This window comes from Sarcophilus harrisii, chromosome 1, assembly GCF_902635505.1.
Source record: "Sarcophilus harrisii chromosome 1, mSarHar1.11, whole genome shotgun sequence".
Classification (NCBI taxonomy): Eukaryota; Metazoa; Chordata; class Mammalia; order Dasyuromorphia; family Dasyuridae; genus Sarcophilus; species Sarcophilus harrisii.
In genome coordinates this window covers 709,137,169-709,418,834 of record NC_045426.1, presented here as the reverse complement: position 1 = coordinate 709,418,834, position 281,666 = coordinate 709,137,169, and the positions used below count along the sequence as shown (strand labels likewise).

At 51.3% G+C, this 281,666-nt stretch overlaps 5 protein-coding genes and 1 pseudogene across 6 annotated transcripts; 4 read left to right on the top strand and 2 right to left on the bottom strand.

Annotated features, from left to right (window-relative positions):
* Positions 1 to 951: 951 nt before the first annotated feature.
* Positions 952 to 2,301, bottom strand: LOC100917407 (testis-specific serine/threonine-protein kinase 1). The gene has a single exon (XM_003763328.4). The coding sequence runs from the start codon at positions 2,135 to 2,137 to the stop codon at positions 1,037 to 1,039; it is 1,101 nt and encodes a 366-aa protein (XP_003763376.1). The 5' UTR covers positions 2,138 to 2,301; the 3' UTR covers positions 952 to 1,036.
* Positions 2,302 to 18,634: 16,333 nt separating this feature from the next.
* Positions 18,635 to 93,241, top strand: DGCR2 (DiGeorge syndrome critical region gene 2). 2 transcript variants are annotated; one of them, XM_031948959.1, is made up of 11 exons: positions 18,635 to 18,963; positions 36,968 to 37,000; positions 49,186 to 49,308; positions 57,398 to 57,520; positions 58,819 to 59,029; positions 60,581 to 60,657; positions 63,716 to 63,892; positions 65,112 to 65,315; positions 84,963 to 85,115; positions 87,674 to 87,910; positions 89,193 to 93,241. In XM_031948959.1, the coding sequence occupies exons 1-11, from the start codon at positions 18,885 to 18,887 to the stop codon at positions 89,432 to 89,434; spliced, it is 1,659 nt and encodes a 552-aa protein (XP_031804819.1). In that variant the 5' UTR covers positions 18,635 to 18,884; the 3' UTR covers positions 89,435 to 93,241. The 2 variants fall into 2 exon arrangements, with proteins under 2 accessions (XP_031804819.1, XP_031804820.1); XM_031948960.1 differs by lacking the exon at positions 36,968 to 37,000 and having other exon boundaries at positions 18,636 to 18,963.
* Positions 93,242 to 93,568: 327 nt separating this feature from the next.
* Positions 93,569 to 101,195, top strand: LOC111719646 (annotated as a pseudogene).
* Positions 101,196 to 105,330: 4,135 nt separating this feature from the next.
* Positions 105,331 to 110,952, top strand: LOC100918971 (carbonic anhydrase 15-like). Its single transcript, XM_031948958.1, has 8 exons — positions 105,331 to 105,592; positions 106,398 to 106,433; positions 107,024 to 107,194; positions 108,568 to 108,734; positions 108,882 to 108,974; positions 109,243 to 109,309; positions 109,411 to 109,577; positions 109,701 to 110,952. The coding sequence occupies exons 1-8, from the start codon at positions 105,526 to 105,528 to the stop codon at positions 109,920 to 109,922; spliced, it is 990 nt and encodes a 329-aa protein (XP_031804818.1). The 5' UTR covers positions 105,331 to 105,525; the 3' UTR covers positions 109,923 to 110,952.
* Positions 110,953 to 139,335: 28,383 nt separating this feature from the next.
* On the top strand, positions 139,336 to 251,963 carry RSPH14 (radial spoke head 14 homolog). Its single transcript, XM_031948957.1, has 7 exons — positions 139,336 to 139,427; positions 140,225 to 140,459; positions 151,384 to 151,486; positions 162,450 to 162,568; positions 233,984 to 234,209; positions 235,920 to 236,056; positions 251,625 to 251,963. The coding sequence occupies exons 2-7, from the start codon at positions 140,264 to 140,266 to the stop codon at positions 251,861 to 251,863; spliced, it is 1,020 nt and encodes a 339-aa protein (XP_031804817.1). The 5' UTR covers positions 139,336 to 139,427; positions 140,225 to 140,263; the 3' UTR covers positions 251,864 to 251,963.
* GNAZ (G protein subunit alpha z) lies at positions 174,490 to 220,281 on the bottom strand. Its single transcript, XM_031948956.1, has 3 exons — positions 219,597 to 220,281; positions 193,473 to 194,636; positions 174,490 to 175,046 (listed from the first exon to the last, which is right to left on the bottom strand). The coding sequence occupies exons 2-3, from the start codon at positions 194,193 to 194,195 to the stop codon at positions 174,702 to 174,704; spliced, it is 1,068 nt and encodes a 355-aa protein (XP_031804816.1). The 5' UTR covers positions 194,196 to 194,636; positions 219,597 to 220,281; the 3' UTR covers positions 174,490 to 174,701.
* Positions 251,964 to 281,666: the final 29,703 nt, after the last annotated feature.

The window sequence follows — 281,666 nt, the reverse complement described above, 5'->3', positions numbered from 1 at the left end:
AGAAATACCGATGATTTAAGTGGGTTTATATTATATCCTGCAGCTTTGCTAAAGCTGTTAATTGTTTCTGGTAGTTTTTTAGTTGATTCTCTAGGATTCTCTAAATGTACCATCGAAACATCTGCAAAGACTAGTAATTTTGTTTGCTCATTACCTACTCTTAATTCCTTTAATTTCTTCTCTTATCGCTAAAGTTCAACATTTCTAGTACAGTGTTGTATAATAGTGGTGATTTTACCCTTGATCTTATTGGGAGCTCTTCTAGCTTATCCCCATTACCCATAATGCTCGATGATGGTTTTAAGGTGCTATTCCTGCAGCTTTGAAAGCTTTAATTATTTCTGGTAGTTCTTAGTTGTTTCTAGTTTCTAAATGACCATCGAAAATCTGAAAGACTAGTAATTTTGTTCCATTACCTACTTTAATCTTTAATTTTTCTCTTAGCTAAGTCTATTAGATAATTTATAATAGGATTTTACCCTTGACTTATTTGGGAGCTCTTCTAGCTATCCCATACCCATAAGTGCTGATGATGGTTTTAAGAGGTACTTATCATATAATTTAAGGAAAGATTCATTGATCCTTTGCCATCTGTGTTCCTTTCTTTTTTAAATGAAGAATGGATGTTGACTTCTTCAAATGTTTTCCTGCATCTATCTGAAGATCATTAGGATTCCTGCTAATTTAGTGATGGGTGCTGACTGGAGTACTCCCAGCTAACTAGTTCTAGAGTAATTCAACTCAATCATGCCAGTTTGGCTCTCTATCTGCTGCCATCTTGACCTCTTTGGCTTATTCTCTTCCTGAAGTCCAGATGGGAGGCTGACCTATGTTCCAGGAGCTAGCGAGGAATATATCATGCAGTTTAGTCAATATAGCATATTTATTGGTTATTCTTAGCCATGTTTACTATTTCAGAAGGAGATTAATAATACACTGCCGTTTCTCTCTCCTGACCTCTCCCATCCAAGCTCCGAACCGAACCTCAGGCTCCATTTCTCTCCTTCTGCAGCCCCCTGGGGCCCTGTCAGTCTCCTTAGGTGTGCACAGTCTCTGTAGGCGGCGAGAGCTTCCCTTGCTCGGATTCCGTGGCCGGCTGGTCCGCATTGAAGCCCAGGATCTCCGACTGTCGCGTCACCTGCACCGACTCTTCCTTCTCGGTGTTCGCGTCCTGCTTGGGCTCCTCTTTCTCCTCCACCTTGGTGGCAGACTTCTTTTCCACGTTCGACTCCGGGACCTTGAGCGTGTCCTGCGTTCCTCGCGAGCTCTCCCCTTCCTTGGTGGTGGAGGCCGAGGGCTGAGTCTTGGGCTTCACCTGCTGCACCCAGCAGTGGCTGAGGATCTCGTCGATGTGCAGCCGCCGACTGACGTCAGGCTGCAGCATGCGGTAGATGAGGTCCTTGCACTCGCCCGTCAGGTGCTTGGAGCGGGGGAAGTTGACGCGGTGCTCCTTCTGGATGCGCAGCATCTTCTTGATGTTGGAGTCGTCGTACGGCATGGAGCCGCAGACCATGATGTAGAGAATCACGCCCAGGCTCCAGATGTCGTACACCTTGGGCTGGTAGGGGATGCCCTGGAGCACCTCGGGGGCCGCGTAGGCCGCCGACCCACAGAAGGTCTTGCTGAGCATGATGCGCCCGCCATCGTCGCGGAGGCAGCGCTTGGAGAACCCGAAGTCTGACAGCTTGATGTTGAAGTCTTTGTCGAGCAGGAGGTTCTCGCACTTGAGGTCGCGGTGGACAACGTCCAGGTCGTGGCAGTACTTGACGGCCGAGGAGAGCTGGTGGAACTTCTTCCGAGCGTCATCCTCGTGCAGGGCGCCCCGGGTCTTGATGAACTCCAGGAGGTCCCCCTGGACTCCCAGCTCCATGATGATGTAGACCTTGCCGTCTGACGTCTCAAAGATCTCATAGGTCTTGACGATGGAGCGGTGGTTCAGCATCGCCAGGATCTCGATCTCCCGGGGCAGGAATTTCTCGAGGAAGTCTGTGGGGGCTTTCCTGCGGTCTATGATCTTGACCGCCACATTGAACTTCAGGCGCTCAGAGTAAGCAGATTTCACTTTTGCATATGAGCCCTCTCCCAAATTTATTCCCATGATGTAGCCTCTTCTCTTAAGGACAGCAGCATCATCCATAGTACTAGAAGCGACGGGTGCCCCTGACGCTGCTCTCTACATGTCCCTTCCCCACCTAGGCCAACAGCGCCCTTATTGACACCGTGGGAGAGTCCTCTGAGCGGGCTGGACCTGGAGCTGCTTGGGGGTAGAACGCTCGGCATTGTCTCCAGAGTGACTTCAGCGTGTGAAGTCACAAAGGAGCGGGGACTGCGTGGGCAATGGAGCTCTCTCCCCGAGCCTGAGAGGTACCTGGAAGCCTGGAGGCCGAGGGGAGGAGCTCCTCGCAGATGTCCGGCAGAGAGCTGGTGTGGCCGACCACTGGGGCCCAGAGCTAAGGTAGGAGAGCAGAGAAATCTTCTCTGGGGGCTTTCAGTCAGAGCGGCTCCTTCTTCCCCAATCTGCCTTTGAGAGTTTTCTCCCAAGCCTGGTCTTGTCTCTACGTAGACTAAAAGCTTCTTAACTTTGTAGACGATGTGAGTGGGAGGGTCTCCTGCCCGTCCTTCCGGAGAAGGACTTAGGGTTCAAAACTTCCCCGTCCTCCTCAAGGAGGAGCCCTCTTGCACCCATTCCTCTTTCTCAGAGCCTTTCTGGGTGATGGGTTTGTTATCATCACTAAAACAAGTCAGGGGGAGGTGTGGATGACTAATAATGGCTTCTCAGAGTCTTTGTGCTGTGGTAGAGGACTCTGGGAGACACAGTCCCTTAGCCCAGAGAAAAAGTGCTTCTCTGGGAGTGGGGAAATGATGCTAAATCACGCCCCAACCCAACTACCCAGAGATGTCAGCTCCCCCTCAGGGCCATCCCTGTGAGACGGCATTCACTCTTGCTGGCAGATTTCCCGTGAGACCTGAGTGAACAGCCCACTGCTGTCTGCCTCAGATGGCTTTGAGCCCCTGCACCCTGAAGGTGCACCACTTCAAGGAAGGCATTGACGGGCCAGAGCAGGGTGGGGAAAATCATTTGCTAAGGCAGTGGGAGATGATGAGCTGAAAACTAGGTCTGGCAACCTTCTAGTGTTTGAGCTCTATAAGTCGATAATTTTGTATGGCCCGTGAATGTCATAAATGTCCAAGTGGCCCCTGGTGGAAAGAAGATTCCTTAGCCCTTGGCTAGAGGGTGTGGGGCTTGGAAATCATGTCAGATTCAGGGAATGGGGGAAAGAACAGGGAGTTTTTCACTTGGTGAAGAAAGGACATGGGGACGGGATAGCTGTCTGTAAGTAGCTGGGGGGCTTTCCCCTGGAAGAGGAACAAAACTTCTTTGACCTCCCATCCCCAGTACTGGGCAAGTTTCAGGTAGAGTAGATTTCTGTTGGATCAAAGGGACAGATGTGATCAGAGCTGACAACAGTGGAGGAGTCTGCCTTCTGCAGGAATTGGTGGGCCAGAGGCAAGACCAGACTCGGAGAATCTGTACTTGTATGAATTCCAGATGGCACCCCTGGAGCCTCTTGGGTGTTGTGTGTTGTGAGGGACCCGGGCTGGGGCTGGGGACCCCGTGATTTCTGCCTCACAGCGGGGACACGGAGGCCAGAGCAAGAAAAACTTCAGAAGGGAGTTTTCCTAAGGACTTATTCGGTGCCTTTGGCAGCCAGCCTTCCCTTTTGGTGGAGGGGAGGACGTAACCAGCATTCTTCCCTTGGAGGAGCCAGTTCAGCAAACTTCAAAAGTCTCTTTGAGGGGCCAGTGGCGCAGATACAAGATGAAAAATGACCCCTGCCCTTCCCTTCAAAGAGCCTGGGGAGGGGCAGGAATACCCTATGGGAAGAGGGAGATTAGCTAAGGTTTTATGGGAGGCAGTCGCCGAAACTCTCCGAAGAGATCCAAAGGCATGTTTGAGGTGTCGAGACAGGATGCTGGTCGGATGACCTGACTCTGACCGTTGTTGGCTGGGTGACTTGGAGCAGATCATTTCTCCACGCCCCAGTTTCCTCATCTGTAAATTGGGAAGTTGACCTTGGTATCCCATTCAGCTCTAGGAGAGAGCAGGTGGTGAGAGCTTGGAAAGAAGAGGATTTCATGTGTCCGAAATGAGAAGGGAGTTTTCTCCTTTAGGAATAATGTGTATAAATGCATAGAGGGGAGAGGTAGCGAGAAGAGATCCTAGAAGAGTCAATGGACCAATTTAGCTGGAAAAGGAAAGGGGATTTATGGGAAATAAAGCTGGAAAGGGAGGTTGGAGCCAGATTATGAGGTGACCCAAATGTGAATATCTTAGCACTAGGGAGAAGACTTCCTGGTTTTTTTGAGCAGGGTAATGATCTGGCCACGCTCCCACAGGGCTTTCTGTAGCTGTCTGGTTTCCACCTTAACATCCACTGCCCTCCAGGCTCTCTGCCTGACCAAACACAGCACAAATCTCACCTTCTTTTGCCTCAGCTCGGGTGCAATGGCCATTTTTCCTAGGAGATTTTGACTGCGAAATGGAGGGGAAGACTACACAGAAAATAGGACATGGAAGGGCTCTGGCTTGACTCTTTAGTAGCTATTCCTCAGGTGGGTGTCAGTCAAGAAGCATGTATTAAGCACTGACTGTTTGCTTAGCCCAGCACTTGGCATGGTGCTGAAGATACAATGAAAGGCAAAAGAGTCTGTGCCCTTGAATTCACATTTTGATGGGGGAGAGACTACAAGTAATCACAGGTATGTATGTCTACGTATATACACAGTATAAAACGCGTATACACGTGTGCACAGAATATATAGATGTGTGTACTTAGATGCGCACTAGGTACCTTTGGGAGGTAGTCCCCGAGGGAAGGCACCAACATCTGGGAGGACCTTGCAGAAAGTGAATGCTGAGGGAGCTAGGAGCCAGAGATGGAGAGGGAGAGCAGTCTGACCCGGGTCCAACCCAGGCCAAAGGCTCAGAGGGAGTATATGGAGGGTTATGGTGGTGGAGCCAGGTCGCCTAGCACACTTAAGGGTTAAGGGTTAAGTATAATAAGCCTGGGAAGGGGAGGAGGGGCTAGAGGAGGACAGACTTCAGGTGAAGGGGTTTATTGAGTAAGAGAAGATCTGGACTTTAGAACTTGGCAGCTGAGTGGAGAATGGGCTGGACTAGGGAAAGACTTGAGTCTGGGACACTAGGTAGAAGAATACTGCAGAGTTCCAGGGCAGAGGTGACCAGGTCAGAGCTATAGAGAGAGGGTGGGGGACATCAATTAGAGGTCGTGTCAGAAAAAAGATTTGGGAAGAGATCGGCGCTCTGGGGAGAGTGCAGGTAAGGAGTTGAGCCTGGCCCCAAGGTTCTGGTCTTGGGTAACTAGAATGAGTTCACCAAAGTTACCCAAACTAGGATGATGGTAAGCCCCTTGACAGTCATGGGGAAGTTTGGAAGAAGGAAGGTCTTGAGGTCAAAGGTGCAGCTTTGGACATGAGGAGTTGAGGATGTCTGTGGGATAGCTAGTTCAAGAAGTCCAAGAGGCACTTGGTGATGGATGACTAGAAGTCAGGAGAGAAGCGGGAGTTATTCAGTTATTCAGAGCCACAGCTGGCTCTGGGACCCCATTTGGGGTTTTCTTGGCAATGACACTGGAATGGTCTGTCATTTTCTTCTCCAGAACATTTCACAAATGAGCAAACTGAGGCATGAAGTGACTGGCCCAGGGTTACACAGTTAGGAAGTGTCCAAGGCCAGATTTGAACTCAGGAAGACAAATCCTCCTGACTCCAGGTCTGGGGCTTTATCTGCCACAGGACCACCTAGCTGCCCCAGGAGTAAGGATGAGGGTTGGTGATCGTCTGCATAGATCTGATGAGATCAATAGGGGTGAGAATCTAGAGTAGAAAGAGAAAAGGATCCAGGACAGAACTTGGGGGGAGATATCCACAGTCGCCACCTGAAAGGAGAACCAGCAAATGGCAGGAGGAGAACCAGGAGAGCCAGTGTCATGGAGAGCGTATCCAGGAGACGTCCAAGAGATAGAGAAGTGAGTGAAGGCCCTGAAGCGATCTTGGGAGCTTTGGACAGAGAGGCTCTGGTGAAGTTGGAAGCCGGACTGCCAGGATTTAAGAAGGAGTAAGAGGAGAGGAAGGGTAGTGCCATGAATGGAAGGAGAAGGTCCAGCAGCGATGGTGGTGACCTCGGCTGTTGCCTCCTTGTCACGTGGTATTCTTGACCATGTCTAACTGTAATTCCATAGAAAATCCCCCTGGGGCTCTAGAAACCTCTTTGCTGGTTTTTTTCCCTTTTTCATGGATTCTTCTGTGACATTGGATCTGTCTATCCGTAATCCTATACTCTTTATGCCCAGCCGATCTCCTTTTCTGTTGGGTAATGTCTCTTTAATGATATTGCTTATTTTTTATTTTAATAGCTTTTTTTGCTTTTTCAAATACATGCAAATCTAGTTTTCAACATTCACCTTTACAAAACCTTGTGCTCCAACTTTTCTCCCTCCCATAGACAACAAGGAATCCAAACATGTTAAACATGGCTAATTCTTCTAAACATAATTTCCATGCTCGTTGTGCTGAGCAAGAAAAATCAGATCAAAAGGTAAATGAAAAAACCACGAGAAACAAAAAAAGCAAGCAAATAACAAAAATGTGAGAAAACACTATTCTTCCATCCACAGTCTGTCTCCATAGTTCCCTTTCTGAAGGCCGATGGCTTCCTCCATCCCAAGTCAATTGGAATTCCCTTCAGTCGCCTTGGAAAAAGCTACATCCACAGAATTGATCATCACATAATCTTGTTGCTGTATACAATATTCTCTTGGTTCTTTTTACTTCACTCAGCATCAATTCATAAGTTTTTTTCTAAAATGACTTCTGAAATGATTCTGCTCGTCATTTCTTATAGAACAATATTCCATTACATTCATATACCAACCATAACTTATTCAGCCATTCTTCAACCAAGAGGCATACACTCACTTTCCAGTTTCTTGCCACCACAAAAAGGGTCACTACATTTTCCCCTTTTTTCCCTTTTTCTTATTTCTTTGGGAATCAAACCCGTAGTGACGCTGCTGGATCGAGAGGGTATGTGAAGTTTGTTAGCCCTTTGGGCATAGTTCCATATTCCTCTCCAAAATGGCTGGATCAGTTCACAACTCCACCAACAATGCATTAGTGTCCCAGTTTTCCCACATTTCCTCCAACATTTATTATTTTTTCCTTTCTAGCAAGTTGCTTACATACAAGTCCTTGGGGATAGAATTCTATACTATTTACACCCTAAATCTTTTTATTGTCTTTGGGTCACCTGAAGTTTTGGGTGTCTTCAGAAATTGTGGTTGTTTATGGTTAATAGTCATTCTCCTGTTCTTGGAGAGTTTCTCATGTTAGCATGAGAACTTCCTCCATTGATACAAATTGTAACCTGGTAGACAGTTTCTAGGGACTTCCCTGATGCATCGAAAGCTCAGGCTTATTCACCTTGTAAGTACCAGAGCATGGGAGACGAGACCAGGGCGTCCTGACACCAGCCCAGCACTTCAGCCCCAATCGAGTAACATCAATAAAAACAACTTTGGCAGAAGTAGTGAACTGGAAACCTTCAAGGCACTTGAATTCTGGGCCCAGCCCATTGTCCAACTCCAGCATCTATCAGTAGGCCACCTAACCAAAGTGTCCATCATCATCTAGGCAATGACAAGTCACTGACTTTTCTAAAGCATTTTAAAGTTTAGAAAGCACTTTTGTTCTCAATAGCCTTTTATTTTTTCCAAATACATGTTTTGTAAACATTTCTTCTCCCTCCCTCCCTTCCCTTCCCCTTTCCCAAGACAGCAAGCAATCGATACTGATTAAATATGTACAATCTTTATAAAGCACTTTCAATAAACTTTCTAATCTGATCTTCACAAGTTTCTGAGGTAGGTAATAGTGCAGGTACTTTGTGCATTTTATTGGTAGCGGAAACCACATAGGGAAATGACTTGCTCAGTGTCATCTCCAGTAAATTGCAGAGCTGAAGTTTTTAGTAAAAATCTTCACACTAGAAATCCATTATTGTTTTTCATCCATCACCGTTGTGGAAAAAGTTATTAAATTTGTTTGGCCAGAAGGCAGAACTGGTGGAATCGCAGAAGCAAGGTTTTATTCTATTCTGGAGAACTTCTTAACAGTAAGAACTGTTCACATTCAGTTAGGGAACAGGTTATTTTTTTCCTTCATCTTCAAATAGAGGCTGGGTCACTATTTGTTGGGGAAGTCGTCTTCTGGAAATGCTGCTGAATAAATTTCCCTTCACTCTAGGTCTCTCACAATCAAGCCAAATCAAATCAATAAGCATTTATTAAGCTCTTACTATATATTCTAGGCACTGTCCTAAGCTCTGGGGACTTTACAAACAAAGAGAAAAACATGGTTTCTGCTATGAAAAGGTTCGCAGTCTAGTGGACAAACAAGCTATATCTGGGGTAATTTGGAGCCACTAAGGGAGAGAGGACTGGAGAAGGGCTTCCTAAAAGATGGGACTTCACTGAGAATTAAAGGAAGCCAGGAGGCAAAGGGAGAAAGGAGACGATTCCAGCAATTGGGGAGAGAGCCAGTAAAAAAGGCACTGAATGATGGAGCCAGGAGGCCAGTATCCTGAAGGGAGGGAAGACTGGAAAGGGAAGATGAGGCGTTCAGAAACCAAGCAGGTCTTTGTGTTTGGTCCTCAGGGAGCCGGGGGGCTCTGTGACTGGGACATGACAGGCCACACTGTGCCCCCCACCAAGGAGCTCCTGCGTTCCTGTCCACCCTCTCCACTCCTGGTGAAAGCCTGGGCAGAAGGAGGAGGGGATGCGCTTCTTCCCCCTCGCTGCCACTCCCAGACTATCTCACCCATCCTCAGGCCCTAAGGTAGGTAACTTGTTCAAAGAAAGATTGTCCTCCTCCTCAGATCCCTTCCTCCTCTTTCCTTTGTCCCATGCCTTATCAATACCTAGCCCTGTGTTGGGCCCCTCACTTGTCTTCTGGACTCTCCTGTTCCCATGATTCTTTGACTCTTCACCAAAGAATTTGTAATCATTTACCGCAGCCCTGTTCCAAATCTTCCTGTGTCTCAAGCTTTCTGTACCATTCTTCCCCTATTTACGTACCTTAGGAGAGACCTCAGGTCCTGCTTTCTTGGACCTGGGTCATTAGCTCTTCTCCACTTCAACATTTCTTGATGTCGTTGCCATTTTCTCCATCTCCTGCTCTCTGAGGCCCCAGGACTAGTCGTCGTCCTTGTGCTTTGGGATCCTTTCTCCCATCTCCCCTTCGCTTGAAATCTTCACTCTCTCCCTCCTTACTGAGCCTCCCCTGATGCTTACATTCTCGGCTCTCCCTTATTATTCTAACCTCTCCATATTTTCCCTAAAGTCCAGAGCAGGTTTCATTCCCCTGTTGAAATTTCAGTGGCTCATTCTTGCCTCTAGGAACAAACCTAAGCTCCCTGGTTAGCGTTTTGGGTGTTCGCCCCCCCCCCCCTTTCCTGACTTATTCCTTGTCCCCACTTTGTGCATTCTGTCATCTGGTCAGAAAGAGCTGTTTGCTATTCCCCAGGTGTCCCGTCTCTCTGTGTCTGCACTGGTCGGTCCCTGGCCTTGGTGCCCACCGCCCTGCTATCTCTGCTTCCTTTGGAGCTCAGTGCCAGGCCCGGCCAGCAGGGTGGGATTCTGCCGGCCAACAGTGGCCACCTCCCCAGTTGCTCTGTCTCTTGTATTCCATTCTCTGGGTATGGATTGTCCCTCTCTCATAAAATAGAGGTTCCCAGAGAGTCTGGTAATTTTGTTTTTGTCTGAGTCTCTGTTGCCTAGCACACAGTAGGCATATAATAAATGCTGGTTTGAGAGCTGAGAGTTGGGGTGGTCTCATGGATGGAGATCTGGCCTCAGAATGGGAAAGTCCTGGGTTCATATCTTGCTTCTGATGCTGGATAGGTCAGTTAGGTCATTCAGTCTCTTGTAGGGCTTGTCTAAAAGAAGGAGTTGGACTTGGGTGGTCTCCGAGGTCCCTGCCAGGCAAACCCTCTGGTTTTGGTGGTGGGGCAGCTCTTGTCATCTCTTAGGCTTGCTGCATCCCTGGCCGTCCAGCTTCCTGACACAAGTTGTCTGGGCTCCTCCCTTCCTCCCTGTCCACTCCTTGTCCTTGCTCAGTCCTCGCCCTTGTCACGTACAGCCTGTGCTTTGGCCGAGACTGCCCTCCCTGAGGCTGCTCACTGCCCTCACCGAGTGCAGTGGAGTCTTCTCTGTTCTCCTCCTTTACCCCTGCAGGCTCTAGCACCACTGCCCCCATGTCCCCCGTGTCCTGGATTCTTGCTCATTCTCTCTCTGCCGATCTCCTGGTCCCCTAGCTTCCTGACCACTCTTTTTAGTGACGCGGGGCCCTCGAGTCTTGCTCACTCCCTCCCTCTTTTCCCCTGTCCCTCTCCCTCTTGCTCCTTCGCTCCTTCGCTCCTTCCCTCTCTTTTTCTCATCCCCTTCCATGGGTTTAACTTGTCCCCTGTGCAGATCACGCTCTCATCTCCCCTTGACTCCAGTCAGGCCTGTCACTCCCCGCTTTCATCTCCGGTTGAATGTCCCGAAGGAATCTCAAGCCTGCAGGCATTATCTCCCCCTCCGAAATGGTCTCTCCTCCCAGCCTCCCTGTTTCTGTGGAGGCCCCACCGGCCTCCTAGCTACTCTAGGTTTCCAACCTCGGAATCATCTTCCACTCTTTCCTCTCCTTCTCCCTCCCCCATCTAGTCAGCCGCTGACCTCTGTGAATTCTTTGGCAGCTCAGGTACCAAGGATTCTCTTGGTCTTGGGCCCTAAGTTCTGGACCTCTGTCTCTGGGATTGTGTGTCTCCCTGCCCATGAGCTGAGGGCCCGTGGGGTCACTTAGTGAGAAGGGACCGGTCATGTTGGGGATGGAAACATTACTGGCCTTCTTCTGAGCACTTCGATGCTGTTGGCTCCTGTCTGTTCCTGGGCTGGACACACTTCCCTTTTAAAGGAGGAGACTTGGAACTCTTATTTGGGGTTCATTTCTGCTTGTGGCCATGATGCTCCCCTCCCCCAAGGAGGGATGGAGAAAGTCAGAACTGGCCCAGCATGGGGCAGGGGCATGGGAATGCTAGGAATCAGGAATATTAATGTTCTCCTATTTCCAAGGGACTTTAAGATATTAAAAAAAATTCAGTTGGAGTAGGAATAATCAACTCGAAGGTCAAGATTGGGAAGGAAGATAGATGAAAAAAAGGAATGATGGATACACACTTCCTACTTTTCTTTCATGGACCAAGTAGCATAAGGCTCTTCCCACGAAAGCTGCTCAGATACCTGGAAGCCAGTTTTCCTGAGCTTTCTCAGCTCCAGAAAAAGTAGGGGAGACATGGGCCCAAAGGATTTCCACAAAAGATCAGATGTTTGTGCTGTGCTAGGAAAGAAGCACTTAGGGGACTTAGTACCAGAGGAGAGTCAGGTTTCTTGGGCAGGTCAGGGAAGGCTGCGTGGAGGAGGAGCCTTCAGGCAACTTCTGGGAGGATGGATTTGTGGAGCCGAATTCCTAGGGGGATCTCCTAGTCTCTCCTTGGAGGATGGGCTGATGTGGGACCGGCTCCTGTTGGGATTGAACAGGGCAGATATGATTTCAGAAGTGCTGGACAGAGTTTGTAACCCCCAAATCACCTGCATTGGCTCCTGTTTGCCACCTTTGGGGGCAGATGCTTTGTACAGCTGTAGAAGGAAGCAGAGCTCATCTATAAAATGAGATACACAATGTTTCTGAAACCTCCTTATGTGTGGATTTATTGCTGGAAGGGGCCTCCGAGATCACCTCCTGGGTGAGGAGGTGGTCACACAGGTGGGTCGTGGTGGAGCTGGAAGGAAGCTCTGAGAAAATCCTTTTGCGTGGGGAGGCCGTCACATGGGTAAGTTGTGGCAGAGCTGGAAGGGGCCTTCTAGATCACCTTCTGGGTGGGAAGGCTGTCAGAGGTAAGTTGTGGTGGAACTGGAAGAGATCTCTGAGATCACCACCTGGGTAAGGAAGCAGTCACACAGGTGGGTTGTGGCGGAGCTGGAAGGAGCATCTGAGAACATCACCTCCTGGGTGGGGAAGCTGTCACACAGGTAGGCTATGGTGCAGCAGGAAGGGGCCTCTGAGATCACTACTTGGGTGAGGAGGCAGTCACACAGGTAGGCTGTAGCAGAGCTGGAATCATGAGCCCAGATCTACTAAGAAAAGGGCTTTGGAGACCCGAAGGCTTGATACAAATTATCAACCTAAAAAGAAAATAATTCACTGTCATTGTTATTGTCTCCTAAAAGATCTTCTTGGTCAGTGATCAGAGACAGATGGTGACCAGGACCCTCAGAAAAATATAGGGGAAAAATGATGAGCATTTATTCTGAGCCTGCTGTATGCCAGGTGCTGTGCTAAGTGCTGGATCTCATTAGTCTTTTCCTTGCCCTGCTGTGACCAGTTCTATAAAGAGCAATGTGGCAGAAATGAAGGATCCTCTGAGAACTAATGGTTTGGAATGGAGGGCGTGGAACCCTTCCCCATGAAACTAAGGGGGAGCATGCTGTGTAGCAGGAAGAACAGCAAACTGAGATGTGAGACTCTGTACTGTGACTGATCCAGTGTGGAACTTGGGACAACTCTCTTCCCCATTTGTAGCCTCAACTCCCCCATCCATAATACATGTCCAGACAGAGGTGATCTCAGCAACGTAGGTGTTCTTTCTCATTGTACAAGTGACTGCCCCAATGCCTCCTTGCCTGGCCACCCTTGTCCCTGCCCTCCCTATGTAATGACCTCATCCTTTGTGATGTGCCATCCTTTATGGGGCACCACCCTCAGCTTGTAAGGAACCCTGTTGCATTCCTCTCACCCACTTCATACCCAGCGTCTCCCTATTGTCCTCTGGGTATCTTCAGCGACCACTGCTTCAGGATTCCAGCACATTGCAACCTCACCAAAGGAGGCTCATGAAGGTCTTGTTACAGGGAAAAGTGTAGAGTTACAAAAAGAGCTTTGTTACTTCCCAGAGGCAGAACAAGCTGATCTCCTCCAGTTTGACTTTTGGCCCAATTCATGGTCCTTGGTCAATGTTTGGCCAAGATGTATGTGCTGAAGGACAAGGACAGAGCTGCCTGCCACATTCTAGGCAGCCATCTGTGTTTTTCCTGGGTGAGTAGGTGGTTGCATTTCATGTCGGGGGCTCTTTGGGGTTCAGAGCTTGATGAAGTATGTACATTGTTACCTATGACCAGGAACATCCCAAGGGAAGGAAACTGCTCCTCAGCTTGGGGGCCATGATGGACATCCTCGGTGATGGTGTAGGATTTGAGGATTTCACATTTAACAGGCACAGACTTAAAAAGGTGTTTATATTACTACTCAGAAACTAAATTTAAACAAGATACAAGAAAAAGAGGAAACATAAAAATAATGCACAATTAACAAGCACAGTGATCACCAAGACAATATAAGAGACAAGACAACATAGATCATCACCACTATGAGGAAGCACCAACATCTGCATTTCAAAAATTGAGAGAACCCAGGTCATTGCTTTCAGAGTTTTGAGTGGGAAGCAGTATTAAGCAAGTGGTACCAAAACTTCTGAGTTCTAAAAATCTCTTTCCATTAAGGGGTTTTTATAGGTTGAGAACAAGGCACTATACTAAATATTTTCCGCTGATACATGACTCAGAGCAACCCCCCTCAGGTACAAGGATGCTCTATGGTAAGAGATCCATCAAAGAGAGTATGTGTTCCTCCAGGAACTGACCAGGTTTCCAGGGTAAACACAGGCCCACCATAAAAGATGTTCATAAAGGCACTAGAAAAACGGTCAAGCTTCCTGAGACCTATTGGATAATTGGGGGCACATTCCATAGTTCTCAGCAAAGGTACACAAAGGCAGGCCCAAGACTTAGTGGGAACCTTCATTTAGGGTCTCTTACAGATGGGCATGCACACTGCTGTCTACCTACCTTGTATGGCAATTCCCTTGGCTCAGGAGTTCCTCCAGTGATCCTGTTCATCTCCCCAGGCATTGCCCCCCTCGTAGAGTGGAGGCATTTAGGTCTTGCTCTTGACATTGGGAAGCTGTCCCTGGATCTTGATAGTAGTTTACCTGCTACTCTGGGCAGTCTCGGCCTTAGGCTGTCACCCTTCCCTTCCTGATCCCCTGTGAATGCTGTGGGCTTTGCTGGCTGACACAGGATTCTGGAGGAACACAGTATGGTGGAAAGAGCATTGGATTTGAATTTTGGCTCTGTGTGACACTCCCTGGATCCTCTTGGTGAAGTCACTAAACTCTGATCTCATTTTCATCAAACTAAAGACTTGGCCTAAATAATGGAAGTGGCTAGAGTTGGCCGGAACCTCGGATGCAATGCTCCCTTCAGCTTCCCTGACAGGTGGCCGGCCAACCAATGCTTGGAGACTCTGGTGATGGGGAGTTGACTATGTTCACAGGTAGTCTGTCCCCCTTGGGTCTTTTCCCTTCCTGCCTTTCAGGAGCTTCATTATTCCTGCTTCTAATCTCTAAGTTAAATTACCTTTCTCCACTGGCAAGGGCCAGAGAACATTGCACATCTCAGGGGCCGTGTTCAGGCTTGTTTCTCAAAGCCCTTCAGTGGTCCCATGATGCAGGTGGGAAATGGTCAGCCCTCTATAGACTGAAAAGGATCTTGAGGTTCAGAGAAGTCAAAGAAGATGACTAACTTCACAGTGAGTTTATTGGCTTTCTGGGGCCCAGGTTCACTATGTTGCTCTGGCTCGTAAAATCTAGAGCTACCTGGGATGCCCTGGGAACACCTTTCTAAGAGCAGGAAACTGGCTCTCTGCTAAGGAGCAAACTGGACCGTGGGAGGCCTTTACTTTTCAAAGAACCCCTTAAATCCTAGAGAGTCAGAGCCCAGTTTTGGGCTACAACAGTAGCCACCTTTTCACTTACATGGGTTGAGGTTTGGCCTGAGCCTTGCTGCAGAAGGCCAGACTTTTAAGTCATGTTATTAGCCTAGCAACAATCTTGCTTTACAAAGGATTCATGCCAGGATTCCTCAGATTGACAGGCTTCCACCAGGCATTGGAAGGCATTACTCAAAGTTGGTACTTCTCTAATCCAGAATCTCCCATCTGATTCAAGGCTCTCTGATTTCCTCTGCCCCGACACTGTTCATGGTCGTGCCTTAATTCATATGGAGACTTGATAATCTGCCACCTTCCTTGTGGTGATGAACTCCTCTGTGCTTAGCTAGACTGACCCCCAGAGAATGACTTAGAAGCCACATTAGATCAGTGGCAGCATCCAGAAAGACCTTGACCGGCTGGAAGGATGAGAAGGGCTGCATGGGAGGAAAGGAAATCTAATAAGGATAAATGCAAAATCTTATGTCTGGGTCAAAGTCAACTTCCAAAGTCCGGGGGAGGACCATGTAGGCAGCAGTGCATGTGAACCAGCTCCAGAGCTCTGAGTCAACAGTGAGGTAACAAAGGAAATAAAAAGCTTCAACTCCTAGCCTGCATTTCTGTGACCTTGAGAGGTAGAGCATCTAGAACTAGGTGATCATCGACCCTTCATTCAACAATCATTGATTAAGCAGGGTTAAGTAAACTTTTTCCACTTGCAACCTCTTTTTACCCAAGAAATTTTTACATGCAGTTATAAAGGCAAATAAAATAGGTACACAAATCAAACATTTGCTGATAATCATAATTTTGTGCCAGACAATGTGCTAATGTAGGGATGCAGACACAATGGTGATGCAATACCTGCCTCTGGACACGGCACTGACTAGAGAGTGTCCAGGGGATGGCAGTTAGGTGGATGGGATTTTGGAGGGATGTGGGGGAGAAGATTCAGGACTTGAGCAGCTCAGTGGCGTAGTGCCTAGAGAGTAGGATTTGGAGTTAGGAAGGTAAGTTGGAATCCAGCCATGGACACATGCAACGTCACTCCTGGGAGTCTTTTTCTGCTTGTTTCCTCATCCGCAGAATGGGGATAATGGTAGTGGCTATCACCTAGGTGGTCACGATCAAATAAGATGGTACATCAGTTTGTAAACCTTGGAACAATATGGAGCTGCTAGCAAAAGGACTGTCTCACAGAAGAGAGAGAGGAATGGTTGACAGGGCCCAGAAGTCTGCATGACCTCTCGAATCCTGGGTGGAAGTTGTAGGGGCACATTTGGCTGGATGTCTTCCCAAATGCAGAGTGGTTGCAGGAAGTAGTGGGTTTCACTTAATGGAACTATAGAATGTTAAGTATAGTTTGAAAGGGCAGGCTCTGTTTAATTTATGTCCCCAGGGCTAGCGGATTCATTTGTTCATTCAATAAACATTAAGCACCTACTATGTACCAGGTCCTGTGCTAAGCACTGGTGATACAAAAAGAAGCAAAAAATAGTCTCTGCCCTTAAGCTTATAATCTAATGGGAAAGACAATATACAAAAAGCAAAAAATAGTCTCTGCTCTTAAGAAGTTTATGATCTAATGGGAAAGACAATATACAAACATATTTATTCACATATAAAGACAAGGCAAGCTATAGAGAAAAATGGTTAGATGGTTGGTGTCCTTTGTTATTGAAGAGGATCAACATGACCTCATATTGGGGTCTGACTGGTTGATCAGCCCAATATGAGCTCAGAAGGTCCCATCACATGTTGGGCACAAATAGTCCATATGAACAGAAGAAATAGGAACTATTGAGAGAAGTACTGAGATAAAGAGTTGGGGATATCTTCCTGTAGAATGTGGGATTTTTGAGACTTAAAAGAAAGCTGGGGAGGTCAGTGGTTAGAGTGGAATAGGGAGAGGGTATCAAGCATAGGGGTAACCAGAGAATACCCAGAGAGAGAGTGTTTTGTTTGTAGATCAGCACATACTAGATGTAAGAAGCACCTAGGAGATGATTAATGAATGCTTGTTGAAAAGCAGCTTGATTGCTCCACAGGTTAATTAGATCAGCTAACCATTTGTGTTAGGTTGTAGGTGAGATTCTTGATCCTGTAGGATTGACTACTGATGCCCTGAGATTTTGTGACTTTGAGAGGACTGCCTCCTGCACAAAGCCTTCTGAGAACCAGGGCCACTTGATGAAGCAATGAGGCATCTAGGAAGATTCTAGTAGGACTTGCAGACCATCTACCTGTATACATCCATCAGACCATATACCTGTCCGTCCATCCATCTGTCCATCCATCCTTCTGCCTGTCCATTCATCCCTTAGATCATCTGTCTGTCCATCCATCCATTGTGGGGAATCTTTAGGGTTAATATGTTGTGGAGCAGACCTGCTCCAGCTGTAGCTGTGATGCGGTCATAACTTGGCTCCAATCCAGGGTTTTGCCCTGTCCCAGGAACTAGAAACATGACCTTAATCTTATTCTTGGGACATTAGACATCTGAAGAATGGCTTTGACATTAAACATTAACTAGAGAAATGAGAAAAACAAGTCTTATGAAAAATAACTTCAGGAAGCAAGATTGTTATAAAATAATCTATAAGCTTTGTTCTTGTAACTAATAAATGGAGTTCTGCATGAGCTACCCCGTGGCCCAGTTTCTTCTTTCACAACACTGCTCATGTCTTTGCTGCAAGTCCATCCGTCCAATCTGTCCACACATCCGTCTGTCCATTCATTATGTCCACCCACATCTGTCCACACATCTGTCTGTACATCCATCAGACCATCTACTTGTCCATCAGCCCATCCGTCCTTCTGTCCATCATGTCCGTCTGTCCAAAATCCATTTGTCCATCCTCATGTATGTCCACTTATGTCCGTCCGTCCATCCTTGTCCATCCATCCATCGGGCCATCTACCTGTCCGTCCGTCAGTCCCTCCATGCAGCCCTGCACATAGTCGCAGCGTCTCCAGCCGGACGGGCAGCTGGCCTTGGGACGCCTGAAGGCTGGTAGCTGGGCTCTCTCGGGCCGGTAGATCCTTGGCCGCACTCCCCGGAGGCCTCTGGGCTCGCATGATACTGCTCCCATTTTACAGGTGAGGAAAAGGAGGCGCAGGGTGGGGACGGGATGTAGGGGAGGCCCGGCCGGGCCGCGGGAGGGGCGGGGCCGGGCCGCGGGAGGGGCGGGGCCGGGCCGCGGGAGGGGCGGGGCCGGGCCGCGGGAGGCACCTCGCCCATCTGGACAGGCTGACAACTTCAATCTCGGCTTTCCGGCCCCGCCTCACCGTGGGCCCCGCCCCCGGCCGGGCCCGCCTCCCCAGCTCCGCCTCCCCAGCTCCGCTCCCCCGCCCCGTACGGCTTGGGTTCCGCCGGGGCCGTACCACTCTGAAGGGGGGTGGGGGGAAGCCTCCCGCCTCTGCTCTTGCTTCTCTCTCTCCGCGGCCTCGCTCGGGGGGCCGCTGCGACTCTTGCCCGGCATTCTGTCTCGGGGACATTTCGGCGGCCGCTGCCCTGCCTCGCGGGCCGCTCCCAGTGCCCGTGGTCCCGCCGAGCGCCTCCCGGCCTCCCCAGCCCGGCCAAAATGCCTTTCCCCGCTATGCAGATGAGCACCCGGGGCCCCGCCCCCGGCCTCCGACGCGCGTGCGGATTGGCCCGCGAGGGAGGCGGGGCCGGGAGGCGGCTTGTTGTGAGCGGAGCGGGATGGCCGCCATCTTGTGCGGCGCCCGAGCTCGAGCCTGAAGCCGCGCCGATCTCCAGGTGTGCGGCCTCCTGGGGAGGAAGCGCGGGCCCAGGTCCCTGGAGGCGCGAGAGCCGGAGCGGCCCGTGCCCGCTCCCCCGCACCGTGCCCCCCCCAGCCCGCGGCACAGCCCGTGCAGAGCGGAGCGCTCCGGGGTCCGGCGTGGGCCCGCGCCGCCCGCGGAGGATGAACGGAGGATAAATGGTGCCCCAGGCGGACAGCGGCGCCTTCGTGCTCCTCTTCCTGCTGGTGCTCACCGGCACCGAGCCGCTGCGCCCAGGTGAGGACTGAGGAGGAGGCCGAGGGCCCTGAGGGCCCCGGCCGGGGCCAGGGGCCCGGGGCCGAGGGGCAGGGCCTGAGCGAAGGAAGGGAAGCCGACCCTGAGAGGGCGGGGCCCTGGCGTCAAGGAAGGGGGGCCCGAACCAAGCGGGGGCGGGGCCTGAGCCGCCATGGGCGGGGCCTGAGCCGCCATGGGCGGGGCCTGAGCAGTGATGGGCGGGGCCTGAGCCTGAAAGCCGGGAACCGAGCCTGGGGGGGGGGGGGGGGGGGCGCGAGCCTGAGTGAGAAGGAAGGAAGCCTGGGCGGGGCCTGAGCCTTGGGGGGCGGGGCCTAAACTTGAAGGACCGGAGCGCCGAGCCATGGGGGCAGGGCCCGAGCATGAAGGCGGGAACCTGAGCCATATGGGGGCGGGGCCTGGTCTAGGGTGACCCAGAGTAACCCCGGTGACCCCTTCCCACTTTGGGGGAATTTGCCGGGTCGGTAACCGTTGATTAAGCGCCTGCTGCGTGCCAGACACTGTGCCAAGCGGTGGGGAGCCAAAGGAGGGCCAAGCCCGGCCCCCGGGCCCTCCCGCTGCCCCTGCCCTTCCCTCTTTGTTGGCTTCCTCCCCCACCCCCAGGCTGGTACACAGGGGGCGCCTAATAAGTGCGCGTGCTCCCACTCCCAGCCACGGAGCCTGTCCTGGTCGCGGGCTCCGACGGGGACAGTTTGGGGGTCGCTTTGGCTGCCGGTCACTGCCCTCGCTCGTCTCTCAGGGCCCCGGCGCCGCTTGGTTCCCCCCCACCTGCCTGGTGGCCCCCGGCCGCCTCCTTTTTGGTTGTGGGAGGTGCTCCCCGCTCCCCCCCTGCCTCCTATTCCCAGAGACACAGCCGGAGCCCCCCGGGGGGATGTCCCCAGAGGCCCGGCTGCCGGCGGGAGCTGCCCAGCAAGAGGGGGCTGCCACACTCCCTGGGAGCCTTCCCTCCTCCCCCGGCAGGGCCAGGGGGACACCTGGACCCTTCCCTCCAGGGCAGCTGGGTTCCTTGTGTCTGCCCCCCTTGCCACAAGCATCTGCCGAGCGCCTACTATGCGCGGCCTTCTCTGCCAAGCACCTACTATGCGCGGCCTTCTCTGCCTGCCTGGTTCCCCAAGGCCTGCCTCGTCCCTGAGGGTCTGGTGCAGCCTGGGATGCTCGGGAGCCGGGAGAGGCTCCAGGTTTGGATGGCGGCAGATCTGAGGGTCTTTGGCAGGTCCTGCCTGAGCAACCTTGTGGAGGGCTGAGAAGCCCGGCCGGGCCATTTCTGTGCATGGGGAGAGAGGCTGGTACCCGGCTGAGCGGCCACGGGGCCGGAGACTGTGGGACAAGGCGAGGACCGAGTCGGGGAGGACCCTTCCAGCCCCCTGCAGGGGGCGGAGGGAGGTCAGGGCCGGGGGGCCTGGAGATTGGGGACGAGGGACCAAAGGTGGAAGTCTGGTGATGAGGGGCCCAGGGACTGAAGGGCTGGGGACCAGGGCCAGGAGCTGGGGAACTGGGAATCAGGGACTGAGAGGTCAGAGGTCAGGGCCCAGAGCGGGAGGGCTAGGGAGAAAGCAGCATTCGGGAGGCTCCGCCAAGGAAGCTGGGCTTAGAGTCCTGCAGCTGAAGTAGGAGGCGTCCTCTGGGCAGGAGCACCCGGGGAGTAGGAGGGGGCTCCGAGAGGGGCAGGCTCTGCTCGCCGCCCCTGCAGCGGGTATTCTTGGGTGTCTGTGGGCTTGCTGATCCCTTCGTGAGATTGACCCCTGCTTGGCAAACAGTGTGACAACGAATTTCTGCCAGAAGGGAGAATCTCCCCCCTTTTTGGGGAGAGTTTAATTCATCAGTGCACATTTATTAAGCCCTGCTGTACCCCCTTAGCCCTTTGCCTCCTTCCTCTGGCACTTCAGAGCCCTTTTTGCCTCGGATTAGAGGCTTCTGGGCACTAGGCCTTTCGCTTGCAGTTGACTGGAAGCCCTTGAGGTCAGGGACTGGCTGGGGCCCCTCCCGGGCTCGCTCTAGCCCTTGCTGACTCTGGTGCCCGGGGCGGACGCCTCGGGGAAATGCGGTTTCTGGGAGCACTCCCCGAGCTGTGTGGACGACTTTGGCCGAGAAGTCGCTTTTCTCGCTCCTTTCTGCCCTGGGCCCCCCCGGCCTTCCAGGGTGAGCTCCAGGGTGGCGTCCTGCGTGCCGGCAGCCAGGCTGGGGCTTCTGGGGCGCGTCCCAACGCGACCTCCGAGGTTAGTCATGGCCCGGATTTCACCCCGTCTCCTGGGGGCAAGCGGTTCACCCTGGGGTGGGGCCGGGAGCTTTTGGGTCTCCGGAGAGGCGGCTTCTGCACTAGCCAAGGTGGAGAACCTTCTTCTGGGGGCGCCTTGGTCTGGATAAACCAGGGGTTCGGTGTAGCGTTTGCCTTGCCCCACGTGACCCAGGCTTTAGAACTGAAGGAAAAGATCGTGTCCAAATTGTGGCAGTTACTGTGGAGGCGACAAATCACCGTTACTACGCGTGTTACCGAGAAGTGCTGCTGTTACAGCACAGGCGGGAGAATTCGCATCTTTCCGGGACGACGTGTGGGTGATCCCCATGGGTGTTAAGACGGCGACATTTCCGTAACTTGCAGTTAAGGCTTTCTCAGGCGGGAGAGCGGGAGCCCGGGAAGAGCCCTGCCTGCCCTGCCTGCCCTGCCCGCCCTCCCCGCCGTTCTGACCCAGGCCAGGCCTTGCCATTGCCCGAGTGGGCACCAGCTTCCCGGGGGCCCCTCTCCCTGCTCCCAGCTCTCCTCCTCCCACCTCCTTGTCTTCCCCGCTGCGCCCAGTACTTCTCCGGACTGCCCCAGGACATTCCGGAAACTCATTTTAAAGCACTACAGGCGGTCCGCTGAGGCTCTTTTAGAAACACAATGTGTGGCTCTCATTCCCAGCCACTGAAGGGGCCTCACAGCCAAGAACCGCGGCTGAGCAGAGCGAGTGCCCCGGCCCACCTGAGGGAGCCCCATCGGGCCCCCAGGGACCCCCACTTCTCCAAGAGACGGGAGATGCACCTCCCCACCGGCCCTTCGTGTCATCACTGTCTGCAGTGTCCCGAATGTCGCGGTCTGTCTGGCTTGGTTTCCTCCACGCTTTTATGGGCCCTGCATTCCCTCTCCCTCCCCACGCTTGTCCTGACGGTGCAGAAATCCTATTCCTGGCCCAGTGGGGCCAGTCATTCGCTTGTCAACGGGCTGGGATCCTCCCCGACCCAGCGATGTCACCGCTTTGTCCCCAAAGGGCAGCAGCCACCGGCCGAGCACCTTCTGTCCCTCGTGGGGCCTGCTTCCCACGGGCTGGAGACAGTCTGTTGGCGGGCCCCTCAAATATTCGCCCTGTGCTCCGTTTGCCTCTTTGCTGAGATGAGGGGGAGGCGAGGCCTGGTATGGCTGGGGTTCTGAGGCTGCCGCGCTCTGGGTGCTTCCCAGCAGCATCCACATGGGCCCCCGGGTGTCTGTGGGGTCCCGTCAGACTTGACTGCTGTCCGTGCTGTCACTAGGATGTCAGCTTCCTGAAGGCCAGGATGGGTTATTTTTCAACTTGCTGATTATCCATTACTTTATTGAGAGATTTTGCTTTCACGGCCCTTTGATTTTCGGCTCTGTCCCTTCCCCTCCTTCCCGCTCCCTCTCTGGCTCATTATTTGGGGGAGCCTGGAAGAAATATCAAAGCGGAAGGACTGTGCCCCCCGAGTCTGAGGGCAGAGGCAGCGTTTCACCCTCACCTTGCCTGTACCTGGGCCCTGGGCCTGCCCAGAACCTTGGCCTCGGTCAGGACACCAAAAACATCTGAACTGAATGGTCGAGTGAACCCTGGCCCGCTGGGTTTCTCAGGGAAGACTTGGAGGCAATAGAGCATGAAGTAGGTCCCCACGGGTGGACGCGGAAAGTGATGGGACTTTCTGTTCTCAGACCAGAGGGATGAGCCACAGTGGAGCTGAGAAAAGGCTTCCTGCAGCAGGAAGCTCGGGCACCCAGTGGGTGGGGAGGTGGGGCTTTGGGCTGATTTGAGTGGCAGAGGGTCTGCAGGTTCCATCTCCGGGCTGCGGGATGGGTATTCGGGGGTCCACACCAGGTGTCCTTCCCCTCCCCTAAAAGGAGGGGTGGGGGGCTAAGACGGCTTTTTACTGCTAGAAAATGCTGCTTTCTTTAAGAGTCGGGGGCCGTTCTCCACCTCCCTCTGAACCTTGACATATACAAGCGCCCGTGTTGGTGTTTGGATGGGCTGGTGGGCACTGGTTTTGTAGGGAGTCCAGGGAAGGCACAAGCCCTCGGTGGCCAGAACCGGGGAGGGGGGTGTGGAACGCCATCCTAAGTGCCTCACCCAGACACTCAGGCCCTTTGGGGCCTTTGGAAAGGGCGGAGTGTGGGTAAGATGAGAGGGGGTGGAAGAAGGGAGGAGAGAGGCTAGCCTGGAGCCCGGGGCAGCACTGTCCCAGCCCAGGAGGGAGGGGATGAGTTGGGAAGCCTCCTGCCAGGCTCAGAGGTCCTGTCTTAGACCCCAAGCGTTTCTGAGCTTAGGGAGAGGGGTAGTGCTAAGGATGCTGAAGGCTGAGGTGGAAGGGAAGGCCTGGGAAGAGAGGGGACTGAGGGGTCAAGGGCTGGGGCCCAGAAGGAAGGTCGAGGAGGAGGAGGATGGAGCAGTGGGGGAGGAAAAGGGGCTGGAGAAAGCACAGCTTAGATCCAGCCTTTGTTGTGGCATGTTCTAGAGTGAGGGGAACCGGCCTTTGGATCTTCACTCCTGGCACCCCACGGGGTCAAAAGGCAGCAGGAAGTCACAGAGAGAAGCAAGGTCCACGTTGTGTTTTGTAGCCATTATCGTGGTTCGCCCTCCCGAGGGGCTGTCCGCTCCTTGAGGACAGAGACTCCATTTCTGCCTTTGGACCTCAAGTTCTTAGTGTTTGAAGTAGCGGCGTCTCTGAGAAGAGCTTCTGAGATCTAGTTTGATCAAGGGTCTCCGTGGAATTGAGCGGCAGTGGGGCTCGGTGGGGGGGTGCTGGCCCCAGGGGCAGGAGGCTCACGGGATGGGCACCTCCGGGCCTTTCCGGCTGTGGCCTGCCACTGTCCAGCAGCTGCCTGGGGAAGTGGGACAGAGGGAGAGCCCGGCTGCCAGGGCCGGCTCCTCTTGACTGTCTCTGTGACTTGAACAAGTTCCTTTCCCGCTCGTGCCTCAGTTTCCTCATCTGTAAAGTGAGGGGATTGGGCTTGAAGGCTTCTACGGGCTCTTCTGGGCAGATGTCTGTGAGCTTGTGGACCTTGTAGTGGCCATGGGCATTCTTTTGTGGCCAGTTTGGCCACAGAGTCTCTGAAGTTTTTATCGGTGTTAGTGAGAACCCTAGTTCCGGATCTTGTAGCTTCAGATAAAAGTCCCATTCTGTCATCTCTGGTCTGACCCAGAGTTCTTTTTTTGGATGGCTCATTAACTACAAGAACAAAGAGAGGAGAAAAGACAGTTCCTGTTTGAGGGAGCATCTAGCCTAATGGAGACAGATAACATAAAAGCAGGCTGTGAAAAGGTGGGAGTGAGCAAGGTCCCTTACCTCCCCCCACCCCACATGAAGCAGTTTGAAATGAGTGCACCCCAGTGGGAGGTGAGATGTCCATCCCGCCCCCCTGATAAATGGGAGCCGCCCCCCCCCCCCCCTCCAGGAGGGGGCAGAGAGCACTGGTGAGATGGTGATAGGACCTTATGAGATGCCGAGTTTTCCCAGTCAGGAGTTTACTGGGGACATGGTGGGGAAAACACAGAAAACCGCAGTGACTGTATCCCGGTGGGAGGTGAGGGGGTGTCCAAGGAAAGGCCCGGCCCGGCCCCTCAGACCCATATGAAGCATTTTTTAAATAACTGGCGGCCTTTGTGACCAGTCTTTGATCTTACTGAGTTTCACTCAGGCAGGGGAGACAAGCTGTGCTGTGAGTATCACAGTGTTAGACTGATCTCCCGCCTTGGCCACTCTTTGCTGCCTCCCAAAGAGTCACTCCTATTTCTTTTCAGTTTACAAAGTGCGTGAGCAGGTCCTTATCTTAGAGATGAGGAAGTGGAGGATTTGTCTGGAGGGCTGGTGGTGGGAATCGGGCCCTGCTGCTTCAAGGCCCGTGACCTTTGCCTTATGTCATACTCGGATGGATCAGTGATCACATTGATCTGGGAGTTCCCTGCCACGCTTTAGTTCTAGCCCGTCCAGACTTGCCCATCCTACGTCACTCTCATTCCATCCTCCCAAAAGTTTGTCACGGGGAGTCCGGCCACCGCGCTGGAGGCCCGCCTTACCCTGCTTCTGGTTGCTGATGGAAGGAGGCCCCGGCTGTTCACCGTCTGTGGCTCCCGCCCGGTGACCAGTCTGTCTGCGCCAATCATACTGTTCTCTGATGCCTTCCATCCTTTGGCGTTGCCGCCTGCTCTCATCCACTCTGTCCTGACCTTGCCTTTGCCCCCTCTATGACCATTTTGGGTTGGTCAGAGGGAGTGGGCATCCAGGTCTTGCTGGGAGCACTGAGATGCCAACTAATTCTCTCCATAATATTTTATTGTTCCAGATACATGTAAAGATAGTTTTCAACATTCATTTTTAAGTAATAGCTTTTTCTTTGCTTTCCTTTTTTTAGTTTCCTTCCCTCTGTTCCTTCCTTTTTCTTCTCTTGTGTATTCCTTAACCCCCTTACTTCCCTTTTTTATTTTAAGATCATGAAAACATAATAAATATCATTTCTAGGATGTCTATCTTACCCTGCCTTTCTCTAAGACACTTGCTATCTTCACAGCACTTTATGGATACTTATATCCTTCCTCTTCCCTTTGAGAATGCAAACCCCCTCATAATTATAAATTCTTTCCCAATCACTTGTTCTTATGAACATTTTTGTTTTTCTTTAAACAAAGTGTTTGTAGTTCAAAGTTTCTACTCAGCTTGGTTTTGGTTTTCTTTCTTCAGGGACGTCTGGAAGTCCTTTATTTCATCTGAGATCCTTTATTCTCTTGTAGGGACACAGTTCATTTTCCTACGTAAATTTCTCTTGGTTGTAAGACTATCTTTTGGAATGATCCCTGCTCCTTTAAGGTGGTGGATGCTAAATCTTCTGTGACCATTTATTGTTCTTTGCTACTTGAAATCTTTCTTTCTGGTTGAATAGTTTTGTATTTCCAAATACATGCAAAGATAGTTTGCAACATTCACCCTCGCGAAACATTGTGTTCCAGATTTTTTTCCCCTCTCTGCCCCCCATCCTCTCCCCTATATGGCAAGTAATCCAAAATATGTTAACTCTGCAGTTCTTCTAAACATATTTCCATAATTAGCACGTTGCACAAGAAAATCCAGATCAAAAATGAGAAAAAAGAAGCAAACAACAAAGATGCAAATGCTATCAATGTTCATTCTTGTGAGAATTTGGGTTCCAAATTTTTCTCCCTTTCTCCAACACCTCCCCCCTCCCTAACACAGCAAGCTACCTGATCGAGGTTATACACATGCAATTCTCAGCCCTTCCCTGGGTTGAAAAGTCAGAGTGCCCCCTCAGAGAACTCAGTGACTTTCTTCTTTTGGTCTGGATAGAATTCTGATCTTGTTTTCATTTTCCATGCTAATAAAAGCACTCGTGTGTGATATATTCCATTTGGCCTGTAAATGTGCGCTCCTGATCTCCATTTTATGGGAGTTTTTTGTTTCGAGGGGACTTGTTTTGAGCACCAGAGAGTGAGCCTGAGCCTTTCTCTCCCCTTTGCCCCTCACCAGTAGGATGGAAATGTCTTCACTTCTTGGTCAGAAAGAGCTCAGGCAAAACCACCTGTGCCCCAGTGGGCAATCTGTCCATTCCTGTAACTTCTGTGCCCTCAAGAGCATCTGCAGCAGGCTGTGTGGGTCCCTGGACAGGGGCATCCCCAGCCATGGAAGACAGAGCCAGTGGTACCAAAAACGCCAACTCTTGGACTACATCCGGGTATCTGTCTTCCGTTCTGTTCTGCTCTTTGGAGGCAACGTTCCCTTGTTTACAGAGGCTCTAACTTTTTATATAAAAATGGTTAATAAAGACACAAAACCAAGGAAGTCCTCCTCCTAATGCTTTCTGCCCAGCTCCTTCCCCCTTCTACCCTGTAGGCTCTATTAGGGCCTGAGGGCCCCAGGCCGGCTCTGTCCTCCAGGGTGAGAGCTTCCTCTATGCCCACCTGACATGCTTAGCAGGCAGATATCAACATGATACTCCAGATCCTCCTTCCCTGTGCTCCTGAAACAGGAGCTTTTCTTGAGAGGTCAGAGAGCTCTGGGACCCTTGGAGCCAGCTGTGGAATATCAGGGGCTGTGTGTCTAGAGGCCCCAGGAAGAGACCCGAGTCATTGGGCCTGTTTGAAGCAATAACAGCATTTAGGACTCACCAAGTCCCGTGATGAAGGTTGTCTCTATACTATTTATCCCCATTTTATAGATGAGAAAACAGGTCCAGAGAAGACATGACTCGACCCCCTGGGAGAGAGAGCTGTGTTTCAGATCCTCACTTCAGCCCCAGGTGCTGAGGGAAGAGCCATTGGCAACCCTGGGGCTGAGAACGCTTCCCAAGAAACCGTTAAGCCCCATACTGATGAGATCTTAGTGTGGAGACGCTAGGCCTTGCTCTTCTTGGAGCTTGGTGACAAGAAAGGAGCCGTGGCCTCTCCCCCGGAGCATCCAGTCTGCCATCCTGAGCTTAGTTCCAGACCCAACTCATTGGCCATTGGCACCTTCTGTTCCAGTTCTTGAGGGCATCCATTCTAATGCACACGGACATCTGGGTGCTTGCCGTTCATCCCTCAGGCTTGCCTGTGTGATGGACAGGCCAGACATCTGGGATTTGTTCTGGATCCATTCTCACAGGTTCGGTGGGGTTGGGGGGCGCTCGGCACAGTGCCATCTGCTTGGAGACTTTGCTCCTGCCCAGAAAATCCCTCCTGGACGTGGAATTGCCCTCTGAGTGTGGCAGCCCCCATTGGTGAGCCACCATCTCCCTGGTTTATCATCAGAAGGCCACTGAATGAACTTCTTTCTGTTATGTCTCCCAGAGCACTTTGGGACCTACAAAGTGGTGCTTTGTTCCAGCCGATCAAAAGCTCTTTATCAGTCTCTGATGTCTCTCCTTTAATTATGTGATGGAAAAGATGTATTCTGTTATTGAGGACCATTCAGAGGCCTTATTGTTCCTGCTGAGGATGGGCCCAATCTGGGTATACTCTCTCATGTCACTTCCAGGTCTAAGTTCTCTGGTTCTGTGAGCCCAATTTGAGCTCTTCTGGTGCTTGGAGCTGCCAAAGCCCAGCCCTTATTTGTGAGCAGGATCTCACAGCGTTGGACACACAATCTTGTCTTGTTGATGGTTGACCAAGATTCTGCTCTCATGAGGAAATCTTAAGACTGTGTTTCAGAATCATGGGGTAGCAAAAGTTGGTACTTGGAATTTTGGGGGTTTTGTAAATTCTCCAGGGTACGATGTTGAGGGACATTTAATAAGTGTCTACTTATTAGACAACTCTGAATGACTAAGCTTGTCCCTCCCCCCGCTTTAAAAAAAAAATAGGTTTTTATTTTTCTAAATACGTGCAAAGATAGTTTTCAACATTCACCCTTGCAGAACCTTGTGTTCCAAATTTTTCTCCCTCCCCCTCCTCCCCTAGTCAGTAAATAAAGTTAAGCGTGTACAGTTTTTTTAAACTATATTTCCACAATTAAAATGCTGCCTTAAAAAAAAGCTCAAAAGGGGGAAAAAATGAGAAGGAATAAAAAGCAAACAAATAACAATAACAAAGTTTGTGAAAATACCATGCTGTGATCTGCATTTAGTTCCCACAGTCTCTCTCTGGGTGCAGACACTCTCTCCATCCCGTCTATTGCAATTGCCCTGAATCACCTCATTGTTGTTAAGAGTCATGTCCAGCAGAATTGATCATCTTATAATATTGATGTTGCCATGTACATCCTGGTTCTGCTCACTTCCCTCAGCATCAGTTCTTGAAAGTCTTTCTGGGTCTCTCTGAAATCCTCCTGTTGGTCATTTCTCATAGAACAATACTATTCCATTACATTCGTATGTCACCCCTTATTCAGCCATTCTCCAACTGAGGGGCATCCAGCCAGTTTCCAGTTCTTTACCACTATAAAAAGGGCAGCTACAAACATTTCTGCGCATGTGGGTCCTTTTCCCTTTTTTGTGGGATACAGGCCCAGTAGAGGCACTGCTGGATCAAAGGGGATGCACAGTTTGATGGTGTTTTGGAGCCCGATCCCTTTAAAAAGAACAGTGAAGTAGGTAGAGAGCACATTTACAGGCCCACATTTCTGTGGAGAGGTTGGAGCATGAGTTTTAATCCTGTTCTTCTGAATAACCAGAAAAGACAGGGATGCTCAATTTCTATGTTGACTTTTTGTGGAAAAGCTCCAATCTGTGTATTTTAATTTAGTGGGCATTTCTTAGCATCGATATGGGGCAAAGATCTGTGTTTCTGTGTGGTGGAGGATCCTGTAAAACTCCCCTGGCAGCATGGAGCTTATGGTCAGCTGCAGGAGAGGGGTCAAGGATGCACACAGATACACATACTATGCCACACTACACCGGATACACAGTAGCCAAAGAATAGGAGGGAACATGGCCTGAGAGCAGTGTCAAGGATTCTTTGTGTTCAGAGGAAAGATGGTCCCTGTTGTGGAGGCATCAGGGAAGCTTCCTGGAGGTACCATTGGAGCATTATTGTAGGGGGCCTCCTCGTTCGACAGCTGCCGGATCTTCTGGACCTGGTTGTCTCTCCTCAGCCCCAAGCCCGCTAGGAACTGCCTGGTGGTCTCTTGAATGAAGGCCTCGCTCCTTTTGTGGGAGACTTTTGGGTCTGTGGAAGAGAAAGAAGGCAATGAATTTGCATAAGCAGAGGCCGGGGCCTTCTGTTGGCGATACACGGGAGGAATGACAAGTAGTCTAGACTGGCCAGAGCGGAAGGTCCTGGGAGAAGTGAAAAGTGAGACTGGAAATGGGGACAGGGCCTGCTTGGGGTCAGCAAAGGGCCTAAAACACCCTAACGAGCGCGCATTGTGCACCAAAAAAAGATCCTCTGAACTGCCCATCTCCACTTTGGGCTTTTGAAAGGAAGAGTGCAGTAAATCCTCCTGCCCTGCTTGTCTCTGCCCACCCTTTAAGCTCCGTGACCTCTCACCCCTGAGTCCCTGACTGGCCACTCCCTCTGCTTTTTCCCATTCTGACCTCTCTCCCCCCAGTACCTCCCAAGTCCCCAACCCCTTTACTTACTGCCTTTTGGACCTTACCTTTGCTCCCAAATGTGTCCCAAGTGGGCTCCCATTCTGACACAAGCTCCACTGGCCTTCCCCCTCATCGCCTCCCTCCTGCTCTCCAAAGGCCTCGTCCCTCCCTCCCTTCATTTCCCCTATGGTCACTCCTTCTGAGCTCTCCTGTTCCCTTCCTCCCTCTCTGAGTGCTCCTCCTCTCCAGCTGGGCCCTCCTCCAACTCATGCCCTCTCCCCATGGGTGTTCCCCAGAGCTCGGTCCTGTACCACTTCCCTGCCTGATTGCATCGGCTCCTGTGGATTAAGGGATCATCTCTGATCAGTCCTGAGTCTGTGCTGACATTCAGTCTTGCACTAAACGGGATATCCACAACGTCCCAAAAACGACTCTCTGTGGTGCTCCCTGAACCCTCTCGCCTGCATCCCTAGTTACTGCCAAGGGCATCTCTTCCTTCCAGTTTATGGGGAACTCTCACATGGTGAATGTTCACAAGGTAGACAGAAAAAGCAATAAAGGACACTCTCAAGGCCAAGGCCTGTCTGAAGAACTTTAGAGCTGATTGTATGACACGGGAGACCCTGGCACAGGAGCGCCCAGCATGGTGTGCCCTCCTTAGAGGAAGGAGCCAAGCAGAACCGAACGAGCTCAGAAGAACCGCCTCGTTTAAGTCTAGCTCCCACTCAAATCAGGACATCATGTTCTCTTGGAAAGAGAAAGACCACCACCGAAAATACTCCCAGCACTTAGCACTTTGTGTCTAGTATCTAATAGGTGCTTAATAAATGTTTTCTGACTGACTGACTGACTGACTGACTGCTGCCTTTTTGAACTGAGTTAAAAAAAAGTTCCAGTCTCCCCCACCTCCTTCTGACTAAAGAGTTTTTGAAAAGTTTTAAGCAGAGCAGTGTCAGTTTTGTATGGGGGGAGTTGGATGAATGACAGGCGAGGAACCCGCTAGGGGACTGCATTATTCCAAGAGCTGGGTGGCAAAGAGAGGAGAAGGCAAAGAGATTTGATATCTAGAAAATGGAAGCGGTCATTTTCTTGTCTTATTCATTTCAATTCCACTTAATTCAGTAAACATTTATGAAGCACCTACTTTGTGCCGGGCATTGTACTAAGCTGTGAAATACAAATCAGAAAAAGATATTCCCTACCCCAGAGGAGCTTGTAATCTAATGATACAAATTAAATAGTACAAAAGGAAGTTGGGAAGGGGATGGGAACTTGGAGATGCTCCACACAAGGGCGATTTGTTTCCCGCAGTTGAAACTAAATGGAGTTGAGGTGGAGATTTGGGTAAGCTTGAAGTCCAGTGTCAGCCCTCTCTAAAGGAAGGCTTTGGAAGGAGTTTATTATTCCATCCTCCAGCCTTTAGTTAGAGGGGAGAGGAGGTGAGGGCGGTTGGAACTGTCTGAATATCCCAGGTAGAGTTGGCTGCATGGCGATGAGATTAGAAGTGAAGCTTAATTTGTCCTTGATCAGTTGTTTCAGTTCAGACGCTCCCTGACCCAGTTAGGGTATTTTTTTTGGCAGAGATGCTGGAGTGGCTTGTTATTTCCTTCTCCAACTCATTTTACAGCTCAAGAATTGAAGCAAATGGGTAAATAGAGCGGAGCAGTTAGAGCTGTCTAGTGGTCCACTTTGGGATGTACGATGGGTTTTAGTTTTTAAGAAAAGACTAGATTAGTTGTTGGGAATTGGATTTTTGATTAGATACAGATATACTCTCTGAGAGCTGTTTCAAACTGGAAATTCTGGGATTTGAAAGCAGCGGTCACACAACTAGTCGGTGAATGAGGCTGAATTTGAACTCGGGTCTTTCTGATCTGAATTGGGATCAGAATCAGACCCCTGAGCCACTTTTACTGTCCTAGCAGCTTATTTTAGGAAAGGCATATTGAGCTGCCTTGAGCATTTATGGTACTGCTATGGTGTCTTGTTCAGTTCTGGGTGGAGCTTTTAGGAGCATCTGGAGGAAAATAATCAGAATGGTGAGAGGCTAGTCAACTAGTGAGAGTTAGGGACCTTTATCCTGAAGAAGTGGGGATGTTTTGTTCTCCTTCACTTTGAAGACCTTAATGTGCAAGAAGGCTGTTTCAGCAAATCACTGAATTTGGTGTTGGAGAGAACCTTAGTAGCCATCTAGTTTAGTCAGAGCTGGAAGGAATCCCCACTGTCCCTTTTAGGGCAAGTGGGACAGCCCTCCCTGGAAGGAGAATGCACCGCCTCTCAAGGCCCTCATGTTTCTTGGAGAGGTGTGAATGGATACTTTTTGTAAGGAAAAACAGTGATTTGAGCTCCCCAGTGGTCTGTTTTTGGACTTGCAATGGGTTCTAGGGCTGTCCCATAGTCTGCTTCATCAAATGCATTGGGTTCTAGAGCTGTCCCACAGTCTGCTTCAGTATATGCAATAGGTTCTAGGGCTGTCCCATAGTCTGCTTCAAGATGTGTACTGGGTTCCAGAACTGTCCAGTGGTCCACTTCAGGATGTGCCGTGGTTCTTGCCTCAGAAGTTGTTGGGAATTGGATTTTTGATTAGATATAGCTCTCTGAGAGTTATTTTAAATCTGAAATTATATCATTTGAAAGCAATGCTATTAGATTTTCTTGGCCATCTAAAAAACTTAAAATCGATTTTTCTTTTAATTAATAAAAATCGCTTTCTCCTGCCTCCTTCCTCAGCTGATGGTGAATGGACAGAACACTGGAGTCAGGAAGACTTGAATCCAAATGTGGCTTTGTACAATCACTGACCGTGAGATCCTGGTCAAATCATTTATCCTCTATTTTTCTCTGTTTCTTCCATTGTAGTGGGATAATAATAGCATCTACTTCAAAAGGGTATTGGGAGAACCAGATGAATTGTGAAAGGGCCTGGCAGGTAGGTGCTGTATAGTGTGGGAAGGGGAAGGAAGAACAGATTCTTGTAACAGATATATTCCCTTATTGACAGTGTCCAAAAAATGTTTCCTTCCCGTTCTCTGTGATTGTCTCAGATTTATCCTATATTTATCTTGTTTGGACATGATCATTTTCATGTTGTTTTCCTTATTGGACTGTGAGTTCTTTGAGAACATGGGATGTTTAATTGTTTTTATTTCTGTTTGTTTGTTGTTTTGGCAAGACATTGGGGTTAAGTGACTTGCCCAAGGTCACCACGGTTAAGTAACTTTAAGTGTCTTAGGTCAGATTTGAACTCAGGTCCTCCTGACTCCAGGATCAGTGCTGCTCTATCCACTGTGCTGCCTACTGATCCACTCTTTTTTTTTTTTTTTCCTTGTTTTTGCTTTCCCTTTGCATACTCGGCATTTTGCACAGAACCTGCACAAAGTAGGCACTTAATGAATGCATGCTAACTTTTCGCAACTTTGTCAGAAGGAAGAGTAGCATGCTTCAGCACTGATCCTCTGGAATTCTGGTTGATCATTGCATTGATCAGCGTTCCTAAGTCTTTGAATGTCTATTGTCTTCACAGGGTGGTTGTTATACAAATTGTTTTCCTGGTTATGTTCATTTCACGGCATCATTTCATTCAAAATCTTCCCAGGTTTCTCAAGAACCAGCCCCTTTATCATTTTTATAATCCTATTAGATACTGTTCCCATGTCATAACTTTAACTGCTTTCTAGTGATAGGCTGCTTCTTTGCCATATGAAAAGTACAGCTGTAGATATTTTGGGTACTTTTTCTTTGATCTCTTTGGGGCAAGGGCTGAGTAGTGGTATTGTGGGATAAAAAATAAGCACCGTTTACTAGCTTTGGGGGCAGAGTGCCAACTTGTTTCCAGAATGGCTAGACGGGTTTGCAGGTGGCCCAGAAGTGCTTCAAGGGGCCTGTTTTTCTGAAGTTCCTCCAACTTTTGCCATTTTACTTTATGTTTTAATTAATCTGAGGGTTGTATGATGGAACCTCAGAGTTTCTCGGATGTAAGTATTGGTGATTTAGAGCATTTGTTCCCATGGCTATTGAAGACTTGCATGTCTTCTTTAGAAAACTGCCCGTTCAGATTCTTTGACCATTTTTCCAACTGGGGATTTATAAATTTCAGGCAGTTCCTTATGCCTTTGAACTGGGGGAAAAAAACCCAACTTGTTGTACATTTCTTCCCTCATTTACCTGTTTTTCTTCTAATGGTTAAAAAAAAATCCCCTTTTAACCTCATATAATGAAAATTTTCTCTTTTGTCTTCTGCAATTTTTCTCTGTTCTTGGGTCATGGACTTTGCTAGGTCTGAAAGAGATTTTTTTCTGAATCCCTCTAATTCGTGTGACCCTTAATATTTAAGTCAGTTATTTATTTGGAGCCGATCTTGATGTATGATGGAAGATGTTGTTTTAAATACAATTTCCATCAGATTGCTTTATGGTTTTCCAGCAGTTTTTGTTTAAAGATGAGTTATAACCCTAGTAGTATGGGCTTTTGGGGTTTGTCAAACACTGATTTATGTTTATTTGATTCTGTATGTTGCCTATATAATCACTTCAATTGATGGATTTCTTTCTCTCTTTTTTTAAAAATAGCATTTTATTTTTCCAAATACCTGCAAAGAGAGTTTTTAACATTCATCTTCGCAAAACTTTGCGTTCCGAATTTTTCTCCCTTTCTCCCCTCTCCCTTCCCCAAGACAACAAACAATCTGATACAAGGTAAACATGTGCAATTCTCCTAAACTTATTTCCATATTCATCATGTTGTGTCCCCAAAAAAAAAATCATATCAAAAGGGAAAAAACCATGAACTCTTTATTTCTTTACCCGTGCTAAATTGTTTTAAGGATGATTGTTTTGTTCGCTAGTTGGAGATCTGGTACAGCTAGCCCTTTTACCCTTCCTGCCTTTAAAAATTCCCCTTGAAATTCTAGGCCTTCTTCTGGATAAATTTTCTTCTTTTTTAGCTCTGTAAAGTAATGCTCTGGGGATAGTTTGGTTGGCCAGCCACTGAATAGTGAAGTCACTTTAGGCAGTGTTGATGTGGGTGGTGGTGTAGACGCCAGATGATGGCAGACACTAAAAGTTGGGTTTGGAAATTCCATGTGGGACCAGACTGTGGAACGCTTTGTTCTGGGGAGAAAACCCGCTTTCCCCGCCTCCTTTGGTGTGTGTTGGGGAGCTCCTGATGGAGGGAGACGAAGCTTCTTTTGGAGAAGGGAAGAAGAGCATGGTGGTCTTACTTGTGAGCACCTTGTGGGTGAGGAGGAGTCGAGCATTGGTGCCCCCAGGGGGCTCCTGGGTCTGCTGATGGACTTGGCCTGGCAGTGGGGGCTGAGTTCTCTTTAAAGGCGGGAAACTGCCTGCTGTTCACTGTATGGCTTTGGGGCCATAGGCCTCAGGCTGCTCTCGCCTCGCTGCCCGGTGGATGTGGAGTGCGGCCAGCCGTGGGCACATGTGAGGCTGCTGGCGCCCCAGGGACTAGTTCCTCAAACCTGGAGTCGGGAGCCTGAGAGCAAATCCAGCCCTAGACACTCCCCTGTGCGACTTGGAGCCAGTCCCGTAACTCCTCCCCACCTAGCCTCAGTTTCCCCACCTGTCAAGTGGAGAAGACAATAATAGCACCCACCTCAAAGGGTTGTTGTGAGGATCAAATGGAGTTTGGTGAAGTGCCTTGCCAGCCTTAGAGTGCTGAGTAAATGCTGCTGTTAACAATGACAATAAAATGAGAGAGACTTTGGGACCCCTGGCCGAGCCTGCCTGTGGTCAGCACTTGTTGGTCCCCTTCCCCTTCTCACCCAGTGCCAGAAAGCTCCTCAGACACTCCTGGAGGATGAGCCATTTCTAAGCGTTAGTAGTCGAGACCTTTGTCCAGTTGCTTATCTGGGCTGCCGAGGAACACTGTCAGCTGGGCAGGAGGTGGATGCGGGTCTCTGCCTGGGGCTCTTGGCTCCCAGTGCTCTGCCCGCTGCTCCCCCTCACGCCCTGCCCGCTGCTCCCTCTCCTTTCCTGCCTCAACTCCACCTCTCCCCCAGGGCTAACAGGAAGGATACTGACTGTGCTCTCTGAGAGTCCCAGTCTGGCAGGTGGACTCCCCACAGTTTCCTCTCTGGCCCCTTATGTTTTTGTGACCCAGTGGTCATAACTATCTGCCTTTTTTGTCTTTGTGAATGCCTTTCATAACAAGGTAGCAAATCTCTTAGGATGGAAGCTCTAGCTCACGACCTCGGAGAGGGCTCCCATACACCTCAGAATTAATTGAGAAATGTTCTTAAAGTCATGTCTGCTTTTGAATGGCAGGGCTCCAATTGTTGCTTCTGGGACGGCCTGATTCAGGGCGTGGAGCCTGGGCCTGGATTAGGAGGGAGGCAGTGTGGGTGGGAAGAAGGGAAGCAGCAGTCTGGGGACCAGAGCCTTTTTGGGGGCCGTGTTGGTCACTTGCACAACCTGTGACCCTCCTGCAGGCCTCAGTGTTCCCATCTGTAAAGTGGCTTGGCTTAGCTCCTAGGGCCAGCTCTGACGGGAACCCCGAGGGGCCCTGAGGCCCCTTCTCCATGTGGGGCTGCTGGTCCCCAGGATGACTAGCAGGGCCCTTCCTGAGTGCCCGGGCAGCAGGTTGAAATCATTCTTTGTGGGACTGGGCAAAAGTGGGCATCGGTGGGGTGAGCCGGGATGGCCCAGTTACGGCCCACGCTCATAGGCTGTGTTTCGGTTCATCGATAGCTCCCCATTAGCTTTGGCTTTTGCTCAAAGAGATCTCCAACTGCTTTGTAAGTTTCTTTTAACTTTTAAATTACAGGTCCACCACTAGCCCTGGCGAGACTTCTGTCAGGTGAGTAGGCCTCCGGCACCCGCTTCCCGCCCCATGATGATGCTCTGCAGCCCCGGCCTGGCCCCGGGAGGATCTCACTGTGGCCTCCTGGGGGTGGCGAGGCCGGTACCGAGCTGTTAGCTCAGAGGGGAGGCGCCAGGGCTCTTCCAGTCGGGCTTCTGGACCGCTCTGGCACCTCACTCCACCTGACGGGGCTTTCCTTTCCTTCTCTGCTCAGAGAGCAGACTGACCTGAAGATCTGCGGGCTCAAGGTCAGGTCCTGCCATGGCCCCTTGGGAGACCTTGAGCATCACCTGAACCTCTCGGGCCTTAGTTTCTCCCTCTGTAAAGCCAGGGGCTGGGCTGGATGAATTCTGAGGCACCTTCCAGACCCGGGTCTCTGATCCTAAGAAGTCTCAGGCCAACGTAGCTTGGCCCAGCAGACCGAGTGCAGGGTACGGAGCCGGGGATTCCGCTCTGGTGCTGGACGCGTGTGGATCCTGGGCAAGTTACACGACTCCTGTGGAACCGCATGGCTTCTGAGGGCCCTTCCAGCCCCAGAGAGACGGCCCGGCACACAGGAGGTGCTTAACAAACGTTTGCTGACTGACTGATTGATTGATTGCCTAACAAGCTGCTGGGGTCCTTCCGACTTGGAAATCTCTGACATTCTGAGAGGGCAAAGCTTAGGCAAAAGTGGACTCTCCTGCCGAAGGTGCACGTGGCTGGGGACTTGAGCAGTAATCCGGTCGGGCCCGGGGTGACCGCTTGCTCCCCTTCCTTTCAGTGGCTCCTCTTCCTCTCCAGCTCCTCTTATTCTCACAGGCCTCAGACCTTCTGTCTGGTGCTTCTTCAGGTCACGTTCCTACTCATTTCCTAGCTTCCTTTTAAGTCACTGGAGAATTTTGCAGAGAAGTCCGGACTCCAGAGGTGGAGTTCTGGGAATTCTGAGGAGGGCTAGAGAAAAGCTGCTGATTAGCATGTGAAAGAAGCTCCTAGTTTCTCCCCAGCCGCCCTCTCAATGGGATACCTGCTCTTCTGAGCAGAGAATTGTTTCAATCTGTAGTGGTTTTTTAATGATTTGTTTTCTTTAGTCTAGTCTTTGAACCTCTCCCAGACCATTATCCTTTATAGCAAAGAATCTTAAAAAAAACAAAACAAAACAAAAAAAAAACTACCAACAGTAGGCCTCTGAGTGACTGTACAATGGTTAGAGCTCGAGACCTGGAATTGGGAAAACCTAAGTTCTAATATGGGCTCCGACCTTTCTTAGCTGTTTGACCCTGGGTGAGTCATTAACTTGTCAGCCTTTTTTTTTTTTTTTTTTTTTTTTTTTTGTTCTTACTCGTAAAATAGAGCTCATAATAACATCTACCTCTCAGATATTTGTAAAGTGCTTAACCAGTGCCTAAGCAGTATAAAGGCCATTAATATTATTGTTATTTTTAATCAGTTTTTTTGAAAAAAAATTGATCTTGCCCATCCTTGTCCCATTTCTGAGCCCTGCCCTCTTACTCTCTTCTGCTAAAGAGCTGGGAGAGGGGTTTTCTGTGGAGCCAAAGTGCAATTTGGGGGATGGGCCTTCCCATGCTCGTTAGGGTTCCCATTCTGTACGCTTTCTTGGCTCTGCTCACATCCCTTTCTGTCCTTTCATGCCAGTCTTTGTGGGCATCTCTTTCTCTCTCTTATCATACCTTAGCACAGGAAATAGTCCCACAGTTTGCTGATCCCTTACCCATTTCTGTGTGGGCAAATTTCTTTTTTGCTAATGACTAATGTTATCAGATCTTAAACCTAGAGCGGGACAAATCCTCATTTTACAAATGTGAAAACTGAGCCTGAGGTGAAGTGGAATTATTTGGGATCGAGCCCATTGATGGTGGACACAGCCTTGCTCCCTTTCCAGGAAGGGGCATTCCATCAGGGAGGTCCTGCAGAAAAGCAGCCTCCTCTGCAATCGAGCAGTCTGTGCAGCTCGGAAAGCCCCACACCAGTGACCCCACCTCCAGCAAGGGCCACAAATGAGGCCTTGACCCCATTGCTGACCAGTGGGGAGGCCCCGCCCCTGAAGCTGACCAGCAACAGGGGCCTACCACCAGAAAGACTATGTTACCATGGCAACCCAGTAGCAAGGTCCCTCCCCTGGAACAGGTAGCAGTTAACTCCCACAGCCAGGTGAGACTAATGGAGGGGAGACCTCCAATACAAGTCAGAAAGGAAGCATACCCTCCAGAGAAAGCAGGCAGTTAAAGCTTGAAGCTCAGAGAAAGCTACTAGTAAGACTCTGAGCCCCAAAACATTGCAGCCCCCAATTCTCACATAAAAACACCAAGTCACAAAAAGGACAGGAAAAATGAGTAAAAAACAAAACCCCCCAACAACTTGACATTGAAAGTTACTATAGTGATTGGGAGGATAAAGGCCTAAACTTAGTAGAGGACAAATGGCTACATGTGAAGTCTCAAAGAAAAATGTAATTTGGTCTTGGGCCCAAAAAAGAATTCCTGGAAGAGTGTAAAATGTTTTTTAAAAACAAATTAGAGAAGTAGAAGGAAAATTGTGAAAAGAAATGAGAGTAATGTAAGAGAATCTTGAAAAAGTGGTCAGTAGCATGGGAAAAGATATAATGAGGAAAATAACTCCCTAAAAAATAGAATTAGCCAAATGAAAAAGGAAATACAAATGATCACCAAAGAAAATTGTTCTTTAAAATTAGAATTGAATGAATAAAAGCTTAATAACTCAACGTGACATAAAGATAGGATAAAGCAATAAAGTATAAAAAAAAAGAAAGAAAGAAATTGTGAAATTTCTCACTGAAAAACAATTGATCTAGAATTTAAAGCCAGGAAAGATAATACAAGAATTATTGGACTACCTGAAAGCCATGTTTTTTAAAAAACTGGACAGTCCCTTTCAAGAAATTATCAAAGAAAACTGCCCTGATATGTTAGAACAAAAAGACATAATAGAAATTGAAAGAATCTACCAATCACTGCTGAAAGAGACCCTCAATGAAAACCCTTGGGAACATTATAGCCAAATTCCAGACCTTACACTTCAAGGAGAAAGTACTCAGTCAAAAAATAACAATTCAAACATCGTGGAACTGGAATCAGGATTACATAGGATTTGACACTTCTGTATTAAAGAACCAGAAGGTTTGGAATATGATATACCAGAAGAATTAGTTTTATAACCAAGAGTGACCTGTCCAACAAGAGGACTTTTAAACATTCCTAATTACAGGATAAGAGTTGAATAAAAAGTTTGACCTCCAAATGCAAGACTCAAGGGAAACATAAAAAGGAAAAAAGAAACAAGAAATGGCAAACTTGTGAAATTCAATAAAATTAAGCTGTTTAATATTTCTCTATGACAAGATAATATTTGCAACTCTTTAAAAATTTTATTATGATAAAACAAGAATGTGTGTGTATATATGTATATACACACACACTATTTTTTTATTTACAAAGCATATACATGGGTAATTTTTTAACAATGACCCTTGCAAAACCTTTTGTTCCAAATTTTCCCCTCTTTCCCCTCATCTTGTGTAACAAGAATCTCTGATAAAGGCCTCATTTTTCAAATATATAGAGAATGGAGTTAAATTTATAAAAATATAAGTCATTCACCTATTAATAAATGGTCAAAGGGTACGAACAGGCAGTTTTCAGACAAAGAAATCAAAGCTATCTATAGTAATGTGAAAAAAATGCTCTAAATCAGTTAAAGAAATACAAATGAAAACAATTGAGATACCACTGATTGACTAATATGACAAAAAAGGAAACTCTTTGGGGGAATGTGGGAAAACTGGGACACTAATGCACTGCTGATGAAATGTTTAGCTGATCCAACCAATCTGGAGAGCAATTTAGAACCGTACCCAAAGAGCTATAAAGCTGTATATACCCTTTGATCTAACAATGTCACTGCTAGGTCTATATTCCAAATACATCTTGAAAAGTGGGGAAGGGCCTCTGTACACAAATACATAAATCATCTTGTAATGTCCCGGTTTTCTTTCTGGAGGTCTTGGGACCAGCGTTCGTTTCAGCAGAATAATCATCACGAGAATAGCCAGGGATAAAGTCCAAAAGTCTGTATTATCTCCTTGACAGTCTGTCTCCTTGCCTGGGGCCCGGGTGAGTTTTGAGGAGGAATGGGTTTTGGTTTCAGTGCAGGAGGCAGGGGAGCCTCTATCTTGAAGTCTGTCCGAGTCCGAGAGCTTGAGCTCCAGCCCTCTGTGTTCTCTCCCTTTGGCTGAGTTTGTTCCCAGTTTATATACTCTATTGCAATTACATCATTACCACATACTGAGTATAAGCCAATCATTATATCACTAGGGAACCATTATTTGTTATAAGATTAATTCAATCATACTGAATTAGAAAACTATTGATCACCGTGCTAAACTAGATAACCATTGTCTTATCAATTCCACTGAGTTAGCCCCTTGTAAGAACCCTTGTTTCGAGTACATTTCTCCAGAATTCTGGCCCATTACATCAGCTCTTTTCATGACTTCTAAGAAGTGGAAATCAAAGAAATGTCCATCATTTGGGAAATGGCTAAAACCATTGTGGTATATGGTTGTATGTGATATAAGCTGTGGTATAGGATTATAGTGGAATGTTATTGTTCTAGAAGACAAGTAGGATGATTTCAGAAAAACCTGAAAGATTTACATGAACTGATGCTAAGTGAAGCGAACAGAACCAGGAGAACAATGTATACAGTAATAGCAGTATAATTTGATGAAGAACTGAACGGCTTGGGTGTTCTTAGCAATACGATGATCCAAACAATGATGAAGCACACCATCTGTCTTCAGAGGAAACATTGATATTGTTTGAATACATTAAATTTTTAAAAATTGAACCTTCTTAAATAAAATGACTAATATGGAAATCTTTTAAGTAATTGCACATGAAATGTTTATAGCAGCTCATTTTGTGGTGGCAAAGAATTGGAAAGTGAATAGATACTCATCAATTGGGGAATGGCTGAATAAGTTATGGTATATGAAAGTAATGGAATATTATTGTTCTATAAAAAAATGACCAAGAGGCTGATTTTAGAAAGGCCTGGAAAGATTTACATGAACCAATACTGAGTGAAGCAGACAGAACCAGGAAAACATTGTACACGGCAACAGCAAGATTGTGCGATGATCACTATGACATCTTTCTTTTTAGCCGTTCAGTGATCCAAGGCAATCTCAATTGACTTTGGGTGGAAAATGTTATTCACATCTAGAGAGTTATGGAGACAAGGTAAATCAGTACATGCTATGTTTACTTTTTTTTTTTTTTCTGTTTGTGCTTTTTCCCTTTAGTTTTGATTTTTCTCTCCCAACATGATTCATAAGGAAACATGTAAAAGAAATCAATGAACATATATAATCAAAAATGTTGTTTTTCCATGTAACTGGGGAGAATAAAATATTTTTTAAAAAATAATTGCACATGTATAACCAATATCTGATTGCTTACCATTTCAGGGAGGAGGGAGGGGAAGGAGAGTTTGTTTACCATATCAGAGAGAGGGTATAGAATTTGGAACTTAAAAGTTTAAATAAAAATGTCAAACCTAAAAAGAGAAGGCTTTTAGCAAAATTGTGTGATGATATGAGGGAAGAGGATAGGGTACTTTAAAACACTTTAGTGTTCGTCTTTTTTCTTCTGCATTGCCTGTGTTTCCTAGTGATGTTCCTCTGCCTTTTCCCTTCCAGTAAGCCATCCCTAATAAGGAAGGATGAATATGAGGGAGAAAACAAAACAAAACCCACGAAGGCCTTTGTCCTTTATAGACATGTTTTGTTAACCATGCTTCATGGTTCCTGGCTCTGCAGGGCAGCTGGGGGGGAAAGGTACCCTCTCATATCTCTTCTTGGAGGCTGATTCCTTCTAATGGGACAGCATCCAGTTCCGACTAATTTGCTATTCTTTCTACTTACATAGTTATACTTGGTATAGATACTATTTCCTTGTTTTTTGTTCCGATGTAGAGAGTATAGAGAAATGGGCAGACACTCAAAGTGCTGCAGAAGGAAGTAATAAACAGGGCCCTCTTTGATCATTTCTGACTTTCAAAGGACTCTCAAAGTGTTTGAATTAAAAGAAGAAATTGTCATTTTTCTAAGTGACAATGATAAAGCTAAAGCAAATCCTGTGTGACACGATTAACCAAAATTTGAATATTCATTTGATAAATAATTTTTTTAAAAACTGACTACTCTGAGTTAATATGAGGCCCCTCAATTTATACTTCAATCTAGAAGTTTAGTCAGTTATTATTAAAAATAATAACTTTTTATGTTCAAAATGTCTGCAAAGATAGTTTTTAACATTCACTCTTGCAAAACCTTGTGTTCCGTATTTCTCCTTCCCTTCTTCCCACTCACCCCTAGATAGCAAGTAATATATGTTAAACATGTGCGATTCTTCTGTACACATTTCCACATTTATCATGCTGCACAAGAAAAATCGGATTAAAAAGAAGAAAATGAGAAAGAAAATAAAAACCAAATAACAAAAAAGGTGAAAATGCTATGTTGTGATCCACATTCAGTCCCCACAGTCCTCTCTCTGGATGCAGATGGCTCTCTCCATCACAACTCTACTGGAATTGCCTTAAATCTCCTCACTGTTGAAAAGAGTCGCATCCATCAGAGTTGATCGTCACACATTTTTCTTGTTGCCGGGTACAATGATCTCCCGGGTCTGCACGCTTCACACAGCATCAGTTCCTTAAGTCTCTCCACGCCTCTCTGAAATCATCATATCAAAGGCCAGTGTGTGCCAGGTTCTGTGCTACGTGCTGGTGATGTAAAGGAAGCAGGAAATAAGTTCACTTCCTAAATCAAAATGCCTGTAGCTGCCCATCTCCTAAGCCCACACAGAAGATAAAGAGAAGCCCGTCTCAGAAATCTGAGGATGGAGTCTCTATTCCTCCAGAGCAGTGCAACCTGGGAAATGAGTCTGTGTGATGTAATTGGAGCGTGGATAGATAAGTGGGCTCTCTTCTCCCTTCTGGCCCTGACGTAAAGCCCAGTCCTGGATAAGGAAAAGGGGAGCAATGGAAAGTCATGTTTGACGGGGTCTCAAATGTCCTAATAACAGCTGGTGCTTCTGAGATGTCCTGTCTGACTCTTGGATGTCATGTTGTTTTGATCTCACTGGAAAAAAGCACAGAGTTATTCATTTTAACTTTGCTTTAGTGGAGAGAGGGGATAAAGAACGTGTCCTTTTGAGGTTCTTGAGGGCATTTTAATTTTCTGTTATTTGAAAGTCAGAATATACCTCAGCTGTAGTCTGTGATTCCTGCCTGTGCCTGACACACGTGGACATGTGGAGTGGGAGTGAATCATTAAATGCAGCAAAGATTCAGGTTCTTGAAAGGGAAAGGGAAGCGGGGAAGATCCAACTTAATTGCTATTGATGGAGTGATTGAGGTTAGTGACTCAATTCCGGAAGGAGCCTTGCAGAGTGCAGCTTCTACTTTCAAGCAGGGATATATGTCTTGCCCATTTATACCTTGTACACTACGTACCTATAGGTAGTCATAAGGCAGCTGGGTGCCACAGTGGTTAGCGCAGTCAGAAAGATCTCAGATATTCACTAGCTCTGTGACTCTGGACAGCTCACTGTAACCTCTTTTTGTCTCAGTTTCCTCAACTATAAAATGGGGTAAGAGCAGCAGCCACTCACAGGTTGGTTGTGAAGCTCAATTATGAGTATAGAAGGACAGCACGGTGACCGCACATAGTAGGCACTATGCATAGTCCAGGGCTTTTTCTGTGATTTAACTTTTCTTTCGGTGTCATCTTGTTCCCGTCTTCCTCTGCCACATCCTAAGTCTTTCCCTCTCCCTCCTTCATCCTCTGTGAAGCTGGAAAACGTTTTATTATGACAACATCCAGCAGGAGTCCGACTGCTACCACGCTGGCTCACTGTCCCATGATCCCAGGTGTCCCTGGCCTAGGTGGCATCCCTCACGGGATAGCCGAGGAGCCAGAACTTTGGAGGAGGCAGGCTCCAACTCAGGCGCTGCTCTTGATACTCTCTTCCCTGAGCCTCAGTTTGCTAATCTGTAAAATGAGGCACATGGTACTTTTCTCAGACTCGTGAGGATCAAATGAGGTGACATATGGCAAACATCTGGTCAGTCTTAACACTGTAACTACGTGGCTTTTCTGGACCTGGGTTTCCTCGTAGCCTGTGAACTCCATGAGATGGGACTTAATTGACATGAAGATAGCTTTAGGTCAGCCCCTGCCTCTGGCTGCCTTACCTCCTATCAGCCCTGGGGTGGAGTTGAGCCAATGGGAGAGAAAGAGGCAGTATCAGGATCTCTCCCTGTTGACTTTTATGTTTATGTACAAAGTTTCTAGTTGTCACCAACCTAAAAACACCGTATGCTCAGGTTTGACCGTTCTTTGGAAGGCAAAGCATTTTCCCTCTAAAACAATAAAGAATGGCTAGTTTAGTAGACCAGCCCACTGAATTGTGTTTCATTTATGCCTCAGATACTGTGCTTGGACACTAGTAAGTTATAAAAAATGATACTGTTGCACTGCCAGGACTTAAAGCTGAAAAACAAATTCAGAAATGGGCTTTCTCAAATGCTGATCCTTAAGAGTGGTTTGTTCCAAGAGGAGGATCGTTCAAGAAATCATTTGTTGGGCACATTCTCCCTCTACAAGATTCTGAGCTCGGGGCAAGTGCTCAGGGCAGCTTGTCTTCTTTCAGGGGAGATGATCTGGCCCTAGGTAAATCTATACAGAAGAAGTGGAAAATGGCCAGGAAAGAGCCTGAGAGACTTAATGAGCCTCTGAAGACTTGGCTCGACTTCCAGGGGCTTTAGAAGTGGTTTCTTACTTGTGTGTTCTCTTTACATCAGAGCTTCCATGATGGCATCCTTGTATTTGAAGAAGAGAAATTAATAGAACCCGAGCTGGAGAGAGGAGAAAGGAAGGGAGGGAGAGAGAGAGAGAGGGAGGAGGGAGAGAGAAAGAGAGAATATATAAGAAAATTGTGTCTCAGGAAGAATGGGGGTCCTGGGGATATGGTGTGATCATAGGCCTCCCAAGGGGGCATGGAATTGGGTCATTTCTCATTCTTGGCACTGGCGTAACCAGGGCTTCTGGGTGCCGTTTGGAGTCTGAAGATGGCAGCTGGCCCCTTGTACAGTTGGGAATCTTCTTGAACTGCTGGTGGATTGGGGCTACATATGGGATCCATGGGAGTGAGCCAGCCAAAGCTAAGGATCGTTTCAAAGCTGTGAGTGCTTTTGGAAGTTCAGGGGTTTGGGGGCATGTTTTCAGAACTCTATTAATATAAAGTAGAATTTTATTTTAAATCGTTCTTTAAAAAGCCATTTGAAACATCCCATTTCTGAAGGACTTTCAGTGAAGGAGAACCCTTTGTTGTCCTATCCGTCCCCTGTCCATTTGGATATGGAGACACAGAGTCAGTCCTTGGTTAATGGGCATTTTTAAGTACTTACTATGTGGCAGGCACTAGGAATACCAGAATACTCTGCTCTTAAGCATTTAAGCTCTTAAGCAAGAGTTTTGAATACGGGAAACTATATAGAAATAACTCTGTACATGTGAAGTTTATACAGTGGAAATGGAAGGAAACCACAAGGGAAGGGGCGATCAGAAAAGATCCCCTACAGAAGAGGGGAGCTAAGAGGTGGAAGTGAAGGAGGAGAGCATTTCTGGCATGGACAACAGCAAGGGCAGAGTGACCTGCATGAGGAATAGGAAAGTGGCCCTGGGGTTGGGTCATAGAATAGTTGGAAGGCGGAGGAGTATAAGAAGAAGGCTGGAAACGGAGGAAGATGCTGTATTTGATCGTCTCTTCCCTTTTCTCATCTTCTTCCGCAGTCCAGCTAACGCCCCCATTTGTTATGTTCTGTTCCCTTCCCAGCCCGGCTCATTCTGAGCTTGAGTCCTCCCAGCGTTCTTTGGGCTGAACTGGGCCATGAGGGTTTTGGATTCCTTCGCTATTTCCTGCCCTTACTTGGCTCCTGGACACGCTGGCTGTGGACTTCTCTGTTTCTTCAGCTTTCTCTCTGCCCTGGCTGGCTTCCCCTCTGGGATCCCAGCCCCTGGGATCCTGCCCTTCCTTAGTTTTTTGCAGTGTGTTCGCCCGTATGTCTAGTGCATGGCAGATGGTGTCTACCTTTGTTCTCTCACACGCTCTGTCAGGGCAAAGGATAGGGGTGGGCGAGGAAAAAGGTGAATTACCCCCTTGGGTAAGAAGAGTGGAGCTCTTCTGCCTGTGGGTGAGGATACCATGGAGAAGTCAATTTCCCCTTGGCGCCATTTCTCCCTTTTTTATACTAAAGTCCGGGTCTCCAGCCCCATTGGTGTCTGTGCATTGTCTTTGACAGCCAAGCTTTCTATTCATGTCAGAATATTATTGTTTAATCTTAAATGTGTGATCCCTTTGTAGGCCACATTTCCTTTGATCTCTGTAGGGGCTTCTTAACTTTTTTCTATTTGCGACCCCTTTCATGTACCCCAGGTATGAAAGCATGCAAATTAGGTTTACAAATCAAACGTTTCCTGATGATAAATCATAATTTCATGATTTCCACATTCAGTTAGAAGACTCCAACAGAGATTGTGACCCATCAGTTCTATATCATGTGTCCAATGATAGATTTTTTTGTTCAAATCATGGAATCAAAGATGGAAAGTCAAGAATAGTTTTTGACTTGCCTGAGTTCATATACTTACAAGACTTGTATACATCTCATTATCCACTGTGCGCTGCCTCCATTAAGATATACTGGCTAGTAACTTCAATTCAGAAATAAGCTTTTTATTTTCAAAATATATGCATAGATCTCAATATTCACCCTCGTAAAACCTTGTGTTCCAAATTTTTCCCTCCCTTCTCCCCCCCAGACAACAAGTAATCCAATATATATTACACATGTGCAATTCTTCTTTATGTATTTCCACCCTGAAGTGTCCTTTTTTCAACTAAAAATTGTTTCCTATGTCTTTAAACTGCAATTATTCTTCATTTATCATATTTAATTCAACCTGCATATTCATTCAGCAAACATTTATTAGAGGATCGTCTCCTCTGCCCAGAGTCCTGTGGTTGACACTAAGTAAATGATAAAGTTTAGATAAGTCCATATTCCCCTGGAGCTTATGGTCCAACCTCCTGGAAATGCATTAGGAGCCAAGTACTGTTAAGTGTTATAGGAGATAGGGAGCTTTAATTTTCAGTACTTTAAGTGACGTCTTGTTTTCTTTATGTGGGTTCTTTGATCACTCACTTACTGTTCCTTGTGCCATAGACCAGTTTTTGAGTTGCCATTGTGGGGAAAAAAAACAGCCCTCTTTTGGATGAGTCTCTTAAATGGGGCTGGGTTTTGGATAAAGACAGGAGTCTTTCATCTGCCTTTCCCGCTTGGAGATTATGTCCTGCTGGCTAAGTCTTGGACATCCAAAGCTCATCTCCAGGTCACAAGATAGGATTGAAGGAAGACTTAGGTCCAAGACCCTGTTTTAATTCTGAATGATGCTTTTTTTAAATCCATCAACTTTGTACTTTTACTAAAGCCTTTCACTTTAAAAAAAAGTGTATTAATTGATATATGTTTTTTGGAGTTCTAGGAACGAGAATGATTCATTAGCCTTGTAGTCTTGGAGAAGTGGAAAGACAATAGAATGGAGGAAAAGACCAAGAGGGTTCTTTCTGTTGTTTCTTTAATGAAAAAGAATTATTTGATTCCCTATTGAAAAGGACAAGCAAGTTGTCCATTCCTTTCCTCCCCTTCACAAGCTTTTGGTTCTTTTCCCAAAGCTCTTTCTCCATCTTCTGTCTCTGTGTACTTACCTACCTAAACCTATCCTAAACCATCTCCTAAAAGACTTCCTTCCTCAAGGGTCACATCCTCACTCATATCTGCTGATTTGGGCCTGGTGAATCCCCACTAACAAGTAGGCTTTTTGAGGATAAATACTTATGTCTTTGCTTTTCCAGCAGCTGCACCTTAATGATTGTTTTTGAATTGAATGGACTGCCCTGAATTTAGCCAGACTTAAATCTATTCCATCTTATTCCATTTTGGAGTAGTCACAGTTACCCAGGTAGCTGGCCTTTTATGTGACACATCAGGTTGTTTCCACCTTCTGAATTATTTTGTGAACTTGTGTCTTGTAGAATCGCGGTGTAACCCGGGCCAGTTTGCTTGTCGCAGTGGTGCCATCCAGTGCATCCCCCTCTCCTGGCAATGTGACGGCAGGGGGACCTGCGAAGATGAGAGTGACGAGGTTGGCTGTCCAGGTGAGTGAGCAAACACCAGACAAGCCTTATTGTTAGTGCTCTAGGCATGTGGCCGGTATCCTGCTGTATGCACTGTCATTCTGTCCCTTGTATTTCAAGGTTAATGTTCTCAGACACTAACTGAGCAGCAACAGATTGGAGACACTCCATTAAAACTAACATCATAAAAGATTACATACTTTTAACCGAACATTGACAATTTACTTACTGAGTTCTTTTCTGACTCAGAATATGCTGCCTGGGGGTTAGTGAGCTTGCTTTTTTTTTTTTTTAATTGCTATTTTTCTTTCAATCAATAAAGATCTGCCTTTTTTATTTTCAATGCAACTTTATTCTCATAATCTGAAAAATATGCAGAATATACTTGCTATTATATAAACTATTAACTCCTGCCCCAACTCAACCCCTTTTGCTCCTACTTGAGACAGATAAACAAACCCTCTTCCACATAGATAGTCAATAAAAATAAATTTCCACATTGGCCATGTCCAGAAAAATATGATTTATTCTGCACTTTTGAGTTTGTTCATCAAAAAGTGGGTAGCTTTTCTTGGTCATTAGTTCTCTAAAATCGTTATTCATTCTCTTTACACTCATCAGAGTTCCTAATTCTGTCAAGGTTGTTTGCCTTTACATATTGATGTCATTGAATAAATTATTCTCACGATTCTATTCACTTCCCTCTATCAATTCATGAATCTTTTCAGGTTTTTCTGAAACCATCTTCTTTCCTCATTTCTTTTGGCACAGAAGTGTTCCATCACATTTACATATCACAATTTGTTCATCCATTCCCCAGTTTATGGACATCCCTACAGATTCCCATTCTTTGCTAGTTCAAAAATTGCTGCTATAAATATTTTTGTACATCCTTTGTATTTGTTTTGCCCAGGAATAGTCCCTTTCTTAATCTTATTGTTGTTTGCTTGTTTCATCATGATCCCATTGGGATTGTCTTGGCAAAGACTATGGAATTGTTTGGCATTTCCTTCTCCAGCCCATTTTACACAGGAGGAACTGAGGCAAGCAGAGTAAGGCGACTGGACTTATCAGGTCACACAGCTAGTAAGCATTGGAGGTGGGATTTGAACTCACAAAGATGAGTTTTCCCAACTCCGAGCCATGTTCTGTGCACGATGGTGCCATCTAGTGGCCATCTCTTAATCTGCTTTCCCTTTAATTCTCCCTTCTCTCCATTGACTCCTATTTCCCTGTGGAACCAAATGTATGTCTATCCACTCTATGTGTGCATTCTTCCCCCCTTTGATCAGTTCACATGAGAGTCAGCTGCACTGCTCCCCGCCATGTGGGATAATTTTTTTCTTATACTCTTCTGCTCCTTCCACCTCCCCACAGTGTATTCTTTTTTCTCTCCATTCTTTTCTTAAGCTTATCAGGGTAGTGAAGCACAGTGCTGTCTCTGTTCTGGCATATATCATAGAACTGATATCTATCTTTCCATGATGTGTTCTCCAGCTCCTCTAAAAGCCCTCCCAGGTCTCAGCTCATCACGGTACTGATCTTGGGCTCCCAAAGACTCCCAGGAAGCTGAACATAGACAAGCTCTGCAAACAGGCCCACTTGGGGCCCCAGCCATGTAGGCCATGAGACAGGAGCCCACCAAGCTCAGGACTGGCCACTGATATGATATGATAAATTGTTTTGGCCGCGACAATTTAGTCTTAGTCTTAGTCTAGTGAACCTTAACTAGAGAGAGGTGGGGAGCCAAACCAGACATTGTCATCAGGTTCCCTCTGGGCTGAAGGATCTTATACCTTATCCAGAGTTCCCCCACTATCTGTGGCCCTCTACATCTCCCGCTTTCTTTTGTTTTAGTTGAAACAGGTATACATGAATCCATCAGCATGGGAGGTATTACACAAGCAAGTAGTAATGTAACAAACAATATGAATCAAGATGATATTATAAAAGATAGCTTTGCTTTCTTCTTCTAAAAACTATCTCTATCTTTTGACCATTTATAATTAGGGGCTCATTCTATCCTCAGTATATATTTGAGAAATAAGACCTTTATCAGGGGTGCTTACTGTAAAAATTTTTGATGTTACTTTATCATCATTATTGTTGTATTTGTTCTTCGATCTGGAAGAACTCCATGATATCAGGGATATGATACCATGCCTTGTAAATGGATTGGATTTAACGTGGGAGGGCTGTGCAGGCCACCAGCTTTGCTCTCTTCTCTGGACCCATGAGGCAAAGAAGGCCATTCTTTGTCTCATTTCTTACCTAGCCGTCATCACTGAATGGGCGTCATCTGAGGTCCTTTTCAGCCAAGTACCAAAGATCAGCATGCTGCTGCTGCTGCTGCAGCAAATATTTCTGGTTTCTAAGCCTGGGCTGGATGGCTAATTCATGCAGCTGTCTGCTAGCTCTTCTTACTGGGCTTGGGTTCAGTTTTAACTGTTCTTCTCCTGGAGGCCTTGAGGAAGAGCCTTAAAAGAGCTACCTTCTTCTCCATGAAACCCTGCTTGAGTCTTCCTTACCCATCCCTTCACTGACTCCCCCTCCCCAAATTGGGACATGAGCTCTCCCTATTTGTGCTCCTCATTGCATACTTGGGGCCTCCCTCTTGCATTGCCACTTCTGTTAATAATTCATGTCCATGCCTTAGTTTTTCCCTGCCTACAAGGGGTGAAAATGCTGTCATTTTTCACTGCTGCATTATCACCAAGAACAGAGCCCTGCCCTTTACAGGTGCTCAAATGTTTGCTGAATTAAATTAAATTGAATTGGTAATGTGATCCTATTTTGTGCGTCAATGACCTGTGCCTCACATAAAGTGCTTTTAGAGCTTCCTGAAGTACAGTTTACATGTTAGTAGTATCTGAACCCAGCAGGATGTGTTTCCCTAGAGAACTAAATTGCCAGACCACCCTCTGTTTAATGTCTTCACGAATATTGTCCAAGGGAGAACAGGAAAAAGCTTATTTTCAAAGATTCTGCGAAAAGCTCTTTAGAGCACCAAAGCAAGTCGGAAGAGGCGGAAGCTTGACTCTTAATTTTCAGTTTCCAAGTGATTTTTTGGTTCATTTTTAGAACTTGTAACTTTTGTGTCTTGATGTAAAAGAAAACCGAAGAAACTGGCTAAAGCCTAGCCAGGCTTTTTGTACAATTTTCAATTTATTTTAAAGAATTTGATAGTATTTTATTTTCCCAAATACACGTATAGAACATTCATTTTTGTAAAATTTTGTGTTTCAAATTTTTTTCCTTTCTTCCTTTCCTCCTTTCTTCCTTTCCTCCTCCCTCTCCAAGATAGCAAGCAATCCGATAGAGGTTAAATGTGTGCAATTCTTTCAAACATATTTCCATATTTGTTGTGTTGTACAAGAAAAATCAGCTCAAAAGGGAAAAAATGAGAAAAAAACAACAAAAAGTGAAAATACTGTTTTTTAAAATAGTATTTTATTTTTACAAATACATGCAAAGATAGTTTTTTAACATTCACCTTTGCAAAATCTTTTATTTCAGATTTTTTTCCCTCTCCTCTCCCCAAGACAGCAAGCAGTCCACTATAGGTTAAATATGTGCGATTCTTCTAAACATATTTCAATATTTGTCATGTTGCACCAAAAAAAAAAAATAAATAAATAAAAAGCAAAAAAACACAAGAAAGAAAAACAACAAGCAAACAAACAACAACAAAAGGAAAAATCCTATGCTTTGATCCACATTCAGTCTCCATAGTTGTCTCTGCCGATGGCACTTTCCAACACAAGCCTATGGAATGGCCTTGAATCACTGCAATATTGTAAAGAGCCACATTTATCACAGTTGATCATCACATAATCTTATTGCTGTGCATAACGTTCTCTTGGTTCTGCTTGCTTTACTTAGCGTCAGTTCATTTCACTCTCTCCAGGTCTTTCTGAAGTCCTCCTGCTGATCATTTCTTATAGAACAATAATATTCCATTATAGTCACATACCATAATTTATTCAACTATTCCCCAGTTGACGGGCTTCTACTCAGTTTCCATTTCCTTGCCACTACAAAAAGGCTAACCAGGCTTTTATAATGATGACTTATATGACTTGAAATGTGAGAGGAGATACCAGGGGAGAAGAGACGCTGCTGCTGATGGGAGGACCTTGTTTGTGTCCATAGTGCCCCAGATTCCCAGATCTGGAGGAGCCCTTTCACTTACCATCCTAATCAACCCTTTCATTTTACTGAAAGGGGAAACTGAGACTCTGTCTCCTAGGGCAGTCCTGGTTAAATGCCCTTAATCATTTTCTGCAAACCTCTTTTTCCCCTAGGACACTTGCTCAGCATGCACCACTGTGTATTATTTCCTACCCCTCCTAAGTCTCAGCCCACAGTACCCCCAGCCCTCTGCTGGCAGCCCACGTCTGTGCTTATGGATAGATGCAGATCAGCTAAGAGGTCACTGGCCTCTCCTTAGCTTGGCCACCTCCTTCACTGAAGCAGAGAGTAGCCAGGTATACTTTTTCTGTCCCTTTTTCTCTGTAATTCAATAAGTCACTAAGTATTTATTGAGTGCTTATACTGCGCCAGACATTACACTAAGCTCTGGGAATACCAATATAAGCAAAAAGATGGTTCTCACCCTCAAGGAACTTACATTCTAATAGGGCAAAGAGGAGCAAGGAGGAAGAAGGTATAGGGGGAATGGTGGAGAAATCTTAGAGAGGCTGAAATGGAGCCTAGAGAGAAATGAAGATGTGGCTAGGCTGGGCCCTTTCCTACAAATGGAGGTCAAATGGGAGGAGCAGCGCTAATCAGAGAAGGGGGAACATAAGAGTAGTCTTAAGGATTGTTTGTTTTGTGAACTTGGAAAGTGAGAGGATGCAGGAGTCTGGGCCTGTTGTATTTTATTCTAGCCATCCCTGGCTGAAACCCTCTGAAGAAATAACTCTAGAGCAATAGCAGCCCCTATCCTGAGGACCCTAGTGTACCAAGCTGGTCACCTGGAGGCCAGAATGTTTTTGCCCATTTTTCTTCTTTCTTACTTTTGTTTTATGTTTGACCTATTGGTTCTTTTCCCTTTCCCTTCTCTTGCTTTTTCTTTTCTCAGCTGCTAGTTTCTGACTCCTACACAAACATATTCACAGGATTGTTATAACCAAAGGGCTCTATAAACTTTTTAAAAATTATTTTCCCCTAATTATATGTTAAAACAAATTTTAACGTTCCTCTTTAAAAAATTTTTTGTTTCAAATTCTTCCTCCTCTCCCCCCTTCATTGAGAAGGAGCAATTTTATGTAAGTTATAAAAGTACTTCATGCAAAATATATTTTTATAGTGTTCATGGTATGAAAGAAAACAGACTCTCCTCCCCACCCCAAAAATGGCAAAAAATAAAGTTTAATCACCTCTGTGGATGTGGATAATATTTTTTACCATTAGGTTTTCTGGAATTGTCTTGATCATTGTATTTTTAAAAGTGCCTGATTTATTTTCAGTTGTTCATTGTTCATATTGCTGTTATTGTACACAGTGTTCTCTTGGTTCTGTTTGCTTCACTTTGATCAATTCATTTGAGTCTTCCCAGGTTTTTCGGAAGCCATTCTGGTTGTCAATTCCATAACAATCATATACCCCAACTTTTTCAGCCATTCTCCAGTTGATGATCATCCCCTCAGTTCCAATTCTTTAACACACCCTGTAAACTTTAACATGCTTTTGTTATTCTGTTCCTTGCATGCTTGTATGCGTGTTTGTTTTGATAAATTCTGTTTTCCCTTAAGTTCTCTCTCCATTATTTTATTAAAGGATTTTTCCATTTTTTCCAAGTACTGACAGATAATTCTTTTTTTCTCAGCAATATTTTCTTCTCTAAGAACTTTCCCACTTGGCCCATGGACTGTCACAGAAAGTGTAGACGTCTGGAGGGTGATGGACTAGAAAAACATTAAGAAATTCTGGGCAAGAGGATGAAATAGTGAGGGTCCAGGTTGTCATGAATCGCAGGAGTTAGCTCCCCAAGCTCTGAATTCAGAGCCCAATCCCCATTTGACTCGTGAATCTTCCCTAAAACTTCTGCATATGGATGGTTCCAAACCCTTCTTAGAAGCCTCTGTTTTGGACCTCTTCTGAATGACGTATTTTTAACTGTGTCCCATACTGTTCACCGAGAACGAGTTAACGAGATAGCCCAGCCAGGCTGTGCCAGAAAAACAATTTAAAAACCTACGCCCTTGTGGCTCTGTCGTTGCTCTGGGGAGGGAATGCTTAACGTGATGTATTCTCTTCTCCTAGTGTGATCCACCAGAGACTGTGGTTGTAAATACCATCTTTGTAATTAAGTTCCTTGAGAGCTGAATTTTGTTTGTCTGATTTCTAACGGAGGAGACAGAAGGATCTTGTTGCCTTTCCTGAAATCACATTTTACAAGGTGTTGGCAGTGTGCATTACAACAGAAACCCGGCACCTTCCTGTATTTCTCTTATTTTCTTAGACTATCCTGTGGGAGTGAGAAGGGCTCCTGCCTCCCCTGTCTCTCCTTCCCCAGTGCATACTTTGCCTAGAGTTGGGAACCAGAGTTTCCATCGTTCATCACCAAGAATAATGGAGGATTGCTTGACTATCATTGCCTGGAATTCAGAATTGGAAGGAGCCTCTAAGATCTCTGACTCTTGTACTCTCCTTCCCCCTCCCCCCCCAGCAAAAAAGCACCTGAATCCCAGAAAGTCTAGCCTACAAGTCAGCTCTGGCTCTAAGTCACAGTAACCCATTTTACAGAAAAAGAGAGGTGAGGTCAAGTGACTTGCTCAGCATCCCACAGCTAAAGTTAGTCAGAGTTTGTATTCATACCCTCAGCTCTCAGCTTCAAGGCCAATGTCCTTTTGTCTGTATCGTGCTGTCCAGACAGACTAGCCCAAGTGTTGTCCTTATTTTATTCCTAATGTGGCTCCCTGTTGCGTGGATTGGGCTGTCCCATTCCTAACTTAGAGCATCCTATAGCATGCTTCCCCCTCCTTCCGACATATGAAATCTTGTTCTTGTACCTAAGTTGTTTTAATTTGTATTTCTCTAATCAATAGTGATTTAGAGCATTTTTTCATATAACCATAAGTGGCTTTAATTTCATCATCTGAAAATTGTCTGTTTATTATTATTTATTTATCAATTAAGGATTGAGTTACATTGGGAGAGAAAACTGGAAACAAAAGGGAAAAATCACAAGAGAGGGGAAAAAAAAACAAAAAGAAGTGTACATAATATGTGTTAGTTTACGTTCAATCTCCATAGTTCTTTTTCTGGATGTACATAGCATTTTCTTCCAAAGTTTATTGGGATGAATTAGTTCATTTCTCTAATTAAGATGGCGTCTGTCATCCATTAATTCTTTTTTTTTTTTTTTTTAATTATAGCTTTTTATTGACAGAACATCTGCATGGGTAATTTTTACAACATTCTCCCTTGCATTCACTTCTGTTCCAACTTTTCCTCTCCCTCCCTCCACCCCCTCCCCTAGATGGCAGGCTGTCCCATACATGTTAAGCATGTTAAAGTATATCCTAGATACAATCTATGTGTGCAGAACCGAACAGTTCTCTTATTGCACAAGAAAAATCAGATTCAGAAGGTAAAAATAACTTGGGAAGAAAAACAAAAATGCAAACAGTCTACATTCATTTCCCAGTGTTCTTTCTTTGGGTGTAGCTGCTTCTGTCCATCCTTGATCAATTGGAACTTAATTAGAGCTTCTCTTTGCTGAAAAAATCCTCTTCCATCAGACTTGATCATCGTATAGTCCTGTTGTTGCCATGTACAGTGATCTCCTGATTCTGCTCACTTCCCTCAGCATCAGTTCCTGTCAGTCTCTCCAATCCTCTCTGAAATCATCCTGTTGGTCATTTCTTACAGAACAATAATATTCCATAACATTCATATACCACAATTTATTCAGCCATTCTCCAACTGATGGGCATCCACTCATTTTCCAGTTTCTGGCCACTACAAACGGGGCTGCCACAGACATTTTCATCCATTAATTCTTAAACTCTTAACCTCTGACTTGTCATTCTAAAATATTTTAGCTACACTTCACAAAGGATACTGCATTTGGTGGATACTAGCCATTTTATTTTACTTCTAGACGTGCCTGGGGACCAACGTTCTTATCATGGAAAGGAGGCCATGGATTCACGGCCCAGTCGTGGAAGAGGAGACAAAACCCGCTTCCACACGGTGAATGTGGCCCAGCCCGTGCGCTTTAGCAGTAAGTTGTAGACTTGTGATGGTCTTTGTTTCTGAGATGGGAATGTCCGTGAACACCTTCCAGCTAGATCAGACGTCCATTGGCTAGACATTAAAATCCTGATTTTATCCTAGGTTATCAGAGCCCTGTAGGCAGGATTGTGCCAAATTCTAAGAACATTCTGGTGGAAGTTGTGGTTGGTTTATTTTTTTTTAAGTCTAATTAACAATGTGAAGAGACAGCCTAACATGGGAGGTGGAGCACAGGCTTTGGAGTCGGGGAGGACTTGTCTCCCCTCTGGTCTCTCCTGACATGTGGCTCCTGGAAAGTCACATCACTTACTGTCAGGCCTCCAGGCGGCTCCTTAATTATTATGAATATGCCCAACATCAATCAGTGCAAACATTGCCCTGCACAGAGCAGTCCCTGTGAAGCCAGGAATCCTGGGCCACGCTCCGGAGACTGTGAATTACAGGACATTTGCTGACCTCTACTGGTAAGCGACAGTTTCTTCACCAAAAGCTCCCTCTACCAGGGAAGGGGTGGGTCCTGTAGAAAAAGAAATGGTCACTGAGTCAGCCAGTCTAGCTCCTTTAAGAATAGCCCCACCCAGACCAAGCTCATGGCCTGCCTTGACAGGCTCCTAGACATCGGAAAAGATGGAAGGCGTAGTTGCTCTGCCTGGCAAAGCATTTGACAAGTCTCCTCTTCCCCTTGTGGATGAGAGGAGATTCAGGCTCGTTGGATTCAGGACGAGCTGAACCATTTATTCAAAAAGGAAGCATTGGGACTTGGTCCTTACCTCTGGGAGAAATCTTTGTGATTCCCAAGAGCAGTGGGGCAGCCAGAGGGCTGATCAAGAAGGGAGCGGTAGGTAGGGTCAGGGTTTTGGTATCCAGAGGATGAGCCTGGGGGTGCTTAGAACCTGGACTTGGCCATTTCTGCTTGGATGAGCTTTTGGAGCCTTGATCTTGTTTGTGGGCAGATGACGATGACCTGAACTGTGTGCTCCGGGTTTGTTGTAAGAGACTTTGCAAACCTTTGGGGAGAACCAGAAACAGTGGGTCACGAGGAAGGTTTGGGAGTGTGTGAGTGTGAGTGTGAGTGTGTGTGTGTGGGTGTGGGTGTGTGAGAGTGGGTATGTGTGAACACATGCATGTCTGTGAGTGCTTCTCTGTGTACATGAGACTGAGGTTGGGTTTCACCCTCAGGGAAATGGAGCAAAGGCTTCCTGGGCTGGGAAAATGTGTCTTCTTTTCCTTCATGTTCCGGTCCTAATTGGGGGGGGACATTTCCCTTCTGTCCTTCATGTTTCCTAGGAAAGTGCCTGACGGGATGGCATCATTACGAGGGCACGGCCAGCTGCTACAAGGTCTATCTGAACGGGGAGAACTATTGGGACGCCGTGCAGACCTGCCAGAGGGTAAATGGTTCCTTAGTCGCCTTCACGACTGACGAGGAGCTCCGCTTCGTCCTGGCCCAGGAGTGGGATCTACAGGAGAGGACCTTTGGGTGGAAGGACCAGCGCAAGTGAGTCACGGGCTGGCAAGAAAGGAGTGACCAAAGAGAGACCCAGCCCAGACGTGGTGGGAGGCGTGGGCAAGGGGCCTTCCGTGCTGTTGTCATGGCTGCTCTTGCACCACTGGTGGTGGTGGTGGGGCTGCTTCCTGGGCTCACGGACCTCCAGGGCCAGGCCACCTGCCCAAGGCTGCCTGCCCTGCCTTCTTTGGGGAAGCTCTAGGAGCTGGGAAGTGCTTCTTCCTCTGCCCCCCCCTTCCTATCCCCCTAGCTGTTGTGTCCGGGTCGGTCCTTTGAGGTCACTCATGCGTGCTTCCTGCTCCTGCTAGGCCAGCCTTCTGGGCTTGGGATGGGGATCAGCCCCCTCTAAAGTGAGTGTTCTCCAGTTAAGATGCCTTCACCAAGAGGGAAGTGCTCTCATTGGCTGGGAAGTTTAGCAGGGGTGGGGGGTGAAGGGCGGCCCTAGAAGCTGAGGGAGCTGAAGGAACTCGGATTGGGGCCTGTGTCAACATGCTCTATTTCCCCATGTGACTGTGCCTAAAACCTTTCTGGGCCTTAAAATAAGGGCATGCTTCAGGCTTCTGCCTCTGAGGTTCTAGACTACTCGGAGGGCCCTTTCAGCAGGGCTCTAGATCCCTCCAGCGTGACCAGCACTTGGCTAGTGGTAGGCAGCAGGCCCCAGGGTTTTTAAAATTAGAACTATTTCCATCGGATTGATTCCCTTTGTACTCCTCCGGATTTGATCTTTTGTTCTTCATCTTGCTAGTTTGAGGAAGTCGGGTGGGGGTGGTCCGTGATCTTCCCCAGCGGAGGGCCACCAACGTACCCCGATGTTCTTCGGCCCTGGAGCTGCTCCTCAGGTTGCCGCCCACGGCTTCAGGGCCTCTGGACTAGGCCTCGGTTGTAAGATGCTGAGGACGTAATTTTCTTCAGGGATGTGGGAGATGGAAAAAGAGGCCCGCCAGGCTGGCCCTTCTTTATGTGATTTGCTCTCCGGCCCGTATGGCGGGGAGTGACTGACGGCTTGGGATTTGTCCCCACGGGTGAGAGACCGTCCACTTCAAGTTTGGATTCCAATTGTGGTCTTGAGCTCTGACACTGGAAAGCACAACTTTGGGCTCCAAGCTCACGGCTGCTTTTTTTTCAAAGATGTAATCAGGCTATGGGGGAATGTGCATTTGCGTTTTATAAATGGGCTCCTGGTACACTGGACTTGACAGCCCAGGTAGGTTAAGTTAGAAATAGGAGCCCTGTCTCTTGACTCAGGGGGTCTCCTGGGATCCCAGGCTTGAGCTGTTAAAACTTGTGCTCCACAGTGGTAGGTGGGGATTCCTTCCCAGTGTTAGTGGAGGGGTGTTTTCCGTCCAGATCTTCAGAAAAAGCAGAGGCCGCGCCCAAGCTCAGGAAATAAGGAGGTGCCCGAGGCACTTATAAGTCGAGGCCCCCAGAGTAAAGCTAGCCATCTAACGGAGTTACCCCACCCTCGGTATGAGGCGTGGACAAGCCCCAAGAGGCTTCTTTCTCCTGTTGAAATCCCCCTGATTTGCTTTTCTGTCTCCACAGGTTCTGGGTTGGCTATCAGTACGTCATCACTGGTCGGAACCGTTCTCTGGAAGGCCGCTGGGAGGTGGCTCACAAAGGTAAGTGCCCTGCACACGTGTGATGGGATGCAACATTGGCTACTGGTTCACATCCCGTCTCCGAACCTGCCAAGCAGGGTCAGTCACTCCATCCTCCCTTGTCTCAGTTTCCTCATCTGTAAAATGAGGGGTTTGACTCCATGGCTGCTTTCCTGATAGAAGACTGTGATCATGTGATCATTTGGCACCCACCGTTGGCTTCTGAGCTTGGCCCTGAAGAGGCCCGCCCTTTAGAAGTGAAGGCAGCCTCAGCTCTATGGCTCCCGGTCCTCAGGCCCTTTCTGGCTCTCCGGGTGGGCTTCTGCCAGGAGTCTCACGTAGAGTGATGGATTACGGCCTTTTCGTCCCGGTGCAGAAGAGATGTGGCCCAGGCTTTCGGCTGCAGCTCTGGACCTGGCCTTGGTCGGCTTGCAAGAAGGCAGAGGGGGACCTGAAGCTGCCCAGGCAGATGTGTGCCGGGGGACTGCCTCCGGCCAGCCGCTGGTGTGGTTCTGAAATCCTGGGAGCCCCAGGTGGAGATAGAGGCCATGGCAGAATGTCTGGACCCTGGAGGGCAGCCGTGGCAGGCTTGCCAGCTTGCACCAGGGTTCTTCCAGATCTCGATGACAGCCCGGATCCTTCTCTCAACTCTGCCCCAGCTTCCCCACCCTGACTGCCCCCTGTGCAAGTAAGTGTAGGACTGACCAGGCTCTTTGGAAGGTGGCCCGCCTGACAGAACCGGCGCCTGGGCCTCACTGCCCGCATGAGAACCTCCATCTTGGACTTCGGAGCTCCATCTTAGGTACAGCCTGAGCCCGTTGTGAGGAGTCCTTTTGGAGAAGGAGAGAAGCAGGGGCTGGGACGGGGAGCGCATGGGCTGGCGTGGGGGTGGCTGCTAAGAGGAGGCAGTGCCCGAGGTGGGGGCAGCCAGCAAGGGCCGCGACGTGGTGCGTTTTCTCCATTCTTTGCCCATTGAGGTTCATGTACCTGCGGGCAGTGCTGCCTGAAGAAGCTTGGGTCGGAAGGAGAAGGGGTTAGTGAAAGTCCTAGGGGGCAGGGGTCTGTGAGATTTGGTGGCTGCTTGAGACAGCCTCTCCAAGGGCAGAATATTCCAGAGTGGATCCCAGGGAGCCGGATTAGCTTCCCAGATCCTCTCCTTCAGAAGGGCCCATCCATCTGTCAGTCAGTCGGCCAGCATTTATTAAGCATCTGTTGTGAACCCGGGCCTACAGCCGGACTGTAGGAGCAGTCCCTGCTCTCAAGAACCCCACGTCTTACTGGGGAGACAAGGATTCAGGATAAATGTAAAATGAACAGATGCAGAGAGAAACAAAGGGGGGTTTTCAGGAGGCAGAGACGAGAAGGGAGCACGTTCCGGGCTTGGGGACAGCTAAAGGCATGGAGGTGGGAGATGATTGTGTGTAAAACAGAGAGAAGGCCCTGGGCTGAAGGCCTGCTTTCTCATCTACGAGGTTGCTGCTCTGGCGGACGAGGCCGTCCCTGATGAGAGTCCAAGAGGAGGCCAGGCCGGAGGCTGTGGTGGCCTTGCCAGCAGAACGCGTCCCCCTTCCTGAGCATTCGGAGCCCGTCCCCCTGCTTATATTTGGCTTGGGAGGGTCGGCTGCAGCCCTTCACTCTCCCCCACAAGGTCACGTTTGAGATTCCTCCATGGCCGTGGTGGCAGCGAGAGCTCTGGGCAGTAACCCTCCGCCCCGAGGATACTGTTACACAAGGGCCGGGCCCTCCCCTGGGGGGGCCTCAGTGTGCGGAGCTGCTCTGTCCAGATGGGCTGTGGATGCTCGCTTCTGCTTTGGAGCAGCTGCGAGGGGCCCTTGGCCATCCCAAGGCACCTCGGGGAGATCTGGGATTGGCTGAGTCACACACAGCGAGAGCCACGTGGGTCGGGGTGTGGCAGCTCCCAAGGGATGTGTGGTGGGAGGGGCGGCTCCGGTGAATCTGGGGGTGTGCGCTGAAGGGCACGGCTGATGGGAGCCCCTTTGGTGGCTTCCGGCTACTCAAACCCAGCTTCTTACCGCGCGCCCTCTCCCCCAGCTGCCAGTCATGAGACACCACGACCTGAGAAATGCCCACAGGGCCGGAGAGACGTGGGGGGCTGCACATAAGCCGCCTGTTCCATTTTACACTCAGGGTCCGGGCCTGGAGTGACATCAGTCACCTGATGGAGGAAAGGTGTCAGGGCGACGGGAGAGGGAGAAGCTTGTGGGAACCCCAAGATAGTTAAAAATCCCAGGAGGAGCTGCCTTGGGAAGTCAGCCTGTGCTGTGCAGAGACAGGAGAATTTGCCTCTTCTCACCTCTGACCCTGCCCCACTCTTGTGTAGCCCTCCCCCCACTATTGCAGCAGCTGGTGGTGGGGGAGTTTGGGGGAGGGGGAGTCTCTTTCCACCCAATCACTAGAGCAGTTTTCCTGAAGCACAGGTGCGATTGTGTCACCTCCTCCTCAGGCCAGGCCAGTGGCTCCCTGTGGCCTCCGGGAGCAAACATAAACCCTCCGCTCGGCCTCCAAAGCCCCCCAGAATCTGCCCCCTCCTCCCTTTCCAGCCTCCTCACACCTCACTGCCCACCCTGTGCCCCCGGCCTCCGGCTGGCCCGCCAACAAGACCCTCCATCTTTGGCTCCGGGCTCTCTTTGCCCGTCCCCCAGGCCTGGAAGGCTCCGCACCTCCTTCTCCTGCCCTGAAGCTACTGTGAGCCCCCAGGTCAGGGCAGGGCGTTATCTCCCTCCGCTGCTTCTCCCCGTCCCCTGTCCTGGAAGAGGTCAGAGTCTCACACTTGTCATGCTTCTGTGTCCAGGCTGGGTGTGGAACCCGGGCCCGCTCCTGGCTTTGGGAGCGCCCCCTGGCCCTGTCACCCGTTGCTGCAGGGATAGTTTCAGGCTCGCCCGTCAGCCGCCAGCTGGGTGACTCTGGGCTCCCCCTCCCTGACTTGCTTGCACGGCTGTGCCCCTAGAGTTCCTGGCGCCGCCTCGTCCCTTGGGCGTAGATGTTCTGGCCCGGGATGGGGGCAGAGTCCCTCTGTCCTCCTGCTGATCCTCTGGTGCTTCTGGGCTTCCTCCTCTAGGGCCCTCCGAGGTCTTTTTGCCTCCAGACCCCATTTTTGCCTCCGCCGTGCCCGAGAACGACAACGTGCTCTGCGCCCAGCTCCAGTGCTTCCACTTCCCCACCCTGCGGCACCACGACTTGCACAGCTGGTATGCGGAGAACTGCTACGAAAAGTCTTCCTTCCTTTGCAAAAGAAGTAAGTGGCAGCCCTCCCTGCCCCTGCCCGGGACCCCCTATACCCAGCGTCCCTCTGTCAGAGCCCCCTCCCGACTGGGAGAGAGAGGGTTAGCCCCAAAGTTAGGACAAGCTGGGGTCAGGACCTCTCCGACCCTTCCTGGCCATGGCCCTGTCCAAGGCACCTGGAGGCTCCGGGCGGTGTCCGCAGCTTCCTTGTCCAGGTGTTGGGAAGGTCTAGACCAAAAGGGCCCAGTTGTGGCCAGGGCTCCGGCCAGGGGGCGGTTGGCCGTTGGCTTTGTGGTGGGGAGGTGGGCCCTCTCTGGGGGTCCCATGGGGGGCTGATAGACACACACAGGCCCGGGAGTTCCCAGCCATTCTCCGCCATAATAAGTCCCATCACATCTTGCTTTAAGCTTGCTGGGCCCTCTCTTGACCCCAGCCCATTGTGGGGGAGGGGCAGAAAAATCACAGCCCTTCTTGTTCAGACAAGGAAGCTGAAGGTCGGGGAGCAGCAGGGCCTGGCCTGGCTCCTGGCCTGAGCTGGGGGTCAGCCTCCCCCTGTTGTCTTCCCCCAGCCTTAGAAGGCCGAGCTCTGCTCAGGTGCCCGTGCTCACTCTCGGGGCCTTGAGCCCCCTCTGTCATTAATGGCACGTGCCAAATAGAAAAAGAGGGGGGGAGCTTCCGGGCCCTGGGGACGCCCCCCTGTGCCATCGTCCCTAGCCTGAGACCTGGCAGCGTGCTGTGCGAGGCGTGTGGGTCCGAGAGGGCACGGATGGTACAGGCCTGTGCGGCCCTGATCCTGAGCAGCCCACACGGCCACCTGCTCCCTGGCATCTCAGTGCCCGCCCGGGAGCTGGGAGCAGTCCCTTGGCTTGGCCCCTCCAGCCCCAAGCACAGGAGCGGGCACGCAGTGGGTGCCTCATAAATGTTAACCCATCGGCTGACTGCGCCTTAAGCATTCCGGCCCCAGTTTGCTCAGGTAAAGCCCCATCCTGTCTTAGTGCCCGCGGAGGCTGGACCCACTTGTCAGATGGGGGTGCTGGAGACCCAGGCCGTGAGGTTTTCTGGGGGCCAGGCTGGGGCCTGAGCCCCCAGGCCAAGGGAAGTAACTGAACGTCCAAAAGGTGGAGTGGAGTCAGTTGTAGGCCTGGAGTCCATGGTCCTAGGACCATGTTTCTCCCCCCCCCCCCATCTTCCGGTGCCCGCTGGGCCGTCTCACTGCGGTGTGTCTGCCACAGGCCAAACATGTGTGGACATCAAGGACAACGTGGTGGGGGAAGGCTACCACTTCACGCCCAAGGGCAACGACCCCTGCCTGAGCTGCACCTGCCACAATGGCGAGCCGGAGATGTGCGTGGCCGCGCTGTGCGAGGGGCCCCAGGGCTGCCAGCAGTACGACAAGGACCCCAAGGAGTGCTGCAAGTTCATGTGCTTGGATCCAGGTGGGGGCCTGCGGCACAATTGCGGGGAGAGAAGGGGAGGACATAGTGAAATGGAGGGTAGGTGGTGGGGAGGGAGAGACAGACAGACAGAGACAGAGACAGAGAGATAGAGACAGAGACAGAAAGGGGAGGGAGGAAGGAGGAGAGCAGAGAGTCTCCAGTCTCCTTTTTGTTCCGAGCCCTTTTCCCGCTCTTGCTTGTGACCTCTGCCTGTGGGAGCCTGAGGGCCCTGGGCCACAATGCCCCCGCCCCCCCTTTCTTTTTCGATGAATTGACAGCCTTCCAGGGAGAGCCATTTAAAAACCATTATTATAGAGTAATTCAAACTCTTATATTTACTAAAAAGAAAATGTGTTTTCATCCCGTTTTCTGTGGAGAGAGTCTGCCTGCTATCCTGCCTGGCCCAGAGTCCTTTGTGTGGAACAGGCCCGTGCCAGCTCTCTTAGCCCTGGCTCTGGGTGGTTTCCTCATTCTGGAGCGTTTCTACACTGCTCAGCCACAGCAGCCCCTCACTCCCACTGGGCAGCCCCTCACTCCCACTGGGCAGCCCCTCACTCCCACTGGGCAGCCCCTGACTCCCATTGGGCAGCTCCTGACTCCCTGGCCTGGGCTGGCCCTGGGCCCCGAGAGTCTCCACGCCTGGGCAGTTTGCCCTGAAGGCAGTCCTACTTCTGCTTGTCCCTAAGCCCAGGCAGGGAGGAGAATGCTGACCGGCTCTCTCCGTGGCGGGACCTCGGGAGGCTCGCTCCCTGTCCCATCCCCCAGTGTTTGCTGTTTTAGGTGCTTAGAAGCTTTGGGGGAACAGCCCGGGCTGGGTCAGATGTGTAGCTCCTCCTTCAGAGTCCCCAGAGGTCCCCACACCCCTGTGCGCTCACACACATGCAGGTGCTCTCCTCTCCACGTAGCTGGCACCAAGAAGCCCCTGGCACCGGGTCTCTCCTCACCTCACCTTGTGAAGCAAGGGCTCTTCTGTCCCCATTTTACAGATGAGGAGGCTGAGGTCTTGGTGTTGTTTCTGGCGTCCTACCTGAACTCGGCATACATTTCTAATTTGGTGCCACATCTTGTGGTTTCTGCCCTATGGGTGTCCCCCCCTTCCCATTTACTCTCACCCCAGCCACATATGGGTCCCCCCGCCCCACGTCTCTCCCCCCTCTCTTCCAGCCCTCATTTAGCTACCAAAGCCATTCTCTAACATGGGCTCACTCAGCTCCAGTGGCTTCCCCCTTACATCCCTCCCCCGGCCTGCTTCCACCTTCCATGGATCTGGGATCCCGTGGTCCCCTGGCTCACACCCCCACCTCTTCCTTTTCCTGACGCTCTCTGCCAGGCCCGGAACGCTCTCCCTCCTTACCTCTACCTCAGTTTCCCCGACTTCCCACCATTCCTGGCCCCTCCCCCTGCCGGCACCTTCCCTCCATTTGCAGGTACCCTGTAGTGGGATATCTCCCCCCTTAGACTGTAAGCTCCCTGAGGTCAGGAAAAAAGTTTTCCCTTCTTAACTTAACTTAACTTAGCAAATGCTCGTACTCCGAGTCGTAGGGACAGGAAACGTAGGGGAAAGTCTGCGTGGGACAGGTGGAGCTGGGAATCTTTGCAAGTAGCTTGTGCAGGGTCCTCTTGGCTGGCTGGTGGTTGTCCTTCTGGCTCCAAGAGGACCAAGCCCTAGGCCCTGGCCATTATTCCATCCATTTTTCCACTCCATCTCTAGGGAGAATTCCTTGTTTTGACAAGAATTCCTCAACTTTTCAAAATTTAAAAAAAAAAAAAACCTAGCAGCCAGGAGGTAAGAATTCTTTTGATTGACATTTTGGGGTTGTTCCCAACTTGGAAAAACATCAACATTTATATTTACACATATATAGGAGAACATCGTGTAAATCTTATTTTTAAAAAGAATCAATAAATCAGACTCATCAGTTTGGAAGCTTTTTTGGTTGGTCTCACCTAATTCTCTTGTGCTTTTAATGTTTATTCAGTTCTCAGATTTTTCTTTATCATTTCCACTCGTCCCATCTCTCATTTTTGTTTTACATCCTTAAAACTCTTACACATAAAAAAAAAATCTATACGTCACCTGTATCTGAAGAAATGTGCCTCGTTGTGCACCATTTGGGTGTCCCGGGCCCCTGTGGGCCAGAGAGTTTCAGGCTTTCAGAGTTGTTTTTCTTTACAGTGTTTTAGATGTTGTAGAGACCGTTTTCTGGTTCTGTTTACTTGCTATCACATCACTCACACTAGTGATTTCACTGATTTCACAACCAGAAAGTAAGCCAGTTTTTACTTCGCTTTCATGCTCTCTGGTGGTGGCTTTGGACTGGAAGTTAAGAGTTCTAGATCAACGCTAATTCTCTGTTGTTCATTTTGTTCCAAATAGATCATACCCGGTGTCTTTGAGTAGGATTTCTTCTGCACCCTTTTAATCTCAGCACTCTGAAATCAGCTACTTTGGAGGTGTTAGAAGGCGTGTATCAGGGAAGATTCTTGAAGCCCTTGATTTCCCAGCAGGCCATTGGTCAGACTTTGAAAAGATGATCTGTGGTTTGAGTTGCTTTCTGTGATCCTTAGGAAGGCGGCTTGTCACGTTCCGGTGGCTGACGCTTTTGCTAGCAGGGCTTGGTCAGCAGGTGGGGCTGTTGTAATCTGCATAATGCAGCTGATTCCATCTCTCCCACTTAGAATGAGGAGAGATACTTTGGTTTGATGGATGGCTCATAACCATGTAACGGAGGGATTTACCTCCTGGTCAAGCACAGGGTTGATGGTTCTTAAGTACGGTCCTAGAAGAGACACTAGGAAGAGTTTGCTGCAGGTGAAGGGGTCGCTGACTGTTGGAGAAAGAGTCGATGTTCCTTTGATGGCCCAGTATCCTTCAAGATGTGGAAAGGCTGATAGCTCTCTCTCTGGAGGAGAAACCCCACAGGTCCCTGGGGTGTGGCAGTTAATGCCCGATTACTATTTGGTTAAGAGTGCAGAGGTTTCCATAGAGGCTGCTTGGTCTTGGGGATTGACCCCTGACCTGGAGTGAGGAGGTCCTGAGTTCTGATCTCACATGCCACGCTCATCACGAGATCCCACACAGTTCCCTTGACCTCTGTCGTCCTTCAGGAGCCTTGCCAGGATGACCCACATGGTGGCGTTTCTGTTGGTGGAGACCATGGCCCACACTGACAAGAGCATAGTCTTCCCTTCATAGTCTTAGGGCTCATAAACTGCTTTCCTCAGAGCTGGGGAGATTACAAGGCACCTCTTCCCTTCTTTACAAAGGAGGAAGCCGGGATGTCTGGGTGAGTGATCTTCCCCAGCCAGCAAGGCTCTGAGCTGAGACCTGACCCCAGATCTTTTGACTCCCAAGTCCAGCTCCCTTTCTAGTCTGTGGGATTGCATCATGCAGGGTGTGTTGGGAGGCCACCAATGAGGGCAACATCCTGCACAAAGCACCTTACTCCTTTTCCGTCTGTGGTGGAAATGCAAAATAGGGAGAGAAATGGTTTCTAGTTTGCTCTTGTAACCCTTGGAATTTTGGGAGGAGAACAGACAGTAGCATCTTGGTCTCTTCTTCACCATGGCATCTCCTACCAAGACAAACTTTTCTGTAGGCTTGGCTGCCCTCGTTGGAAAATCAGACATCATCGTGATCTTCCTTTTTCCTTTTTTATTTGGTAATTTATGTTACATCACATTATACAAAACTCAGTTGTACTTACAGTTGAATCCTCAGGATGTCCACTTGTCCAGAACACTTACGCCAAATAGGGAAAACAAGACTAAATTGATAGTACACACAATCTTACATGGTTCTTGTAAAGGAGTATATCATCAGGTGCAGTATTGCCTAGTGTTTTTATCGTCATTTGAAATGGTGTTAATAATAGAGGAGAAATAAAAAGAATGATCAGGATCAACTATGTAGTTATGTACTTGAAATGCCAAACCTCTATTTATTTATTTTGGGGAGGGAGTTGGGGTTAAGTGATTTGTCCAGGGTCACACAATTAGTAAGTGTTCAGTGTCTGAAGCCGGATTTGACTCCAGGGCTGGTGCTCTCTTCACTGCACCATCTAGCTGCCCCGAAAAACTGAGATTTTTAAAAGAAATAGAATGTTACTTAGAAAAGTTTAAACCATCCAATTGAGAGAACAAGAAAAAGACCTTTTAAGTAGTCCACTCTCAGAAAATAAGGTTGAACAAACCCTAAAGGACTTTCTAGAGGGGAAAAGCCCAGGTACAGGCAGATTTACAGGTAGCAGATGTTTAAAGAGCAATTAAGATCCGTGTTACACAAGTTATTTTCAAACCTAACTCTCAAATTACGCATTTCAGTGATAATATTAAAAACTTTTAGGGTACTTGTTACAAAATAGAAAAGTCTATTAGTGGAACCGAGTAGATAAGAACAATCCGAAGCAATCAAACTCAATGAACCAGTATTTTATAAACCTGAGAATTTGAATTACTTAAGGAAGAACTCCTTATTTGATAAGAACTAGAAACCTGGAGAGCAGATTTGCAAAAATGTGGGGGAGCCCCATATCTTATACGGTGCATGTATCACCCCAGTTCATAAGCATTTATTAAGCTCGCATTGCCAGCCCCCTACCTTTCAGGAGCTTTCCACTCTAGGAGGCAGACAGCATAGAAACCACTATGGACATAAGAGATAGAGAGGAAGCAGAAGTTCATCCCAGAGGGAAGCCACATGAACATCCTCCTGCAGAAGGATAGATCTGAGCTCAATCTTTTTTTAAAAATTAATTTTTCTCAATTATGTGTAAAAACAACTTTTTAACATTCAATTTTTGAAATTTTGAGTTCTAGATTCCCTCCCTCTTTTCAGATTCCCACCCCCCTTTATTGGCAAGGAGTTTGTTATATAGTATACATGTGTACACATCCAAAACATTTTCACCTCTTTGTCAGTGATTCTCTTTGACAACAAAAGACAAACAACCATAACAATTTCTGTATTTCTCATGTTGCAAAAGAAAATAGACCAAAAAAATTCCAAATCCACCCCCCCCCCCTCAAAAAAAAATTATGCTTCATTTTGTATTAAGACCCCATCAGTTCTTTCCCTGGAGGTGCACAGATCCTTTTTCTTGTTCAGAAGAGCTTTTTTTCCTAACTGATCATTGTATAATATTGCTGTTACTGTGCACAGTGACTGTTCTGGTTCTGCTCATTTCATTTTGCACCAGTTCCTATAAGTCTTTGCAGATTTTTCTGAAATTGCCTGCTCATCATTTCTTATAGCACAGTGATATTTCTTCATAGTTATATACCAGTTTGTTTAGCCATTCCCCAGTTGATAGGCATCCCCTTAATTTCCAACACAGCAAAAAGAATTGTTATAAATATTTTTTGTACATATCATGTTTTTCATCTTTTTGGAATACAGAGTTAGTAGTGGTATTGCTGGGACCAAAGGATATTTATATGGTTTTACAGCCTTAATTCCAAATTATTCTCTAAAATGGTTGGATCAGTTCAAAACTCTACCTACAGTGTATTATTACCCCAGTTTTTCATATCTCCTCCAACAGTTATCATGTTCCTTTTCTGTCATATTAGTCAGTCTGATAGATGTTAGATGGTACCTCAGAGTTATTTTAGTGTATGTTTTTTTTCTAATCAATAGTGATTTAGAGGATTTTTTTCATATTACTACAATAGCTTTGATTTCTTCTTCTGAAAACTGCCTGTTCATATCTTTTGATCATTTACCCATTGGAGAATGATTCATAGTGTTACAAATTTGACTCAGTTCTCTATATATTTGAGAAACAAGGCCTTGATCAGAGAAATTTGCTGTAATTTTTTCTATTTATTGCTTTTCTTCTCATGTTAGTTGCATACATTTTGTCCAAACTTTAAAATTTAATCAAAATTATGTACTTCATGCAATGCTCTCTGTTTTTTTGTTGGTTTTAAATTCTTCTTTTATCCATAAAAATCACGTACCCATTTCGACCTTAATTTGGTATATGGTATGAGATGTTGGTCTATACTTAGTGCTTTCCGGTTTTCCCTGGAGTTTTTGTCAGATAGTGAGTTCTTGACCCAGAAACGTGCATCTTTAGATTTATCTATACCTAGTGATTTCCAGTTTTCCTGGAGTTTTTTGTCAGATAGAGAATTCTTGTTCCAGAAGCATGCAACTTCAGGTTTTTCAAGACTACTGTAGTCATTTACTACTGTACATTCTGTCCTTAATCTGTTTTCTAGCTTCTTAAACTGTGATTTATGGGATTTTTTTTTTTACTTGATAGTATTTTAGTTTTTCCAATTACATGTAAAGATATGTTTCAACATTCATTTCTACAAGATTTTGAGTTGCAAAATTTCCCCTCTCCCTCCCTTAGCTCCCTTAATATGGGAAACAATCTCATATAGGTCATATGTGTACAGTCATTTTAAACATATTTCCATAAAGGATCTTGTAACTTAAGGTGGGGGTTGTGATATTATGGTTTATTATCAGTAAATGTTTGATTTGTATACCTATTTTATATACCTGAGTTATGTAAAAATTTTTCTGGTAAATAGGGGTTGCAAATGGAAAAGGTTAAGAAACCTTAATCTATTCCATTGATCTATCACTGTTTCTTAGCCAGTTCCAGATTGTTTTGATGATTACTGTTTTGAAATACAGTTTCAGATCTGATATGGTTAGTCTACTTCCCTTCCCAAATTTTTTTTCATTAATTCCCTTGACATTCTTGACCTTTTGTTCTTTCAGATGAATTTTGTTATTTTTATTATTTTTAGTAGTTTGATTGGTATAGCACTGAATAATAAATTAAGTTAGCAGAATTGTCATTTTTATTATATTGGCTCTGCCTAACTATGAGCAATTAATATTTCTCCAGTTGTTTAGATCTGACTTTATTTGTGTTCCTATAATCCTTGGGTTTCTTTTGGCATGTAGACTCTCAGGTAAAATTATAATAACTCAAGTACAGTTAAAAAAAACTGTAGTTATTTTAAATATAATTTCTCTTTCTGTCTCTTCCTCCTGGGTTTTGTTGGTAGTATGTAGAAATGCTGAAGATTTATGTAGGTTTATTTTATATCCTGTGAGTTTGCTGAAGTTGTTAATTATTTTACCTAGTTTGTTAGTTGATTAGAAGCCGAGATCAAGGAGAAATGCAATTGCAGAGATACAGATGTCTCTGGGAGGTGAGTGATATTATGACCTAATGGGGAAACTGAGGCTGAGAGGAATGGATTGGCCTAGTGTCACTGAGAGAAATGCTTGAGGCGGGATTTGAACTGAAGTTCTCCTATCTTCCAGTGCTCTCTATTTCTTGCATCATCTGGCTGCCGTTCCAGAACATTCCCATGCAAAGACAAGGAGTCAGGAGATGGAATGTCATGCACAGAAAACAGTTCGTTGGTCCCTATACCTGAATGGGAAAATCATGCTATGGAGTAAGGAATGAAAGATAGGAAAGAGCTGGGTTCTGAAGGTCTTTGGAGCTAGCCAGAGCATTTCTGTTTGGTCTTGGAGGTAACGGGGGGGAGCCACTGTAGTTTCTTGAGTAGGGGTCAAAGTAGTGGTGCCATTGATAGATCTCAGCACTAGCTTGGATGGAGGAGGGTGTCATTGAGAAATAATGAGAGTCCAGGCTGAACCTAAGGTGTGAGCTGGGGACTAAGAGGTGGTGCCCTCAGCAGTAATAGGGAAGGTAGGAGCTGGGGCTGGTTTAGGGAGAATGGTAATGAATTCTGTTCAGACATATTGGGTTTAAGGTGTCTGCTGGACATCCAGTTTAAAATGTCTAGTAGGCAACTGGAGATGCAAAATTGGAAGTGGGGGAAGGGTTGGGACTGGACATGTGATTCTGAGCATCTGCAGAGGGATCATAATTGAATACAAGGCAAGTGATGAGGTCACCAAGGAGATAGTATAGAAGGAGAAGAGTGCTCAGGACAGGACCTTGAGAGATTCCTGTGCTTAAGAGTGTGATAAGAATGAAGAACTAGCAAAAAAAAAAAAAAAAAAAAAAACCACAAAACATAAATATAAAAAAGAAAAGAAACTATCAGCCAGGTTGACTGTGAACCAAGGGAGAGCAGTTTCACAGGAACCTGAAGGGGAAAGGCTAAGTATTCAGGGGCATTTAGGAAATCAACAGTCAAAGAAAGCTGTCTTAAGAAATTGTGTCTTTAGAAAGGTCAAGGAGAAGATTGAGAAAAGGTCCACATGAATGCATGACCTGAATACAAAAGGTTATGTCATTTACATAAAGATTAGACACCATGACATGAGATTCCTTTCATAGCTTTAACCAGGTTAGAGATGGTCTCAAAAGCTAAGTCAGCTTTTGCCTGGAGAAAATCAGTGTAGCTAAGATGAAATGGGAAGGTATCTCTTGTGATAAAAATCTTTCCACCAGATATCTCTTAGGAGAGCCTGGTAATTAGGAAATTTGCCCTTTTTCTTTTATTCTCCAAGATGACCATGACATGCAGTGATTTGGATTTGAATAAGGGAGGGCTATGCCGAGTCATAAGCCTAACTTCCTTCTTCAGAGCTTTCTGGGTCCAATGGTAAGATATAGTGGGAGACCTTGGCCTTTTTAAGCTAAACTCTTTAACAGGTCTCAATTTGACCGAGACAATCAATTGCTCATTCAGTGATTAGGCTAGGTAAGAAAGAAATGAAGCAAAGGATGGCCTTTCTTACCTAGCCAAAAATAAATAAATAAAAACAAACGAATAAATAAATAAATAAATAATGAATGAATGGTTAAAGAAATAAATGAAGGAATTTCCCAGAAGGAAAGCCCTCTGGGTTTCTGACTAAAACCACAACAGTTGCCATGATTTGTGTGACTCACAGTGAACCAATTCCACTAGATAGGGGTCAGTAGATGAGGGACTAATAGTTCTCAAAAAGTTGATTGCCTTATGAAAGGAGTCTCCAGAAATCCCTAGGAATAAGAGAAATGCAAATGAACCCAAAGCACAGGAGTCCCCATCCCCCCAACCCCACATACACTCTTAATAAATTGACCATATTAGAGGAGATTCTTAACTATACTTTTTGTGATTTAGAAGAATTGAAAACAAATTAGATGCCTGTCCCTTGGGGAATAACCAAACAACTTTGTGAATAGAATGGAATATTACTTGAGCATAAAATCTAATGTGGAGACTTCAGAGATACATAGAAAGATTTCTGGAACTATTACAGAATCATCCATACCGAACCAGAAGAATTGTAAACACAAGGATTTGACAATGGAAAGAAGGAAAAAAATGAAACTGAAGTTGGGCAATTTTAATAACCAAGCCTAACCCACCTAAAAGGTGAGAAAATGAAGAAGTGAGGTGTTCTGTTTGGTTCGCTTAGCATTATTTCTTACAGGCCTTGCCTTTGCTTTAAATTCATCCATTAGTCACTCCTTGTGCTATAATAAGCATTCCATTTCATTTACATACCTAGCTTGTCCAGCTGTTTCTAGTCACTAAGCATAGTTTGTTTCCAATTTGATATTTAATTCTTTTGGTTTCTTAATTTTTTTTAACTTTTCCCTTCTTCTTCATGGTGGGATATACTTTGTATCCTATTCTTTTGCTGATATGATTTTTTAAAATTTGATTCTTAGCTGATTCTCTGGGGTTTTCTAAGTAAAGCATCATATCATCTGCTGATAAAGGTAGTTTAACCATCTTTTCCCAACGTTTATTTAATTTTGTTTTCTCATTTTAGTGTATTTCTACTACTGTGTCAAATAGTAAAGGTGACAGCATTCTTACTTCATTCTCGACCTTACTGTGTAAGCTTCCAATATTTCTTACAGATTGTGCAGACTTGTGGTTTAAGTTAAATGCTTTTCAAAAAAAAATCAGATAAAGCAAAGGTTCACTCATTCCTATTCTTGAAGTTAAAACAAATGAAAACTGTGTCTTATCATTAGTGTTTTCTGCAGCTATTGATATGTTATTTTTGTTCATCTTTTAAACCCCCTTTTAAACCCATTTTGTTTGATGATGTTGAGCTAGAAATTTTTCTGGTCATTCTATGTCTGGTGTAGAACTCAAAATTATCCAGAGTTGTTTCCTAGAGTTCAGTAAAATTCCTTCTTTCTGTATTCTAGAAACACTTTATGTCACAGAGTGAGGATTCATTGCACTTTCATGTTTGCTGTAATTCACTTGCAGGTTTGGTCATACCTGGAGATTTGTTTCCATGAGAATTCATTTATGGCTTGTTTATGGTTGGGGTATTCCTGTTTTGTAAAAATTTGTTTTAAGTTTTTAACATTATTAAATGGTATCATAGTTTCTGAGAAATATCTTTCTGTCCTTTTTATTTGTTGTGAATTCCCTCTTTGGACTTTTAATATTTTTTGAGTCTTCTATTTAGAAAAAAATTTAAATTAGTTAATGGTCTTTCAGTTGTTTTTTAAATTAAATTTTCTTTATTTTGTCTTTCATGTTTGTGCTTTTTTGAATTTCTACTTTCTTGGAGTTTTAGATTTATAAAATTGTATGCTTCATTCAGATGTCCTTTTATTTTTTCTTTGATTAATATGTGTTCAAAGTTATTAGTTTTCCTCCTAAACAATGCTTTTGGCACATCCCATAAATTTTGTTGTGTTGTCCATCGTGTTACCTTTTTTGTATTCATATAGATTCTTTTTGTGTAGCCACAGTTGTCGCTTATCTTTTATGAACTCTGGCTCATTTGGTTGGGAATTGTTTTGAAATGTATTGTTTTCTTCTAATTTTGTTATGGTATGTTTTTGATGACTCATTTTTGTTAGTTTTCTTGCAAGGTTTGCCCTGAGAGTTTTTTCTTTTTTTGGTCATGGTTTTGATTATTTATTTATGTTAAGGCTTTTTATTTTATTTTTATATTCAAATTATGAATAGATAATTTTCAGCATTCACCCTTGCAAAACCTTGTGTTCCATTAAAAAAAAAATCGGTACCTTTGTCACCTCACGGTGCTTAGTTGTGACCTCTCTCTGTCATCTTTTTAGAGCTCTTCATCCTTGTTAAGACATGTAATATTGTATCTGTGATGTTGAATTACTAGATTGTCCAATAGGACACCGTCTCCATTGTCCAAATAGGGCCTGCCTTACCTTACCTATCAGACAGATTGGATTTCTCCTGAAAGACCTTTGATGGTGCAGGGATAAGAAGGAAGGGAACTTGTGTTCCGTTCCCCCAAGTCTGAGCATTTAAAGGTGGAAGTTTGTGTGGCTTCTTTCTAAGTTCTACCAGCTTTTCTTCTTTGTCTGCTATTGTGAGCTGCTTCTTCCTCCACCAACTTCACTCGTCTATCCAGATGACGTGCCTTCCTGACACAAGGGGCCGTTTCTACATGGAGCTAAAATGGACAAGTAGCTGGTGGGAGTCACGGGCGCGTCAGTGATATGCTGATGGCAGAAACCACGGCTGGGTGGCCACTTTTGGGCAGTGGGCTTGGAGAGGGAGTAGTAGCCCTGGAGAGCGAGTGGCCTGGGAAGGGTCAGTGAAAGGGAGATGTTTATCCTGGAAACGGGGAATACTGACATGCAGCATGGCCACTATCTCCTGGTGTTTGAAGGAGAAACTTGGCCCCGAAGGCAATGCTAGGAGCACTTGGCAAAAGTGTCGGGATAACTAATTTCACTGAAAGGCCAGGAGAAGTCTTTAAAAATCAGGGTGTCAAGTGACTCGCCCAAGTTGATGGAGATCCTAAGTGTCTAAGACAGGATTTGAACTCAGGTCTGAGTCCCGAGGCAGTGCTCTCTCTGCCGTTGTAGTGCCGCTAGTCAGTTGCCCATTTACTGGAGATCTTAAAACAGAAGTTGGATGACTCTTTGACTTGCTGTACAATCAATTCACGATTCCAACATCTTTCATTAGATGGTATCCGAGGTTCCTTCCAGCTCTCAGATTGTAGGATTGTTTTTTAAATGTTTCAGCACTGGCCTAAAGGGAAGAGATGCTCCTCAGTATGGAGGGAAGCTAAAGAGCTCCTGATGAGTGGAAGATAGATGGAGGGATAGAGGGATGGAAGAAAGGTCTCTTATTTTGGATGGATCTAAGGAAACCCCCACCCCACCCTATAAAGTATGGGGAAGAGACGGTGGATGTTAGCCCACTCTTCCCTGATCCCCTCTTGGGAAAAGTTCTAGAGTTGAGGCAGTCATATGAAGGACTGCCGTAGTCATAGCTGATATTTTTATAGTCTTCATTTGAGCCTCACAGCAAGTCTAAGGTTAGTGCTGTTTTTATGCCCATTTTGGATGGAGAAATTTAGACTGAAGGGAGGTTAAGCCATTTGCTAAATCTCAGGCAGGCCTTCCCGACCCCAGGTGTGGCTCTGCCCACTGCCCTACCTCGCTGCCTCACTTTGTGTTCCTGCATCGTAGGGACAGAGCCCGTTTCCAGGCCCGGTACCTGCTGTTGTAGTTGGGCCCAGCCCCTGGCGCTCCAGGAGTGTGCAGGCTGAGAATCTGTGGGAAGAAGCAGCAGCCGGGTGGCTGGTGCAGTAGGAGACACTGGGGCCTGGGCCTGCCACCTGTTTCCAAAGCACTGGTGGGCTTCAGTCCTGTGGCCCGGACACTGGGTCTGCACTGGTGCCAGGGAAGCCAGCGGCCACAGGAGCCCTTTGCTTGGGGCACTTATTCCGAGGCTCCCGGGCCCGGGGAGGAGCTCCAGATGATCTCCAGAGCAATCCCTTGGTGGCTAAGAGAGGTTGGCCTAAAGCAGGCCTTGAAAGCGGGCAGCGCCACATGTGGGCTTTGTAAATGGGACCTTAAAGTGCTGTTTCCCATTGTGAGCCCCAGGTGTTAACCACAGATCAATGCCAGCTTTCAGTCGGCTGGAGTCCGCCCGGTCTCCTACCCGACCACCGAAGGAAAGGGCTCCCGGGGCGGCCGCTGGGCCCGGGGGACAGGGCTGCTGCTTCCCTGCGTCCTGGTGTGTGCTGGCTGACTCCATGGAGGTTTTCGGTGATATTCGTGGCCTCCTGGCTTGGCTGCCTATCTCGGGGCGATCTGCTGGCCGAAAAGCTCTGCCGCTGAGGGGCTGGAGAGTACCTTTGGCCATTGTGTTCTTTCTGTTTCTGGAGGAGGAGTCACACTCAGGAGGCCACTGAGAATATTCAGATGGGGGGGTTGGGATTTGTGCCCGTGGGTGAGGGTCACCTCGCCCTTCTCTCCAGGCACACGTTGGCCAGAGGAAGGCCAGGCTGGGTTCTGCGGACTTTGGGTTGAGTTGGGATTCACAGCCTTAGAGCCGGAAGGAGCCTCAGCTGTGTTCAGCCTGAAGCCCTTCATGTTACAGAGACCGAGAGAAGCAGGGGATGTCCGTGGTCCCTCTGTCTTGTCCATCCAAGAAATTAAAGAACCGAGCAGTGATCTCTAGGGTGGTGGTGGTTGGAGCCCTGAGCCTGGAGGACCAGAATTCACATCCTGCTCCCCATCAAGTCACTGCCTGCCTCTGGGGCCTCCCCTGTAAAGGGGGGTCACAATGGCCCCTGCCTTCCAAGGTTGGAAGGATCAAGTGAGCCGAGGTCCATAAAGCGCTGGGCAGATATCTGGGTGCTAAGGAAACACCGGCAGGGCCCGTGCTTAGTGAGGGCTCAGGCGTCCTCCAGCCCGACCGGCCTTTCTCCTCTCATTCCCGCTCCTCCCCTCCCCCCGGCCACCCGTCATGCCAGAGACTTCATTTGGAAGGACGGGCGGTGTGAGCTGGCCTGAACAATGGCAGAACTAGTCAGTCCTCATTCTGCCCGGCCGCCTCCCTCTTAATCCCTGCCGGCCTCCTCTTGATCAAGAGCCTCTGGAAGCTGCTTCACTCTAATGGCCTTGGGGCCGCTGACCCTCTCCTTGCCCCCTCCCGCAGGGACACTGTGCCATCCCTGTGTGACCCCCAGGGAGGGTCAGCTTCAGGACCGGTACACGGAGAAGTTTGCTGCCCTCCCCCCCACCCCCCGACTCATGGGGAGGGGATTGCAGAACTCCAGTGCTTTGTGGGCCTTATGGCAGTTTTAGGCCCAACCCCTTCCCAGCCTTTGCTTGCTGTCCCCATCCCCTCTGGCTCCCTGCCCCCACCCCACAATCAGAATGGACTCTCCACACCTCCCTGGTCTTCCTCAGCTGAAGGCTTCCCTTTCTCCTCCTTCCTTCTCCCTGCCCTTGCAGAGAAGTGATCCCTCTCTCAGCCTCCTTAGGGCCCTTGGCTTAGACCACTCAGGGCCTGGCACAGTGCTGGGACAAAGTCAGTGCTCCCTGACCCCCATCTCTTTGTCCTCAGTGTTCTGTCTTCCCCTTTTTGATTTTAAGCCTCTTGAGGACAAAGGTGGTGGTGTGGTCCTACATCCTGGACCCATAGAGTCAGTGCCGCCGTGTTACAGTTGTAAGGGCCCTCGGTGTAGCCAGGATAGGGACCATCCAGTCTGGCCCATACCGGGATGGGCACCTGGGCAGCAAAGACTCAGGTCTTCTTGGAGGGAGAGCTGGAACATCACAACAGACTAGGGAACGAAGGCCGATGGGAGGGCCTGGACATGAGCCCCGAGGCTCCAGATTCAGTGTTCTTCCTGTCCCTCCAGACCACGCTGCCCGTGCCACCTACTGCCAGGGGTTAAAGAAGTGCCACATCAGTAGCTCCTGGACTGGGCAGCCGAGGGGGCACAGCAGAGACGGTCCTGGAGGCAGGAAGCCCCGAGTTTAAATCCTTCCTCAGATGTTCCTGCGCGTGGGACCCTTTCTCTGCCCCAGCTTCCTCACTTGTAAAACGGGGAGCATACCCAATGGCCCCTCCTCCTCAGGGCACTCGTAAACCGCTTTGTCAGACTCGAAGCCCAGCAGTGCTGATTGCTGTGATGGTTATTACGGGAACAATTAATAGTTAATTAGTGAAGCCGAATGTGCAGCTTTTGTGAGCTGCGAGTCAGTGAATCGAGAGCCCGTCCACTCCCCAGCCTCGCTTCCACCCACTGGCAGGAACGGATTGTTCCCCCAAATTTGGAGTGCCATCAAAGAGAGGAGACTAATTGATGAGGAGATGTAACCTTTTCACATGTTCTCTTCTAAGCTCCTGTGAACCACAAAAAGACCTATTTTAAGAAGCTTTCTCATCATGTGGTGGAAAAAGGAGGCGGCCTTGGCAGCCGGCGAGGCTCAGGACCGAGGTGGCCAGCCTCGTTGAGCTGCACCAGGGGAAAGGCCCCGGACGCAGAATTGGCATTCGGGCCGAGGGCCCAATAGTTCCTGGGAGGATCTCCCCATCTCATGTTTCCCGTCCGTCAGAGTGAGCTTCTGAAAGCTCAGGCCTTCACCTTCCAGGACATTCCCTGATCCAGTAACCTCCAGGGCTCCATAGGACCTCAGGATCCGAACAAGACTCTCTTGAAGCCCTTTATAAGCCGCCGTCTCCTGCCTTTCCAGTCTCCTCAGGCCTTAGGAGCCCCACCGCCCCACTCCTCCACACCTCTCCCATAGGGACCCCGATCTTCCTGATGTACCTCATCACCCCTGAAGTCCTGATTGGGGGGAGGGGCATCTTCCGGTCTACTGCCAGAGTGGAGCCGGGGCCGTGTCATCTCCTGAGTCTATCCTCACTCTGCGGTGGCTTCCTGTCACCTCCAGGATCAAATGTCAGGTCCTCTGTTGACCATTCAGAGTTCTTCATAACCTGTCCCAACCCCTTTCTGGGCATCTTACTGCCCACTCGTCCCTGTGTTCTCTGGCTTCCAGGGACACGGAATAAGACAGGCCGTTTCCAGACCCTGGGCATTTCCTCTGGCTGTTCCCCCTGCCTAGAGTGCTTTCCCTTCCCAGCCCCACTTTCTGGATTCCCTGGCTTCAAATTTCACTTTTTTTCTTTTTTCATTTTTTTTAATTAAAGCTTTTTATTTTCAAAAGATATACATGGATAATTCCCAACCTTCATCCTTACCAACTCTTATGTTCTAAATTTTTTCCTTCCCTTCCTCCATCCCTTCCTTGGATGGCAAGTAAGCCAAAATTTGGTAAACATGTGTCCAGATTTCACTTGGTACAGGAGCTTTTGCCATTTCCCATAATTCTGGTGTGTCCCTCCTGCTTGCCGTCTCCAGTTTAACCTGCATGTCAAATACAAATATAGATTTATAGAGAGAGATATATAATTATATCTATATGTATATATAGGTCAGATAAATGTATGATTTCCTTGATTCTGGAGGGTATTCTCAGCAATATCTGGTAAAAGAGCCCACTTTTTAAGGGTGTACTTTTCTGTCTTTTCCAGTGCTAACATCCAGTGAATAACTTCTTTCTTTGCGAGTGAAGTTCCCAGAAAGCAGCTCATTTGCCTCCTTGCCAGTCCTGTGACTCAGCGTTGATTGTTCGGGAGCTTTTCCTCACGCCCCCTGAATCTGCCCCTCCAGAGCTTCCTCTCCCTCCTTCCCAGTCCTACTTTTCCACAAGGAGGCCCTTTTCCAGTTTTTAGGACAGCTTGTCTCGCGCCCACGCGCTCGGCGCTTCCCTCTGCCACTCCCGGTGTATCATTAGTCTTGTAAGGCAACTGCCGGTGGAACATGGGGCAGGCTTCCCTCTGTGTCCGGTTGGGGTCCCACGGCCCGGCCTGGAGCCAGCCCAAATAGGCTCGTTGGCTTGCTTTTCAATGACCAGAATCCCAAGCTGGGGGACTCGGGGTACGGAGACCTGTGTCCTCCGAAGAACTGTTGCAGTAGCCTGGAGATAGGGGAGGGGGACACAGGCTTGGGAAGGCAAGAAATAGAGTTAAGCTTCATTTATCTGAAGGCCCCAAATGCAAAGGCAGCATTCTCTCCCGCTGTTTGGTCTATTCAGGCGAGCCGGGGCCAACAGCACAGGAGGAGGCAGATTTCAGCTCAGCTTAAGAAAACATCTTTCTCCTCCTCTGTCTTCCCTTCCCTCCCTCCCTCTCTGCCTTTCCTTCTCTGTCTCTCTGTCTCTATCTCTCTCCTCTCTTTCTTTGTCTCTCTCTGTGTCTCTGTCTTTGTCTCTGTCTCCCTCTTTCCCTCCCCCCTCTCTGACTGATTCTCATTCTCATTCTCTCTCTCTCTCTCTCTCTCTCTCTCTCTCTCTCTCTCTCTCTCTCTCACACACACACACACACACACACACACACACACACACACAGAATCACCCAGAGTTCCCCATGCTTTCATCTCTATGCAGATGACTCCTGGACCTCTCTGGCCCTCTGCTCTCTCCAGAACTTCAGACCTCATCAGAGGAGTCCCTAACTCGGTGTCCCGAGGGCATCCCAAGTCTGCCATGTCCAGACAAGGTTACTTTGCTTTTCCTTAGGAACGCCACCTCCTCCAACCTCATTATTGCCTTTGGGGACCGCCGCCCTCTTTCCAGTAGCTGGGCCCTTAGCCATAGTTTCTCAGTCTCGTTTTCTCTTCACCTCTTATGCCGTCAGTCGCCAGCTCTTACCCTTTCTACCTCCCCTTACAGCATCTCTCTCACCCTTCCTCTCCTCGCCCCTCACACCCCTCTCACCCCTCTTTTTCACCCTCCCTCTCTCACAGGAGACTCCGGAAGCAGCTCCCTAATGGCTCTCCCTTCTTCAGCTTCTGTCATCCGGGATCCATCTTCCTAAGGCCCGGGTCTGACCACATCCTTCCCCTCTTCAAGAAAGGCCATTAGCTCCCTTTTGCCTCTCAGATCAAGCGCCTCCTCTGTTTGTCTTCCAGAGGCCTCCCCATCCGGCTCCTGCTTTTGTCTCCAGACTTAGCGCCCCTTCCCCTCTGGCAGGCCCTCCCGGGCCGGGCCAGCCGGCCTGCTTGCTTTCCTCCTACAAAACGTGAGCTTTGGCTTGAGATTCTCGTCGGCTCCCAAGGATTCAGCTATTTCTCTGCAAATGATTTTTGGATTTGTTTTTCCAGCCCTCAGCTCTCCCCTGACCTCCAGTCTCCCATTTGCAACTCCCCTGGGCATCTCGAATGTCTCATAAGCGTCTGTAACCCACCCTGTCCAGAGCTGAGCTCCTCCTCTTTCCCCCAGCCTCCCCCGTGATAGCTTGTTTGTGTATCTCTGTCGGTTCTGGCTTCACTTCCGGAGTTCTCCCTCACATCAGCGACGGGTGTCCCTCCCTGTACCTAAATGCCGTTAGGGCCTTTGAATTCATGGGGGCGGTTTGGTTCCTCCTGGGTTAGACAGCAGCTCCCGCAGGCCAGCCGGCGCACGGCCACAGCCCAGTTTGCTGAGAGGCTGGGAGCGTAGGGCCGGGGTAAAAGAGCCTGGCTTTTGCGGGTGGGAGACGATGGAAAGAAGCCTGGTGAAATACTACAGAGCACGGCTTCTTCCTAAACAGGCTTAAGTCTAAGCCTGTCTAAACCGGACTGGAAAGGCCGTGGCCACATGGGCCCAGTCCTAACACTAATCAGCAAGGAAGCTTGTTGGGCTCGTGTTTGGCCTGGTTGGCTTGGCCCTCCTAAGGCAGCCTCATAGGGTCCCTACCTCTGGGAGCTGACCCTGATAGGACCTGACCTGGGTTAGTTGGAATCTTTCTGGAGCTCAGGGCTTCCAAAGGCAATTGATCGGCCTTCCCTCCGCAGGGGCTGCTCCGCAGGGGCAGAGCATGCTCAATAAGCCTGGGGCCTGCACTACCCAGACTGCCCCTGGGCAGGGCTCCCCAAGGTTTCTTCTTGAGTTTTTGCCTGCTGGGAAGGATTTTTCTGTGTAGCATCTTCTCTTAGTTTACAGTGGAAGTCAGTCTGGAAATAGGATTCTGCCCCCAGAAATTTGCTCTGGAAGCGGCTTTACTAGGATAAGCGGTCTGTGGAGCAAGAGGGGCTAGTGCTGCCTTGTCTGGGCAGTTCAGCTTTGGGTGATGGCGGGCGGGGGCCTGTGGCCCTCAGTGGCTTAGGTCAGGGCCGGGGGGGGCACAGACCCCCAGAGAGTCCTGCGGACGTGCCGTCCTTCTCTAGAATGGCTATAAATAGAGTCTTCGTGGAGAGCCCTCAGAAAAAGCATGGCTTTGCTTTTAAGGCCCATTAATAATGCACTTTCTGAAAACACGCTGCCCCTGGAGGATCTGGTCAGCCGGAAGCAGGCTCCGGGGCCGGGGTTTCAGAAAAGCAGGCTGCCCAGTTCTTTGTAGGAGCCCCCTTTCAGAACACAGTCCTCCGGAGAAGTGATCCCTCTTCTGTTGTCCCTGGTTCCCTTCTTTGTCTCTTTTTAAAAATGATTGTTCAGCATATATTGTATTTTAACATATTAAAATGTATTGGACTACCTGCCATCTGGGGGAAGGAGGGGAAAAGGTTTGGGTGACAGAAGCCACATGCGTGTGCCCCCCAATGTTCTAACAGTGGTACCCACATGGGACGTGTCTCTGATGTGTGTGTGTGTGTGTGTGTGTGTGTGTGTGTGTGTGTATGTGAGAGAGAGAGAGACAGAGACAGACAGAAAAGCAGAGACAGTGAGACAGAGAAGAGACAATGAGACAGAGAAGGAGAGAGAGAGAGAGACAGAGACAGAGAAACAAGAGACAGAGAGATACAGAGACAGTGAGAACAAAGGAGACAGAGAAGAGGGAGAGAAAGAGTGAGACAGAGGCAGAGAGACAGATGCGGAGGGAGAGAAACGGGCAGAGGCAGAGAGAAGGCCCTCCGGTCTTGGGCCAGCCATCACTGACCTTGGTTTTGTGTGACAGATGGCAGCAGCTTGTTTGACTCCATGGCCAGTGGGATGCGCCTGATCGTCAGCTGCATCTCCTCCTTCCTCATCCTCTCCCTGCTGCTCTTCATGGTACATCGGCTGCGACAGAGGCGCCGAGAGCGCATCGAGTCATTGATTGGTGCAAACTGTAAGTAGCCCGTGGCCGCCGTGGTGGGTGCCTTAGAAAGACCCCAGGGGGGAAGAGGGGGTTGAGGGACTGAGTAGCCAAGAGTTTTATGGCCTCGAGGAGCATTTCATTGTTCCCAACTCATCCAACACTGAGGAAATGCTCTCCTGAGCCTCAGGGATCCAAAGGGAGATATCCACCCTCTGCCCTCAAGAAGCTTCCGCTATGCCAGGAGCAAACAGCAGCTGCACCAGGAAGTGAATACAAAATCCACACGGGGGATGTGCTTACTGTGTGCCAGCTAAGTGCTGAGTGCTGGGGACACAAGATCAGATGGCCTCCGTTTCCTTGGAGCTCCTTGGAGGCAGCAGGAGGAAGGTCCCTCTCAATGGCCCGGCGACCTGGGCCGGAGAACCGCAGGGGATGCTGGGGAGGAGTGAAGGGAAACGCCAAGTGTAGGAGTGGGCATCTTACTCCAGAGGCAGCTTCCTGCGCAGGGCAGGGGTGCAGGCAGACTGGAGCTGGCAGCTGGGTGGGAGACAGAATGTTGAGTCAGGCTGGGGGCCAGAGGGAATGAGGGAAGCCCCGCTGGCTGGAGGTAGGAGGGGGGACTGACCGTGGAAGTTGGGTGGGCCCTGTGTGGAGGCTTTGTGGGAGAGGTCTGGCATCAGGCCCTGGCTGATCACAGTTTGGCTCTCTCTGCTAGGACAGCCGTGAGCCCTGCCCTGGCTTGGATGCCGACTTGATGATGGGAGAGGGAGGGTTTGGAGGGGCTGATCTAGAAGGCTGGGGGCAGGAGACCTGGTTTGGGGGGTGAGTGCATCTGAGGGGCATAGGGAGTTTCCATAGGGAGCAGGCCTTTCCTTCAGACCCAGGCCACACAACCTGGGATTATGCAGAGACCGCCGTTGGGTTCATGAACCTCTGCTTCCTGGGAAGCTCAGGGTGGACCCTGGGCCAGAGGCCTGGGCCGCCAGAGAGCCCCCGGCTGGCCTGGCCTTCTTAGGCTCAGAGGAACTTGGATAACTGGGGGCAGGACCTTCACCTTGGCCCCTGGGCTAGGGTTGCTGTCTGAATTTGGTCCAACCCGTTCCTTCTGGGCCCCTGAAAGAGGGGCCGGGGATCAGGGCCCGCTGGAAAGGCTGCTGTCTCTGGAGTGTGAGATCTGGATTCAAATCCTTCGAAAAGTAGCCTCTGCTGCTTTGCCTCAGTGATCGGGGGGGCTTACTTCACCTCCGGGGGTCTCCGGCTTATCTCATTTTTAAAAAATTCAGTTTCCTCATCAGCTCTGAATTCTTTCCCTCCCCTCTCCCGTTCCCTCCATGGAGCGAGCAGGAAAAGCAAAACCTCCTATAAGCAGTGGCCGTACCTTATACGTACATATATTAAAAACATCCTGCATCAGCCATGTCCCCGAGGCCTCCCTCTGCCTTCCGAGCCCATCCAGTGTGTCTCTGGGGGCCGTGCTGGGGCCCTGGAATGGAGCCTTCTGTTGAGCAGACCTCTTAGTCATGGTCGTGTCCGTTGTGCTCCTGGTTTTGCTCCCGTTCTTCTGTACTGGTTCCTATGAGTCATCTCGGGCTTCTCAAAACCGAACCCGTCACCCTTTCCTATGGCCCAGTGGGGTTCCATCCCATTCTAGACCAACCTTTTGGGCTCTCCCTCAGTTTTTGGGTGTCCTGCCTTCAGCTTCCAAGTCTTTGCCATCCCCAAAAGAGCTGCCATTAATGTCTGTGACCCGACGACTCCTTTCCCTCCCTGATCTCTTTGCACTGCAGAGTCAGTAGAGGGATGGCGGGGTCGAAGGGCACGCCGTTCAGTGGCTTTTTGGGAATAGTCCAAGTCACTCTGCAGAATGGTGGCGCCCGCCCCAGCCCCAGCAGGAGCGCATTAACGTGTCCCTTTCCCCACAGCCACCCCGGTCAGTCTGATGGGGGAGGGCGAGCACAGAGGCGTTCAGTTTGTATTTCTCTAATTATGAGAACATTCTTCCATACGCTGTGGGGAGCTGGCATTTCTTCTGGATAACCGGGTATCTGGTGGCCATTTAACGTCGGGGAGTCGGTCTCATAAATCTGAATCTGCTCCTCCCCATCTTAGACACGAGACTGCCGGGCGCTCTCCGGGGCGGGCCAGAATCTTGCCGTAAAGATGGCAGATAGTCGTGTGTGTGTGTATGTGTGTGTGTGTGTGTGTGTGTGTGCGCGCGCGCGTGTGTGTGTGTGTGTGTGTGTGTGTGTGTGTGTGTGTGTGTGTAGGGAGAGGAGAGAGGCTTAAGATTGTTCTTGGGAACTGTGGATGAGAACCGGGCCAGTGATTTTGGTCATTTTATTCCTGAGGTGGGCACCGGAGCCCAGGCTCGTGCAGAGCTGAAGAACTCAGCCCTGACCCAGGGGGCTGACGGTCTGCTGGGAGAGAGATGTGGCGGGGCAGCGCGCAGGTCTCAGGCCGGCCCCGGGCCCCCCGCTCTGCTCCCGTGCTCTCCACGTGTGGCCTGTCTCCTTCAGCGGGGCCGATGGCAGAGTCTTGGGTGCACAGAGGGCCGGCACCCCTTGATTTTTCTCCTGTCTCTCCCACAGTGCATCACTTTAACCTCGGGCGGAGGATCCCGGGCTTCGACTACGGCCCTGACGGCTTCGGGACGGGCCTGACCCCGCTGCATCTCTCCGACGATGGAGAAGGGGGAGCCTTTCATTTCCATGACCCTCCCCCACCGTACACGGCCTACAAGTACCCAGACATTCAGCATCCCGACGACCCACCACCCCCCTACGAGGCCTCTGTGGACCCCGGCAGCACACTCTGTGCCAGCCCAGGTGCTGCCTCTACCTGCGGGCCCCTCCCTGCTTCCTCACCCTCACCCTCACCCGCGTGGCTTTTTAAGGGATCTAGAACCTAAGGGGACCAGCCATGGATGTGTCTCCAATGATTTTTCCTCAGCTTTTGTCACCACTTCAGTCTCTGCAGCACCAGCCTTGTCTTCCTCTTGTCCTCCTGCTTTTCCTCCCCCGTTCCCTCCTATCTTCCCTCCCATCCTTCTCTTCCCCCTCCCACCTTGCTCTTTCTCCTTCCTTTCCCCCTCTTTTTTCTTCTCCTTCCCCTCCCTTCTTTCTTTCTCTGCCCCTCCCCTTTGGGGCCCTGTTCCGAGTGCCCAGCTGGCCTTTGGCAGCTGCTTCCCAGCCGCCCGGCCTGTTCTGTCCTGTGACTGCCCAGGAGCAGATGCAGCTTCGAGTCAAAAAGAGATGTGGGAATCCCCACTGAGGCAGGGGGAGGGGAGTGGCATGTCCAGGGTCTCACTGATAATTAGAGGCAGAGCCAAGGCTTGCTCCCAGGCCAGATGGGCTTGATCCTGGATGGACAGACAGCTCCCGGGCAGCGGGAGTCATTCGTGCTGGTTTCTGACCCAAAAACTCAATGGGTCTCGCAGCTTGCTGGGGGCGTGAGGCCTTGGGGTGTTTGTGGACCTCTTGGGGCAGCTGGGCCTGGAGGCAGCAAGACCCGAGTTCTAATCTGGACTCGGAAACCCTGGACAAGTCACTTTACCTCGTGTGCCTCCGTTTCCTCATCCGTAAAATGAGCTGGAGGAAGAAATGGGGAACCCCTCCAGTATTTTTGCCAAGAAAATCCCAAATGGGATCATAGAGAGTCATATCTGACTGAAACGACGGGAGGACACTTGTCTGTTGGGGTCCTCGCACTTGTGGCTCTGGGTGCTGGCTCCTGTACTTGAGCAGCTCCTCTCATCAGGGGGGGTGTAGGCAGGATGCTAAAGAGGGCAGGCACAACCTGTCTGGCAAGGCCACGGGGAGCAGGAGGGCACAGAGGGCACAGCCTGGCTGGCAAGGCCACGGGGAGGGAGGAGGGCATGGCCTAGCTGGGCCTCGAGACCTCTGCCAGGTTCCTGGGTACCTCCCAGGGAGTGTTCAGGGGGTTTCCCTGGTGCTGCGCTTGGGCCCCCGCTTGCCACCCTTTGCCAGAGCTGGGACGGGCAGGCCTCGATGGCCCTGTTCCTAAGAGGCTATTTCAGGGGGAGGCGGGGGCACAGCAGGGGTGGGGACGCTGCCCCGCTTGCTGACCGCTCTTGGTCTCCTTTCCTAGATGGCGTTTGCCCCCAGGTGGCCCAGAGTGACCCGCCCTCCCTAGGAGACAGCGAGGCGTCTCCCCAACTCCCCGAGGGGCCTCCCCCGCCTTCGGTGGGGCCCTCCCCTGCGGAGCTGGACGACTCGGCCGACAGCAGCACCCTGCTGGTCCCTCCGGACACGCCGCTGAGCGAGAACGGGCCGGCAGAGACTCTGGGGGGCAGCCGCCCCAGCCTCTGCTCTCTCAACACCATCGTCTAAGGGGGCGAGCCGACAGCCTGCTGGTCAGAACCCGCCGGGGCGACCGCGTGCACACACCTGGACCTGGCCCCTTCTCTCCCGCTATGCCGGGCTGGCTCCTCCCCCACTGCATTCACCCCCTGGTTTATTGTGTAAATAGGGACTGGGGGCTGCGGGAGGGGAAGGCCCAAGGGCCTCGGTGGGGCCAGGAGGACAGAAACTTGGGCAGCTCGGCTCGTTTTCGTCCCTCGTGGAGGAGGCTGGGGCCGTGTGGAGCGGGGTCTCCTGGGATCGCGCCCGCGTAGCGCTTGGCGATGCTCACGGGACGGCCAGAGCTAGGGCCCTGCTGGTGGGAGCGCTGTCCCAGCTCCACAGAAGGTTCGGCTCAGTAGCCTAGAGGTGGGCCTGGAGGCGCAGGGAGCCGGCTTGGAGCTCTGTAGGCTTCTGCGTGAGTCCAGTCACTTAAAGGCCGGGGGCAGGCAGCTTTGGCCTCTGGGCTGCTGCCCAGCAGGGCAGGGATGCGAGCTGGGTGCAGAGGGGGGAGGGGGCCAAACCCTGGGAGCTTTCCTGCAGCCCCAGACCTGCTTGGGTAAGGGCAGGTGCAAAGAAAGGCAATGGCCCGTTGGGAACCAACCTCGTGATGGAGGGGCCTCTCCCCCGGGTCTCGCCCTGCAGCTGACCTACTGACTTTGACCTTGCTGTGGGGCGGGGTGGGGGAGGCCCGGCAAGGCTGGCCCGGCTCCACAGCCTGGATCTAGGCTGCCTTTGTACTCCTGTTCTGCACAGACCCTCCGTGGGGGACACTTGGGGACCCCCTGACCTCAGCCCTCTCTGCCAGATCCTGCTTGGGGACACTGCTGCCCGTTCTGAGGCCTCTGGAAGGAATGGGCAGTGGGCGGGGAGAGGGCAGTGTCTTAGCAAAGGCTAGAGTCGCCCTGAGGGGGCTTTTCAGGGCCTGGAGACCACCCAGGATGCTGCGAGGTTTCTGCTTTGTAGCTTCTGTCCCCTGGGTGAGGTTGGGGAGCGGGGAGGCCCCCGAGATGGGCCCCCCTTCATGCTTCACTTAGAAAAGTGCACAGGGAGGAGCCCCACATGGTATTTCACTTGGACCCAGACCTCTCAGTATTTTGTCAGGCTCCAGCCTGAGCGATGTGACCCCGGCTGCCGTCCCCCCCGCTCTCCCCCCTCAGTTTGGTTCATGGCGCCTCGTTAGGACCTCTGGGGGATGGTTTGTCCCGTCGGGTCAGGGCTTGGTGCAGGGGCCTGAATGCCTGTGGGCAGCAGCTTGGGGGGCTCCCAGCCCCACCTGCCCCAAGGCCACAGCCGCCTGCCCTGGGAGGATCCTGCTGTGCCCCCGCAGCCTCTCCCCGCTCAGGGCGTCCCCCACGGGCCTGCCCCTTCTCCCTCAGCCTCGCCTCGCACCCGCTGAATGGACGCGGGGTCTGCCTGGGGCCCTTGGGCAGGGACGCGGCCTGTGGGCAGCGAGGGCTGCCCAAGGAAGAACACAAAGCGGGTCGTGCACTTTTGAGCACATCTATACGTTTTCTATACATTGTATGTACTGACTGTGTTTCCTTTAGTTTTATATGGGTGGTTGGATGTGTGTGGGTGCGGGGTCTGCGTGTGTGAGTGTGTGTGTGAGTGTGTCAGTGTGAGTGTGTGTGGATGGCTGCGATCGGTACGGAGAAAGAAGGGCCCGGGATGGCCGGGCCGGAGCTCCGCAGGAGGCCGCTGGGCGCGTTCATCCATTTCTGCCCCGGTTTGGCCCCCTTTCCTGGCCAGACCTGCCCGCCTCCTGGGGCACCATTCAGCCTCAGCTCAGTGATCAGGCGCCGCTCGGGGGAGGCCGGGAGAGCCCCCTCGGCCCTTCCTCTCTGGCTCCCCCGGTCCCTGGTGGCCGCTTATTCCTTGGGGTCCGGGGCGGGCGGGGCTTCTTTCCTGCGGGTGTGGGCGACCATTTTTAATTCCTTTTCCTCTTTCTGGGTCCCGCGGCCCCGGGGAGCTGAGCTGGGGGAGCTGAGGCAGCTCCCTGGGGGTTCTCACTCCTCAGAGCGGGCAGGGCTGCCCCACGTCACCCCTCCTTCCTCTTGCCAAATGGTTTCTGGGGGAGTGTTAGCTTTTTTTTTTTAAGAACGATGGCATCGTCTGTTTGCACATTGAACCCCTCATTCTGGTTGTTAATTAAAGGTGAAAAAAGCTCTCGCTTGGTCTTTCCAGAACATTCTTGGAGGTCTGCCGAGGGAGAGGGGAGGCCCTCAGGACGAGCCCGTGCCCGTGGTCCGCGCTCTCCCTTGTGCTTTCCCTGCGTGGCGCAGGCCCTCGAGCAGATGGATTTGGGCATATTTTCAGACCAGGAAGACGCTAAGAGTGCGCTGCCCTCCCTTCCCAAACCAGTTCTGGGATCCACGGCGACCAAAGGGGCAGGAAAGCCCCCGGTCGGCTTGTTGGCTTTCAGCGCCAGAGCACCAGGGAACCCCGAGCCGGGAAGCCGCGGAGGTCCGTCTGAGGGGGCTGTGGCTGTGCTCCCCGGCTGGCTGCAGAGCCGCCGGGGACCCAGGGCCGTACCCGAGCGCTGTAGGGAGGGCGTCTCCATGGGCCACTTGTTTGGACAGACTTCCGTGCCGCTTGAAAGCGCCGGGATCCCCGCCTCCAGAAGCACTCGGGCACGGGGGGCCTCCTTTTTTGACTGATGCATGGCTTGTCAGTCAGCAGCCCAGCGCTTCAGCCCCAGGGCAGCCTCCACACGTTAGCTCAGGGGGGTCAGCTCTCAAGGACCTCCCCCCCCACTCCCACTTAGGCACAGCAGGAGCCCCGAGGCCTCCTGAGGCCGTGCAAAGAGTGCCTTTCATTCCAGGCCAAGGCCTGAGCACAGGGCACCCAGCCTGGCCCTGCTCTGCCCCTTGCGGGTCCCCATCTGCTGTCCTGAGACTAGGTGGGTGGGCATATCTCCGGGGGCTGCCTATAGGTGTCTGCAGTGGGGGCCACACGTCCCTCAGGACTGCGAGGCTTTTTCCTGTGAACCTGCAGTGCCCCCTCCCCCCCAGAGAGCTGCCCCAGCCTCCTTGCCCCGAGAGAGCCAAGACCAGAATCCGCTCAGTGAAGTCCGTAGGGAGGCTTCCGCATGGCTCAGGCCCAGGTCTGTGCTCTGTGTCTGCTGAAAAAGGCTTGTGCGTTGGTGCTGGGTCAGCGTCCCTGGGGGACCAAGAAGCGTGACTGAGTGCTGAGGTCTGCTCCCATGGGCCCTCTTCTTACCCCCTGGAGGTGTCCCTGTCTCCAAGGATCTGGGCTCCAGGCCTGGCGAGGACCTCACCGGGAGGGCAAGTTTATGGGGTCCAATAAGGGGGGGGTCTTTCCCTCCCCAGGCGCCCCGCCTCCAGAGCTCCTGTGCAAGATGGACTTGGTTGATTGAAGTAGAACTATCCCCCTGCCCACCCCCACGTGCCAACATGCCTCCCTCATTCCAGGGCCAGACTGCCCAGGGGGCATCGGGGGGCCGTGCTGCCGTGTGCTCTGCCCCCCGGGGAGTTGGCAGTGCTCAACAGCCTGGATGGGGCCTCCTGGTCTTTCTGAAAGGCCCTTAGGCTGGCCTCGCAAGCCGTGGCTGTCCCGTAGACCGGCATCGTGAGCCGTGCCATCCCTGGGCCGGCATCGTGGGCTGTGGCCATCCTGTAGGCCGGCGTCCGGAAGACTTTCTTGCTTTCACGGAGCGGGTTTTAATTGTTTGGATTGTTTGTTTTTTGTTGTCCAGTTGGCACTAATCTTTTTGTCCTCCTCAAGATGCTGTGAGACTGTGTCATCTAAATGCCAAATAAATTTGTGTTCTGGTCACAGCTCCGTGTTGTCGTTTTGTTCCAGAACCTTCAGACGGACAAGATGGCCCCTTGGAAAGCTGGGCTTGGCGATGGCAGGTTTCACGGCACCGTCTGGGGTACAGTTTGCAGAGGGGCTGCCCTTTGTGCCCTTGGAAAGCTGGGCTTGGTGATGGCAGGTTCCATGGCACCATCTGGGGCACGGTTTGCAGAGGCACTCCCTGAAATGCTCTCAAGGTGCTGGTCTGGCCCAGTAATTGTTTCCCATTTATCCCATGTGTAGCTTGTCTCCTCTTGTATCTCCAGTGCTTAGCCCAGGGCCTGGCGCACAGTAGGGGCTTGGTAAATGTCGACTGCTGCCAGCTGGGGACATTCAGTAGGGCTCCGTGTAGGTGGGAGTGGCTGGGCACTAAAGCAAGACCAAGTTTTAATAGATGAGCAGAAGACGAGACTCCAGGTCTCGGAGACGGCAGGCACAGGCCAGGGAGAACGGAGGCTGCTTGAGAGCAAGGCCGGCTCCCATTTGTCCCGGAGTCCTCAGCTGTCAGCACCCAGCGGACCGTCAGAGCACTCTGTCGGTTGGTGAGGAGCATGTATGTCAGACGTGGGGAGGAGTCCATTAGTTGGGCCAGAAGGGCCCCCGGGAGAGGGCACAGTGCCAGGCAGGTGCCCCCGAGACCCAGTTACTGCCTTTCTTTGTGCCCTCGGCTCGATCACATGCTCATAGGCTCGGGAAGGCTGGCGGTGGTTCCATTGTTCAGGACCTTGGATGCTGGGCAAGAGGCAGATCGACCATTGGGGGGACATGGCCAGATGGCTCCATGAGCCTGGTGATCGGGGGTAACAGAGAAAAAGGGGGGGCGGAGGGCATCTGGGGGTGGGGGTGGGGGCCATGACCAGGCGGCGCAGTCCCAAGGCTTGGTGCTGAATAAAGCCTCGCTCGCAGACACTAATTCCGGGGATACTTCAGAGGAGCCGCTGCCCAGATTGGGGTCAGGGAAACTACAGAGGGGAGCCCCAGGGGACCCAAAGGACCCGGAAAGGGAGTCGTCCTAGGGCGGCTGACACAAGGTGGCCAAGAGGAACCCAGCGGCTCCTCCGGGACTGGGAGCCTACCCCCCGTTAATGCTCCTCAACCTGCCCTTTGGCCTCTCGAACCTGCCCAGAACTCCTGGCGGGTGATGGAGCGGCTGTGGAACTGAGCAAGGAGCCCAAGAGAGACGGTCCTCCTTCCCTTCAGGGGCTCGTGTGTGTGTTTGTTTTCTTGGGACTATCATTGCAGGATCCGGATTCTTTTTTTTTCTGAGACAATTGGGGTAAGTGACTTCCCAGGGTCACACAGCTAGGAGATTTGAACTCGGGTCCTCCTGACTTTGAAGCAGGAGGAAACTGTGTCCTTTGCTAAAGTTGTGTTCCCTCCAAGAAACTGTTTCCTTTTATCCGTGATCCCTTTCGGTCTCAGCCCCTCCTGGGGAAGGCACATTCCTCCCCCCCTCCGCCCCCGCCAGAGAAGTTATCACTCCGGGATGCCAGAGCCTTTGATTCTATTAGAAATCCTGGTCCAAAAGCTCCCCTTGGAAGTGTTGTTAATTCCACTAGGAGATCTGGGCTGGAAACGGATAAGACTCTAAGCCCGGGAACCCCGGCTCCTGAAGCCCCCACCAAGAATCCTGCTCTGATCTGTCCCAGCCCCCACCAAGATCCCCAACAGCAGCTTCCCGCAACTAAGGTCTTTGCGCTTTGCTAGGCCCTGCCCGCCGAGCGTTCTCAGGGCCCAGACTCCTCTTCCCAGGAGGTCTTTGCCACTCTAGAAGACGGTTCCTTGTAAACTGATTTCTATCCAACGACAAACTTCCATTTCGCAATTAATAATCTGGGAAGGAGTGAGTTCTTTCACTGTTATTCCTGCGGCCGATCTCGAGGGGCTCCTTAACAGCTCTCTTCTTGGCATTAGATGGAATTCTAGACCGACTCAGCCACCAACTGGCGCCAATCAGTGGCCACGTAATGTCAAATAACCACTCCTCGAGCGCCTAATCATAGCCGGGTGGTGTTCGTTTTTAAGTTTTGTGCAGTGTCTTTCAAACATCTCATTTTTAGCTTTACAACTAGGGGAGGGCGCGCTATTATTATCCCCATTTTACACACGAGGAAACTGAGACCGACAGAACCAAAGTGAGGCAGAATTTGAACTCGGATTTTCTTGACTTTCGGCCCACTAAGCCATCTGGATGCTCTTCCGTGCGAGGCTCTAAAAGACAAGAATGAAATGTTCCATCCCAACCGGTACAAAGAAGGTAGAGAGCTGCCTGGAGGAAGTGGCATCCAAGCTGAGATTTTAAGGAAAATAATCTGAGAGCATGGCTTAGGCACCTACTGTGTGCCAGCCACAAGGGGAAAGTAAAGACAAAACATTAAAACAAGAAGGGTATATATACCGGCTTGGGAGCGCGAGATGGAATGTAGACTTTGGGTAGAATTTCTTCTGCAGTCCTCAGCTTCCTTGTCTGTAAAATGGGCTTAAAAAAGCTTCTCCACCCAGAGAGAGGGGTGGGGGTGATGGATTTGCTTGGTAAACCCCAGAAGGGTTTATTGACATGAGCTTCTATTGACGTTAAGGGAGGATTTTTCCATTGTGGGAGGGTGAGAGGAGGCTAAGGGGCCTGCTGTGGAGCAATCATCATTATTAAAAAATGCAAAAAAAAATTGAAAAGGAAAAAAGAAAGACTAAAAAGGAGGAGAAGGAGAAGGAGGAGGATGAAGAGGAGGAGAAGAAAGAGAAGAAAGAAAAAGAGAAGAAGGAAAAAGGAAAAAGAAATAAGGAACAGGAAGAAGAAAAAAGAGGAGAAGAAAGGAGAAGCAGGAGGAGAAGGAGCAGAAGATGCAGAAGAAAATGGTGAAGAAGAAAATGACAGTGACTCCCTCTTCAGATGGTTGTTTTCAGAATTTTCCCTTGGATCAGCGCTCCCTAAATTCAGAGTCCATGAGCCATCATTCCAAGGGCTGACTCCATTTGTTTGGATGAAAGCTGGTGCAGGAGAAGGGCCCCCGGTTGGGAGGCAGGATCCCTGCTGTCCAGCACGGACTTGGGCCAAGTGCTTGAGCAAATCACTTCCCTGTGCCCAGGCCTCGGTTTTCCCTCAGACATAAAATGAGATGATTGGACGTTGTCTCACAGGCCCCCATCTGCTCTGACACAACTTTTAGGTTCGAGCCAGGGACTCACGGGTCATCAGACATTTTGAGTTATTTCAGGACTAATGGGCTTTCACTCGGCAGCACTCCGGGTATGGGATGGAGCTCTGAGCTCAAACTGGGTCAGACGGGGTCTAAGCTGGGCCCTTGTGTTGTGTGATTGCCAGAGCAGGAGCCTAGGCCCTGGAACCGGGTGGGGGGGGATGGACTTTGGGCTCCTCCTACCAAATGGGCCCAGCCTCGAGGAGCAACTTCAGTGTATCCCCCGGCCCACCACGTTCAAGGTTGGGACAGCTCTGGAAGGGGGAGGATGAAGCAGAAATGTAAACTGGGCAGCTGAAGGGCCCCTTGGGGACCACGTGGCACTCCCTCCCCTTTATTTTACGGAGAAGGGAACGAGCCGAGGAGGAAAATGGTTTGTCTGACCCAGCAAAGCAAGCCCCAGGCAAGGAAGCCTGACTTCCTACCCAGCCTTTTGGCCACTGCCCCCGGGTGCCCTCCACGCTGGTCCTGGGAGGTGGGGGACCGACAGGAGGAGGGGCATGGAACTGCAGGACCTGGAGGGTTAGTCTGGAAGGGACATAGGAACTGCAAGGTCCTCCCGGCCTCCGGTCTGTTTCTCCACCCCTTTCGATGCTTCAGCCACTCTTGTTTGGGTGAATGTCCCCAGGGTCTAGCCGGAGTCGGCCTCTGATGAGGTTCTGGAGGAGTCTGTGGGACAGGCCCCTCCCGAAGGATTGGGCTATTCTCCTGCCCGCCCTGGGGCCCAGTGACCGGAGGAACCACCCTGGGTCTCCCCAGCCCCGGGTCTACCCCCCAGCCCCAGCTCTCCTCCCCAGTCCTGGGTCTCCCCTCCCCCCCGCCCCCGCCAGCCCTGGCTCTCCTCCTCAGCCCTGGGTCTCGAGGGCTCGATGCTTGATGAGAGAAGACTCGCGGATAGCCAGACTGAGTCCTCAGGGAGCTGGGCTCCTGCTCAGGGTGAGAACTCCATCTCCTAGCAACCCCAGGAGCAGCCGAGGAGCCGGGCTGAATCTGCTCCTGCCGCTGCCGCCAGCTAGGTCTCTGAAGCGAGCTGGACCTTCCCTTCCCATGGTGGTTCTAGGCAGCTCTCTGACCTCAGGTGCCATTTGCTGCCGCTCTGACCACCGCGGCCCCAGATCCACTTCTTGCTGGGATCCGGCCTCCGCTTTCTGTCCCACCCTCCCGGCCCGACTCTCACTGTCTTCCTGTCTTTGCATTCAGAACCCCTCGGATCGACCCTCCTCCAGCCCAGAATCCGAATCATGGACTTAAGCGTTAGAAGGAACTTTCAGTGGCGAGTTCCTCCTTTTGGGTTCAGGGAAGCCCTTCCCAAACAGGAGACAGTGAGCCTGTGTAACACTCTGCCTTCTCTGGGCGGCGTGAAGGGTCTGGGGTCAGGCAGACCCGCATTCAAATCCGACCTGGGACAGTAAGACTCCGTGATCCACCGCCTCATTTTCCTCACCTGTGAAATGGGGATAATTCTAGGCCCGACCTTGCAGGCTTGAGCTACAGCTGTACAACACCTAGCAGTGCAGGACACACAGTAGGAGTTAATTCCCTCCCCTTTTGCAGATTTCCTGTCCTGAGTTCTGTAAGCAGACGCTCAGAGGGCGTGATCCTGTCCTCCCACTATAGGATTCCCCCCATGGACTTTCTCCAGAGACAAGAGCAAAAGGAGCTTCCCTTCTCCCCGGGCTGATGCTGAAATCCTGTCATCATAGTCCAAGAGACCACGGCACTGATAGAGCCGAGGAGTGGAGGAGAGAGCTGCTCCTGAGCCAGGGAGACCAGGAGTGAAGTCTTTCTTCTCGTCCATCCCAGCTTTGGGCACGCCACGGGTGTCTCAGCACGTCGGGGGCTGCCGGTGTCCCAAGTTTCAGAAAAAGGGCCAGCAGCATTGAGAGAGAACATGCCCTCTCTTGAAAGCTTCCAGAAGAAGGAGGAGGAGGAGGAGAAGAAGGAAGAGAAGGAGGAAGAAGAGGAGGAGGAGGAAGCTAGGTGGTGCAGTGGACAGAGCACCAGCTCTGAAGTCAGGAGGACCCGAGTTCAGATCTGGTCTCAGACACTTACCACTTCCTAGCTATGTGACCTGGGCAAGTCACTTAACCCCAACTGCCTCAGCATAAAAAAAAAGAAAAGAACAAAAAAGACACTCTATCCCCCATATGCAAAATAATTTCTGAAGTTGATTGCAGCATCTGGGGGCATAAGACCACCTTGTAGGACCTTCCTGTAGGAGGTGGTCCTAGAGCCAAACCATGGGCTCCTAGCCTTAGGAGAGGGCATTTCCTTGCCCAGGAGCTCGCGAAATCAGTGTAATTTTAGACTAGTATCCATCCCTCTCCTCTATAACCCACTCAGAGATATTGATCTTGCTGTTTCTTAAAACCCCCAAGGCATTTCCCACATCTGTGACCTTTTAGCCAAATCTAAGCCAACGGCTGCTTTTGCTATTGATTTTTGGAACCCAAATGGAGGACTTTCCCCTTATTCCTATTAAATTTCATCTTGTTAAACTCCCCAAGGGGGTTTTCCTATTGGCCCTCGAGACTGTCGGTCGGCTTGTTCACTGTCCCCCCATCTTCATTTCAGGATTGTAAGGTAAGTAGCCATTGTGAAGGCTGCAGTGGGACATGGGGGGATGGGGAGAGAAGGGAGGGCTTGGCCCAGGAGCTATTTACTGCCTCCCTCTTAGACTCAGAGCGGTAAGAAATGGCTTTGGGATGAATCCAGCTATAGTAATATATAGAGAGATGAAGAAAGCTTCATTAACACAAACTTAGAGAGGGTGAGGAGTTGGGAAAGGAGAGAATGGTCCTGGGTAAAGCAGAGGAGGGAGAAGAAATCGCTCATTTTCTTCCCAAGATTTCACGGCTGTACAATAGAGCAAATTAGGAACCCTTTGTCTCCCCAGATTTTTGTCTCTCCCACAAATAGTGTCTGACTTGGAGTCTCTTACTGCGTGATTACAGGCAAGTCACAACTTCTCATCTATAGAGTGGGAAAAATAACCCATCACCTAGGTTCGTTGGAAGGATTGAGCAAGATTATGTATGTAGAGTTTGTCATGCAATACTACTGGGTATTAAGGAAAGTGGTATTAAGAAATTAATTGGACTTTGAAACAAGCTAAAGAGCTAATGGACTCAGGTACAGATTAAGATACATCCATGTATTAACGAGTTTTTCTCCCTTGCTTTCTTAACAAGGGAGGAGACGGGAAGGAGAGAATTTGGAGATGAAAATAAAATTGAATTTTTACAGAATAATCCTTTCAATAATATCCTTTCCAAGTATTCCCACGTTCTCCCTCCTCCTAGCCTCTGCTTGAAGACTTCCAGTGAGGATTAGCCCATTCCCACCCCCCCCCCCAAGTCGTCCATTCCACTTTTGGATGATTATTAGGGAGCTTGTTCCGATCTCAAAATTAAACCTTTCTCTTCAGACTTCCTACTACTGATCCCAGCTGTGCCCTCTGTGACCAAGCAGAATAAGACTGATTCTTTTTCCAAGTGCCACCCTCCAAACATTAAAAGGCTTCTCTTCAAGCTAAACGCCCCCATTCCCTTTGGGTGATCCGCATTTAAATATATTCTAGCAACAGTAAGAGCTAGTGGCCTGCGTTGGCCAGCGAGAAGTAAGTCGGTGACTCACCATCCGCCCTCTCAGCACTCTCCTTGCCTCCCTTTCTTCCCTCTTGGGCTCTCGCACACATGCAGTGGCTGGGGACTCGGACTCTTGGGACCTGGACGTGTTCTAGATGGAAGAGCCGATGTGGGAGGCGGGGGAAGGGAGGAGAAGGGTACGATTGGCTGGGATCGCTGAGGGGCAGGATGAAGATAATGATGTCGAAGAAAACTGATGAAGACAAAACCCAGAGGGGACAGAGATAAGATTGGAAATGAAAATTTCAGAAAATTAAAAAAAATAGAGAAAAACCAAAGAGAAAGAACAGCAGCAGCAGAAAAGACAATAATTTAAGAAAAGATTAGAAGTCTAAAGAGCGAGGCAGGAGAACGGATAAACTCTGGCTAAAGAAACAACAGGAAGAGGCAGACCTGGAATTAGCAAAAGCAACCTTTAGTGTTAATAACACAATCTGCGGTACAGATGCCATGAATCCATCTTCTAGAGACGAGTTCACGGGGTTTGGCAAGTTCCTTAAAGATAAAATTGGACAGTCTGAAAAATCTCCATTTTGGGAAGCCTTAGTTGGAGATGTGTGGGTTTCATTGGAAATTGATCATTTGAAAAAGATGACCAATTCATCGGTAGGACTTTGTCAACAAAAGGAAAGCCAGGCTCCCCATCCCCAAGGAAGAAAGGTGTGGTTCCTGGGGCTGAAGTGAGGGGGCAGTTAAGGTTACAGGGTCAGATGATCTTGCAGACCATGGTGGCCAGGATGGGGGAAGGTGCAAGATTTGCAAACCTTTCATGTGACATTTTTTCTTCTTCTGTTGCCTACGGTCCCTTCAAGATGCAGCATGATTTTTTCACAGCTCCACTAAATGCTACAAGCAAAAGTGCAATAGCTTTGTGCTGGTGACTTAACCCCCGGATACTTCGATGTTAATGCAATGGGGAACTTAGTTCTCATTGCCAAGGGGTTAAAATGGGGAGATTCAATTCTTACTAAATGGCAGTAAAAGAAATCCTAATAATGTTATCGGGTTTTTTTGCTATCTCATTCCAGGGCAGCAGAAAAGAGCTGTAAGCTGACCCCCAAAAGTACAGTATTTACCAGCAGCATTCGATAATACAGTTTTAACTGTGCTTCTTTAAACTCTTTCATATCTTGTCAACAAAGACAGTCTGCAACAAGGGCAGGTGAATGAGCACCTGGTATTGAAAGCCCTTTGTCTTAAGGTGGAGTGTGAGGATTTTTATTTTTATTTTTTTATACCAACTTAGAAACCAGGAGCTGTGAGTTTTTCCTTTTCCCACATAAATCTCTAAGTTTTTAAATGATTATAATAGCTTTTTATTGACAAAAAAGATATATGGGTAATTTGTCAGCATTGACCCTTGTAAACACTTCTGCTCCAACTTTTCCCCTCCTTCCCCCACTCCCTCCCCTAGATGGCAGGCAGTCCCATACATGTTAAACATGTTAAAGTATATGTTAAACAATATATGTATACATATTTATACAGTTGTCTTGCTGCTCAAGAAAGATCAGATTTACAAAGGTAAAAATAACCTGGGAAGAAAAAACAAAAATGCAAGCAGACAAAAACAGGAGTGAAAATGTTATGTTCTGGTCCGAGCTTGAGGATTTTTAAAATACACTGCACAGAAAACAGTTTATTTCAGAGAAAGAATACCATCCCTGAAATGGCTGCTAGATTGACATTTTAAAAAATCAAATGACCCCAAACCTTGAAGCTGAAGAGGCCATCGACTCCATTATTACATTTGATGAGATCCCACGGGTGGTATTTTGAGGGTATATTTATATTTATTGGAATGTAACTTTTGGGGGGATTTCTTTACTTTTTTATTTGCCTGATTTAAAATGGCTGAGGAACAAAACCTTTGTTCCCTAGGTTGAAATCGAACAACCCTCACCAGGTTCTGGATTTTCTTTCCCCTACAAGCGCACTTAGCAAACGGCGATGATTGCTATGGTTTGGTGAGTTGTTACATGAACAGTTATGACAACTGCAATGGTGAGAACTTCAAAATTAATAACAGCTATCATTTATCTAGAACTTCTGAAATTTGCAATTGCTTTATCTACGTCAACGCCTTCAATTGGCACAAAAGCCCTATGTGATGGGAGCAAATGTCTCCTTTCACAAAGGAGGAAGGTGAAGCTCAGCCAGGTTAAGCGTCTGGCCCAGAGACCCCCAGCTGGGAATGTCCACAGCAGGATTCTGACTCACATTTTCAAGTCCTTTGCTCTGTCCACTGCCCCATCAGCTGACTGGGGGAGCATGGGGAGGGGTTCCAGTCCTCTCCCCCATTCAGGATACACTTTCTAAGAGGGAATATTTATGCCTGGAAGATCTACTTCAGAAGGCATCTGACCACCAGGATCTGAAGCCTGGGAGGAGTGGTGAAGAGCAGCAAAGAGACCTGGATTCGAATTCTGCATCTGCTGCTGTGACCTTAGGATTTCGTGGCCCATGTTGGTCCCCTCTGACTGAGATTCCACGATTTCCTTTGAGGTCTCCTGCCTTCGCTGACTCTCAGATCCCAGACATCCAGGGGATGGTTTTTAACCTTCCTCCCTTCAAGAGCCGATCTTCTTAATGTTATCTTGTTAATGTTATCAAGAGCTTTTCTGGGGGCTTGAGCACAGCAGAGCAGAGGAAGGAAAACTGACCCGGCTTCAGAACCATGGAGAGCTCCCAATCCCCTTTTGGCTACCTCCAGAGGGCACCCTAGCTAAGAGTTTCCTGGGGAACGTCGTCTTCCCACAGAGAGAGATCACTCTAGGCCTGTCCTGGAGGTGGCTTCCCAACTGTGTGTGTGTGTGTGTGTGTGTGTGTGTGTGTGTGTGTGTGTGTGTATGTGTGTGTGTGTGTGTGTGTGTGTGTGTTGGGGAGGGGGGACATGAAGCCAGATTTGTAAATCCTAGTGGGAGCTCTTGGTCACTGCCTTGATCCTGTTTTTCCCATAGATCTGAGTAATCTTCCTTCCCCTTCACAGTCTTGAGTCCCCACCTCAGTTAACTTCCATTAGCTACCCTCCCCCCCCCAACACTTCCTCAAGATGCTCAAGCAATCTTGGCTTTGAAATTAGAGAACTTGATGAGAATCACTCTCCAAGCCTCAGTTTCCCCATATGTGAAGGGAGGTACAGAACTCCTTCTAGCTTTGAAATTTATGGGTCTTTCACATCTTTTGCGGAAAGAGCCCTCTGCATTCTTCTACTTCCTTTCTCATCATCTGGTTTCCACCTCCACAACTCTCTGAGGTGGCCAGTTTGTCCTAATTGTCAGATTCAACAGAGTGTTGTTTTTTTTTTATCAGTTTACATCCTTGACCTCTTGGACAATATCAAAACCAAGAATAGGGAGAAGAGGGAACTTTAGAACGGACAGTATTAGAGCTGGGAGGGGCCTTAGAACTCTGGGAGGGGAGCCTACATCCTAGGATGTCCCACCTGGATGGATTTTAGGAAAAAGTGAGAATTGAGGGTGTCTTAGAACAAAGATTTTATTTTCTTTCTTTCTCTTTCTTTCTTTCTTTCTTTCTTTCTTTCTTTCTTTCTTTCTTTCTTTCTTTCTTTCTGCTATTGTTGAGGCAATTGAGGTTAAGTGACTTGCCCAGGGTCACACAGCTAGGAAGTGTTAAGTGTCTGAGACAGATTTGAACTCAGGTCCTCCTGACTTCAGGGCTGGTGCTCTATCCACTGTGCCACCTACTGCCCCAACAAAGATTCTTAAAATGTGGGTATCTCCACCCCATATGAAATCTTCTAACTAAATGTGGGAGATTGTTAAATTATGATTTCTTAGTCAATAAATATTTTGTTTGCATATTTATTTTATACGCCCACATAGTTGGATCCCATAAAAATTAAGGTTTTTTTTTTTCTGGTAAAAAGGGCTTGCAAGTGGAAAAAGTCGAGGGAACCCTGCCTTAGAACAGACTGGCAGAGTTGGAAGGGACCTTGGATGTTACCTTGTCCAAGCTCTCATTGCACGTGGCCAGGTCACCCAGTTAAAACAAAACAAAACAAACCCCCACCTTTGGGAATCTTGGGGAGCCTTTTCTGCCCTCTGTGAGTTCGATTCTGCTTGGGGGGGTGCTTGGAAAATGGCTTTTCTCACTATTCTGTGCTGGCTCGATCTTTAGGTGTATACAGATAATTGTAGGAGGGATTAGGGGGTGGAGTAAGACAAGCCAGAGTCACTTTTGCGGTGGACCAGGAGAAGGGAGGTTGTGGAGAGCTTGCGTCCATCCCCTTCACTTCTACCCCTAAAGACCAAGAATAAAGACCAAGGACTTTTGCTTATCCTGACTCCAGCTGATTCTAAGGCATCTGGGGAGCTAACTTGGTCTTCACAACCAACAGCTTCATCCTTAGCAGAGGTGGCCCCTGAAGCAAGAAGCCAAGTAGGGAGAGAGGGATTCTGGGGTAATTGGTGGCCCAGCAGGGAATGGATTCTGGGGAACAGACACAAGTTGGTGACCTTTCACAAAGAAAAGGATTCGGGGGGAGTTAGTGGCCTGGCAGGGAGAGAGGGATCCTGGGGGAGTTGGTGGCCCACCAGGGAGATAAGGATTCTGGGGAGCAGACATGAGTTGGTGGCCCGGCAGGGAGAGAAGGATTCTGGGGAGCAGAGACGAGTTGGTGGCTTGGCAGGGAGAGAAGGATTCTGGGGGAGTTGGTGGCCTGGCAGGGAGAGAGGGATCCTGGGGGAGTTGGTGGCCCACCAGGGAGAGAAGGATTCTGGGGAGCAGAGACGAGTTGGTGGCTTGGCAGGGAGAGAAGGATTCTGGGGGAGTTGATGGCCCAGCAGGGAGAGGATTCTGGGGGCATTGGTGGCCCCACACGGAGAGAGGGATTTTTGGAGTAGATGAGTTGGTGGCCCGGCAGGGAGAGAAGGATTCAGGGGGAGTAGGTGGCCCAGCAGGGAGAGAGGGACTCTGGGCAGGGTCTGGCAGCCAGCTTGCCCGGCTCCCAGCTCAGAGTGCTTCCCGTCCCAGATGAGTTTTTCTCCCGGCAGCTCTTGACCCAAGGGGATCGCCACCTCCCTCCCTCCCTCCCTCGGGGACCCCCTGCCCCCCCTCCCGTCGGCTTCCTGCGCCCCCCTCCTGGCTCTGCCTCCCGCCGGGCCCCTCCACGTGCGCGCCCCTTCTCCTCCGGGCTCCCGGCTCCGCGCCCTGGGCCCCGCCTGAGGTGCGTGTGCGGGCCGGCGGCCCGAGGCTGGGCGCCCCAGGAGGGAAGGAGTTAACTCCCCCCACCCTGCCCCGCCCGGCGAGCCAGAGCTATTTAAGAGGCGGCGGAGGCAGCGGCTCCAGGCGGTCACTCCCGCATCGGCCACGGCAGCAGGTTCCGCGCGCCAGCCCGGCGGCGGGCTCTGGGGCTCGGCCGTCCGCGGGACCCAGGAGCTCCGCGCCCCCGCCGGCCATGCGGCCCCCCGGAGTGCCGCTCGCCTGGCTCACGCTGCCTATGCTTGTCCAGGCGGCCCCCGATGGTGAGAGCCCAGAGGACCCCCTCCTTGTTGTCCCCTCCACCCCTGCCCTCCCTCCCCTCCTCTCTCTCCTCCTTCTCCCTCTGTTCCTTCCTTCCTCTCCCTCCCCTTCCTCCTTCGTGCCCTCCCTCCCCTCCCTCCCCCCTCCTTACCTCCCCTTCCCCTCCCTTCTCCTCCCCGCAATCCGGGCGCTCGGTGATTTTAACTTTTCCCCGTCTCTCCGTCCCAGGTGCCCTAAGTGTGAGTTTCCGACTTTGGTCTTCTTTTCTCCTGCCCTTGTCTCCCTGTCTCTCGGTCAGTGTCTCTCCCTGTCTCTCCCACACGTGCCGTAGCCTTGTTTCCTGGGGATACCCAAGGGGCTGCCAGCGTCCGGAGCCTCTCCCGCAGCCCCTCAGCCCCCTCCTCGGGTGCCCCTCCGCCCCTGGGTCCCTCCCCCTCCCTCCCTCCCATCTCCCCTTTGCCGCCTCTCTCTCTCTCTCTCCCTAATGGCATCCTGCAGCCCGGGGGCAGATGGGATCTTCCTGCGGGGCCGGAGCAGCTGGCGGGGAAGAACTTCCAGCTCCAAGCGCCGGGCTCCGAGTCTCTCCCTCTGGTGGGGGTGGGGGTGGGGGTGGAGGGGGCGGAGGGGGGGAGGGGGGCGATGGGGGGAGAAGGCAGTCACCCAAGGACAGAGAGAGAGACAGAGAACCAGGCTGACGGGCACCGGAGACAGAAGCGCTTCTGCTGTGGAGCCGCCTCCCCCGAGTCTAGGAGAGAACAATGTGTGGGGGGGAACCTCAGCTCTAACCCCCCCATCTGTTTCCCGCAGGCTCTTGGTGCTATGATTCCCAGAATCCCCGCTGTGGTGAGTGGAGGTGGGGGGGGTTCAGTGTGGAGGGGTGGGGGGGGAGAATTACAGGCTGACAACTTTTAACTGTCAAGGAAAACTTCCCCACCCCTGGGACAGCACCTCAGAAGGGGGCTCGCTTCTGGAGAGTGGGCCATGAGAGAGCGTGAGGGACCCGGGGACCCGGGGACCCGGTGCAGGCTGGGACTGAGCTCAATGATCTCGGGATGCTTCTTGTTCCATCTGTCTGGAGTGTGTGTGAATATGAGAGTGTGTGTGTGAGTGTGTCTGTGTGAGTGTGTGTCTGTGTGTGCGTGTGAGTGTGTGTGAGTGTGTGTGTGTGTTTGTGTTCACCAGGCAGGGCCGCCTTGCACCGTGTGTGCAGGTGTTAGGAAGGTGAGCGGACAGGCCCCTGTGGGAGGGGAATGGGCGCGCAGAGGCCACCTCCTGGCTCCCTTCCTACCAGGGGACTCTAGGACCCCTGGATTTCTCTGGGTTCGGGGGTGGCGGTGGAAGGGGCAGCCAGGCTTTGTGCAGCCGGGGCCGCTGGGATTGGCCCCCTCTGCCGCCCCCATCTTTCTTCCCTCTCTCTCCTGGTCTGTCTCCAGGCCCTTCACACTGGAAGGATGTCGCCCACACCTGCGGGGGCTCAGCCCAATCTCCCATTGACATTGACCGGCACCAGGCGAAGCCGGACCGGACTCTGGGCCCTTTTGTGTTTGAAGGCTATGACTCGGCACCCCCGGGCCCGTGGCGGCTTCTGAACGACGGACACACAGGTCAGTCCCCCCCCCCCCCCCCCAACAGACAGGGCGACGAGGTCCGAGCCAGGGCGCCCTGGGGGAGGAAGGCGGCCGTGGAGTCGGTCCCTGCCCGGGCCCGCCCCCTCATGCACTCAGTGGCTGGCAGCCCGCCCTGGGCACCGGCTTTGCAGATGACGGAGGCTTTCTGCCGCCAAGGCGGAGGGTCTTCCCCTCCAGGGCTCACAGACAAGCTTAGGACACGAACAGTTAGTGCGGAAGTGCCGGGTGCACCCGCGGAGGGCCAGGGTGAGTCCCGAGGGCCCCGGAGGGAGAATCAGGAGGTGGACTCGCATCCCCAGGGTGGCAGCCTCTGGCACTCCCCTTGTTCCCAGTTCCTCTGATGACTAGCTGAATAAGGGGCAATTGTCACTGCCCTCTTTGGGTCTGCACTGTCACATCTCCCAGAATTCAATTCAACCAACATTTATTAGGTGAGACCACCCCCCCCAAACATCTGTCTGTCATCTATATCTATCATCTCTCTGTCTCTCTGTCTCTCTTCTCTCTGTGTCTCTCTCTGTGTCTCTTTCTGTCTGTCTCTGTCTTTGTCTCTCTGTCTCTCTCTCTCTTTATCATATATTTGTCTATCATCTTTCTTTATCTACCAATTTCTGTCTTTCTCTTTCTGTCTCTCTGTGTCTCTTCTCTCTCTCTCTCTCTCTGTCTCTCTCTCCCTCTTTCTGTCTCTGTCTTTCCCTATGTCTCTCATCTCTGTCTCTTATCTTTATCATATATTTGTCTCTATCATCTTTCTTTCTCTATCCACCAATTCCTCTCTCTGTCTCTCTGTCTCTCTGTCTCTGTCTCTCTGTCTGTGCGTCTCTGTCTGTCTCTCCCTCCTATCTTTCTAGTCAGTTCACATGTAATCCAGCAGAATTATGAGCAGAAGACCAACTTCTTGAGGACAGAAATGCTCATTTATGTATCGCCCGCGCTCAGGAAATGTTTGTGGACGTGATGTTAGCAAGTGCTTATTCTGATGGAGGCACCGAATGGGGAGATGGGCTGGAGGTTCCTCCCAGGGGCCCCAAGATTGGAGAAAAGCTGGGGCTGGCGCAGGGTTCGAGGGAGGGTGAGGATGTAGGAAGGTAAAGGGGGAGATTTTGGGCACAATCCCGTTTCTATCCTGATCCTCACCTGTGTGTTCCCAGAAGGCTCCAGCCCAGCAGAGTCTGTATGGAGGTGGGAGGCTCCCAGACAGGGAGCGTGTCTGTGAGTGTGAGTGTGAGTGTCTGTGAGTGTGTGAGTGTGTGAATCTCTGTGTGTGGAGGATTTGGGGCGTCCCTTGGTGCCAGGGCCGGTTCTGCCACACGCTGACCTCCCGCACGTATGGTGTCCCCTTCCTCCAGTGCTGCTGAGCCTGGAGGGACCCCGGGGCCCGGAGCGGGGCCAGCCGTGCATCCGGGGCGGGGGCCTGCCCCACGTCTACCGCGCTCTGCAGCTCCACTTCCACTGGGGCGATCCCACGGCCAATGGCTCCGAGCACACCCTGGATGGGCAGCGCCAGCCTATGGAGGTGAGGGCCCGGGGCTAGGGACTGGGTGAGTGAGAGGTGGGGGCCCTGGGGGGACACAGAGTCCTCAAGCGGGCACTCAGCTCCCTGTCGGTGCAAATGAGGGGCTTGAGGTGGGCTGGCCCAACGGCGTCTGTGTGTCCCCTCCAGATGCACGTGGTGCACATGAACACCCGCTACAAGAGTCTGGGGGAGGCCCGGGGCCATCCCGGAGGCCTGGCCGTGTTAGCCTTCTTCTTCAAGGTAGGGAGAAGCTTGGGGAGGGGGGGGCTGCTGCTGCTCACTTGCAAAAAGAGGGGGAGGGTGTGAGAAAAAGCAGGCCGGGAAATTGGGGGGGAGACAGACTATGTAGGGGGAGTGAGGCAAAGTAGAGAGAGACAGACACAGACACAGACACAGACAGAGACAGAGACAGGAGGGAAGAGAGGCGGGGGGGGATGGCACCCCAATGACCACCAGGGCCGGCAGCAGGACCGTTGCCAGCGAGGCCCCTGCCCCCCTCCCCCGACAGGTGCAGACCGAGGACAATGACAACTACCACACCATTGTGACCGGGCTGAAGAACATTTCTCACCAGGGTGAGGGCTCTAGGGGGAGCCAGGGGCCAGAAGCAGGGGGAGGGGGACACGGGGGGGGGGCTGCCCCAACACACGGCGCCCCTTCCGTCTCCACCGTCCAGGGCAATCGGTGGAACTGGCGTCCACCTTCCGCCTGGACAAGCTGCTGCCTGGCCGGGCCCGGCTCTCCCGCTACTACCGCTACTCCGGGTCCCTGACCACACCGGCCTGTGACGAGGTCGTGCTCTGGACTGTCTTTGAGGAGCCCGTCCCCATCGGCAGGGCCCAGGTATGGCACCTCTCCTCTCACTCTCCTGGGGAAGGTCGGGATCGCGGGTCCTGGCTCCCCAGCACCCGGGGGGGGCAGCGGGATACCCCCGTGTTGGAGCTGAAGTGCATCTCCCCCCTCCAGCTGGCCCAGTTTGTGTCCGCCCTTCAGGCCAGTCCCCCGGGGGCTCGGCCCGTCAGCATGACCAACAACTTCCGCCCGGTGCAGCCCCTCGGGGCCCGGAGGGTCCTGGCCTCCCGGGGGGCCACGGCCAGCGGGGCCCGGGCCTTCTCCCTCCCGACGGAGACGTGGGCCCTGCTCTGCCTGCTCCTGAGCGTGGGGCTGGGCTCCGGGGGAACGCTCTGAGCCTGTGGCTCAGCTTCCCCCTCACTGCTCCTGGGGCTCCCCGGGTACTCCCTATGGGGGCATCTGGGGGGGAAGGACCTGGGGCAGGAGAAGCATCGGGGCAGTCACTGGTGCCCGCCGTGTGACCTTCGAACGCCAGCTTTCTCATCAATCCAATGGAAGAAAGACACCCCCCCCCCCCATAGACTCAACGGCTGCTGAACCTCAGATTCCGGGACGCACACAAAGGCTCCGGAGTTCGGCACCGGCCAGAGAGGTTGAAAGGTGCTGGGAGGGACCCAAGCCCAGGGCCGGGAGGCTGCTCAGGCGTCCCCCTCCCGGCCCCAGCATCCGACCGAGGCTGGGCTGCAAGCTTCCTGGCCTTTTTATGTGCACATTCCCAGGCTCACAGGCCTCAAAGCTGGAAGAGACCTCAGGGATTATCCAGCTCCATCCTCACATGGTATTGTTTTCAGGCCCCTCCCAGCTCTGACATCCCCTGTTCTAAGGTTCCCTCCCAGCTCTGACATCCCCTGTTCTAAGGTTCCCTCCCAGCTCTGACATCCCCTGTTCTAAGGTTCCCTCCCAGCTCTGACATTCTGTTCTAGAGCTAATCACCCCCTCCTGTGGCATTTATCCTGACTCCAGCTGTGCCCGCCTATCCTGCGCTCAGCCATCCCCGCCTCCTTTCTCCCCCAGTACCTGCTCCCTTTCCCTCCTCTTCCTCACCTGCCCCTTCCCGCCCTTCTCGGCATCCCCTCAAGTACTAGAGGCTTGTGTCTCAGCCCTCCCTGGGCCTGGAACCTCGGGTGCCTGCTGCAGTTCTGCCCCATGAGCTGCCACCCTCCCCCAGTGCAAACAGAAAAGAGCCCGTTTTGTTAATAAACGCCTTTATCAGGGGCCACCTCTTACAGCACAGCCTTCATTTTCGGGGATGGCGAGGGAGGGAAAGCCTCTGGGGTCGTCCTGGGGGTCAAGCTGAGATGAGGGTGCGGATGGCAGCGCCTGCAGAGACGAGCTGGGGGCACCGGTGGCAAGCCGCTGAGTGGGGCGGTGCTGCTCCTGGGCGGCCTGGGTCTCCAGGGTCCCTGTGGTCCCCGCACCGGCTGTTCCACGGGCCCGGTGGCTTGGTGTGCGCCCGCTTCCCTCCGGCCCGTCTCCGGTGCCAGGCTCAGCAGGAACTAAGCACAAGAGAATTCCGAGTGAGCCAGAGCTCACCTCTCTCCTCCCGCAGGAGGCTTCCCTGTCTGGGAGAGGGGGCCTTGGATGGTCCGAGCCCACCCTAAAGGAGGATGGGGGGGGGAGAGATACAATCCAAGCCCCCTGACCACAGTGCATGGGGACTTGGGGAGGGGGGTGGGTGTGGGAGCCTCAGGGGCCTGAGATTAGGCCAGGGCGGGGAGACCCTTGGCCACGCGGCCACCCTGGCCACAGGGACCCAAGGATGCCCTGAGCCAGTTTTCCTGACTCCCCTGGAAAGGCTGGAGGTCCTGGGAGACCAAGTGCCGGCTGCCAGGTCCCCTGGAATGGAAGCCATGGGCTGAGTCCCCCACCATCCTCCCTCTCTTTGGAAATCTCAGTGTCAGCCCAGTTCTCCCTCCTCTGGGGCTCATTTCCTTTACTAAATGGGGCCAAGGGCCCTTCTAGGTGGCTGTCGGGAAGGGCTTTCTCCTCTTGTTTCTAGAGGGCTCTGGGGCATACAAACCCACCCTCTGCCCCTGTTCTCTTTGGCTCCTGCCAGTTGGAGGAGGGAAGAATTGTAAGGTCCCTAAACTCAGGCCCTCCAGGGTTGGGCCTTGGGGGAGGGGGAACTGGACCCTTTTCAAGCCTCCCCCAAAGGGGGGGCATTCCTGGAGAATGACTCTGCTTGCTTCAGAGGCGGAACAACCTGCCCCTCCCCCCCCCTGTCCCCACTAGCCTCTATAGGCTCGGTTCCCACTCCTCTCTTTGGCCCAGCCCAAGTTCTGGCCAAACTGACCCGCTCCCCTGGGTGGGGAGGGGGAGGGGGAGCTGGGTCCGCTTTCCCCTGAGCCCTGGGCGTGCCCTCCTAGGCTCACAGACCTGACGTTGGAAGAGCGCTCAGAACAGTCTCCTTCCCCCCACCCCCGGGCAGTCTTCCTGGGCCCTCCTCAGAAGGTGCGCGCAGCCCTCTCCTTGGTACTGATCTCACTGTCCCCTGGATTCCCCGTCTGGACGGGAGCTCCCGGAGGGCAAGGCCCGTTGCCTTGTGGCCCTACATCCGGGTCGCTGGGCTCCACTGGCGCACAGAGGAGGGCCGGGAGGGCGGGATGGGCCGGGCCGCGCTTACCTGGCTTCGGGCCGGCTGCTGCCGCGGGGGCGGGAGCCCCTCAGTCTCCATCGGGCGCCGGGCCAGTGGCGGGGGGCGCCGGCGACCTCTTCGGGGTTTTCTTCTCGGGGAGCTCGGCGCCCGCTTTGGAGGAGGAGGCGGCCGTCAGGGCGTTGACGGTGCCGATAGCCCGCAGCAGAGCTTGTCCGCGGGTGGGGGCCGGGGCCGGGGCCGGAGGCGCGTCCTTGCGGGGCCCGGGGGGCTCGGCGCCCGCTCTGGGGGAGGAGGCGGCCGTCAGGGCGTTGACGGTGCCGATGGCCCGCAGCAGAGCTTGTCCGCGGGTGGGGGCCGGGGCCGGGGCCGGGGCCGGGGCCGGGGCCGGAGGCGCGTCCTTGCGGGGCCCGGGGGGCTCGGCGCCCGCTCTGGGGGAGGAGGCGGCCGTCAGGGCGTTGACGGTGCCGATGGCCCGCAGCAGAGCTTGTCCGCGGGTGGGGGCCGGGGCCGGGGCCGGGGCCGGGGCCGGGGCCGGAGGCGCGTCCTTGCGGGGCCCGGGGGGCTCGGCGCCCGCTCTGGGGGAGGAGGCGGCCGTCAGGGCGTTGACGGTGCCGATGGCCCGCAGCAGCGCCTGGCCGCGGGTGGGGCCCGGGAGCGCGTCCTTGCGGGGGCCCGCGGCGGGCCGGCGGCGGCCCCCGGGCCCGTCTTGCTGGGGCTCCTGCGGCGGAGGGGGCTGGCGGCCCAGGGCTTCCCGGAGTGCGGCCAGTTCGGCCGCCAGCTCGGCGCGCAGCGCCCCGAGGCCGGCCGAGAGCTCGGCGCGCAGCCCGGCCAGGCCCGCCTGCAGGCGCTGCTCGCTCACCTCCAGCACGCCGGCCGGGTAGGTGGCCCCGCCGCGGGGCTCCCCGCACACCGAGCACACGGAGTACGCCGGAGCCCGCTGAGGGCGGCCCGGCCGCGGGGGCCCCGGCCGCGCCCACGCGCTCCACCACCTCGGCCAGCCGCGGCCCCGACGGCTCGTCCCGGCCGCCCCCCCGCGCGCCCCCGGGCCCGGCCGCCTGCGCCCGCAGCTGCCCGCGGAGACGCGCCAGGCGGCCGGCGCCCCGCGGCTCCTCGGCGCCCTCCAGCCCCGCTTCCGCCTCCTTCCGCCGCCCTGCCGGGGCCCGTCGAGGTCCCAGTCCCGGGGCTCCGGGCCTGGCCGCCTGCGCGACCCCGGCGCCGGCCATGTGCCCCGGCCCTGGCCTTCCCCCGCGTCTGTCCCCGTCCAGGTAAGGTGCGCAGCCCCAGAGGCTGTGCCTCTGCCCTGCAGCGACCCGAGGCTCCCGAGCCGGGAGCCTCGGGGCCAGGGGCGGAGCCGGGAGAGCCAGCCCGGAGCCCCGCAGCCTTAACAACGGGTCCCCGAGGCCTGGGGCCCGAGGGACGGGCTGTGGGAACCGGTGTGGGGAGGAGGGGCACGCGGGGCCAGAGTGGGGAGGGAGGGAAAAGCCGGCCCCGCCAGGTCCGAGATTCCCTCTCGACCTCAGCCCCGCCCCCAGGCCACCTGGAGGAAGCCCCTTACTCTCGGTACTCGTCCGTTTCCTCCTTTTTAAAATGAGGGAGCCGGAGTTGAAGCTTCGCTCGGGTCTCCTCCCATACGGAGGAAACTCAGCAAGATGACTTGAGCAAACTCAGAGTATTGGAGGGAAAATTCGAACCCAGGTTCCCCCCCAATGAACCTCACGCTCCCTTCCAGCTCTCGAAGCTTATTCACTTAGGTGAAGATGACTGGGAGCCCCAGGGAGCCTCAGGGAGCTTCTGTCTTATGGGGGGAACAGTGAAGAGAGGGAGGGGGTGTGGGAGAGTTAACTTTTTTCGAAGTTCCCGGATAGAAAAGAGTCTTGTGGGGAGGAGGGACAACGAACTTCCGGCGCAGTGTCTCCATTGACCCTCAGATTATCAGGGCAGAGGCCCTGGAAGAATGATTGTCTCCTTTCCTGGCCTCAGAGTCAGGCAGAGGAGCAGCGAGTTCTTCAAAGCCATGTAGTCCCCCCAGCGTCCCCTCCACGGGCACAGGACTTAACGAAGGTGGCTGGGCCATTTATCCTGGAAAGCCAGGGAGGGATCTCTCCAAGGTACCACTTGGCCTAAACGCTGTTACAACCTACTAAACCAATTGGTAGAATCGGAATATGTTCTAATTAAATAAGTGAATATCCAGTCACTTCAAACAAGGACAAGGATTGGATTACAAGATCATAAATTTAGGACTGGAAAGGACTTTGGAGGACCTGAGTCTACTCACTCATTTACTAGGGGAAGAAACTGAGGCACAGAGCAATGCCTATCTTCACCATGCAGAGGGCGAAGGGGTTCGTTTGGGCTCACATGGCTAGGGTCACAAATGTAGGTCTGGAAAGCACAGCAGAGTCATCCGGGCCGATCCCTTCATTTTACAGGTGAGAAATTGAGGACCAAGGGCACTGTGACTTGTCCAAGATCACTTGGCTTGATTTGAACAGAAGCCCTTTGAGTCCAAACCATCACTCTTCATTCTTAGGGTGTCTCACTTGTTGGAGCTGCTGCAGAGGATCTTCCCATTTATGTGGGACCTGCAGTGCATGACTGGAGGGGGGATGAGGGGGGGGGCTTTCTAGCTCCAGGCACCCGTGAGACTCAGACCCTTAACACCTGGTCTCTGACCTCTCTATAGCACCAAGAGGCTTCTTCTCTACCCATGGGATCCTGTTGAGACTTGAGAGCCTTGGAGAGCTGGGAGCAAGCAGGGATTTTCCTCTCTTTCTCAGCTTCCCCCTGTGCCCTAGCCCAGCCCAAGTACATTGGGGACAAGGGGAGGGGAGGAGGGAATCTCTGAGGTGTGTGTAAGATAATGAGTCCAAAAAGTTTAACAAACACTCTGCCGTTTACACATCAAGTGAGCTCTGGCCCCTCCAGAGTTGGCCCCTTGAGATCTCTGGGGCTTATTCTAGGGAGCCTGGCATCAGGGGCTTTCTCTGGGAATTACCTACAGTGCCAGGTTAGGAGAGGTACAAGACATTGTGCTCTCTGCTGTAGAGTTAGGAGCCTGGGCGGGCATTCGGTCGTGGAGCCCTCCTGCCCTCCCGGCTGCCTCTTCCCTCCCCGCCTCCCTGCAGCCACCCCCCAGTCCACAAAGCTTTGAGATTTGGGACATAAACTTCCAGCAAAATAGAAACTCCTCGAGGGCAGGATTGCTTGGGCTTTGATCGTCTCCCCACCATCTGCAGAATTTTGCTGTTTTTGAGGCATTCAGTCATTCTGATTCTTTGGGAGCCTCTTTGGCATTTTCTTGGCAAAGATACATTTCCATCTCCAGCTCATTTGACAGATGAGGAAACTGAGGCAAACAAGATGAAGTGACATGATTCTAAGCCCAGTGCTCTATCCACTGCAGCGCCACCTAGCTGTCTTGGCACATAGTGACTGTTTAATAAATGCTTGTTGAATTGAATTGAAAATCCAGCAGGCTGTGGGAGGTAGGAGAGACCTTTAAATCCATCTAGTCCAGTGATTCTCAAACTGCAGTCAGGATCCCTGAACATCCGGGAAATTCTTCAGTCTTCGCAGCTAAACTACTTTCCTAGACGGACTAAGTCGTTTAAATTTCTAATGGGATGAATATCAAATAGACATAATCTATATAAACAAAATCTCTTGGGGAGGGGGGGGGCTGTTAATTTTAAGAGGGCAAAGAGCTCCTGGGACCGAAAAGTTTAAGAACTGCTCACCCACAAAATGAATATGGAAATGTGTTGAGAAGAATTGCACATGTTTGACCTATATCAGATTGCTTGTTGTCTGTGGGCAGGGGAAGGGGGGGAAGAGAGGGAGAATAATTTGAAACACAAGGTTTTGCAAAGGTGAATGCTGAAAACCATCTTCACATGTATTTGAAAGAATAAAATATTATTAAAATTAAAAAAAAAGAAAATCGCGGATCCAGCCCAATTCACTTACATTATTTATCTTAAACTTTATTTGGGAGGGATATCTGTTATTAGGCAATAACAGTTCTAATATTTCGCTCCACTCCCCGATCCAATTAGCCATTCCTTGTAGCAAAGAATACAAAAAAGGAGGAAAAGCAACTTTGGCAAAACCAATCAATAGATCAATGGGTGTCTGATAGTATATACTGGAGGATATTCCAGGCCCACAGTCCCCCATCTCTGAAAAGAAGGGAGAGGGGTACATTTTCTTAACTCTGTCCCAATCTTTCTCAGTCTCTTCAATTTATTAGATGAATTGCAGAAATGCCTCCAGTGGCCAATGAGACCAAATCATACATTCAGTCAAGAGGAATCCCCATTAGTACATGACTCCTAGAGAATCATCCAACTTGGGCCTAGAGACTTCTAAAGAAGGAGATAAAAAAATAAAAAATAAATAAAAAAGGAGACTCCACCATTTCTGGAGACAACTCTTACAGTTCGGGAATTTCTCCTTACGTAAAGCTAGATCTGCCTCTCTAATTTCTTCCCACATGGGAAAACATGGGGATCTCAAAAGGGAGAGAAGAGACAAGTCCAGGTCCTTGGATTCCATGGCGTCCTTGAACCCTCGAAAGCAAGATTACCTGGAATATCTCTGAAATGAATAAATGTGTCTGTGAAAAGCCATGTCATAGAATTATAGAATTAGAGCTGAAAGATACCTTAGAGATCAGAGAGTCATAGAATAGAAAAGCCAGCTGAAAGACACCTGAGAGGTCAGAGAGTCCAATCCCTTCATGTTAGAGATAAGGAGGCAAATTTGGAAAGTAGGAAAGAACTCCATCCCCACTACAACATACTGAGGAAACTGAGGCATATGTAAATAAAATGACTTGACCAAGACCACTCAGCTAGTATCTCAGGTAAGATTTGAACCTAGGTTTTCCAGATTACAAATACTGTACCCTCTCTACAACACTAAAGAGTCCCATCATATTCCCAGCAGGTCATGCCCACAGGCAGCCACCTACAGTTCCAACCACTAGCTCTACCTTAAATTTCAGACTTTATCTGCTCGATGGGAAGTTGTGGTGCAGTGAAAATCTCAGAATCCCTGCTCTGCCACTGCCGGGTTTTATGTAATGGACAAGTTCCTTCCCTTATCTAAACAAGGGGAAATGATTATTTTACTGCCATTTACACCTTGTATTTGGGAAGAGCATTGAACTGGTGAATTTAAGAATTTTATGAAGTCTGTTTTTCAGAGGTTTATTCTTGGCAAAGGGTTTTGTAAAGCTCAAGGTCCTCTGAGAAAGGGAAGTGTGTATGTGTGTGTGTGAGTGTGAGTGTGTGTGATTGTGTGTGAGTGTGAGTGTGTGTGAATGTGATTGTGTGAGTGTGTGTGTGAATATGTGTGTGATTGAGTGTGTGATTGTGTGTGTTAGTGTGTGTGTGTGTGTGTGTGTGTGTGTGTGAGTATGTGTGTGTGTGTAAATGGGCTGAGGCATATCAGAATGACTTATGGGATCAGAACTGGCTTCAGACACTCATTGGGGAAATGCCATAAGAGGTGTTGAACTAGTCATGTAGGGAAATTACATGTCCAATTAGACAGCCCAAACGCCCCATTAGTGCCCCCGAAGACAGCTTCCAAGGGAAGGAAGGTGCCCAGTGCTTTGGGGGATTCTTGCATGGATAATTTGCAGGAAAGCACGATCAGATTCCCATTGGATGAGAACGCCTTGGGGGAGGAGCCAGTGGAGGGGATTATCAATAATAATTAGCATTCTAGCTAGCAGTATAAGCATTGTAAGACAGAGTCTCCTGTAGTAACTCAGCTCCCTAGAGGACAGCTAGCTAGGCTCCCTCTCAGGACCCTGGCAGGGATAATGAGGTGTCTTGCATTATAGAAAACACTTCAGAATGGGGTCGAGTGAACAGCATTGTTAACCTCCCAGCATCCCTCCTCTCCTCTGTTTACGACCTCCCCGTGCAGGCCCTCAGCACCTCCCACCTGAACTGCCTGCTTCAAGTCTTCAGCTCCTTTCAGCTCCGCAAGTGATTTTCCTAAATTATACCTAAAGCTCAGGTCTGACCAATAACCTCCAGAGTCAAATACAAAATGTTCCTTCACAATCTGGCTCCTTCCTACCTTTCCAGCCTGCTTACATCTCGCTCCTCTCTGTGTTCTTTTTCATAGAGACCCCGGCCTCTTGGCTGTTCCTCACGCTGGATGCCCCACTTCCCTAGGCTGGGAATTTTTGTCGACTGTCCCCTCTGCCTGGGATTTCTTTCTCCTATCTCTGCCTCCTGGCTTCCCATTCCCACCTGGATCAAGAAACTTTCCCAGTCCTTCATTTTAGTGCCCTCCCACTGAGATGACCTCAGTTTATCTCGAATCAATCTTGTTTGTACATAGCAGTTTACATGGCATCTTCCTCATTAAAATGGGAGCTCCTTGAGAGTTCTTTTACCTTTCTTTATAGCCCCAGTGTTTTGCACAATACCTGCATTCCACAGGTGCTTAATAAATCCTTGTTGCCATCCTTCTCCCCTCATAATTCACAGCCATAAAGCATCCTCATTGGCTGCTGATATTCACAGATCAGCCTCTGTGTTAGGGAGTCTTGACGAGTTTGACTTCCTTCCATTTACCAAAAGTAATCCGGCCTACATTCCCTTTTTTCCAGTCAGCTCTGGGCCCAGGACATTGTCCAAATGCAGTTTTTATTGTTTGGTCATTTTAATGTCTGACTTCACATGTCCCCCTTTGGGGCTTTCTTGGAAGAGACACCAGAGTGGTTAGCCATTTCCTTCTCTAGTTCATTTTACAGATGAGGAAATTGAACCCAGCAGGGTAAAATGACTTGCTCAGAATCATACAGCTAGGAAGTGTCTGAAGCTAAATTTAAACTCTTAATTGCAGCTGCTGATCTAACATAAAGGTGGATCGATCCATCCATCCATCCATCTACCCACCCATCCATCCATCCATCCATCCACCCAACCATCTATCTATCTATCTATCCATCTATCCATCCATCTATCCATCTATCCATCCATCTATCCATCTATCCATCCATCTATCCATCTATCCATCCATCTATCCATCTATCCGTCCATCTATCCATCTATCCGTCCATCTATCCATCTATCCGTCCATCTATCCATCCATCCGTCCGTCTATCCATCCATCCGTCCGTCTATCCATCCATCCGTCCGTCTCTCCATCCATCCGTCCGTCTCTCCATCCATCTGTCCGTCTCTCCATCCATCTGTCCGTCTCTCCATCCATCTGTCCATCCGTCCGTCTGTCCATTCATGTGGGACAGCAAGCCCAAACTCAAAATGACTACTCAGAAATATCTCAAAGTGAAGAAGAGAAGCCTTATTAGAATCTCGCAAAAAGCAGACAATCCACTCACTGGAGTCTCAGAGAGAGGAGAGCCACCGATTACAAAGTTAGAAGCGGTTAAATACTCATAGGAACCCACGACCCCTCCCTCCCCTCATCTGGTTCATTTTCACGGCCTGTTCAGATGGAAGTAGCACAGGTTTGCTAGATTCTAGGCAAGCCCATTTAGCTAATTTATTGCAGAGAAGATGTGTTTGTAGCCGACCACAGTAAGCTTAGGCGACGTTTGCAAGTGCTTGCAGGTGTGTTTGCCTAAGTTTATTTATGGTGGTCAGCCTTGCGAATGCCGTAGGTATGTTTGAGCTGGCATTAAACACCCGGCCTAAGGTTTGTACAAAGAATTTCATTTTCCCCAAAGCCATCAGACCTCCACAAACTAAAATTGAACTTATGGGCTCAATCTACTCCAGTTAATGATTTCATGAGAAACCCCATAGTCCCTCACAACGAGGAGATTTATTTAGAGGTAAGTAATCCATTAAGCCAGAGGAGTTAGAAGGTTTCTACAATAACCAAGGAAACTTAGTTTACCTCAGCCTTCCTCAAGCAACAAGTAGAGACAGCTGGTTTGGAGACTTCTTGAATGTCTCCAGGCCATTAAATAATCAGTCAGGTTCTTCTCTAAGCAGTTAAGAGAAGGTCAAGGGGTTATCTCAGGTATTTTTGCTGATCTTCTGCTCTTTTCCCCCCCGAGTCTTAATGATGAACTCAAATCCTTGGTGCTGAGTCTTGAATTATCAAAGTGGTTATTCTGGGAAGTCCTCAGTTTCTCATTTTGCTCCCATCCATCCATCCATCTATTCTGTGAGCATTTATTAAGTACCTCCCATTCACAAAGCATTGTAGTGGTCACTGAACGATAAAAAGACCCAAAGAAACACGGAGAGAGACAGAATGTGGTACCAGGAGAACAGGGAGCAGACCAGCCTGAGGAGATCCTCGAAGATGCGAAAGGGAGCCATGTGAACTCAAACCTGGAGGTGTCAGAAGGAGCCAGACTGCGGAGGGCTTCCAAGGTCAGTCCCAGCATTCCGTGTTTTATCCCAGAGGGCAGCATCTGGCACAGGAGATCAGAGACAAATCAGGAGTTTATTGTAATGCTTTGGAGGCTCTGGGTGAGCAGGAGGATTTATCAAAATTAAGTACAGAGAAGTAAACCGAGGCTCCAATGAATTTTCTTCTATGTAGCGGCCCTCTCAAATTAGAGAGTAAAATCCTTGAGGGCAGGAACTGCTGTGATTTTTCTACTGTTATATTATTATTTCTGTCATTTCCTCAGCATTTAGTTCAGTGCTTGGAACATAGAAAGAGCTTAAATACTTTTCCATTCATTCATTCATTCATTCGCTCACTCACTCCTTTCAGAGAGATGAAATGGCTTGTGCAGGAACAAGCCATGGCCAAGTCCTTGGCCCCTAAATCTCAGGCTCTCCTCCTGATCTTCCTGATTCCCCCCATTTCCCCTTCCCCATGGCCTTCCCAGGTAACCCCAGCCTCTGTTTCTGGAGCGAGGAAGCCAGCCCGGCCGGCTCAGGAGTCGTTCCCCGGAGTGCGGCTCCACTGCTCAGCCTGTTGTTTGTCCTGAGCGGCCCTTGGGGAGCCGGGCCATGGAGCTGTTTTCTCTGGCACCCTCCAGGGGCTGCATGGGGCCCTCTAGGCCACCTCCTGGATGAGCCAGCTGGGTCCGGACTGTGGCATTCAGGGTTGGCAGGTGCAAAGGCAGACCTGCAGACCCCTCCTATGAGAGGAGGGGAATAATGTGCCCTGAAAGCATCAGGGACCTCCACTACCCTCGCTCTAAATCTGCCTGTGTCTGGGGGAGGGGGAGAATCCCTCACTAACAAGGGCTTGAGATTGCCCTACAGAGATCTTGGCTCTTGACCTTCAAAAGTGCCCAGAGTTCCCAGCATCCCTCACTTTTCCTGATTATCGGGAGTTTAAATAGGGAATTTTACAATATAGAAGAACAAAAGTATCTCTGGTCTTGAAGGCAGAAATCCAGACTTTTTTGAATCCTGTTTCTGCTGCACATCACCTAGAGAGGATTTTTCCCTCTTTGGGCCTCAGTTTTCCAATCTGTAAAATGGGTACGATTGGCCTAGACAGCTCTGCCATTCCCCTTTCTGAATGACAAAATGGGAACTCGGGAATGGCCCCCAGGGTGGGGGGAACTTCCCCCTGGCACAAAGCCTGGACCCTCAGTCCCCGATGCCTCTGATCTGGGTTTCAGGACAGACGTCCAGGGGTCGTGGGCCCTCGGCTCCCTGGGCTGCTGCTGTGGCTTTCTCTCTGGTCTCCCCACCTCCAGGTGCTCCCTCCCCCCATTCCCCCCACTGCAGCTCCCATGGAGCCACCCCTTGTTTAAGCAGCAGCCTGGGCTCTGGGGGAAGATCCGGTTCCCTCAGTTTGGCGTTCACCCCCAAACCTGCTCATTCTTTTTTGGGCTGGCCGGATCGTGCTGCTTGTGGGTCCCACGGCGGGGGGTCCGGGTCCTGGGCTGCCTCCAAGAACCCCCTTTTTTAAAAAAAGCTTTTTATTCTCAAAATCTATACATAGATAATTCCCAACACTGACCTTGCAGAGCCTTGTGCTCCCAGATTGTCTCCCTGCCTTCTCCCCCTCCCCCAGACAGCAGGTAATCCAGTGTGGGTTAAGCACGAAGCGCCCCCTTGTAAGGGGCTCCCACCCTCCCCAAAGTGACCTTGTACCTGACCTTGTTCTTTCCCTCACTGGGGCCTGTCACTTAACTTGGTTTTGCCTTTGTAGCCCAAGGATCCAGGCCTTTAGGGGGCGCTGCAGTGGAGAGTGCGCTGGGTCTGTAGTGGGCCCGAGTTCAAATCCAGCCTCAGATTCTTCCCGGTTGTGGGACCCTGGCCAAGTCGCCCTGTTTGCCTCAGTTTCCTCATCTGAAAAATAAGCTGAGAAGGGGATGGGGAACCCACTCCGGTGTCTCTGCCCAGAAAACTCCCCATGGGGCACAGAGTCAGACGTGAGGGAAATCCTAACAAAATCCAGGCCCGAGTTGCCCTCGGTGCCTATCAGGAGCTTAATAAGTGCTTGTTGAATGAATGAATGAATGATGGGAGGGACTCACTCCTGTGGCCCCAGTGAGGAGTGAGAGCTGACTGGCTCCTCTCCCTCAGCCCTTTTATCAGAGTCAGAGCCAAGTCCTGGCCCTTCTAGCTCAGCCACGTCCGTGTGCCTGTTCTCAGAGCCTCAGGCCTCAGGTCCTGGTTGCCTCCGGTTCCAGGCTGGTTCTCCCTGCTTCCGGCTCTCCCCCTGCCGGCCTCTCCTCCCTCCCCTTACAAAGAGCCGGACGTTTCAGAAACTCAGAGCTGGACAACCGGTGCCTCTTTCTTCACGTCCCTCACGACTCCCGATCGCCTCTAGGATGAAAGACAAAGACCCAGGCTGGCATTCAAGGCTCTGTGCCAGCTAAATGCCATCTGCCTTTCCCGTCTTCTTTCCTATAACTCTCTTGTGCCCATTCTCCATCCAGGTCACACTGACCACGAGCTGCCCCTTGCCCGGGACGGTCCATCTCCCACTGCGGAGTCCCTTCTTTGGGCCCAGAATGCCCCCTTTCCTCTGCTTCCTAAAAGCCCTAGCTTCCCGCAGGGCCTGGCTCAAGGGCCCCGCTTCCTGGTGCTTTTCCCGGGGCCCACAGTCGGCCCTCTCTCCTTCCTGGGGGGGGGGCTATTTCTTTCCATTTCTGCCTCTCTACCTGGAAAATGGACAGCTTGTTACCTGACTGGCTGACCAGGGCCCAGCCCCAGCTCTGATTGGCTGAGGCGGTGTCTGGGGTACCAGCCTGGTGTGTCTCGGTCAGTTCCTCCCTTCTTCTGCCCTTGGGGTTACCTCCGAGGTCCCAGGGCCCCCTAGGCTGAGGCCCCAGAGCCCCAGTGAATCTGTCTACAGGGTGGGGGGGGGGCTGGGTCTCTTTCCACATCCTCCCCTAGACTCTCATCCCCCCCCCAGGCTCTCCCATTTGGGATGATTTTATTAAGGGAGCTTAATTGGGGTTGGTATGTGTGCTGGGGGGGGGCCGCTAATGAGTCCAGTGGGAGAGGGCGCAGCAAGTGCCTCTGGAGCCCAGGCAGGGGGTGACTCAGCAAAACGTGGAGGATGTGGGAGCCCAGGGCCGGGGGAACTGGGGGGGCCAGGGGGGCTGGAGGGTCAGGACTAAAGCGGAAGGAACCAAGAACTTGGAGCAAGAAGGAACCGAGAACTGGGAATGTTAGAGCTGGGACAAGTGCGGGACACACTTAAGAGTGTGAGATGTCAGAGTGGGAGGAGGCTTTCAGAATGTGGAATCTCAGGGCTGGGAGTGGCCTTGGAACTGGGGGCATCAGGGCTGGGAGAGGCCTGAGAACAGGGGGTGTCAGGGCTGGGAGGGGCCTTGGAACTGGGGGCATCAGGGCTGGGAGGGGTCTGAGAACAGGGGGTGTCAGGGCTGGGAGGGGCCTTGGAACTGGGGGCATCAGGGCTGGGAGGGGTCTGAGAACAGAGGATGTCAGAACTAGAAGAAAGCTCAAAAGGAGGGTTTTAAGAGGATAAAACATCAGAGCTGGAGAGTTCTTTTAGAACCTAGAATGTCAGCACTGGGAGGGGTCTCAAAAGATTTTGTCCAACTTTTCTTTCACGGAGGAGGAAAACAAGGCCCTAAGAAGGACTCATGGTCACATAGCTCGTAAATCTTAGCGCAGGGATGGAAAAGCCTTTGCCTAGGCTGCCCTCGGTGCTTAGCACAAATCCTTGCTCACCTCCACTTCTTGAACCCCTAGATCGCATCAGCTGTAGTTCCACTTCTTCCTGGAAGCCTTTCCTGATGTCTCCAGTTGCCAGGCTCTTCTCCCACCCCCACCTCATGTTTATTGCCCAGGTAGTTTGCATTTCCTTATTTGTGTACATGGTGTTTCTCCCATTGGAAAAGAAACTCTTGGAGGTCAGAGATCCTCTGGTTTTTATTTTTCTCTTCCATCCCCAGCACCTAGATTGGTGTCTGGCACTTAGTAGGTATTATCTGGGTTAGGGATCTTCCCTTTTTTGTGTCTATTCCTTGGATGGTCTAGGGAGATCCAGAACCCCTTTTCCAAACAACATTTTTCAATGTAGATTCAATGGGATTACAAAGGAACCCAACTTTATTGAAATACAGTTAATAAAATATTTTTAAAAAATAAATTCACAGGGAAGGAGCCAGGGTGACAGATTATAGAGGTAGCCCCCAAGTTGAACTCTTTTGAAGCAGCAGAGCCAACAAAAGTTCAGGTGGAGACATTTTTCCAGTGTAAGACACTTGGGAAGTTGTAGGAGAACTCTGTGATAATGGGGTGGGGACTGGGCTGAGACACCAGCACTAGCAGAGGGCTTTGGAGGCAGCTGTGATGGTGGTTCTCGGTCCAGCTGGTCAGAGAGCACTTTTGCTGGCCCTGCCAGTCAGCACTGGCTGATGGGTAACTGTTGCCCACATGCCATTCTGGAATTGTGGTTGATCACAAAGGAGCAAGGGCCCTGGTCACAGTTCCAAGGACAAGAGGAATGCTGTTGCAGAGAAGCAGGGCCCTTTCCTGGTGAAAGACCAGAACACAGACAGGAAAACAATGACTGTAGAGCTTCCAGGATCATACATGAAGCAATGAAAACTTGCAGATCTCCCTCCCCCCCCCCCACTAGCTCTGAAAACAGCAACATGAAAAAGCCTAGAGCTCAGTGCCTCCCCACCCCCAGGTGAGCAACATCCAGTGTTAGCATAAAGTTCAAAGCAAACAAATAGGCAAACCATTAAAAAAAGAACTTGACCAATAAAAAAGTTACCATGGTGGCTGGAAAGACCAGGACATAAACTCAGAAGAAGACAACAATGTGAAAAGAGTTACAAGGAAAGCCTCAAAGAAAAATGCCAATTGGACCCAAGCCCAACAACAATTCCTGGACGAATTAAAGAAAACGATTAAGAGTGATAGAGGAAAAAATAGGAAAAGAAAAGGGTTATGCAAGAAAATTATTAAAAGAGAATTGATAAAAGAGGCACAAAAATACTGAAAAAAAACTAGTACCTTAAAAAACAGAGTGTGGGGGGGGGGAAGAAACTTTAAAAAACGAAATCACTCAGATCTCATTTATAAGCATATACATCAAGGAATTATTCAGCAAAAACAAAGATTACATATTCGTAAAAATAAAAAAAGAATGGGGCAAAAAGAAAAGAAGGTACAAAAATTTACCAAAGAAAAGAAGGCCTTAAAAAGCAGAATTGGCCAGATTGAAAAGGAAGTAAAAAAGCTCAATAAAGAAAACAATTTCTTAAACATTAGAATGGAGCAAATGGATGTTAATAACCTCATGAGACATTAAGAAACAATGAAACAAAATCAAGAGAATGAAAAATAGAAGAAAATGTGAAATGTTTCATCGGAAAAACAGCTGATCTAGAAACTAGATCAAGGAGAGATAATTTAAGAATTATTGGACCACCCAAAGGCCATAATTTTTAAAAAGAGCCTACTCATCATATTTCGAGAAATTATAAGGGAAAATTGTCTTGATATTTTAGGTCCAGAGAATAAAATAGAAATTGAAATAATTCACTGATTCCTTCTTGAAGAGATCCCAAAGTTAAAACGACCAGGAGTATTTATTATAATAAAATTTCAGACTTGCCAGATAAGTGAGACCATAATGGAAGCAGCCAGAAAGAAACAATTCAAATATTGTGGAACTTTAGTTAGGATCACATAAGATTCTACATTAAAGAACTGAAAAGCTTGGAATATGATATTCTGGAATGTAATGGATCTATTTTGTAAAATTGAGTATAATCCTTCTGGGGAAAAATGGATATTTAATGGAAAAAAGCCCATTTTCAAGTATTCCTGATGAAAAGACCACAGCTGAATACAAAATCAGGAGAGATCCCTCTCCCGAACAAGTTATGTGCCTACACGGGCCAGTTCTCACGGTGCTCTTGGAAATGATGAAAGGGCACGTTCAAACTAGAAGATGATGTTTACAAGAGGCACACTGGAAACAGAAAGACAGATAAAAGAGTTAAATCTACTAGATTCTATTTTGCTTCAGCTGAAGGAAAACAGTCAGGGAGTAGATCTCACGATCTCAAACAAAGAAAAACAAAAATACATCTAATTAAAAGGGATAATCAGAAAAAATATTTTTATAAAAGGTTCCATAGACAATAAAGTAATATAAAAAAATGTATACCAAGTTTTCTGGCAAAACTTTATTTTTTAACTATATAGAGAACTGAGTCAAATTTATAAATATGAGTCATTCATTCTCCAATTAAGAAATGGTCAAATTGTATAAGTAGGTAGTTTTCGGAAAAAGAAAGCAAAGGTATCCATAACTATATAAAATGTTCTAAATCACAAACGATTAGAGAAATGCAGATTAAAACAGCTCTGAAGTACTGCCTCGTACCTATCAGAAGTGACAAATGCTGGAGGGGATGAGGGAAAACAGGTACATTAATAAATTGGTGGGGGAGTTGTGAGCTGGTCTAGTCATTCTGGAGAGCAGTTTGAAACATTGTCCAAAAATTGTGGTTATCTTTCGACCTAATGATATCACTGCTAAGTCTGCATCCCAAAAAGTTTGAAGAAGAATGAAAAGGACCCTTTGTACCAAAATATTGCCAGAGCTTTTTTTGTGGTGGATAAAAAATTGGAATTTGAGGTAATGCTCGTTGGTTAGGGAATAACGGAACAAGTTGGGGCAAATGAGCATGATAGAGTCCTGTTGGGCTATAGAAATGATGGAGGGGCAGTTGGTTTCAGGGGGAAAAAAATCATGGTAAGACTTCTAGTGCTGATGATGTAAGGTAAAATAAGCCGAAACGGCGATATTATGTGATGATCAGATGTGAATGACTTAGCCAATAGGACGATCCAAGACAATCCTGAAGGGTTTGGGATGCACACTGCCCTCCGCCTCTGGAGAGCGAGCTCATGAACTCTGAGTGCGAGCTGAGGGCTATTTTCCCTTTCTTCCTTTGCCTTTTTTGGTGATGTGGCTAATCTGAAAATGGGTCTGCCCTGATTTCGCATGTATAATTGATGTCGTGTTGCTTTTGCCTTCCCAGGGAAAGCTGGGAAGGAAGAGACAACGTGGAACTCAAAATTTAAAAAGAAAAGAATTTAAATAAATAATAAATTTACTTTAAAAAAATGCAAAGTAACAAGAAAAATACGCTGACAGCCCTCAGTTTTGAGAGCTCATGATCTAGCTCGTTTAGTTGCTCACTTAGCAGAGGGAGGAATAAAGGGAGGTTTGGGGAGGGTCACATCCCGCAAGCGCCCAGGTGGGTATTAAAGCAGGTCTCCTGACTGCTACCCAGAGTTCCCTGTCTCTGCAGCTCTGGCGGGCTGCCCTGGCTGGCTGTTTTTGGCAGGAGAGCCCAGCTGGACAGCTGTACCCTGCCCCCTGGGCCTTTGGCTGGTGGGTCCAGTTGGTGTCTGAGGAGTAGGGTGGGCATGGGCGATTTGGGGGCTGCTTTTGGGGGGGTCTCTCTTGTCCAGCCCACCATGGCTGCTCAGGGTCTCTTAGTGAGGAGACAAAGAACAGGGGGGAGAACCTTGACGATCAGCACTAGTTATTTAATGACTGAGGACATAGGCTAAGCTTGAGAGATGAGCATAAACAGGATAAAACTCTAGGCAAAGGCTTCTGGGATGAGATGATGGGGCCAGGGCTGGTCTTTTCTGCCCTTGGCAGGACACAGACGGACCCTGGTCCTGCCTCTGGGGTCGCTGAGCTGGGCGTCCTCCTGCCTTTCGCAGCATCTGATGAACTGAAGGGAGCCATGGAACTGACCCCCGAAAAGGGAACTTCACAGATGGATGGGGGTCCGGACTCCCCCAGCAGAGCCTGCAGAGAAGGGCTCTGGGGAGGATGGCCTCCTCTGAGGGAGAGAACAGACCCAGAACCCAGGGGGATTCTGGGACCCAGCTCAGTGACCCCAGGGGCAGGGCCGGGGTCCCTCACAGAAAAGGGGGGCCAAAGGGCCGGCAACTCACTTCCAGTGTGCCAGGCGCTGGCGAAGGGCCAGCCCTTCACACAACCCTGAGGGGCAGTCGGAGGCACACCCAAGGCAAGGTGTGAGTTGGGGTTCTCCTGTTGCCATGGCCAGCGCTCTGTCCCTGGGCTTCCAGAGGGAGACCCGGCTGGAGTCCCTGAGCTGCCCCGAACTCCCCGGGGTGACCTTGAGCCAATGACTTCCCTCTGCGGCCCCTCCAGAGCCAGGAGGTCACTTGGGTTCCCCCCGGGATCCTTTGCTGCTGGCGAGCCAGGGCTGGCGTAGGATCCTGCCCCCTGTGTTGGTGGGCTGTGGACTGGGGCCCCCATTTTGGAAAGCACCAGACACCATGAACCGTGCCCCCTTTGTGCCGATCTCCCAAAGAGATCAGACTCCCCCGTGCAGAAGGACTTACTTAGAGCAGCTCTGTATGGTGATTGCTGAGGGGATCCCTCTCCCACACGGGCCGGGCCCCCAGTGTTCTTGGAACTAATGAAGGGGCACATATAACGTGTGTCCTGCTGCCCTCTCGATGAAAGGGGAGGAAAGAATTTGGAAGTGAAAAAAAAAAATTTTAAAAAGAAGTCATAAAGGACACGGCTTCAGAAAAAAGCGTTTCTGCCCCTGACGCGAGCTGAGCCAGGGAAGGGAGACGGGTTCTGCATGACTGGCCCTCAGTAATAAGCCCATTAGCTCAGGTAATCGCCCTCCCTGACCTCCAGGTAATTAGCCATTATTAGGAATGCCCTTGTTTTCCTCTGTGCTCCGGCATGTTCTCACGGTTGGGGGTGGCTGGCAAGCGGTGGGCCTCCCCTGGGGGGCCGGGGCTCAAGCTTCAGCCAGACCAAACAGCCCCCTCCCTGCTCAGGGGGTGCAGGAAGTGGGGGGGCCGGAATGACGCTGTTGGTCCCCACACAGAGGGAACGGATTACACTCCTCGCTTTGGATGTGGGCCAGGGGCAGGGAGGGGGCTTCTGCCCTGGCACTCCAGGACTGGCAGTCGGGGGATTACGAGCAGACTGCCAAGAAGGGAGCCGGCTGGGGGTCGGGGGGCAAATCCAGCCTCGGACATTGACTGACTGGGTGACTCTGGGCAAGTTCCTTAACTCAGTTTCCACATTTGTAAAATGAGCCAGAGAAGGAAACGACAAATCCTTCTGACTTCCCTGCCAAAGAAACTCCCGACAGGGTCACGGGGAGCTGGACACTAAGGGAGCAACAGCAGCAGGGCTGGGAGGGAGGCAGAGGGAGAGAGCGGGGGCAGCCCGGGGGCTTGGGGAGCCCACCCTCCCAGGGACGCCTGGGTCCCTTCTAGCACCCGGAGGACGAGCTGCGGAGGGTTCCCAAAGGCCCGGCCTGTGCCCCTGAGGAGAGCCACAGGAGGGCTCCCATGGCAAGGATGTCTCAGAGAGGGCTCCGGCTTGTTCTGGCAGCTGGCGAGTGGGTGGGTGAGAAAAGGGGAGTCAGATGCACATTTTAGGCCTGACCCAAGGGGGGATCTAGGGGGCACTATAGTGGATAGAGCCTTGACCTGAGTTCAAATCCAGACTCAAATACCGGACGCTACCTGTGTAACCCGGGGCACGTCACCTGACCTAGTTGTGTGTCCGATTTGGGCTGTCCACGGAGGGAACGGTTCTCTCGGTGACTTCCCCCCAGTGGGCAGAGACTAGATGCCTCCCCCCCAATCTGGGCCATTCTTCCTGGGACAGAGGGGGGCTGGTTGACCTCTGAGACTCCTGGCAACGGCAGCGTCTGCTTCTGGGACGTGTTGGGCCTGGGGCTGGAGCCACGTCTTGGGGCTCGAGATCAGCTCTTCTACTCCACTGGGCTGTTAATGAGCTGGAAGAATGGGCCAAAGAAGTATAAGAAGTTAATTAATAAACCATTGGTCATACGTCAAAGCCCGAGGGAATCTGGGCCAGGGCTCTCATAGGTCACAGGAGAAATGGGGCTGAGGCTGGGAGTGGGGGTGGGGGGCCAATTGGGGCCTCAGGCCATGCAGGGGGAGAACAGGGGTTCAGGTCCCCCTCCCCCACAGCTCCTGCTCGTTTCTCCCCGTCCTCACAGTCCCTGGGAGCTGAGGGCCTGCGGGCCCTGCAAAGGGGCTGACTACCTGGGACTTAGAGAGGCATGGGGGGGCCTTCCCAGCCGGCATCCCATGCCCAGCTTTCCCTGGGAACCTCAGTCCTTCCTAGACTTGATAATGCTGAGGGGAGAAGTCCGGGGGGGCGGGGACCCCAGTGTTGGTGCCTTGGGGGCTTCTGGAAGGTTCACGGGTTTGGTGACACAGTTGTCCCAAGAAGTGGAGGTGGAATATGGAACACGGGGAGGGTCTAAGGGTCCCTAGAGGAAGGGATGCTGGGGATAGGGGCTAGAGAGGGTGGGGCAAGGGATTGGGGGCAGGGCACAGGTAGCTGGAAGGGAGAGAGGATGGAGTGGGGAAACTGAGGCAGCAGTCTGATAGTGAGGGCAGGACTGGGGACAGAGGGAGTATGTTTATAAGGAGTCAGGGGTACAGACCTCAAACAGGAAGGATCTTGGGGGTGAGGGCCCAGCCTGAGAGGGAGCAGGGAGGGGTAAGGGAACACCAGTGACAAGATGGGTTTTTTCCCATAGCCACTTTGTGATGAAAAATCACTTGCTCTGCATTGCCTCGTTAGAGTGGGACTAGAGAGATCCAGGGGCTCCTTCCAACTCCAGAGCTGGGATTCTTCGATTCTAGAACAATTCTGTGGAATAAGGTGCTCGAGGCCTTGGGGATCCCCGATTGTCAGAGGGAAGGCTGATATTCAGAGAGAAAAGCGACTATTCAGGGTTACACAGTGAGCCAGTGTCTAGTGGGAAATTCAAGCCCAGAGTCTCCTGGCACTCTATCCAGGGCCACTTCCCCTTTCCTAAGTCCCTTATCAGCTCAGGGATGTTCCCCTCCCTTACCCCATCATACCTCTTCTGTCTCTCCTCCAGCCAATCAGAGAGACAGATATGGAGAGAGATGATAGATGCCTGAGTAGTGACAGAGAAAAAGATTTAGCTACATAGTTAAATAGGTGGAAGAGTGAGAGACACACACAGAGAGAAAGAGACAGAAAAAAAGAGAGAAAGAGACAGAGAAAAAGGAGAAACCGAGAGATACAGAGAGACGAGACAGAAAAAAGAGAGAGACAGAGACACAGAAATACAGAGAGACAGAAAGATAGAGTAATACAGAGAGACAGAGAAAAAAGAGAGAGAAAGAGAGAGAAAAAAGAGACAGAGAGATAGAGAGAAATACAGAGACAGAGAAAAAGACAGAAAAAAGAGAAAGAGACAGAGAAAGAGAGAGAAAAAAGAAAGAGACACAGAGAGAGATACAGAGAGACAGAGAGAAATATGGAGAGCAGAAAGAGAGAAAAAAGAGAGACAGAGAGAAATATAGAGACAGAGAGACCGAGACAGAGAGATAGAGAGAAATACACAGAGAGAGAAAGAGAGAGAAAAAGAGAGAAAGAGACAGACAGAGAGAAAGACAGAGAGAAAGAGACAGAGACGCAAAGAGAAAAAAGAGAGACAGAGAGAAAGAGACAGAGACACAGAGAGAAATACAGAGACAGAGAGAGACAGAAACACAGAGAAATACAGAGAGAAAAAAGAGATAAAGAGAGAGAAATATAAAGAGACAGAGAGACACACAGAGAGATCAGGAAGGGTTTCCTTTGCAGAGCCTCTGTCTTCCTTTATCCTTTAGCCATTCCCAACCAGTGTCTTTGTCTCTGAGACCCCCCATTTCCATTTTTTTCTTGGCTCCTGGCTCCTCCTTCCTCGAGGTCCCCTCTTCAAGGTTCATGTCCTTCCTCCCAAAGCAGGGAGAAAAAGGGGCGACTGCGGGCTTAGGCTGGGGAGAGATGAAAGAAAAGAGGGAGGGAGGTGGGATATGGGAAACTGAAAAGGAGGGGAAGGGGACAGGGGCCTGGAAGAGGGGGATGAGATGTCAAAGGCAGAACTGCAGCCTGAGAAGGGGAATAAGAGGCTTATGAAAGGCTCAAGACCGCAGGTGGGAAGGATGGGAGGGATGGGGAGTGGACTGAGAAAGGGAGAAGCAAGGAACAGGACTGGGAGCGCAAGTCCCCTGAAGCAAACGATGGGGCAGTGGGCTGTGGGGATGGTGGGGAGGCAAGGCTGTGGATGCAGAGAGGCAGGAGGAGCACCGGGACTGCTCAGGCAGCTGGAGCTACAAGCAGCCCAGAGCTGTCCAGGGGCTCCTCCTGCTGGCCAAGCCAAGCCCTAAACCCAGTTCTCGCCATGTCTGGATTGGGACGGGAAGCTGAATCCACTGGTCCAGGACTGAGAGGCTGGGGCTCTCTCTGGGTGGGACACCGGGGGTCCGGGTGACCCCAAGCAGGACTGGGTCTAACCTCTGTTGGAATCTTTACAAAGTGTTAAGACATTGGAGTTGATTTGATCTTAGAAGAAGATATTTTGGGCCAGAACTTGAACTAGGTACTAAGTACAACTGATGGAAACAATGCTTGTGTTCACACCTTTAGAGAGCTCATAAGTATCTAAGAACTCAATGGAGTTCACATGTTTGGGAAATTTCAGAGAGCATGCTGGGAGATATCCCACAATCCCACTCTCAGAGAAGTAACATAAATTCAGTTCCTATGAGCCACTCGAGAGAGTTCTGGGAAACTTTGACTGGGGTTGGAGACAGAAGGGTACTCACCTCAGTTGGAGATTGAGAAGCCACGAGCTGGTGCTGGCTGGAGGCTGAAGAAAGCAGAGGCAGAAGCCAAGGACAAAGCTGCAAGAGCTCAAGCAGACAGATAGGTCTCTGAACTAACCGGGCTAATTTGGAAAGAGAAATAAACGTTTGCATTTTTACCAGCTGGCTGCGATATTGGAGTAATTATTTATTTCAACTGAGACTAAGGCTCCCTCCAAGAAAAACCATTGCAAACCCCAGCTGCCGTCTTGGTGAGGGGAGCCTATGAAAATTCCTCCACCACCCCTGGGCTCTGGGAACCTTCCTGCTAACTGGGAATCACGATCATTTCTGACACTTTCGGATTTCCCAACGTGCCATTCCCATGATCACCTGGAGTAGATAGACCTAAGGAATGCTAGTTCCCTTTCAGAGGTGAGGAAACTAAAGCCCTTGCTCAACCACCCGGTTGGGAAGGCATCTGAGGCAGGATGGGGACATGGGCACCTTGACTTAGAAGTCTAGCCTCTCGGTTTGGTCATGTATACTTATTGTGTATCTAATTTATATTTTAATATATTTAACATCTACTGGTCATCCTGCCATCTGGGGGAGAGGGTGGGGGGGGGGTAAGAGGTGAAAAATTGGAACAAAAGGTTTGGCAATTGTTAATGCTGTAAAGTTACCCATGCATATAACCTGTAAATAAAAGGCTATTAAATAAAAATAAAAAAAAAACAATAACAAAAAAACAAACAAACAAACAAAAAAAAGAAGTCTAGCCTCTATTATGGAACCCACAACGAATATGATTCAAAAACACAAGTAGCATCTCCCTCTCAAACTCTGTAGTCTGGATTATCTGGAAGGATTATGGGTCTGCATCCCCAAGTCTAGAGCTCAGGAGCCCCCATCAATGAATTTTTCTTCACTAGTCAGCCAGATATTTATTTATCTCCAAAAAAGGACGCTTACTGCCATTGCATGACTTTGACTTCAAGATACTTATTTAATTCTGGCTAAATAAATTTTCATCCGAAATGCTTGGAAGTCTTCTGCTTTGTTAAAGGTTTATTTCTTTCTTGTAAGCTTATACTCAGTTTTGATGTAAATTTTTCAGCCTCCACCCTTTGCCTTCTAGACTATCATTTCTCACTCTCCATTCCCTTGGAGTGGCTGCAAATTGTGTGTGATCCTGTTTGGGGTTCTTTGGTGCCTGAATTCTTTCTTTCTGGCTGCTTGCAATATTTCTTCTTGAACCTTGAAGCTCTGAACTTTGGCTATTATGTTGCTGGGGGTTTAGTTTTGGGGTTTCTTTCAGGCGGTGACCACTGGATTCTATTTCCATTTTGGCCTGTGCTTCTAAGAGATTTGGATAGTTTTAAGATTCCTTGAAATATAATGTCTAGATTAATTTTTTTGGTCATGGATTTTATGTTATCCAATAATTCTTAGTTTTTTTCTCCTTTGTTTTCTAAGTCAACTGTTTTTTGCGATGAGATACTTTACATTTTTCTTCTATTTTTTCATTGTTTTGATTTAATTTTAATATTTGTTGACTCATGGAGGAGTTGACCAAACTGAAGGAGCTCTTGAGCCAATCGCTTTGTGATATACCTATAAAATTTGGACAGTCTACCAGCACCATGCTAGGAAATGGAATTCTATTTGAATTGTCCTAGGAAGATTCTGAAGAAAACTTGGCAGAATAAGGTGCCAGACAATGAAGTCCTTTCTTGAGCTGAAGTGCCAAGCATTCAAACTCTATTGAAGAGAGAGCACAATTCTGATGGGTTGGCCGTGTTGTTGGATACCAAACATGCATTTGTCTAAAAGATCGTGTTATGGAGGACTCATGCAAGGAAAGCACTCACATGGCATGAGAAGGGGCAATTATAAGGACATCCTTGAGGTCTGTTTTTTTTTTTTTTATTATGTTTATTCTTTTTTTTCCTTCTTTTTTATTATAGCTTTTTATTTACGAGATATATGCATGGGTAATAGCATTGATATTTGCAAAACCTTTTGTTCCAATATAATGCTTTTCTGGTCCTGCTCATTTCACTCAGTATCAGTTCCTGTAAGTCTCTCCAGGCCTTTCTGAAATCATCCTGTTGGTCATTTCTTAAGAACAATAATATTCCATAATATTCATATGCCACAATTTATTCAGCCATTCTCCAATGGATGGGCATCCACTCAGTTTCCAATTTCTAGCAACTACCAACAGGGCTGCCACAAACATTCTTGCACATACAGGTCCCTTTCCCTTCTTTAAAATCCTCGAGGTCTTTATGAAAAACTTTGGAATAAATTGCATGACATGGAAGATCCTGGCAAAGGGCCACTCAGCATGGTGTGTCCATACAAAAAAGATGTTATATTCTATGAGGGAAGCAGAATTGCAGGAGCTCAAATGAAACAAGAGGCACAAATTTACCCCAAATTTTCATATGGATTATTTGTGCCCAACCTGTTGTAGAGCCTTCCAAACTCATATTGGTCTGATCAGCCATAGTTAGACACATTGTCTTTTAACTCTTAACATCTAACATCTAAATGATGTCATTTTGGTCCTCTTCAAGAATGAAGGACAATCAACCAACTAACCAAACATGTCAGTGCCATGTCTTCAAATGGCTCCTTCTAATTGCCCAAATAAATTTACGTTTCTAGGTTTCTCTGTATTCATTTTTGTTTTTCAAAGTTTCTACTCATTCTATCAGAAATGCTAAAAAAGTGCTCTATTCCATTAAACTCAATTTTCTCCCTATAGAATTATACTCGGCTTCAAAGGGAAAATAATTTTTGTCATAACCTTATTTCTTTTGCCTTTTGGAATGTTGTATTTCAATACTCCTCTTGTTTATTATAGAAGTTGCCAGGACTCTGACTATGATTCTTTGGTACTTGAACAGCTTTTCCTGAGGGAGCTTTGAATTTTGGTTATGATATTCCCAGGATTTTTCTTTCAGGAATTACTTTAGATTTTTTTCAAATTTTACTTTGCCCTATGATTCAAATAGCTTTGGGCAGGTTTCATTCATGATATCTTGAAATATAGTGTCCAAAATATTTTTAATCATCGCTTTCAAATATTCCAATGATTCTTATTGCTTCCTGATCCATTTTTGAAGTTAGTTGTTTTTTGATAGCAAATACATTTCACTTCTATTTTTAAATCTTTTGATTTGTGTTTTTTTTTTTTTTTGTTCTAATATTTCTTGCTATCTCATTTTCCCCCCTTTGAGTCATTGCTTGATATAATTACAGGTTATTTGTGCCTTCATTTGGGGAATCTCATGGTTGCCTCCCTGTCTGGGCGGCCAGACCAGTTATATTTTACTCATTTGAGTGGAGCTTTGATTCCGAGACAAGTGAGGAGGGAATGCATTCTAGGAATGGGGAGAGTTTACCAAGGTACAGAAATAAGAAACGGATCATGTGATATCTCAGTGTCCACAAGCATTTATTAACAACTTATTTTTGACAACCGGCAACATAAGACAAAATGCAAAGCAGTAGCTACTCTTCTAGGACACTAGTTGGAGTCAAAGGGCATAGAGTGCCAGCTCTGGAGTCAAGAAGACTCATCTTCGTGAGTTCAAATCCAGTCTCAGACACCTACGAGCTGTGTGACTCTGGGCAAGTCCTATTTACCTCAGTTTTCTCATCTGTAAAATGTAAAATCTGTAAAATGCTCTGGAGAAGGAAATGGAAGAACCAGTCTAGCTAGTATCATTGCCAAGAAAACTCCAGATAGAGATGTAGAGATGGACGTGACTGAAAAATAGCATCTGTTCTCAAAGAGCTGACATTCCACTAGAAAGTAAGAGGTGGAAAGAACCCTGGAGATCTCCTAGTTTATTTTACATGTGACACCCTATGAGGAGGAGGGTAGGGAATAAGCATTTATATAGCGCCTACTTATGCCAAGCACTTTTTAGAAATACCTCATTTCACCCTCACAACAGTCTTGTGAAAGGAGCTATTATTCCCATTTTACAGTTGAGGAAACTGAGGCAAACAGAAGTGAAGTGGCTTGCCCAGGGCTACACAGTAAGTATCTGAGGCTGGATCTGAACTCAAGATCTTCTCGACTCCAGGCCGGGTGCTCTATCCCCAGCTGCCTATAATTACTGTAATTATCTCATTTTAGATCTGTGGTGTATATAATGGACCTGAAGGTCGTTTGTTCCCTTTCTTTTGCCTTCGGGGTTTATTTATTTTTGCTGAGGCAACTGGGGTTAAGTGACTTGCCCAGGGTCACACAGCCTGGAAGTGTGAAGTGTCTGATTTGAACTCAGGTCGTCCTGACTTCAGGACCGGCATTCTATCCACGGCGCCATCTAGCTGCCCGTTAGAAAAAGTTTTTTTTTTTTAATTTTATTTTTTATTTTTAAAGAAAAAATATTTATTTTAAAGGAAAAGTTCAGTCACAATTTCTCCAAGCCCCCAGTTAGGGAAGTTCCCAGCACCTGGCGTGAAGGGGGGCTTTGTCTAACTTTACATTTATCTTTGCCCTAAATTAATCTAGGAACACGTCTGCGAAGGGAAACGGCAGAGGGCGGTGTCTCTGGCCAGGTGCCATTGGGAGGGACGCTGGGGAAGAGCTGACCTCTTCGCGGGATAGCCCCCTTCCCCTTCCCCTCCCCCTCGTCCTCCCCTCCCCCCTCCTCTGTCCCGTCTCAGGCTCCCCCTGCTCCAGTCTCTCCGATCCGGAAGCTCGCAGTGTCCCCTCCCCCTCGTCCTCTCCTCCCCTCCCCCCTCTCCCCTCCCCCCTCTCTCCTTCCGTCTCAGGCTCCCCTGCTCCAATCTCTCCAGGTCGGAAGCTCATGTCTCCCCTCCCCTCCCCTCCCCTCCCCCTCCCCTCTGTCCCGTCTCAGGCCCCCTGTCAGTCCTCAGGCTCTGATCTCCCTCCCCTCAGTCCTCCCTCCCTTCCCCTCTCCCTCTCCCCTCTCCATTCCGTCTCCAGCTCCTGTCCAGTCTCTAGACCGGCTCTCGGGTCCTCTCCCCTCGTCCTCTCCTCTCCCTTCCCCCCTCCTCTGTCCCGTCTCAGCTCCCGGCTCCGGTCTCTCCGATCCGGGCTCGCAGTCTCCCTCCCCTCCTCCCCTCTCCCTTCCCTTCCGTCTCCAGGCTCCTGCTCCGTCCTCCAGGCTCGCAGTCTCCTCCCCTCCCTCTCCCCTCGTCCTCTCCTCTCCCTTCCCCCCTCCTCTGTCCCGTCTCAGGCTCCCCTGCTCCAGTCTCTCCGATCCGGAAGCTCGCAGTCTCCCCTCCTCCTCCCTGTGACGGCCCCGGCTTTGATTCATTCACGGGGTACAGGTACCGCGCGCTCTCCGCTGATTGGATGATTCGACCAAAAAGTGTTTTCAGCGGGTCTACACCAGGCCGCCAATCCCCAAGCATTTCCGGGGCCTGCTCCGAGCTGTTCCCGAGCCCCGGGGATACGGGAAGAACAGCGAGGAGCCCCGCACGCCGAGCGGCCCTCACGGAGCGTGCGCTCTCCCGCGGAGCCAGCGAGCCACAGACGCCGAGGACAACGGGGGGGAGGGGCTCCGGACGCTGAGGCTCACGGACCTTACCCACTGGCCGGTCTCACTGACTCCCCCCCAGGGGCCCGGGACCCTCGGCCCCAGCGTAGGGACTGCCAGCCTCGGCCGCGGCCCCGCTACGCCCCTCCTTTCTCGGGCGGAGCCAACCACACCAATGCCACGGGAGGGAGGGCGCGGGTCCTTCCCCGTGACCGCACGTGCTGGGGTTGATGAAGGGGAGTGGCCCGGCCCTGCGCCTGCGCAGTGGGTCGGGGAGGCCCGAAGAGTTCTGCTGGGGGCGGGGTTAGAGCAGAGATTGGGAAAGAGGAGGGGCCTATATTGGCGCCTGCCCAATGGGCGGTGTGAGACTGCTGGGGGCGGGGTTAGTGGAGGCGGGAGCCTGCCTTTGCGCCTGCTCCGTAAGCGCGCGCGAGTCCCGCGTGGTGCGGCCCGCTTCAGGGGCGCGTGCTGTGCGTTGCTAGGCGACGCGGGACGGAGGCGGGATTCGAGGGGCGCACTTCCGGGGAATCCTGGGTCCAGAGCGGAAGTTTTCGCGGTTGCCTTAGCAACTGTACCTCTGAGGGCTCACTCAGTCTCAGGGAGGCTGCTTTGGTGAGGTTCCTGGTCCCTGACCCAGGTGAGGCTGAGGCAGCGGCCGCTCGGACCTCCGGGGCTCACGGGAGCAGCGGCGGCCGGGGACGCGCCCGCCCCATTTTGCCGACGGGGAGACTGAGGCCCCGAGCCCCGGAGGCAGAGGCGCGAATGCGCCTGGCCGCGGTCATGGGATGTGGAGGTTCAAACCTCTCCATTTCACTGACGGGGAAACTGAGGGCGCGGATCCGGCCGCCGGTCACGCTGCCCAGGGAGCCCAGCTAGAGCGAAGGAACACGGAGTCCCGCCCCGTCCTTTCACAGGGAGGGAAACTGGCACCTGCGCAATGGAGGCCTCTGCCCTGGGCATCCCCTCCCCCCGCCTCGTGTTACTGTGTGGCTCTGGCTGGGCCACTGATTGCATCCGCCCCGGGGGGGAGGGGCCCTGGGCAAGGCCGGCTCGGGCCTCGGTTTCCCCCACCTGTCTGCGGTTCTTCTGGTCCCCTCCCCTCCCCGTGTGACGCCCCGGGCCCTGCCGTCTGGACCCAGCTGGGGCCCCTTTGGGGCCCGGCCCCCGCCAAGACTCTTGGGTAACGTCCTCACTGCTCGGCCAGCACTACCCCCCTCCCCCCCGGCGTGAGCCCGGCAGAGGGGCTGAAGCATCCGTCCTGAGGGGGCGGCAGGGCTGAGCTCGGTCCGGTGACTTTCTCTGTCCGTACCAGGGAGGCGTGGCCCTTTTGCGGTTGTCAAAAAGCCGGGCTCCCAGCGCCAGGCTGTTTTTTTCCCTGGGCTGCTTAGGACGGCCGGCGCTCGAGTAACGGGTTTCCGGTGGTTCTCTTGGCAGCGCTTCCTGAGGTGCCTCCTTCCCTCCTTGCCTGGAGGGATGGCGACCCCGCGGGTCTCGCAGTACCTGCCTCCGGACATCGACCCTACCAAGATCCCCATTGCCTATGGGAGCCGGGCTCTGCCCAAGCTGAACGAGGAGCTCCAGGCTGTGGAGCTGCTGACTCGGAAGAAGGCCCTCATGGCCCTGTGTGACCGGTGCCGGCCCGAGCGTGTAGGGCCCGTCCGCTGGGTAGGTGCCCGGGGTGGCGCCCCGGGAGGCTCCCGGGGGCAGGGGGGTGGGGGCCCCCAGCTCCGACAGCCGCCCGGGAGGGACGAGGTGGGGCCCCCGGCTCCGACAGCCGCCGGGAGGGGGGTGGGGGGCCCCGGGCTCCGACAGCCGCCCGGGAGGGGCGGTGGGGCCCCGGGCTCCGAAGCCGCGGGAGGGGCAGGTGGGCCCCCGCTCCGCACCGCCCGGGGGGGGCGGGGTGGGGCCCCCCAGCTCCGGCCACCCGGGAGGGGCAGGGGTGGGGCCCCCGCTCCGCACCGCCCGGGGGGGCGGTGGGCCCCCAGCTCCGACGCCGCCCTCCGCTTCGGGGGCGGGGGGGGGTCCTCCTGGGCTCCGACGGCCGCCCGGGGAGGGGCGGTGGGCCCCCCAGCTCCGACCCGCCCGGGGGGCGGGTGGGGGCCCCCCCTCCGAAGCCCCGGGAGGGGCGGGTGGGGCCCCCCGGGCTCCCGCGCCGCCCGGGAGGGCGGGGTGGGCCCCCAGCTCCGACAGCGCCCATCCAGCCGGGGGCGGGTGGGGTCCTCCAAATCCGAGGCCCCGGGGAGGGGCAGGGGGCCCCAGCTCCAAAGGGCCGCCCGGGAGGGGCGGGTGGGGGCCCCGGGCTCCGACGCCCGCCCGGGAGGGGCGGGTGGGGCCCCGCTCGCACCGCCCGGGGAGGGCCAGGGGGCCCCCCACTCCGCAGCCGCCCCCAGGGGGGGCGGGGGGGGTCCCCGGGCTCCGCAGCCCCCCCGGGGGGACGAGGGGGAGCCCCCCGGTCCAAACCCCCGCCCATCCAGCTTGCGGGGGACGAGGTGGGGGTCCTCCTGGAGCTCCGACAGCCGCCCGGGAGGGACGAGGTGGGGCCCCCCAGCTCCGACAGCCGCCCATCCAGCTTGCGGGGGACGAGGTGGGGGTCCTCCTGGAGCTCCGACAGCCGCCCGGGAGGGACGAGGTGGGGTCCCCCCCCAGCTCCGACAGCCGCCCATCCAGCTTGCGGGGGACGAGGTGGGAGTCCCCCGGAGATCCGACAGCCGCCCATCCAGCTTGCGGGGGACGAGGTGGGGGTCCTCCTGGAGTTCTGATACCTGCCCAGGAGGGATGGCATGGGGATCTCCCTGCCTTCCTGGGTAGCCCGGGTGGGACAGCTCTGTTCCTTCGTCCTCCCCCCCCCCCCAGTGTCTCCACATACGCCAGCCTCCTGCTGGGGCGTCTTTCAGAAACCTGAAGATTGTGACCCCAGAAGTCAAAGTGCCCCAGTTTTCTCACCCAGGCCCCCAGCGCTGTTGTTTGTGCCTGGGCTCCAGCTTGTCCCTCTGCAAAGGTGGCTCTCGACTGACTGCCCGAGTCCAGAGGCGGCAGCCGAGAGAATAGAGGGAAGGATCCACCTTCCTTTTGTTCTTGGCCCGGGAAGCCTGTTCTAGTACAGCCTCGGATGAAGACGTAGCTGGGCAGACTTTGGATTCCTCCGTATGAGCTTAGATAAAATGCCCAGGTCTCTGTCATGTAAGCTGGGTTCCCTCCAGGTCAGAGCCTCGGACGTAGGCTCTATCTTCAGGCCGGCCCGTCACCAAGCCCCTTGGGACCTCCAGGGAGCTGCTCCCCGCCTTGGAAGGAAGCGCTTGCCTGAAGGCATTCTGGCCCTGTTCATCAGGTCCCGTGATCCCAAGCTTGGGGCCGGAGGGGGCACGAGCTGTGCAGGTGATGGAGAGATTAGGGGCCCCCAGTTGGGAGGCAAAGGCAAGAGCTCAGGTAAGCCGTGATCGAGGCTATAATGATCATGAGTTTGTCTGTGAAGCACTGATTTTAATTAAGAAACAATCACCTGCCCTTAGGGTTTGCCCATTCCAGGAGCCCCTCCCCATGTCTCAGAGGATCCCCCACCTACTCCCACAGGCCAGCCCTGAGTCCCTGAGGATGTCTCCAAATGAGTTTGTTCATTGTGCAGCTCCTTCATAGTCATAGCACCCGTCATATTGGTTTAGGTGGAGCCCACGTTTCTCCCCCAAGTCGGGCTTTTAGGAACTTGAGGGGGGCCGCCCTTTGGGGGCTTCTTGTTCTGCCCAGCTCCAGCAGGGCAGAAGAATAGGGAGCTTTAACCATCTTTGTGATTTGTTCTTCTTGGACGTGTGTCTGAATTGGCTAACAAAGCCTAGGGTGATTCTGGGCCCCTTCCCCCATCTGTTTGTGGTAAATTCATTTGGTATCTTAATATTTATGTGCCTGTTTCTTCCACTAAAACCCTTTTATGAGATCTTGTTACTTGGCAGTGAGGTGGATTAGGGGGTAGAACACAGGGCTTGGGTTCAAATCTCTGCAAACACTTCTGAGCCGTAGGACTGGGAAAGTGACTTTACCTTTCACAGCCCCAGTTTTTTCACCTCTAAAGTGGCAGTCCAAGTTGGGGGATCAGCTTGGCCTTGGGGTAACAGATTTTTCACGGACTGTTCCCTGAGGCATTAGTGGGTCTGTACTGCATGGGAAACGTCCCTCAGCTAGGTTCTTCCTTCCTACAAGTCTGGCCTTTCAGTGGAGACCTCCTGAACAGGAGGCCTCCCTGCCTGGGCCTGCATAACACTTGGGGTGCTGCAGTTCTCCCCAAGGCTTCTCAGCAGCCTGCTCAGACCCTCACTTTGACTCCTGGCTCAGCCCTGCCCTCATTCTGAGCATACTGCTCTCCTTAAAAAACTTTGATTGATGTCTCTTGTCTTTAAATCATAGTCATTCTGGCAAAAGGCCATCCAAAAGGAACCCTCCCTCGGAACAAAGGATTCTGTAGGGGGTGGGAACTCTGGAGAAGTATACTTGAGACAAGGATACTTACAACAAGGTGTTAACTCAGTGGGATTGATGAGATGATGGTTCTCCAGTTCCCATATATATTTAGAACTCAGCATGGTGATGTCATGGTTCTCTAGTTCCCATAGATACTTAGTACTTAGTGTGGTGATGTCATGATTCTCCAGTTCCCATATATACTTAGAAATCAACATGGTGATGTCATGGTTCTCTAGCTCCCATATATACTTAGAACTCACCATGGTGATGTCATGGTTCTCCAGTTCCCATATATATTCAGTACTGAGCGTGATGATGTCATGATTCTCCAGTTCCCATATATACTTAGAACTCAACATGATGATGTCATGGTTCTCCAGCTCCCATATATACTTAGTACTCAGCATGGTGATGTCATGGTTCCCTAGTTCCCATATATACTTAGTACTTAGCACGGTGATGTCATGGTTCTCCAGTTCCTATATATACTTAGAACTTAGCGTGGTGATGTCATGGTTCTCCAGTTCCCATATATACTTAGAACTTAGCGTGGTGATGTCATGGTTCTCCAGTTCCCATATATACTTAGAACTTAGCATGGTGATGAAATGGTTCTCTAGTTCCCATATATACTTAGTACTCAGCATGATGATGAAATGGTTCTCCAGTTCCCATATATACTTAGTACTTAGCGTGGTGATGTCATGGTTCTCCAGTTCCCACATATACTTAGAACTTAGCACAGTGATGTCATGGTTCTCTAGTTTGCACATACTCGGTATGCTGTAATGATGTAGGTATAATAGAGTATTTAAGGGCTGACAAGGACTGGAAATGAGACACTCCATCATTGACCATCCTGGTGGCCCTCCTGCCTCCTGCCTCCTGCCTCCTGCCTCCTGCACTAAGACTCAGACTGAGACTGGTTGAGACTGTCAGATTGCTACAGAAGACTGGCCGACAGTGTATGTCCCATTCTTCCCAGGTAGCCTACCTCTTCTGCTGTGAGTAGGGGGCGAGACTTCCTTTGTAAATGAAAACGTTTGCATTGTTACACTTATGGTGTACATTATTCCTTTGGGTCTCCTTATTTTACTCATCAGTTCATACAGATTTTCCCATGTTTCTCTGAATTCCGCACAGGCCACATGTGTTATTTGCAGAATTTCTTTACATTTTATATATCATAGGTTTTGAGTAATTTTTTAAAAAGCCATTCTCCTAATCTTAACCGAATTGAGAAGAAAGAGAAAGCTGGAATGTACTTGGGGAACTGTGTAGCTCTTTCAGTAATTCTAGGCGTTTTCCTAAAATAAAAACTTGTAATCCCAATATTCCTCTATGAAGCCGTAACTCCAATCATAGAATAGCACCATCTCCAAAGACCCCAAAGAAAGGTGAGGGTGGGAATAGGAACATTGTGACCTATTACGCAAAATAAATTCTCTTGCCACCACCAAAGGGTATTCCTAAATATTTTGCTATATAGTGGGCTTCTGTTCTGTTCTTGACCTTCTTGGAGTGTACAATTAGTAATGGAATTGCTGAGTCGATTGTTTAGCCAATATTTAATTCTAAATTGATTTCTTGACCAATTCATAGCTCTCTCAATAGCATATTAGTGAGTCTGCTCTTCTGCAGTCTCTCCAATATTAATTCTGTTTTTGTTGTTTTCCAAATTCTAATTTACCTTTCCTGTTGGATTTGGAACTCATTTTCTAATCATCGTTCATATTTTGTAGTTTGTCTTTCGAAAACCGTTCTTATATTTTACATGGTCATGCATCCCCGAATGATATCTTTTATGGTTCTCCTCATACACAATTTATTTTGGGTTATAGGTGGCAGCCTACTTACTCCCACCCTATGGCCTTCCATTGCTCTTTGGGCAACCTGAAGCTTGGGGTCTTTGGAGATGGCGGTATTCTTTGATTTTGGAGCCACATATTTTCTCGGAAGAATATTGGCATTATAGGTTTTTATTTTAGGGAGAAGCCTGGAGTTACTGAAAGGGCTACACAGTTTGTAGAGCACTTTCCTGGCTTTCTCTTTCTCCTCTTCAATTCTCTTGAGAGTGGATTGGCCATCTGTAGAATCTGTGTTGATGGACCAGCTCAGGGTTAGGGTTAGGGCCGTCCATTGCATGATTTGATCACTAGGCATTTAGTTTTTCATGGTGGATTGTTAGGTTAAATGATCGTGAGTCAGCTTGGGAGGCTCAGCAAGCACCAAGCCTTCGATGCCTCCCGTAAATAGCTGGAGGATCTTCTTTAGGACAGCTTGCCTGGTCTCCTCCATGACAGGGCAAACTCTTACCTAGTATTTGCCCCAATATCTCACATCTTTGCCTGCTATTGATAGCGAGAGTACTGTGACCAAAATCAACTCTGTCTTTGCCTCTTTTAGGCATGAAGAAATGTTGCATAATGGATAGAGCACTGGATTTAGGCTCCGAGAGACTTGGGTTCAAAACTATCACACTTACTGCCTGTGAGATCCGAAGAAAGTTCCTTCCCCCGGTCTACTTTTTTCTCCTCTGTGAAAAGAAGGGGACTGGATGAGACGGTTTCCGAGATTCCTCCCAGCTCTGGGAGGCCCTTGGTTGGAGGGGGGCTGTCGTGCTGCATTTTGTGCTCCTTTTGTAGCCACAGCAATAAGTATCTCCAGGATTCCTGTGTTCTGGGGACCTTTCCATCGGTTGTTTGGACTGTGATGTAAATACAGGGCATCCCAAAAGTTTCAGTGCCGTCTTAAGCTGTTCAAGCAAAAACGGCACCAGGACTTTTGGGACGCCCAGCATTGTTGGCGAAAGTCTTGATGGTTCCATCCCCGCGTCTCTGCCAGGATGTTTCCCAAGCAGTGTGTAGTTCGTTTTCAGAAGGGCTTTGCTGAGGTGAGAAAGAAGGCCTATAGATCAGTAATGTCCCCTTCAGGACTTTTTTTTTTTTTTAAATAGTACTAATACCATTGGTGATTAAAAAAAAAAAATCAGTATTTTCCCTGCTTTCAGATGTCTTTAGAACCAACCCCCAACTAAAAATTACATCCCTTTCATCCTGGGCCTCCTTTCCGATGGGAGACGTTAACAGCCTGGCAGCTTTCTGATTTCATGTCCCATTGTAGATCTCTTCTGACTCTGATGGTAGTGTCCAAATGTAATGACTTTTCTGTCTCAAGGAAAAAAAAAGTTCATTGTGGATGTCTTCATTCCCCCTTCTCTACCCTTCCCCTTCCCGCTATTTTCCTTCTATTTTTTTTTTCAGCTTCATTTTAAAATGCTCTTGGGATAGTCTGGCTTCATTGACCCTTGTGCCACACTTTCTATTTTTTCCTCTCTATTATTTCTCATAGTTTTATGAGCTGATACTTCTCATAAACTCCCACTATCCTTCCCTTCAGGGTTTGGCCATGGCCAAACCCTCTCTCTCAGGAGATCTCGGGAGAGCACATTTTTGCTGACTATGGGAAGTTATAGTTTAAAAAAATCTTCCTTATTATGGAATTTGCTTTTATTTGATAAAGTATTAGAGCAAATAGTGGTAGACAATATTGATATTGCCTTTATCCTTTAAAAAATATATCAAGTTGTAGCTATTTTTAATTTATTCAGTTATCTTCTCATTTTTGCTCTAATTTGGCGTTGATTTTGCTTTTCCTCTAAAAAATTTTATAATTTGACTATATGCAAACATTTCATTTATAGATGATTCTCTGAGTTGTAACTAATTATATAAAAACTCTTAAGATATAGTCAATTTCAGCTGTAATGAAGATAAATTAGGAGCCTTCTCAGTAAAATCAGGGACGAAACAAGGATGCCCATTATCATCATTACTATTCTATATTATTTTAAAAATGTTAGCTATAGGACTAAGAGGAGAAAAAGAAGTCAAAAGAATTAGAAAATTCAGAAAACAAAACCATCACTCTTTGCAGATGCTATGATGATATGCTTAGAAACACCTAGAGAATCAATGAAAAAACTAGTTGAAATAATCGACAACTTCAACAAAGTTGCATGATATAAAATAAAACCACATAATTCATTAGCATTCCTATATGTTACCAACAAAGTACAGCAGGAAATAAGATAAAGAAAAATTTCACTTAAAACAACCACAGACAGTATAAATTACTTGGGAGTTTACCTGTCAAGACAAACCCAGGAACTAACTATATGAATACAGTTACAAAACACTTCTCACACAAAGTTACATCTAAACAACTGGAGACCTATTACTTGTTCAAGGATAGGTCAAGCCAATATAATAAAAATGACCATTCTACTTAAATTAATTATTCAGTGCATACTAATGAAATTAGCAAAAAAAAATCATAGATAAAATTCATCTGGAAGAACAAAAGGTTAAGAATATCAAGGAGATAAATTAAAAAAAACATGAAGGAAGATAGTCTAACCATACCATATCTCAAATTGTATTACAAAGTGGTAATCATCAACACAGTCTGGCACTACAGAGTGGTGGAACAGTAGAATGAATTAGGTACATAATACTACATAACATTGAATGACTAGTTCTAGTGTTAGATAAAATACAAAGTTCCAAACTTTTAGGACAAGAATTCTCTATTTGAGAAAAATTGCTGGGAAAACAGGAAAGCTGTTTGACAGAAACTAGGGACAGACCTTCATCTTTTACTCTATACCAAGATAGAGTCAAAATGGGTACATGATTGCGACATACAGGGTGATATCATAAGCAAATTAGGGGAATATGGAATAATTAACTGTCAACTCTGTCGATAAGAGAAGAATTTATGATCAAATAAGACGTAGTATTATGAGATGTAAAATAGCTAATTTTGATTACATTAAATTAAAAAGTCTCTGCATAAACAAAATCAATATAGAAAAGAGTAGAAGGAAAGCAGAAAATTGGGGGAAAATTTTTACAGCAGATATCCCTGTAAAGGCATCATTTCTCAAATATAAAGAGAACTGAGTCAACTTTGTAAGAAAATAAATCATTCTCCATTTGATAAATGGGTAAAGGAAGAAGAAATAAAAGCTATATTCATATAAAAATGCTCTGAATCATTATGGATTGAAGAAATGCAAATTAAAACAAAGCTAATGTATCATCTCACATCTATCATATTGGCTAATATGATAGAGAAAGGAAATAAATGTTGGCAAGGATGAGGAAAAATTGAGACACTAGTTACAGTTGGTGGAGTTGTGCATGATGTCATCACTCTGGAAAGTAATTTAAAACTATGTCCAAAGGGCTATAAAGCCGTGCAATCCCTTTGGCCCAATAATACTATTAGCAGGTCTGAATTCCATAAAGATAAAATCAGAAGGAACTATATGTACAAAATATTTATAGCAGTTCTTTTTGTGGTGGCAAAGAACTGGAAACTGAGGAGATAGCCATCAGTTGGAGACTGACCAAAACAAGTTGTGACATAAGATTTTTATGGAATATGATCATGTTATATGAAATGATGAACAGGATGTTTTCAGGAAAACTTAGAGGAACTTACATGAACTGACACAAAGTGAAGTGAGCAGAACCAGAAGAACATCGTACACAGTAACAGCACTATTGTATGATGATCAGCTGTGAATGACTTGGCTCTTCTCCTGCAATACAATTATTCAAGACAGTTCTGAAAGACATATGATGAAAAATGCTACCCATCTTCAGAGAAAGTTAACTGATAAGGTCTGGATACAAATTGAAACATACTTTTTGAACTCTTTCTTTTTTTTTTGGAAACATGGCTAACATGGAAATGCATTTTACATGACTACACATGTGCAACCTGTGTCAAATTGCTTGCTTTCTTGGAGGTGAGGCAGGGGAGGGAGAGAGAGAATTTGGAATTCAAAAAAAAAAATCAATGTTCTTATTATATGTAATTGGAAAAAATTAAATATAACATTTTTCACTTAAAAAAGATAGTCAATTCTATTTTTTGTGACATTATTCAGTTCTTACCAGTGCCATTGGATTCTTGTCTTGAAGAAAGTACTCAGAGATGATTCCTTTGAGAGAGAGAGGTGCTTTATGAGGAAACATCTGTTATAAAAACAAAGCTACAATAAAACTTTTAAAAAAGAAAGACAACAAATGTGTTCATGTTATATGTAGGGGTGAGGCTTTTGTCTGGACCATAAGCCTCTGACTTCTTTCCTTTTTGTTACAGATAATATAGTTTCCACAGTGTTTTTCAGTGCCTTTCTCATGCTCACTTTTGCATTAAAGTCACTGAAAATTAAAGTATATGTGGATTTTGAGAAGATCAGATTTCCAATTCCACTTTGTAATTGATTCTTTTCTGTGTCCCCTGGGCCTCCATATGTTGTAAAATTGCCTAAGGCATATTTCTGTGCTTTCCTCATTAACCTAAGTTGTCCCATAAATCACCTTAATTCAAAGAATTACATTGCCTCTACACATCCATGTACAATTAAGGGAGAGCCGTGACCTCATTACCCAGCCTTGTAAGATGCGGGTGGGTGCCAGGAAGTCTGTTATTTCTGCCATGCGGGCTGTCCTTCAAGAAGGTCTGGACTCTCCCATGCAGGTAAATACAGCCATTGGGCTTTCCCTAGCAACAAGGTGGAAGGAGAGCTTGTTGCTGATCTTATACTCTTGACTTCCATTCAGTCTGTATTGTTTGATGCTTCCTGTTCTCGGGTCTCTTGTATTTCTCCCAATTATGTGAAGGCTAGTAAGTCTTACCTTGTGGTTTTTTAATTGAGTGAAGAGTCGAGCGACCACTGTTATTGATAATTGCTAGTCTTGCCGGTAAATTCAACGTGCTTGGAATTTCGTGCCTCAGTTTGCCTTAGTTTCATTTGGAGGGCTATCTCAAAGTCATAGTTTCTCTTCATCCTCCTCTGCAACAAGCTGCAGGTATTTAGTGAAATGATATTTTCTATTGCCTTTGAGAGTTCCACAAATTGAACTCTGTGAAATACTTTATTTGGGAGAACTGTCCTTTTATTTAGCTTCAGGCCCCTCAGAGTTTCAAGTTGCACTTACAGTGAAAAGGTCAGTGTTTCTATGATTGAGTTCCTTCAGTAGAAATTTGCCAGCTCGGTTGTTGGACTAGGATCTCATGTACCGAAAATTAAATTAATATGTATCAGCATTCTAAGAATTGTACTGTTTTCTGGGTTCACCAGGAGGCAGAGGATGGTGGATTGCTTGCACTCAGGAATTGTAGAGCTATAGTGGACAATAGAATATCTGCACTGAATCCAACAGGGCTCTGGGAAGAGAGCCACCAGGCTACCTTAGGAGGCGTGAACTGGTCCGTGTCCAGGAATAGCCCCTAAGCTTCTAGCCTAGGGCAAGAGAGAAAGAGCCAGCCTACTGGAAGAAATATTTATTTACTTATAAAGTGTTTATTTTTTAACATTCATTTAAAAAACTTGGGCTTAATTCTCTCCCTTCAGCCTCTTTCCTACCCATTGAGAAGGCAAACAATATAATTTTACATGCAGAACATATTTCTCTATTAGCCACCTTTAAAAAAAAGCAATAAAAATAAGGAGAGACGATTATATTTCAGTTTGCACCCAGAATCCATTAGTTCTCTCTCAGGAGGAGGATAACTTTTCATCATGAATCTTTTGGAATTGTCTTGGATCATTGTCTTGATCAGAACAGCCAAGTCTTTCAGGGTTGATCGTTACAGTATTGCTATCACCATGTACCGTGTCGTACTGGTTCTGCTCCCTTCCCTCTGCATTAGTTCCTACAAGAGAGACAGTCTTTAACTGCACAGTTCTTTTTGTTGACCGACAGCCACTTCGGCCAGCCTGCCAAGTCGGAAACAAGCAGGACCATGTTTTCTTTTTCTTTCCTTCTTGTATTTCTGTCCAAAGGCTGGGTCAGCTTTGGACGGAGGCTCTCCCTCTTTAGCCGGGCTTGTTTTTGGACGAAGGATCTTGGTGGTGGGAGCGTTTCCAGCATAGTGGAAGCTGCCAAAGTGGTATGCCGAGCCCTCTCCTGCATGGCACAGGCGGCATTCCTCACAGGCAGGGCTTGTGGACATCGCCACTGCACGACAGCCCTCAGAGACTTGTTTTCAGTCTTCCTCTCACTAGCTTAGAGTAAGAGCTCTGAACCTCACAAATGCTCAAAGGGATTTCTCATTTCCAGGGTTTCTGGAAAGCTTGAAGCACCTGCTAAAAGATGAAGACAGCATCGTGCGGCAAAAGACGATTGAGATTCTGTATATCATGGCGAACCACAGCGTGGGCAGGTGGGTGTGCTCGGACAGCCTCTGTGGCGGCGGGAACCTTGGGCTTGTTAAAAAGGACCCAAGAACATCGCTCAGATCACTGGCCCTGGGGTCGAGCTCTCTTGCTTGCTTCCTTCTGCCCTTCTGGCAGACCCCTCAAGCTCTCTTTTTCAGGTTCTCCATTGTAAGGTGAGGGGCTGGGATTAGCTCATTCAGAGGCCCCTTTCTAGTGCTCAGCCCGGTGACAACTGGGTGCCTTCTGTCTTAGAGGCGTTTCTCTTCGGGCATGTGGGAGGCTGGGATGGAAAGAGCATTCTGCCCAAGGAACTAGGACCCCCCTCACTGTGGATGAGACAGGGACAAATGACTGGTCTCTTTGGAGAGCACCAAATGTTGGGGTTTGGGCATGTGAAGAACTCACAATGGCTATTCTCTTTGGCCATAGGTGGGTTTATTTAGGAGGAGAGGCTACGGGCAAAGTGAAAGGATACCAGGTACGGTAAATATAGAGTTGGGAAAGGGGATTTAATAATTAATGGTAAAGACAAGTTCCCTAGAGGAACTCAGAGTTAGCCAGGAGGAAGGAAACACTCCATGAGGTTGGGAATGCCCTTAGTTGGCAGGCTAAAACCTTAATGGGATCTAGCACCCTACAAGAGTTAGTTAGCTATAAAAAGGAGAAAGACACTATAAGAAATAGTGGGGGAATGAGAGTAAAGCCATCATAAAACATGGTGGGGGGATGAGAGGAGAGACTTCATATGGCACAGGAGAAGGGTGAGGGGAAAGACCCCACAAGGCAGAGTGTCATGAAGGACTGACCTTCCAAAGGGGTTCAGCAAAGATGGTGTGAGCCATAGGCAGAAGATTTATAGGGCAAATTTATTCTCTGGCATTTCTGACAGGATGCAGCAAAGTAGGGCTATCCACATTGGCAGAGGAGGAACCTTCAGAGAGGGTGGGACCACAAGGATAAATTGATTCCTATCAGTGCCTTGCCCAGAGAGCAATTCCATCAATATTTCATTCTTTCTCTACCAACCACACCCAGGATCTCATCATTTCCCCATTCTTTTAATTTGCTAAATATTTTGAAAAGTTGGGGGTTCTTAAACAGAAGGGGGTCTGGCAGACTGATGCTAAAATTTTAGAGTCCAATCCTGGGACATTAAAGTAATTTCCAGAAGCTGGAGTGAAATGCAGTGGCCTGTGAGGTGAGTGTTACCGAGATGAACTGAAGCCAAAGTTTGGTGACTCCACAGGGTCTCCTGTTGCTTACCAGGGGCACAGTAGTATAGATTAGCACAGGGTCAGTTTGTACTTTACAGGGGGCTCACTTAGATGATAGGTAGCATTTTGCTGGGGTCCATTTGTCCCAATAATCAATTTCCACCCTTCCCCCCAAAAATGGGTCCTTTGAGGTATGGGGCTAGGAATGGGCATAGAGCTGTGTCATCCTAGAGGATCCCAGTTTGGAGGGGTGCTGAGCTTGAGGGGTGGGGAAGGACCTGATTGCAAATTGAGTTTAGTTCTGAATCAGATCCCTGAATCTGGTAGTTACAGCTGTTTTAACAGCGAATTGACCAAAGCTAGAAGGAAACAAACCTAACAAAGAAGAGGTTAGGGACAGAGAATGACTGTTGGAGAGGGTCTCCCATTGGAGACATTTCTCTTGTAAGGTTCATCAGAAATGTTTAGAGAAGGCTAATCTTAGAGCCTGTTGTTTGGCCAAAAACTTCTCTGCTAGGAGAGACCTTGCATTCAGTTGAGAAAGAAAATCCAGGTGCAACTAGGTGATGGAGTTTAAATCTGATCTCAGACACTTACCACTTCCTAGCTGTGTGGCCTTGGGAGAGTCACTTAACACCCTTTATCGCCGCAAAAAAAGAAAAAAAAAAAAGGAAAACCTAGAAGGGGCAACGAAAAGAATCTCAATTCCCAGAGACCTCCACTAGAGGTCCTTTGGTCAAAAGCCTACTGCAGAACAGAAGATGATGATTAGAAGAGGAGTGCCATGGTAGGGTGCCAACCAAGGAAACTAGCCAAGATCTCCACAAAGGAGATTGCTTGGAATTATGTGTAACCCAAACACAGTTTTCAGAAAGGGGACTCCCATCAGACTGACCGAGATATATAGGCCAAATAGTCATTTACCCACAACGAAAAACAGTCATTTACCTAATGACCACACATTTTCAGATAGAAAACAGCAAGATTTTACATACTTGTATTTTTCTCATGGCTTTTAAGTTGACCAGTTGCTCTGATTATAGACATTTGCTGTAAGAGAGAAAAACAGGGACATGATTATAACAGGCCAAAGCATCCTTAGCTGTTTGACTTCAGATATGAAGATCATGAATGAATTCTACCCCTACTGCTCAGACTTGGGAATGATTCCTGTAGAAAGGAACACAATTGGGAAATAAGTTAGAAGTATCTGATCTCAAGTAGAACTCAAAAAGCTATCCTTCAAACTTCTTTTCTTCCCGGATACAATCAAACCAACCTCCACCTTTTGAAATTCTGTGGCATTTCTCTGGGATGTGGATGTTCTGATTTATTGATCCTCCTCTATACCTGGATTCAAACTTGAGAAATAATATTAGTTATGGTATCCTAAGAAGTTTTCTCTTAAATAGCCAAGTCCTACATCATTGACGTCAGATCTTAAAAAAGGCTTACAAGTCATTGTGGGTAACCTAAATCATCTCAGGGTTGATATAATGGCAGGAATTCCATGCCACTCTTTGTTTTCACATGTGTCTGTGCAGCACAGTCAAAACTAGGTGCAGAAAAAGTAGAGGTTTTGCTTGCAAAAGAACCAATGCTGTCAGGTTAAAATCCTGCTTTAGGTATTTTAAGAAAGCTATAGATCATATTTGTTAATCATAAACAGTGAGACCATGATGCACTAAATAAATGTTAAATAATTTGCTGAAGACAGATGGAAACCATGGTAGAAGTAATGGATTTTGAAATACTCATTTTTAGAATTTGCTTTTAATCAGAAAAAAGATCTCACAAATTTCTCTTAGAGTTCCCTGTATCACTAAACAGTAGAACTCTTGATACAGCATATTATCTAAGTAGATGTTCAACATTCATCCCTTTTGTCCCTTTAAATAATGGAAGCAATTTCACTTAATCAGCAGAAGAGTCCAGAGAAGGACTGAGGAGTGAGTGTTCTTTTTTTATCACTTATCCCCAGGGGAAAGGGCTCAGGCCAGGACTAAGCAGGAGCCACATGGGTCCAGTAAGGGGGAAGGATGGATTATGTCCTCATGCCTTCATATTCCAAGGCCATGAAATTATGCAAATAACTAGTATTTCAGAGTAACTCCCAAAATCCTAATCAAGAATTTCCAAAAGTTTAAAGGTGAGGAGACTTCAAAACTATTTCTACTTGTTATAATGGAATTTTATACTTTTGAAATTTTACAGTTTTCCCTTTTGTCTCTTTAAGTAAATTTCTATCTTTGTTTAAAGGAGGAAATGAGATATAAATAATTTTTAACATAGAGAATTTAAATAATTGTGGGCAAAACTTCTCAAAACATATCACATGTCCAGCAGGGTGACAGAAGTTTAAAACATAGCTCATACAATTTTTTTTAATAAATTGTACAATATACAATTTAGAAAGCAATATAACACCTTAAATATAATTATATAATTATAATTAAATATAAATCTAATCAGAGGAGATACAAACATGTGACCTCTTTAGGTTGCTAGAGAACTTTGTTTTAATATCCAGTTTTTAGTTTAAAATTAAATCAAAGAGTAATGCACATATATCTCTAAAATCTTATTCCCAGATAAGTCCACAGTTTTAGCATATACCAATTCATTGTGATTATCTCTTACAATTTAGAAGCATTTAGTTGGCTCATTATGTTTCATATTTCTTATCATGTGGACAAAGTTTACATTTTACAACTAAAATGCATATGTGACTATCAAATAGCTTAGATACTAGAGAGAATTACCCTTCTGGCCACATGGCAAGACTTGGCAAGTCATAAAACCTATTTCCTGGAATCTTAGGATCCTGACTTATCATTTTCAATTCAGCCACTAAAATCCCACCAATACTGAATGGTACAGATTTCACTGTGATTTCCTGGGGATGAATTAGTAATGATAATTTTAGATGGTCAATATTAAAGCATCAGAAATGGCAATTTTTTAGGGAGAACTCAGCTATAATAAAATTTGGAATTTCAACTATTGCCATTCTGCATTTGCTATTTTAACAGAACCCCAATTTAAATTTAAATTGGACTTTCTATGAGATATTAGCAAAGAGCACTTGAGATTCTCCAAGCAGGGTCACAGATCTGGAGCTTCTAATGGCATCATTAATAAATGTGCCAACATCACTGTGAACTATAATTGCACAGACATTTTGACCCTCGGATAATATCAAGTCTCTCTCTGCTATTTCATCCATATGATTATTCCCTAAAAGTCCATATGGAAGAGGATCACAGTTGTCAATGGAAAGAGGAGAAATGTTTATTCAAAGCAAAATAATGAATTGTTGAATTAACTGAATTTACATTAAGGATTGTAAATCCAAAGCTTAATTAGGATTAATTCTAAATGAAATAAAGCAGAATGATTTAAAAAAATTAATTTAAAATACTTATTCTAAGTGGGAATTAGATCTTTTAATTTGAAAGGAAAAAAATAATTATGTTTGTATGGCACAGATTTTATGTATCTATCAGTGGTAAAATATTTTAATATATTTTGTTATAAAAATATACAAAAGATGACTTTGTACCTTTCCTTCACTAAATATGAACAACTTTGATTGCAAGAGTTTATACAAGAAGAAAAAGACAAAATTCTTTACCAATTTTTCAGGATTGGAACAAATTGGTTATAATTTTATCCCATTTTTTCCTTAGTTGAAACATTGAAGAATATAATTTAGAATCAGATTCCCGATTTAAATTCACACAAATTTAAAATTATATCTTTTGGGAGAAACTTTTTTTGAATGTAGTTTGTTTTCCAAGTGAGGTCTCTACCTTGAAAATCACTAACATTCAAATCTGTTCTCTTGGAGCCCCCAAATTTTAAGGTGGCCAAAATCCGCCCCTCCATGTTACAATCATTTTCTTTTCTACATTTCATCTATCCATTTGACCCTTCTGCAGGAAGGATGAAGGAAAGAGATTTCTATGGGGTGCAGGATGGCTTATATTCTAGAATTCTCTATTCAGTTGGAGGGAAGGAGGAAAGATCTTGGGGGTACAAAGTGAGCTGCTGAAAGGACCACACCCTTCTACATACTCGGAGTCCCAAGAGGAGGATTTTAGGACTTTGGGGGTCGGGGACACACAGGATTCCCATCTGGAGAGGAACTGAGGCTGAGTCTAGGGCATGGGATCGGATGGGGTGCTGAGGAGCTTACCATTCATCAGAGAGGCTGGACTGGACATAATGTCTTACAAGTAGTGACTTTGGCAGTTCCGCAGTCAGTCCCTTCAATGGAGAGGAGGATGTTTTTTATCTCGGGAAAGGTTAGCTTTTAAGAAAAATTCAGGTTAGTTGAATCACAAAGAGATGGCAGAAAGTGGCAGACAGGCAGAAACAGAAGCACTGAGACCCAAAACAACAACACAGAGAAAGAGCGCTTTTTAAATCCTAGTTGGCCAGATATTACTCTAGTTCTCCTTTGCAATATTGGGGAGCCCAAACACCCTAAAACCCCCAAATCCTATGCTCAAGTGACTTTACTCACTCACCCGGCATCCTGGAGTGAAGTGGGGATATGTGTTATACACACAATTGTCCTCAGAAAGCATGACCGATTAGGGAGTGTCCCCCCTACTTTTAGGTCCTTCACTTGCCTTCCAGTGAGCAAAGTGAACATCTTACGGATGTTCTGTAGGTTTGTTGGGTTCTCAGCTGTCACACCCCTGCCTTAGTTGAGGAGAAAAATATTGGGGTGTGCATTTCTTAGCATTTGTCAAGAAGAAGGGCAAGGGTTTCTAGCACCCCGTTGCCCTGGGGAACAGTTCTGTCAGTGTTTCACTCTTTCTCGGCCAAGCCCAGGACCTCATCACCTCCTTCACAAGGTCTTGGGGAATGTGACTGTGGCCTCTAAAGCACAGAGCAGAGGATATTGTTTTTTTAATTAGTGTAGAATTCAATAAATGTTTATTAAATGATACTGAACACAAATAGTCCTAAAAGAGATGACTGAAATGTCTTAAAGATGAGAACTTACAGGACCCGCACTCTTAACAATAGAGACCGTCTCCAAGATCTCTTCCTAGCACACAACATTCCGTACAACGGTCGTCTCGGTCAGTGGCGCTCCCTCAGCTGGGGCCCGCTCAGCTCTACAGAAGGAGCCTGTGGGCAGCATATTGACCTGACTGGAAAATGTGAAATCATCGATGCTTTATTGTGTTTTATCCAATTCCTGAATGCATTGGGTGCATGGGAGTGTGGACACGAAGCCATCGATTCACAAATGAAACAGTGGGACCCGGAGAGCTCAAGTCCTTTGCCCATGGGCTAACGCAACCCAGGGACTGACCTTGGCCATCTTTGTCCTTTTCTTCTCTCCGTGTGCTTTGTCCTGCTTTGTTCACTCTTGGGTTGTTTTTTTGTGGGCTCCTCGGGTTCCAGTATTAGCCGGTGTCTTTCTTGAGTGCAGGGACCCATCCATGTCACCCGTGTATCTGCCTGAGGGGATACACGGGTGCCCGTCAGGGCCTGGCTTCAGACATTGTTGCAGGTGTTGAGGAAGTGGCTTTTACTAGATGGGAACTGACTCGAAGGTTACGTGTATGGTGAGACCAGGGTCAGAGCAGAGCAGCCTGTTTGTCGTCTCAGCCATCATTGTCCTGTAGAGCCTGCGTAGAAGGGCACGCGCCCCGCAAGACCCGAGCGGTCTCTCCGATCGAGCCCCCCCTCGCCTCCTCTGCGGAACGGCCAAAGTCGCTGCTTGTAGAGAGTTCGAGGATTCTCACATTTGGCTTGGTGATGGGGGGGACAGATAGAAGGGTGGGTGTTTGTGTGCTCACGAGCCTCATCTGGACGCCCACCAGCTGTCCCCCCATTATTTCTTACAGCACAATAGTATCTGTCTCATTCAAATGCTCTGACTTGTCTATGTCCCTTGGTTTTCAAGAGTTTGTCACCACAAGAAGGGCTGCTGTAAATATTGTTGCGCAATGGGTAGCTAAGTGGAGAATGGGATAGGCCGGGGAGACTAAGGCAGGGGGACCCACTGGAAGGCCAGGTGAGGAGCGATGAGGGCTGCCCTCAGGAAGTAAAGATAAGGGGACATCGGAGAGGTTATGGGGGGAGGAGAAAGGACGAGATGTGGTAAAAGAGTGGAAATAAGGGGAAAGAGAAATTAAGGAGTTACTTTAGCTATTTGAGTGCAAGGATGGTGGTCACAAGTTGGAATTTGGACAATGAATTAGAAACAGGCTGCCTTAGGGACCGGGCGATTTGGATAAGCCTGTGGAACCTGCAAGGAGAAACCTTCAACGGGCCCTCTCTGCTGCTCGGCAATCTCACTCTACTTCTAGATCCCATTTTCCAACGGAGCTCTTTCATCTCCCTTCAAACCTCCCATGGCTCTTCTTCCTCCACTCTTTCAATTGAGAATCTTAATCCCCCTCAGGCTTTGACATGCTGTTCTCTCCTCCCCTCCCCCATGATAGAGAGGTTCTCTCAGGGCAGGAACCTTTTATGTTTGTTTTTTGAAATGTATTGATAATAATAGTTAGCAATTAGCTCTCTAAGGTTTACAAAGCACTTTACAAATAGCACCTCATTTGAATTAAGGATAAAAAGGGACAAAATAAAGCACTCGTTGTGATGCTTGGCACACACAATAGGTGCTTAATTAATGCTTCCTTCCTCTTTCTTTCTTTCCCTTCCCTCCCTCCCTTCCTCTAGTCCTCTTTCCCCTTCCTTCCCTCTCTTCCTTCATTTCTACTTTTCTTCTTTCTTCTCTCTATCCCGATACTTTTCCTTCCTTCCTCTCTCCTCCCTTCTTTATTCTTTACTTTCATTCTCTTCTCCCTTCTTTCCTCTTTCTTCTCTCTTGCACCTTCCTCTCTTCCCTCCTTCCCTTCATTCCTTCCTTCTTCCATTCCTCCTACCATTTTCCTTCCTCCCCTCACTTCCTTCTTTTCCTCCTTCTTTCTTTCTTTCCTCCATCTTTCCCTTCATTACTTTCTTCCTTCTCCCTTTCTCCTCCTTTCTTCCCTGTCTCTTCCCTTCTTCCTTTCCTCCTCCCTTCTTTCCTCCTCCTCTGTCTTCCTCCTTCTCTCCCTCACTCCCTTCTTTCCTTCCTTCCTTCTTTCCTTTCCTCCCTTCTTTCTGTGCTCTCTCCCTTTTTCCTCCCTTTCTCCCTCCTTCCTTTCTTCCTTCCTTCCTTTTTTTCTTTCTTTCTTTCTTTCCTCTTTACCTTCATTCTCTCCTCCCTTCTTTCCTCTTTCTCCTTCCTTCCATTCTCCTCCATCTCTCCCTCCTTTCATTCCTTCCTTCCTCTCCTCCCTTCTTCCACCCCTTTCTCCTCCCTTCTTCCTTCCCTGCTTCTTTCTTTGCTTCCCCTTCCCCCCCACCTTCCTTCCTCTCCGCCCTTCCTTCCCTCCCGTAAGGTAGATGCTATGATGACTTCCAATTTGCAGACAAGGAAACAGAGTAAAAGAGAGTGATAGAAAGGGTCAGAGGTCAGACTCCATATTGGTTCCTCCTCCCTCTGCCTCTTTGTATCTCCATTCCTTGGCACGGTGATTAGCCCAACGCATGCAATAAATGACTTTGTCCCCCGACATATTGACCTGAGCCAGTGAGTGGCAGCTCCAGTTGTCCCTAGGACCCCCTAGGCTTTCCTGGTCAGCAGAGCTCCGGCCTCCCTCCGTGGACGTGCTGCTCTCCTTCAGGATCTTTTCAGCCATTTTGCTGTTCCACAAACTCCTCCGTGTGTCCGGCCCCTGCCAGCCAAAGCCCCACCTTCTCCATGCAGCCTTTCTGGATTCCTTCCCGCCCCCACCCCCCTGCCTCCAGCCATCGATTGGACATGACTTTATATTTGCTTCTTATATGTTTATACACCAACATGAGAATGTCAGTTCCTTCAGGAGCTGCCCCCTAGTTTTCCCCTTAGTTCCTCGGTTCCTTGCGGAGGACCTGAGCCAGGGGAGGTATCTGGGGGAAAGACCAAGGCGGGCCAGGCCAGAGGGAGAACGCCCTCTCCAAAGGGGGCTTCCTATGAAGGATTTTGCTGCTTAGGAGAGCTTAATGCTTCCCACAGTGCCTTGAATGAGGCGCTCAGTTGTTGTCTATTGAATTATATTCACTCTGCTTTTCCTCCAGGTCATTAAAAAAAATAAATTTGATTGGGACTTCCTCTTGGGCTGTGCTCTGGAGATTTAAAGGGGCTTCATGGGAAAATTTAATGCATTAGTCTCTGCTTGATTTCACCCCTTGACGTGGTATGGCTGCGGACACTCTTAAGGGACATCGGAGGACAACAAAGGAAGGAGTCCCAAGTCGCCCCCAGTGGGCCGGGACTGACCCCTTCTGAGTGGGCCAGTACAGGGGCCAGTGCAGGTCCAGGAAAGAATACTCTGAAGCTCCTGCCAGAGTCTGGGCCACAGGATTCCAGGCCGTTGCAGGCCTGGGGAGGCTTCTGAGAGAGCTCGCCTCCTGTCCGGCTCTCTGGTCATCGTGGTCCGTCTTCACCCTGGTCTCGTAGGGAAGTGTGGGCTCCTGCTTGGGTGGATCCGATTGGTTCCCAGACTCCGGGCTTGTCGGCAGGGAAGCCCCTATCACCTAGGAAGCTTTTCACCTGGAACCTTCCGGATGTAGACTCTCCAGTTCTGGGGAAAGGCCAGGCAGGAGCAGGGAGGGTGGCCAGGGCTTGTTGGAGAAGGACTGGAACCACGTGGCTCCTTGTGGCCCTTAGAGCGTGCAGGCCTGTGAGCCAGCTGGGCAGTGCCAGGCTGAGGTGCCCACCTGGTGGGGCTCTCATGCCATTCTCTGGAGCAGGCTGCAGTCTCCCTTCTAGTGACCAGAGGGCGCTTAGCCTGCAAACTCCTGGGCTGGCCGGACCTTGACGTTGGCATCTGGGAGCTGGGTATTTGACTTTAGATTTGGAACCGGGGGTGAGATGGGGTCCTAGCCCAGGGAACCTTGAGTTTTCCCTCCCACCTCCCATGTTCTCAGGACCCAGGCCCTCAGTCGGTCTCACCTGTGACCTGGGCACAGGACAAGGAAGCCCAAGGATCCTGTCCCCCAACCTCCCCCATCCTCCCTCTCCCCCAGCTGCTTCTGCAGGCTGGGAAAGGATGGGGGGGGGCAGGTGGGACCAAGAGCACCCTGCAGTCGGAAGGATGTTAGAGGGAAGTGGGGAGGCAACCCATGGGCTGAGATGCACTCTGCCAGACCCTCTGGGGGGATGGGGACAGTCAGAAAGGGGGTACTGCCGGGTTATCCCCTGAGCTCCGGGGGGAAAATAGTCATGGAGATGGGCAAGATGGCCCAAGGAAAGGGGGCAGCAGAAAAGGCAAAGGCCTTTTACAAATGACAGCTTTTCCCCGTCTTCAGCAGATTGCTCCCTCGCCTCACTTTCCACTTCTCTTTAATCCCTTCCCTTTCCCTTTCCCCTTCCCTTCTCTTCCTTTCCCATTCCTCCTCCCCTCTCCCTCCCCCTCTTTCTTTCTCCCCTTCCTCTCACTCTCTCCCCTCACTCTTTCCCCTCCCCTTTTGCTTTCCCCTTTCTCCTCTCACTTCTCTTTCTCCCTCCCACTCTCTCTCTTTCTTCCTTTCCCTCCCCCCTTGCTCTTGCTCTCACTCTCCTTCCCCTTCCTGTGTTAAGCCCCTCCCTCCGTTGTACCCCGGGAGTTATTTGAAAGCGTTGGCGGGGGGGGGGGGGACCTGTAGCTTTGTGCCCCTCGTTAGCGGTATCCTGAAGCCGGCTCCCCTCTTTCTCCAGGGAAGGCTTTTTAAAGCACCAAGTCATCCTCGCGCTTTCAGTGATCCTGGACGACCCGGTCTTCATGTGCCGCATGCACATGCACATGGCCTACCGGAGCGTGGCCCAGGTGCCCCAAGGTAGGACTCCGCTGCTCGGCGGCCTGGGAGACTCTCGCCTTTCTGGCACTGGGTGGGGGGGGAGGGGTGGTCAGTGCTGCTCCTTCCTGCTCGGCCCTCTCTTTCTCCAGCGGGGCCTCCTCCAGGAAGCCTCCCATGGCCTTGCTGGCGTTCCAGGGAGGACCCTCTCCTTTGTATGTTGTCTGACCCCACTGGGGCTGTATCCTTCCCTTTGGGAGCCCCCGTGGGCAGGGCCTGGCATGCAGGAGACAGCGAAGAAATGTCTGTTCCTTGGGATGCTGCGTCTGCCCTGGGACCCGCTTCAGGGAGGTCGCTCCCTCAGGCCTAGAGCTGCCCGGGCGCTGGCGAGGACGGGTGCCCTCCAGGAGGCAGCCCAGAGGGTCCGGCCTACACGGGGGGAGAGGCCGGAGGGTGGACAAGTGGGGGATCGAATGGAGACTTTCTCTGGGAGAGGAGAGGTGGGGGCCAGTCCCGGCTTTGGTTTTTTCGTACCGACTGTGAACAAGAGGCTGAGGTAGAGGATGGAAGGAGGCATGAAGGAGTCTGCTTGTGGAGCCAGAGGAGAGTCGGCCCCGGCAGTGGGGGAGGGGGAGGCGTTTGGGGGCTTTCTCAGGTCTGTGAAGGAGGACATTCAGGAAGGGAAAGGCCCCATCCAGGGTCACCTGGGCAGTCGTGACACGGGCTCCACACTCACAAAGGAACTCTTGTCAGGTCACAGCAAAATGGGCTTCCTGTTCGCCGCCCAAGCCTTTAGGGTGAAGGCTGAAGGCTGAATTTCCTTGTTCCCGCGCGGGGTCCTAGCCTTCTGCTGATGTCCCACTTCCTCACTCCCTGTTGTCCCAGCTGGAGCAAGGCCTGTGGCCCCCTCCCGACACTGCCCCCTTCCTGCTTCAGGCCCTCATTCCCTCACAACCAGACTGCCGCCGTAGCAAGTGGGTGCCCGCTTCAGCCCATCCTCCGCTCAGTCCCTAAAGTGACGTTCTCAAAAGGCAGATCTGACTATGTCAGGCTGTCCCCCACCCCCTCAGTAACTGCTGTGGCTCCCCATTGCCTCCGGCATCATTTCGGGATGCTCTGTTTGGCAGCCAGAGCCCTTCCCAATCTTGCCAGACTTCTTGTACTTCACCCAGGATACTGTCTCTGATCAGTGCTTGAAGAATGACAATACCCACATGTGCACAAAGAGGCTGCAAGCCAGAAGTACAAGTGGACGCCACTTTGTAACAGGGAGGGTCCGGAACCCCGTCAGAGGCTGGCCGTCCTGAGGTCCGCCTCCTCTGCCAGTCTGCTGCTCTGGCGGGGCCGTCCTACGGGCGGCAGCGGAACCATTCTTTTGGGAGCTGAGTCGGGCCCAAGGGTGGTTTGGATTTCTGCTGGTCCAGGAGGCATGTTTTATTGTTAAATTCCCAGCTGGAAGGTGTGAGAGGCAGGAGGGGAATCTCCCAGGCAGGGGACACTGCAAAGCCCAGGAGGTGGGAGATGGAATAGGAAGCAGCTTTCTTGGACCAGAGTAGCGTGCAGGGCAGCCAGGCAAGAGTGGGGGGCCTGGAGCCGAGGAGCCAGCTTTGGAGGGCCATGTTTGCAATAGAAGTGGGGATCCATGGCCCCTCTGGTGAAGGAGCGGCTCACTCTGGGTCTGGGCGGCTCACTCTGGTCCTGGTCGGCTCACTCTGGGCCTGGGCAGCTCACTCTGTGTCTGGTGCTCTAGGCCTGAATGGCTCACTCTGGGTGGGCCTGGGTGGCTCACTCTAGGCCTGGATGGCTCACTCTGTGTCTGGTGCTCACTCTAGGCCTGAATGGCTCACTCTGGGTGGGCCTGGGTGGCTCACTCTAGGCCTGGATGGCTCACTCTGTGTCTGGTGCTCACTCTAGGTGGTCCTGGGCGGCTCACTCTGGGCCTGGGCAGCTCCCTCTGTGTCTGGTGCTCACTCTGGGCCTGGGTGGCTCACTCTGGTCCTGGTCAGCTCACTCTGGGCCTGAGTGGCTCACTCTGTGTCTGGTGCTCACTGTGGGTCTGGGGGGCTCACTCTGGGCCTGGGTGCCAGGTGCATGGCAAGGGGCTCCAGTGGTGAGAGCGAGACTCTGTTTTGGGGAAGTGCTCGCTTGCTCCTCTGCAATTGCTTCAGCCGGAGGGCTCCTACTGCCCACACTGCCCAGCTCGGTTCCTCTGCCTGCTGGTAGCCTGGTCAGGGGCCGCTTGCTCAAAGAGGACAGGAGCTATGTCTTTTGGGACCTTGGATCTGTTCTCCAGGGTCTGGAACCCAGCTGGTACTTTGAATCCTGGGTTAATGTGGGGTAGGGAGCACCTGCCTGCTCCTGGGCCTTTTCCCAGGTCTGTCTTGGCAGAGCGGGGCAGTCTGGCCAGTGCAGGGCTGAGGCAGCGCCACCTCTGGGGAGGCTCCTCCTGGCCTTGCTGCCCCTGAATTCTTCTCTTTGAGCCTCCTCTGCAGAGGGCCGGCCCAGCCTGGCAGGGGCAGAGGGCACGGCTCAGGAACACTTTCCAGCCCATTCGGGACAGAGGCCGGCCTCGGGACCTGCTGGAGAGGACCCTTGGGCTCTCACCCAGGGCTTTGCTGACCTGTAATGTTCTTATTTGGCTTTCTGGAGGTCTTGGGAGCAGCCTTCCTTTTGGCAGATTAATCACCACAAGAGTAGCCAGGGGTTAAAGTCCAAATTTCCTTCACAATCTTGTCTCCTTGCCTGGGGCCCGGGCCAGTTCTATAGGCTCTTCAGATGGGCCTTGGTCTCAGTGGGGGGAGCAGGAAGCCAGGCCAGCCACCCCGAGGCTGATGAAGATGGAGTGAATCTCTCTGAGTCTGAGAGCTTGTGCTCCAGCCTCCACAAAGGTGGACGACGGAATGAATGTGTGTCTGGTCCCTTCCAAGTCTGTGTCTGGGCCCTTCCGAGTCTCTCTCTGGGCTCTTCTGAGTTTCTGGGCCTTTCCGAGTCTCTGGCTCTGACTCTGGCTGAGTTTATCGCTGCTGTATATGCTTCACACTGAGTATAAGCCAATCATTCTATCACTAGGAAACCATTATTTGTTGTAAGATTAAATCAATCCTACTGAACTAGAGAACTATTAGTCACTGTGCTAAACTAGATCACCATTGTCTTATCAATTCCACTGAACTAGCACCTTGTAAGTACTGGAAAGGTGGGCTGGGGCCAGAGGCGAGTTACAGGGGGCCACCAGATTTGATTTGGGTCAGGGGTCAATCAGGTGATAAGCACTTAGTTAAATGACTGATATACGCCAGGCCTTGTACTAAGGACTAGGAAGAGCAAGGGAAGCAAAAAGCCATCCCGGCCCTGGGGAGCTCACAATCTGAGGGGAGAGAGCGTCCAGGAGCAGCCTGACCTGGGGGGAGGGGCAGGTGTCTAAGGGGAGATCATTCACCCTTCCCCGGCAGCTTGGATCCCTGGGGGAAAAGGCAGGGAGGAGCCCTGGAGGACCCTAGAGAGCCAGCCCTCAGCAGGAGGGAGGAGGATTCAGAGGAGGACATTGAGTTTAAGATGCCTCTGAGACATTCACTTGGAGATGTGTCAGAGATGGAAATGTGGGGCGGGAAGTCAGCAAGCACTTTGGGGGTCCCCAGCCTAGAGATGGCAATGGAATCCCTGGGGCTGAAGAGATCACCCTGTGGAGAAGGCCAAGAGGGCCCAGAAGAGAGCCCTGGGGTCCCCATGGGAAGGGCGTTCCTGGGGGAGCAGCCAGTAAAGAAGGCAGAGAAGGAATGGTCGGGTGTGGGGGGAGGAGGAGAGCCAGGAAAGGGGGGACCCCAAAACATAGAGGAAAGACAACAGGCTGAGAGTGGAGGGAGCAGTGCTGGTGAGACACCCAGGCCAGGAGGTGGTTCAGAAGAGAAGAGGGGACAAAGAGGAGGTCCCGAGTGCAGTTGGGCTTCCTGAGGCCAGGTGCAGAGGTGAGCTACCAGGAGGAGAGGACTGAGAGGAGGCTTTTGGAGGCTGGGGGCAGCAGGGGCCTATTTTAGGCAGAAGGAAATGAGCTACTAGAGATGGGGGGATCCCAAAAGACAGGACAGTCTGTTGGAGGGGGCGTGGTGTGGGGTGGGTGGCTTTCACAGAGCCAGGAGGAGATGGTAAAAGGAACCGAGGGGAGAGGCTGGAGTTTGGTTCCTGAGGGCTGGGGGGGGGATTGGAAGCAGTAGTGAGGCTCCCTCTCCCCCCTCCACTTCACCCTGTGCCCCAAAGAGCGAGTGATGAGGCAGCCAGTGCTGCGAAGGGCAGCCAGGGAAGCTGGGTGGCCAGGGAGGCTGCATCACCAGGAGGAGCCTGGTCTTAGGAAGAGCTAGGAGGGCAAGGAGTGGGAGAGGAAATGATTCAAGGTGGAGGGAACAGCCAAAGGGCCAAGTGGAGTTAGGCTGAAACTTGGGGAGGTTGAGGGGGATGGGGATGAGGGACTGGGGGACAGGGGATAAGGAATGGAGGAGGGGCTTGGTGGGAGAATGCTGGTCACCGAGTGGAGGTCGGTGCCCTCGGCAGAAGAGGGACGCATCCTGGGGATGGGAACAGGCTTTGTTCTGACATGTTGAGCTGGGATGTGTCTGTGCTGTCCAGTTGGAGATGGCCATTGGTTAACTGTTCACTTCAAGGGGAGCTCCAGAAAGAAACGAGGGCTAGATAAATGAAGCTGATATCCCAGGTGAGGGGCAGAGAGAAAAGGGGAGCTGGTCCCGGTCAGAGCTGACTGCCCATGGCATGACCACATTGAGCAGGTGCCTTTTGGGCGGCCGCTGGCAGCAGAAGCCCTACTGTGTGCCAGGCACTGTGCAAAGTGCTGGAGATCAGAGACCCAAGAGAACCAGCCTTTGCCCTCAGCAGGCTTAAGTTCTGATGGGGAGACAAGGCGGATACCCAGAATTACCTGGTACTGTCTACAAAGTGACTGAAAGGAGGTGGGACCCCAGCAGGGACAGGGGTGGGGTGGGCAGTTGGGCAAGGCTTCTTGCAGAAAGTGGTGCTTGTAAGACAACAGATTTTTAAGAGTTAAAGTAAGGAGAGAGGGCATTTCAGGCCTAAGGACCACCAGGGCAGAGACTAAGAGGTGAGAGATGGGAGCTCCATATTGGGAGAAGCCCTGGCAAAGGAGAAAGAGCCCCTGTTGGAGAGCTTTGTGGCGGCCCCAAGCCACTGGACACTGCTGAGCGGGGGGCTGTGTCAGGGAGGCCAGAGTGGCTGTTTGGGGGCTTGGATTGGTCGGTGTGGCAGTGAGGATGAGCAAGGGAGGGTGACCCCCAATTTGTGGTGGTGTGGAGAACCAGTCCCTTGAAGTGGGTGATAGAAGCGGGGATCATTGCCTTTGTCCCCTTGACCGTTCTAGGCTGCAGGAGTGGGAACAGTCATTGCCTGGCGGCCCTCCCCGGGAGGTGAGCTTCTCTGTACTTAGCAAGGCTGCTTCCTGAAGGAAATCTCTCCAGCTTGGGGAGGGTCTTCCAGAGTCCATATTCTTCCACCAGTGACTTATGGGACCCAGGATCACCTCCCAAACCTCAGGGAACAGTGTCAGCGGGTGATGAGAGTGAGCCCACTACGTACTATTGGACATGTATCACTTAGAAGTCCAGCTAAATAGCCAGATAAGAAAGCAAGCGCCGTACAGCGAGCAGTTTTCAGTGGAAAAGGCAGAGAACCGCCTCTTTTTTGTTATCTGTTAATTGTTTTGGCTCTGCCCTGTTAAATGCGATGGATTTATATGAGATTTTCCTCTTTATTCTGTTGACTTGATTATTAATCTTTTTTGATGGTTCTTAACTTTAAAACTGGGAGGAAGAAGAAAACATGTATTCTACCAGAATAGAGGAAACGGAGGTTTCCAAAACCAGATGGAGTCTTTGGAAAGAGGGAAAGCTTTGGAGTAAAACCATGCTGGTTATTGATGGATATCCAGTAAGGGAGGCAAGGCCAGCCCAGACGCTCCCCGTTTCATTTCACTCCCAATGGGCAGCCAATAAGGGAAGAGAAAAAAGATGGCTCGATAATTGTTGAAAAAATGGAGGTGGCACTCGTTCCTGTGCTAGGGAATAATTTTTAGATAAAAAGAATACAGATATTTTGGACAAAAAGCATAATTTTAAAGACTAGGAAAACTCCCAAGCAAGCAGTAGAATGATGATGATGATGATGATGATGGTAATAATTATGATACCGACACTACTGCTATTGCTGATAATGACCATGATGGCGATGGTGATGATGAGGATGATGATGGGGACGAAGGGTTTTAATTTGTAAGAACATTAATCTTGAACTTGCTTTGATTTCAGTTCACGTTTGATTGAAAGCTAGAGCTTTGACCCCTGGATTTCCCACTTACTCGATATGGGATCTGAGGCAAACCACTAGACTAGTCTGGAGCTTTAGTTCCATCTTTTGGGAAGTGGGGCTACTGATACTTGCACTTATCTACCCCAGGGGGATTTATGAGGCAGTTTCCCCACAAGTGGCCTCCTTGAAAGTATCTCTGTCTCTCATTGATCCTGCTGGCGGGGCTCATCATGATACTTCCTGGTCACTTAGAGCCTCTCTTTTCCTCTCTCCATCTCTTTGTCCCCTTCAGATGCCCCGGGTTTGAGTCCCAGATCTGAGGTGAGCGTTTCTGTACTTGGGAAGGCCGCTTACTGAAGGAACTCTCTCCGGCTTGGGTCAGAGTCCGTATTCTTCTACCAGTGACTTATGGGACCGAAGCTGACCGGCCAATTCACTTTAGTTCGGTCACATGACTGTGGGGCCTCCACGTTCTAACAGATCATCTCTGGAATGCCTTATGGTTTATATGGGAAATTGACCCTTTGGGCCCCAGTGTCCTCATCTGCAAAATGTGACTAGGATACCTTTTCTGTCCCTTGGAGGTTGCTGGGAGACTCACTTTGGTCAATCTCTCCCAAGGCCCGTTGCTTTAACGCCGAAGCAGGTGTGAGAGATTGCAACGTCAGGCTCTAGAAAGGGTCTTAGTGACTCAAGAGAATTAGGAATGAGGCAGCGGCCCCGAGCCTCCCCCTGGAGTGCTTGGCCTTAGACTAGGAAGCCCGGCTCCCTGCTTTATTCCAGTGTGTGCCCATGGCAAAGCTGCTTCCCTGAGCTGGCCTCAGGTGCCCAATTTGCACACAGAGATTTTGATGATATAAAAGGGATGTAAAGTCCCTTTTAACCTTAGTGGTCTGTGACTCTCCAGATAAGGAGACTGAGTGATGCCCCAGTGAGGAGAGACAAAGAGCTGTGTGAGAGTGGCAAAGCACCCAAAGAACTGGCGTTTTGTAGCTATGTCCTGTAGCTGCAGAAAGACACTTTGTAAGGGTCAAAAGGATGGACGATAAGGGAGATGGGCAGTTGGTGTCTGGCCACTGATTGGTCCTGGGAGGAGGGAGGAGGCGAACATGATGCTTACTGATTACTCTTAGGCAAGATGGCGGAACTCCTGAGAGCTGAACAGCCCAATTCTCACACTTGTACTCCAGAAAGAGATAAAAGAATAACAGATCTAATAATTACTGAGAAATCAAGAGGAAACAAGGAACTTGGGAGCACTATGGGGGAGACTTAGCTAGGGGGATTCAGTGCTGGGGGCCTTCCAGCTCCCGTAGCCTATGAGGGAACCGGTCTGGAAGTTGATAACAAAGGAGAGAGCTGGTGACTATCTAGTCCACACCCGGCATCTGTTCCATTGTACGGTTCCATCTCTGGCAGTTTCCAGGGCGGTGAGACCCTCCTGACACGGATCCTAGCAGACAAGGAGCTGGGGTGGGATGGGGTGATGGAGAGGAAATTCCCCAGGACAGGGACATATCTGAGGCCCTCCAGGAACAGGGTGAGGGAGCCTGGAGGGAGCGTGGCTTTCACTTCCCATGGCCTCAGCCTGGTCTGGAGCCAGCCCCCGGTTCTTTGGGTTTTCTGTCAGGCTGCACCGTACTGGAACAAGAGGGGCTGGCTCTGTGGTCCGAAGGCCAGACTAAGTGCACAGAAGTTGCTCTTGCATTTGGATCCTGGGCTCAGTGATGAGCGACAGAGGTGAAAGATGTGCCATCACTGCCCTCCAGGAGCTGACAGTCTAATTAGGTAGATGGGCACAAGGAGGGCGTGGAAGCCAAAGCTGACCTCCTAGTGAGGGCTGGGGAGCCAGGGGACGTGGGAAGAATTCTTGTGCAATGACCTTGAAAGAAGAGGCAGACTCCTCGAGGAGCGGAGGATGGAGGCCACGCCATGGGGGCAGCCTCGGAGGCACAGGCGGGAAGGAGGCTGCAGTCAGAGTGAGCGTCGAGGCAGATGGGGTGGGCTGGTCAGCGGGCAGCCATGGGACCGCACACAGGAATAGTGTGGAGCACCACATCAGGGTTCACAGTTGCAGGAGCCCTTATGAGAGCATCCATGCCCGTCATCTGGCAGGTGAGAGGTCTCAGGTCACTCAGAGAGTAGGGGGCAGAATCGCGATTGAGACTCCCCCTCCTGCCCCCGAGAAGGACCAGCTGAGTCCTGGGAGGGCTATGAAGCAGGGAGCCTTTGGGCCCCCTGGAGCTCCTGATGGGATGGACTGCAGTCTGGCCACTGCCAGCTCTGCCCTCCAGCCTCTTCAGTGGGGGTCCTTTGTAGCTTGGCTCAAGTCCCCCTCCTCTCCAGCCCGGCCATCTAGGAGAGCTGTCCGGCTGAGGAGTCCAGCACGTTCCAATACTGAGGGCTGTTCTCTGACCTTTCACGGGGGACGCTTCTGTAGGGCTCCCGCAGAATCCTGGGTGAGTGGGAGCCAGAATAGTTAGAGCATACAGAAAGGCGTGGACATCATGGACATTGGAAAGAGCTCAGATGATGGGGTTCGGGGGGCATGTGGGAAGGATTCAGAGGTGCTGGATGGAGCTCTTAGGGGGCCGCCCAGGCTGTCCCAGGATGGTGTCTGCCATCATGGCCACAACTGCGGGGCTGGGTTAGGTAGCGGGAAGGGCCTTATGCTTGGAAGCGAGTCATGGTGTCCACCCACTGCTAGAGCCCTCTGTACAGAGATGGAGCAGGGCACACCTCCTCCCCTCAGGGGGATCATGGGCTACAATGGGGGGGGGGAATGGGACAGGGGCTCCCATAAAGATGAAACAAGGTGAATGGGAGACACTGACAAAGTGCTCCCCTTTGATTAGCTGCCTGGCCTTCTAGGTGCCAAAGTCCCTTCTCCCACCAGTTTCCTCCTGGCTAAGCTGGAGCCGCGTGCTCGTGCACCCCTCCCTCACTTTGGAAGCACAGACTGTGTCCTGGGGACCGTTTTTACAGCTGGAGGGACTTTCCGGGGGCACTGCTCCCGCTGCCCACCCAGCCTGCCGGGGCCGTTTGCTCTGCACGTGCTGAACTGTTGGCAGTTCAGTCGGATCGAACTGGAAAGACCGCTCAGAGTCTGGCTCGCCACCCCTTTTACTGCAGATGGGATCACGACTATTAGGGGCTCGTGGGTTTGGGGCTGGGGATGGTCTCGGAGAGCCACCAGCCGGAGCCTCTCGTGCTCGGGAGGAGTGACCAGAGGCCTCGTGAGCCCAGGATTGGGGGGTAAATGGGAGCAGAGCTGGAATCCCCTCCTTCCTTCTCCCCCACTTCTTGCTTAACCCCCTGTCTCCCAGGAGGGTGGGACTTGGAAAGGGTCTACCAAGGAGGGTTCTCCTGGGCCGGAGCTGGTGCAGTGGGAGTCGTGGGCAGCTGTGTCATCTACAGAGATGCATCAACATAAAGGGTCCATGAGATGGGCGTGAGGAGTGGGGACCGAGATGTGACAGATGAGGGCTGCTCGGGAGGGGCGGCCCTGCACCAGACCCTGAAGGGGGCCCTCGGAGGGGTGGCCTGGTGAGGCGGCTGCCGCTCGGGGAGGCCAGCACCGTACACTCAGGCCCAGGATGCCGCGGAGGGACGGAGGCGTTTTTGTTCGTTCTGTTAATTAAAATTCTTTAGTGAAACTTGGCTGCTCATTTGCGTGCACAGCAGCACCAGCCCGGGCGAGCTGGAGAGGAGTGGGCAGGTGAGATTCACGCCGCCTCCGCGGCACACTGTCAGCACGCCTGCCATCTTGAAATGCAGCTCACTTGCTAGGGAAGTGTGGGGCGGCCTCCGGAGTGGAAGCTGTCATTCCTCCGAGGTGAGGGGCTTTCTGGGTCATTGGCTTCTTTGGGATGTAGAAATGATCTGGGGAGCAAGGCTCACTGGGGGGAAAAGGTGCAACTTCGCCAATCAACGCCAAGCCCCGCCACTTCGGACAGGTGGGAGTGCTAGCCCCGGGAAGGCCACAGCGAAGGCGCCAAACTCCACTTACTTTTGGTGCTCTACCAGTCCTTAAATGGATAGAACTGAGCCTTCCTTCTGGGACTTGTTCACCTGGACAGCCCCACTGTGTGTGTGTGAGCACACAGTGCGGTTTGCCCTGGACCCCAAGCCCCAGGGGGAAGGAGGCCCTGGGACCCCAACTCTCCAGCTCTGGACCCATCACGCTGCTGCACAAAATGATATGGGACAAACTGACAAAACAACGAGGATCATTTGGATGATTTTATTTTCTTAAGGTGGACAACCTCTGACTTGGCTTTTCTCTCTTCCCTCCCTCCCAACTTCCTGAAAGCCTTCGACTGAGAAGCTCCAGACATGCCCTGGACCACATGGGAGGGAACAAAGGGGGGAATGAAGGTTTTCACTGTGCTGGCCACGTACTTGTGCCACCTATTTCTTCCCGGACAAGTCTGAAAACAGGCTCTGGTGGCCGAAGGAAGGACTGCATGATGGGAGGCCGTGGTTCTTGGTAGAGTCCCCATGGCACGCTCCTTTAATCTTCCGTCAGGCACCCAAACTCTCTGGGCCATCACAGGAATCAGGGCTGCTGAGTGTCAGCCCGCAATGACGAGATGATATCGGGGAGTCCGGGAATGCAGTTCTTTCTTTCCCCCTCCATCCCTAATCGAACTGAAGAGCCAAGGATTTACGCCTTTAAACACCGAAACACAAAATTATTGTTCACAGCGCTCCCATGTCAACCTTCGTCCAATACACTAGGTTTTAAAAAAGAAAAACAGAACCGAAAACCTCAGCAGGAACAAATGGCCTTTTGTTGGACTTGTATTCTACACCCGTGACGTCAGGGGCCCAAGGAGGCTGGTACAGTCTGACCCCGTTTCCCAGAACTTCCTGGGAGGACCCAAAGCTTTCCAGTGGCAGTTTTTATACTTGGCAAGCCAAACATACAAACAATCCTCTTAGAAAAACACACACACACACACACACGTACACACACACAAAAGCCAAAAAACTATCGTGCTGTTTCTTTGTACAGTCCACAGTTTAAAATGAACACTCATTTGCTTTTTTTCAATTTTCTGTAATTTTTCCCCTCATCTGTAAAACACCACAAGATTTGCCCTCCCCACCCTCCTCAAGAAAGTCAAAGAAGAAAGCCTGTATCTGGATGTAGAAAACTCATGACCACCGGAGAACGGCCGCCTCGGCCTGGCCCGTCTGGAGCCAAGCGGCTCCGCTGTTTCGGGGCGCCTGTCTGTTGCAGCTTTTGTAAACGGCTCCAGGGGGCTGCCGGTCAAAGTGGGGACCTGAAGCGAGGCTGCGCCCTTGGCTCCAGAAGGTCTCGGGGTGGGCCCGCTCATGTGGCTGCCTCTGGTGGCTGCCTGTGGTCGCTCATGGCCTTTCTCCTGGACACCAGAGGCAGAGTGGGCCTGTTCTCCCCACGCCGCCTCTTCCCTGAGGCCGGGTGAGCTCCGGCCTGCTGCACACCATGGAGCGGCTCTCAAGAAAGCCCAATGGAGGGGATGGCTCGAGCTTCTGGCGACTGTGGTGAACACCTGTAGTCTCCCTCTGCAGGCCCTCTTTGGGGAACTTTGCAAATGTGTTTATATATGGATATGTCTAGCTAGCTACCTACCTACCTACCTAGCTCTCTCTATATTTGAGTATATATAGGTACTTTTGCAAAAAACGTGAGGGAGAGGGAAATGGCGAGAGGTGTGAGCATGGCTCAGCTTCCCCCTGGCCCCCCACCTTTCTCCTTTGGCCTTCCAGGGCTGCCCCTGGTGGAGCGGCGCCCCCGCGGGGGGCAGACTGGCCTCCACCGGTTTCACCACAGGCAAACGGACCCATCCATCCCCAGGCGTTCCTAGCAGAGGCCGATGTACTTGAGATTGTTCTGAATGATGACATCCGTGACCGCGTCAAAGACAAACTGGATGTTACTGGTGTCGGTGGCGCAGGTGAAGTGCGAGTAGATCTCCTTGGTCTCCTTGTTGCGGTTCAAGTCCTCGAACTGGCGCTGGATGTAGACGGCCGCCTCCTCGTAGGTGTTCTGGCCCTTGTACTCAGGGAAGCAGACGGTGAGCGGGATGCGCCGGATCTTCTCGGCCAACAGGTCCTTCTTGTTCAGGAAGAGGATGAGGGAGGTGCTGATGAACCAGTTGTTGTTGCAAATGGAGTCAAAGAGGCGCAGGCTCTCGGCCATCCGACTCTGCAAGGGGAAGGAAGCATTGGGGTTTAGTCAGAGCCACGGAAGGAGAGAGCCGGCGTCCTGCCCCAGGCTCGGCAGAGTGCACAGGAGGGGTCCCTTCCCGGGATGGGAAGCCCTTCCATTGTTGGGCCACTCAGTGCTCAGACAGTGGTCCCTGGCCCTGGCTTCCCTGGTCCCGGCTCTCCGGGCCCACAGGCACTCTAAGACAACATGTACCCTTCCCACCCCCACCCCCCATCCCATCCAGTTGTCTGGCTTAGACACCCTGGAGGTGAGAATCCTGGAGGAGCGGGCCCAGAAGGCCCAGTTCTCATCCCGGATGCTCTCAGGGCCCAGTCTGTAGGCCCCTCCCAGTCCTAGCCGCCCCCCCGCTAAAGCAGCTCCAGCCAGTGCCCGTCCTTCCCAGGGTGGCGCCCGCCTGGACGCTGTGGCTCTCCGAGCAGGCCGGCCGTCTCCCTCGGGCTGGACGTTGGGCCCCTGCTGCCGGAATCAGCGGGAGGCCCCCATCTTTGTCCACACCCTCCTACCCCTGGGGCCTGGGCTTTGGTTTTCCAGTGGAGCACTGTTTAGGTGTCATGGCGGTCTCCCAGCACAGGATCGAGAGCCTTCCTTTCCATTCATGGAGGAGGGAAGCGATGCTGGCCTCAGGTCATCAAGCTGATGGAACCCTGACGCCAAAGTCCCAGGCAGCTGCTTCTGCCCCCGGGAGCCGCCATTGCCGAGTGCTTTCCTCTCCGCAGCTCTGGGAGGGCAAGGCCTCCTCTCCCGGGGAAGCCACTTGTCCCGCTCGGCCAGCGAGCATCCAAGACTCGTCCACAAACGGTTTGGAAGCGCCTACTGTGTGCCAGCTAAGGGCTGCAGAGAGGCAAGTCCCTGCCCTCGAGGGGCTGCCAGTCTAATGGGGAGATGTCATGGCGACGGGGGTGCGAGCCGGCGCAGGATAGATGGGAAGTGACCGACAGATGCGAGTGACCCTGGAGGACCGCCTGTACAAGGCCGGGGAAGCCTTGAGAGCTCAGGCCCACCTTGGGAGGGCTCCCCAGCCCAGTCCTCCCCGTGCTCCCATCGCCCGGGGCAGACTTTCCTTTCCTTCTCCCTCCTCGCCCCGGCCCGCCGTGCCACCACTAGAGCCGACATGGCCGTAGCACCTCCCGCCAGTCACTTTCAGTCTCCACCATTTTATTTGTGAGGGGGCCGGAGTCCCACAAGTAGGTGTGGGAATGAATGCAGGCCCCCAGGCCCTGCCAGCCCTGCCAGCCAGAGGCTGACCCCTCTGGGCTTGGTAGCTGGGCTGTTGTGAGGAGACACCTCATGTTCAGAGGGGGAAATTGGGGCCCAGAGAGGTCAGTGGCAGAGCTGGGGCCCACACCCTGACTTCCTGCCGTCCCCTGCCATCTCCAGCCTCTGAGGGCCCTTCTAGACGGCCTTCGTCTGCAAAGCATCTCCCTCACTTGCCAAGTGTCCGAACAGAAAATTGACCCCAAATCTTTAAGCCCGACGTTTTCCCAGCTACCTGGGGTGGGGGGAGGAAGGGGTTAAAGGGCAAGTGCTGCCCTGGAAGTACCCAAGGAGCGAGCCAACACTGAATGCAGTGTTTGTGGCCAACAAGGGCTTCCTGTGATTGCCAACGCTCACTGAAGGGCCTGCCAGGGGGAGAGCTTGGTTGGGCTGGGGCCTGACCCCTGGGCTCAGAAGATACAGGGACGGTGCCGGTGTCAGTGTTGGTGTCGGTGCCAGTGGGAGTCGGGGCACAGGGACCGCCTGTGCACGGGTGATACAGGGCGCTCTGCTCAGGAAGACGGATGTCCCCACTCTTTGCTTGGTGGGGATCACTCTCCACAAGGATTTCCTCTGACTGAGTCTAGGGTTCAGGAGCCGGGGGAGCCAGGGACGCAGGACAAGGGCCTGGCTCCCCCAGAATCAAGGGGCTTCAGGGTTGGGGAGGGCCTAGAGAGCCTTAGGTCGGGGCTTGTGCCAGGGCCTGAGCACTTTGTCACCTAGACTATTTCCCCGTGAATGATCTCCCTAGTTTTGTCTTTTATGCACTTAGACCCGTTATTCTGGGAAGGGCAGAAAGGCCCAACCCTTGCTCCAGTGCAAGCCTTGCATTTTACAGATGAGGAAAACTGAGACCCACCTCAAGCCCCCCCAGGAATAAAGGGCAGGCTCGAGCTTCCAAGGCAGGTCTTCAGATCCCAAATCCGGAGGAGGGGTGCCCAAACTGACGACCGCTGCCCAAAGGGCACGGCCAGCCGGAACCGACCTCTGGGCTTTAGGCCGTGGGCCATTTTTTCGTGGCTGATACGAAACGCGGAGGATGAGGGTGCCGGGAGCACCAGCGATGGTGCAGTGTTACGCTACAGTAGTGGAAGCACGGCACCTAGAGGGAGGGAGGCGACGAGGGAGGAAGAGCGTCCCTGGTTCTTGGTGTCCTGGGAAGGACTCAGGCGGGTGCCAAGCCCGGTCTCTTCCCCGTGACCACAAAGCCTCAGGAGGGTGGGAGAGCGCGCCCGGACGTGGCCAATAAGCCTCGCACGGAAGGAAAAGCCTCGTATGGGAGCTGGGAGCTGGATGCGAGTTTTGGCCCCACCATTTACTGACACGTGACCTTGTGCAAACCTGAAAATGAATGCCCTAGATCGTTTATAAGGCCTCTGAGAGCCCCAGCCTCATGTCCTTTCCTCTTCCCAGAGGGAGTCGCTCTGGGAGACTTGAGGGTGAAACAGTGATCACCGCTGACCCGCCTGATTTCTAATGACCTTATAACCTTATGTTCTGTGTATATAATGACATTATGACATTAACTGTCACAAAATTAAAAATAATATTATTTTTGGACTCTAAGCTTGCTAGCGAGAGATGTTGGGTGAGCCATCCCATCCTTGAGCCTCAGTTTTCCTCATCTGTACAGTGGGGACAGTAGTATATGCTTGCCAGCTTCCTGGGTGGACCTCAGAGTGTCGTCTCATTTTTACTTTGCTCCTGGCAGTGCCGTGTATGTAGTAGGGGCTTAATAAACATTGACTTGACTTGAAGGCCTCTCCCTTCTGTGATTCTGGAGAACCAATGGGAAGTGACCTCCACAGGGTGGACGCTGAAAGTCTCGACTAATCTTAGTAAAAATAAGCTGACGTCCTTTCGGGCTCTCAGGGACCCCGGGGAGCCGCTTGTCAGAGCTTGTCAGAGGAGAGGTGGGTCCTGCAACGGCCACATGTGGGATTCACACGTTCAGGTCGGGACGTTGGCCTTCTGACCAGGTCAGTGCCGTCTGCCCTGCCCCGATTCCCCTGCTCATCACCGCCCATCTGCCTGTCCTGCGCTGTTCCTGTGAGCCGGCCCCTCACTTGTGAAGAAGTCCTCCCCTCGCTGAAGCCGGCCTCCCTGTATCTGCACTTGTGGACCCCGAAGAATGGGTCTTTGGCCTCCGCCATCCCAGAACGAGGCTCGCTCTGGCAGGGCACCTGCCCCAGGGCCGAAGCCTGCTCGCATTGTTGGCGGAAGTCCGGAAGGTCGGGGGCTGAGCTCCCCTCCTCAGGTTCCCTTCTCCAAAGCCTTTGCGCTGCCTCTGTCTCCCCTCCGGACTCCCAGTGCTTTGTGGACCACCAGACGAAAGCTTGGAGTTTGGAGGTTCGGATTCTGATTCGGGGACCAGCTGCCCCCAGGAGACCTCCTGGGACTCGGGGTTCGTCTTGATCTCAGAGGTGCCGTCTCCCTTGTCCCCCTGCGCTGACTACAGGCTTCACTGATGTAACCCATAATTGTGATGGAGAGAGGGTGGGGGCCCTGGGGAAAGTCGGGGGGAGGGAGGGAGCAAGCATTTATTTAGCACCTACCATGTACCTGGAACCGTGCTGAGCGCCTTGGGAGGGAGGAGCTGTGGTTGTCCACATTCTGCAGGTGAGGAAGCTGAGACAAGCAGGCGAGGGGACTTGCCCAGGGTCACAGGACCAGGAAGGTCGAGGCCTGGCTCCGGGCCACCCCCCCGGCTGCCCGAGGCAGGTTAGCACATCCCCTGAGCTCTGGAAGCCTTGCAGGAGCAGAAGGGATCACGGCGGTCTTTCCCTCTGCGCCTCCTGCCAGTCCAGGCCTGGCATGTGGAGCTTCTTCTGTGCCCGTGATGCTGAGAGCTCTCACTGACGGGCTCCCGCCATCTCAGGCTTGTGAGGCCCTCTGACAGAGTGGACAGCTCGGGCCGGGAAGGCTGAAAAAGGGGGAGGCTGGAGTGGCGCTTGGAGGCTGGGGAGGACCCCTGGATGATGACCAAGAGGCGGGCAGCAGCAGGGGAAGGGGCAGGCCGGCTCTGAGCGCCCACTCTCCCACTGCCCCCTCTTTGGGCTCCCCAGGATCAGGGGGTGGTTCTCTGCCCAGAGACACAGCAGGGCTCCTCCAAATGCAACAGTTGGGTGGAGTTTGTACCTGCCTCCGATTACGGCTTCGCAAAGGAAAAGGAGCATGATGGGGCAGGGGAGCCCCCCACAACCGGCGGGGCCCAGGAGGACAGCCAGGAGGCACTGGGGGAGCTGGGAGCAGCTGCCCTGAGACAGCCCTTGGGGGCCTGCGGCTTGTTTTAGCAGAAGAATCTGAGCTGAGCGCTGGCTAATTAAGGGCCCGGCCCCCTGGGGGCCTCAGGCTGCTTGGGCCCCATTTGGCCCAGCCCAGCCCAGCTTCCATTTACCTCCTCTGCTCCCAGGCAGCCCGGTCTTGCAGAAAGCCTTCGTCCAGCTGCTCAGGGAGGGGAAACGGGATCTACGGCCGGCAGAGGCCCTGACCCCGGCCCCTGGGAAGCACTGGGGGCCTCCCCGAGGCTGTGGCCCCAAATCCAATGGCTTCCCTGGCAGTAACTACCCTCCCCAAGGCGCTCCACAGGTAGGCCTGGGGCAGCCCCCTCTGCCTGTGCTCTTGGGGGCACCTCTCTCTGTCTCTGTGTCTCCCTGCGTTTTCCCTTCTCTGTGTGAGGAGCTACTTCTACTCCACTCCGCTCTCTAGTGTTTACACCTTCCCAGGGCACCGATCCCACCTCGCCAGCCTTGACTTTGCATCCTCCAGCACCATCACCTTCCCTCCTGCACCCGCGGCCACACACTGAGCTGAGGGGTCCTTCCTGCACCTGGGCCCCTGCCCACCCCATGATCCCCTATGCCCTCTCATCAGAACCCCCAGGAAGAGGAGCCCCTTCTCTTTGCCCAGGTGATCCTGCCCCATCACACCCTCTCCTCCTCTTTCCTGTACCAACAGGCCCTTCAGAAACCGCTTCCCTCCTCCTTCCTCCTCACTATTCTCCTAGATTTCTGCTCCGCCCTGGCTAATGTCTGGAGATATCAGTGCCCCGGGCCCTCGGCCTTCTCTCACTCTTGCCTCTCCCTCTACAAGCCACGTGGCTGCGGGCCTGGCCATTGCCCTGGATACTCCCCCCGGTGACTGGCGGCCCCCCAAGAGCCCCTGCGCCTGTCCCTCCAGCAGCACCTCTGTCCTGGGGCTGCTCCTAGAGCCCTCTGGCAGTCGGGGACCTCTCCTCCCTCTCCCGGCTGCTGTCCGCTGCCCCCAAAATTAGGCTGCGTTCACTTTGCAGACTTTGTACATGAATCTTCGAGTGTGCGCACACACACTCACACACACTCATACTCACACACAGACTCACAGACACGCACACGGACACACACACACTCACACACAAGCCCACACTTCCAGGGCAGGGCCTGGTTTGCTTCCGTGTTTGTGTCCCAGGCGTCCTCCTCCTCCTCCTCCTCCTCTCTGGGCTTATCCTCGCTTCCTTCAATTCCCAGACAAAATTTTACCTCCCGTTAGTGAGCAGACATTTATGAAGCACCTGCTGTGTGCCAGGACCTGGGCTTTGTGCTGGAGATCAGAAAGGCACCAGACAGCCCCCGTCCTTGGGGAGCTCCTAACCTGCACCCCAGGCTGAATGTGGGTATTGCGCAAGTCATTGCCCCTCTGGGCTTCAGCTCCCCTTTGTGTACAAGGAAAAGCCCCGCCCCAAATCCCTCACTCTTATTACTTTGGGAAGCAGTGAGTGTTTCCTAATGAAGAAACCCCACAGTGAGACATGCATGTAGTTCAGGTCGACACAGGGAGAGAGGCAGAAAGTCTGCGGTCATGTGGCTGGAGCACTCCGCCTCCCAGGGACTGTGCCCAAGGGTAAGGGCACCCAGACCTCATGCAGAGTTTGGGAACAGGTGCCAACTGGGAGTGCTGCCTACACCACTCGTTCTGAGGGCAGAGCCAGGCAAGGAGGTGCCTGGGTCCGCTTGTGGCGTTCTGGGCTGGAGAGGGGTCCCGGGTCCCAGCCTGTCCTTTGGGAGCAAGAAGAAGTTGAGAAGCCGGCAGCAGCGGCAGTAACCTGGCTCAGACCTGGTCTCCAGCGCCGACATCAGGCCAGAAGTCGGCAAGGAACTTGGGACAATGAGCAAACACAAAAAGAACCACCCCCCAAAACTGCTATGGAGGCAGAAATGTTTAAGTTAGAGACTCAGAAAACAGACTCCAGAGCTTCGATAAGCAAAGCCTCAAAGAAAATACCTATAGGGCACAAACTCAACTAGAATTTCTGCCGGAGACAATGCAAGTGTTTTCAAAAAGACTTTTCAATGGTGGCCTCATAATTGGAAAAAACCAGGAGCTCTGCAAGGAAGGATGGGGCAAGAAGTTAACAGCTTGGCACGAGAAATTAGCAAGAAACAAATTACTGAAAAATTAGAATGGACCGAGAAAACCCGATAAATTCATGAGGCAGCAAGAGACATTAAAACAAAGCAAGAAGATCAGAAAAAAAAAAAAAGATAGAAGGTACTGGACTGGCGGAAACAACTAACTAGAAAAACGGAAGCAAAAAAGGTAAAAGTCATCGGACCAAAATAAGACCTCAACATGATCTTTCAGGAACAAGTCTTAAACAATGTCTCCTAGGACTCTCGGAACCAAAGGGTGATGGGAAAAAGAAACCCCTCGAGTCACCTCAGAGACACCTCAACACAAAACTCCAGGAACGTGGTTAACATTCAGGGCTTCCAGGTCAAAGGGAATTTTAGCCTGAGAGATTGTCCCGTTTTACCCTGAGGAAACTGGGGTGGCCTACCCAGGGTCACAGAGCTACTTAATAGGAAATGTAAGGATATAATACAGGGCTCCTGATTAGTTACACTAGTACCAGTTAGTTACACTAACTGATCAGATACTACTGCGGGAGGGAGGGAGACAGAGAGAGAGGAGAGAAGAGAGAGAGAGAAGAGAAGAGAAGAGAAGAGAAGAGAAGAGAAGAGAAGAGAAGAGAAGAGAAGAGAAGAGAAGAAAAGAGAGAGAGGAAGACAGAGACATAGAGACAGAGACATGGGGGGAGAGAAACAACTGGAGGAGGGAGGGGCACATCTAGAAACTCCCGGGGCTGCATTTCTGGGCAAGAAAAGCTGACTTGGATGACCCCTTTGGCAGGTACACTGCCCCCTGGCTCCAGTAAAAGGCTGTGTGATCCTGGGAGCTTGCCCCCCTTCTCTACATGGGTTTCCTTCTGGCCTTCTGGCGCTGACATGCCCTTTCTCTGAGTAGAGACTGACCTCAGTCAGTGGTTCACACATAGCCGCCGGGGCTGCCCTTAGCCAGATGGCAGCTTGCTCCCGGTAGGGGGCAGAAGGGACTAGAGGGGCAGGTTCAGACCCTGTCGGTAGGGTCCCCGGTGCCTGATCACTGCGCCAGTGACTCGGTGATTGTACTTTGGAACGGGGAGGAATGGGGGTGGGGAGGTGCTGTTATCAAAAGTGTAGCCACGATTCCTGCGCAGTGGTATGCCCTCGGGAGCTCCTGTCAGGCCTTTTGGGAATGGTGATTCTCAGGAATAAAACTGCAGATGAAAACTGTGCCCTCTGGTTCACATGTGCTTGGGAGAGTCTTCCAAGTCATGTTGGACCCCAAAGCAGCAGAAAAAGGTGCGCCGGTGCTCTGATTTAGGAGCCCCGGCTGTAAGGAGGCAGGGAGGCCTTTGGCAGTTCTGCTGCCTCCAGGGCAGGCCGGGCACTTACTGGAGGCTCTGAGGCAGAACTGGCAGTTGGGGCCTAACAAGATCTCCCTGGAGCCCATTGGTTGGGGGTCTGCAACAAGAGGGCCAGGCTCCTTCAGGAAAGAACTTAACAGCAGGCTCAGGCCGGGCTCCTGCCCCTGCGGGGGGTTTTGTGGGCTCTCCCGTGCCTTTTCCAGCTCGGGTTTGTGGTTTCGACCATGCAGATCCTAAGATTCTGGGACCACAGCGCTGAATATCTTAAGCCATTCCCAAGCCCACCTGCGGTCTTCTCTATGACCACTTACACGCGTGGTTTGACCTGAATGCTCCCAATCAGCGCCGAGGCACTCCCCAGGGAACGCTGGACCTTTCCAGAGGAGAAAACACTCTTCTCTTGGGCTCTAAGAGCTCGAAATGGCTGAATCAATCTTCCTCAAACTTTCCCTGATGGTGTCATCGCAGAACTAAAAATAATCCTGGGAAATGTCAGCCTGGAAAGCGTTTTAACAAAAATTCATCAAAATGGAGTGTTCCCTCCCCAAGTTCTACATGAATAAAAGCTCTGTGAACCCATCAGCTCAAATGCACAGTTGCGGGAGGGGGAGGAGGGAGGGAGAAGCAGAGCCAGAGGAGGGGACTGCAGGGAGCACAGCTGGGCTGGAGAAGGGTCTCCTCCTTCCCAGGGCCCTTGGGAAGGGCTGAAAAAAAGCTTTTTGTCTCCACTTTGGGAGGGACCAGATGATCTTTGGGTCCCTTCTGTCTGTCCTGGGGTAAGAAAGGAGAACAGGCAGGTCTGAGGGAAGGCCCTGTGTCCCAGAGAGGGAATCTGAGGCTGACTGCTCGCCTGCTGAGTGGCTTCTCTTCGTGGCTGCCAGTGCCAAGCTGGAGGCTGGCAAGTGGGCAGATCAGGAGTCCCTGCCAGCCTGTTTTCCATGGTCCTTTCCAGCCCAAGCATCCTGTTCTCCCCCCATGCAGGAGACTAAGATACTCTTAAATTATCAACCGGTCAGGAATGCTTTTGGTAGAAGGATTTCCTCCACCGGAAGTTCCAACATAGGCGCAACCACAGGTCCTAAGACTGGGACGGGAGGCAGGCCGGCTCAGGCAAACATGAGAGTTCCTGTAGTCGTCTGAGAAGAGAAGGGGGAGGCTTATTCTGTCCGGCTCACGCGGCAAGGATGGGAGCAGCAGAGTCGGATATAGAGAGGCAGATCGAGGCTTGGGAGAAGACAGAAATAATAATCAAATCAAATCAAATAATCAATTTTGGCCCCACGTTGGGCGCCAAAATGTAGTGTTCTTTTTTTTATAAAACATAGTGGTTCTCTCGGAGTAGGTTTCTTGGGGGAGGTTTTCTGGAGGCAGCCTTAGTTTCGTTTCAAAGTAATAATCACTCCAAATGCAGTCAGGTTTTAAAAGTTCAAATCTTTTATTGTCTCCTTCAACATAGCCTGGTTAGTTTTCTTAGAGGCCTCTCTCACTCCTTGGTTCCAAGAGCTCTTGCAGCTTGTCTTTTAGCTCTTCCAGCTTCTGCCTCTAGCTCAGCTCCGACTCGTGGCTTCTCAATCTCCAGCTGACACTCCCCCTCAATCTTTTCAACTGAACTCTCCTGACTGAGCTCAGCTGTTTTTATGCTCTTTTAGAGGTGTAAACTCAAAGGTTGATTCCTCCTCTGACAATGGGATTATGGGAGGTGTGAATTTGGTTATCTCATACTGAACCCTGAAATCTCCCAAACATGTGAGCTAATGTTAACATTAGAGTTCATAACATAAGAGTTCACAAACTCTCAAAGGTGTTAAGCATTGTTTCTATCAATTCCATTGAGTTATCACCTTGTTTCAAATTCTGGCTCATAACAATAATTATAAATCATTTCTAATGATTGGAATAAGTAGCGAGCTGCCCGTCACTAGAGATACTAAGCTGGTGGATGAGCCTCTCTCAGGGAAGCTATTTCGGGGATGTAGGTGGGGACTAAGGGTCAGTTGGACAAAATAAATGAATGAAAAAGCATTGAATACCTGTTGTGTTCTGGTGCTGTGGCCCTGGGGGAGATGAGTGAGATTGCCCCATAGTCTGGGATTAGTCATTGGGCCGCTGACTGACAGGGACCTTCTCGGGATGGCCTGGATGATTTGGGGCTGGAGTCAGGAAGCCCTCCTGAGTTCAGATCTGGCCTCGGATGCTGACCAGCTGTGGGGTGGGGCCAATTCCGTACCTAGGAGTGCAGATGCTCCTCTGTCCATGTCCTGGGGGCGGGACCCTAGCGGGGCTGTGCCTGAGGTACCAGAGATGCTCAGACGTTCCTGCTGCTTCCTGTTGCACTGGATGGTAATGAGCTCCCTGTCCTGGCGGACCCAGCAAGGCTGGCTGAGTGCTTGGGGGGAGATCATGCAAGGAGGCATTCTGGTGCTCCCAGTGGCCTCCGAGATGATTTTGGGACTCCGAGCTCATCGAGTCTTGTGAAAAGCTGTATTTAAGCCCTAGTTCCAATTAAGCAAGCTCTCGGATCTCTGGGATGCAAGTTCCTAATCTGTGAAATAGGCACCTTTTCTGCCTGGCAAGGGAGTGGGAGGAAAATGCCCCATGAAAGCCAAGGACCCGAGAAGTGTGATTCTGGGCCTTTCTTCCCCATTGTTGCCCTCTCACCAACTAATCCTTCCCCCTCTCATCTTACTGCGGCCCTCCCTGCTCCCTCTTGCCCAAATCCCTCCCTTCATCCTTTTCTCTGTTTTCGCCCAGTTCTGCCCAGAAGAGAGCAGCGGCTACTTAGTAGACTTCAACATGGAGGTGGGGTGGCCCAGATGCCCGAATGGGAGGGAACGCTAGCCTTCCGCTGTTGATTCTTGCATCTCCTTACATGTACGCTCAGTTTAATAAACTCTTACTCAGTGCCCGCCATTTGCCAGCCCCAGATTAAATAAGATAGAGCCTGCCTGGGAGGAGGACAAGACGCACACACAACTCTGACGCCCGATGGAGGGGATGGGGAAGTTCAAAGGAGGGAATTGTTTCTTTTGGGGGGAAATCAGGGACTACTTCCTGGAGGAGGGGGTACCTTGGGCTAGATCTTAAAGGTGAGGATGAGAAAAGGCTATCGCGGGGATGGCACCGAGGGCACCAGCAAAGGGAGGGCAGAGCACTGGACGGTCGGGATGGCTGGCGCCCGGGTGGGAGCTGGAGTCAGAATAAGGCTTCGAGAGGAGGCAGAACTAGAACCAAAAGTTCTCACCGAGTCAGCCTTGGATTCCCATTGTGTTCTGTGGAAAGTGGCAAAGCTGCCACAAGAAACCGCCCCAGGCCGCCGCGGGAAGGCCAGAGTCTTCAGGCAGGGCTCAGCCTGGTGCCACCTGGAGACCTGGGAGCCTGGTCTACCCTTACTCTGCCTGGGGTAAGAGGGGGCGGGTGATGTGAGTGTGACCCACTCTCGGAGAACATTTGTATTTGTGCTGAGGGGGCAGAAGCAGCCGGCGAGGTTCCCAGGAACCTTCTCCAGGTTCCACGACTAGAAGCTTTGGGACCAGAGGTACCCTCGACGCCCGTGGCCCTCAGTTTTCTCCCTGGTAAAATGGGTACAGTGGTCCGGGCTGAGGAGGGGGGCTGACAGCACCTGCCTCTCTCATCATGTAGATGGGCTACAGGCACAGAGTGTTCCCATGGTTCCCATGGTTCCAGCTCGGGGGAGCTGCTCCCTTCCTAACATGCTCTGTTAGCTTGGCAGGTGCACTGGTGAGGGCAGGGAACCGCTTGGAACCATTCAGCGGGGGTTAGGTGGTCGTCTTGGTCCTTGTGGGTAATTGGCTGAGCCACTGACCCGTCATCCCTGAGAGATTCTCCGGCCTGGTCTGCGCCCTGGCCCTCCCCCATTATCCCCCACCAGTCTCCTGCTGGGGACTTTGCCTTCTCTTGGTCTTGGTCACGTCTCCTCCCTTATCCCTGGCTCCTTTCTGGGGCCGGACCACGCATTCTGGGTCGCTGTTTCCTTTGGGGAAGGGAGGGCCGAGTGGAAGGTCCCCCGCCGAGGAGAAGGAGACCCTCAAAGTGAAGGAGCACCCTCAGATGACCCCCACTAGGACCGCCGGCTGCCCTCTGCTTCCTGCCCAGGCCCTGCAGGGCACGGGGCGCCGAGAGGCCCTCTCTGGGCCAGACCACGCCAGCCCATTTCCTCGTCTGTGACTTCAGGGACCCGTGAGGGCGGCTCGTTCAGCATCCCCTGTCATCTGGGCCGGGCAGGCCGAGGCTCACGTTGGGGACGGCCCCGTGGGGCCGGGCAGCTCGGCCGTAGGTGGCAGGTCACTCTGACCCCCAAGTGGAGGTGGGTCCGGTGGCCCTGCCACTCCCGTGGCTTCCTGAGCCATCAAATGGGGCGTCTCCTTCCTGCGGAGCTTGTGGGGATTGTGCCAAATACTGTGTTTGGGTAAATAGTGGCCATTGAGGTGCCCTGGAAGCAGCTGCTCCCGCCCGTGTTTCCCTGGGCCAGCGGTCCCCGCTTTCCTGGCCCGTCCTCTCCTGCATCCTCCCGTGGCCCACAGAGGCGGCTTTGTGAGGCCCAGCCGAGCTGGGACTGGCCCCACTTCTGCCGGGGTCTTGGTCTGAGGGAGGGGCTGTGGGAAAATCCCGGGTCCCAGACGACCCGGAGACGGCGAGCAGCCGGCAGAGGGCGGCTTGCTGGCATTGGTCCAGGCGGCCACTTTTTCCTCGGCTCCTTAAGAGGCAGAGGGGCTGGGCTGAGACACTGGCTGCAGCGCGCCCGCAGGGACCCCACACCGGGCACTCCTTTGGCTTGGCTCTCCGGCTCATCACTTCTCGGGGGACAGGCCCTGGCAGAGGAGGAAACTGAGCCCTGAGTGACTAAGCTGGGGCCCAAGGTCAAGTTTCTGCCCTTGAGTGGAAGGCAGAGAAATTCAGATTCAGGTCCGGGTTCTCCTACTTGGTGAGCGAGTGGGGGCCTGGGCCGGGCCACTGTTGGAGGGGACGGGGACCCTGCGGCTCTGGGGCCTGGAGAGAGCGAGTGAGGGGATGTGCTCAACTAGGGGACCTGAGGCCCCGCCAGGGATCACCCCGAGCCTGCATACATCCCCAGAGTCCTCCTGGCGGCCAGAGGCTGCTCCTCCTGGGAAAGCAGCATGGGGGGGGGGGGGACATGGGCAAAAGCCCTGGAGGATCTGGGCCCGGAAGACCCTCTATGGGAGAGAGCTGGGGTCAGGTGGGCAGCTGAGGTCAGACGGCAGGGGGTCGGGGCAGGCTGGTGGTGCGGCAGGAGACTGAGCGCAGACCAGACATGACGTGATGTGGGCAGACAGCTAATACATGAGTCATCCAAGGCCGGGCAGGGCCCCTTTGGGACAGCCGGGGCTGGGCAGGGCACACGGGGTACAGCTGGGGTCAGACAGGGCATCTTGGGACAGCCGGGGCCGGGCAGGACACTTTGGGACAGCCAGGGCCAGGCAGGACACCCTGGGGACAGTCGGGGCCAGGCAGGACACTTTGGGGACAGCTGGGGCCGGGCAGGGCACTTTGGGACAGCCAGGGCTGGGCAGGACACCTTGGGGACAGCCGGGGCCGGGTAGGACACTTTGGGACAGCCAGGGCTGGGCAGGACACCTTGGGTAGGTATTTGGTCTAAACACAGCTGCAGTCAGGGCAGGCAGGTGGCAGAGGGTCGCCCAGCTTGCAGCTCCGACTGAGCAGGTGGTTTCTGAGGCCGCCGAGATCAAATGGAGCTGCTCTGGCCACATGGTGCCGTGTGTGTGTGTGTCACACAGGGCCAGGCCACTAAAGGGGGTTGTGGGTTAGAGAGGACATGTCTGGGGTGGGCAGGGGGCAGGGCCAGGGTGGGCCAGGCCCAAGCCAAGGGAAGAAGCATGGGCCAGACCTTCCCCCCATGCCCCTGCAGGACAAGAGGTGGCCCCAGCATGGGCAGGGAGTTCCTGGCCGCTGTAGTCGGCCCCTCCCTGCTCGCCATCTTCCCCAGTGCTCCCCCCTCCCGCTCCTGTTTTCAGGAACCAGGATCCAGCCGGCTCTGGCCGGCTTCTGGAGGTGCCATCAGGAGGTTCCACGGTGGTTCCCAACCAGCTCCCCTTACCTGAGCCCGGCTCTCCCCACGTTGGTCTCTCTCATTAGAACCAGACTTCTTGAGCGCCCTGGGCCCAGGTCTCTCCTCCAGGGAGGATCATCGGGGCCTTCTCATGATCAGCACCCAGGAAGCCCAGGCCGGAGGCTTGCGGCGGAGCGGAGGCAGCCCTTGGGAGAGCTTGGAGGGAGGGGCTGGCCCCCAAAAGTTGCTGCTGGCAGCTGGACCAGGACTGTGTGAGCTTGTGGGCTTCTAGCCCCAAGCTCGGCTCCCTCTCCCCCGTGTCTCGGCCTCTGGGGCGCCCCCCTATCCTGGGCTGCAGCCTCCAGGGCGCCTGAAGAGAACACATGCAAAAGGGAATCCGTGAGACTCCCCAGCTCGGCTCCTTTTCAAACCCAGGCAACCATGGCCAGTCCCGACTGTCTCAGGCCCCGGGCCCCGCCCTCCGGGAGCCGGTGGGGGGCACCCCAGCTGCCCAGAGTGCTGCCGTCGGGTGGCTCTGGGTCCGGATGCCCCCCGGGATGCGGCGTCGTAGTTGTGGCGCTTCGTCAGTCCTGCCCCCGGCGCTGCCCCCAGTGAACAGTGGGAAAGTCTGGGAGTTCAAACGGGACTTATAGCAGTCTTGTGACCCCGGGGCCGGCTCCTGCCATCACCCCCGCCCCGGCCTCCCTCCTGCCCCTGCTCGGGCCTCTGCCGGCGTCTCGCTGGGCACGTCTCTGCCTCTGCCCGTGATCCCCTGACCGGGGCTGGCGGGGCTCCAGCGGCCCCCCTGGTTGTCTCCGATGTGTCCCTCACAGGCTAGTGTGAATTCAGAGACGTTCTCTCTGGGGGAGCCCGCTTCAGGAAGGGGCAGGAAGGGGAGCCCTTGGGGGCCCATCTCTGAGAGCCTGGGGCCGGCAGCTCTCCACCCGGTGCCTCATGAGATGGGCTGTGGGAAGGGATCCTCCCTGGGGACAGGCCCGGGTCATCATGGAAAGGACGGGTGGGCATCAACCCAGGCTTCTCCAGAGCCTCTGCTGTCCTTCTGTGGGCCACTCCTCCCGGGGTCTCGGTCTGATGGGGCTCTTCCCCCAAACGCACCCATCGGGTCCAAGACCCCACTTTCTTCCTAGTCCCTTAACTGCCTTTTTCTCACCCGGAGAGGCTTCGGCAGTAGCCTCGATCTTCATGGTGCTTTGTGCCTGGGGACTCCCAGGCTCCTCTTCCTCCCTGAGCACTGACGCAGGGGGAGGTCTCTGGGCCAGACGCCGCTCCCGCACCTGCCCGGTCCCTGGGGGGAGGTTCTGTCTCGGGCCTCGGAAGTCATGGCATCGCTGGGACCCAGAGGGCACGGCCTCCTGGTGGCTGCCCCTGGCTCTCTGCCCCCTGCCAGACGTGCCGCTGGGTGGGGGGAGGGTGTTGAGCCCCAGTGGGGGGAGGCAGGGCTCCCCAAAGGTCACCCAGGAGGTGTGGTGTCCTGGCTGGCTTCCTGGAGGTCTCGGAACCAGACTTTGTTTCCGCAGAGTCATCCCCATGAGTGTAGCCGGGGATGAAGCCCCAAAGCCCTGCCTGGGGCCCAGGCCAGCTTTCTGGAGGCTTTCTGGTGCCTGTGGGAGAGGCAGGAGGACCCGCCAACAGGGAGTCTGTCTGTCTCAGTCCGAGGGCTTGTGCTCCGGCCTCCAGCCCTCTGTGCCCCCTCCGAGTCTGTCTCCGAGTCCCCTCCAAGTCCGACCCTGGCCCCTCCAAGTCTGTCTGTGGCTCAGACGGGCCTTGGTCTCAGTGGGGGAAGCCGGGGGCCAGGCCAGCCACCGTGGAGGTGGGATGTGAATGTCTCTGGCTGAGTCTGTCCCGGCTCATATGCTCTATTCTAATCACCCCATGGGAGGTGGAATCTTGTGGAACTCTAGTAAGCACTAAGTACATGGACTGAGCTAGAGACTGTTATGCCCCAGGTCAATTCCTCTGACTCAGCACCTTGTTGCAAGTTCTGGCCCATAACACCCCGGTTCCCCCCCCCCAGCTCTGACCCCAGCCCAGCCTCTCTCCTGGCACAGCCGCCCGTCCTGCCCTGCCCAAAGGTGCTCAGCGCGGGAGGGAGTCCCCCATAGAAGGCCCCAGGACCATCTTGGGTGGGTGACCAGGAGGCAGGAGATGCACGTGTCCTTATGTACACGTCCGAACTCACACACGCGGATGCACACATTTAGACTCATACACAGCAGCTCCCCCACAACATATACCTGCACAGCCACATGTACCTGTGCCTACACCTGTACTTATACCCACACCTATACCTGCACCTACACCTGTCCCTATACCTGTACCTACACCTATGCTTATACCTGCCTGCACTTACACCTGCACCTATATCCACATCTATACCTGCGCCTACACCTGCACTTACACCTGCACCCACACCAACATCTATACCTGCATTTACACCTGTGTCCACACCTGTGCCTACACCCACACCTTTACCTGTGCCTACACCTGCACTTAACACCTGTGCCTACACCCACACCTACACCCAAAGAAGGCTCTTGGAAGGAAGTGTTGGAGACGGGAGGGAGTGGGGACCGGGGCCCCAGAATCCTAGGGGAGGGGGCTCTTTCCATAGGCTGGCTCCTGACCATTTTGCCCAGCATTGCCCAGCTAGACTGTGAATAAAGAGCCCTGGGTGGTGGCGGAAAGCCCTGAATTTGGCGGCGGTCCTGGCGCTGACCCATATTAAGTGCATGTCCTCAGCTGGGCTGCATCTCCCATCCCTTTCTGGCCTCAGTTTTCGAGTTGTAAAGTGGGGATAGGGGGGTAGCCAGGTGACACAGTGGGATAGAGTGCCTGGGTGGAGTCAGGAGTTCAAATCTGGCCTCAGATACTTCCTAGCGTCTGGCCCCAGGTGAGTCACTTAACCCCATTTACCTCAGTTTCCCCCATTTGTGAAATGAGTCGGAGAAGGAAATGGCCAAACGTTCCAGTATCTCTGCCAAGAAAACCCCAAGGGGGTCGTGATGAGCTGAGTAACTGAGACATGACTAAAAGGCGGCGGTAACAGAACACGGCTTCCTTTGTGCCCCCCAGGCAGCCCCCCCTCCCCCTAGTTCAGAACACGTTGCGCCTTCTCTAACGGACTTGTGATGTAATTATCAGAGTCACCTGCCCGAGTTTTCGCCTGGCCCCCCCCGCCCCTGGGACGGTTCCCCTCCCCCAGTGCTCAGGAAGGCCTCTGAACGTTGGCCCTTCCTCTCAGGGTTGGCATGTGGAGGCCACCTGGTGAAGCTGCCCCAACACGGGTTCAGGACATTCCCTCGATCCCCTAGGCTCCCTGACGCCGGGGGAGGGGAGGGCACTGCCCTGCACTGGTGCCCCGGGACCCAGTTTGAGTCCATGGCTTTGCCATGGAGGAACCATGATGTCCCCCTTGGTTCCAGCCCCCTCATGTGCAGGGCGAGCGCTGGCCTTGGTCCTGATCGTCTTCCAGCCTAGGGCCTGCTCCCTAACCTGGAGTGACCAGAAAGTCAGGGCTGGAGGAGGAAGGCAGGCCTCGGCCCACCCCGTGGCCCCCTTAGCCCTGTCCGGCCTTGCAGAAACTTCTGGGACTCCTCCAGCTCCTGAGTCCTCCTCCATGGTTGGGCTTTTGGGGACCCGCTCTCTCCCGGGGCCCATCTCTGGGGCTGTATCCTGGACCTTTTCCCAGAGGACAGATAGGAACGTAAAGCCGAGGGAACCCTGTGCTAAGGAGATTCACGGAGCCGCCCTCCTCTGCCCCACTCAGGCCCGGGGCCCGCCTCTTCCCCCAGGATGCCAGGAGTCTCAGAAGAAGGTGCTGGGGCAGAAGCAGCCCGTGGTGGGCGCCATGTGCTGGGGGGACATGTGTGAGGTCCACATCATGGGGGCCGCACTGTGGGGGCCGTGCTGTGGGGGCTGTGCAGTGGGGGCTGCATCATGGGGGCCGCACCATGGGGGCCGCGCTGTGGGGGCCGCGCTGTGGGGGCTGCGCCGTGGGGGCCGTGCCGTGGGAGCCGCACCGTGGGGGCTGTGCTGTGGGGACTGCGCTGTGGGGGCTGCATCATGGGGGCTGCACTGTGGGGGCCGCACTGTGAGGGCCGTGCTGTGGGGGCTGCATCATGGGGGCCGCATCATGGGGGCCGCACCGTGGGGGTCATACTGTGAGGGCCATGCTGTGGGGGCTGTGCAGTGGGGGCCGCATCATGGGGGCCGCACTGTGGGGGCCACACTGTGGGGGCCGTGCTGTGGGGGCCGCACTGTGGGGGCTGCATCATGGGGGCCGCACTGTGGAGGCTGTGCAGTGGGGGCCATGCTGTGGGGGGCGGCCTGGGCCATGGGAAAGGCGCGCCCTACTCACCGTCTGGTTATCCTCGTAGAGCTTCAGGTCGTAGCCGCTCAGCTCCACGCAGAAGATTATTGCTGTCACACCCTCGAAACAGTGAATCCATTTTTTGCGCTCTGACCTCTGCCCCCCCACGTCCACCATTTTGAAGGTCAGCTCCTTGAAGGTGAACTTGTTCTCCACAATGCCGGTGGTCATGTCACGTGAGCGCAGGATGTCCTCCACGGTGGGGATGTAGTCCAGTGCGGCGATGCGCTCCAGGTCGTTCAGGTAGTAGGCCGCATTGTCCTCCAGGTGGTACTCGCTGGAGCGGCAGAAGCACTGCTGCACCCCGGGGTCCGCCCAGAGCCGCTTCATGACCCCCAGCAGCTCGGGGGTGATCTCACCCCTGCTCTCGGCCGGGCCTGTCAGCGCAAAGAGCTGCACGGCGTCATAGGCGCGGTCGGGGTTGTGGAACTCGATCTTGAGAGCGGCCAGCGCGCGGATGATGCGCGTGAGCGAGTCGATGGCGTTGTAGACGATCAGGGGCTTGTACTCCTTGCAGGCCTCCAGGTTGAAGCCCCCACTGTGGATGATCTTCATCTGCTTGACGATGGTGCTCTTGCCTGAGTTGCTGGTGCCCAGGAGCAGCAGCTTGATCTCGCGGCGCTGGCGCTGGCTCTCCGAGCGCAGGTGGCGGTCAATCCTCCTGGACCGCCGAGCTGCCTCTTTATCCTCCGAGCTTTGCCGACATCCCATGGTACAGCAGTGGGTGGCTGGCTGAGGGCGGGAAGCTGAGGCGGGCACGCGGCAGGCGGTGGAAGCTGTGAGGCCGCGGGCCGGGCGCGCCCCAGGGGAGGGGACACAAGATCGGTGCCAGCCGGCTCAGTCCCGGCAAGGGGGGGAAGACCCGCGGACGGGCAGCCACAGATGGACCGCTGGTTCCCGGCCTCTCATGGCGCTCCCCGGCCCCTGGGAGAAACGGTGGTGCGGCCCCTCTAGGGCAAAGCCTGCTTTCTCCGCAGCTTGGCCTGACCTCCCAGGACCCCCTTCCTCTTCTGCATCATGGTCCCCGGCCCAAGGGGAGGAGCTGCCCGGCCTGGTCCGCCCACCTGTCACTGCACTGGCTGCTACAGCACCCTCTGGGGTCCTCCTAGCTGAGACGCTTCCATGTCAGATCTGGGCATCCTTGTCTCCCACCTGGCAAACAGAGGAAAGGAGCAGTGAGACCGGGGGTAGGGCCCTCCCTCCCTGACCACCTGCCTCCCTCTGTGTCCCCCCCGCAATCCCCCACGCTGCCATGATGAGCAAAGGGAGGCGCTTTCCGAGCCCGAAGCCCGGGGGAAACACGGGTGCAGGTGAGGGCTCCGGCCCGGAACAATGGGAAATCCGATGCCCTTTCCTTCCCAGTGGCTGTGGCTGTTTATCCAAAGCCACAGGAAAACAAACAGTGCCGTGTCCCAATTCACTCTCGGAGCCAGCTGCTGGCCCGCCCAGCCCTGTTCTGACCGGTCTGCCCGGAGCAGAGGACGGCTTTGTCCTTGGCCTGCCTCCGCCCAGCCCACCTTCCTCCGCCCTGCTCTTGGCCCGGGGGTCCAGTTGGGCCCCACCCTAGGCTTGTGTGGGCCCAGGATCCCTTGTGGGAAGCCAGAGCCATGGAGCCGAACCTGCCTGCGGCCCCATCGCCCACCCCCTCCCTTTTCCTTCCTTGGCTGGATTCAGTTGGGAACGCCACTGAGGGCCTGGGCCCCACCTCCAGCATGGGGAGATTAGATCCCTGGGCCTGGGGGCCCCGCTCCCCGTGGCCCTGTGATCCTTGGAGGGCAGGGCCCTGGCTGTGGCGGAGGTTCCTGTCGGACGCTTCAGTTTGCAGAGATCCTATGGGACGTTCAAGCCCAACAAGGTTCTCAGTTATAAGGCAAGCGCTGGGGATAGAGACCCCGGCTACTGGGTGGGTGACCATGGGCCCAAAGGGGCGATACTGGGAAGCCACTGAGGGGGCACAAAGCAGAGCACTCTGGGAATCTTCGAGGGGGGACTGGCCATGGACTCTGGAGGGGGCTCAGCCCCGAAGGCCGATTCACTCATTGCCTCCAAAGTGTGTTAGCTATGCAGGGCTCTGGGCTGGGCCCAGGCGGGGTTTGGAAAGGGGATGAAGGCTGGGCCAGGGAGAGCGAGTGTCCAGGCCGTGCTGGGGCTCCGGGAGGAGGGGACAAGCGTGACAGATGATGGGGGGATGCCGTTTCTGCCTTATTTTATAGCGGAGCAGCCTCAAGGTTCAGAGTTCGGTTCAAATGCTGGTATCCGAGCTGCCTGGGGCCTTCAGACTCCCCCCCCCCCCTCCCAGTATCTCCCGACCCAGACAGCAGCATGTCATGTTCCCTGAGCGGGGTCTATGGGGAGTCCAGAAATATGGCTTCCTTTAGAGCTAGAGAGAAAGACAAAGTTTGTTTATTTGTTTGGTTGGTTTTCCCTGAGGCAGTTGGGGTTAAGTGACCTGCCCAGGGTCACACACCAGGGAAGTGTTAAGTGTCTGAGACCAGATTTGAACTCAGGTCCTCCTGACTTCTGGGCTGGGCTCCATCCCCTGCGCCCCCTAGCTGCCCCCACAAATTAACTCTTGGTAAAATAAGGAGTGCCAATCTCTGCTATAAATGCTCAGAGAGGCTTCTCAGAGGGCTGAAGACGGGCCAGTTTACTTGGAGGGGCAGAATTTAAGGCAAAATCTTACATGGGTTCTGAAAAGCAGCAAAGTCCAAGAGAGGGAAGCTGGTCTGAGGGAGCCGGGGCTTGTAGTACAGTATCTGTCACAATGGAGTCTGGTAGGCAAGAGGCTCATGGGAGAAGCAGGGGCCAGGACCAGCGTTCCACCAGGACCAGCGTCCCACTAGCCTCTGCTCTGGCCAGACGCCATCTGCAGGACTGAGCAGCATATCTGAGGAAAGACCCGGAGCAGCTGAAAAGTGTCACGAGGAGGACGGCTTAGATGCTGAATCAATGGAAAGGAGAAAACTCAGGAGGGCTCCCCTTTAAAATGGCCTTAGAGAAAAGAAGGAGGCAAGGAGAGGCTTCATCAAGGCCCAACGATGGGAGCCACGCCAGGGCAGGCCATCGGGAAGTGGGGGCCTTTCACTGGAGGCTTCAAGCAGAGGCCAGATGGCCCTTGGGGGTTTGTAACATCTCATCCTGAAGAGGAAGGGGCCTCCAGGTGGCAGAGGCCCAAGAAAAGGCCTGGAGAAAGGAAAACAGAGGACATGTTTGGGGATTGCTGAGCAACGTCCTCTCCAGTGCCCCAAATGTTAGTAAGCATGGAGAGCACTGGACAGTGTGGGCCCTGGGTAAGATAAGATATAAGCCCCTTCGGCCTTTGGGACATATACCCCCAAATGGAGCCAAATGATGAATCAGTAGCCATCTAACACCCCCAGATGGAGCGTCTGATGAATCGGTAGCCATCCAACATCCCCAAACGGAGCCATCCAATCAGTAGCCATCCAACACCCCCAAAGGGAGTCATCCAATCAGTAGCCATCCAACACCCCCAAACGGAGCATCTGATGAATTGGTAGCCATCCAACACTCCCAAATGGAGCCATCCAATCAGTAACCATCCAATACCCCCAAACAGAGCATCTGATGAATCAGTAGCCATCCAACTCCCCCAAATGGAGCGTCTGATGAATCGGTAGCCATCCAACATCCCCAAACAGAGCATCTGATGAATCGGTAGCCATCCAACACTCCCAAATGGAGCCATCCAATCAGTAACCATCCAACACCCCCAAACAGAGCATCTGATGAATCAGTAGCCATACAGCTCCCCCAAATGGAGCATCTGATGAATTGGTAGCCATCCAACACCCCCAAACAGAGCATCTGATGAATCGGTAGCGTAACATCCAACCCCCAAACGAGCATCTGATGAATCGTAGCCATCCAACCCCCCAAATCTAACACTCCCAAATGGAGCCATCCAATCAGTAACTATCCTACACCCCCAAACGGAGCATCTGATGAATCGGTAGCCATCCAACACCCCCAAATGGAGTGTCTGATGAATCGGTAGCCATCCAACACCCCCAAACAGAGCATCTGATGAATCGGGTAGCAGCCATCCAACACCCCCAAATGGAGCCATCCAATTAGTAACCATCCAATACCCCCAAATGGAGCATCTGATGAATTGGTAGCCATCTAACACCCCCAAATGGAGCATCTGATGAATTGGTAGCCATCTAACACCCCCAAATGGAGCCATCGAATCGGTAACCATCCGACACCCCCAAATGGAGCATCTGATGAATCAGTAGCCATCCAACATCCCCAAACAGAGCCATCCAATCAGTAGCCATCCAACACCCCCAAATGGAGCATCTGATGAATTGGTAGCCATCCAACACCCCCAAATGGAGCTATCCAATCAGTAGCCATCCAACACCCCCAAATGGAGCGTCTGATGAATCGGTAGCCATCCAATACCCCCAAACGGAGCATATGATGAATTGGTAGCCATCCAACACCCCCAAATGGAGCATCTGATGAATTGGTAGCCAACCAACACCCCCAAACAGAGCATCTGATGAATCGGTAGCCATCCAACACCCCCAAATGGAGCATCTGATGAATCAGTAGCCATCCAACACCCCCAAATGGAGCCATCCAATCAGTAGCCATCCAACACCCTCAAACAGAGCATCTGATGAATCAGTAGCCACCTAACACCCCAAAACGGAGCGCCTGATGAATCAGTAGCTGTTTAAAACCTTAACACCTGAGTCCCACTTCACCAATATTTACTTTTACCAGCCAGCCAGAGGATAGATTCATTCAAAATATTCAGATATTTAATTAACAACCACCTGAATAAAGTGAAAAGGAAACATTTCCCTGTGCCCACACGGAGTAAACTCCCAAGGTAATTATCCTGCTCATTGGAGAGGGCATCATGTAAAAATAGACATGGGAGCACACCTGCAAGGAACATTACAGCCAGAGAGCACAGAGAAGACACAGAGATGCAGGGAGCCCGGGTGGCCTGGGACACTCTGGCTGGGGCAGTTCCCATGGCTGAGAAGCGCCAGGGCCATGAATGATGCCATCCTCTCTGCTGGGTTCTGCTTTTCACTGGGCCTGCTGTCTCTTGGGCACGTTATCCCTGGGCTGGGGGGATCATTTCTCCAGGGGATGGACCTGTTGAGCAGCTCCAATTTTCACTGCACCGTGGCTGTTGGGTCTCTTTGCCATCCTTTTCTGAGCTTCAGACCTAGCTTGGGGACTTTTGCAGAAGCTACAAATGACAGCAAAGGCTGGCGGACGACACGGAAAACATTAGAAACTCAGAAATGCATAAAATATGTACAAGGGCAGCTAGGTAGCACAGTGGATAGAGCACCAGCCCTGAAGTCAGGAGGACCTAAATTCAAATCTGGCCTCAGACACTTAACACTTCCTAGCTATGTGACCCTGGGCAAGTCATTTAACCCCAACTGTCTCAGCAAAAAAACAAAAAACAACCAAAAAAACCCCAAAAAACTGATATGTTCAGTATTGTATAACAGCGACATATTTTATCTGTCAGTACCATAATCATTCAGACTTCTTCTCCGGTACAAAGGGAGGGCCCAACATTTTTACACAGATTTTCCATTTTGCAGGAGTTCCTTACCCCTAACCTCCTACTCCCAGTGTGGAAGGGATAATTATAGTTTGTTGCTCCCCCCCACCTGCCATCTTTTCTGGGCACCTTTTGCCCCTGGCTTCCAGAGTTCCCCACCTGAAGCTGTCTGCAGTCCTGAGACTTCCCTTGAGGTCTCCCCTGAGTCTCTGTCCCAAATTTTGAAACTTTCCTTGAGGTCTCTGTCTGAAGTCCTGAGGCTTCCTTGAGTTCTTCCCGAGTCTCTGTCCAAGGTCCTGAAGTTTTCCTTGAGGTCTCCCCTGAGTCTCTGTCCAAAGTTCTGAAGCTTCCCCCGAGTCTCTGTCCCAAGTTTTGACGCTTTCCTTGAGGTCTCTGTCTGAAGTCCTGAGGCTTCCTTCAGTTCTTCCCAAGTCTCTGTCCCAAGTCCTGAAGCTTCCCTTGAGCTCTCCCCTGAGTCTCTGCCCGAGAGTCCTGAGGCTTTCCTTGATATCTCCTCCTGAGTCTCTGTCCTAAGTTTTGAAGCTTTCCTTGAGGTCTCTATCTGAAGTCCTGAGGCTTCCCTTGAGGTCTCCCCTGAGTCTCTGTCCAAGGTCCTGAGGCTTCCCTTGAAGTCTCCCCTGATTTCTTGCCGTTACAGGGGAGCTCTTGGCTTGTCCAGCTCTCGTCCTTCACAGTCCCACCTCAGCCTGTTCTCACCACACAGTTCCTTTCCTGAAGGTCCCAGGAAGCCTTGGGAGGACTTACCTGGCCTTGGATGGTAGATTGTGAGCGGGACAAGCAAGGCAGAAGAGGAACCCAGGACCCGGGCAAAAGCCCCTCAAGACCAGAACCCTTGGGCAAAGAGCAGACAGATGTGCCATCCCCTCCACTATCTCCCCCTGGGCCAGCTCCGCTGACATCACAAGACACAGGCCTGGCGGAAATCTGCGGCTGTGGAGGAGAGCCTGTGTTCTAAATCAGCCAGAGGGCAGGTACCTAACGTCTAGTAAGAGTCTCCATTTTCTTAGCTGTAAAAACATGATCTCTTATGACCATTCTAGCTCTGGCTTCCAGCTACGGCCTTGTCCCAGCATCCCCGTCAGAGGAATGAAGGGGCTGGGCTGTAGCAGAGGATGGGTTGAGATTCAAGGGAGACCCGGCCTTGGGCCTGGTCAGACACTTGCAACAAGCCTCAGTTACTTCATCTGTGGAATGGTACTGGCCTCCAAAACTAGAGTGGGAGAGTGTGCCGGCTCTCTCCTGACCAGGCCTTCTGTGGGCTATTCCAAGGAGAGAGCCGGGCTCTTCCATGGGCCCCATTGCCCCGGAGAGTCAGCCCCAGGCCCTCCCCCTGCCACCCTCACTCAGCAACATCCCCTCCTTTGGGGCTCACTCAGATCCCACCCACCTTTCAGTTGGGACCTGAAAAGCTTTGTCTGTGGACCTACAGCGCTCTCTCCTTCCTTCCTAGTGGGTTCAGGGCTACGGGGGGATCTCAGCTCACACTGATGCTCCCTCGGTCTCCTTGGTCTCACAGGTCTCACAGGCTTAGCCATCCCCCATGATTCTCTCACCATCTCAGTCACATGCCCTCGATCTTGCCGTCACCCACAAATGAGCCCCTTGCCTGAAATTATCGGAGCGGATTGCGAGCCGTTGCTATTTGCACCTTTAAACCTCGTTCTTCATCCTTAACATGAGCTCCAGTCCTCGGCCCCCCCCCATTCTTTTTGAGGCCGTAACCTCTGTCAGGGGTTGGGACGGGACCCCTTGGTGACCCAGTTACTTCTGCCCATTCTTTTCTTGCGAGTCCTTTCCCCCTTTTTCATATCACTGATCTTGCCCTGCCAAGTTTCAGTTTGGAGCACTCCTACATAAACGTTGCTGAATGAAGCAGGAGGAAAATCATGAAACTGCTGAGTCCATCACAAATTTATGGTCCATAATCTCAACTGGGCCCTCACTGCTGCAAGGCAATCCTTTTTCAGTTTTTAAAATAATAGCTTTATATTTTTCCAAATAAGATGCAAAGATAGTTTTCAACATTCACTTTTGCAAAGTCTTGTGTTCCAATTTTTTCTCCCAAGTCAGCGAGCAATTCATTATAGGTTAAACATGTGTCCGTATTTCCATATTCGCCATGTTGCAAAAGAAAAATCAGGTCAAAAGGGGAAAAAAACAAAGAAAAAAACAAGCAACAACATTAAAAAAAAAAGGTAAAAATACCACGCTTTGATGTACACATTCATTCTCCATAGTTCTCTCTTTGGACGTGGACAGTTCTTTCCATCACAAATCTATTGGAAAAGGTTGTTGCTGTGGTTGTTTGTCTTTCATTCTCAAAGAAGACCATGACATGCAAGTAAACTGGATTGAGAATGAGGGAGAGCAGTGCTAGGCCACCTGCCTCACTTTCCTCTCCTGAGCCATCTGGGTCCAGTGGCCAGATGTAGATCAGGGGCATGGAGATGGCCCCGGGGGTAATGGCCATGCATCGGCCTGGTTAAACTCAGGTGTCCAGCAGGTCTCAGTGTGACTGAGGCAACACCCATTCAGTGCCTAAGGCTGGATAGCCATCGGAACAAAGAATCTCACCTAGTTCAAAAATAAAAATCTAAATAAATAAGTGAATGAACGAATGAATCTGGGAGGGAAAGACCCCCGGGGTTTCTGGACAAAGCAGAAATGATTGGTGTTTACATTCAAACTTAGTCAATCGGGACCCAAACCATCACTCAAATCCAGCTCACATATGTCATAGGATCACTTTCCTGATGCCTTGGTTCTCATCGTGAACGAGGGACAAACAACAACAACAATTGGAAAAGGCAATCCTTTCCTAACTCTCTAATTCACTATTTTGTTCATCTGCCACAACTTTTTCAAATCTTTTCATCCTGTCTTAAGCTTCCCATGGCTCCTCTTGCCCCAGATAACTGAGAGCGCTTACCAAGAGCTCCCACTTCTCTTCATCTCAGACCACCCAGACATTCTCTGCCCATCTCCCCTTTTATCTAACATGGAGAGGAAGCTCTTCTCCTTGCCAAAGTCAACCCCTCTACTTGTGTAAAAGATCCCACCGTCCCATCTCCTCCAGCAGATTTCCTCCCCTGTCATATCCACCCTCTCACTTATCTTCACTCTCTTCTTGTGTACTGGCTGCATCTCCACTCCCACATCTTCCCCATCTTTAAAAAGCTCTCACTAGTTACCATTCTGAATCTGTTCTCCCTTTTGTGGCTAACGGGGCAGCTAGAGGGCGTGATGGACAGAACTCTAGGGCCGGAGTCAGGAAGAAGTGAGTTGACATCTGACCTTGGATGCTTAATAGTTGTGTGACCTGAAAAGGTACTTAACCCTGTTTACCTCAGTTTCCTCATCTGTAAAATGAGCTGGAGAAGAAAATGGCAAACCCCTCCAGTATCTTGGCCAAGATAACCCCAAATGGGGTCACAGAGACTTGGACATGACTAAAAAGGACTGAACGCTTTCTGTTAGTACTGTACCTAATTTATTTAAGTACAGTTAGCCCCAATGTATTTAATAAGTACTTACTGACCAACTGACCAGAGGTTAAAAATTCTGGACCAGTTCTCTGAGGTCTTTTCCAGCTCCATGTTCTATATTCTAAGGTTCCTCCCAACTTTTGAAGTTGTATCTGATCCAGAATCCTTCCGAGCTCTGACATCCAACATTCCCTGTTGGCATTTTAGCATCTCAGGCGTGTCCTAGATGGATTTTCTGTTCTAAGGACGATTTTTTAGTAGCTTTCTTCATTCATTTATTAGCAGCTCTTGCCATTTCTTAACACTATGTTGATTTAATAAAGACACTGAGGCTTGTCCGTGGTGCTCTTGATATAAAATCCCCTCACATTTTGTCACTTTTCTTTTGTAAAGAAACGAGTAAATTAACAGCCAAGTGGATGTAGTCAACAGCCTCATCGTCGGCCATCTTCAGGTGACCGACAGCCACCGCCGGACATAGCACTTTCTTCATCTGAAGCACCAGCTGACCTTTGCTGCCATGTTTTCATTGTGAGGAAGCAGAGGTAGAAGCCTGCCAGCTGTGTTCAGAACAGCTCCCAGGATTCAAGAGATTTGCTCGATCAGGAACTCGGAGGCCTAAAAGGGCCGGCTGCTTGGCCAGGTTCTTGTTCTTGTTCACTTCTTCGGGGACTCAGTATCCAGGTGCAGGACTTCTGCCCCATCACAGTGCCGCCATCAGCCAGGACCCACAGAGAAAATCTGAGCCGGTGCTTTGTCCTTCTGGGAGTTGTACTTCTGCAAACCCATCTCTTTCCAGTGATGTTCTGGGTTTGCATTGGGTTCCAGCAGCTTCACAGAGATTATCCCAAGAGGCTTTGCTGCTCCTGGCTGCTCACTGGGCATAAGCCAGAGAAGGCTTTTGGGTCCCTTGCAGTTCTGACGCTCTGTGGGTCTCTTACCCTTTCTCCTGGTCCCTATCCCACCAAGACCAGATGTAGGCCTTGATAGCATTACTCCAGGAATATTGAATCAGCCGCAGGAAACGAGTCCTGGCAGTTCTTTGGACTGAGCAGAGAGAAGTAAACAAGTATACGAGCACAAAGACTCCGTGGAGGGGAATGAGGAAACCATACAATCTAGCCAGAGGCTGGAGCCTCCGTCAGTGAGCACAGCCAAAGGGGTCCCTCTTTAGGGAGAGATGGGCAGAGTCTTCAAGCAATCATTGCAGCCGGTGGGATTACCGATTTAAAATCACAACTACCGCTCTTCACTGCCTCGTCTTGGGGATCAGTTTGGAGAACCTCAGTGGACAACTGGTGCTCTTTGTACACGCCGCTGCCCTCCTCTATATCAAGTCACCTGCCCAGGGAAACACCTTGGGGGCAGCCCTAGAGACAGCTTCGCTACACCCAAATGGTGACGGGCTCCAGGGACAGGCCGCTGATGAGTCAGATGATCACCCGTGCCAAAAGGAGGGTCAGGGTCATTTAGAACACACAGCATAGAACACTACAGATCACTGGAACCTTAGAACAGACACTATCATGCTGGAAGGGGCTTCAGAATAGGTGTGTACCCCGTCGAAAACGTTTTGAGCATATACCCCAATATTTGCATATTTATTTAAATTATACACATGTGCTATTGTATGGATAATTATGTACGTCTTAAAACTTAAACGAACCCCATTTTACCCTAAAATCAGTAGGGAGCTGCTCGAGTAGGGGAATGACATGGTCAGACCTGTGCTTTAGGACCATTAGGGTGACAGCTGGGTGGAGGGTGCATTGGACCAGGGGAGAGTGGAGTTCATCCTGGGACAAGGCTGACCTGGTGCCAGATGGGGAGGTGACCATGGAAGAGTTTGTGACTGGGCTTGGTGGGGGTGGGAGTGAACCAAATCCTGGGAGATGGAGGAAGTCTCAGGGCGTCCTGTTCCACAAGAGGGATGTCTGGGAAGGGGGCGTGTCCTGCTGGCTCCCACTCGCACTCACTTGCCCCATGGGGTTGGGCATTTATGTGGTAACCCCTGCCTGGGAGGGAAGGCAAATCCAGGACACTGGAGCGGCAGATGTCCATCTGCTGCTGTGGACCCATGCAATCATTAGGCTATGAGCAGTCGGGGGCCCCCATCTAGAGAAGAAGTTCTGAAACGGGACTCGGCTGCCCCTTGGGAGGCCAGGGCAATGGTGGGGAAGGTGGGAAGGGCTTGGTGGAGACGAGCCCCACGATGAGCCGACCCCACTGTCCCCTCAGGGCCATGCCTTGGGGTCCCAAGGGCCCTTGCTTTAGAGACTACCAGAATGTCAGAGTTGGGGTATATAGGGGGTCAGCTACTGGAAAAGAGACTAGACCTGTCAGAGGCGGGAGCCTTCCTTCCTGGGTCCCCTTCCTCTCCAAACCTGGCTCTGCCCTCTTTCCCCTCAGCTTCCACCTGGCTCATTCCCCAACCTCTCCTAACAGGTCCCATTTTCCTCTCCAGAGTGAGAATGAGACTTGTCCTTGGCTTATATCCCCTTTCTCTGCACGGTTGCTAGGTGAAGTTTCCCAGAATGCCATGGGAAGAAGGGAGCTTCTCCTCTTCCTCCCTCTCTCTACAGAAGAGAACATGAAAATCCAAGGGTCGCACAGCTACTAAGAGCAGCTAGGATTTGAACCCAGCACTCATGCTCACAGTACCCGGATCCACTTTGTACAAAGCAGCCGGCTGGACGGGAGGAAAGGGCCAGGAAGGCCCAAACGGTGGCAGCGGAAACAGGCTCTCCCCGCTGTCCGTCCCTTTAGCGTGGGATGCCCTTTGAGCCCCAGCCCCGCCCAGGACAGAGACACAAACGGCGCAGAACAACCCAAACCCGGAAGGAGCCAGAGCCCGGCTCGGCTTTGCTGCAGTGGCCTGGCACCCCCCCAGGCTGTCGCCCAGCACCGGAGTGTGGTTCTTCCTGACACCACAAGTTGTCTCAAGCACTAAGAAGGACTGAGCCCCCAGTACCCTCCTGGACAGCCACCCTGGCACAATGGTCCATTTCCTGCGTTAGTTAGAATTCTTTCCTGATAAGTCGTTTGCCCTGGGCTTTATTCTCGTACTACCAGTCTGTGCTCTTCGCAGGCAATCAGAGTGAGCTTTTGCCCCCTTCTCCCTGGGCCTGGCCCCAGACCTGACACTGTTGCTGTCACAGCCTCTAAGGGGGCCCCGGAGATCAAGCCTTGGAGGGGCTCAGGCACCTGACTTGGAACCCCGGCCTGTGGCTGTCCCATCCCGATGAGGGAGGGCCAGTTGGACCCAGGCAGCCCACCCCGATTTCTCACAGGACAGCATTCAAACCAGCCTTTCCATTGCTTCTGATAAAGTATATCCGCCTCCTCGGTCTGTTCCCGGTCCTAGCGACTCCCCAGACCAAAGCACCCTCCCTGGCCATGGTTCCCTAAATATGGGATGGGGTGTAGAGTGTGAGCTCCTGAAGGCCAGGAACTGTCTCCCTTTTGTATTTGTATCTGCAGCTCAGGATGGCACAGAGAGGGCTTCAGAGATGCTTTTTCATCATCCATCCATCCTTCCTTCCTCCCTCCCTCTGACAGCCGCCCTCACTAATCCAGGCTCGGCCCTCTGGATCTAAGAGGCGATCATGGTAAAAAAACAAAGCAGGCCGAGTTCTGGATCCACTCGGTGGTGGCCGTCCCCAGGGCAGCCGGCCATCCCAGGAGTCTCTCTTTATGGAGCTTGTGGTCTGTCGGGTGCCGAGATGAAGCGTTGGAGCAGGAGGGCAGGGGGGGGAGAGGGGGAGAAGGGGTAGCTGGGCTTCTAGACCAAGGGTGTAGGGGGCAAAGTGTGGCTGCTACCCAAGAAAGGAGTGACCTCCCCATTGCTGGAGGGATTCAAATGGGAGGGAGCAGCTGATAAGCATTTATCCAGGACCTAATGGTGCTAGGTGGCTCAGGGGCCCAACATTCAGATCTGGCCTCAGACACTTGCTGGCTGTGATCCTGGAGATCCCTTTGCCCTGTTTGCTCAGAGTCATCACCCTGGAAATGAGCCGGAGGGGTCTTCCCAAGAAGACCTTGCGCTGAAATGACTGAAGGACTTGGGTGGGCAGCCGGTGGTTGTAGTGATGAGGACTTGGGCACCGTGCCAAGCTGTACCAAGCCTTTGCCCCTCGAGGACGTGCCCACAGCCACGTGCAGACTGACCCCAGACAGGCAGTGTCCAGAGTCAGACTGCTCAAGGTCCCTCGACCACTCCAGGGGCCGTCCCCGGAGGCTCTGGGCTCAGGCTGCTCCTGCCTCTGGAGTTGGACGCCACGGCCTTCCATTCCAATGCCGAATGTCCTCCTCTGGGCGCTCTGGCCCGTGGTTCTTTCATTGATCTCTGAGGTCCCTTCCAGATCTGAGGGAGGACTTCATGCCCTTTGGGTTGGGAGCCCCAGTCACGAATGAGCCCCCAGGGCCGAACATCCAGAACCTCGAGGCTGAAGGTAGAAGGCCCCTCTCAGCCTCCTCCTGCAGACAGAAATGATGATGCATCCCCACTTGTGTCTCAGCCCCCGGGCCTTCATTGAATCCTTTGAACCCGGCTCCACATCCAGCCACCAGCTGAGCTGCCCACTTCTGCTCATTTGTCCCTGGACTTTCTACTGCATGGGCTCGAGCTCCCCAGAGGGTGAGGGGCTGGCCCCCTCCGCGGGCAGCCTAAGATGGCCTGGGCTGTTTGTGGCTGCCTCCCCCTCCCCCCAGAGTGCAAAGGGCCCCAGCAACAAGGGAGTCACCCATCGTCATCCTTGTCGTGATCGTCGTCGTCCTTGTGACCGCAGTCGTCCTTGTGATTGTCATTATTCTTGTGATTGTTGTGATCACTGACATCCTTGTGATTGTCGTCGTCCTTGTCGTGATCGTCGTCGTGCACAATCTGCGGAAGGCGGCATGGAAGCAGTCGGCCTTGCAGCTCTCGGTGACGGCCCCCTCTCACTGGACACCCCGCCCGCCGGCTAAAGAAGCTCTTGGCCGTCCCAGAGCCGGCGTGGTCAGAGCGCACCGAACGGCAGCCCCTTAATGGAGTTTGCCCATGTTGGACAGAAGGCGTAGGAAGGACCTCGCGGCCCGGGCAGCTGCTGTTCTGTGGTGGGGGCACTGCAGCAGAGCGATGATTTGGGGGAGGAGGGGGCCGGGACCAGCCGCAGGGAGGTCAGGAGCCAGGTCAGCCATGGCCTTCCCTGCAGGGTGCGGAGGAGGGGAACGGGCCCTGGGGAGCCATCCCTGTATGGCCCCGTGGGCTCGGGCTTCTGCTGCTGTCCCTGGGTAGGCCCTGTGACAAGGCCGGCTTCCTGAGCTCCGGAAGGAAGAGCCGTAGAATTCAAAGCACAGGGGCATAAAGAACAAAATTTAAGAAGAGCAAGGGGAGGGGCTGAGGCTTTGCCTTCTCCAATTTGTTCTCAAAGCTGACTGAGGAGGGAGCTCTTCTGGCTCCTCTGCCAATCCCAGGGGCTGCCCGGAAGCTGCGGTCACCAGGGCCAGAGAACCGTGGCCCTCCAGGAGGATGCAGGTACCCACTGACCGTCCTGAAGGGAGACTGAGCCCAGGTCCGAGCCTCGGAGGTGTCACTGACGGGGAGACCTCTTGGAGCGAAGGGGGAGCTGAGGACCGTGAGGGAGAGGACTAGGGTGGGGCGGAAGGGACTGAGAGCCAGCAGCTGCAGCCCAGGGGAGCTTCCGTCATTCAGGGACGGCAAATCCCACAAGAAGCAGCCAGGAGCCGCCACAGAGGGGGAACGGTCCAGGCCCAGACTGTCTGAGGCTCCTTCCGGCTCTCCCATTCTTGGTACAAAGCACCCATTGTGCGCTGGGCAGATACAGGACTGGAGACTGAGAGGGGAGGAGAACCTGGGACACGGAGCCCAACATCCCCACTTACTGAGCGGGAGTCATGTGGTGGGCAGAAGCCAAGTAACCTGGAGCCTGCCTTCTCCCAGCAAGGCAGGATGGGAAGAGGGAAGATGGAGGCTGGATGTGGAGTCCCTCGCTGTCGGGCAGGTGGTGGAAAGGGCCCGAGGGCCGTGCAGGGGGCTGGTCAGCCCTGGGCTGTGGCTCAGAGCGCCGTAGGGTGGCTGAATGCCCCAGAGCTGCTCCCCTGGTGGCTGGGATGTAGGTCTCTGGTCCAGAAGTGCCTTAAAGGCGGCTGGGGGTGCCATAGATAGCTTGCTGGACAAGGGGGCAGAGACCCGAGTTCAAATCCTGATGCTGACACTTTCTAGCAGAGTGACCCTGGGCAAGCCCCGATCCCTGTGTGACTCAGTTTCCTCAACTGTAAAATGGGGTTACTGATTGCACTGACCTTGCAGGGCTTTGATGAGGATCAAATGAGGAGACTGTGGTACTGGGTCAGGCTCCCTAAGGCTGCCCCCTTTCTCCTCTGGCAGCATTTGTTACTTCTGGCCCCTCCACACTTTCTCTTCCCTCCGTGGCTGAGCCCCCGTCCTCTCTGGGGGCCCGTGGCCCCCCACAGCCCACCAGCTACGCGTGTAAGCAATGGGATGGATAAGCTGATTGGCTCTAAGGGGTTGGGGAGGAAGAAGGCCTTGGACTTGGGCCTGGAAGGTGTCAGAAGTCGGGAGGATGGCTGGCTCCTTCTCAGCTGGGAAGGGGGAGGGGTGGGTGCTGTAAAGCACCCTCAACCATTGTGGGGGGGCCCATAGGTCCCTGAGCTCTAGGCCCTATTCCTTCCCCTGCCCCCCGTCCTTCTGCCAAAGGAACGTCCTGCTCTCTTGGGCACAGTGGGGAGCGGCTCTGGAAGGCAGCGTCCCGCCCGGCTCCGAGCTTCCAGAGCCCCAGAACGGGCCGGCTCGGCTGGGAAGCCTTCGGGCCAGCTGCGCCCCCTTTCCTTGGGCCTCGGCCGCCCCTTAATCCAAATGATTGCGTGGTTCCTTGGTGCCTGTGCGTGCCGGACTGACTGACCAGGCCTTCTGCTCCCCCCGGGTCGCCCTCCTGTTTGCCCGGGCTCAGAAAGTCCGGCTGGTCCCAGTAGTCCCGTGGGAGAGCCCAGGGGGCCTTAGAGCTGGGAAGGACGGGAGAGGAGGCTGGGAAGAAGGGCCTCAGAACCGGGAGGGGCTTTCAGACATGGGACATGGAAGCCTTGGGAGAGAAAATAGCAGAACTGGGAGGAGCCTGAGCCTCAGAATGCCCACCGGAGGCAAGCCCTAGGGGGGCCACACTGTCAGGAAATGTGAACTTTTGCTTGCCCTGTGCCACGTACCGTGCCAGGGTGGGCACACAGAGAAAGGCAAAGGGGCCCTGCCCTCGGGGGCTCCCAGTCTGATGGGGGGGACAGCAGGCCCCCAGGCTCCCAAGCTCCATGGGCACAGGCCAAGGGCAGATCAGGCACTAGCAGGCCCGGCTCCTCCCTGGTCTGAGTCCAGCCCGGCCCGGTTTCTGGTCCCTTCCCCTAATCACCTTTCTCAGGGAGGTCTCCAGCTTGTTCTAAGATGGTGCCCTTAGAATTGCCCCAGAAATTGGGCCCTTGGGGCAGGAGCCACTGGACTCTCCCCTCTCTTGTTTGGGATTTGAGGCTGCCCCGAGGCTGCTTGGGACCCCAGCTGCAGATTTCCTCGGGGATTATTGGGGCTTTTCTGGGCTAAAAATCAGAGCCAGACTTTTGCCCCAAGTGTGTGATGACACACCAGGCAGGGCCGGGCGGCCCAGGGATGGCGGGACGGGTGCGAGTTCACTGCCCGGGGCCTCGGGACCAGTCGCTAAAGCCCCAAGCACGAGTCTGATTTTGCTTTGAAGCGGCCGCCAGAGGCCAGCGGGCAGCTTCCCTCTCATTCCGGGCTGCCCGTCACCCGGAGAGACAAAGTGAAGCCGGGAGCTCGGCCGGCTGAGGGCCCCTCCCCCGGGCCGGGGTCCCGGCCCTCCCCCTCCCATGGCCCAGACGCACGGGCTGCCCCCTCCCAGCCTCCCCTCCCCCTACGTGGCTGGCGCTGCCCCGTCTCCATGCCATCGCCTTCTCTGGTCGAAGCCGCCCCTCCTGCCAGGGAGCCTGGCACATAGCCCCCCCCCCCCGGGGCACTGACCACATCCGTCCCCAGCTTCCGAGGATCCGGTCACCACTGCCCGGGCCCAGGGCTCGCCACGAGTGACGGTGAGACGGGTTGGGCCCTCGGCCTGAGAAGGCGCATCTTACTCCCGGGTCGGAGCCTCGGTTTCCTTCTCGGCCCACGATGCCGCCTGCGGCTCCGGCTCCGGGAGGAGAGGAGGAGCGCTCGCTCCTTGCCTCAGCCCGGGGCGAGGGGCCCCCTGGGCCCGGGGCATGCTGGGAGTGAGGCCGCCCAACCCCCGCGCCCAGAGCCACGGGGACTCGCCCACAGAGCGGGAGCCGGAGCCCAAATGGGCGCCCCCCGTGCCAGACCCCGGCCTCTGCCCCTCCCAAACACGGGCGTCTTCGGAGATCCAGCCGCCTCGCCATCTTATTCATCCACCCAACCATCATCCATTTATTTTTCCCCTGAGGCGATCGGGGGTAAGTGACTCGCCCAGGGTCACACAGCCAGGCAGCGTTAAGTGTCTGAGGCCGGATTTGAACTCCGGTCCTCCTGACTCCAGGGCTGGTCCTCACCCACACCGCCTCCTAGCGGCCTATTCTCGCCATTTATAAAAGGGGGGGGGGGGCTGTTCTGAAGTCGTGTCCAGGGACTCATGTCTGGCGACTCTCCCTCACCCAAAAGGCGGCAACTGCGAAAATTGCTCTATTGAAGGAAGCGGAGGGGGGAGGGGGAGAGCACGGGGGTCCCTGGGAGTCTTCAGGCTGGCGGCACAGGGGTCGCAGACTCGGATGTGGGCAGGGGGAGGGGCTTGAAGGGCCTTAGGGCAAACAGAGGGGGCCATAACCCTAACCCTAAATGGGCATCGCCTCCCTCTGGCTCTGTCCCTGCTGCTCTGCAAGCCCCCCGAGGGGCCGCCTGCCTGGCAGTGCCGCTGAGCCCTCCCCTTCCCCGGCGCTCTGCCCCGGCTTGGGCTAAGTAAGGAGGCGGCCCCGGGAGAGCCGGGCCGGGGGCAGGTGAGGCGGCGGCCCTCTCGGCAGCGAGGAGCTTTTGTTCGGCGGCTCCCACCGCCCCGCTGCTCAGAACCGCTCCCATTGGGCTGCCGGGCGGCCATGGGGGCCCTTGGGGTCCGGGGCCGGCCCTGCTACACGCAGACTGACCGGGGTGGGCTCAGCCGGGGTCCCAGCTTGTACCTGCTGCTGCTGCCCACGGGCCGGGGGGGGGGGACTCCCTGCCCTCCCGAGGCTCATGGGGAAACCACACGTGGGGGGGTGCATTCGCAAAGGGGGACAGAATAGTGGGGGGCCCTAATGATGGGGGGCAGGGCGTTAGTCCCCAGCCAGCCCTGGAGAGCAGGGCCACAAGCAGGCCCGTGGAAGGGGAGCCGGGTCAGTGTGGGGATGTCACAGGGGGATGCAAGCCGCAGAGCCAGATGGGAGTCCCGCCGTGGCAGCTCCTGAAAGCCAGGCTCGGGACCGTGGGCTCTGTCTCAGAGGCAGCGGGGAGCTACGGAAGGCGTTTGAGCAGAGGCGCGCCAGAGTCTGAGCCGACACCGAGGTTAACGTGTCAGGGTGAGGAAGGGGGCAGGGAGGCCCAGTTAGGCCACAGGAGTCCCTGATGTCTAACGAGAAGCTTATCACCTCCGGGCAGCTGCCACTCCTGGCCTGAGCCATTGTCCTGGGAGGAGAGAGAGGGAGCACAGGTCGGCTCCTCTCACATGCTCCCCGGGGCAAATGAAGTGCCGGGCTTGGGGCCTCCAGCCTGTGTGGCAGAGGAGGGGCTGAACCATCGACAGGGCTTCATTTGCTGTGGAAAAATGCAGGCGAGTCCTGCCTCCATGTTGAGCCTCAGTCTCTCCATCTGCCAAGTGAGGAAATGAATCCCTGCATTCCCTCTCTCCCTCCAGGCGTTCCTCTGAGGGGAGCACTTGGCGATGCTGAAGCACTCCAAAGGGGAGCTCTTCCCCATGGTCCTCCCATGGAGGATTGAGCAGAGGGAGGGAAACTCCCCAAGAACCCCCGGCTCCCTCTGGGCAGTTTGGAGCTGATCCAAGGCACCGAGGAAGCTCTGCTCAGGCAGCTTGGAAGAGCTGGGGTGCAGGGGATCACGGGTGTCTGGGAGCCAGGGTGCAGGGGATCACGGGTGTCTGGGAGCCAGGGTGCAGGGGATCATGGGTGTTTGAGAGCTGGGGGAGTTCATTTAGGAAGGAGGGGACCAGGGCTGGAGGTGGGGGGGTTGACGGCCCAGGTGAGAGAGAATGAAATGTTTCCCAATTACCTGTGCTGTGGGGGGCCTGGGGCCGGGAATACCGTGAGCCCCGCCCTGTTGGACAAGGAGGACGAATCATATGTGTCCTGCCATGTGCAGATATGTGTCATGCAAGATGGGATGGGGAGCAAGGGGCAGAACCAGACCGAATCCTCCAGGAAAACGGAGAGAGCTTGCAGCTGGGGGAGGAGTCGGGGAAGGCTTCACGGAGGGGCTGAGGGGGAGAAGAGAAGTTCCACGGCGGCCTGCAGAGCATCTGACACCCCAAAAGCCTGTCCTAGATGTCTGCTGATCGCCCAGTGGGTACAGGTTGATGAGAGAGGGCAGGAAAGAGGGAAGGAGCAGGTGACATGAAGCGGAAGGACGGGGAACCAGGCTGGAGAGGGGCCCTGTATGCCGGGCTGAAGGGTTTTATCCTGGGGGAGCCACAAGCCTGCTGCGCCTTAGGAATATACGTGCGCGTCTCTCTGAGGAAGATGAGGGCAGGGAGGCCGGGAGGCCGGGGCCACAGTGTGCAGTGGCTCAGCAGAGGCCCGGGGGCCTCATGGGAAAGCAGCCACGGGAGGGGCACCGGCCCTCCGGACCCAGGAGGCAAGGTGGGGAGGAGCCCAAAGGGAAGGAGCCGCTCCTGAGCTGCTGCAGCGGCTGTCAGAAATCCCCCAGACGGCCCTGGGCCATTTCCTCTTTTCTGAGATGAGAAATCATGTGTGAATGATTGGGCACCTTCGGGAAAAGCAGGGCAGAGACGCAGCCGAAGGGAAGCAGAAGTTAATGATTACAGATTGGAGCCTCGGCAATACACGTGACTCTCTGGGGAAGCCTGATGGGTGCTCGGCGAATGCGGGTTGGGAGGCTGGCGGCGCCGCAGGAAAGCAGAGATGCCCCCTCCCCCCAGAAGGAGGGCCCTTCTCCTGCCTGCGCCCTTTTAGGGGCCTCAACTGGGATGGAATTGGGGGTGACAGACAGGAGGGGGGCCAAAGGGTCCCAGACCTCAGAGCAGGAAGGAACCTGGCCCCTCCGTCGGCTCCCCAAAGCCATGGCCTCCTTGGCCTGCCCTCCTCCCCTTCACGCCAGTGCGCCACCCTTCTGGGAGCCCGCCTCTCTCTCTGCAGCCCCTTGCTACTCTTGCAGAGCTGGACGGTCCTCCCCACACCGAGCCCGTCTTCCTCCTCCTCCTCACGTCCCTCTCTGTCACTAGGCCCCCTGGGCCCCAGCAGGAGGGGTGAGCGCTTTCCTCTGAGAGACCCTCTTCAGATGGGAAACAGCCTCCCTGCCCCGATCTCAGGGGCTGCTCTGCCTCCCCTGCTGCTTCAGCTAACCCTGAAGGGCCTTTGGGGGCCCCTCTTCATCCTGGCCCTGGGAGGCCTGCCGGCGTCTTCCTCCTGCCAAGGTCCAGCCTGCACATGTGTGTGTGTGTGTGTGTGTGTGTGTGTGTGAGAGTGTGAGTGAGTGCGTGTGTGAGTGTACACATGTGTGCGTACTGGGCACAATATTCAGGTCTTTGACTCGCAGGCTACGGAGCTGGAAGGGACCTTAAAGCATCTTGTCCAACCCCCTCCTTTCATAGACGAGGAAACGGGGCTGAACGATGTGTCCGAGAGCCTGGTTAGTCGATAAAGAACAGGATCGGGGCCCGGGTCTCCTGCCTCCCAGCCAGCGCCCGTCTCTCGAGCCACGTCCCCGCTGAGCTGGCCCCGTCCTCCCCATACGAAAGCTTCCAGCGGGCACAATGCGCTTGTGGTTCCCGGCACCACTGTGGCCATTATTTCATTTAATCTCTATAACAACCCCGTGAGGTGCACTGGGCTAAGTATTAATTGATGCCATCTTTCTGGTAGGAGAGAAAGGGAAAGGGAAGAAGCTTTTATGAAGCACCTACTCTGTGCTAAGCACTTTACAGACATTGGTTTGATGAGATAATTAATGAGGAGGAAATTAAGGCTCGGAGAGTTCATGAAGCTGCTCCATAGCTAGCCCAGCCCTCTGAGCTCTGAGTTCTCCGGGGTGAAAAGGGGGGTCCCCAAGACCCGGGGGCAGATATGGTTGCCAGCCTTTCCAGATCCTCCAGGAGATATGTGAGAACGGCTCCAGACTCGGACTCCCAGAGAGGGGGATTTTTCCTCCTGGGATGCCCAAAAGTAAGGGAGAAAGGGAGAGGAAAGGTGGATTTCCCCCCCCCCCGGCTTAGCTCCAGAGGTGTGCTAACGGGAGCTCCCGCTCCCCACAGACACCATCACACTCCCTACAATACCTCCAAAATCCTCAAACGTCGGGTGGGAGACCCAGAAAGTGGAAGCCATTTTGTCAGCCGCCCAAGAAGGGAGAAGGGGGTGCTGTGCCCGAGGGTCCTTATACATGCACATAAAACACACAAAATTCAGAAAACTAGCACACACATCATGGCCTTGGAAGGAGAAAGGCCCCAGACATCATGGAAAACCTGTGTCTGACCCAGTGCCCAGCAAAAATGCAGCTCTAACCATTTGGCTTTAGAATGGAACCCTCAAGCCTGGTCCAGGGCCGCCCCCGGCTTCCCAGCCTGCCTTTTTCCCATCCCTCACCCCCAACCACACTGAAAAGGCCTCTCTGTTCCTGCCCCATTCTCCACGGGTAACCCAGAGTCACCCGGAAATTCAAATGTCCTTCCCCTGCCCTGTGAGGAGGCCACGTGTGCTGCTCTGGGCCTCGGTTCCAGAACTGACAATTTTGCTGAAATCCATCGAGAGACCAGCAGCACTCACCAAGCCCTGCAAGGGGGACAGGCTAAGCGCAGCAGCAGCTGGCCACGGCCCTCCGGAGACTATAACCCAACAGGGAAGCCAAGGCGGGCTGCCATCTTGGAGCCCCTCCCCCCCCAGAGCCGTTCCACAGCAGCGCAGTCCTGGCTCAGTCCGCCCCCCCCCCACCCGCCCGCTCCTTTCCTGGCCCTTTGCTGGTATCACGGAGCCAGAGAATGTCAGAACTGCGAGAAATCTTAGAGACCCAGGCGACCGCTCCACCCCTCGTCAGGCACAAGGGACGGGGGATTCTGGGACATTCCAACCGGACTGGATGGTCCCCCCCCATCTCTCCTGTTCTCTGAGATACAGGGAAGGCCGGAGAAGAGAAGGGGTTTGCTAAGGATTTTACAGGGGGATAGCGACAGAGGCAGGATCAGGAAACTGCTTTGGTTCAATCATTTCAGTCGTGTCCCTCTCTGTGTGATCCCATTTGAAGTTTTCTTGGCAGAGATCCCGGCGTGCTTTGCCATTTCCTTCTCCAGATCATTTTGCAGATGAGGAAACTGAGGCAGACGGGGTTTCGGGACTTGGCCAGAGTCACGCGCCTAGTGAGTGTCTGAGACTGGATTTGAACTCAGGAAGGATTTGACTCCAGGCCTGACTGCATTTTATGGCGCCCCTAGTGGCCTAGAATGACAAACTAGTCTCTCAGCTTTGAGTGGGAAGCTCTTTGCCTTATACTCTGCTCCCTCTTGAGCCTGCTGGTCCCCTAACTGTGGCCTTTCCTTGGCCCTGATCCCTTCAGGGTATGATCTCCACAGGGATATCCCTCCAAGGCCCCCCAGGCAGAGACTCTGTCCCTCCATTTCCCACCTCCTGCCCTGGCTACTCGGGCTCCAGACCATCATCCACAAAGTCCAAACAAAAGTCCTCATAATGTCTTCAATGTCTCACTCGCCCCTCAGACTCCTCCATCTCACAGTGCGAGCCTCTGAACTTTCCCTAGCTTGTTCATGGTCACGGCCCTCCCTGACCGACAGGCAAAAACCCTGGGTTCTTTGACACCTTCTCTTCCCCCCCCTCCAGCATCCAAATCAGTTTCCTTTGCAGCAAATGGCTCCTATCCCCGTGATCAGCACCTTGGTCTAGGTCCTCGTTAACTCCCATTCTAGGTCCTCATTAGTTCCTAGTCTAGGTCCTTATTAGCTCCCATTCTAGGTCCTCGTTAGCTCCCGTTGGGATTACTGCAACTCACTGATCTCCCAGTCTCTGTTCTCTGTCCCCCTGCACACACTGATGTTTTCCCATCCCAAAGCCCAGTTCTAATCATGTCATTCCCCTTCTCAAAAGCTCTTGCTGGGTTCCCAGCCTGGGCTGGAAAGTCCAGCATTTAGGGCCCTCCACCATTCCAGCCTGGCCTGCCCTCCATTTTCTCCAACTGTGACTCCCCAGCCACGCTAAGCCTGCCTTCTCCTCCTCATTGTTCATGCCATCCTCTCTTCCTGGAATCTCTCCCAGCTCTCTACCTGCAGCCTTGGCCCGTTGCGTCCCTTCTTTCCCAGCCACTTAATTCAGGAAGGCTTCCCCGATCGCTGCCCTCCTCCCTCCCTGGCACGCCATCAGCCCTTCATTTACCTTCTGTAGGCCCGGATCCCTCCCTTCCCCCCAGCCAAAGTTTTGTACCGGTCCAGCCTCCCCCACTAGATGAGGAGCTCCCTACAGGCAGGCCCTGATCCTCATTCTCAGCATATCCCAGCCTCCACTGGAGCTAAGGATCAAGGGAGGGAGGAAGGAATAGATACAAAAGCAGTTTAACAATAAAAACATTTATTATTGTCCCAGAGGGAGGGAGGCCAGAGTGTGATTCACAGAGAAAAGATCCTGGGATAGATCATCTTAAAATCTGAAAGAGACCATGGGATGTCGGAGCTGGGAAGGATGCTAGAACAAGAAATGTCAGGGCTGGGAAGGATGCTAGAACATGGAGTGTGAAGCAGGCCTGAGGATCCAGAATAACAGCTGGGAGGGGCCTATGAGCTTCTCACAGGTGGGTGGGACCTTGGAAACAGAATGTCAGAACTAGGAGGGGCCTTAAAATAGAGACTGTTAAGAGCGGGGCTGGTTCTGGAGACCCAGAATGTCTTTGCTGCCTGGGTACCTCAGACATCGGGCCATCCAACATCATTTTACATTTGAGGAAACCAGAGGGCCCCCCCGGTCAGTCCTTATTGGGGGCTGACTCCTCGCTGTGCTTAACCTTAACTTAGGCTGACGAAGCAAGCTTTCTCTATACCAGCGGTTTCTCTCCAGCTGTTTATGCCTTGAAGTTAAGGGATCACAAAATGTGAACCATCCCCTTGGGGAGAGCAGCCCCACAGGTCCCAGACTGGCCCCTGCAACTCCTCTATCCCAAGGCGCCCAGACTGGCCCCCACAACCCCTCTGCCCCACAGTGTCCAGGCTGGCCCCTGTGGCCTCTCTGTCTCACAGTGCCCAGGCTGGCCCCCGTGGCGCCTCTGTCTCACTGTGCCCAGACTGGCTCCAAGGCACCCAGACTGGCCCCTGCAACCCCTCTATCCCACAGATGAGCCTTCACTTGCAGGAATCTCCTAGCATTCACTGAGAGCCTTTGACCAGTACCTTCCCCATCTGTACACTCACTCCTGTCAGTGCCATTTCCGAGGGAAAATGCCACAGGCCAGGAAGAACAGGACACAAGTCTAGCCATATGTCATGGGGTAATGTACTCCTTGACAGCTGCCCCTCCTCCTGCCCGCCCGCCCTCCCAGGGCCGGCTTGAGCCCCAGAATTCTGACACAGGAGCACCAAGGTACAGATGGAGGGGGGTCCCGGCCCCCACATTTCTAATTCCTCTCAGTAACCAGTTCAGGCTTGTAAGCTCTCGGTCCGGTCCCAGTCCCTCTGGGATTTGGGGCCATTCCAGCCTGTGTTATCCCAGCGCTGGCTTCCTGGTACAGCTCCGGGCCCAGGCTACCCGACAACGTCGTTCGGGGCAAGATCCCGGGCAGCCCAAGCCCCCATCTCAGACGCTGGGGGGGGGGGGGCGTCTCCTGAGCTCAGGCTCGGCTCCTCCTGAGCTCCCAAAGGCATCATCTGTTCATGGAGTGCCACCACACCCACTGCAATGGAACCCAGGGAGAGGGACCAATGGCAGGCCCAAGATCGCTCCCGATGCCCCCGCTGGCTCATCTCCCCTGCAAACAGCGGCCCAGGACCTCCCTGCCCCCTTAGCCCCGGGGCTACACCCAACGCTGCTGCCCAGAAAGCCAACATCGGGGGTTCCGTGTTGAACTCCAGCCCAGAACATCCTTCTAAGCCTTCTCTCGTCCCCTCCCCCACAACCACCTTACAAAACAGGTCTGAGAGCCTGCAGTCGCCTGTGGCCGCATCGCTCTTCCTGCTGCCGGGGGATGAGTCGGAACCGCCAGGGCGACCTCCCCAGCCCGGCCCCCCTGCCTCAGGCCCGGCCATTTTCCGGGGCCCCGGGAGGCCGCGACCTGCCCGCCGTCGGGCCCCAGGTCGCAGGCTCTCAGCGGGCCGGGAACACGGGGCGGGGGGGCCCAAAGGGGGGGCGCCTAAGGGTCTCCGCGCAGGGGGCGAGGCTGCGGCCGAGAAGGGAGGTGCCCGGGGGGGGGCGCGGGTCGGTTCTTACACTGGGACCGCCGGGGACGGGTCCGAGGCGAGGGCAGCGAGAGGTCGGGTCTGGAGCTGCCCGAGCCCGGCGGCCGCGGGCCTGGATTAGCCGGGCGGGATTAGCCCCAAGGCCAGGGTTCAGGGCCAGGCCGGAGGGGGGGCCGGGCCGGGAGGATCCCCCTCTTCTCCCAGCGCCCCCGCCCCCGCCCCCTCTTTGTTCCTGCGGGCACAGCGAGCGCGGCGCGAGCCCGTCTCCAGCACCCCCGCCCCCGGACAGCTCCCGGCGCAGCCCGGCCCAGCCCAGCCCGGCCCAGCCCAGCCCAGCCCGGCGCAGCCCAGCCAGGCCCCGCTCAGTCCGCGCTGCGGAGCCTCCCGACTCCCGGCTCGCACTCACCTCTGGGCGCGCAGCCCCTCCAGCTCCCGGCCCGGGGCCCACGTGCCGCCGCCTCCTGGCCTCCTGCCGGGCGCTCGGGTCCTCGATGCCGCCGAAGGACGCGGAGTCGGAGCCCGCGGCCCGGCCCAGCCCGGCCCAGCCCGGCCCGGGAGAGCTGGGGCAGGCGGGCGGGCGGGCGGGAGCGCGCTGGCCGGCCTCCCTCCGCGGCTCCTCCCCCGCCGCCCCCTCCCCTCGCCGCCCCTCGCTATAAATAACCACTAATCGTCCGGAGCCGGCCGGGCTGGGCGCTCTCGGGCCCGCGCCCAGGGGAGCGCGGGGGCTCGGGCCGGGGCACAGGTGACAGCCGGAGCCGGGCCGCTCGGGGCGGGGGCGGGCGCGGGGGGGAGGGGAAGTGAAGGAAGCGGGAGGGACGGGGGCGACCGCGAGCCCCGCACGCCCGAGCCCCAGAGCTGCGCCCTGCGCCGGGAGCCGCCTGCTCCCCCCTCCGAGCCCGGGCAGCGACTCCCCCCGCCCCGAGCCCAGATTGGGCGGTGCCGGCCGCCGGGAGCCGATTGCTGCTCGAGCGGCCCAATGGCAGGCCTGGGAGGGCGGGGCGGGGCGGGGCTAAGTACCCCCCCCTTTGCCTCCCCCTCCCCTCTCGGCTCTGCAGCCCCAGGCGCTGGATGGTAGCGCTTGTTTTCCGTGGGCTGCGCGGGGAACGGGCGCCGGGGGCGGGATGACAAGCAGCCCGGGGGGCGGGGACGAGGCAGTCTGCAGACCCCGTCTTCCCCCCGCCCCCTCCCCCGTGTCAGGGAAGACGCAGCGCTTTCCCGACAGGCCACGGCAGGGTTTTACGGTCGTTCCCCCCGCTCCCTCCCCCCGCCCCGCCCCGCTTTCCCCAGCGTCTGATCAACCCGTGTCAGAGATTCCCGCTGTCGGAGACCCTGGTCCCAAGCGCTCCGCTCACTATGCAAGAGACAAGCCCAAGGTCACACGGGCGGCAAGGACAAGAACCTGACCCTGCGGCCTCAGTCCGGGGCCCTTTCCCCGGCCCCTCCCTCCCAGCGAAGCCTGCGCCTCGGCCCGGCGGGCTGTCGGCCTGGCCTGGCCCCCTCTTGCGGCGGCTTCTCCGAGGCTGCCGACGGTTCCGAAAACCCAGCGGCCTTTTCTCAGTCCCCCCCCCTCCCCCGCTCTCCCTCTTCCCGCCTCTCTTCCCCTCCTCCCTCCTCCCCCTCCCGGGGGACGTTGCTGGCCACCAGTCCCTCCCCGGCGCCTCGGCCTCTCTGGGCCCTTCCTCCCCGCTAGGGCTGCCTCGGTCTCCCCCGGGGACTTCCCGCGCTCGGGCTTCTCCCCGACGGTTCACCGCGGCGCCCGCGGGTGCTGCCCTGTCCCCTGCCCCATCCCTGGTCCCCCGGGGCCTCCCGGGAGCTTCTGCTCCGGCCGCCCTCACCCCGCCCCCGCGGGGGCTCCCCCGGGCCCGTCCCTCCTGAGGGTCCCACTCACCTCTCAGTGACCCAGATGGGCAGCGCCGGCCCCCCCGTCCCCCGCGCCCCTCGGCCAATCACTGGCCGGCTTTCCCGTCCGCCACTCACGCGGCGGCTGTGCCGGTGGAAGTTCTCCTCACCTCTTCCTCGCGCTGCTGCCATAGGCTCCCAGCCGCTCTCCTTACTTTGCAGCCGCTTTCCCCCGCTCGGCGGCCCCGCGGGCGCGCCCGAAACCCGGATCTGCACGTGTCCCCCCCACCCCCCAAATCAGGTCCCACCCACGGCACCTCCCCCGCCTGCGGCTCCCGCCTTGGGCTCCCGGCACTAACGGCCCTGCTACCTGTTCCCTTACCCAGCGTCCCCCGCCCCCTTCCCCCTGCCTCCCTGTGCACGGCCCCCCCCCCGCAAGGCCCCCCTCTCCTCCTCCCGTCCTCCTCTCCTTCCTCCTCCCTCGTTTCCTTTATTTTATGAGGAAAAGAACTTGTTTGATTTTATCCCCCAAATGTTTCCCAGTTTTTCGGGCAGCTCCATTTCTGAGCATCTCTCTTCCCTTCTCCTGGGCAGCGCCACAGAGGAAGCGCGAGAGGGGGGAGATAAATCAGCTGCTCAGCCCTGGGGCGGTGCAGCGGCCGGAGGGGTAACTGGGCTCCCAGTCGGGAGGATCTTCCCAAATCTGCGCTCGGGCACGTGTTGGCTGGGTGACCCTGGCTCAGTCACTTAACCCCGCTGGCCTCTGTTTCCTCATCTGTGAAATGAACTAGGGAAGAAAATGGCAAACCGCTCTAGTGATGTGCCCAGAGGGCGGCCAATGGGGTCACCGAGTCAGACATGACCGAGAATGGATGGACACGATATCCCTCTGTCTCTGCAAAGAAGAGGAAAGTTTCTCAAGTCTCTCCTTTCCTCCCTCCCATCCCTTCTCTCTCCCTCCCTCTCTTCCTTCCTTTCCTTCCTTCCCTTCCTTCCTTCCTTTCCTTCCTTCCTTCCTTCCTTCCTTCCTTCCTTCCTTCCTTTCCTTCTTCCCTTCCTTCCTTCCTTCCTTCCTTCCTTCCTTCCTTCCTTCCTTCCTTACCTTCCTTCCTTCCTTCCTTCCTTCCTTCCTTCCTTCCTTCCTTCCTTCCTTCCTTCCTTCCTTTCCTTCCTCCCTCCCTCTTTCTTTCCTTTTAGTTTTCCCTCCTTTTCTTCCCTCGATCTCAGCTCTGACATTTCAGGATTTGGGCACTGGGGTTACTCTGCCCCTCAGGGACATTATATGGGCGGGGCCAGTGCCTAAGGGAGATGACGGGAGGGTGGCCTATATAACGGTTCAGCAGGCAGGACTGGGGGAAGCTGCCTGCCTGACACCGCGCCCATTTCCCTTGTGACGCAGAGAGCTTGTCCCCCGTTCTCCCGGCTCCCCAGTGATTGGGCGGCTGGTCAGCTCTGGCTCGCTGCCTGTCGCCACCTTCTTGGGGACAATTCCAGGACTCCAAGTTGGGAGTAGCTGAGGCCTCCAGGGGGCTTCGCCCTGTGCCGGCCACTCCCGGTGTGGGGAAGCTGGGCTCCAGCCGGGCAGCTCTTCCAGGGGGCAGATTCAAGGGCCACAGCTCCGAAGCCGTCTCATTCCACCGGGCCCATTTTACAGGGAACAAGACTGAAGCCAGGAAAGGGAAATGACTGTGTCAGGGTCAACACTTGGGCTGAGGAGTGCAGGCAGGGGGTGACCAGATTGGAGCCTGGGACTGCTTTGGGCCACAAGCCCCGGTGCCGCTGTGCTTCTGGAGGGGCCTGACTCGGCTGGAGGAGCGGGCTCCCCAGCAGGCCTGTGGAAGAGGCGTTCTCCCCCTTCGGAGAGTGTGGTCAATGGCAGGGAGGCCTGGCGCCTGCATGGGCTGGGTTAGACTCTCCCCGGCCTCCTCTGGCCCCTGGTGCCCTCCTGGGGCATCTCTAGATCCCAGGCAGTGGGAGCAGTCTCGCTGGTGAGCGGTGCCGTGTCCGGCCAGGGGCAGAGCCTGGGATACCTGCAGTGAGGAGGGCTTGGGTTTGCTCCCAGCAAGCACTGGGCCGGGCAGCAGCAGGCAGCTGCTTGTTACCCCCAGAGCGCCGGCCTCTAAGGACGCTCCCCTTCCCAGGGGGCCCTCTGCTCCTCACATTTGCCTCTGACCTTCGCCCAAGGACTTCCCGCAGTTCTGTGTCTCTAATGCACTTACTGTGTATTAGTGAGCATTAGAATCAGGGCGTTTGTCTTAGCCGCCCTCCCCCGTTGGAGGAACCACGTCTTATCGAGGTCTTGTATGCTCTGCAGAATGCCGGGCACACATTCGGCGCTTAATAAATGTTGAATTAAATGGAGCCAAGACTGAACATAGTGGGGGACGTGGGGGATGGAGGGAAGGGAGGGGGGGCCCAGTGACGGGGGGCCTCAAATGGCATGTGAAAGGGGCTTGACTTTGCAAACAGCCAGAGGCCCTGTTCCTGCTGGAGCATGATCAGATCTCAGTGTGAGGAGCAGTGGAAAGTATGACTTGGGGGAGGAGGGGGTTGTTTCTCCCCAACCCCTCCCTCTTCTACATGTCCCTAAGACATCTTGCTCCCTCACCACATGTAGCCATTCAGCCGCCTGGTCTTGTCCCATCTAACTCCTCTCTTCATTCATCCAGTCACCAGCCTCGCTCAGGACTCCCTCCCCCCCTCCCTGTCCCTGACCAGTCCTGTCCAGCCCCCCTCCCCACACTCGCCAAATTGGCAAGTTCGGATCCAAGGTCATTCTCCTTGTTAATAACCTTCAGTGGCTCCCTAGCACCTCCGGATCAAGTATAAGTTCCAGTGTGGCATTTAAAGCTCTGTATGACTCATCCCCAAACCACCTCTGCAGCCTTCCTGCCCCTTCCCCTTTATCCATGGCCTTTTATTGTGACTTAGGTGCAGTGTTCCATTTCCCATCTTTGGGTCTTTGCAGCCCCCACCCCAACCTGGGATGCTCTCCTTCCCCTCTGTCTCTTACAATTCCTAGTTTTCTTCTCCTCCTTTCTTCTTCTTCTTCTTCTTCTTCTCCTCCTTTCTTCTTCTTCTTCTTCTTCTTCTTCTTCTTCTTCTTCTTCTTCTTCTTCTTCTTCTTCTTCTTCTTCTTCTTCTTCTTCTTCTTCTGTCTTCTTTCTTCTTCTTCTTCCTTCCTTCCTTCCTTCCTTTCTTTTTTTTTTGCTGAGGCAATTGGGGTTAAGTGACTTGCCCAGGGTCACACAGCCAGGAAGTGTTAAGTGTCTGAGGTCAGATTTGAACTCGGGTCCTTCTGACTTCAGGGCTGGGGCTCTAGCCACTGCCTCAACTGCCCCAACTGCCCCAACTCCATTTTTCCTCATGGCTCCATTCAAGTATCTTCCACATGAACCCTTTGTAGTCTTCTAAAGTTACCAGTCGCCTATCCTCAAATTACCTTGTATTTATACTCATCTTCTATCTATTCTCTGTCTCTTTCTGTCTCTCTGTCTCTCTCTGTCTCTGTGTCTGTCTGTCTCTCTGTCTCTGATTTTTCCTGCTAGAAGGTAAGGCCATTGGGTTAAGGGCCTGTTTGGTCTGATACTTGGCCATCATTTCCTGACTGCTTCTTGCCTGGGAATGATGAGAAGGACTGCTAGGAAGTCCTGGAATAATCCCAAGGATGCCCGTGAAAACCTGGATCAGCGAGGAGGGAGGGATGCTAGAAGTGTTGCCGAGGTGGCAACGCCGGCACTTTGGCTAACGCGGTTTGGCTGGGAGAGATGGTGGAGAGGGGAGACGGCTCCGGGTTTTGGGTGTGGGAGGCGTCGTTGGCAAATTTAGAAGGACGAGTTGGATGGAGGGAAGAAAGATAATCAGCTTGGCTTGTGGTGGAAATGTCTGCTTCTCAGAAAGAAACATGGGACTGAGGAGAGGGGCTGGGCTAGAGGTCTGAACCTGGGCATCTCTCTGTGGGTGTGTGTGTGGGAAGTGGGGCCGTGGGAACAGGTGAGTCACTAGGGGAGGCCACGGGTGGAGCCAAGGCAAGAGCAGGGAGGGACTCGAACACCCATGTGAGAAACTGGGCAAGAGACCCTTGAAAGAACTGGATTGGAATTTGTGCCTCCCGCTCCTAGCTGGCTTCCGTTTGGCGCCATCTCTACGGGCTTTGGTTACCGCTTGGGACCAGCTTCTGGGGAAGCAGCTTGGGCCTGTAGCTGAGCAGGAATTCTCATTCACTGGAATATCCCCAAGAAGTCATTCGTACTCGCCTCCCAAAGCCGCCCATTCCACTCTGACGGCTTTGGTGGCTTTGATGGCTGGGACCGGCTTTGGTGGCCGGGACCACCAAGTAGCGTTTCTCAATCACTTTGGCCAGAAATTGTATTCTGAACTGCATGGGAGTGAGGGGGAAGGGTGGCTGCCTGGTTCTCATTCTAGAATGAGCTGACACATTAGGAGGCCTGAATCAGCCCCTTTGGGCGCTGACCACCTGTGCTCCTGGCTTTGCCCTGGGGCCAAACCCGGCAAGTCCAGTCTCTCTTCCAGGTGACACTGTTTGGAAACAGTCACACCCCCTTTAGCATCTCTTCCCCCGAGTCCTTTCCCCGCGTCCTTTGCCTCCTCACCTGCCCTTTGCTGGCCATTCTCCAGTTTTACCAGGTCCCCTCTCCCTGCAGTGCCCAGGACTGAGCCATTGTCCCTAGTCTGGCTGGTCTGCCTTCAGCATGAGACTGTAGCAAGAGCTGCCGTTGAATGCCGGATGCCTGAATGGAGGGCGAGCATTCAAAGGGAAGAGGGCGATCAATGTCCTCCCCAGGCAGATTGTGCCCGGGAAACATGGCTCCTGCAACCCAGCAGCTCAAGCGGCACGCCCTCTTCCAGGGGGGTCACTGAGAAAGGGGAGGGGGACCCAGGAGGGGCAGCCAGGGGTAGGGTCATGTGAGGATGAGCTGGTCAGGCTCATCTATCCGAGGGACTGTTTGGTGGGAGAAGGAACTTGTGCTTCGCTGGGAAGTTCCCAGGAGGCCGACGACAAGCTCCCTAACAAAAGAATCGAGGGCCGGGCTTCTGAGGGCTCAGGAGCCGAGGGACCCTTTCCTTGTGGAAGAGTCGGACTAGATGCCTTTGGGCCTTGTCGAGACCTCATGAGCTTTCCATGGGAAGGGCCTTTGAGAGTATCTGGTCTGGTCCTGGAAGTCTAGGCCTGAGGTGGGAAGGGATGTGGCCAAGGCCCTTCGGCAGCCGCACGGTGGGATGCAGGCCCAGCTCCCGGACTCCCCGGCAGTTCCGGGCAGGACCCCACGCTGGTCACCTTCTGGTTCTGTCATTCCATGGGCTGCCTCAGGGACAGAAGGGGGTGCGGAAGCAGAGGTGCCAGAAACTTTCGGGGGATGCCCACGAGCACAGAGGGGGCTTTACCTCCCCTGGGTACGGGACAGCCAAAAGGAGGCTGGGAGCGGGTGGGAGGGCGATGGCCTGGAGGGAGGGAAGACAGAAACGGGGGACTTGGATCTTACTGGTGTTTTCTTCTAAGGAGAGGGATTTTAGTTTGAAAAGGACCGGCTGAAATCTGCTGAGATAACAGAGAGACAGAGAGACAGAGAATGTGTATGAGAGAAACATCCAGAGATTCAGTGAAACATTCAGACAGAGTGTGTGTGAGACAGAAACATTGAGAGACAGAGAGAGACAGAGAAAAGGAAAGGGGGGAGAGAGACAGAGACAAAGAGACAGAGACAGAGAAGCTCGAGGTTTGAGTGACCATGTGCAGGGCACTGAAAGTTGGCGGACGTCGCAGGGGGTTCTCAAGACATGGCCGGTAGGAGAGGGGCTCCGTGATCTAACAGGAACCGGTGTCTCAAGTCCAGATTTCTGGAAACCTTTTGGACGCCATTAAAGGGATGTGGGTGACATTCAGCGGCAGTGATCACGCCGAGCTGGCCACGCCGGACCGAGCTCGTTTCCGTTGTGGGCGAGGTCACTGCAATGGAAGGTTAGGGGATACAGCAGCAGCCCTGCCCTTGTCAGGTCCCGTCCTGCCCGAGTGGATGGCAGTGGCCAGGGAGAAGATCCTCAAGACCAGGGGAGAGCCTCTGTTTCTTGGTGTATCCCCAGTGTGGGGCCCGGCACACAGTAGGCCCTTACTCCGTGTTTGCTGACCTGAAGGGCCAGGCCTCCGAGCGCAGTCATTATTGATTTAATGTCAGCTTAGAGAGCCGTCTTCAGTGAAATGCCCAAAGGATTCTCTGCTGGCTCTGGGTTTTTTAACGTTCTGATTAATGAATTGGAGAAAAGGGCGGCTGCTTTGTTCACCAGGTTTTTGTGCGACACAGAGCTGCAAAGGGTAGCCAGGGCTGCGCCAGAGCCGGCACGTGCCGGAGCATGATGGGAGCCGGCGGTTACTCACACTGTGAGTGTGGGGTCGGCAAACCCGACAAATCCTGGCTTGGTTTATCGGCTCGTCAGCCAGCTGGTTCTCAGAAAGCAAGGGAGAAGATGTTAATACTGCAGACTGAACTCGAAAGCATGTCACAGACACTCCTTCTTTTCAGGGAGCTAGTTAAAGGCTTACCGGTGGCTTCCCCCGAGCGAGCTCAAGCTCTGGCCGATGGAGCAGGATCCTGGATAATCTCCCCCGGCTCGAGCATTAGACCCAATCTACCAGGATGAATTCTAATTGGGATGAAGTCATCGTTCAGTCTTTGGGTTGCGTCTGACTCTTTGTGACTCTTGTGGGGTTTCCTTGGTAGAGACACTGGAATTTCCGTTTGCTTCTCCAGGTAACTTTGCAGGAGAAAACTGAGGGATGCAGTGACTTGCCCAGGCCTACACGGCTGGGAAGTGTCTGCTTAGGTCTTCCTGACCCCAAGCAGGGCTGGGCTGCAGTCGTACCTTTGGGTTAGCGCGCTAACCTTCCCAGGGCGTGATGTGGCCGGCAGCTCCTCTGGGAAGAGTTCCGAGCTTGAAGCTAGCCAACAGTGGTCCAAAAAGCGAGCGGGATCCTCAGGCGAGGAGGGCCAGAGTCTGGGACGTGGGTTCCATTGCTCGGTGTCCATGCCCTGCTCAGAGCCCACGCGGCCGTTCTGGGGTACACGGATGATGGCAAAGCCTTCGCAGCATGAACGCCTGGAGGAGCTGCCACGTGGTCGAGAAAAGACGTGGAGATGGGGGGGGGGGGTGGTGGTGAAGGCCCATGAAGTACTGGAACAGATTTCATGTGGAACAGATTCTTCTGTTTCAATCAATCAACAAACATTAAGCACCAACTGTGTGCCGGGCGCTGGACCTGAGGGGGTCAGATGGACGCACTGGATGAAAGCTGCTGAAAGGAGCCTTGTACGGAAGGTGGGACGCTGCCTGGGGGTGGGGGAGGCTTCGCCCTGCTGGAGGTCTTCAGGACTGGAGCGGTATTGGTGGAGAGTCGGGTGTCCCAGGGCAGCGAGGAGTCATGAACAGTTGTGCTGACCCACCTAAAGGGGCGAGATGCTGGGTCTGGGCGTGGGGAGCCAAAGGCACCCTGGGCTCCCTCCTACCTTGGGGCTTCTGGGCTCACCCCCATCTCCCCCCTCAGGCTTTTTGGGTCCCTCCTATCTCTGGGCTTCTGTACTCCCCCCCCCCCCCCCCCCCGTGACCTGTGACCTCTCCCTGCTCCTGCAGAACTTCGGGGCTCCCGCGGCCACTTGTCCCTTCCTTCCCAGTGTTCACTTTTTAGGACTGAAGATCTAGGAAAATATGTTTGGGGAAAAGTCCGACGTTTTTGTAGATGGTGAAACGGTTGTTTCCTGGGTGATGCCGTGTAAAGGAAATTCGGAATAACGTCAGTAGTTCCACCTCAGTCTCTGTGCCCCAGGCCACATGTGCCGGGCCGTCTCCCTGCTTTCTCCCCCTTGGGACCCTTGGGTTGCAAGCTGGGGCCCAGGGCTGGGCCAGCACCCAAAGGACTTAGCCCCTGATTGACTTGGGCCAATTGCTCTCAATTTGCTCATCTGTAAATAGGGAGAATACTCTGTTCTTTCTCCTTCCCAGGAAGGAGAGGATGCGAGGGGTGGTTGTGGTGAGGGACGCGGTCTGCCTGGGGAGGGATCTTCCCCTGCCTGCCAGTGAGGGACACATCCTAGATCTTGCGCTGGAAGGGCTCTGGGGGCGCCCACGGTGGGGAAGGCGTCCACCCCACCCCCTCTGCCTCCAGAGCCAGTGACTTCTCATTTTCTTCACCTGCCAAATCACCCTTATACTCTCTCCCTCTGGATTACGGGGGGGGGGGGGGGAAGCAGTTTACAAACCTCACAGGGCTGGAGGAGAGGGAATGATGCTGTTGTACACAGTGAGGTAAGTGCCTGTACATAGTAGGCGCTTAATAAGTGCTTGTTGACTGACTTACTGACCGTTGCTACCCGTTTTTCCAGATTGAAAGCAATACAGGGGCAGAGCCTTGTCCTGGAGCTGGCCCAGGGTCTGGAAGGCTGGATGGTCTCTCTTTAGTTCCCTGAGCATTTATGAAGTGCTTACTGTGTGCCAGGCCCCTGTCTAGGTAGTGGGGATACAGAATTATAAAATGCCTCCTGCCCTCAAGGACCCTTATGCCTCTGTGGCTCCTGGAAGAGCTGAGTCTGGCCCATCATTTCTCCTCTCTGAGGAGGCCTCTCTCATCATTCGGACCCTTCTTTGTGGTGGCTGCCCCCCCCTCCCTGGCAGGGGTCCGGGCCCTTTGCCCAAGTTCTGAGCAGGGAACACGGCCAGGGCCGTGCAGGGGGAGTGTCGGGGGTAAAGACGCAGGTCTGCTGGGAGGGCCCCTGGGACGCAGCCTTCGGGGACGCAGCCTTCGGGGACGCTGCTTGGGGTCCCGAGGCAGGCGGGGAGGACAGTTCAGAAGAGAGGGCAGTGGTTAGGGCAGAAAGCCGCCGCTGAGGGACAGAGCACAGGAGGAGAGGCGGAAGGCGGCCTTGGCCACTGGCGGGCTGGGGCCTCTGCAGACCTTGGAAGTCCACGCAGCTGGGGGGAGGGGAGGGGAAGAAGTGTTTCCAGGTGCTCAGAGTCAGTAATGAGTCTTCAGGCTAAAAAAAACTCTGACCCTGATGGAGAGAAAATAGAGGTGGGTGACCCAGAGGAGCAGAGCAAAGGTGGCTGGGAGGAGGAAGAAGAGGAGGAGGGAAAGGACAGAGGGAGGAGGAAGAGGGAGAGGAGGAAGAAAAAGGAGGAAGAGGAGATAGAGCAGATAGGAGAGGAGGAGGAAGAAGAAAGGATGGAGGAAGAGAAAAAGGAAGAGGAAGGAAAAGGAGAGAGGGAGGAGGAAGAAGGGGGAAGGAGGAGGTAGGGGAGGGGAAGGAAGAGGGAGAGGAGGAGGAGGAAGAGAACATAGAGCAGATAAGAGAGGAAGATGATAAAGAAATGATGGAGAAGGAAGAGGAAGGGAAATGAGAGAAGGAGGAGGAAGAAGGGGTAAGGAGGAGGAGAAGGGAAAGAAGTTAGGGGGAAGAAGGTGAGGAGAGGAAAAGAAGGGAGGAAGGAGAGGAAAGGGTGGTGGGGGAGAAGGAAAATGAAGAGGAAGAGGAAGGAAAAGGGAAAGGGGAGGAAGAAGGGGGAAGGAGGAGGAAGAAGGAGGCGATAAGATAGGACATCAGCACTCAGTCCCTCAACAAGCATTTATGGCCTACTGCTCCATGCCAGGCCCCACGCCAAGGCAAGAAGCCCAGCACAGGCCCTGCCTGCAAGGAGCTAACAGTGTAACTGGCCCACAGCAAGCAGGGAAATGGGTCCCTAACAGACACATGCAGTGTAGACAGAAGGGAACCTTAGTGGCAAAGTCAAAGACAAGGCAGAGCTGAGATGGAGGATTGTGGGCTTGAAGGCAGCCAGTGCAAAGGTCCAGAGGTGGAGGAAGGGGCGGCTGGGGCTGAGGAGGCCGGGGGGGACCGTGTCTTCTCCTTGCATTGTGTCTCCCATAATGGGGCTGGAAAGTTCCCCCCCCCCCCCCCGCCAAGGCAGAGCTGCCTGAGAGGGATCTCGGAGCCGGGGCCAGACTTGGAGGGAGGGGCTTTGCGGTGCCCCCAGAACTCCCTGGGCCGTCCAGGGGGAGCCTCAGTTTCCTCAGGGTGTCGCATGCCCCTCTTTGCACATGGAGCCCTGGATCTGGGTTAGTTATAAATAGCCAGGCCTGTGCGTCTCCTTTTAGCACGTGAGGGATCTCAGCGAACAGGCGGGCGGCAGGGAGGGGGGCGCAGGCACGGGCCGGGTTGGGGGTATTTGCTCTCAGCCCTGCCGTATTCTCTGTGTCTGCGCCGCCCTTGCCCGCGTCGTCCCGGCTGCTTTCTCCTCTCACAGTGTAGTAAACCCCAAGCACTCGCCCATGCAGAGACGGGAGACAGTGGGCATGTGTGTGTGCATGGCTGAGGTAGGCAGGCTGGGAGCGGGGGGAGGGATGGTGCGAGGCAGGGACAGATTGGGGGCACACACAAAACCCCAGCTTGCCTCTCAGGGTGGCCCCCAGAATGCACTGTGGCGGGTCAGTGTAGCGGGCAGAGCTGGGGCTGTGGGATCTGCGAGTCTGCTCTGCTGCTGCTTAGCTGCGGGACCTCTTGCAGCCTCCAGCAGCTTGTAAGCAGAGGAGCTGGACCTGCAAGGTGCTGCTGCCATGGGGCACAGAGCACAGGATCGGGCACCAGAAGAACCCGGGTTCAAATTCTCCCCCTAGCGGTGTGACTGGCACTCATGCTGCCTTTGGCCCCAGCCGGGCTGGGCTTCACAGACAGAGCCCCTGACAAGGAGATGCTTCTCTGCTGGGTCGGATGGGAGAGCGGCCTGGGATCCTGGGAGTGCTGAGAGCGTAGCAATCCCTGGCTCTCGGGGGGGGGGGGGGGGGGGGGGGCAGCCACCATCGCTGGCTGGAGACAGACCCGTCCAGAGCATCAGTGCGTGGGTCACAGCCGGGCACCGGAAGGACCCCGATAGGCTCTTAGTGCATTTAGGATTAGGCCTGCCTCCATCATCATGGCTGCTGTGCCCCTGCCCAGGATCTGCTGCCACATTCCCCCCTTGCAAGACAGCAGCCTCCCTCCTGCTCCCCTCATTGTCTGAGAGGTGCAGGTGCTGGAAGGAGCCTCCTCTCCCCTAAGATAGTGAAGTTACAGCCGGGATGCTCTGGGCCTCGGTTTTCCTATCTGTAAAATGGGTGGATGAGGGAGTTGGCCGGATGCCGGGCAGTATGGTGTGCTGGGTTTGGAATCAGAGGACCTGGGCTCAGCGAGAAGGCACAGTGGAGACACAAGAGTCAGAAGACCCAAGTTCGGATCCTGTCTCTTGATAACTGCTGTCTGCCTCAGTTTCCCAATGATGATAATAGTACCTGACTGGCAGGGTTGTTGACCAAGTGAAGCTTCCCAGGGGAAGCCCTTCCTAAGGGGAGGGAGGGCCCCGTGTTCTGCGGAGAAGCCAGAGGAACCGAGCATGGAGAGTCCGAAGGAGCCCGGGAGCCGCCCCCAACCTGGCTGGATACTTGCCCCACGGCTTGGCTCCAGGCCCATCAGTCCGGTCTGAGTGACCGTGGGTGGGGACTTTGTCACCAACTAACTAGGGAGGCTCCGGCTCCAACTCTGTGACCTTTGGGGGTTCTCTTGGTAGAGCTGCTGGAGCTGTCGCCACTTCCTTCTCCAGCCCATTCACAGAGGAGGACACCAAGGGGCATGGGGGGGTGACTCGCCCAGGGTCACCCAGCTGGTTGGTGTCCGGGCCATTTTGGACTCAGTGGGCTCCAGCCTGGGCCTCTGTGTTCCATGCACCCGTGCTCACACTGTCTCGGACGCTCCTTCCAGCTGGAGGGTCTCCTAAGGGCTCAAGCTCTTCTTTCTCCTTTCTCTCGTGCCTCATCACCCCCATCAGAAGCTCTGTGTTCATATCCCGGCCCGGGCACTGCCCTGGGGTGTGGGTAGGGGGGCTCTGTCGCTTGTGCCTCTGTAAGGGCAGAGACGGTTGTGGGGGGAGTTTGCTGAAGGCTCCTCGGGGCCTGCCTCCCTCACCCGGGGGCAGCCCCCCCCCCCGGGACTGGCTGGCCCTGCCCCTTGCAGCCCCTCTCTCACCACCTCCTCACTGCCGCCTCAGGGAGCTCAGGGAAGGGCTCCCAGGACCCTTTTGAGAGGCCGTGTGGCCCACAGGGGTGCGGTAAATAAATTACTGCTAATTGACCAAGGAGGCCTTCCAACTAATGAGCCCGCCCTCCGTCCCATGGGTGTAATTTAAAGAGCCCGGCTGGGGAGCGCGTGCGGCCCCTGTGGCAAGAGCTGCCCAGCGATGGAGGGCGGGGGCCTTCTCTCCTGGGGGTGCTGGGGCCCGAGAAGCTCCTCTCCCGGCTTGTGGAGAAAGTTGACTCTGGTTGGGTTTGGGGCTGAGTTTGAGGTATGGGGGATGCTCTGCCTTGCTCCCCCCACAGCATGCGGGGACTTCCCTTATTTTCTGGGGATATAGACTGGCCCCCACCCTGTGGCTTGGGGAGCGGCCGGGCTGTGGGACTCTGGCTTTGCCAGTTCCCTGTGGAGGCCGGCCTTTGTGGAGGATAAGTTGGCCATGCTCTGGGCCTGGCTCCTCTCCAGAACCAAGGTTGGGCCGGGCTCCCCAAAGGGAGCTCTGAGATCCATGGGCCCGTGTCTACAAACGAGGGCCGCTGCGCCCTCACCCAGCCCTGTAACCTCTCTGCGCCTCTGTTTCCTCCCTGGTAAGAAGGGGGGTGTGGCTAATACCATCCAGCGTCCGACCCATTGGGATTTTCTTGGCAGAGGCTGGAGGGGTTGGCCGTGTCCTTCTCCAGCCCATTATACAGAGGAGGAAACTGAGGCAGGCAGGGTGAAGGGACTGGCCCAGAGTCCACCTAGCTGGGAAGCGTCTTGGGACAGGTTCGCACTCAGGCCTCCTGACTTAGGCTGGGCCCTGACCAGCTGCCCTGGCCAAAGCAGCAGCTCTGGGCTCCCTCTCCTGCAGGGGCTGACTCCATCCTCGCCAGTGGGCTAATCCCCTTCCTGGTGGAAAAGCTCGAGGAGGAAGAAGAGGAAATCCAGGAGGTCATCCTGGACACGCTCTACTTCTGCCTGCAGTGGGACTCCCTGCAGGCCTTGCAGAGTAACGCTGTACCCATCTTGCGTGAGAAGCTCACCAGCCCCAACGAGGACATCCGCAGCAAAGCTGCCCGCACCCTGATGGCCATCTGGTGAGCGGCAGCTGGGCGGGCATGACGGGGCGGGGGTGGGCATGGTGGGCAAGGGTGGGCACAGTAGGCAGGGGTGAGCACGGAGGGCAGGGGCAGACAGGGTGGGCAGGGGTGGGCACAGAGGGTGAGCTGCTCTCTTGGGGTAATGTGGGGCAGTCGGACAAAGCTGCCATCCTCCCTCTGTCAAACACGGGCCTTAGTCCAGAGAAGTTCTTCCCTCCCCATTCCTCCAAGCCCACCTGGATGAGCCCAGCTGCTCAGACCCTGGGACAATCTCTGGGTAGTCTCTGCAGGACGGCTCTAGGTCAGGACCCAGGGCCCCCCAGCACAGCTGTTCTGTCGACCTTCAGTGACAAGCCCGGAGCACTTTGGGGGTCGCTCCCCCAGCTCCCCCAGCCAGTTCTGCCCCAAGATGCTGAGAGTCCCCCAGGAACAGCAGCACTGGTGTGGGATAAAGGCCATGGCGTGGAGAATGCTGGGCCTGAGGGGGCTAGGGCTGAGTCAGGCCTGTGTGACTTGGGGTGCACCATCTCACTCTATCTGCCTCAGGTTCCTTAAAGTAAAACAGGGAGTAACAGTCCGTGCTCCCCAGGATTGTGAGGGAGGCTTAGCCCCGTGCTGGGCGCCGTTCCCCTCCCTCTGCAGTGGGGCCTTAGCCTTGGCCACACTGGTCTGGTCTCCCTCTGCCGCCCGCTCCCAGCTCCCTCTGCTCTCCCTGGGGCAGCCCCTGCCTCTGGCCTTGGACCAGACCTTGGGCTGAGGAGGATTCCGCCTTCCCGGCTCCCCTCTCCTCCCCCACAGCTCCCACCTGTGATGTCTTCCTTCCTGCCTGAGGGCCCGGGCCGGAGGGCCCAGGAGGGTCTCGGGAAGTGCTGGTTGAGCTACACTGAATGGGGTTCCACAGGGAGGGGTGTCTGTTGGGAAGGAGTGCAGGCCATGGAGGGAGCCTGGGGCCCAGAACCAGGAGGACCCAGAAGGAGGTACCCGTGACACGGATTCCCGGTGAAAGCCATGGCGAAGGAGCTGAAGCAGGGCAGGCAGGTCCAGGAGTAGAAGGACCCCTTGGAGCTGTGACTCCCAGTGCTGCACAAATGGTGTCCAGGGTCAGCGGGTCCCTGCCTCGGGGCCCTGAGCCTGGTGGCAGCTGTGGCAGAACAGGGGCGGCTCTTCTGGGTTCTCATTGACGAGATCAGAACCGAGCTGCCGGCTTTGTCTTGGTCAGGATTATGGCGAGCAGCAGGAGGGAGGCTCCCATCTGTAAGTGCTGCTCTTGTAATAGTCCAGGGTCACATAGCTAGGAAGCATCAGAGCCCGGACTCGAACTCGGGTCTCGTGATGCCAAAGTTAGGGTTCCCCTTGTGCTCGCTCCTCTGACACCTTCCCCTTCTTCCTTCTGGGGCTCCTAGGTCAGGTCTGGATGAGCTCGCTCCCCCAGAGCTTCCCAGCTATGGGACTCTGAAGCCTGGCATAATGGAATACTGAAACGTCGGTCGTTAGATGGCCTTAGTTTTCCCATCTGTAAAGTGGGGCTGGTCCCGGCTCCTGTTGTCTAGGATTGTCACGGGGATCACCTTTAAGGTGCTCTAGAGATGCTCGTGGTGTTGTTTTACTGCCCCGAAAGGTCCTTGTGTTGTGAGCATCCTGGGAAGATGGGAGGGGGAGGAGCCCCCATTCCCCTTGGGCTGACCTTGGGCCCCCTCTGTCCCCCAGCATGCTTCTGGATGGGAAGAACGAGGTATGGAGGCACGATGTCATTCCCCTGCTGGTGATGTTGCTGGATGACCCGCATATCGATGTGAAAGGCAATGCAGCAGGGGCCCTGATGTTTGCCACAGTCACCACTGAAGGTCGGGGGAAAGGGCAGCTTCAGGCCCAATGCTAGGGGAAGGGGAGCCCCTACTGGCACCAGGGGGATGGGCTTACACAGGGGCAAAGCTTTGGGGCATCCAAGGTCTCAGAAAGGGGCTCTCTACTCCCCACCCTTGAGCAGAGGCCACTAGTAGAGTGACTGCAGACTGCCTCACACCAGGAAGGCGAAAACTCGGCCCTGCGAGTTGGGCTGCTCAGTCACCTCTGGAGCTTAGCTCCCTCCTCTGGCAGATGGAGAACTCCGAGGTAGCTTCCAGCTCCAGGTCATCAATCCTGTTGTCCTGGCCCATAAAGAAATCCCCAATTCTGGCCTCTTTGGGGTCCCCTGGAGCCCTCGACTGAGACATTCCCTTGGGAGGGAGAATTTGGGGGGCTGATGACTTGTTTTGGGATGGGTTTAGTAGCTCCTTGGGGGGTCCCCTTTGTGCGAGGTGCTTTGTGGGTCCCAGAGGCCTGGGGCACTAAAGAGAGAGAAGGGAGTCCTGAACCGGGTGCAGGAGAACCCTAAAGGGCCAAGGGCGCTACGGGTGCTGCCTCAGGCGTGAGGGAGGCAATTCCCTCAGCCCAGTGTTACCGACCCCAGAATAGTCCTGTGCATATTTTTAGGGTGTTTAATCCCTCAAACTTTAGGAGGAGACTTGGCTCCAATCCCAGGGTGGGAAAACTCACAAATGGAGTCACTCCCTGCCCCACCAAGTGATTCCTGACCCCATTTTTAGCCCCTCGTGGTCCATCTGAGAAGTGAGCTAAGAACACAGAAGCACCTCAGGAGCCCAGTGCAATGGCTGGATACCAGCCATTGTCCAAAAATGTAACGGGGGCTCAGGAGAAAAAGGTGGGGTTGAATTTCCAGTGTTTGTTTGGGAAGATTCCTGGCCTGAGGAGAAATTTGGAAACCCCAGTGTGGTGGTAATGGTCTTTTCAGGTGTGTGAATGTGAGTGTGTGTGAGTGTGTGTGTGTCTGTGTGTGTGTGAGAGAGTGTGTGTGTGTGAGTGTGTGTCTGTATACATCTCTTTTTCTGAATATATATGGGTACGTGTACATACCTCTATGTGTGTGTGTATCTCTGTCTCTGGTAGGTCAGATCAGAATTGTTTTAATTTACATGTATCTAATCAATAGTGATTTAGAATATTCTTCATATGACCATAGATAACTTTGATTTCTTCATCTGAAAAGTGCCTATTTATAACCTTTACCCATTTTTCAGTTGGATAATGGGTATTCTTATAAATTTGACACAGTTTTCTACATATTTTAGAAATGAGGTCTTTACCAGAGATACTAGTTATAAAAATGGTTCCTCAATTTTCTGCTTTCCTTCTAATCTTGGTTACACGTTTGTGCAAAGCATTTTAAATTTAATGTGACCAAAATTATTTGTTTTATATTTTGTAATGCTTCTGTTTCTTGTTTGGCCATAAATTCTTCCCTTCTCCATAGATCTGATAGATAAGCTATTCTTTGCCCTCCTGATTGGCTCATAGTATCACCTTCTATGTATAAATCAGGTCCTTATTTTTATCTTATCTTGTTATATGGTATAAGATGTTGGTAGGACCAGGTACTTTCAACTGGACCTGGCCAGGCAAAACCCTGGTCCTGATAATCCTAACGACAATGTTGATTGCATAGTAATTGTACATATTCATCTACCTTATTTAGGTTATGATGAAATCTCATTGGGCAAAATAATTGCTAATAATTTCCTTTATTTGCTTTTCATTTGTTGTGAATTCTCCTTTTTTATTTTTAATATTGATAAGTTGTCTTCCCTTTTTTTTTTTAACAGATTAGCTGTTTTATCTTTTAATTTTTTTGAGAAACCAATTTATAGTTTTCTTTGTCATTTAATACTTTATTTTGTTTTTCATTTTATTTATCTCTTCTTTGATTCGCAGAATTTCTATTCTTTCTATTTGGGACAGCTAGGTGGTATAGTGAATAGAGTGCCAGACCTGTAGTCAGGAAGTCTCATCTTTCTGAATTCAATTCTGCCTTCAGAAGCTTACTGTGTATGTGATCTTGGATAAGTCACTTAATCCTATTTGCCTCAGTTCCTCTACTGTAAAATGACTAGGGAAGGAAATGGCAAACCACATCTGTATTTTTTTTCCCTGAGGCAATTGGGGTTAAGTGACTTGGCTAGGGTCACACAGTTAGAAAGTGTTAAGTGTCTGAGACTAGATTTGAACTCAGGTCCTTCTGAATTCTGGGCTGGTGCTCTATCCACTGGGCCACCTAGTTGCCCCTACCCCTGTATTTTTGTCAAGAAAACTCCAAATGAGTTCATGAAGAGTTGGGCATGACTGAAAAAATGACAACAACAATAACAAATACTTTTTCCATTTAGTTTTAAATGTTTTAAATTTGTTGCTTTTTTAGTTTTCTTAGTTGGACAAACAGTATGCTAATCTGCTTTTTCTCTCTTTTGCTGATGAAAGTATTTAGAGATGTAAATTTTCCTCAAGAACTAGTTTGGTTTCATCTCAAAGATTTTTGTTTTCTCATTGTTGTCATTTCCTTTGATGTCACTGTCTATTGATTATATAATTTGTTCTTTGACCCATGATTTGTTTACAATTAAATTACTTAAATTTAGCTCTTTTCTTCAAAGGCTCTTTATTGATCAGAACATTTATTGGGTTGTAGTCAGGAAAGGATGTATTTAATATTTGTGCTTTTCTGAATTTGTCTATGAGGTTTTTGTGTCTAATATATTTTCAATTTATATAAATGTGCTATGCACATATGAAAAGTATTATATTGCTTTCTGTTCACATTCAATAGTTGTTCAAAAATTTCTATTTAAATATGTATCATTTTGTTTCTCTCTTTGGCAGATTTGCCTAGTTCTAAAAGGGGCTCACTAAAGTCACCCACAATTATTTCTCTGTAGTTTATTTTTCCTTTAAGTTTTACTTAGATGCTATGTCATTTGGTGTATATTTGTTAAGCATTAATATTTCATTACCTATGGTGTTGTTAAGCACTATGTATTTTCTCTGCTTATCTTATTTTTAACTATGTCTATTTTTCTCATATCAAGTCTAAGAGCAGGGTTGTTACCCAAGTTTTGTTTTTTAATTTGCCTGATGCATAATAAATTTTGCCTCAGCCTCTCATTTTAACTTTGTATGAATCTTTATGTTTCAAATATTCTTTGTAAACAACATATTGTTAGATCCTGCTTTTTAATCCATTCTGTTACTCTCTTTCATTTTATAGGTGAGTTTATTCCATTTGCATTCATGGTTATGGTTATCTATTGTGTAATTCCTTCTATAAAATCCTCTTAACCCCTCATCTCTTTACATAGAAGAAAAGAATGGAGAAAGAAGAAATATGATCAAGACTTGTAATCACCATTAATTGTCATCGGCTCTTATTCCTTAGCCCCCTGTCTTCTCACAAAGCTCAGAACCCAGTCTATAGTTCTTACATTTTCTTTCTATTTAATTCTCTCTCTATTATTCATTCTCTAAAATTGATAGTTGTTTTGATCATCACTATTCCTTCCCCAACTCTGCCTCTGCTCTTAACCACATCCTGCATCTCCACCGTCTCTCTCCATCCTGAACTTTTTCTCTGTTGAATCCCATGTATTTCACTATCAGCCTCTTTGTGTATGTGCATATATGTTCAACCATCCTCTGTACAATTCCGATACGAATGAGATTCATGACATTCCTACTCCCTTGACTCTTCCCCCATATTTTTACCAGTCTGGACAATTATGTAAAATAGTGAATTCTTTTCCCATTTTTTAACATTTTTTTCTGGTACATTCATTTCCCCCTCCCTTTTTTTCTCCTCTTAAAACCAACAAAACAGAATAAAACACAACCAAGCCCCGTGTTTATTTTGTCAAATTCCCTCTGCCGTCCTTGAAAATAATAAGATTCTGAAGCAATTTCTTCTTCCCCTCTGAGAATGCATCCACTTTATTGTTTAGCTCCTTCAAATTCTCAGATCTATGCACTTATCTAGGTTTCTATTGTCTTGGTTTTGCATTTCAAATCATCTACTCAGCTGTGGTTTTTTCATTAGAAATATTTGGAAGGCCTTTGTTTTTTTCTATTAAAGCTTTATTCCCTAGCCCTATCCTGTCTTCAGGATATTGTAAAGTTTTGCTATATATATAGCCTTTTTAAGATATTAGGAACTAATGTTTTCACAGTGTTTTTGGTCTGAGGTTAAGAATAACCTCCCTTAGGAAAAAAATTAGAACATAGGGTTTTCTAGGGGTGAATGTCAAAAATTATCCATGTATATATTTTGAAAATAAAAGCTAGAATTAATAAAAAAGAAAGTTCCATCCAAAAAAAAAAAAGAATAACCTCCCTTGAATCCTCAAGGACCATGTCAAGGTAGGGTCTGTACTTTGTTGTTCAAAGGAATCAGAACAATTGGGGATGCTCCTTTATTAACCAAAAGAAACGTCTTTTAGTTTGTCTGGACTGAATCACGAAGGATAAACTTTATGTCTATCCTGGAGCAGACCAAAAGAAGGAACCCTTTAGTTTTCTATGAACAGAGATCATCTCCAAACAAACTTAAACTTTAAAGTAACTATTTCTCTGATTAAAAAACAACAACAAACTTAAACTGTGAACTTTTGTCCTATCATGCTGTGGAATATTGTCCTATTTTCAGGTTACTTTAAATGGAAGTATACATTACTTGGATCAGAGAGAATTCTACTTAGCAGAGGAAACTTGATCCACTTGGACCCTCTTTCTCCCTCAAAGCAGGTACACTTCTGTATCTCTGTCTGGCAGATTTGGCTTTTCCTCTTAAATGGTCATATTTCATTGGGAGTCAGCAAAACTGGCTAATTCTACTCCGGGAAAAGCATTTCTGCTGCAAGCGGCTAGGCAGTTGGCCACCAAGTTTTTCTAATATGATCAGTTTAGGGAAATGGTGGGGTCTGCTAAGTGCTGGAATCGGGATCTTTCCAAATCACTGAGCTGTGGGAGAAAGCAACCTTTACCTTTTTGACCCAAGTCTGTTGATCCTTCTGTTGAGACTTTCCTTTCTAAGGCCACTTGATGTGTCACACACTGGGGCCCAAGTCCTGCCAGGATTGGTCTTTTCCTGGTTCCGGATTTCAGTCTGAGCTGCCCCCAAAGCCGGAAAGATTGCCCGGAGCTGTGACCTAGGCAGGGACACTTCCCTGGTTTCTTCTTAAGCATCAAACCGGTCTAAGATTAAGTCAGGGTGCTTGGTAGGAAGCGGGCACTTAAAGTGCCCTCAGTCAGGGAATTCTGTCATTATTGTGGCGCTGTCTGTGGCCAGCTGCTATCTGAGTGACAGCTTGATCCCCATAAAGGTGATAAGTCTGGGGGCTTGTCAGGAGCTTGGGCCCCCACCTGTGTTTTGATATGGACCAGTTGGACCAGTAAGATCACCGTGACAGAACAGGAGAGTCTGCTGCCATGCCGTGGCCGTGGGGGCTGCCGGAATCAGACCGGGCTGTGAGTTACCTGACGCTTGGCCGGGGCTCGCCATCCAGGGCTTCCTCTTCCCTGAGCAAGTGGGGCTGGCGTCAGTCTCCTTAAGGGGAGCTTTGAGGCCCAAGTTCTTCCCACTCAGGGCAAGTCTCCAATGTCACCGTTTGGAGGAGCCTCCGCCGTGAGAAACAGCAGCCGCAGGAAAAGCAAGGATCTCATATTTCACTCACTTTGGCAGGAAAACCTTCCTCCTCGTAGACCAGTGGGGAGAAGTGGGGGGATGAATGGCCTCCAGAGAAGGATGCTTCAAGCCCTGAAAACAAGGAGGGTATATAGATGCTGGCACAGCGACGATGGCCTATGGTCTCGATGGACATCTCTGACGACATCTGCTCATTCAAAAGGCGTTTGGAACGTCCTAGAATTAGTCAGGTTTAGGAGCATTTTCCCCGGGACTTCCAACATGGAGAAGTCTCCGAGGCTGCTTGCTGCCCTTCCTTGTGCTTCAGCCCCCTGTCCTGAATGGCTTCTTCTTGTTTCCCCTTTTTCCTTTTCTTTACCTTGGAGAAGAAAAGCTGCTTTCTTCCTTCTTAGGAAATAGTTCTGAGGAAAGGTGGTGCCTAGGGCCAAAAGGGAACCGCCTCTTTTGGAGGAAAGTCTGTTAGTCAGCGGCGAGGAGAGTTCGATCTGTGTGACCATTGAGCATGATTTAGCAGAATGTTATTTTCTAGTTAATTAGAAGCAAAGTCACCTCAAAGGAATTAGAAGGAAAACATCAGAACAGAGCGTGCTGTTGTAGGTAAGAAAGGCTTGGATTTAGAATGGCCAGAACAGTTGTGTTTCTAGCCCTGGATGTTTCTCTTCTTATCTGGTTGTTGTTTCAATCGTGTCTGATTCTCCATAATCCCATTTGAGGTTTTCTTGGCAAAGATACCAGAATGCTTTGCCATTTCCTTCTCCAGCTCATTTTATAAATGAGGAAACTGAGGCAGACAGGGTGAAGGGACTTGCCCAGGGTCACACAGCTGGGAAGTGTCTGAGGCTGGATTTGAACTCAAAACCTTCTTATTCCGGGACTTGTGCTCCATCCACTGCATCACTTGCTGCCCTGCTATAACTTCCTATCATATGCTGCAGTAGGAATTTTGCTTGAAGGATGGGCCACCTTAAGGGCAGTGCACTATGGATGGAGCATATGTGGATTTGCAAAAGAACCAGATTTTGTGGGGGAAGGGGGAGACCCAGAAGTGACACCCCCATTGGGACACAAAACAGTTTGAAAACAGAAAAGCATCAGGTTACCAAATGAACAGCTGTGTGCCCCACAAGATGGTGAGATCCCAGATCAACTAAAGGAGAACAGTTAATTTAGGAACTGACAGAGGGAAAGGATTAAATTAAAAACAGTTGAGGTAGCAAAGCTCTGTGATACTCCCAGCTGTTTGAAGGCCAGGCTTGGCACATTTCACCCCTTCTCCAGGGTTTTCTGGCGTTCTTTTTAAAAAAAAAAACTTTTTTATTGTTATCTTTTTTGGGTTATATATTATTTTAATTTTAAAAATTATTATTAATTTTAAAAATTATATTAATTTAAAAGTATTTTAAATTTTATATTAATATATTATATTAATTTTTATCTATTATTATATTAATTTTAAAAATACACATTTCTTTATGAATCATGTTGGGAGAGAAAAAACAAAAGGGGAAAACCATGAGAGAGAAAAAAACAAAAAAAACAAAGTGTACATAGCGTGTGTTGCTTTACATTCATTCTCCATAGTTCTCCCTCTGGAAGCTGAGGGCTGTTTCTATCCAGTGTTTATTGGGATTGCCTTGGATCCCTGAACCACTGAGAAGGACCAAGTCTGTCATGGCTGGTCGTCATATAATCTTGCTGCCACTGCGTACAACGTATTCCCGGTTCTGCTTGTTTCCCTCAGCATCAGTTCGTGTAAATCTTCCCGGGCCTTTCTATCAGCAGCCTGCTCATCATTTTTATACACAATAAGACTCCATCACCTTCGTGTACCACGACTGGCTCAGCCATTCCCCAGCTGCTGGGCAGCCGCTGGGTTTCTAGTTCTTTGCCTCTGATACGCTTAAAGGGTCTGGGGTACTAGATTCTCTGCCAGGGCTCCCGCCCTCCCAGATAATGGTTTCTTTTCATCATGAGATTTTAAGGATGGGAGACCCCACTGACCCGCTAAGAGTGAGATGAGCTTTTCCCAAGGAATACTTCCGTTGTAAATATACCAGCTTAGTCTCCCATACTCGTCGGGCTCTGAGGAGAGGAAGGGGATTAGGGTTAGAGTTTAGCTCAGTTCCTGTAGAGAAGACCCCTCCTCCTGTGGGAGACACCGGGTTCCTGGGCTTCTCCAGGCTGAGCAGCTGTGCTATTTCACCTGGAACCTTGGCTCCAAGGTCACGTGGCTCAAACCCCAGGTCCGGCGGGAATAGATGGCCGGGAGCTGCAGCTGAAGACAAATGAACAAAGCCAGATAGCCATAGACCCATTTCTTGGAGCCAGTGTAAAAGTGGGGGGGAGGGAACATATCTGTCCTCTTGTTCAGGTCATGGTACCCACATAGTGGGGACTGTGAGTGATCATCCCCCTCTGGGAGCAGCAGAAAAGAACACACGGGAAAGAGAGTGACCTAGTCTGGCCAGTTTTAAAGACTTGCCTCCTCTCCCTGTCCCTCCCTCTCTTCCCTTCTCCCTTTCCTTCTCTTCCTTTTCTCCCCCTTCTCCCCTTCCCCTCCTTCCTTCTTTTCCTCCTTTCCTCCTCTTCTTTTCCTCCCCTCCTTCCCTTTCTTTCCCCCTTCCCTTTCCCCTGTCACTCTTCTTCCTGTTCCCCTTCTTTCCCTCCCTCTCCTCCTTCTTCCTTTTCCCTCCCCTTCTTTCCTCTCCTTCCTTTCCCCCCTTCCTTTCCCCTCCTCCCTCTCCCTCCTTCTCCCTGTCCCAGCCACCACGTGTTCCAGCTATGCAGCCAATCCAAGCAGGTTCCTGGCACCTGTGTGGCAGGGAAGCCCAGGGAAGCAGCATCCCTCCATGGTAGACATCCAGGGCAAGGACAGAGCCGGCCCTGTTCTAGCTGTAGTAAAAGACATTCCCAATGTATATGGTTCCCACTTGGTGCTGAAATCTACAATCAATAGAACAGTGGGGAGAAGCTGGGGCAGCTACTGTGGCCAAAGGGGGCTTGGAAAATGCAGACCTTTTTCAAAACCTGGGGATGGAGGTTATTTCTGAGCAAGCATTTCCCAAAGAATGGGGGAGAGTTGAGATTTCTCAGTATCTTTTCCCTTAATTTCACAAGGGCTGATCACCTGATGAAGATGGGAAACTAGCAGGAGCCTGGAAAGTTGAGCAGCCACAATCTGGGGCTATTGTGCATTTGCCAGGGTGTGACATGGATGTCCAAGTGATGTTAGAAGCCGATTTCCGAAGGTGGTCGGAGATGCACTTGTCGGAAGTTCTTGGCTTGGTGGCTGTGGTTTGTTTGATGTTTCATATTTTCGATGGATCGAGGATATGATCACTTTGCTCTTTAGGAAGGGGTCGGTTGGTGTCTGTACTGCTGTGCAGAGAGCCAGTAACAATCTATCTATGCACGGACACCACTGGGGCAAAGAAAGACATCGCTGGGTTCTGTGAAGGAAGAGAGAGCCATAGACCCCAGTGCTGGGGATCTGAGTAGCTTGGGAATGTTCTCCTGCCTCACTGAGGAAACTAAGACTAGAGAAGAAGGTAGATAATTTACACGCTGTGCCTGGGATTCTTTTTATTCTTTAAATGACTTTTTCTCTTTCTCTCTTTCTTTGCTGAGGCAATTAGGTTAAGTGACTTGCCTAGGCTCACCCAGCCAGGAAGTGTTAAGTGTCTGAGCCAGATTTCAGGGCTAGTGCTCTACCCACTGCGCCACCCAGCTGCCCCTGAATGACCCTTTCTTTACCTTTTAGTTCTTGCAAGGGCACCACTAGCCGATGGGCACAAGGGTAGAGCGGGGAGCTGTTCTTGCCCCCTGGGAGAGGTGGGCGGTTTCCTGGGGCACCTTTGGAGCGAGGCTGACAATGTGGAGTGAACATCAATGCTTTGAGACTCTTAGGAAGGGACACTAAGAACAAGCCCCCGAACTTTAAAAACATTTGTTGGCCACTTTGTCAATGGCTCCTTTTGCTGCCTGGGCTGTGGGATCCACGTGCACTCGTCGTCTCCTACGTGTCTCCCATGCAGGGATCCCTGCGCTGCTTCTCTCACTGGCAAGTCAGGTTTCCGGGGCAAGGCCAGTGTGGGCCTCTCTAGCGTCTCCCTCCTCACTGCTGCTAATTGCCTGTGAGCAGGCTCATGTCCTTCTCAAAAGGCTCTGCCCGAGCCATCCATCCTCCCCCGCCGCCATCACAGAGCTCGTTCCCCTTTGAAGCCACAGAGCTTTTAAGGGGGCCCCAATTAAATCAGCTGCAGATGGGATTTGGTTTATGTCGCAAGTAAGCACAGGAGCGCCGGTCCCTGGTTAGTGACAGACTACGGGCCCATGGAGCCGTCATCCCAACGGCAGAGCTCGCTTCGGCTTCCAGAACTTTTTGAATGCCCACTTGTGGACCAGGTAGAATGGCCTCATTGCTCTTGACCTGACTCTGTGTGTGTGTGTGTGTGTGTGTGTGTGTGTGTGTACATATTTATACACACACACACACATACACACACACACATATGTAAATAATGAATCAGGAATCTCTGCTGCCCTGTATATATATATATATATATATATATATATATATACAAATCGGGGAATCTCCGCTGCCCTGTGATCTGAAAGTTCTGTAGTTTTGGAACAGCCACCCACAATTCTCCTCCTGTGCCCACCACCCCATTAATAGCTCTAGTCTGGGTTCTGATTCTTGGAGGCCCCACATGGGGAGGTCTCCTGCGATTAGGGCAGTCCTCCATGTAAAAAGGGCTGGGAAAGGCCTGACCCGTGAGAGAACCTACTCAGTCCCCAAGTGCTCCTGAAGTAGCACCGGGTAGTTTCGGTGGGATGGGAGATCTGTGGACATCGTGGCCTTCACAACCACCTAGTTGCAGGGTGTGCAAAGACTAGGAACGAGGATGCCGTTGCTGCACATGATTTGTTGGCTTGCACAAAGAATAGGGAACATGCTCCCCGTATGATTTATAACTACATTGGAACAACTGGCAGAGAGCTTCAGCGTATCCACTCTGAGTGGCCGTGGCTAAGGGGATCAGATAATTGAATGTCCAGCAGAGCAGAGGATTACTGTTTCCTTTAAGCTCCTATTATTCTTTAATCAGACCACCTTGGTTCCTAATCTTCACAACTTTCGGTTATTGGTACTGGGAGGGGATTGAGGGCTTGGAGGGTCCCCTAGGTTTGACCCCCCAGGCTTTTGTCTCCCCCCTCGTCGTTTTCTCTACCCCACTAACATCGCTGGCCACAGGTACAAAGCCGTTCCCAGATTCTGTGTAGTGAAACCTCGGTGTGCCCGGAGGGGGCTGGAATGGATCCTCGCTTCATCTACTTGTTTTGCTGCATCTGCTAGATTAAAGTAAGATCCAATCCAAAGAGCTTTCTACTTTCCACCAAACCAATGGGGCTAAAGGGATCTCGCTACAGATCTGAGGCAACCCAAAGAACAAGGGAAACTAGTGAAAATGGGATTCGTGAATTAATGAAAACCACGCCTAGGATTCATTTGTGCTCAGCAAGGTCGCACTATGGCCTCAGCTATGTTAAAAAAAAAAAAAAAAAAAAAAAAAAAAGGAGGAATTAATGCTGCAATGATGTCTCTGATACGAATGTTCTTAACCTCTCTGGACTTCCTAAAATGGTTATCCCAAGAAGAGATGTGCACTTCGCTGCTCAAAGGGACCAGAATCAGCCATTTGATAGAGGGAGTTGTTAACCAAGAGAAATGTCCCTTAGTTTATTGCGGACTGAATCATGTCTGCCCTGGACCTGAAGGGGCCAGGATGATAGATATCTCAGATATTGTTAAACCAAAATAAAAATGACACTTAAACCTGGGCCTTTTCTTGCTTTGAAATTCTGTCTTTTGTTTCATAATTACTGTGAATGTTAAGTGTGCGATTGCTCAGGTCAGAGAATAATGCTCTTAATGGGGGAAAGTGCTCATTAGGCCCTCACTCTTGAAGCCAAAATGTTTACATATTAATAGCTTCTGTGTACCAGACTTTGGTTAAAACACAATATAGTTTTTTTTTTTTTTCCTACAGAAGAATAGCGTATTCTTGGTTATTTTATGTTTTGCTTTTTCTAGATTCCGGTGCCTTTGTAACACTTACTCCATAAATGACTCATTTCTTTTCATCTTAAATCTCTTCCTTTCTCATTTTTTTAATCTTCTGGCACACCGAGACCTGGTTCTCTCCAATGACATTTTACCCCCTTATCATCCTTTCTAGTACAGGCTACACTTTCCTTTGTACTGCACCCCCCCCCACTCCCTCGTCTCGGCAGGAGGGGTACCAAAATACTTCTTGTTTCCCATGACCATGATCTATCACGGTCATTCAGCGATGTCTTCTCTTTCAGGTTCACATCATCAAAGTTGATCAGTCCCAGGGATACTCTCCTTCCTTTATCCTTCCAGGAGTTCACTCCGGGCTTACGGTCCTTCTCTCCACCTCAACTCTTGCTCTCCTCCAAGAGAGCTTCAATAAATATAATGATGCTCTCTCACCTCCAAGTTCCCCCCTCTGTTCAGTTTCCATGACCTGCTCCCCAACTCCACCTAAACTGTACATAGAGAAAGCCACACCATTCATTCCTTCATCAGCCACAAGTATTCTACTTCTTTAGGGAATATGGATTCTCACATTTCTTTATCCGAGATACCACACTTTTTTATCCCTCTCTTCTCATCTGTCTTAATTGCGCCTCACCCTCTTCTTGATCTTTACTGTGTCCCCCACTCCTTCTAGCCCTCGGTTCTTAAGCCATCACCAACTACGCTCTCTTCCCTTTCCTATTTTAATCCCCTGATAAATCCAACTTTCCATTTCCTTTCCTGTGTCCCTTGCCCCCTTGTCCTATTTCTAGCCATACCTAGTCAGATGCTAACCTAGAATTACTCATTCTCTCCATTTCCTTCACTCCCACTCATGTATTGCTGAATGTAATTGAAGGAAATCGTGAAACCATGCTGATTGGATCCCCCACAAATTTATTTTATACGGTCTTAACTAGACCCTCGCTGCAGCAAAACAATCCTACTCCTTCCTAATTAATTCTTTAACCAGATCTCCACAGTGACTGTTACAAACCCTGTCATTATTTAAGCTTCCCTTACCTCCATTTCCCCTCACCCTCTGAGTGATTTACACTTCACTGAAAAAAAAACACAACTAAGACATTCTCTGACAGCCTATTTCTAGCTGTTTTCCAGTTTTTTGCTTTCTTTGAGAAGGAAATTGGTGGATTCTCTCTATTTTCTCCTAACTCCTTAGATCTGGGAAGTTTTATTATCCCAAAAATATGTTAGCCAGTATTTTTGTGTGATTATTGTTTTTAAGGAGTTGGATGCTTTTAAGATGATCTCTCCTTCATTTGTTTTCTAGGAAGTTTATTTTGAAAAATCAGTTTTTTAAAAAGTAATTACCAATTATATTTTCAAATTTTTCACTTTGTTCTAGTATTTCTTTTTGTCTCGTGGAGTTATTGAGACTTGATTGCTCCATTCTGTTTTTTCAGGAAGCCCAGTACTTGGGTGAGCTTTTCTACTTTATATTGAAAGCTATTTATTCTCTTTCCATTTTTCTTTTTTTCCATTAAGGGCTCTAACTTCAGTGTCTGTGCACGTTCCTCTAAGGAGTAGGGTTGACCCACTAGATCCTTTCCATTCCCTTCTTCCTTCTGAAAAGGGGTAGAGAGTCTTGCTCGGCTTTGCTAATCTACTTGCAAGGGGTTGGTTTAGTTTATGGCATCCTCTGCTCCTTGTCTCTCTGTCAGGTCCAGAAGCTTAGGACTTAGTCAGACATGTCTTCTTACAAGTTAAAGTTAGCTCGCTTTTAACCAGGGGCAATAGGATGGCCTTCAGGCCCTCTTTCCATGACTTTGTGGTATTTCTGTTTGAGGAAATGTTATTAACACCAATATAACAGCCTACACCCCCCAGTAAGGATGTAAATGGTATTTTCCACCCTAAGTCTATTGGAATTGCCTTGAATCACCACATTGTTGAGAAGAGCCAAGTGCATCATAGTTGATCATCCCATAATCTCGTCATTACCGTGTACAATGTTCTCTTGGTTCTGGTTGCTTCGTCCAGCATCAGTTCATGTCTTTCCAGGTTTTTCTGAAATCAGCCTGCTCGTCATTTCTCATAGGGCAATAATATTCCATTACATTCATATTCCACAACTTTTTCAGCCATTCTGTAACTTATGGGCATCCACTCAATTTTCCAATTCCTTGCTACTACAAAAAGAACTGCTATAAACATTTGTACACGTATAGGTCCTTTTCCCTTTTTTATGATCTCTTTAGGATAAAGACCTAGAAGTCTATTTGATCGATTGCTGGATCACAGAATATGCACAGTTTGAGAACCCTTTGGGCTATCGTCAGAATGGTTGGATCAGTTCACAACTCTTACCAATACTGGGTTAATGTCCCCGTTTTCTGAATCTCTTCCGACATTCATCATTATCTTTTCCTGTCATCTTAGCCAATGGGAGAGATGTGAGTCAGTATTTCAGGGTTGTCTTAATTTACATTTCTCCAATCAATCAGTAGTGTTGTAGAGCCTTTTTTTCATATGACTAGAAATAACTCTAATTTCTTTGGGTGGAAATTGTCTGTTCATATCCTTTGACCATTTACCAATTAGGGAATGACTTGTATGCTTATAAATTTGAGTCAGTTCTCTCTATATTTTAGAGATGAGCCTTTATGAGAAATACTGGTGGTAAAAAATATTTCTGAGCTTTCAGCTTCCCTTCTAATCTTGGCTGCATTGGTTTTGTTTGTGCAAAATCTTTTAAATTTATTGTAATCAAAATGATCCATTTTGCATTTCATGATGTTCTCCAATTCTTCTGTGGCCATAAATTCCTCCCTTCCCCACAGATCTGACAGGCAAACCATCCCTTGCTCTTTTAACTTGCTTATAGTGTCACCCTTTATGTCTAAATCATGATCCCATTTCCACCTTATCTTGGTGTAGGGTGTTAGATGTGGGTCAGTGTCTAGTTTCTACCATTCCATTTCCCAGTTTTCCCGGCATTTTTTGTCAAATAGTGAGCTCTTATCCCAGAAGCTGGAGTCTTGGGGTTACCAAACACTAGATCAAGGTAGTCATCAACTATGTCTTGGGCACTCCTGCCTTTTGGGGAGGCCCCACCCAATCCAGTCTCATCTGGGAGAGGAATCCAGGGCTAAAATGACCAAGTGATCTGACTCCATTTGTTACAATTTGTAGTCGAGCATTTCCTCGGAGTGAGCTGCAAAGCAAACAGTGGGCTCTGTGGAATGACTAGATAGCCTCTGCATTGTCCTGCCCCCCTCCCCATAATTATTGTGGGAGCAGCAAGACAAGATCCTTTCTTTGTTCAGAAATATCCTTGGGTGAGTTTGGGAAATGCTGGCGGTGGGATCCTGTTTACAGACCAGTCTAGGGGTCTGGGTCTGTCTCAGGATGTGGGTACCCATTGTGAGGGGTGTGTGAGTGTGTGAGTGTGAGTGTGTGTGTGTGAGTGTGTGTGTGAGTGTGAGTGAGTGTGTGAGAATGTGTGAGTGTGTGTGTGAGTGAGTATGTGTGTGTGTGAGTGAGTGTGAGTGTGTGTATGTGTGAGTGTGTGTGAGTGTGAGTGTGTGTGAGTGAGAGTGTGTGAGAATGTGAGTGTGTGTGAGTGAGTGTGAGTGTGTGAGTGTATGTGTGAGTGTGAGTGTGTGTGAGAATGTGTGAGTGTGAGTGTGTATGTGAGTGAGTGTGAGTGTGTGTGTGAGTGTGTTAGTGAGTGTGAGTGTGAGTCTTTGTGTTGCTGCACTGGAGCATGAGGGGACTGTGTGTCTCTGCAGTGTGGGCATGTGCTGCTTCCCTGCATTTTCAGGCAAGTACGCCGCCCTGGATGCGGGAGCCATCCCATTTCTGCTGGAACTGCTGGATGTCGACTTGCCCAAAGTGCGCTTGAATGCCATCAAGACGCTGACCATGCTGGCCGAGGCCCCTGAGGGCCGGCGGGACCTGCTCCCGCAGGTGAACAAATTCAAGGCTCTGTTCCAGGACCCCGTCCTGTACGTGAGGCACGCGGCTCAGATCGCCACCAAGGTCATCGAGTGGAAGCCCTGAAGTCCCGGCCCTGGAGAAAGACCCGAGCCAGGCTGAGCCTTCTCCCAGAACCCCCAATAATGATGGTGAATGTCTTGGCCTTCTGCCTGGTGCTTGGTTCTTGCCACGGGCCGGAGGGCCTCGTCTCTCTTGGGGCCCAGAAATGTGGGTCCCAAATATGGGGCCCAGCTTAGTTCCTGCTGCCCAGGGGGCCGAGGCGGGCAGGGGGGCCTCCTCAGGGCCAGGGGCACCCGGTGGGATGACCATGTGTGAGAAAGATCCCTGCTCATGAGGAGCTCCCTGCCCCCGGGCCGCCCTTCAGTGACTGGGATGGCCCAGAAGTTCTCGGGTACCACAGGGGGGCAGCTCATTCACTGAATGACAGCGGCAGGAGCAGGACAAATCCCACAGGGGCCAGTGTAGCCTTGTGGGCTCATGAGTTTGGAGCCAAATGGGACCCCGAGGCCCTCGCCTTCCTCTTATGGAGAAACAGGCAGACCCAGCGATAAAGGAAGTGAATGCCAAAGCTTGCCCTTCCCACTCCCCAACCCAGCCCCCCAGCCCCTCCCCTTCCCCACAATGGGGAAGCCTGTCTAGGTGATGCTCCAAGGGAAAAAGATCTGGGGATCTGGGAAGCCTGCAAGCTCAATAGCCAAGAAAGGGAATCCTATGATAGAATGCATGAGCTGAGAGGAGGGAGCCGTCAGTCAGTCAGTCAGTCAGTCAGTCAGGAAACATTAAGCACCTGCTGTGTGCAGGCCCTGTGCCAAGACTCGGGGATACAAAAAGAGGCAGAAGCCAGTCCCTGCCCTGGAGAGCTCACAGTCTAATGGTGGAGGGTGGGAGGGGGAGAGAACTCGCTACAAAGTGAGCCCCGGCAGGAGACATCGGGAACAATCCCGGAGGGAGGCCCTGGGACTGGGAGGAGTGGGGAGAGGCTGCCCTCATCACAATCCCTCGGGGGCGCAGGCCCGTGGGGGGCACTGTTCATGGGGGCAGCAGCAGGACTCGGCTGGGGAGGAACCAGCACCTGAGAATGGGGAGAAGGACGGGTAACATTAGGCCTGGAAAGGAGGCAGAGAAGGGAAATGGGGGCCTGGGGCTCCCCCCAGATAGGGGGCCGTGGGAATAAGCTCGAGTTCGAGGACGGAGCGGGGATTTCTGTGAGCGTGTGTGAGTGGCTGAGGCTCAGAAACCCACGTCTCACCCGGAGGTCGGGACAGAAGGACCAGAAGGGGAACGGGCCACCTGGCGAGGTCCGGGGTCTTTAAGCGTGGGCAACAAGGGATGGGCCGGGGGCCGTGGTTAAGGAAGCCATGGGGTCTGGAGGGGAAAGTTGTGATCAGCGACGAAGGAAGCAGTGGGGGAGGGGGTGCGGCCAGGACTCTGCTCGGGCCGGGGTGGCCAGAGCGGTGGGTATCCCTGGGGACACGGTGGGTCAGCGGGTGGATGAACATTGGGAAGGGGGAGGGACAGTTAGGCTGGACATAGGGACAGGGTGAGCAGGGGACCTCAAAGAAGAGCTTGGGAGGCACTGGGACAGCTCCTGCTGCGTGGTGGGAGGAATGACCTGTGAGGTCCTCACAGCAGGAAAGGCAGGGACACATGCAAGGGCCGTGGCACCTGTGGACACGTGAGAGTTTGTGGCCGGCCTCTCGGGCCCTTCCAGCCCCATGACTGTGGGGCGTCCGCAGGCCAAAGGCATGAGATGGACCAATGATCCGAGCGGGGGAGGCCGGCACTCTCCGGTGTCCTGGGAGGCAGACAGGGTCATGTGGCACCCGTGGACACACGAGAGTTTGTGCCCGGCCTCTTGGGCCCTTCCAGCCCCATGACTGTGGGGCGTCCACAGGCCGAAGGCATGAAATGGACCAATGATCCGAGCGGGGGAGGCCAGCACTCTCCGGTGTCCTGGGAGGCAGACAGGGTCATGTGGCACCCGTGGACACAAGGGAGCCGTGGCCGGCCTCTCGGCCCTTCCCAGCAGTGGCTGCCTCTCCCCCAGCCTGCCAAGGATGTGGGTCAGAGCCGGGATTCACCCCTTCCAGGACTCAGAACCGCCCCCCCCCCAGACCCTCAGCATGTGGGCAGCGGGGCCGCCTGGGTCTGATGGGCAGAACCAGTCCTCAGTGGGCAGTTGGGGCCAGGACATGATGCTCTTGGGAAGGCTGGGGCTTGAAAATTGAGGCAGAGGAAGGCAAAGCAAACAGAGGCCGGCTTGGGTGCGGGGCCGGGATTAAAGTCGAAGAGGAGCCCAGGGTTTATGCAATAGAAGCATCTGGCCTGGAATGAATCTTGCCAACAACAAGCAGATGTTCCCACGCACATGGCTCGGCCCGGGCGGGCTTGGCTGGGGATGGGTGGGCACAGCTGCTGCCAGGCAGCCCCACCGGAGGAGAGAAGGTCATCCGCTGTGCCCGCCCCCCCCCTCCCGCCAGCCCGGGACGGTCAGCCCAAGCCAGGGAGGCCACCAAGATCCAGCTGCTTTCCTATGCTCAGGGCTGGGAGCCGTCCCTGCCGCTCATGGGGCCCCAGGGGCCTTGGTGGCCCATCACCGGGCGCCCCTGTCTTCCGGGATCATTCTCCACCTCACACCCAGAGCATTCGATGGGCAAAAGTGAAGCCTTGGGTGGGATAACACAGGCACTTAGTGGCAGACCGGAGGCTAGACCGGGATGTGCTTATGGTTGGGGTCCATGGCAAGTCTGTGAGCTCCAGGAGGGGCCCAAGTGGGAAGGATCTCAGACAAGTTGGATGACCAGCAAGCATCGATGGGTGCGTTTGCAAGGAAGGAAGGAGCCTGAGCAAACCTTGCCTGGGTAATATTGAATCGTATCTAGCATTTATGTAGATTTGGGTTATAGAAGTATAACTGAAGGGAGGGGGGGCTGGGCCAGCTGGCCTTACCCCCCCCCAGGAAGTCTGGATCCTGTGTTTAAAAACAGACTCTTTCCATACTTCTATTCGGGATGTCCACCCCTTTTCATTTCACAGAGGGGGAAACCGAGGACCACAGAGGGATCATGGGTTTGGAATATGAAGATGCCTTAGAGTCAGACAGTCCAACTCTTTCATTTTACGGAGGCGGAAAGTGGAGGAGTGGGGATTTGAACCCAAAACCTTTGCGTTCAAAGCCAACATTTTTTCCCACTGTCAGGTCATCTCAAAAGGACTTGCCCATGGTTACAGACAAGATCTGGGGTTCAAACCCAAGTCCTCTGACCCCGAATTCAGGCTGCTTCTCATCAGACCCAAGCTGTTTCCTGTTATGGGCGAGGGTTTAATAATTGATGGATTGTTCATTACAACATTACTCAGGAAATCAATCACATTAATGAGCAAATAAGGGAGCGTAGGGCAAAGCAGCGCACTGGCCAGGAAAGTCGGCACGGGGCACGGCGAGGGCAGGGGAAGGGGCCGGGCTCCCTGAACAGGAGCATTACCAATCAAGAAGTTTCCAGGAAGTGAAGAGTTAAATATTGACATTGGGCAGGACCCAAAGCCTTCTCTTCCCCGGCACCTTGGCACCCATTCTCTGCCCCCGGGGATCTTGCCAATGGAAGACACGGGTAGGGCTTAAACCATCTCCTCTTCCCTCCTCCTGCCTCCTCTGATGTGGCCCCAGGGAAGGTGGGGCAGGGACGGAGTCCTGACTTGGAGCATCAATCCCACCTCAGCACTTACTGGCAATGGAACCCCTGGCAATGACCAAAGCACTTGGCGGTTCAGCCCTGACAGCCGAAAAATGGCATCAAAGCACCTGCACTCGGGGCTGCCGCGAGGAAAGACGGTCAAGTGTCTCGTGGAGCTCCATGTGCCGGACAGAGGGAACCGGGACCATTTTGTTCTAGATCGCAAGTCTCTGGGTGACATTTTCCTATGGTCCATCTCCCTTCACCCCTAGCACAGGACTCTGTTCATGGCATCCAATGAAACTGGTTTAATCCAGTGAAGACTGATTAAGAACCTAGAAGGTAGCTAATTGCTCAAGGCTAGCAGGCCGAGCCCAGGAGATGGCAGGATAGGGGTTTCCTCGCCACAGGTGGCCCTCAGCCAATGTTGATTCTGCAGTTGAGTAGGGCTTTAAAAACTTGTATCCCTTTCAACGGAATCCTTTCATTCTTATATTGATGAAGGCGCTTTTAATCAGCTCCTTGGTTCTATTTGTACTTCCTTAGACCCCGAAGCTCCTTTAGGCTCCGCATGCAATATCTGGGGCACCGAGCAGAGCTTGGTTTGGTTTGGTTTTTACAATGGCCTTATGATTCGGCTCCTTTGGTAAGTAAAGGCAGGGAGCTGTGGAAGAAAGCAAGCCCTATGTGATGGGGTAGTTCCAAGGGGACCATTTTTCCTCCAGTGGCAAAAGATATCATGGGTCTCTCCCATTTATCTTTGAAATATATAAGTCTCCATGTGTAATTGCTCTAATAAAATTGTTTTCCCATTAAATATACACACACATGTACACATGCCCACCTACACACATCTGTTATGGGCAACCTTCCTGTTTCGAACAAAATGCAGGTTTTTGCTGATCTGTGCCATTGGTACGATGCATGTTTGAAGACAGCAGGGATCCTCTCCTGGCTCTTATTAATCTGTGGGAAAGTCGTAGCATCAATACAACCAATTGTGAGTGTGGGTTAGATCATTAGAGACAAAGAACATTACCTGCTGATCTTCAAAAATGTGAAGGAAGAGAGTTGTTAGTGGATTTATTGATTGCCTGGTTGAAAATATCAGTGTTAAAGAGACTTAATAGCCTTTCAGGGGAAGTTTGTTCTCTGACCTTGAGCCCTGCAGAAATTAGGGCTCTAATAAAGCAGAAGAGACTTAAAGAGACCTGCTAGCTATGTTCAGCCTTCTCAAGGGTTCTCCCCTGAAAGAAGAATGAACTTGGCTCGAGAAGGCACAACTAGGCCCAGTGGAGGGATCGTGAACTCTTTGAGGTCAAGGGTTACTTTCTTTTTATCTTTGAGAAGTGTTTGCACATCGTCAAGGTGTTTAAGAGATACTCATTAAGTGAATGAATTTGAAGAGAGAAAAATCTGGGTAAAAATCATTAAGAGCCATCTCATGTGGTGAGTTCCCCATCTCTGATTGAAATTCGAGTAGAAGCATATTGTAGATGGGACTCCAGGACTAGTTCCAGGGTTGTGTCCCATAAAGTGTGAGCTGCTGATTCCAACAAGCTAAGGACCTTAGTATTTTGTTCTGGGTGCAAGAAGATGTCACAGAAAATGTTCTGAGTGAGAGGATGACTCGGTCTGAGCTTTGAATTAGGAAGAAAAATATTGAGTTGGATGAAGGTAGGAATCATCCATTCCCAGAGGACATAACACCCAAAAAAACAGGTGAGGGAAGCTTTAAACAAGATGGGTGAGGGTGATGACTTAGGGTGCCAGACTTAGGAACACTTGCTGGGACTTTGTGTTTAAAAGCACCCAGTGAAATATGTTCCTTTAGAAGAAGATTTCCTAGGGGCAGGAGGTTCTCCTGATTTCCTCCTGAGTTCAAATCTGGTCTCAGACACTCAACACATCCTAGCTATGTGACCCTGGGCAAGTCACTTAACCCCATTTGCCTCAGCAAAAAAAAAAGAAAAAGAAAAAGATTTCCTTGTATGTATGCATACCCAGCAGCCACCATGGGGCTCTGTCTATAGCCAGAGTTCTGTGCACCCTCTGCTGCTTCTTGTGTTCTGTCACAAAGATGATTCTATCCTTCTTTTCTCTCCCCTGCCTTCTCTTCCTAGCTCTCCTATGAGTTCCTGCCTTGTAACTGTGGACTGGGTACACAAATGAGAGAACACACATGAGTGACCCACTCTCTGTTCATTTATATCAATATAATGAAGCTCTTTTGTTAGTGGATTTGGGATAGTTGATACATCTTGATGGTTGGAATTCTCCACGTCTGCTCATTTGCAATAACTTCCATTTATACTAAGGACTCACAACCTAATAACCCTGAGGCAGGTGGTGTAGATAGTAGGGTCCCCTTTTGACATGAAGATTCTCAGGTTTAACAGGGAAAGGCCTTGCCCAAGGTCACAGGGCTGGGAAGGAGCAAAACCTGGACTTGAACCCATGTCTCCTGACTACGGGTCCAGAACCACTTACTGCCACATGAGGCTGCTGTGTCCTTCATGGAAGGTTTTTGGTGGGGTGGAGGGGGAAGAACCCTTAATGATCCATGCTTTCCATCTTTAAAAAAGGCTTCAAATGGCCCTGACCATTATGGGTTTTCAAGGGGATTAAGCCCCATTTAACAGCAATGTGGAAAATCAGGTGACGGCTTCAGAACCATGGATAGCAACAGCTAAAGGGAGAATACTGGAATTTCAAAGAGCAGAGACCTCTGTGATCACTATTCTGAACCACACCTGATCAGGAGTCCCTTCTACAACGCCCAGTGAGCAGTTGATCAGTCTTTGAAGTTTAGCAAGGGAAGCCCCTGCCCCCTTCATTTTAAACTAGATCTGCCCCCGACCACTCCCTTCCTCATTCTTCTCCTTCTGTCCTTAGTGGCCCAAAGGACAATCCATCTTCTATTAGGAAAGCCTAATAGCCCTTCAGATCCTTGAAGGCAACCATCAAACTGCCCCCGTCTTGTCCCATTTAAGTGAGACTGGCTTGTCCAGTGGGCTGCTGACAGGATATGATCTTGACATGCCACCCTCCCTGCCAATCTAGTCCCTCTCATCAGTGCCCTTCTTAAAATACGATACTCCAAAGTGAATACGTTATTCTAGGTGTTCCATGACCAGGGAATAATGGGGCAGGATTATTTCTCTTAATTACTCTTAACACAACATGACCCAAGATTTCATTGAGGGATAAAAAATGCCAATTTTGGAGGATCCCTTTTCTTTCTTAGATGTTACAATGGCGTTCTCAGTAAGTGGGATCTGGTGATGAGGTGACATCCTCTTGGGTCTGCCATGAAGCTATGCTTTTATTGGGGTGGACACTCCTTTCGTCAGTGCACATAGCAATCCCCTGTTCTTCCTGTCAACAGCTGGGCTATGTGCCTCTCTAACCTTAGCCTGTCTGGTCCTTGGAGCATAATTGTTGCTGGGCCTGTACTTAAAGCCTTTATGACTTGGTAAAACCCATAAGATCTTGGGCTCTGCTGGTGTAGTCTTAAGACCACGGTCATATTTGATGAGGCATCCATCAGAGTGGGAGTGAGGGGTGGGAAGGGCTGGCTGGCTCTGGCTTCCTGAAGGCTCTCATGTGGAAGAGAGATCAGATTTGTTCTGCTTGGTCCCAGGGCTCAGAACCAGGACTTGGGAGTAGAAGTTGGAAAGAGGCAAATTCAAGCTTCCTATGAGGAAACCCTCCCAGCAGTGAGAGCTGTCTCAAAGAGAAGTGGTCCACTTGAGTCTGACAAAGGGGCTTCATAGGATGGCTAAAGGAGTCTTGGAATTGGATTCAAGAAGACTTGGGTTCAAATCCTTCCTCAGAAATTTACAAGCTCTTTGACTAAAGTCATTTAACATTTCAGCCTTGGTTTCTTTATTTTGCAAAGAATAATAACCTTGGTACCATCTTTATTGTTTGGAGGATCAAATGGAATCATAGATATAACACGTCTTGCTAACCTTAGTGCACTCTCTAAATTTTAGCTATTATTAGAGGGGATTCTTGTTCACACATTCGCTGATCTTTTCTGTCTCTCCCTACACTGAGATCCCATGATTCTATGATTTTAGTGAAGAATCATATTTTTTGCATTTATTCTCTTTATATTTCTATTCTTTATTTATATGTCCTTCTAAATATACCTTATTCTCTCCTCTCTCCACCCCCATTATAATCATATTATATCCCTAGTGCTGAGAGAGCAGTACCTCACACATAGTAGACGCAATAAATGCTTGCTCGGTGATTGATGAGACCAATGTAATGTGGATGGATTGGAATAAAAGGGTCATGCCTTGGAGCGTGTGTAGATGGATATTCTCTGTCTGATTCTCGTCCATCACATGGAAGCTTCGGAGAGCCTACTTCTAGCTTTGTATGACTGAGAGTGATGGATGACTCGGGGGCTTACAACGAAGATTTTAAAGAGTTCTCTAATTGGATTCCGAACTAGAATCCAGTGACTGTACAAAAGGGCGACTGACCTCAGCCATCTCCCTTTCTTCTCTTTGGCTTCCGATCCTGAGGACTGTTTAGAAGCTTGGGTAGGGGCTGTCCTCAGTTGCACATATGGCCCAAGGCTACCACTGGACATGTCCATCATGGGTACTCATTTGTCTAATATCAGGGAAAAACAAAGACAAAGACAGCCAAGTGCTCATAGCTGTATTGAAGCTAGGTGCACCTTCATCCATTAAGTCACACTACTGGTGTATTAAACTCTTTATGGCTGAAAGCAAGAGAGAGGAACAGAAAGGCTGGTAACCTCTTTGTATATCTCCTGAACATCAGCTCAGCAGGAAACTCATCGTCATCACCCATAGTAAGTCCATCCATTATTAAATCTTCCAGCTTGATAGGAGCCAATTGAGAAATTGTTTTTCATCACACAGTACAAGCTCCCTAGTCATACATGGCCCAAAGTAGTCTTTCTTCCATTCCTTAGAATCTTCACGCAGTGAATTGGGACTTGAGAATATCTGCATGGGTTCCAAGGAATGGTCCCTATAAGTCACTCCATCAACATCACCATAGTTTTCATTTACCTTGTGCTTTAGTTTATGAGTTGTTCTCAATCCCCATGAATGGGTAGTATGAGAAGTAGGTGCTTAATAAATGTACATTCAGCAATAAAAAATGAAAACTGTATACAGCACAATTGTAACGATCAAGCATATCTCCAAAAGAGATTTGGGGAAAATATACCTTGCTTCTTTCTTTGTGGGGAAGGAATGGGGGAGACTTTGGAAGTAGAACACAGCTTTTGGATTTGATGGGTTTCGTTTTGCTGAATGTTGTGAGAAATGCATATTTCTCTCTTGTATTTAGTAACTAATTATTGAATCCAAACCAAGATTTTTCCATCTTTTCTGCTCTCTCATCCAGAAACAATCCAGTGTGGGAAATCTTTTAAAGATTTATGCAAGCCAAAATCTAATCAGACAGTAAAAGAAATTTGAAGAAATTTGGGCTAATGGGTCTATTCCTGCATTGTGTTTGCTCAGACAGTTCTGAAAAAATGTTGACAGGTTATATAACAATGGATAAACCTCCTTGACTAAGATTTGGGTTATGTACCCCAAGACCCTCATTTTAATACACTTCACTTGCCATTATGTTAATCATCCAGAGTTGATTAGCACCCCTCAGAAATACCTACTCTTTGAAGGGCATTTAACCTGTGACTCACTGACATTAAGGATCTTTCGTCTAAAGAGAGATGGTCAAATGACCATCCTTTTATTTTTTTTTCTATTTTATTTTATTTATTTACTATTTTACCCCAGTTACTTTTAAAACTATTTTTTACATTTCTTTTTAAATTTTTTGAGTTGTGGGTTCTCTGGGTACATTTCACTTTGCTTGAGTTCATAGAGGAATTTCTAGATTTTTTTTCCTGAGAGCATCCTGCTCATTATTTCCCCATAGAACAATTCCCATAGAACAATAATATTCCATCACAAACACATACCATTCCCCACTTGATAGGTATCCTCTCAATTTCCAATTTCTTTGCCCTGAGAAGAGAGAGGATATGTATATTTTTTGTACACATAGGTCATTTGCATTTTTTCTCGAATCATTTTTAGTAGTCACCCCAAGTGGTGGTATTGTTAGGTCAAAAGATATGCATGAATTTATAGCCCTTTGGGCACAGATCATGGCTTTTCATCATTTATCAAATGGGGTATGACCAATTACCTAGAAACTATGTCTCTTTAACCTCTTAAATTACCACAATTTATATCTTTTTTTTTTAACATATTATGAGAACTTCTCTTGGGGGAAAAGGGAAGGGGACATATTAGGAAATAAGTTACAGGAAAAGAAAACATCCCCTCAAAGTTAAAATGCTTGTTGAATACATGAATAGGCAGAGGGCATAGATTCTGGCCATAGATAGAAGTGGATAGAGCGATGGATTTGGGAGTCAGGAAGACCTGGTTGCAATCCAACTTTAGATGCTGGGGCAAGTCTCTTAGTTTCTCTAAAATGAAGCAGTTGGATAGGACATCCTTTTCAGGTCCCTTTTAGCTCCAATCTCTGGTCACTGAAACAGACCCTCCCCTTCTCAATATAACTATCACATCATCAGATTAGAAGGTGATGGAACAATAATTGTAAAGGAGAGAGTTCATCTGTTAGAGGCAGAGGGCAGGTTCGATGGGTAACCATAAAGTGTCCTTGGAAACAGGCCCATGGAACTTCATGACTAAGTAGTTTTCAGCACATCTGTTACTCTGGGCACATCTGCTCCCAAAGCAGTTAAGCTACTCTGACTCCCCACACACACACACACTTTTCCTCCACTTCCTCCTCCCCAATTGTCTCCATGATGCAAGTATCTCTCTCCAGACATTGTGGAAAGGGTGGAAAAATATAGCTTGTGCTAGAATGAGGTACTTGGGAGTGAGACACATTCTTGATCTCAATTACTAAAGGTCTCAGGGGATGTCAAGTGGGAATTCAGCATTTCCCATCTGATTTTCAAAAAATCATAGTAATTTTCAAATGGATTAGATTAGTGCCATTTGGCGATGTACGGAACAAGCCTGATTTCTCCTCCCCCTAACAGCCCTTCACAGAGTCAAAGACAGCAATCACGGCCCTTCTTAAGTAGTCTCTTCTGGGTTAAACAGTCTTGTATCATACCATAAAAAAATCAATCCTCCCCTCCCACTAACTCCTTCCTATACTTAGGGACTAAAGTGGGAAAGAAAACAAGTGGAGGAATTGTGGTTTGCCCCCATTCCCCAGCCACACTTCCCAAGCCATTTGGCCGCTTGAGCACTGACCACACAACTTGCTGACCTCAACCTCAGCCACGTACATTCTCTACTCTAACCACCCCACTTCCCAGTGCCCATCCCCACAACCCCGGTTACCATTTTCTAACCCAGCTCTCTCTACCATAACCATAAATCTCCAACCTTAGGATCTCTAGCTGCCATGTTAATTTGTTGTTTTTGTTTAGTCGTGTCTGACTCTCCATGACTCCATTTGGAGCTTTCTTGTCCAGGATAATGGAGTGGTTTGCCATTTTCTTCTCCAGATCATTTTATAGATGAGGAAGCTGAAGCAAACAGGGTGAAGTTAAGCAGTCAGTAAGCATCTGAGACCATATTTGAATTCAAGATGAGTCTTCCTGACTCAGACTTGTACTCTGCTCACTGCCCCACTTAGCTGCCCTCCAGGTTTGGACAGGACTTTAAGGCCATCTCTTCAACTGTGTCGAGTAGCTGAATGTGGGGCTCACAAAATTATGATTTATTATCAGCAAATGTCGGATTTGTTCATTTATTTTGTCTGCCTCTATACCTGGGCTCATGTAAAAATTGCTCGGGGAAAAGGGGTCACAAGTGAAAAAGGTTCCAGGAGCCCTGATCTAGTCCAACCCCTTGTCTGATACATGAATTCTTTGCTTAAATATCCCCAACCGACATCGAATCACCTCGATGTTAGCTCACCAGTTCACAAGGAGAAGTCCGTGTTGGACAGCGCCAGTGCTGACGCCCTCCTTGAGCTTGTTCCAACCCCTAAAGCCATGTTTAATGAATGACTCTGTACATAGTAGGTGTTTAATCAATGTTTATTTGTTAAAATGTGAACACAGTTCTCCAGGAACCCCATTCTTTCTTTGTTTTTCTATATCCATTCATCACTTTGGGAAGCAGTAAAAGAGAGGGAATAGAGGGAGGAACTCTTGGAATTATATGGTACAGTGGATAGAGCGTTGCACCTAGAGTCAGGAAGAATCTTCTTCATGAGTTCAAGTCTGACCTCAGACACTTACTAGCTGCTGTGACTCTGGGCAAGTCATTTCACCATGTTTGCCTCAGTTTCCTCATCTGCAAAATGAACTGGAGAAAGAAATGTCAATCCACTGTAGGATCTTTGCCAAGAAGACCCCAAATGGGGTCCCAGAGAATCAGAAACATTGACATTTTCACTCCAGACTGTGGGATGGAGCACAGTCTGGAGTTCCCCGATCCTGCCAAGAAACTGTTCCTGGATTAGGCCAATTCCAAAAAGAGAAAACTGCCCCCTGTACTGCTGCTGCAGTGGAATGAGTAGGAATAAAGGCTCTCACTCTCCATTTTTTAGGTTTCAATATTGTTTTTTTACCATCAAACATTTATTTTCTTTCCCTTGGACCTCCTCATAAAAAAAAGTAAAATAAAAAAACAAATTAACAAAGAGAAAAGACAGGTTCAGAACTCTTTATCTCACTGTGCACCCTGGGCTCATCAGCTCTCATCATCGGTCCTGCTGCGGAAATTTTCTTGGACACGTTAATGTCGATAAGTCAGCCTGGATCATGGAGACACATTTCCCTGCAGTTTATTACCCTGAGTGAGACACACCCGGGCAGCTGTTGATGGAAATGTGTGCCTGATAATTTGGCAGATGACCTTTATGGATTCTTCCTTCCAAAGCTACTTGGAGCCCGGGAGAAAAACAAGAGAGATGTGCTTTTTACAGAACATCGGCTCCTAGCAGGAAACCACTTAGAGGGGGAAAGGTGCTCACTGTAACACAAAGGGATGTTTATGACTTGAAATAAAGGAAAACTCCTCTCTCTTGGTTAGCATAACCATTTCCACTAAATAAATGGAAATGCTGCCTTTGAACCAATCAATAATCATTTCTCACCGACTGACTGGGCTTTCTGGGAAGCTAGCTGGGCGCCATAGTCTGGAGTCAGGAAGGCTACATTGTCATGAGTTCAAATCCAGCCACATGGCCTCGATTTCCCCATCTGTAAAGGAATCCACTCCAGTATCTCTATTTCCAAGAAAACCCCAAATGGGATTTTATCACAGAGACTATAACGAGACCACTTCTTTGAACTTTCCCAGTGCTCTCTTCTTCCTGATCTTCCCTTTTTGGCTCTGGAAAACAGGGTCTCTCCTTGATGGGAACGAGGGCCAAACAACAGCTCTGTGAGCAGCTGGTCTGTAGGATGAAGGCAAAAGGAGAGAGACTGGGGACTTCCCTCATGGATGCCAGGCAGTATGGTGTTGTGGGATGATACCTGGGTTTGGCATCAGAGGATCTGGGAAGGGGCGTGGTCAGCGAGAAGGTACAAAGGAGACCTGAGTTCAGTTCCTGCCTCAGTTTCCAGTGATGATAATAGCCCTGGCCGGCAGTTGTGGGGAAGCGCTTAGACGGCATCGGCCGGGCAGCGAGTGCCATATAAGTGTCAGCTGCTGTTATTATATTTCCCCCCACACGTGGGGTAAATTCTGCCAGAAATGATGGTGGGAGGGAGCCCTCCCGCTGTCGCTGAGCTGCGGCCTGAGTTTGGGTCTCCGCTGCACGGGGAGAGGCTGTTGGCTACCCCGGGCCATTCTGCAGGTCTCCTGAGAACCAGGGAGTCTCTGCCCTTTAAGGGGAAAAGAAAGCTTTAGTGCTTGTGACAGCAAAGGCCACAAAGGTCCCACTGAGGTAGACGACCAAGAAAGCAGGAGAAGCCTCAGGCTGAAAGCCGGTCTTTTACCTGACAATTGCTATCCAGCTCAGAGTCCAGACCCCAGCCAAGCAGCTCTCCGGGGTTGGGAGGGTCCTTCCTCCTCCTCCTTCTCCTCTCCTCTTTCCCCTTCTCTTCCCCCTCCTCCCTTATTCCCTCCTTCTCCTCCTCCCTCTCCCCTTCCTCCTTCCTCTCCCTCCTTCCTCCTCCCTCTGTCACTGTCCTCCCAGGGCCCTCAGCATCCCTCAGGCACCCAACCTGCTTCCATCTTTGACCAGAGGAGGCGAGGGCAAACGTACCAAGCTCAGAATTCGAAGCCCGGGTTCAGGCGGTAGCTCTAACCCTGACCTCTGTGACCTTGGAATAAACCCTTTGCCCCTGACCCCAGTCTCATCCTCAGTACCAAAAGGACGTTAGATGATCTCTGAGCTTCCTTTCAGTTCAGTTCAGTTGTTAGGCAAGTGATATCCTTCCTTCCCTTAGCCTTGTTCCTCCTTTTCCTTTTGCATCGTCTCTGCCCCGGTTCAGAGCCTCGTGGCCCTCCCCTGATGGCTGCAGTGGCCTCCCTCCTGGGTGGGCTCCCTGCTTCCGCTGCCTTTCATCTCCAGTTCCTCCTCCACAGGGGGCCAGATTAATCACGAATGGAAAAGCATTTATTAAGTGCTTGCTGTGTGCCAGCATCAGCGCCAGATGTGTGTGGGGGGGGGGGGCACAGACTGGAAAGGCTGCCCTGGAGGAGCCTTCATAAATAGAGGAGGGGAGTTTGGGTCCGAGAAGCCACAGAGGTTGGGAGTGGAACCCTGGGGTCATTGCAATCCAGGGCTGCCTTCCCAATGCCCTTGGTTGGCGTTCAAGGCTCTCCATAATCTCCCTCCCTTGAGCTGCCACGACTGTTGTTTGGGGGCTCCCGGGAGCCTTAGCATGACTTCACCCTGTGCCCCCCATCCCCGTGCCTTCGCTCAGGCTGATTGTGCCCTGGAACCCCCCTGGCTGCCCCCCCCCCGGCTGTGTATGAAAGCCCTCTCCTTGGAGGCCGGGGGGGCACCCCCGAGCTATCCTCTCCTTTCAGTCTCCCGAGGCTTTGTTTGCCTCCATTCTCCCCACAAGGAGCCGACCTCGCTGGATTTTGTCTGTTATCTGTGTGCGTCTTATCTCCCCTCCTAGGCAACCAGGCAGCTGGAGGGCAGGAAGTGGGCAGGGTAATGAGCGCTCGGCTTAATATGGCTCCCAGACTGACAACAGTCTCCTCACAGCAGCCCGGGAGGGGCATCGGGCTTTCTGGCTCCCTGTGGGCCTCTGGACCATCACGTGCCGACGCCCCCCGGGGGTCTCATGGCAAAGAGCCTTAGGGGCTGCCATCTCCTCCAACAGTTAAAGATGGCTCCCCTTTTATAGGAAGTGGCTCTATCTCCCCCCCTGCCTTTGAAAGAGGGGCTGTGTCTCCCTCAAGCCAGCCCCCCCCAACTCTCCAGCTTCCTTGGGGGCACAGCACTTCCCTCATCCACCTGTTCATGGCCCCCATTTACTGGAATAATGGCTGAATCCCCTACCCCATCAAGGACTTTTTTTGTTTCGGTCTTTTAGGGCCCGTCACATAGCAGGCAATTAATAACTATCTGTTGATGACTTGATTACCATTCCCAGGGCCATCAGAAAACCCAAGGGATTTGGAGTCAGAACAGCCAAGTCTTCCTCTGGGCTCTGTTACTTATCAGTTCTGACTTAGGGCTGGCCCCTTGTTGGAGCTTCAGTTTCACTATCTGTAGAATGGGACTAATGGTCCCTGTAGTGTCCATCCCTCAGGATATTGTGGGTGAAGAGTCAGTGAGGGAATGACCACCAAGAGCATTATTTTAAAGGGCTTTAGGAAAGAAATACAGAAAAAATAGGGGGGACTCCCTTTTTCTTCTCTATTTTGGCGTCAGTGACCCTCCTTCCTGATGAGCACAGGAGACAGCTCCAAGCCCCGGGGACCACCTCAGGCAGCCCTGGGCCACAGCTTCTGCTTCTGGAACCTCTGGCAGAATTTGGAAAGGAAGGAAGAGGCCGTCGGAGAACGTGAGCCACTGAGGCTGGGGGTGGAGCAGATGAGGCAGCCAGTGGAGGAACTGTCTTGCCAGCGAATGGCAAGTAGCGTCGATGGGGCAACTGCCCCATGAAATTGAGAAGGGTCATTGGGTAGAGGAACTGCCCAGTAAAATGACACCGGCTTCACACACACACACACACACCCAAAAAACCCCAAATAGGGACTTCCATTGCTCCAGAGCTGCAGGACAGAGAGGTTCAGGCCCCCATGGCCCCCAAGGTGAGGGGGCCCATAGGTTTCTTTCAATGGTGTGGATCTGAACTTCTTGCAGAGCTGCTCCTTTAAGAGGCAGGAAGGGACAGAGCCCTGCTTGGCCAGAGCAGACCCCTGTCCACACTAGACCGCAGACAAGAGCCCCCGGGCTGGAGAAAGCGGAGATGTTCCCAGAGGCCCCAGTAACTGCTTCCAGCTGTGGGGAGGCTTGGGCAGGAAAGAGGGACGAGGCTTTTTCTGCCTTGCAGATGGACCGGGACTGCAAAGAAGCAGATTCAGGCTGGAGATGGGGAAAAGGTCAGAATCATTAGAAACTGCTGTAGATGGGAGGGCCCTGGGATTTGATGGTAGGACGGCCCCGTGGGATTGTGGGAGAGGACAGTCTGTTCAGGACTCGTTTGGACCGGGGCTCTGAGGGCCCTTCCAGCCTGGAAATCCGGTGGTCCTGAGGCCGCAGACTGCTTGAACTGCTGCAAAGCCCCCTCCTCGCCTTGCATTCATCATCTGTGGTCTGGCCCACCTGATGTTTCCTTTTCCCACCACCACCCATCACCGCCCCCCCCCATCCCCAGACCAGGCCTTCAGCGTCCCCGCCTCCATCTCCTATGCATCCTTCCATGCATCCAGAATCTCCTCCCTTCTCACCTGGAGTCTCCCTTTGGCCACAGTGGGAACAAAAGCAAAGGATTTGTCAGGTGTGGCTCTTTAGGATGCTTATTATAACTGTCCCCATCTGCCTCCGATCAGGGAAGCAGCCGAGACATTAAGAATTCCCCATGGGCTTCCCCGCAACCTCCCAGCATCCTCATACCCCTCCCCAATCACCCCTTAGCTTAAGCAAACATCCCTCAGCCTTGGGGCCCTCATTCTGAGCCATGGCCAGTGAGTCTCTCTCTCCCTTTCTCTCTGTCTCTGTCTCTGTCTCTTCCTCTCCCCCCTTCTCTGTCTCTCTGTCTCTCTCCCCACTCTTTCCCCCCTTCTTTCTCTTTCTCTCTCTCTCTCCCTCCCTCCCCCTCACCCCTTTTCTTTCTCTCTCTCCCCCTATTCTCTCTTTTTTTCTTCTCTCTTTTCTCCACTTTTTTCTCTTTCTCTCCTGTCTCTCTCTCTTAATCTTTGTCTGTCTGTCTCTCCCCTTCTCTCTCTCTTCACACTCTCCCCCTTCTTTCTCTTTCTCTCTCTCCTTCCCTTCCCCTCACCCCCCTTTTCTCTCTTCCCCTTCTCTCTCCTCTCTCTCTCTTCTGTTCCCCCCTTTTTCCTTTCTCTCCCCCTCTCTCTATCTCTCTCTTTCAATCTCTTTGTCTCTCCCTCTCTCTTCTTCTCTCCCTCTCCCTCTCTTTCCTTCTCATTCTCTCTTTTCCCTTTACATCTTTCCCATCCCAAAATGCCCCCATTCCCTCTTGCCTGAATGATGACAAGAGTCTGGTCTTGGTCTTGCGACCTCCATTTTCTCCCATCTTGAAGCCAGTCTTCCCTCAGCTGTCAGAAATTTTCCTGGTCCATAGGTCTGTCGTGTCAGTCCACTCCCTGCGCCTTTCTATTACCCCTGGGATCCAGTGTTGGTGACTTGGTCAGGAAAACTTGAATTCCAGTCCAGCCTCAGACATTTATTAGCTTGTGACCATGAACAAGCCATGTGACCTTGGCCTTCGTTTCTTCCTCTCTAAAATGGAGATAATGGCAGCACTCGCCTACCAGACTTATTTTGAGATTCAAATGAAATAATATTTGTAAAAACACTTAACATAGTGCCTGGTACATAGTAGGGGCTTAATAAAGGCTTGTTGATGGATTGGCTAAGTTTGTCATTTCCTCCATTTGGAGGTGAGGTCCTTGAAGTCAAGGGCTGTGCCATTCTTTGCATCCCCACCACAATGTCCTTAGAAGACTGCTCCATGCAGGCGGGGGCCTCTCCCTAAGCTGGCTCTTCTCTCCTCTCCTTCTTTCCCTTCTATCCCTTGGTTTGGAGCTGGGTCTTCTAGCCTGCCATGTAGACAAACGACTACCTGGACTCAGGAAAGAAAACCTGATTCAGTTCCAAGTTACATAAATGCTTTTGTGTCTTGTACTTTAAGACTGATGTTAAGATTTCTGTTTCCAACTCACAGGAGCCATTTTTCCACGTCGATTTGTACTTTTGTGGTTGGATATTTCACTAAAAGTCCCTTGCCAATCCTCATGAAATCTCTCTCTCGATTCGTCTTGAGCAGAACTGATGGCTCGTTCACTGAAGTTCAGCACATAATTTGTGCCATTGTTCATTGCCCAAAAGATCCCAGGAGAGGACGGCTTCTTTTTTAAAATATTATTTTAGTTCCCCCAAAATTACTTGCAAAAACCAGTTTTTAGCATTCTTTTTTTAAGTTTTGAGTTCTAAATTCTATCCCTCCCTCCTCTCCCTTCCCACTCCCAGAGATAGTAAGCAATCTGATGGAGACTATACACGTGCAATCATGTAAAACATTTCCATATTAGTCATTTTGTGCAAGAAAACTCCAAACAGAAAAAAAAGAAAGAGAAAAATCACACGTTTCAATATGTCTTCAGACACTATCAGTTCTTCCTCTGGAAGTGGAGAACATTTTCCATCATGAGTCCTTTGGGACTGTCCTGAATTGTATTAATGAGGAGATGGGAGTCGCTCCCGGCTCTCCTTTTCCGATATTGCTGTCACTGTGTACAACATTTTCCTGGTTCTGCTCACTTTATGGTGGAGCTGTCCGTGTATGTCTTTCTAGGCTTTTTTCAGACATTATTCCGGAAACACGGCTCCTGACAGCATTAGTGGGGATGTGGCAGATGGTCCCATTAATGCCATTAGGTCTCAGATGATGTGACTGGACTTTACCCGGTGTCTGTGGACTGGTTGTTAAATGAGAGTTTGATGACTGTATTTCAATTTACGCAATGGAGGGTCTGGCATCTGCCTGGGCCATTTTAAATGGAGTCACCTAAGGGGAAGAGGTTGGCCGACTGGAACACGAAGCATCAGGAAAAGCCTTGTTCCATTGGTGACGTAGCCAGAACTGTCTGTTCCTTAACCTTATCTGATTGAATATAATTGGGGCTCGTCCGGGATGAGTGCCGTCCTTCCCTTGTGACCAATGACACACGGTAGTGAAGATGAGGCCTCCCACCTCCCCGACCCCCTTTTAGGTTGTGTGGCCCTAAGAACTGGCCTGGGGAGTGGACCTTTTCTTCCACCTTTTTCTGTTCTAGGTGAGGGAGTAGAACGTCAAGTTCAGAGGTTCAGTCTCTGGAGATTGGGGCGTCCAGGAATCTGGAATAGATGTTGCATCAATAAAGCCTTGGGGAGTAAGGGACTGGAGACAAGTCTGGGGTGGGAAAAGAGGGCATTGGACTTGAACTTGGAAGAATTACTGTCTGACAGTCACTGAGCTAAGCATAAGCTCCTCCTCCCTCCAGAGGCTGAGGTGTGTGAGTGTGTGTGTTTGTGTGTGAATGTGTTTGTGTGTGATTGTGTGAGTATGAGTGTGAGAATTATCGCCCCCCAAGCAGTGAAATGTTTGTAAACCTGTTCTCGCTTTATCTTGGAAGTGAATCCTGCCATTATTGGTTACATGGAACGAGGCTGCTAGTCTCTGAGATGGGCAGATGTGACCCTAGGGGACTTGAGGAAGTGTCAGAGAAGAGAAATTCCCTAATGGTACCCGAGACTTCTGTGGGGGCCGTAAAATGTAATAGATCTCATCCTCAAACATGTCAGATTCAAATCCATGGCACAAATATGGTTAGTTCCTTTATGGTCCTAGGGATTTAATTTGATTAATTAATTAATTGATTTTTGGCTGAGGCAATTGGGGTTAAGTGACTCACCCAGGGTCACACAGCCAGGAAGTGCTAAGTGTCTGAGGCTGGATTTGAACTCAGGTCGTCCTGACTTCAGAGATGGTGCACTACTTACTGCACCACCCAGCTGCCCCTGGGATTTGATTTTAAACATTTAAAAATGTCGTTTTGGGAAGAGTCCATAGGTTTTGCCAGAATGCCGGAGGATTCAGGAAACGAGACAGGTTGAGCAGCCCCAGAGGAAATCTCCATGAAGCCCCAGACAGTCCTCTGTCTTGTGTTCTCCCTCCCCATTCCCTCCCTCACGGCTGTCTCAGCCAGAGTTCCCCCCCCCCTTTATTATGACACTCTATCATTCCATAATGAAGCAAGGAAAAATGCAGGAGTGAAACGGAAGTTGTGTTGGGAGCCTCGGAGAAGGTGGTTTCAGGACATGGGGAGGTGGAGGGTTTGCTGGGGACAGAACTCAGTGGGGGGAGGGAGGCAGAAGTCTCCAGGGGAAGCTGAGTATCAGGGACCTGTCTCGAGAACTGCAGGGAATCTCGGGATGCTGGAGCCGCCAAGGGCACCTGAGGGCCGGGAGAGGTGCCCTCCAGCCAGGACAGGGAGAGGCCGCAGGTGCCCTCCAGCCCCAGGCAACTCTAGTCAAGGGCAAAGGGCGGAGGGCAGTGGATGATGGCTCCTGAGAGAGGAGGAGGGAGAAGTGCTGCTGCCAGGCAGCCTGCTTCGGGCCTGCCCACGTTGTCTTGGTAACTGTGGTTGGAGGAGTGCTTGTGGCTTCCAGCTACAGGGAGCTGCAGTGGGGCCGACCCGGCTTTCTCTAGTGGCAGTCACTTGGGTCGCCTCCTTCCTCCTGTGGCTCAGGCCCAGTGGGTGCAGAGGAGGAAACCCCCTTGACCAGTGCACATTGTAGCAAAGGGCGGAAGCAGGGCGCAGGTCCAGAGGATGGACAGAAAACGGGAGGATGATCTTGAGCTGGGTCATCACTGGCGACAGAGTCAGGGGCCAAAAGAGTTTCCCCTTTGTATTTAACATAGCACTTATTTTGGTGAGTATTCCCCGGTGACGTGCAACAATTTTTAGCAATGATTTAAAAAATTTTTGAATTTCAAATTCTCCCTTCCCTCCCTCACGCCTCCTTGGAAAGGCAAACAATTTGATATATGGGCAGGCGCGCAAAACATTTCCTTATTAAACATTTGCAAAAGAAAATACAAAATAAGACCAAGAGAGAGGTGAAAAGTCGGCTTCAAGCTGGATGCACATTTCCTCACTTCTCTCTGGGAACAGAAACCAGTGTTCTTCCTGGGTCCTTTGGGAACGTCTTGAGTCATTGTCTTAGTCAGAATAACTGTACCATTCACAGTTGCAAACAGTACTGCTGCTGGTGACCTCACAAAACATTTCTTCTACAAAAGTGGCTGCATTTTACACTCCAGAAATATATATGTGGGCAACACAACTAGTAAGCAGAAGCTGGATTCAAACATAGTTTTTCCCTGACTAGAGATCAGTTCTATATACAGTACCACCTAGCTGCCTAAAAAACTCTTATAGCAAACAAAATCATAAGCTGCTCACATATCTACATATCTATCATCTACCTAGCTACTTTATCTATCTATCTGTCTGCCTACTTACCTACCTACTTGTCTGTCTATTTATCTATCCATTTGCCTGTCTATCAATCTATTTATCCATTTATCTATCTGATTGTCTGTCTGCCTATCTATCCACCTACCTATTTACCTACCTGTTTATTTATCAATCTATTTATCCATTTATCTATCTATCTACCTACCTACTTACCTACCTACCTACCTACCTGTCTGTCTGTCTATCTTTGTGCCATCTATCTACCTACTTTATCTATCTATCTATATCTGTCCATTTATCATCTATCTATCTCCCTCTACCCACCTACTTTATCTCTATCTCTATCATCTACCTACCTATTTTATTGATCTATCTACTTTATCTATCTACATCTACCTACCTACTTTATCTAGTTATCTATATTTATCTGTCCATTTATCTATCTATCTATCTCTCATCTCCTGATCACAAATGGATGATTGTAGGAGATGCAGAATTTCTACCACTGGAGCTTCTCTGGTCGAAGCTAGATAATGTCCTGCAACAAATTTCACCTCTCTGGGTTTCAGTTTTTTCCTTTGTCAAATATAGACATTCACAGTTGCACATTTTTCCTTCTAAGATTCTGGGAACATTTAGAAGAGAATGGATGGGAAACTCACTTCCTCTACATATTCTGTATTACAACCTCCTGAATAGCCATCTTTCCATCCATTATCTCCAAAACCATCCTATAAGGAGAGGGCTTAATACAGACATCTCACTTCCCATCAGACTGTGGGGCTACTTTCCCACTTGTTCAGCTTCCTTTTTACATGGTTTCCTCCACTTGATTATAAGCTCTTTGACGGCTAGGACAGGTAGGTGGCGCTATAGTGGATAGACACTGGGCTTGGAATTAGGAAGACTCATCTCCCTGAGTTCAAAGCCAGCCTCAGACATTTCCCAGCTGTGTGACCCTGCACAAGTTTCTTAACCCTGTTTGCCTCAGTTCTTCATCTGTAAAATGAGCTAGAAAAGGAAATAGCAAACCACTCCAGCATTTTTGTGAAGAAAATCCCAAATGGGATCAAGCCATGACTGAAACAACTCAACAAAAAATGAGGGCGTGGATTGTCTTTCTGGTTTTGTATTTGTACTCTCAATACTTAGCACAGTATCCCAACTTGGTAGGTGCTTAATAAATGGTTTTTGACTATGATTATTTATTGACCCACATCATAGATCATGACCTTATTGACTTCCTCTCCCAGAACATTATTTTAGGAAAGCCTGAACTCTTCTTCTCCAGCTACCTCCTTCACAGCTTTCTAGCTAATCATCTTACCATCTTTCCTGAACTATTTCCTTCCTTGCAGTTCTGGAATCCATAACCATGATAAAGTCAACTGCCCTTGTTCTTGGATGCGGTGTCTAATCTATTCCCCTGTGGTCCCATTCTCTGTTCACCTCCCTGACCAATACTCCTTAATGAATGTCATTTCCCCATTAAGATGTAAGCTACTTAAGTACAGGGACTGTTTTTGCTTTTCTTTCTGTTTCTATCTCTAGACTTTTACATAGCACTTGGTATGTAGTAAGTGCTTAATAAGTGCTTTTTCTTTCATTTATTTATTATCATTCTAGAAGCCAAAGACAGAAAGCTACTTGATTTGGGGTCTGAGCTTCTGGGTTTAGATTTTAGCTTTGCCACTTAATTCAGCTCATTAATCAGTTATTAAGTGAAACCTTGACTTCTCTGGGCATCCAGTCCTAACACGGAGATGCTTTGAGAGGGGCCTTTTGAGCACAACCAGTTTGCTGATCATGAAGCCCACTCCAGCCCTGCGTGGGGGGGGGGGGCTCCTTTGGCTGTCTGCATTTTTAAAATTGGAAGACTGACCCATTTACTCTCTTTTCTGGCAGACTTTTCTGTCATGCTTTTTTCAGTGACTCCTATCTGTTGAGCCCAATGTGGACACCAGGAACTGGGCCAGTGAGAGGAGAAGGATTTATTTTCTCTTATCTCTTTTGTGTCCCAACTCTGAGAAATGGGTCCGGTGGCGTTTGTTTCTGCTCTGTGTGGTTTGTCCTCATCAGTGTCAAGTACTTGAGGTGATCTCTTCAGGACCCAGGTGTCCTAGCCATGGCACTCCTAGAGCCAGGATTGTAGCTGGCCAGGAAAGCCAAAGACTCAAGCCCTGGTTGTGGTGATGGGTGCTTAAACTTGGAATTGGAATTGCACTCTATGGGAATGGAGCCAAGCTATGAACTTGATCCTTTTTTGAAAAAATATTTTCTTTTTTCCCAACAATTTTTAACATTAAAAAAAATTCTGACTTTCTAATTCTCTCCCTTCCTCTCTCCCTGAGATGGTAAGCAATTAGAGAGAGAATCTAATCCTCTTGCCCTCCCCAGAGACAGAGGCTGTGCATGGGATGAAGAGGATTATACCTCCCATATGTCGGGAAAGCAAGTTTGTAGATTTATGATTGTACCTTCTGTCATAAATATTCCCTTGTAAAAGCATCTTCTCGATGTCGGGCATTACGTTAGGCTTGGAGAATATAAAGACAGATGAAATGATTCCTGTCCTCAAGGAGTTTCATCTGAGGGGGTATAACACATATCCAAGGAAGTAAAAATAAAGTATTTACCGAGATTTCAAGGGGCGATGAGCTGTACAAGCAGAACAAAGAAAGGCTCCTGGGAGGGATGATCTCCAGCTGAAGCTTGAAGGAAGCCAAGATTTCTAAGAGGTGGAGATGGGTGGGGGTGAGATGGAAGTGGGGAGAGCACTGCGGAATGGGAGATGTCCTTTTCTTTCCCCCTAGGTGATCTTGGGCAAGTTCCCTTAGCTCTCTGAGCCAGAGCTTGCCAGCCGATAGATGAAGGGCTTGAACTGTCCAGTGGACTGAGATCTTGGACAAATCACTCTGTTCCTGGATCTCAATTTCCTTGTCTGCAAAAAGAGGGGATTGGACTAGAGGATCTCACTCTTCTGTTGTAGAGATAAGTGAAGGGGTCCTATGGAATGGACCTTTGGGGAAAGCAGAAGCCAACATCAACCTGAGCCCATAGCTGAGGCATCCCTATTACTAAAAGTCTACTTCTCAATGGGGCAGCTAGGTGGCGCCATAGTGGATAGAGCGCTGGATCGGAAGTCAAAGACTGGGAGTTCAAATGGGACCTCAGGCACTTGCTAGCTGTGTGACTCAACCTCATTTGCCTCAGTTTCCTCATCTGTAAAATGAGCTGGAAAAGGAAATGGCAAACCTTTGTCAAGAAAACCCCAAATGAGAAGCTGAAAAACAACAGCAATCGTCACTTCTTATCTGGCCTTTGCACAGTGTCAAAGGGAAATGAACTCATTCCAATGAGCATTCCTGGCCATGGGAGTTCACCAGTGATGGAAGAGCCTGCTTGGGCACGGAGCATTCTGGGTGCAGGGTTATGTTTTTATCCATGACAACAGATGGGATGGCTTTCATGTGCTTCTCAGTGACGGCATCATATCCTCCCACTTCTGTGAAGGCTGAAAAACATCAGAAAGAAGTTAGCTCTGAGTCACAGAAGGTGAACTGTGCTCAGACCATGATGACGCATTCATGGTGACATGTCATCGGCATTCGTAGTGTCCTCAACCTATCGTCCTTCCCACTCCTCCCCTTGTTTTGCCTGATCCCTTCTCCATCACCTCCTTTCCCACATCAGATTATTTTATATTCCATTTATTTGTGGACACATTATTTTCCCCAGGATAATGTAAGCACCCGGAGGGCATGGACAATTTGCTTTCTGCTTTTGAATCCCTCATACTTAGTAAAATTTCATAGCAAATACTTAATAATGTTCATGAAACCAGATTCGATGGCAATAGCCCTCCTCTTTGGTCTTCTCCTGATGTCTCATTATCAAGTTGAGTCCTCCCTGGACTCCCAAAGGTGGTGACAGCAAAATACAGGTTCTTACAGGTCCTGTTCAGTTTCAGACTTAGGACTGACCTGACTAAGTGCAGAGTGGTTCACTACCAGGTTGTGGAACTGGATTATTTTGACAGTATATTTGTACTTAGAATTTCACTGGGGTACACACATTACCAAAGAGATTGATAACAATTCCCTACCATAATGGCCTAGCTACACCAGGCTTGGGCTAAAAATTGTCTTTGATCATTAGTGCCTTGAACAGTGGGGGGCACCTAGTAGGCACTTGTCGATTGATGAATTTTTGTGGCTCAAAAATTCATTAGCCCGTGGCCTATTTGCTTTAGCCAGGTTGGTGCTGAGCCCATCCTTTCGTTGGACTCACATTCCACCTGGATGAGAGCTGGGGTTTTTCTTGGAGAGCTTCAGGAATCTAATGCCATCTCCATGTACTAATGAAGCATCAGAAGAGAAAACTCAAGCCAGGAGAATCATAAGTGCCACAGAGTAGCAGAAGGAGGATAATTTAAGTGCTATCATCTTTTTAAGTAGCACCACAAAAGTGGTCAAGGCTTAGGGGCAGCTAGGTGGCACAGTACAGAGAACACTAGCCCTGAAGTCAGGAGGATCTGAGTTCAAATCTGGCCTCCGGCACTTAACACTGACTAGCTGTGTGACCCTGGATAAGTCACCTAACCCCAATTGCCTCAGGTGCAGACTTTGTGCTAAAACCCATTAAATAAACTCAGTAAAGTGAGGACCCTGAATATCCCGAAAAACTTTGAACCAAACCCCCAAATTTCTGTCTCAGTATCAGCCTGGGAGATGATGTGAATCAGAAATGTGAGTAACTGGTGGTTGATTCAGGGAATTGGGATCCTTGACTTAAGAACAAGGAGGATTTCATGGGCCATCTCATCTGGTATGATCCTGTGATGGATGGGAAGAAACAGACCCAGAAAAGTGAAGTGACCTGCCCCACAAGCAGTAAGGAGCACTGCCTGCCCACTTGCCACTATACCACATCGGCCACAAACTAGATAATAAGTCCAGAATGGGAAGTGGGGAATGAGGGCTCACTAAGTGACATCATCATGTCATTTCCTTCCTCTAGCTCCTATTTCTATAGTGTTTAATTTTATGGAACTCAAGGAGTGTAAGGATTAACATCCCATAAAAGAGATGAGAAACTGAGGTGCTGAAATAATAAAATCACAACTGCAGGGTTGGAAGGACCTTCAGGGATCACCTCATCCAGTCCCCTCATTTTACAGAAAAGGAGGCAAAGAAAGGGGAAATTTCTTGACTAGGACTAGAGACAAAGCTGGCCTTTGAATCCAGGAGCAATTCCTCTCTACTAGACCTCACTGCCCTCCATGATGCAGTGGATGCTTCTGCTCCTCCCTAGAGTCCTCCACTGCTAAAAACCACAGGTTTCCAGAGAGCAGGAATGGAAATCCCAGAGCAGATGGATAGACGGACAGAGTTTGGCTCGGGTCTCCTCCAGCCCCTCCCACTGCCCCGGGCCCACCCTCTGCTCCTCAGGAGGCCCGGCCACACTAACATAGCCAGTGAGGATGAAAGAGCCAACCAGCATGATGACCGTCTGCAGGGTGTCCGTGTAGATCACAGAGGCGAAGCCACCTGCCGAGCACGAGGGGAGAGAGAAGGATGTGGGGATTCCTGGGGAAGGAACAGCTGCAGTAACAAGAGAAGGCATGGCTGCTTTGATGTGGGGCCTGGCCACAGCCGGGCTCTCCTGCTCCCAAAGTCCTTTGGTGCCGTGTCCCTCTGGTGTCCTCTCTGCTGATCTACCTGGGCCCTGACCCAGTGCTCTACCATAACAGCCGGGGATCATGTGTGATCTGGCAAGGGAGACATGGCAGTGACTATGGAGACTAGGGAGATGTGGGTTCAAATTTTGCCTCTGGTTCTTACAGCTCTGGGCCAAGGACTGGTCACGCATACCAGCTGATCCTCAGTTTCCTCATTTATACAAATGAAAGTGACAATTATACAGAGGAGGGCGGTGAGATCTGGATTCAGATCTCTGATCAGCCAAATCAATCAAGAAACTCATCCATAGGCATTTATGAAGCACCTACTGTATGCTAGGCACTGGTCTGTGTGACCTTGGACTGGTACGTGCACTTCTCCAGACCAGTTTCCTTCCTTGAGCACCAGCTCAGCCAGGGATGTGGAGGCTCAGTGAGATGGTGGGAAGTCCCATGTCACTGCTCTTGGCTCCTGTGAGATTGAGAGGCACAAGGACCAACTGACCCAACTCCCACATTTCATGGAGGAAGCAGCCAAGGTGCAGAAAGGGCACCGGTCCACCCAGAGCGACCCAAGGAGAGGAGCTCCTGACGCCAGCCACTGGCTCTTTGCATGCAACACACGGTTGGGGGGACTAACTGGGCTGACGCTGGAGTCGTGTGTGTGTGTGGTGCTTCTGGGTCTCCTTGAGTGTCATCAACTTACTTCCTCTTCCCTCCATTCCTCAGGTTCTAGATCCTGCTCCTTGACCCTCCTCTTCAGCCCAGAGATGGCCATGGTCCCCAGGGCTGCCATGTTCTGCTCGGGCTGTGTCTGGGCACATTTGGGGATTGACCGGTTCAGTCCCCCTGCAGCACGGAGCCGCGGGACTGAGACGGGGTGATCTCAGAAGTCCCCTCCAGTTAATGACTGTACAGATGAGGGAAGTCAGACTTAAAGAAGGATCATGACTTATCCAGCATCTCACAAAAGCAGAACCAGCATTCGAACCCAAGCCTCCTGCCACCTTCCATTATACCACACTCCTTCCTCATCCTCTGAGTGACAGAAGCACAAAATCTCAGAGTTCCAAAGGACCTCAGTGGCCGCTGAGTCTGGCCCAGACCTCCAAAGAAGATGTACTAGAATGTCCCTGACAAGAGATTATCCAGTTTCTGCTTGAAGAACTCCAGGGATGGGAAGCTCACTACCTCTGAAGGCAGCCCTTCCCGCCCTGGGGCAGCTCTCACACTTACAAAGCTCTCCCTTCCATTCAACCCAGATTTGCCTCTTCACAATGTCCACTCATTGATTTTAGTTTTGCCTTAATCCCTCTACTCCATGTTCTCATCTGTAAAGAATTCAGACAGGAGAGAGAATTCTGGGAAGATGGGGAGTAGATCAGAAAATCCCAAGCTCTCCAGATTTCTCCCACAAACAAAACAAAATCACTCCTCAGGCTGGACACAGAAGGGTAGAAAACCAATAAGACTTGAGCAGAACAGAAGTTGTCCTGGGAAAACTAGAGAACATTTAAAGAAGGGCCCCAGGACTAAGGTTTGGTCAGTGTGAAGGATAAAGCCTTCTAGGCTAAAAGAGCAAGTGGAGAGCCCTGAGTCTAGCTGGGTTACGGAGGTAACCTCAATCCCAACCCAGAAACTAACACATCTGGAACAGTGTGGGAAGTCAAGGCTTGGAGTCCGGGAAGATTGGGGGAAGCTCTGCTGATGCCCTAGGTGAGAAGGAATCACATGAGCTGTGAGTACAGAAGCAACAGGGCAGGGAAACTGCTGAAGGGTGAAGTTCTTGGTTTGGGGTTCCGTGTCAGGATGGAGAACTGAAGAAAGATCTGAAGCCAGAGCCACCCTTTCCTCCCACTCCCAGATTAAAGATGATTCCATTAACAACCTTTTATTTAAAAAAAAGAGCAAGCAAAGGAGAAAGAACTAAACTATGGAAAGTTATTATAGGAATAGGAAAAACTGTGGTCCATCTTCTGGGGAAAATATTGACATCTAAAAAAAGCTTCTTCTATTCCAAAGAATAAAGTGAAGTGGTTCCATCCAAAAACAATTTATAGAGGAGCTCAAAAAAGACTTTAAAAATCAAATGAGATGATATTTGAGGAAACATGCAATGAAGAATTGTACATGTTTAACATATACTGGATTCCTTGCTGTCTAGAGGAGGGGGGAAGGGAGGGAGAAAAATTTGGAACACAGGGTTTTGCAAGGGTGAATGTTGAAAGTTATCCATGCATATGTTTTGAAAATAAAAAATCAAATGAGAGAAATTGAGGAAATTTTTAAAAAGAACAAAAAAGAAACAAGATTATGAAAAGAAAGTCAACCAGAAAAGGAGATCTGGAGTCGCAAGGAAGAAAATGACTCTTGAAAATTAGAGCTGGGCAAGGGAAAGCCAGTGAAGTTATGAGACTAAGAAATAATTTTTAAAAACATAAAGAATCAAAAAACAGAAGAGAATTGAGACTTCTCCTAAGAAAAACAACAAATCTAGAGATCAGGTTAAGAAGAATAATTGGACTACCTGAAAGCGATCACCAAAAAAAAAAGAAAAAAGAAACCTGATACGATAATGCAAGAAATAATTAAAGAAAATTTTTCTGAAGTGATAGGACAAGAGGGGAAAGCAGAAATAGAAAAAAACCCACTTCTCAGCACCTGAACAAGATCCTACAAGGAAAAGATCCAGGAACATTATTGCTAAATTTCGAAACCCCCACATCAAAGAGATAATTTTACAAAACAACAACTCTAATTGTAGTTTCAAAAAAGAGTCACAAAAGACCTATCCACAGCTTCAATGAAGACCACAGGTTCTG

Coding starts and splice junctions, on each gene's coding strand:
- LOC100917407 (XM_003763328.4), bottom strand. CDS start 2,137: ATGGATGATGCTGCTGTCCTTAAGAGAAGAGGCTACATCATGGGAATA.
- LOC100918971 (XM_031948958.1), top strand. CDS start 105,526: ATGCGGCCCCCCGGAGTGCCGCTCGCCTGGCTCACGCTGCCTATGCTT. Junction 107,195..108,567: donor TCTGAACGACGGACACACAG/GTCAGTCCCCCC, acceptor CCCTTCCTCCAG/TGCTGCTGAGCCTGGAGGGA. Junction 109,310..109,410: donor GAAGAACATTTCTCACCAGG/GTGAGGGCTCTA, acceptor TCCACCGTCCAG/GGCAATCGGTGGAACTGGCG.
- GNAZ (XM_031948956.1), bottom strand. CDS start 194,195: ATGGGATGTCGGCAAAGCTCGGAGGATAAAGAGGCAGCTCGGCGGTCC. Junction 175,047..193,472: donor TCTACGAGGATAACCAGACG/GTGAGTAGGGCG, acceptor TTCCCCTTGCAG/AGTCGGATGGCCGAGAGCCT.
- DGCR2 (XM_031948959.1), top strand. CDS start 18,885: ATGGTGCCCCAGGCGGACAGCGGCGCCTTCGTGCTCCTCTTCCTGCTG. Junction 37,001..49,185: donor CCTGGCGAGACTTCTGTCAG/GTGAGTAGGCCT, acceptor TGTGTCTTGTAG/AATCGCGGTGTAACCCGGGC. Junction 60,658..63,715: donor CTGGGAGGTGGCTCACAAAG/GTAAGTGCCCTG, acceptor TTCCTCCTCTAG/GGCCCTCCGAGGTCTTTTTG.
- RSPH14 (XM_031948957.1), top strand. CDS start 140,264: ATGGCGACCCCGCGGGTCTCGCAGTACCTGCCTCCGGACATCGACCCT. Junction 151,487..162,449: donor GCGAACCACAGCGTGGGCAG/GTGGGTGTGCTC, acceptor CTCTTTCTCCAG/GGAAGGCTTTTTAAAGCACC. Junction 236,057..251,624: donor TGCCACAGTCACCACTGAAG/GTCGGGGGAAAG, acceptor CTGCATTTTCAG/GCAAGTACGCCGCCCTGGAT.